The sequence below is a fragment of the Myotis myotis genome, unplaced genomic scaffold, assembly GCF_014108235.1.
Source record: "Myotis myotis isolate mMyoMyo1 unplaced genomic scaffold, mMyoMyo1.p scaffold_m19_p_1, whole genome shotgun sequence".
NCBI lineage: Eukaryota > Metazoa > Chordata > Mammalia > Chiroptera > Vespertilionidae > Myotis > Myotis myotis.
In genome coordinates this window covers 192,753,823-192,993,494 of record NW_023416313.1, presented here as the reverse complement: position 1 = coordinate 192,993,494, position 239,672 = coordinate 192,753,823, and the positions used below count along the sequence as shown (strand labels likewise).

Sequence of the window (239,672 nt, the reverse complement as noted above, 5' to 3'; positions counted from 1 at the left end):
GGTCTGTATAATAATCATAAATGGTTGAGATCCAACAAATATCCATCCTATCCACATCCAAACTCTTTAAGCAAAATCCTGGTATACTAAAATCTTTGAAGTTTCAACAGAAACTACATCAGAGTCTCATAAGGAAATTTCATTTAAAATGTATCCATTCCAGTCAGTCTCCAAAGTTTCATCATAAAATGAGTTCACTTTGGAGGTGAAAGGTGCCATTTAAGTATTAAGTTTTATTAACTTACTTCTTTGAATTTGTCATTAAAGCAGGTTAATATTCTTCTCTAGTTTATCCTAAGTATGGCTCACAGCTGGGAACTATAACACCTTGATCAAGGTTTGTCTCACTTTCCACTGCTCAAAACAGGCACTGAGTCCTTAATATTAAAACAGTGACTTTATCACAGGTCAGGTTTTACTTGCCATAACTTTCTGGTAGAAGGAAATATATCCACTTGTCTGGACTAGTATTAAGAAGACATTGGGAAAATAAGGGACATTTTATGAGAAGAAATAATAGACTTGGATATTAACACTAAATGTTGTATTCAAATGGCATTTTATAATGTGTTCAAGTAAAACACTGTAATAAGAGAAAAACCACAAAACTTAGCATAAAGTCTAGCTTTATTTTTAAAAAGATTTTACAAGTCTGTCAATTTCAAATATACATAGGTAAATTATTCATATCTTTCATCAAATGAGGCTTCAATCCCTCTCAAAAAATATAAGTAAAAAATCTTTTCCCACAAATATGTTTGCACTATATTGCTCAGCTTAGTTCTGAAATGTTCTCTTTATAAATACTTTAGCACAGCTGCTATGCTGAGACTGTTGTTGTGCAACTACGTGTGGCTACAAGTTTACAGGTCTGCTTTACTTTGGTCAGCTCCCTAGCTCTGCTCCCAGGTCCAGATCTTATAAAGGAAGAATAAAGGTTAATTGGCCTGCCAGAAAAGCCCACTGAATGCATCCTGTAGTGCTCTGTGGCAAGCAAGAGAAGAAGTATAGCCTCCAGCAAGGTCCTGTGGAGAGGCAGCTCTGACGTGGTTTAAATACCTAAAAAACAAAACAAAAATGTAGCATTGATATAAAAAGCACAAAAAACTGGTAACATTTTAAAAAGCGATGGTAAAGCTGTGGATGAAAAAGAGGCCACATACTAAACCTAACAAGTTCAGGGAGGCCTGCATGGCAGGCCTTACAAACTCAGATATCTAAAGTAACCACATAGGATTGTCTGAAATTAGAACTTCATAACTAAAAGCAAGGCATGGTGTGTAGTCCTGTCCTAGGCAGGTATCTTCCTTGACAAAGGTCAATCTTCACCTTACCTAAACCTGTCTATTGTCTTTTGCATTTATGATAACACTAGAGGCCCAATGCATGAAATTCGTGCACGGGTAGGGTCCCTAGACCTGGCCTGCGATCAGGGCCGATCATCCCCGGCTGCCAGCAGCCAGCCCTGCCCCTAGCCACTAACGCTGCCGGTCGCCCTCCATTTGTGGGGCGACCGGAGGGGAGATTGGGGCCCTGTTTGCTCGCACCTGCCTTGGCCTGGTGCCGCCCGCATCTGCCGCCACCCACCCCCAGTTCCCATTCCCTATCAGGCGATCGGAGCCTGCTGGCCAGGGTGAGGAACCAAGAGGTTGGCTGTTCCCGCCCGCTCGCTGGCCCCGCCCCCCACCGCCAGTCACCCTCTGTATGTGGGGCGACCAGTAGGGCGATTAGGGCCCCGCTCACTCGCACCCACCTTGGCCTGGCACCGCCCGTGTCCGCTGCCACCCACCCCTGGTTCCCCGTTCCCATCCGGCAATCAGGGCCTGCAGGCTGGGGGCAGCTCCTGCGTTGAGCGTCTGCCCCCTGGTGGTCAGTGCGCATCATAGCGACTGGTCGTTCCGCTGTCTGGTCGAATTGCATATTACACTTTCTATATATAGATAGGAATGTCAGGGTAATTTCCTTTTCCATACTTCCCATCAGAGCAGAGACCACAAGACCCCCTCATTGCTATTGTTATCCTGTTAATTGTCAACTGTTAACTATCCTATACCCACTAATGTAAAAGAAGTATGTGTCTATTTGAGTTATTTTTATGCAATCCGAGATATCACTGGCTTTGCTTTCCCCCACCTCCCTAATCTACCACCAATGGATTTCATGTAACTCCCCTTAGGCTTGCCTCCTCCTCTGATTGTAGTGTATAAAATAAGGTGCAAAACTGCCATCCTCTGGAGCATTTTCTCAATCCCTTGAGCTTTTTGCTTCCCAGCAACTGTCAGTTTGGCTCAAATAAACTCATAAAAATTCTTCCAGGTTTGGACATTTCCTATGTTGACAAGCAGATTCAAATTTTAAAGAGGAATTCTGATTTGAAATGTACATCTGATGAGAGAAAAGCTCTCCTTTCAGATGAAGGTCAACCCCATGGTGAGGGACCATATGGGGAATGCTCTCTGCCAAATGCTTTACAGTATTTGGAACATCAAGTGCATAAAGATCTTTTTCTAAAAGTTCAATTTAAGTCTCAGTTAATTTTTGTCTGAGGGAGGAATATTTTTTCCTTAAATCATTGAGGTTTCTTTCAGCAGTCTGAGCTGCCAATCAATTATCATGTGCTTTCTTCTCAGTGGAAATAATCTGCCCTTGATAAGAATGAATGGTTCTCGCTCTAGCCAGTTTGGCTCAGTGGATAGAGCTTCGGCCTGCAGACTGAAAGGTCCCAGGTTCGATTCTAGTCAAGGGCATGTACCTTGGTTGTAGGCACATCCCAAGTAGGGAGTGTGCAGGATGCAACTGAATCGATGTTTCTCTCTCATTGACGTTTCTAACTCTCTATCCCTCTCCCTTCCTCTCTGTAAAAAATCAAAATATATATTAAAAAAAAATAAAAAAAGAATGAATGGTTCTCTCCAATTCTTCAAGATCTTTGGCTCGCTTTCTGTAGGTCTCCAACTCTTCAGCTACATGGCTGATCTTTTCCACCTGCTTTAGAAAGTTTTTCCTTTTTCTCTCTAACAGGTAATTTTCTTCTGTTATTTTCCTAAGAAGTATGATTACATTTACTTGATACAGGTTAGCCATTACTTTAAGTTTGTGCTGAAGCTTTTGAGTCTCATTTTCAAGCTGTTCATTTTCTGACTGTAAAGATGCTTCTTCATTCTGAAGATTTTTTTTTTAAATATATTTTATTGATTTTTTACAGAGAGGAAGGGAGAGAGATAGAGAGAGTTAGAAACATCGATGAGAGAGAAACACCGATCAGCTGCCTCCTGCACATCTCCTATTGGGGATGTGCCCGCAACCCAGGTACATGCCCTTGACCGGAATCGAACCCGGGACCCTTCAGTCCGCAGGCCAACGCTCTATCCACTGAGCCAAACCGGTTTTGGCCATTCTGAAGATTTTCAGTACACTCTATAAGCTCTTCCTTTGTTTTTTCTACTTCAGTTAGTTGAGTGTATATTTGGTTTCTTTCTCCTTCAAGGGTTTTTAAAGAAGCCTTTAGCTTAGCAGGATGAATCAGCTTCTTCAAAGCTCCTTTTGGTTGATTATCTAAGAATGCACCATTTTATGAATCACTCTTCATTACCAATTCCAAGTTATCCCTTAAGTCTTCTCCTAGCACAGCAGCCCACTCTTGCTGCAAGTATTCATTTCATCAGAGACTTGATCTGATTTTCATTTCACATAGAACTTGTTTTGCATATACTTTGGAGTCTTCAATGTTATTTTCTGTTTATTTTGTTCACTCATTTTTTTCATTCTTCAGCTTCTTGTAAAAGCTGTTTCTGGCTTTCCTGAAGTTGGGAATTTTCACTCAAAGCATCTTACGGCTCTCTTAAGTCCTTCATTCGTTTGAAATATTTTGAAGGTTGCTTCGGCTTCAGCTACCTGTGATTTGAATGATTCTCATTCATCTTCCAAGGACTGGATCCTTTTTTGAAATATCCACCATCAATTCAAATTGCTCGGAATGTTTCGATTTCTCTCCCTTTAACTTTTTCTAGAAAGAGTATCTCTTCCTCAAATGCAGATTTGGAAGAGTTCAGCTTTTCACAGATTGCCTCCAAACTTTAAGCTTCTGTTGACTCCTTCTCAAAGCTGGAATCCTTTAATGACTAAGCTGCATTCTGTCCAGAACTCAAACCCGCACCGGGCAATGGCAACCAGACCACTACAGAGCTGTGTGTGCGGGGAGGGAGGAAGTGGGGGCGGGGCGGGGCGGAGGGGGGGAGGGGCGATGCTGGAGGACATGGCGCCAGCAAGCCTCAAGTGTCCAAGCTATATGCTGGGGAGCCTTGGCCCCTATGTTACGATTTGCGTCTCGAAGGTCCAAGCCAAGAGCCTGAGATTTTACATCTCGCCACACACACCTCGGTTTAGTTTCCGCCAGGCCAAGCCAGGCACCTGCCAGAAGGCAGGGCATGGTGAATTTATGCTACTACTATAGCGAGATTCACAGACGTGTCCTGGGCCTTTGCTCTTAAAGGGGCTGGCACTCTACCTGGCAAAGCTACTCCACCTTTGGAAGTCCAGAAACTCAGGGCTGAAAAAATGGGATTTGGCTCAGGCTCTGCACTGTGGTATGGGCCACTCAGCCCAGATGACAAGGACTTTGGCCCAGGACACACATACCCCACCCCCCAAACAAACACTCTATGGGGTGACCTTGAGGCTCCCCCTGGAGACTCCTCCATGCAGCCCGGTTGAGCGCTGCACACCGCACTCCTGGACCAGGGGCCAGCGCCAGCGCCAGCGCCAATCCACAGCGCTTTCTTCTTGCAGTCCTGTAAGAGCCCATGGATGCTCAGAGGAACCTGCCAGTCCGGGAAAACGGGTCGCACCATTGTGGCAGGATTTTTGGCAATATTTTATAAGCCCTTCAGACCTATACTTAATTTACAGAGGATTTATTTATAATGATGAACCCTTAAAGCACAGAGCTTGGGGCAATCGCAGCTTGTTTCTGTCTTCATTACAAAACCAAGGATTTTTGGTTTGACTGATTATGTTTATTTGGGCACAGACACATTTACTTAAGTCTTCTTTTATGAATACTCTGCTGAGCTCTGCTCGCCATACTGTTTTTTCATTCTTTCTTTCATTTGCTTTATATTAGTGTGATATTGCCTACTACCCTATGATAATTTATACTTTTTTTCTTTTTGTTTTCTTTTAAAAAGGTTACTTTTGTTCAAATTTATTTGAAAGCATTCTTAGAGGTGATTTGTGGGAACAGCTTGGATGAAGATGGACCAATTGCCTGTCACTCTTTGTAAGTCCCAATGCAACTAATCTAATCCTTTATCATTCATTACATTTTTTTAAAACCTTCAAAGTTTTGGGCTTTGATCTCTATTTTTTATCCTTCCTATAATTAAAATATAATAAAATTTTAAGTGAAGAGTACGTGTGCATACATGAATAAAAAGTTGTACTCACTGTCAAAAGGATATCAGAATAGAGAATGATCTTGGAAGATTGTTGTGTTATAGACATTTGCACACTGAACTCTATTCCTGTTATTAAGGACTTACAGATGGGGAAGGCTTATCTATTCAGCACTCACAGGGGTGGGCAAAAGTAAGTTTAATCCTAGTTATAATACAAATAAATAACACAATAGTTAATAATACAAGAATAAACTCTGTTTTGTGTACTCAACTGTAAACCTACTTTTGCCAACCCTGTATGTTCTGAAACAAACACATAAACAACTGAGAGAAGGAAGAGAACCTACTAGTAGTTTCAAAATTACAAAATATATTGTCTCCTTCTTTACAGGAAAGGAAACCTTAGAAAATTTCATGTTAAAGAAATCTCTGAGACTGAGTCTGAGTTCAAAAGGATGTCCCAATTAGTAAATACAGAAGAATCTTTTGAACTGATCTCAAAAGACAGTGTAAAGACACTATTTTTCTTCAATCACATGTAATTATTTAGCAACTCAAACTTTCTACCTTGATAAAGGTAGATAAACAGGCCTAAAAAAAATTGGAGAATCCTATCCAAAGAAGGGCAACTTGTTAGCATGACTACCAGCACTGTTGCAAAACAAATATTTCCAGATTTGCATTAATGCCTAGTTTAAGAAACCACATTGTTACTTCAGGCCTCAGGAAGTAAAGGAGCTTCACCCACCTTAGAATTACGGGTAGGGCAAATGAATAAATCAGGCACCAGAACATTTTAATAACTTGGAAACTTTTCTACTCATTCCTTCAAACTTCCTGTGTGTCAAAGTCTTGATGCATGAGCAACTTATTATTTCTAACATAATAACAAGTCTGTTTTTCATTTGTATCCATGTTTAATAAGCTTGTGTGATTAAAAAAATATATGGCGACATAAGAGGCCAAATAGAAAAAGTGGTCAAAGTAAGACGCGGTGTAAGCTCCTGGAATTGGCTGTAATTTATTCACATTGCCACAAATCAAGGTGTTAACTCAATCCTTTGCTTCTCTGCCAAGGGGAAAGAAGGAAAGTGGAAGGAAAAGAGAAATAAATATTTATTGAACAATGACCTCCAAACTTTTTTTATAATATATTTATAGCAGTAAAAAATATTTGAGCATGCATCTCCAAAATGTATATACTTATTTATAAATTATATACATTCAGTATATAATACATAATTATACACATAATATACTAACATAATAAGTATATTATAAAATATATACTAATTAAAGGATGAGATAAAGATACTTAATAAAAGTTCCAATAATTCCCCCCTATATCCTATCTTACATATCCTGGTGAAATGAATCCCACTTTGGAAACTACTATTATTAAATCGTCATTGTCAAACTCTTGATAAAACTTTAGGTCCCACAGAATTTAAATAAAAATTCACCAAGTCTACTGCATGGTCATAAAAATATCTGTTTATTACCTCCCAGAATACAATAAAATGGAAAACTGTTAAGACTCTGATGCACGAGAAATGAGGTAAGTGTTAAATCACCTTAGAAAATCTCAAAGTCAACCTGGCACAGCATAAAATCACTGGGAACTAAATAACTATCACACAAGTAATAAGTGAATAATAGTTTTTACGAGTATCTTGGAAATGCAATGTTTCATTCCTGATATAAGTTTCCACCTAATTTTTTATCATTACTCCAGATAATGTATCAGACTTTATCCTTTCCTCAGACTCTCAAAAGAAAAGCATAGTCTTGGCTCCAATGGCTGTTCACTTATGGCAAAATTCAAGTACCACAGAGGAATGCCTGTCAACTTTCACAAGCCAACTATCATAAATGAGAACTGTTTTTCATCGTGGTAATGCAAACCACTATGCAACTAGCTGTTTTGATTCATCACATTTTGGTACAACTTGCTTCTGGGAAAGTTGAGTCATACCATCTCTGGCTTGGCAATTCAAGCATAAACCTGCAGTGTACATACAGCTTTTTATATGTTATCCTGAGAAACCTGAAACAGCTGCACTGCTGGCAGGAAAACACAGGACCACCAGTAAAATATCCAAAACAGTTGCATCTTTTAATTTATGACTGTGCACTGTTTCCATAAAAGGTATATAAAACAGTTCAACTTTTTATAGGTAAAATGTAATAAACAGTCATACTCGGTGATGCCATAAATGTGTAAAAAAAGTTTATTTAAAATGATTAATTAGTGTTTGAAAATAGTGTTTCTTGAACACAGTCATAATCCAGCGCAATGAGCAAATATTTTTATATTTGAGTTATTAATGCTAAGTTGTAGATTCTCACTGCCCAAACCAAGTCAATTAAAATTTCTCTGCATAGCACTGAAGAAAATGCATTTCCCTTCTAGCAATCATTTACATGAAACATGTCTGTGAGAATGATTCTTTAAAGATCTGCCTATTTACATTGCTGTTTTTGATCTCTAGGGCTGCACAAAACCGTTACTGTTAAATATTTTAACCTATTCTCACCATGGCAACCCACATTAATTCCAATTTTTCAAAAATAAAACATACTTCATTCTGTTATTCAACTGTGGGCTTTATTTTCTAGGTACCTTAACTTAATGTTCTTAAACACTTTAATTATTGTGGTACACCAAAGTATTTTCAAGGATCTGCCACATTGAAACCACACAAAGAGAATTTTGTATTTTGCCTACTTTTTCACATTAATCCACATCTGTGTTATTTTAATTCTTTCATGACCGTTACAAGTACATCACTGAATAGGATTCCTGGGGTTTCTGGCAGAGGTCAGTATCATTTCATGTACACCTTTATACAACTGAATGAGGAAGAAGTCTTAGCCAAATTTATTTCCAAAAGTCAAGCTCAGTTGGATTTTGGAGCCCAAAGGTAATTGCTCTGACTATTTAGCCAATCCCAGGGCAGTATTTCTGTTTTTCATGGGTTTATTTTAAATACCTGTAAATCTTATAAGCAGAAACCAAGGAGGGGAAAAAAGAAGTTTGCTTATTTTGGTATCTATACCTTATTATACCTTATTTTTACTAAAAGCAGACTAAACTCAGAGATTTAAAAATCATACCTTTGATTATTTTCTTAATAAGGCTTTAAAAAAGTATGTTTTCAAAAGCATGTCTAAGATAATTCCTGTACAAAGGGCATCTTATGCCCTAACTTACACTCAGTCTAAAGTTGCCTTCCTTTGCCATTACCCATCAAAATCCCTTTCAAACAAACTTCGGAGAAGGGGGAGGAAAGGAGGCAATGGATCCTTAGAGGGGAGTAAGCTTTAGAAAACCACATTGAAGTTTGTTCCTGAACTTTGATTTCCTACACTGTCATTTTCTTCTGTTACATTTAGCAGCTTTTGCTCCCAAAGAAGGTGGTATAATTTACACTTAGCTTCAGAAAGACTTCATTTTCTCTGTTCTTTAACATAAGAGAGTTCCTCTGAGATTACTCTTTTACCATTTCCCTTCCTGTAAAAGCCCTATATTGACCATCTGGCTGAAGTCTTGGACTCAGCTCATTTTAGTGCTGTTCAACAATGCTCTGAGTTCTGTGCGAGGGCAGAGGGCAGGGTCGTCACTCCAGACCAAGAGGCAGTACTCTTCCCCTCCAGTCATAAGCTCCCCATGAAAACCCTTAACAAACTTTGGCTCCAGAGAATCAAAGAATCTTGGAATTCAAATTGAAATGAAAATGTGAAGTTCATATTAGTTCCCTCTACCTCAAATTACCAGGCCCTATGGAGAATTAAAAGAAAAAAAACAACAACATAGTTAAAAACTTGGACTGGTTTAAACTAAGAAAGGGAGTGAACTCTAGAGACTAAGATTTTATTTTTACAAGGTGGCCCATTTTTTAAAGTTTGCATTTAAAGCCATCATGCATTAAACAGACCAGTTCCAAGTAGTTCTGCCTCCTAGCCTACAAAATTTAAATATAAGTACCATTAAGAGAGATCAGCCATCTGATCTCAGCTGTCAAGATCAAGAGCTCTTGTAAGAAATTCAGCCAAAGCTATAAAAGATTTACATTAACAACCTGGAGTCTATCTCAATGAGATTTAAAAACAATCAGAGCAATAGTGTGCTCAATTACCGCTAAAGAGAAGGAATATTCTGAAAACCGAGGTTAGTGCTCAGGTATCCTAATTTAATCATGAGGTCAGAATAATGAACTATCTACAGAGGGAAACTGATCATCATATATTCTAAGACAAATGGGGAAAGCAGTACATGTCAGAAATGTCCATAATTCTGAGGGCTGTTTGGTGATAAAAACATATGGCTTCATGAATTACAAGCAAAAATAGAACAAACTTCCACAAACAGTCATAATGTTTCTCTTGGCTTTATTATCTAGTTATCAAGTGAGAACACAACTTGAATAAACTAATTATTAAAGCTGTTTCAGATTTATACTACTATACTTGGTAATCAAGTGACCAATTATTTCAGACATTCAGACCATCAGAACACCAAAGCTCAGATATGGAAATTAAAAGCCACAGGATGCTCACATAAGTCTTTATGAACTATAACTGAAGTAAATAAACTGTGAGATTTATTGCTATCAAAGAATCCACTAGGTATTTTAGGAGAGGTAGCTATTACTGAAAGTTAATGAAACTATACAGCAAAAGGAATACTTCCTTGACTTGAGTGTGAACTATCAAACACATAGAAGATAGAATTGTAATATATTCTATGAACAACTGGCAGTTGGTAGTTCTGGATATCTCAATGGACAGACCTCTAAGAACAGATTTCATCAATTTAATACAGACAAATAAAGGAATATCTCAAGAATCAGGTGTGGTGAGATATATCTGAATAGAGCCATGAAAACAAAATCAAAAGATTTTTTTAAAAATATATTTTATTGATTTTTTACAGAGAGGAAGGGAGAGGGATAGAGAGTTAGAAACATCAATGAGAGAGAAACATCGATCAGCTGCCTCCTGCACACCTCCTCCTGGGGATGTGCCCGCAACCAAGGTACATGCCCTTGACCGGAATCGAACCTGGGACCTTTCAGTCCACAGGCCGACGCTCTATCCACTGAGCCAAACAGTCAGGGCCAAAAGATTTTTTATAAATCTTAAATATACTTCTCAAAATCAGATGTTTATCTCAGCAACAATTACATTTGGCTAATTTCAGTATTGTTCTTATATACTTAGATGAGAGTAAACAGAAAAATGGTATAATGTTTTTACTTACTGATTCTTAAAACATTATGATCCTCATTCCTATGAATTTATTGAAGATAATAACGAGGGGAGAGAGAAGGCAAAGTTTCATGAAAAATCTAAAAATAAATCACATTAGAGTCATATAAAAATAACCATATGTAGATATGTAGATATTATATATCCCAGTGAGGGACAAGTGCCACTTCTGTGGTGGAAATAAAATAGATATTATAAAAATAAATATCCTAGTTTCTAAATTTTTTAAACTTCCTTTAAAAATCTAGTGTCCAATTCTGGTTTGTCTAATTTAATTTTTTACTATGAGGTAAAAGTCCATGCTAACAGATGTGTGCCAAAAATTTCATCACATCTTTATAAAGGCAGGACGAGTAATTTTTCCCTAAGGGTGGGACAGGGAAAATGCAGGAATTCATATGTATGCAGCTCATTCATTCGTCAAATAATAAAAATAAAATTACTGAGTACCTAATATGTGCCAGGTACTGAAGCAACCCTGAGAATAAAACAGAGCAAAGATTCCATGGACCTTGTTTTCCATGCTTTCATGGACCTTATAATTCAGCAAGGGAAAAAAAAGATGTTAAATAATTAATATAATGAGAAAATCAGGGCTCTATGGGTTTGGATAAAAAGGGAAGCCAACATGAGCAAGTTTAGAAAAGGTCTCCCTAAGAAAATGACAGGTATGTTTAGACCCAAAAGATGAGGAAGAGCCAGAGGAATAGAGCAGAGATCCAGCAGAAGAGCACATATGAAGCAGCAAGAAGCCATCGCACATACTGAGACATACAAAAAGGTGTCTCCAGCTAAGGATGAAGCTAGAGATGTAGGCAGATAGAATCCAAAAGAAGGCCTATACAACCAATGTCACCCCAATAAATTCAATTTTGTTTAAAGTCATTATAGGAATGTTTAAGAACTGTGAAATTTATTCACAGGGCAATGGAGAGCCATTGAAAAGTTATTGTTAGCAACCTGATCATTTAAATAAGCTAAGTATTTGGCTGCATCGTGGACTGGAAAAAAGCAGTTGATTATAGAGAGACTCCTTATGACAGCAATTTTTAACCTTTTTCATTTCATGGCACACATAAATCAATTACTAAAATTCTACAAGATAAATACCTCATGATTTCACTCATTTGTGGAATATAGAGAACAACATAGACCGATGAACAGGGACAGATCTAAAGACAGAGAAACAGCGATCAGACTATTAATCCCCAGAGGGAAAGTAGGGGAGGGAAGGGGCAAGGAGAAGAGATCAACCAAAGGACTTGTATGCATGCATATAAGCCAAACCAATGGACATGGACAACAGGGGGATGAGAGCATGAGTGTGGGGGGGTGGGGTGGGGAAGGATGGGGTTCAATGGGGGGGGGATGAGGACACATTTGTAATACCTTAACTAATGAAGAATTAAAATAAATAAATAAATTAATTAATTAAATTAAATAAAAAATAAATAAGTAAAGGGCCAAAGATTCTACAGCACAACAAAAAAATGTATTTTGCCAATCTGACCAAAAAATAGGTATAATTTGGATTCATTAACACAAACAGCTATTGTAGTAGCTGTTGTCATTTTTTTTTTAATTTGGCAATCTAAGGGAAAAGACGTCAGTTCCCCTGACTAAATAGTCAAGTAGTACACAGAGAATAGTCACAACTGCAGCTGTCATTAATCCAGTCAATATTGGCATGAAAATACTGTTTGAACCATTCTTAGCCGACCTTATTTTAGCTAATATTACTACTTATAGCTACTAAGATTCCATATGGAGAAAACAAATTCAATTTTGTTCCTTGTTCAATGGTAGTCAAGCACTCTCCAAAGTTTGCAAAAGGAAAACTCTTCTCATTGGTGTGGTTTTCTATTGATGGCAAACTCTCTAAATTAAAATAAACAACCTCAGTTTTCTGTCCCGCATCACTTCCCATCTTTCCCTGTACTACATAAATACATAAAGATATCATGGTTTAGCCCTAACTGGTTTGGCTCAGTGGATAGTGTGTCGGCCTGTGGACTGAAGGGTCCCAGGTTTGATTCCGGTCAAGGGCATGTACACCTTGGTTGAGGGCACACACCCAGTAGGGAGTGTGCAGGAGGCAGCTGATCGATGTTTCTCTCTCATTGGTGTTTCTAACTCTCTATCCTTCTCCCTCCCTCTCTGTAAAAAATCAATAAAATATATATTTTTTAAAAAGACATAGTTTAGTAGAAAAGACAAAGATTTTGGAAATGGATACATTTGACTTTGAATCCCTCCTTGAACAATTTATTAACATTATGATTTGGACAGTGCTTTTTATTTTTCAAGCCTCAGTTTCCTTATCTGTAAAAGTAAGACAACAATACCTCATAGTATTTTTTAGAAGATTAAACGAGAAAAGATATGTAAAGCATCTGGCATAGAACAGACATTCTATAGAACAGACATTTATAGAACAGACATTCTATAAAGTGTAGTGTCCCTGTCCACCTTATGTATTCTCTTTGATACTATTATACAAAATATGCTTTCATGATGAATAGGCTTTTCATAGCCCAAATTTCCAAAATATTTTACCTTCTGGTAATTAGTATGTACCTCTCCTTTCCCAACTCTGTGACTTTCCTATCTATTCTTACATCTATTCCAACAATAATAATGTTGCCCTCTCTCTTCTGCCTTTTACTGTACCCCAAATATGAAGATCTAAGTAGAGATTGTTTCTGTGTTGTTTTTTTAAATTAGACAAAATATAAGGAGTAGACCTGCTTGTTAATCTTTTACCATAGGGTAACAGAGCAACCCAAGTACACCAATACCTACTTATTAAAAAACAAAAGGGAAAAATTTTACACACTTACATATATAACACATTTATATATACACAAGCATATATGTACAGATCTATATTTCACAATCCTATGCACAGCTTAGTATATGTTTTCTTTTAAAAAAACATTTTTATTGATTTCAGAGAGGAAGGGAGAGGGAGAAAGAGATAGAAACATCAATGATGAGAGAGGATTATTGACTGGCTGTCTCCTGCATGCCCCACACTGGGGATCAAGCCCGCAACCTGGGCATATAACCTGATCGAGAATCAAACCGTGACCTCCTGGTTCATAGGTGTATGCTCAACTACTGAGCCATGCCAGCTGGGCCCATAGACTAGAATATTTTATTTCAAAAGTTAAAATGCTACATTATTTCCTCTCTCACTGACTATCCTTCCTCTTATTCTTCATAACCAGTATTTTGATTCCCATCACCATTAAATGGCCATTTTTCTGTACTCACCCTCCTCGACTTCTCTAAAAATCTGGAGACAGCCAACAGCTGTGAAATGCTCTTAGCCTCTGGCTTCTATAACAATGCCTATAATCTGGCCCACACTTCTACCCTTGACAAATGATTTTCCAAATTTCTCTTTTTCCACCTGCTTCCTAATTACTAGTTTTCCTTTTGGTTTACCTCCTCTTCTCCTACTCTTGACTCTATCTCTGAAATGTATGGCTTCATTTATCACCTCTGTTCTACTAAACCCTACAATTCTATCTTTTGTCCCTTTGCCCATCTTAGTTATAGCCCAGCATTTTTATCTGCTTGGGTGTCCCAATGGTACTGCAAAGTTATTATTTTCATAACTCAACTCATCTTCCTTTACAAACCTACCCTCTCTGTATACCTCTTAGTTTCTCTTAATAGTTTCAATGTACTCTTAGGGTCATCTTGGAATCCTCTTTCTCCTGCACACCAATGAGAAACATACATCACACTCTCTCTCTACAGATATCTAATTCACGTCATCTTCTTTGCCACTATTGTTGTCTATTTCAGCTCTTTATAACCCCTTTCTTAGATTACTGTTAACTGTCTCTTAACTGATCCCCCTATGTACAGTATATTTTTTCTATTCCAACCTATTCATAGTTACTAAATTAATCTTAGGGCAAAGCACTGCATCACTCTCACACAAATACATTGGCTCCCTGCAGTATATAGAATAAAGTCCAAATTCCTTAGCCTACCATTCAAGGCCTACTATACTTGATTCTAAACATATTTCCCATTAGTTGTTTCCATGTACACTAAACTTAAGCCAAAGTCAATCATCAGGTTTTCAGTTATTTCTTATGAAAACATTATAACTACATTCCATAACTTTGCTTATGGTGTTTCATGATCTTGGAATGCCCTCACCATTGCCTACCTTCCAAAGCCTTAGTTCAAATATCAACCCCTCAACTTTAAACAGATACATGAACCCAGCTGGTATGACTCAGTGGTTGAGCACTGACCCATAAACCAAGAGGTCCCTGTTCGATTCCCAGTCATGGCACATGCCCGGGTTGCTGGCTCAATCCCCAGTGGGGGGCATGCAGGAGGAAGCCAATCGATGATGTTTCTCTTTCATTGATGTTTCTACCTCTCTATCCCTCTCCCTTCCTCTCTCTCTAAAATCAATAAGGAAAATAAATAAATAAATAAATAAATAAATCAATAAATAAATGGAATCATGAGAAGCTTCCCTCTATGCAACACAAAATGTGCTATGTGTGTGTGTATTATGTATTATATATATTACAACAAACAAAAACAATAAAATAAACAACTAACCTTAAAAGCAAGAAAACTTTCAGGTGCCAGAAATTATATGGGAACTCAAAATCAGAGCATGAGCAGACGCTAAAGTTCAGAAAAGGTACTGGGTACCAGTGATTCAACACCCATATGAGGGACATGAGATGGGTCTCAGTCCTGTCAGAAGTAGGAACTGGGCTTGGCCCCTGCATATTAACCTAGATCTACAAAATGCTGTCCCATCTGTAAAACAACTTGTAGGAAATTTTGCTCACTTGCCTAGGGATAGTCACAAGAAAGTCTAGGAGTATGAGTAGAAAAGAAATCATAGAACTATCCCTTGGGGATACCGAAGGACTGTAGTTCAGTTTTAGGGAGTCAAAAATTATGCAGAAAGAAATAGGTGCCAAAAGGCAAGGAAAAAGACAATATAAAAAGACAATTTAAAAAATCAAACAGCAATTCTGGGAATAAAAATCTCAATGGACATGTTAAGCAGTTGAAATTAGTGAGTTGGAAGATGTGAGAAAAAACACAAAGAATTTAGCAGAACTAAAAGACAGAAAATATGAAAGAACCATTAAAGGAGGTATTCCAGCAAGAAGGAAAATTAAACCCCAATGGGAAAAACAGAACACAAGGAACAAAGATGAGCCAAAACCACCACCATCACCATACACTGGTAACAAAAACAAGAAAAATGGAAGGAGGAAATCTAAGGTTAAGCATTCTATACTTCGTTTTATTCAGAGGAAGAGAGATGTGACCTTTTGACTTTTGAAAATAATATTTGTTAATTCTGAGTGGCAGAATTATAGTTTTTATATTCTACTCTCTGTATTCCTCTGTTTGAAATATTTAACAATAATTTAGATGCCACCTCCTCTGGATTGTCCAAGCAGAATTATTTCTTTCCTCCTCTGAATTTGCACAGTACTTTACCTCTCTTGTAAGTACCATGACAAAATGTTATACATTTCCTGTTAGATAAGTTTCTTGATAGCAAGATAAATATCTATTCACTAATAGCCATCACATTAAAAAAATAATAAATCATCCTAACTTGAAGCAGGGAGTATAGAATTTTAAAAGTAAATAAAAATTCGGAATGGCCAGGATAATAGATGGCAAATAAAAACACAGAGGATATGAAGAATTACCACCACAAACTATTAAGCTTGGCAGAGGATTGAAGGGAACACAAGTTGTACATCAGTCACTGAAGAAAATGGGAAAGTTTCCTGGAAATTAGAAGATGCCTATAAAAATGACAGAGATATGGGGTGTAACTTTATTTAAATTATAAATATTAGCATTTTTAATAGATATATTTAAAATTTGCTTTGAGATTTTATCCTATCTCATAAGCTGAACTCTGTGTGTTAACCAATTTTATACTCAAAAAGACATACTAAATGGAATATAGCCGTGAATGCAAAGAAAAACAAGAAATTCAAACAGAACTGGGCACACCCAAAGCTAGATATTTTGTAAGATATTTATTTTTCCATTCAAAGCACTTTCTCAAAAGCTCTATTTCACACATTGGAATCTGAATCATGTCAATAACTTATATAAATCTCTAAAGCAAACAATAACAAGCAAAGACAAAGTCAAGTGGATAAAATAACTGATGTTTTCTCTTAATTATGGAAAATTCTATTTTCCTGCAAGTAGAAACAAGTTCATAAAATATCTACTCAGGGGACGAGTGACCATAAGCAATAAAATATGAAAAAGCTCCAAGAGTTCTGGTTTAATGCATAACAATTTCAAGTTTTTAAAAAGCATTTTTAATACTTAAGCCCACAGAAAACTTGCACTCTCTTCCAAGAGCAAACCACAGCATCACTTTGGGGGAAAGAAAATCTATGCCCATTATCATTAAGTAATGTGCTAATGCAATCAATTTTATTAAAAAAAAATGTAGCTTTTCTGGAACAGAATGCTTTAATAGATTAGTCAGTTAGTTGGTTACATACCATCTGAACCAAAAACTTCATATGTAAAGAAAATATTTTCCTCTTACTTAAAAAATTATAGCAGCATTTTCAGTATTCTCTTTGCTTCCCAACTACATTTTCTGGCAATGCATTATGACTCTGCATATGCTGGTATAATATTTTAATTAAAAACACATTCTAATCATTTACATATGACTTATTTTTGAAAGTCAAAAGTTTTAAAAGTTTAATTCAATTTTTTTAAATGTTTAATTTAAACCTATGTTTCTTATTTCATCACTTTTAAAGGACAAAGGAAAGAAAAAACCTACTATTTCCTTGAATTCCATCTTATAGTAGAAAAATTATTTCCAAAATAATTAAAATAAGCCAATAAATAAAATCGAACCGTGATTTGCTGGTTCATGGGTCAACGCTCAACCACTGGGCAATACCAGCCTGATACATAGAGTTCTTATTTATATATCATGCTTGGGGTGAATCTGCCACAGTGAGTTAACAAAATTAAAAAAAAAAAAATCCAAACTAAGATTACTTTGATATATTTTGTTCCTAATTGGCCTCCATTTGTAAAAACTAATGTTTCATAGAATAAAAATAGGATTTGTTTGAAATGATATAAAATAAATACCAAGGAGATAAATCACATCCTTAAAGATACACTTCAGATTAATCCTACAGGTGTTTACTGAAAATAAATTTTAAATGTTTTATAAAGTAAATGAGAAGAACAGTAGGTAAAGACTGTATACACAGTATAATAATGGAAGTAATTCAGAATCCTAAAACTGAGTGAGGACATTATAATGAAACTAGAGGCCGGGTGCACAAAAATTTGTGCACTCGGGGGAAGGGGGGGTCCCTCAGACCGGCCTGTGCCCTCTCGCAGTCTGGGACCCCTCGGGAGATAACGACCTGCTGGCTTAGGCCTGCTCCCGGGTGGCAGAGGGCAGGCCCAATCCCTAGGTGCAGCCCCTGGTCGGGCTCAGAGCAGGGCCGATTGGGGAGTTGGGGCGCTGCCCCATCATGCACAGAGCAGGGCAGATTGGGAGGTTGTGATGCCACCCTCAGTCACGTTCAGGATAGGGCCGATTGGGGGGTTGGGGCACCGCCCCCTGTCACACTCAAGGCAGGGTCGATGGGGAGGTTGCGGCGCCACCCTCCGTCACACACAGAGCAGGGCCCATCAGGGGGTTGGGGCGCTGCCCCCGTCACACACAGAGCAGGGCCCATCAGGGGGTTGGGGCACTGCCCTCTATCACCCACAGAGCAGGGCCGATCAGGGGGTTGGGGCGCCGCCACTCTCACACTCAGGGCAGGGCCGATGGGGAGGTTATGGCTCTACCCTGTCACACACAGAGCAGGGCCCATGGGGGTTGGGGGGGGGTTTGGGGAGCTCCCCCCTATCAGGCACAGAGCAGGGCTGCTCAGGGGGTTGGGGCCCCACCCCCTGTCACACACAGAGCTGCAGGGCGATCAGGGGGTTTGGGTGCTGCCCCCGGTGCCGGGAGGCATATTACCCTTTTACTATATAGGGTAGAGGCCTGGTGCATGGGTGGGGCCAGCTGGTTTGCCCTGAAGGGTGTCCTGGATCAGGGTGGGGGTCCCCACTGGGGTGCCTGGCCAGTCTGGGTGAGGGGCTGAGGGCTGTTTTCAGGCTGGGAGTGACTGAAGTTCCCAACCACTCCTTTTTTTCTTTTTTTTTTTATTCTGGGCCAGCTTTACCTTGAGGCTTGGCTCCAGCTCTTAGGCCTCCCGCAGGGCTGAAAGTAGGTTTCTGGCCTTTGCTTACAATGTTGCAAATCTGCTGGCTGAAGTCCGGCGGTATTTGTTACAATGTTTCTTAAACTGCCTGCTCAGAGGCCTGCAGCCACAGGCGGGGAACGTTGGTTTCCTCCAACGATCCTCCGTCACTGAGGCAAGCAAGCCTCACGTTAGTTTCAAGCTGCCTGGCTGCCGGCCGCCATCTTGGCTGACAGTTAATTTGCATATCTCGCTGATTAGCCAATGAAAAGGGTAGCGGTCGTACGCCAATTACCATGTTTCTCTTTTATTAGTGTAGATTATCTTATCCCAGGCTCACACCAAGACACATCATAATTAAAATGGCAAAGGTTAAAGACAAAAAGTGAGTCTTAAAAGCAGCAAGAGAAAGACAATTACCTACAGGGGAGCTTCCCATAAGATTGTCAGCTAATTTCTCAACAGAAACTTTTCAGGCCAGAAGGAACTGGCACGAAATATTCAAAGTGATGAAAAGCAAGGTCCTACCAAGATTACTTTAGCAAGCCTATCATTTAAAACTGAAGGAAAAACAAAGAGCTCCCCAAACAAGAAAAAGCTAACAGGGTTCATCACCACCAAACCAGTACTACAAGAAATGTTAGAGGGACTTCTTTAATAAGAAAAAAATAATCTTATCCCACCGCCTCATAAACAGATAAAGCAGCTGACATCCAGACAGGTTAAAAAATTTTATCTTCTTGGAAAGAATCCATTTATTCAATTAACACATCTGAAACACTTACTATACTAGTATACCAGTACTTTGCTAGGTGCTAAATGAGAAGACAGTCCCTGTTCCTAAGGAGCTCAAAGTCAAGTGTAAAAGAAGACATGAAAATAAACAATTTTTAAGTATAAGAAAACTGGACACTGTGAGAAGACAGGAGAGTGCTGGCAGAAAACATAGTTCATAAGTTGGTATATGAAGGGAGAACAATAATTTTCAGATACATAAAGAGCAAAGAGTATATCCAAAAAGGGGAAAAGCACAAAATGTCTGGAGGCCTGAGAGAACATGGTATATTCTGAGTGTCAAATTTGAAGGGCCCTCTGTATGCCTTGAATATTTTTTAAAATAAATAATGGGTACTCATGAAAAATGTTAATGGATGAGTAATGTAATCTGACCTGAATTTTATAAATCTTTGTATGAAAGATAGACTGGAGAAAGAGAGGGTGAAAGAGAGGCAAAGAAAATGATTATGAGTGCCTCTAGGGGTTATGACCCTAAGGATCTTAACAGTCTAATTATATGTAAGATAGAAGCAAGAAAATAAGTCGTTTAACAACTCCCAAGTCTGGGACATAGAAGACTGACTGGATTAGGAAGTTTCACCACAACAGAATATACAGTAGTTAGAAAAGTTTTCACAAAGAAGGAATAGAGGTACTTGTCTGACACACAGGTAGAAAAATAGAAATTTTCAGGATCCAGCTGGAAATATGAGTTTAAAACAAATAAATACATGCTTGGGATTTAATATAAATCACTTTACCTTTTAAATTGCCTTTCTCAGTTCTAAGTAAATGCCTTTAGGGCATTATAAGGGCAGAAAGGAAGGGGGACAACCTAGACCTATCACCCACTGTATCAGAGTAGTTATGCTTTCATCTTTTGGGGTCCTAGAAAGATATATTTTTTAAATAGTCTGTTTCTTTTATAAGTTTGAAAACTATTATAATATAGCTTTAGAATCAAACAGATATGGTGTTAAATCCTGACTACTCCCTCTTCTCTAACAGAGAAGATTTGAAAAAGAGGTGGAGACCAACTTGATGGTGTAACATCCCTGAGTTGAAGGTCAAAATAGACCACACAAGACAGATGGCAGGAGTAGCTTTAAGTAAAGCATAACCCTTCTGCGTGTAAGGATGGACAGAGGATCTAACAATGTGTACAAACAGACAAGTTTATAGTTGGGGCTGACTTGTGAGGGAATACATTCATACTTATATTTTCTTTGTACAGTGGGTTAGTAGGTTAGCTGCTGAGTCTGAAAGAGGGAATGTAGAAGATTTGAGAAACCCATTGTGGGAAAAGAGAGATAAACCAACCTTGGATTTGTGCAAAATGATTGCTGAGTGGCGCCAAATACACTCACTTGTATTATTTTCTCAGGCTGTACTCAGCAGAAACCACATAACAATTCATATAGTTACAAAATATTTCCAATTACTCTTTGTATGTAAGTGCCATATACACTGATTGGCCAGATTATTATGACCACCTGACGTTTGTAGGCAAATTAGCTATAATTTCACGCTGAAGTTGCTACAGGGCCAGACCATTATAAATAGGGAAGCAGGTTTTTTACCATGACAGTAGAAGTAATTTTTTTCTGAAGATATGGGTAAACAACGCGATTTAACAGCCTTTGAACGTGGGATATATTTGAACGTGAGTGGCCAGATTATTATGACCACCTGACGTTTGTAGGCAAATTAGCCGTACACTGCATCATATGGGATATGGAAGCTGAAGGCCTGTTCGAACACCTTTACTGTCTGCAGTTACCAAGATAAAACGTCTCCAATTCACACAGGAACACAAGGACTGGACAGTCGAGCATTGGAAAAATGTCATGTGGTCCGATGAATCACGTTTCCAGTTGCATCATGCAGATAGAGTGAGAATTTGGCGGAAACAGCATGAAAGCTTGCACACCCCCCCCCCCCCATGCATGAGTACAACCCTTCAAGCTGATGGGGGCAGTGTTATGGTTTGGGGCATGTTTTCCTGGCATGATTTGGGCCCTTTAATTCATGTGAAACGTCTGAATAGCACAACATACCTAAGTATCGCTGCTGATCAAGTTCATCCTGTCATGTTGATGGCGTATCCCAATGGAGATGGCTTCTTCCAACAAGATAATGCACCATGCTACGGTGCTCGTATTGTGCAGGAGTGGTTTCAAGAACATGAGGGAGACTTTACCTTGCTTAGATGGCCCCCACAATCACCAGATTTCAATCCAATTGAGCATTTGTGGGACAAAGTTAAAAGAGCCATCAGGCAGCTGGTTCCACAACCATCACATCTTACAGAACTGGACAGTGCTATTCATCAGGCATGGTGTCAGATTCCTCACATCACCTTTCAACATCTCGTGGAGTTAATGCCAAGAAGAATCACTGCAGTATTGAAGGCAAAAGGTGGCCCAACGAAGTACTGATGGGGTGGTCATAATAATCTGGCCACTCCGTGTATATATATATGGGTGTGTGTGTGTGTGTGTGTGTGTGTGTGTGTGTATGTATGTATATATATATATATATATATATATATATATATATCCCACGTTCAAAGGCTGTTAAATTGCATTGTTTACCCATATCTTCAGAAAAAAATCACTTCTACTGTCATAAACAACCTGCTTCCCTATTTATAATGGTCTGGCCCTCTAGCAACTTCAGCACTAAATTATAGCTAATTTGCCTACAAACGTCAGGTGGTCATAATAATCTGGCCACTCAGTGTATTAGCACAATATAATTAAAGTACTAAAATTACTCATGTGATCTTGATTCATAAAAAATAAAGTATGTGCTTATAAAGGAATTTTACGAAGTATCCCAATGGCTTATGCCCTTCTTGTCTTGTGGTTACAGAGAAGAATGACAAAAGATTTATTCAGCCTCAGGTCTGGGCACATATTATAAAGTGTTTCTTTTTTTTTTTTTTAAATATATTTTATTGATTTTTTACAGAGAGGAAGGGAGAGAGATAGAGAGTTAGAAACATCGATGAGAGAGAAACATCGATCAGCCGCCTCCTGCACATCTCCCACTGGGGATGTGCCCGCAACCCAGGTACATGCCCTTGACCAGAATCGAACCTGGGACCTTTCAGTCCGCAGGCCGACCCTCTATCCAATGAGCCAAACCGGTTTCGGCATAAAGTGTTTCTTATAAGAAATCCATTTTGTATTCAAGTTTATTCCAAATTAAAAAAAAGAATACACATAATGTTAGAATTCCTCCATATGGAGACTCCATCTTTTTCCTGGCAACGAGTTCTGGATAGAGGCCAAGGTACTGTACCTGGCTTCTCTCTTAAATAAGAAGTTTTTTCCATGACTCAGAAGATGAATTTTTTAAAAAGGAAATGCTACCTATGTCTCTAGAAAAGATTTCTGAACACAATAGGAGGCTATAATTTTGCTTACACCTAAAGAAGTTTACCTTGCACAAGAAAGCATTGCTGAGACTTGATGAGTGAAAAACACTTGGGCCCACATGATGATAGTAAGTGGTTCTTAGGAACTTTGAAATTCTGATTAATGTCTTTATATTCGCTGCTTAATTGCACTGACTGAATTTTTCATTAGGTGGTCAAACAGTTATTTTATTGGCTTTGGAAAACTGTTAAAGTCATATTTACAATAAGAATTTCCTAAACATTTATTTCCTCACAGTGAACAAAGACTTAACACTCCTTAATAGTTATGTTTGCATGAAAACTCCTTGAATTCTCATTATTTATTTTCCTATGAATAGTTAAGACAATAAAATGGTTCTCATTACTAGCAAAGAAACTAGAGATAATTTCTCATAGAAAATTATTAGTTCTAGAAACTAAAATTGAAGTGCCTGGCTTATCAGAACTTGGACAATTTGTAGTTTTATAATTCTTATGGAATTTTATAATTTTTAAGGCATTAGGAGGAAATCAGCTTTTATGCTAGTATAAATGAATATATTTGCAAACTTATTTTGGCTAATTTGGGCAAACATTTTAGATACTACATATAAACAAGAAACTAAAGATCTCATATTTAATGCTTTAAAAATAGCATAGCATAAAGAAAACGGAAGATTAAGAATGATCTCTAAAACACAGAAAACTGAGGTACAGCATTTTAATCAATTGATGCTTTAATGCTGTAGGTAATTGGCAATGTTTAAACTCAGATTTGATTACAAAAGAGTGAAAGGAATTTGACAATGTGAGTTTTCCCCTAGTGTGCTTCCTTTCTTTCTTTGCTCAAGGGCAAGCATTTTAGTCTGTAGTGATGCAAAAATATGCATGTTCTGCTGTAACCATAATTTGCTGACAAAATATGTAGAACAGAGAATAGGTTCAGAGCTTGCAGTTTAACTTACTTCTACTCCATGGTTTTGATGAGTCATATTTCAATGACAAAAGAAAATAAGCCATTGATAAGGTGCAGGTCAACAGATTATATAATCAGATCAACTGTATACAAATACTTCTCATGTTTCTATTCTTATTTGGTTCTCATAAAAACCCACTGAAGGAGGAAAGAGGGGAGGAAAGAAGATTAACCTCAATTTCTAAAGAGCAAGTCATGGCTCAGAGAAGTTAAATATGGCCAAGGTAATGTCACCTCCACTTACCAGGAGAGGGTAATAGAAACATGAGTAAGACTGGAAAGTGATTACATATGGTGGTCAAGAAGACAAAAATGAATTACAGATATGAATGAGGGACCAGAACATTAGGAAAATGGTAGAGAAGGCAGCTCCAAACTTCCATCCCTCCACAGAAACATTGGAAATAAGTAAAAACTGTCGGTCAGAAACAACTTTGTCAAACTCTGAAAAAACAGTTAAAGGTTTATAGCAACCAAGGGAAGGCTGAATAAAGAAAAAAAGCTACTTAAAAATGGTAGCATACTTTTGTGGAATTGTTACTTGCCCTTGCCCATACCCTCCCCAGCTCAGCAGCCCATCATCCCTGTGCTGGACCAGGACCCCTGGCTCCAGAGGAAACAGAGCAGATATTACAAGCAAATTATTGTGCTTCTCTGTTCTATCTTGTCTGGAGGCTACCTGAAGAAATGGCACAAGACACTCATCACTATCTGGGGAAAAAGATACGGTTGAGAGATATAATAGACAACCTAAAGCCAGGGAGGAAATGCTGGGGAGAGAATATACAGTTTTTTAAAAATGTACATGGAACACTCTCTTGGACAGAACATATGGTAGGCCACAAAACAAGTCTTAAGACTGAAATCATACAAAGCATCCTCTCTGACCACAATGAAATGAAACCTGAAATGAAAAAAAAAAAAAAAGGAAAGTTGAAAATTCATGAATATGTGGAAATTAAACAAATACAGTTAAACAAGCCATGGGTCAAAGAAGATATCAAAGAGGAAATTAGAAAATACTTAGTGATGAATGAAAATGAAAATACAACACACAAAACATGCGATACAGAGAAGGTGGAGCTAAGAGAAAAGTTTATAGCACTTAATGCTTACATTAAGAAGACCTCAAATCAATAACTTAATGTTATACATTAAGGAATTAGAAAAAGAAGAGCAAACTAAATGGAAAACTAGCAAAAAGAAGGAAATAATGATTAGAAAGAACATAAATGAAATAGAGAACAAAAAGGAATAAAAAAATCAATTAAAAAAAACTTGGTAGTTTGAAAAGATTAGCAAAATTGACAACCTTTAGCTAGATTGATGAAGAAAAAGACAAAAGATGCCGAAATCTAAAAACTATCTATAAATAATTATATGCCAACAAAGTAGATACCTAGATGATATGGACAATTCCTAGAAACACACAATTTATCTGAACTGATTCAAGTAGAAACAGAAAATCTCAACAGACCTATAAAAACTAAGATATTGTATCAGTAATCAAAAACTTTTCAGAAAATAAAAGTCCAGAACCAAGTTGCTTCATTGGTGAAGTCCACTAAACATTTAAAGAATTTGTATTAATCCTTTTCACACTCTTTGAAAAAATAAGGGGAGGGAAAATGGCGGCGGTATAAACGGACTTGTCCTGTGCCTTGTCCTGGAGCAGATAAGAGTGAGCAGCTGAAACGGGTAACATACAGCCCGAATAGGCAGAGGATTTTCAGCTGAGAGACTGTCTGCAGCTAGGAAAGACCGAGAACCCCCAGGAAAAAAAGGACGGTTGGAGACTGCGGCTGAAACCTCTCATGGTGCGCCATCTTGGGTGGTTGTTGCCGGCATCCAGAGACCAGCTACTAACCTGGAAACAAGGGATCGCAAGCAGCGTGACTGCGTGAACTCAGACGAGCACTGCTTCTTCTCACGGAAAGGTTAGACATCCCCTAAAGGTTCGGTTTGCAGTTCGGGTTGGAGGGAGGACCGAGCTCGCGCGCGCAGGGCAAAATCTGCGCCCCACAGAGTCTGCAGCCGTTGGGACCAGCGTGACCCGCGAGTGGGGAAGGGGCCCCACAGGGCTGCTGGCAGAAGGGAACGCTAAAAATAAGCCCATAGCTGGACTGGATGTAAAAAAGCAGCCTTGGACTTTGCCAATCTGCTGGCTGCTTGGTGCCAGGGGCGAGTGGGCACGCGGAGACTGCGCGCGGAGACTGTGCGCAGACCTGGAAGGTGGAGGCTTGCGAATTCGCACAACATATCAGGCTCTTGTTACAGTTCCCCTTAGATCCGTGCATTTGATTATTAAACCCAGTGCATGGGATTCCCCAGTTGGGGTCATTCGCAGAGCCTGTAGGGGAAAGTTCTTTTTGGGGAGCCTGGGAAACAGCGGGCAGTAACAAAGAACCAGCTCTGGGCAGTGGTCTTTCCCAAATCAGTTCCAAATACCATAGAGAAAAAAACAAAAAACCCTACTGATAGAGAGGACTTATAGCCTCGGAGGTCAATCCAGACACACTGCCACCCAGAGGCAGAGCCACGAACGGTCTCTTCTGTGATCACAAATAAAGGCAGTCTGGTAAACAAATACAACCTGCCTTAAAATCAAGTCTGTGGTTTACTGCACGGAGGGACAGTGTATCGCAGGGAAGTTCAACACTCCCCTGAATGCCTGGCCGGACTAAGGCGTGCCAAAAAGAAGAGTGGAAGATCTGAAGCACCTTCACTTCCGAATATTTTTATATATATATATTTTTTAATTCTTTTTTCACCATTTCATTAAGAAACTATTTTATTATTTTTTTATTTTTTATTTTTTTCATCACCTGATTTTACCTTTTTAATTACTACATTTTTTTAACCAGTATTATTGCTATCCTTTTACCATTTTTTCAAGTGTCATTTTTTTTAATTTTTTTATTTTTCTTTATTTTATTTTGGGATTAGTGTTCTACACTCTATTTTCATCGTTCCTTTAGCATCATTTCTCTCTATCTCACATTTACCCTTAAGCCAAAACTCTCTTCCTCACTTTTCCCCTTTTGTTGTCCTGTTTCTCTTACCCTATTCCTGCTTTGGATTTTACCTATTCCTTCTTTCTACCCACTGTCTAAATTTCACCCTACTTATATATCTAATTTCCAATCCCTCGCTCTAAATCCATATACACCACTCTCTTATCTTTCTTCACTATCTAATTTTTTTCTCTCTCTCTGTCGTTTTGCTAGTGTTTGCTTGATTTTGAGTATATTGGGGTTTTTTATGCTTGTGTGGGAAATTGTTTAGTTTTTCATTTTCATTGTTCTGTTTTGCTTACTTTTTCTTTATCTGGTTATTTTTGTGCTTCTGTTTTCCCTTGCCTCGCTTGATATTGGTGGTTGTTTGTAGTTTGCATTAGTCTCCAGGGATCTGCTGCTGGAGTTCATTGAGATTGGTTGCGGTTCTCTTGGAGTTTTCTCCCCATACAAATAGCCTCTTCCCCACCTCTATTTCATTCTCTTACTTTTTTTTTTTTTTTTTGTCTGTTTGTTTTTTTCTTCTCTCCCTTTTCCCAATCTCATTTCGGTACTCCTTTTTGTTTTTTATTTTTCTCTTTAATCTTTTTCTCTTTTTTCTTCTTTATCCCCTAATTCTCTTCGCTCGGGGGGGTCACCTTTATTTGGGGTTATTAATATCGTGAATGCATTTAGTTTGGTGCCTTGTACGTTGTGCCTTGTTGTGTTGTATTTTGTGCCTTTGAATCAGCGCAGCAGAGAGAGAACTACATAACCAAACACCTTGAGAAGAGAAATCATGGTGAAACAAAGAAACAACCCAAATATGAAAGAAAAACAGGCATCATCAGAAAAGGAAGTAAATGAAATGGAGGCAATGGAGGCAAGCAACCTGTCAGAGAAAGAATTCAGAGAAATGGTCATAAGATGGATGAAAAGAATGGAAGACCAATTCAACAATATGTGTAGGAACCAAGAGGAAATGAAGAAGAACCAAGAGGAAATGAAGAGAAACCAAGAAGAAATGAAAAATGAATTCACTGCCATAAAGAACTCAATAGAAAGCATCAACAGTAGACTAGAAGAAGCAGAGGACCGCATGAGCGAGCTAGACAAGGTAGAAAAAAATACCCAAACAGAACAGCTTCTAGAAAAAAAAATTAAAAAGCAGGAGGAGAGCCTAAGAGAACTATGGGACAATGCTAAACAAAACAACATCCGAATAATAGGGTGCCAGAAGGAGAGGAAACTGAGCAAGGAATAGAAAACCTGTTTGAAAAAATAGTAACAGAAAATTTCCCTGATATAGGGAGGAAAAAACTCACACAAATCCAAGAAGCTCACAGAGTCCCAAACAAAATGAACCCGAAAAGACCGACACCAAGGCACATAATAATTACATTGGCAAACACCAACGACAAAGCAAGAATCTTAAAAGCAGCCAGAGAGAGACAGAAAGTTACCTACAAAGGATCCCCCATCAGACTAGCGACCGATTTCTCAACAGAAACACATCAGGCAAGAAGGGAATGGAATGAAATATACAAAGTCATGCAAAGGAAGGGTCTGAATCCAAGAATACTGTACCCAGCAAGGCTATCAATCAAAATTAAGGGTCAAATCAGGAGCTTCACAGACAAAAACGGTCTACGGGAGTTTATTACAACCAAACCAGCAATGCAAGAAATGCTAAAGGGTCTGCTGTAAATAGAAAAAACAGGAAACAAAGAAGGAACGCAGCGGTAAAGAACAAAAATGGCGACTAACAAGTTTCTATCAATAATAACTTTAAATGTAAATGGATTAAATTCCCCAGTCAAAAGGCATAGGGTAAATGAGTGGATAAGAAAACATGACCCATATATCTGCTGTCTACAGGAAACCCACCTCAGAAAAAAAGACGCACACAGACTGATGGCGAAGGGATGGAAAAAGGTTTTTCAGGCCAATGGAAGTGAAAAAAAAGCCAGGGTAGCAATACTTATATCTGACAAATTAGATCTCAAAGTGAAGGACATAAAAAGAGATCAAGAAGGCCACTTCATAATACTAAAGGGAGCAGTCGAACAAGAAGAAATAACTCTGGTAAATATATATGCACCCAATATAGGAGCACCCAAATACATAAGAAATCTTCTGGAGGAGATCAAGGGAGAGATTGACAGCAATACAATCATAGTAGGGGACCTTAACACCCCATTATCTCCACTGGACAAATCCTCTAAACAGAAACTCAGCAAAGAAACATCAATCCTAAATGACTCACTAGATCAGATGGAATTAATTGACATCTTCAGAACATTTCACCCCAAAGCCACAGAATATACATTCTCCTCAGGTGCACATTTGTCATCTTCAAAGATAGACCATATATTGGGTCACAGACAAAGTCTCTTCAAATTCACAAAAACTGAAATTATATCAAGCATCTTCTCAGACCACAAAGGCATAAAACTGGAAATCAACTACAACAAAAACAATCCAAAAAAATCAAACACATGGAGACTAAATAGCATGCTATTAAACAATGACTGGGTTACCAGTGAGTACAAGAAGAAATAAAAAACATCATGGCAACAAATGACAATGAAAACACAACAATCCAAAACCTATGGGACACAGCAAAAGCAGTCTTGAGAGGGAAGTTCATAGCTCTACAAGCCTACTGCAAGAAACAAGAAACAATGAGAATAAATGACCTAACTCTACAACTCGAAGAGTTAGAAAGAGAGCAACAAAAAAAGCCCACTGTAAGCAGAAGGAAGGAAATAACAAAGATCAGAGCGGAGATAAACGACATAGAGACCAAAAAAACAATACAAAAGATCAACAAAACCAAGAGCTGGTTCTTTGAAAGGATAAACAAGATTGATACACCTCTAGCCAGGCTCACCAAGAAACAAAGAGAGAGGACCCAAATCAACAAAATCAGAAATGAAAGAGGAGAAATAGCAACAGACCCCATAGAAATACAAAGGATTGTTAGAAAATACTATGAACAACTCTACTCCAACACACTAGACAACCTGGAGGAAATGGACATATTCCTAGAAAAACAGAACCTTCCAAAACTTAACCAGGAAGAATCTAAAAATCTCAATAGGCCAATAACTATGGAGGAAATCGAAGCAGTAATCAAAAAGCTTCCAGCAAACAAAAGCCCGGGGCCAGATGGCTTCACAGGGGAGTTTTACCAAACCTTCAAGGAAGACCTAAAACCTATCCTCCTCAGACTATGTCAAAAGATCCAAGAGGAAGGAACACTTCCCAGCTCATTCTATGAAGCCAACATCACCCTAATCCCAAAACCAGATAAAGACAATACAATGAAAGAGAATTATAGGCCAATATCCCTCATGAACATAGATGCCAAAATCCTCAACAAAATCTTAGCAAATCGGATCCAGCAGTACATCAAAAAGATCATACTCCATGACCAAGTAGGATTTATCCCAGGGATGCAAGGATGGTACAATATCCGCAAATCAATAAATGTGATACATCACATAAACAAATTGAGAGAAAAAAACCACATAGTCATATCAATTGATGCGGAGAAAGCATTTGACAAAATCCAACACCCTTTCTTGATAAAAACTCTCAGCAAGATAGGAATTGAGGGATCATACCTCAACATAATAAAAGCCATATATGACAAACCCACAGCCAACATCATAATCAATGGGCAAAAACTAAAACCATTCCCCCTAAAAACAGGAACAAGACAGGGATGCCCCCTCTCACCACCCCTGTTCAACATAGTACTGGAAGTACTAGCCGTTGCTATCAGACACGAAGAAGAAATAAAAGGCATCCAGATTGGAAAAGAAGAAGTAAAACTGTCCTTATTTGCAGATGACATGATACTGTACATACAGAACCCTAAAGACTCCATCAAAAAATTATTAGACTTAATAAATGAATTAGGCAATGTAGCAGGATACAAAATTAATGCTAAGAAATCCATGGCATTTCTTTACACCAATAGTGAACTTACAGAAAGTGAAACTACAGAAGCAATCCCATTTACCATTGCACCAAAAAAATTAAAATACCTAGGAATAAACTTAACTAAGGAGGTAAAAGACTTATATGCTGAAAACTACAGGACACTGAAAAAAGAGATAGAGGAAGACATAAACAGATGGAAGAATATACCATGTTCATGGATTGGTAGAATCAACATCATCAAAATGTCCATACTACCCAAAGCAATTTATAGATTCAATGCAATCCCCATTAAATTACCAACGGTATATTTCACAAATCTAGAACAAACGTTCCAAAAATTCATCTGGAATAAAAAAAGACCCCGAATAGCTGCAGCAATCCTGAGAAAGAACAAAGTAGGTGGGATCTCAATACCAGATATCAAGCTGTATTACAAAGCCACTGTTCTTAAAATAGCTTGGTACTGGCACAAGAACAGACATATAGATCAATGGAATAGAATAGAGACCCCAGAAATCGACCCAAACCACTATGCCCAATTAATATTCAACAAAGGAGGCAAGAGCATACAATGGAGTCAAGACAGTCTTTTCAATAAATGGTGTTGGGAAAATTGGACAGATACATGCAAAAGGATGAAACTAGATCACCAACTCACACCATACACAAAAATAAACTCAAAATGGATAAAAGACTTAAACATAAGACGGGAAACCATAAAAACACTAGAGGAATCCACAGGCAGCGAAATCGCAAACATATGCCGAAGAAATTTCTTCTCTGATAATGCTCCTAGGGCAATGGAAACTAAAGCGAAAATAAACAAATGGGACTACATCAAAATAAAAAGCTTTTGCACAGCAAAGGAAACCATCAACAAAACAACAAGAAGACCCACTACATGGGAGAACATATTTGCCAATGATACCACCGATAAGGGTTAAATTTCCAACATTTACAGGGATCTCATGAAACTTAACAAAAGGAAGATAAACAATCCAATAAAAATATGGGCAACGGACCTAGATAGACACTTTTCGAAAGAGGACATACAGAAGGCCGAAAGACATATGAAAACCTGCTCAAAGTCACTAATTATACGAGAGATGCAAATCAAAACGACAATGCGTTATCATCTCACACCTGTCAGAATGGCTATCATCAACAAATCAACAAACAACAAGTGTTGGAGAGGATGTGGAGAAAAAGGAACCCTTCTGCACTGCTGGTGGGAATGCAGACTGGTGCAGCCACTGTGGAGAACAGTATGGAGCTACCTCAGAAGACTAAAAATGGAACTCCCATTTGACCCAGTGATCCCACTACTAGGAATATATCCCAAGAAACCAGAAACGCCAATCAGAAAGGATATATGCACCCCTATGTTCATAGCAGCACAATTCACCATAGCTAAGATTTGGAAACAGCCTAAGTGCCCATCAGCAGATGAGTGGATTAGAAAACTGTGGTACATATACACAATGGAATACTATGCTGCGGTAAAAAAAAAAGGAACTCTTGCCTTTTGCAACAGCATGGATGGAACTGGAGAGCATTATGCTAAGTGAAATAAGCCAGTCAGAGAAAGATAAATACCACATGATCTCACTCATTTGTGGATTATAGAGAACAACATAGACTGATGAAAAGAGACGGACCCAAAGACTGAGAAACAGCGATCAGGCTATCAATCCCCAGAAGGAAAGTAGGGGAGGGCGGGGGTAAGGGGAAGAGATCAACCGAAGGACCTGTATACATGTATATAAGCCAAACCAATGGACATGGACAACAGGGGGATGGGAGCATGAGTGTGTGTGTGTGGGGGGGAGGTTGGGGGTTAATGGGGGGGATGAGGACACATTTGTAATACCTTAACTAGTAATAATAAAAAAAAAAAAAGAAAGAAAGAAAAAATAAAAGGGGGGAGCAGGAAACACTTCCTAGCTTATTCTGTAAGACCAGTATTACCAATATCAAAACTAAATAAAGGTTCACAAAAAAAGAAAATTACAGACCAATATTTCTTATCATTAAAGATATAAAAGTTCTCAACAAAACACTAGCAAATCAAATTCAACAGCATATTAAAAGGATTATATACTGTTACCAAGTAGAATTTACCCTAAGAATATAAGGGTGGTTCAACATTAGAAAATTAATCAATGTAATACACCACATTAATGGAATAAAGGAAGGGGAACACATGATCAGCTCAACTGACAAAGAAAGCATTTGGCAAAATCCAACACCTTTTCATAATAAAAACCCTCGACTAGAAATAGAACGAAACTTCTTCAACATGATTAAGAGCATTTACAAAAAACCCGAGGCCGTACTCAATGGCGAAAGGTTAAAACAAGGATGCTGTTCAACACTGTACTGGAAGTTCTAATAAGAACAATCAGGTAAAAAAAAGAAAGAGAGAGAGGCAGGAACAGCCCAAACTTCCATCAATAAATGAATGTATATACAAATCGTGGTCTATCCATGTGATATAATATTATTCTCCATAGAAAGGAATGAATTACTGATATTATGTGGATGAAATCAAAAATATCAAGAAAGAAGCCAGACATAAAAGTTCACAAATTGTCTGAAAGATAACCCCATAAAGACAGAAGGTAGATTGGTGGTAATCAGGGGCTGGGGATGGAAAAATTGACAGCAACTACTTAATGGAAAGAGGTGTTTTTGTTGTTGTTACTGTTTAAAAGTTTTACTTTGGAATGACGGAAATGTGTGGAACTAGACATTTGAATGTATTAAATGCCACTGCATTGTTCACTGTAAAGTGGTTAATTTTGTTATGTGAATTTCACCTCAATAAATTATTAGAAAAAGAAAAAGTGAATGGCAGTCCATTTTCAGCTCAAATAAGGAGTTCAGTATACCTTCAACACATACCAGGACTTAAGACTGGAAATTACACATTTGTTTTTAAAAGTCATTACTATGGTCATGAAAACAAACCCTTTAAGTAAAGTTTAAGAGATTCACCATCTCAGGGCACTGAACAGCAAGAACAAAAAAAGAGAGGGGTGGAAGGTGGGGGGATGGTAGGAAAAAAACAGACCGTTATAATTAGCTAAGTCCCAGTGAAAACCATGGATGGGTTAAGAAAGCCCTACTGACCAGGCCGGAATGCTCTAACTACACTGTTGGGTTTTGGATTGAGTAACATTTAGGATTCCAACTAAAAACAGATGACACACTCTACTTAGGATAACCTGAGGAGGGTTTATTTACAAAAGGGCTATTTATAGAAGTGAAGATATAGAGAAATAAAGGGATAATTCAGTAACCCAGGTAGCAGCAGAGACACTGTCACTGTAAGCTAGAGAAACAAGTTTAGTTCTAACCCCCACCCACTCACTCACCAACCCTCCCCAACCCCAGGGCAAAAAAAAAAAAAAGGCGTTTAGAAAGGGCTGTCTTGAAAAGAGTGGTAGATACAGCCAGCATATGCCAACCTGCTATGGAAATCAATACCTTTGTCTCACTCTCCTCCCTCTCTTTGATTTCCTGCTGAGGCTGCCCATTGTCCACCCCTACTCCAACCTGAAAACCTAAAGGCACAGGAGCCACTGATATAGTCCATACAAATCAGTATCTCAGGGTATAGAGCTGGTAGAGAAGAAGAATGGATCTGAATGAGCTAACAAAAGATATGCATCACGAAAGTATTCCAAAGTCCTATGTCCCATTCCCAGATCTTTCTTTAATCAAGAATCCCAAGGTAGTAACTCAGTTCCAAAAAGACTAAGATAAATAATTCTTTTTACCTTGGATAGTGAGTGAATATTAGTCTCTGGAGAAGAAGTAAATTGAAACTACATTACATTAGTAATATTTTTGTGTAAGCTGTAATTACATGGATATATAAAGGTTTTATAATTAATGAGGTTTGTATATACTGATTTTCTTTTTAAAATGTTTGAACCACATAAGATAATTTGATTTAGTTAATTTTTAAGTCAGATTATTCTATTTACAGGAGTTTGAGTTCTTGGAAGATTTTGTTAGATTTGTAAAGCAGCTTTATTAGGAATTTGATGTTCCTTAAAAAATCAGACTTTTAAATCTGTAATTAGAGTTCAAATTAAATTTCTGAGTTAATGAACTTAAGAAAAAATGGTTCTTATTTTATATAAAAATCACTTGATTCATAAAAAAAATAAAATCTGAAAATTAAGATTAAAAGCTTAAGAACAGTTAGGTTTATATTTATAACTTTAATAAGGTATATAGTAATTTATACATCAACTAGAGGCCTGGTGCACAAAATGTGCACTGGGGCGGGGGATGGTGTCCCTCAGCCCAGCCCGCAATCCGGGACTGCTGGCTCGCAACCGCTCGCCTGCCTGCCTACCTGATCACCCCTAACCATTCTGCCTGCCAGCCTGATCACCCCCTAACCACTCCCCTGCTGGCCCGATCACCCCCAATTGCACTCCCCTGTAAGCCTGATTTTGCCCCCAACTGCCCTCCCCTGCCGGCTCGGTCGCCCCCAACGGCCCTCCCCTGCCAGCCCAGTCACCCCTAACTGCCCTCCCCTGCCGGCCTGGTCCCCCCCCAACTGCCCTCCCCTGCAGGTCTGGTCGCCCCTAACTGCCCTCCCCTGCTGGCCTGGTCACCCCCAACTGCCCTCCCCTGCTGGCCTGGTCACCCCCAACTGCCCTCCCCTGCCAGCTTGATCACCCACAACTGCCCTCCCCTGCCGGCCATCTTGTGGCAGCCACCTTGTAACCACACGGGGGTGGCCATCTTGTGCAAGGGTGTGATGGTCAATTTGCATATTACCTCTTTATTATATAGGATAATTGTGTAAATTCCTTCCAATACACAACAAAGGCAATACATATTCTATTTACAAGTGATATAAAATAAAATCACACAAAAGATGGGAAAAAAAGATTTTCAGAAAGACCACATACATGGCAAACACTAATAAGAAGGCTAGTTGAACATATTGTTATAGTTTGTTTATAAGTTTAAAATAAGCCACTATTAATAGGAATAGAGAAGAAACCTATACAATAATAAAGGAGTAATCCTCTAAAAAGATTGAATAAATTTGCATGCACCTAAAAAGTAGCCCCAAAGCATATGAAGAAAAATAACTGTAGTATCTCTCTGTATTAGTTTTTTATAGTGAGTCAGATAATTTCTTTTGGATAACCTGTCACAAAATGTGACATTTTAATGAAAATTATAAAATAGTAAGGTTTTAAATTTTTAAATTTACTTTTTAAAGTAGAAAAAAGACAATCTCTTTTTCTTATAAATCATGCTATTTCCTTCTACATATATTTGAAATTAAACTTCCCAAAAACGTTCATGATCAATAAAGCCCCTTGCCTTCAGCTTTGCTACCTATACCACCCTGATCCATGACATCGATAAAGTGCTGTACTAACTATCCTTCTACAACAGTATTTCATAAAGTCACCTCCCTACTTGACACCTTTTAATTAGTCTCCCACCATCTACACTATAATAAAATCCAAATTCTTCAGCTTGTCTATTTCTCCATTCTCATCTCTCAGTACCTCTTCTCCCTAACCCCTACCCCACTGATATTTTCTATTCTGGCATCAACAGTCTTTTGGATCAGGCTTCTGAGCCTTCTCATACACTTTTCTTTCTACTTAGAATGTTTTTCTCCTCCTAACAGTCTGGCAAATATCTAGTCATCCTTTGCACCCTACAGACACCACTTCTTGCAAAAGTTTTCTCAGATCAAATTTCCACTCTCCCTCCAAAACAAACATAATGACTGCCTCTTGTATGCTATTTCTGAATTTTATCCAACTTTTAACATAATTCTATTCCGCATTTTTCATATTTTAAAGGGTTTGTAAAATAAGCTTTGGATTGGAAAATCCTTATGTCAGTTTATAGTTTTTATTTCTATTCTAATATAAAATGTTTAAGACTTGCTATAGTTATGAAATAAATGACAAGACAAAGGAAAATAAATAAAGAGGTCACAAAAACATATAGTTTCAAAACTGGATACAATGAAAATAATACTAATGTGGAATACTTATTAAATAGTGACAACATACTTTGATAGAAATAAGAACTAGGAGAGCTTTATATACTGAGTGACCAAACAAAGTAAAACTAAATACTTCTTACATTAATGATCTGACACTTTTTTAACGAATAAATGATTTCTCATATACTAGTAGTCTACTTTTTACACTCTATCATTTTAGAAAAGAACATTTAAAATATACCCCTTCTGATAAACAGTAACCCTTTTGCTAATCAATTTCAAGTGGGGTCAAGCATAACTAGAAAATAACATAGATACTTTATTATGCAATAAGAAAATAGCTTTCAATGCTTTTTAAAAAATATCATAAGTAAAAGGGATTCTTCATAACTTATATGGCAATAGATTTCTCATACAATATAATCAGGACTGTAAAATTAATTCTTAAAATTTACAAAGTTCTTATTTCTAAGAAATCTACAACACTGTAAGTCCTTCTTTTATCTACAAATCACTTCCATACTACAGGGCTGTATAAACTGAAAGTCTTTGATGAGCAAGGGCACCTGGCTGACCATTTGTCAGTTTCTTCAGAGTAAGAGCTAGTTAACTGTCTACCTTCTCAACACTACAATACAGAAAACATTCTCCCTCCTTCAATAGTTAATACATTCTGCTTCACTCATATTTCTAGGTCCAAATCACCAGATGCGATAAATTATGAGCTAATCATAGAAATGCCAGAAACAACTGTAAGTAAGCATTTTAATAGCTGCAGGGAACGCAAGGACACTGCAGTCCTAGCTAGAGATCAATAAAAGATCATTCTATGTGCATAATCTATATGGATAATACTTTAGAATTCCATGATGCCCAAACTCCTATCCCCAACTGAAATTCCTGTAGAATTTTAAGCCTATCTGAATCTGTTCCAAAGTAGAAAGAATATACACTTTGAAGTTCTAGGTTTAAATCTTTTTTTCCAAAACTCTGTGGCTTTGGAAAATTATTTAGCCTCTTTTAAAGTCAGGTCTCCTTATCTATAAAATCATGACAATTTACCAATCAGAGGGTTGTTGTGCAATGAATTAATGTAATATAAATGCTTAATACAGTGTCTGGCAACGAGTGGGTGTGTTCAATATTCCGTGTTAGGAGCTAGGACTGCATATGCTCAAAATTAGCTCGCTTTCTTAATTCCATCCTCTGAACCCCAATAGTACTCTGTATCTATTTTCTTATGGTTCTTACTTTCTACCTTGTCTTACAGATACTCACTTATATGACTAGTCTGTAGCTCTGAGAGCAGAAACCATGTTTAATACATATTCTAATTTTTCATAATGTCAAATACATCATGTACCCAGAAGTACACTCAACAATATTTTTAAATGAATTAAAAATATTGGAGAATTAAAAATATTGGAAAATAAAAGATACTACTCCATGTTTAAAGGGAAAACAGCAAGACATCTGGAAATTAATACAAAATAGTTTTCATTTCCTTCAACTAATGAAAAATTATTATCAGTAAGAATCAGAATGCCAACTTTTCATCAATGCTACATCTTAGTATAGTCTTATACTTTACATAAAGTATTTCAATATCAATTATGTAATGTTTTCTGTGTGCTTCTTAAAGGCAATTGCCTGAAAAGTGACCACTGACTACATAACACAAATGATCCTTCCTCTTCAAATACAGTTGGTAGACATCGTCACTTTAATTGGCGAAGGAAGGAAGGAAGGAAGGAAGGAAGGAAGGAAGGAAGGAAGGAAGGGAGGGAGGGAGGGAGGGAGGGAGGGAGGGAGGGAGGGAGGGAGGGAGGGAGGGAGGGAGGGAGGGAGGGAGGAGAGAAACAACATTTACCTAGATGATTTCTGGGGTTCAATTAAAACTCAGCTAATTTTTCTGCAATAAACAAGACAAATTATTAAGATTTAATATAAACACCCAAGTTACAAACCAGAAGAACAGTTTATACAAGTTGGTTTTTCCAAATCAGTACTACACATTCTCTTTACATCATACCCTAGTATTATTTAACACATATATTTTTTGCTGGTATCAATGAGTACATAGTTAAAACATTTATCAGATGCTTTTCCTTTTAAAGATGCCTATCTAACTGCAGTGGGTGTGGAAGTAGAACTTGGTGGTGGTGGTGGTGGTGGTGGTGGTGGTGGTAGTGGTGAGGACAACAGCAAGAGCAGTTACCATTTATTAAGGGCTTACTATGTGCCCAATATTGTCCTAAGCCCCTTAACACTTTAACTCATTGTTCCACACAACAGCCCTACAAAGTAGGTATTACATTTCTCCATTTAAGATGTGAGGAAACTAAAGCTGAGAGAGGTTAAGCCATTTGTGAAATGTTACACAACTAATATGTGATGGAGTAAGGTTAACAGCAGTGGGCAAACTACGGCCCGCGGGCCGGATCCGGCCTGTTTGAAATGAATAAAACTAAAAAAAAAAAAAAGACCGTACCCTTTTATGTAATGATGTTTACTTTGAATTTATATTAGTTCACACAAACACTCTATCCATGCTTTTGTTCCGGCCCTCCGGTCCAGTTTAAGAACCCATTGTGGCCCTCGAGTCAAAAAGTTTGCCCACCCCTGGGTTAGAACCTACTAAGCATGACAACTCCATAGCTTCCCTCACATTTATGCCTCAATTTTACCATCTAAAATACAAAAAAAGAAAAAAATAACTAATCAACAAATACAGCTGTATTCAGGTGCAGAAAATTCTACTTTACCAGAATCCCTTTCACGAAAAGCACTATTTGTATTTGTACTCTTTATTTGTTTCGAAGGAAACCCTTGATAATCTGGGGAAGATGAAATACCCTGTCCCTCCTAATAACACTTAAATGTGGGAGAAATTGCCCTCCATGAGATAAAGGAAGGAATTTCTTTAAGTTACTTAAAAAGGAAAGAAAAAGGGAGAGAGATGGGAGAAAGAAGAGGTGAAATGCAAACCAAGTGACATAATACTATAGTTGCAGGTAGGTGATATGATCCTTCTTTTTGTAACACTTAAATCTTCAGGAAAATGTGAGCAGACTTCTGGGGAGTCCACAGAAAAGACAAAGTTGTATATCCAAGGGTATGACAAAACTCTATATCTACAGGGTGAGAGAGAGCCTCTTAAAGGAATACCACATCACAGAGGTAGAGCAGAAAGGTAAACAAGAGAAAGCAACAAAATTATGTGGAGGACTCCAGATGCCATTCTTTTTATTAAGTAACAAAGAAGGGCATATCTTTTCCTCCTATAACAACTAAAACTGTCATTAAATAAAAAAGTGGGGAATAGTCAATCATGGTCCTTCCCCTTTTTTCCTTACATTGTTCCTTAAACTCTTACCTATGATTTTGCATGGTTTCGTTAAGAGCCCGAATGAAATCATTGAAACAAAACTTCCTATCTGCTCCTTTGTCTACTTCAAATATTAGAACACCATAGTAGTTTTCCTCAAAGATAAACTAAATCTTTATTTAAGTAAGTAGAAGACAAATGCTTAACTAAATGCTCCCCACTAAATGCCAAAACTATAAGGAAAAATGGCAATACAACCATTTATCATTGAATTAATATACCTAGTTGATCAAACTGGGGGTGGGGGAAGAAAAGGTAAGAAAACTCAACAGACCTAAAAACAATATAATATTAATAAATTCTAAGGGAATAGACTTTCCATATAGCACTTTTATATTCTACAAGTCAGTATTCTAGGGCTTTACATATATTACCTCATTTAGTACTCAAAACAACCTTATAAGATAGGTGTTATTATGTCTATTTTATAAAGGAGAAACTGACACTGAATGATTAAGTAACTTATTTCAGATTATAACCAAGCAAGGATACAGTCAGGATTTAAACCTCAGCAATCTAACCCCAAAAACCCTCCTCACAACATCTGTACTGTACTAAAACTTATTATTTGCAAAGTAATTTACATGTCTTCAAAGATTTGTTTTTAAGATTACTGATATAGCCTGGCCGCAAGGCTCAGTGGTTGAGCATCAACCTATGAACCAGGAGGTCACAGTTCGATTTCGGTCAAGGCACTGGCTCAATCCCCAATAGGGGGCGTGCAGGAGGCAGCCAGTCAATGACTCTCTTTCATCACTGATGTCTCTCTCGCTCTCTCTCTCTCTCTCTCTCTCTCTCTCTCTCTCTCTTTCTTTCTCTTCCTCTCTGAAATCAATAAGCATATTTTTTTTAAAAATTACTTATCAAATCAAATTTTCTGGAAATAAAGTATAACATAGTGCATGAAATTATGGTGCAAAATCACTAATATTTAGCTATTTAGAAACTAGCATAACCTCTGACACATGGCTTTAAAAATGATAAATGCTAGCCCTGGCAAGGTAGCTCAGTTGGCTAGAACGTTGTCCCAATATATCAGGGTTGCATTTTTTAGCATCACAGATAAGATACAGTTAAACAATAAGTCTATGGTATGCTAAACTGTCTTTGGAATTAATGTCAATAGTGCAGACTAAGATTCTTAAGTAAGTGACATTAAATATGGGTATTACACATATAGTACTTAACTCTTTAAAAGTAATGTCCTAAAGCAGCGGTTCTCAACCTGTGGGTCACGACCCCTTTGGCGGTCAAACGACCCTTTCACAGGGGTCGCCTAAGACCATCCTGCATATCAGATATTTACATTACAATTCATAACAGTAGCAATATTACAGTTATGAAGTAGCAATGAAAATAATTTTATGGTTGGGTCACAACATGAGGAACTGTATTGAAAGGGCCAGAAGGTTGAGAACCACTGTCCTAAAGGGATAAACTAAAAGGAATCTAACACTTAAAAGAATACAAAGTAAAAAACAAATAGCTAAAATACATGAACATTCCACCTGTAGTATTTCCTTGAGCCATTTAATTATTATTCAACCATATCTCTAAGGAAAGGGGGAAAAAGCCCAAAATTTCTAAAAATTGTAACTCCTTCTTAAAAACAAAATAAAATGCTAAACTAAGTAAAATTAACAGTTCTGAAATGCAATTAAATTTATGATGAACCAACACTGGACACCCATGGCATACTTTAAGGTTGTTTTAGTTTTGCAAGAAAAAAAAACTAAATATAATTCTCTTAAAAAGTATTTTTTTAATGAAACACATTTAAAGAAATAAAAATGAATAAGAAACTAATTTATCAGTCTAATTTTGAGCTGCACTTAACATAAGAAAAAAGATAATGGAACTTAAATAAAACTTGTTTGAGAGAAATCATTTCCCAAAATTAAGTAATAATAAATTCCTGCTGTTGTTGGGTGGAAAAGTATTAGTACTAAATGAAAGTGCCTGCATGCTTTGGTAAGAAAACTTCATTTTTCCCATCTGCAATTGGAACCAATATCATGCCAATTTGAAAGTACCTGTCTTTTATAAAGCTACAAAGCAGGAAGTAGAAATGAAAAATGCAGTTGTGTCCATAAAATCAAAGGAATCCTCTGTCATTTTTTTCTGTTTGATATCCTTGGTCAAATAAGTTATAGAAAATAAAATAAAAAACAAATGGCAATTCAAAAATCTATTGATCATCATAAAAGTAAAATTAACATAATAATAACTAATACTGAGAGGTTCAACTTGTTTTGAAAAATAAAGCTATGATTTTTAAACACTAAAGCAAATGTATACAAGTAGAAATACACCAAATGATTAAAAGAGATTTGCCATAAAAAAAAATATTTTAATTGATTTTTATAAAGAGAGGAATAGAGAGGAAGAAAGAGCAACATCAATGCCAAAACGACACATGGAATGGCTGCCCGTAACATGGGCATGTGTCCTCACCAGGAATTGAACCAGCAACCCTTTGGTGCACCAGATGACCCCCAACCAAGCCATGCTGGGTAGGGCCAGATTTTGCCATTTTTAAACATGATGGAGAATGGCTCTGGTCACTCAGTGAAGATGATACTGCTCCCCACAAATTAAAAAAACAAAAACAAAAGGAAAATGAGCAGGTGTGGAATGTTAATCTGATACAATAAAATATTTTGTGTCACTGACTATATAATCTTACAAAATTTGCATGTTTATAATCTCAGATTATCAACAAGCATAACTGAGTAAAATGACAAACCCAACGATGGTCTTTGAAAGAGCTTTTGGTCTCCTCAGACAGATCACCAGCTGCCGAATGAAGAACAAGATAAAGGAAAAAAGAAAAAAACTTTGCTTTTCTAGACAGGAGAGTCCAAAATACAAAGCAAAAATAAATACCACATGCGGGTAAAAAATTGATAATCCTATATAATAAAAGGCTAATATGCAAATTGTCCCCTCAACTGGAAGTTCGACTGGGAGTTCGACCAGGGGTGGGGCCGGCCCACCAACCTCCCGCGTCCCCTCCCCGTGGCTGGCCCGGCCTGATCGCCCAGATTGGGGCAGGCTGGTTGGAACCCACCTGTGCATGATTTCGTGCACCAGGCCTCTAGTTAAATATAAAATGGGTGAAAACTAATGACCTTATAATATGTAGTTTGGACTAGTAAAAATAAGTTTGAACCTTCTAGAAATGGAAAATATTTAAATACAAGCTATCCTATGAACAAAGAGCATGCTTAATTCCTAAAATTATTGAACAAAACATTTAAAACATTTAGATAGTGCTCACTTCGGCAGCACATATACTAAAATTGGAACGATACAGAGAAGATTAGCATGGCCCCTGCACAAGGATGACATGCAAATTCGTGAAGCATTCCATATTTTAAAAAATAAATAAACAAATAAATCTATAATAATAAAAGCATAATATGCTAATTAGACCACATGTCCTTCCGGATGAAGCCAGGGCTACAAGGGAAGCCCGGATACTGGGTGCCTGCCAGCGGCTGGAGGGAAACCCGGGTGCTAGGTGCCAGCCGGAGGCCGGAGGGAAGCCCAGGTCCCAGGTGGCAGCCGGAGGCCGGAGGGAAGACCGGGTTCTGGGTGCCAGAGGGAAGCCATTGCTGGCAGCCGGGGGAAGGAAGGCCTACTCTTGCATGAATTTCATGCATCGGGCCTCTAGTAAATAAATAAAACATTTAGATACTTAGCTGTTTATCTAATAAAAATAATTAATTCACCATTATTTTTTAAACGTGATTTTTGAGTGTTTAAAAATCTTTTACCTTGAAAACTGCAATTCTTCTCAGCCACCAACAGCACAACTATCCTGAACATTAAGGGTTTCCGCACATTAAATGAACAAGTTAGGTCTAAGATATTTATCTATAGCCAGACTTCTAAAATAAAAAGACACTAAGACAAAAACTGGAGAAATATCATGAATACAAATATCATGAACAGCATTAAGTTACCCCCCAATGCGGCAATGGGCTTTATTATGACAGAAGTTTTTACTCTCTACCTACTTTGGTTCCACCCAGCAGCTGTGGCAAGTGGTGGTGGTGAATCAGAAGGAAGTGGCAGCTGCACATACTCTCTGGCAGCAGAGTAAATGTGGTCCTTGTCCCTCACTGACTTCTCTTCCTGCCCCCCACACAGTAGACAACAAGAGTGAGCAGGCAGAAAGAAAGCCTGAAGCAGCTGCCTTAATCATTCAGATGCTTGCTGCAGCTCTCACACACAGTCTTGTGTCCCACTGTCATATTCTGTAGGCCGTGCAAAACTTTGAAGAAGGCCTTCTCCCTCTGAAAGTCACCATAATTGGCCAGACATTCAAGCCAAAAACCATGGCATTTTCCTAGACAATTCTTTACTTACATGTGAAGTTAGTTGCCAAGTCCTACTAATTCTGTCCCTTAAATCTCAAATTCATTCTCTTAACTCCATCCTCACTTTTCAGACATCTCTATTTTTGGCTCTCTATATTTTTTTTCAGCCTACTCAAATACATCCTCCACACTGCTGCCTTCAGAAGTATTTTTCTAAAATGTAAATCTGTGTATGCCACTTATTAAAAGTTCTTCAACAGCTCCCTGTAACTAAAAATGCATGGTCCAGAGACCAGCTATAAGGAAAAATGGTTTTTCTATCTTGATTTAAGACACACAGAAATAAATGGGGAAAACGTGTATCATCCCCAATACTTAATATGGCAAATAAGACTTCATTATCTGGACTCCAACTAGTTTCTTGCCCCTCTGTTACAACCCCTTTGCGCTACCCAGACTGAACTACTTATATTTCCACTGTGCTCTTTCAAATCTCCTTGTCTATGTATGCACTATAGGCTCAAATTTATCCTTTACAAGGGAGATGGAATTCCACCATCTCCACAAAGCCTTCCTTGACAGTCTCCCATCTAATGGTATGCTTGCTTACATAAGAGGTTCCTTTTCCAGATATCAGCTCTTGAAGGAGGAACCATGGGTGACTGATGTTCATAACTTTAGTACCCAGCAGGATTACATTTAATACACTTCAGAAGGAAGAAGAATCTTGGCACTTGGCACTCTCATACCTCTTTCTGCTATGCCTAAGTGGTCTTCCGTTTGAAAGGTCATTTCAGAACATCTGTGCTTTCAAGATTTCAAGACACTTTGGGATAAGATGGGATGCGATGCACTGAGTGGAAAAACTTAAAATGAATAAGAGATGTTCCCAGATTTAGAAAAATTTACAGTCTACAGGGGAAAACAGACTAAAAAATATAAAGAAGGTAAGTCTTTGGTAACAAGGATTTTGAAGGAGGATGTCTTCTTAAGCAAATACTCTGGAATTAACTGATGACAGTATTTGTAACACAGCCAAAACTAAACACTGCCTCAATGACCTCTAATTTTTGACCTGGAAAAGTAATTAAGGGAGCAGTTTTGCTTCACCAAGGCATGTTATATTTTTCTGCCCTTTGAATACAAAGATTTTGGATTTGAAGACTAAAACAAAATTTAGACTTCTTGACATTAGAAATTTAGGTGTTTGCTTATTTTGAGGTTGAAAGAGGGTGGTTCCTGTCAAAATGTTTCCTTGCTAAGGATCTTGGATCTAAAACAGTAATAATAAATATATTTTAAAGATTTAATTATAAATTGACAGAAAAGATGTGATATGTTTCCTTATAGTTTTCACATTTAAAATTAAACATTCCTCAAACATAATACACACCACTGTCTAACACTCACTATTCCAGATAGGTTCAAAGCTAAAAATGTAATTCAGGAAAAGAAAAGACAACATTCCTCAGGTCAAAGAAAAATTCAGGGCTCAAAATCACATAACTTTGCTTATAGTAAGAGTTACTGGGGATAATATGTAAAACACATGGCTTTTTAAAGGGAATTCAACCAAGAAAGTGAGGAGATAGAAGAAGAGGGCAGGATAGTCAGAGGAAGGGATCGGGGGTGAGGAGGAAATAGAACTGAGGAACCTAACCAACCCGGAGGGAGTTGCTAAGGCAACCCAGATGGTGGGAAAGAAGGGTACACACAGGAGGCATGAGCTCCAAAATGTATGGATGTTGTCCAGGCAGCGTGGCTCAGGGATTGAATGTCAACCTATGAACCAGGAGGTCACAGTTTGACTTCTGGTCAGGGCACATGCCCAGGTTATGGGCTTGATCCCCAGTATGTGATGTACAGAAGGCATCCAATCAATGATCCTCTCTGATCACTGATGTTTCTATCTCTCTCTCCCTATTCCTTCCTCTCTAAAATCAATAAAAATCTATTTTAAAATAAATAAATAAATAAACAAACAAACAAATAAATAAATAAAATGTATGGATGTTGCTAAGATAGGCAGCTTGCAGATAACCAATCACAAGTCAGTGAGGCATATAATCAATCCCAAGGATGTTGCTAAGCCAGAATTCTTTTAAATAACCAATCAGGAGCTAGCAAAGCATATATCCATCCCTAGACAAAAAAGTATGCTCTCTTATTCTCTCTCTCTTCCGCACTGGGTTCCGGGCTCTCCTATGGCAGGAGATATGCTCCCCTGCGCCCACATGGCTTATGGCTATGTGGGACTCCACACATGGACTAATGGACTTTATAATTAGCTTCGATACTGAACTACACCCGGCTGCAACATGGAACCAACTCTAGACACTGGCCTGCTTTTGGAACCCCAGGTGCACCTTTTCCAGGACTGGCTTCTCTCAATAAACTTTGCTTCTGCTAACGGTTTTTGTCTGCAAATTTTTGTCTGCAAAACAACAAACTCGGACCCGACCACCACATTTTGGTTTCAAAAGGATATTATTTTCAATAAATAGTATTGGAACAGTTGGGTATCTATGTACAAAAAAGATGAACTAGGATTTATATATCATACAATACACAAAAATTAACTAGACATAGATCAGATACCTAAATGTAGGAGTTAAAACTATAAAACTTATAAAGGAAAACACAGCAGGAAATCCTCATGGTCTTCAGTTAGGCAAAGGTATGTTAGATATAACACACAATGAAAGAAAAAAATTGGTAAGGTGAACTTCATCAAAATTCAATTTATACTTAAATGGACACCATCAAAAAATGAAAAGATAACCACATTTGGGGAGAAAATACTGACAAGTTACATATCTAATAAAGAATTGGTATCTAGTACATATAAAGAACTCATAACTTAAGACAAATGACCAAATTTTAAAGCAGGTAAAAGATCTGAATAAACATTCCAACAAAGATGATGTTAAACGGTTAACAAGAATATAAAAAAGGAGAAACCAAGATGGCGGCATAGGTAAACACCGGAAATTGATGCCTCCGACAACAACTTCAAAAATATAACGAAAAGACAAAACGGACATCATCCAGAACTACAGGAAGGCTGGCTGAGTGGAAATTCTATAACTAGAAGGAAAGAGAAAAGCACACTGAGACTCAGAGGAGCTGCGGAAGTAAAGTGCAGAGGTACGGAGGCTCAAGCGCGGGCGGAAAGAGGCTGGCAACGGAGGACGCAGCTGTCTTTTTGAATCGGGAGGGAATCACAAGCTCCCGACTGCTCTGAACTCCAGTTCCGGGAAGTCTCTGGGGACCCAGGACTCATAGGGGAGAAACTGGACTGTCTGACAGCAGGCAGAACTCGGAACTTGAGGGCGGCTTTCCCTCAGCGGTGCTTGCAGCGATTACCGGGACACTGAGACGCAGGGCCCCTTAGGGCAGGGCTGAGGATCAGCCATAGCTGCTTGCTCCACCCTGTTGATTCTGAGACCCTGCCCCACCCAGGCTGCAGCAGAGGCTTTTGCACATGAATGCCCTGGCCCTTTGCAATCTGAAAATTACCTAACAAATTACAGCTGGGCCAGACAGACCCAGAACTTCCAAGAGAAAGCCCAAGGCCCCACAGCAGCTTGCACTGATTCACAGCTGGGCCTCATCTGGGCACCTCCAAACCCCCAAAAAAGGAAGGGGAATCTGAAGATCTCTTCATAGCTCCTGCTCGGTAGCCTCAGGCAGAGGCTAAATCAGCACCTCCTTAGATCCAAGAGCCAGTGTACCCAGTGGTCAGAGTGGGACCATCCAGATTACAACTCCTCAGATCCATAAGGAACACACTCAGGGGGCAGACTCAATGAGCACCAAAGCCCTACTGCAGCAAGTCTTGCCCCAGAAGGGTGTCTTCAGCACAGAAGTTCTCCCACTGCAGACACAGCTGATTCTCACAGCCAACTGGCATGGAGGTCAATTCCTCCCAGTGATACCTACAACAATCAAGGCTTAACTACAACAAGACTGTGCACAAAGCCCACAAGGGGGTGCACCAAGAGTGTCCACCTCAGGTAATTGGGGAGGCTGAGACACTAGGCCCTATAGGACACCTAGCACACAAAGCCACTCTACCAACACAGGGAAGCATAAAAAATGCGAAGACAAAAAAACAGGTCACAAATGACAGAAATGGAGGAAAGCAAATGACTGGATATAGAGTTCAAAACCAACGGTTATAAGGTTTTTCAAGAATTTTCTGGAAACAGCCAATAAATTTGGTGAGACCCTGGAGGATATGAAAAAAGACCAACTAGAAATTAAGCATACACTGACTGAAATAAAGAATAATATTCAGAGATCCAACAGCAGAAAAGAGGATCCCAAGAATCAAGCCAAAGATTTGAAATACGAAGAAACAAAAAATACCCAACCAGAAAAGCAAAAAGAAAAAAGAATCCAAAAATATGAAGATAGTGTAAGGAGCCTCTGGGACAACTTCAGGCGTACCAACATCAGAATTATAGGGGTGCCAGAAGAAGAGAGAGAGCAAGATATTGAAAACCTATTTGAAGAAATGATGACAGAAAACTTCCCCTACCTGGTGAAAGAAATAGACTTAGAAGTCCAGAAAGTGCAGAGAACGCCAAACAAAAGGAATCCAAAGAGGACTACACCAAGACGCATCATAATTAAAATGCCAAGAGTAAAAGACAAAGAGAGAATCTTAAAAGCAGCATGAGAAAAAAAGTCAGTTACCTACAAGGGAGTACCCATACGACTGTCCGCTGATTTCTCAACAGAAACTATGCAGGCCAGAAGAGAGTGGCAAGAAATATTCAAAGTGATGAATGCCAAAAACCTACCACCAAGATTACTTTATCGAGCAAAGCTATCATTCAGAATTGAAGGTCAGATAAAGAGCTTCACAGACAAGAAAAAGCTAAAGGAGTTCATCACCACCAAACCAGCATTATATGAAATGCTGAAAGGTATTCTTTAAGAAGAGGAAGAAGAAAAAGGTAAAGATAAAAATTATGAACAGCAAATACATATCTATCAACAAGTGAATCTAAAAATCAAGGAAATAAAAAATCTGATGAACAGAGTAAACTGGTGAATATAATAGAACCAGGGGCGTGGAAAGGGAGTGGACTGACAATTCTTGGGGGGAAAGGGGTGTGGGGGTGCAGGAAGAGACTGGACAAAAATCGTACATCTATGGATGAGGACAGTGGGAGGGGTAAGGGCAGAGGGTGGGGTGGGAACTGGGTGGAGGAGAGCTATGGGGGGGGGAAAAAGAGGAACACCTGTAGTAATCTGAACAATAAAGATTTAATTAAAAAAAAAGAATATAAAAAGATGCTCAACATTATTAGTCACTAGAGAAGTACAAATTAAATCTGCAATGGGATACCACTTTCACTCACTAGAAGGGTTACAATCAAAATGACAAATAATAATATAATTGGACCATGCACACACCTGGGCAAAAGGCAATAGCTTTTCAGAACTGCAGTCTATTTTTGGAATTTAAAACATTTTGCAACTTTTCAAAAGCTAAACAGAAGCTCACCCACCTCTTCCTTTACCACATTTTTTTAATGACAGGGAATAATAAAATTTCCCAAATAGGTAAAGCATGTGTCTATATTTTATGTCTAGGCTTAAGTGAGTATCCCAACTTGAGGGTCATTTCCAGAGGCAAATAAGGAAAAGGTCCCCTCAGGGAAGGAATTATATCTCTGAAAGCCACAACATTAGAAGACTTGGTTCTCCTTTTGAATGTATAAATCAACAACTCTTTATAGAAAGAACTAGAGGCATGGTGTGGGGAGGGGGGAGTGTTCCTGAGCCCAGTCTGCACCCTTTTGCAATCCGGGACCCCTTGGGGATGTCTGACTGCTGGTTTAGGCCCGATCCTGGGCCTAAACCGGCAGTCGGACATCCCTCTTGCAATCCAGGACCACTGGCTCCTAATGGCTCACCTGCCTGCCTGCCTGCCTGCCTGATCGCCCCTAACCACTTGTCTGCCTGCCTGATAGCCCCTAACCACTCGCCTGCCTGCCTGATTGCCCCAATCACTCGCCTGCCTGCCTGATCACCCCTAACTGCTCACATGCTGCCTCATCCCCCCTAACCACTCGCCTGCCTGCCTGATCGCCCCTAACTGCTCGCCTGCCTGCCTGATCGCCTCTAACCACTTTGCCTGCCTGCCTGATGGCCCCTAACTGCTCTGCCTGCCTGCCTAATCACCCCTAACTGCTCACCTGCTGCCTCATCGCCCCTAACCACTCGCCTGCCTGCCTGATTGCCCGTAACTGCTCGCCTGCCTGCCTGATTGCCCCTAACCACTCTGCATGCCTGCCTGATTGCCCCTCTGCCTCAGCCCCCCGCCGTGGCAGCTTCATCCAGAAGGACATCCGGAATGATGTCTGAAAGTCATTCAGCTGTCCAGTCTAATTAGCATATTATGCTTTTATTATTATAGATAAGGGTGATTCCTGAGATAATGAATTCATCTCATATCTGGAGAAGACTTTTTAAATGCTAAGGTTTCTAAACAGAGAGTGGGACCAAATGAACAGCATTATGATTAAAGTCCACAATCAAGACTGAAGCTGCATCAAAAGATCTCCATTGCTAAATTATTTCTGACTGAGCCTACTCTGACTCAGTGAACCAGAGGCCTTTACCTCTATGCTGGCATGTCTGTAAAAACATGATATGTGTTCTTGAAAGACCTCACATTCTGCTAAATATATACATTAAAATTATGGGTAAAACTGAATTTAGAAAGTCCACACAACACCTATGCAGACTTCATAATCAGAGCACTAACCAAAACATAAACAATCCTCCCAAAAGTATTAGCATAGTTTATGCCAGTGTGGCTCAGTTGGTTGGGCATCCTCCCACACACTGACAGGTCACCAATTCGATTCCAGGGTTGTGGGCTCAATCCCCAGTAGGGGGCATGTATAAGGCAGCCAATTGATGTTTCTCTCTCACATCGATGTTTCCTTCTCTCCCTTTCCCTTCCTCTTTCTTTAAAATCAATAAAAACATATTATTTTTTAAAGGTTGGTTAAAGTCCAAATAAATAAAGTAAATGAGAATGAATATCCTGTATAGTACTTTATTCATTTTTCTATGACTTGCTGCACTCAGCTATGTTAATGTATCTGTATTTCTGAGTTCATCTGCTATTACTCCATAGAGTAACACATTTACATGCTGGGAAAGATCATTCAATCTGTGTCCCAGTTGTCAATTCTTCCTCACCCATTCCCTGGCTTGCTTTACACAGACCTCCAATGGTGGACACCTGTCAGTGATCACATCTGTGGAGCTCTCTCAGATTATTTTTCTCTGTAGAGGTTTAGTACTTTGAGAGTCGAGGAAGGGGGTGCTGTTTGTCAGGATGGTCTTACAACACAACAGAGAGATTTAATATATTTCTATTTCTTAATTTTTGCATTTTTAATTTATTGATTTCAGAGAGAGGGAAAGGGAAGGAGGGAGGGAGAGAGGGAGGGAGGGTGGGAGGGAGGGGGAGAGGGAGAGAGAGAGATTTGTTGTTCCACCCACCCATTTATGCATTCTTTTGGTTGATTTTTGTATGTGCCCTGATTGGGGATTAAACCCACAATCTTGGCATATCGGGAAGACACTAACCAGCTGCGCTGCCAGTCCAGGGCTTTTTTTAAAAATATATTTTATTGATTTTTTACAGAGAGGAAGGGAGAGAGACAGAGAGTTGGAAACATCGGTGAGAGAGAAACATCAATCAGCTGCCTCCTGCACACTTCCTACTGGAGATGTGCGCAACCAAGATACATGCCCTTGACCGGAATCGAACCTGGGACCTTTCAGTCCGCAGGCCAACGCTCAATCCACTGAGCCAAACCGGTTATAGCAGGCTTTTTTAAAAAAGTTTTTATTGATTTCAGGGAGAGGAAGATAAAAACATCAATGATGAGAGAGCAAGTTTGATCGGCTTCCCCCTACTGGGGGTGAGCGAGCAACCTGGGCATGTGCCCTGACTGGGAATTGCACAGGGTCACCTCTTGGTGCATGGGACGATGCTGAACCAATTGAACCACACTGGTTGTGCCAGGTCTTCTCTCTTAATTTTAAAATTGGCTGAAAGAATATTTCATTTTTTTCAAATTCAAAAACAATGTCTCTTGATTTAATTTTTCTTACTGAAGCTCCAGGTAGAAAAAAAAATTCCCTACATTAATCTATATCACACTTTTGCTATTTTCAAGGCATGGAGTACAATTTTTTTTTAAACACAGGCACTGAATTTGAGTAAGTCTTTAATGTTAAAACAAATTTATTTATATAAATTTGTAAACTCCATGTCTATGTGACAAACCAACACAGTATAACAAGGCAAATATCTCATACAATTATTTTTTAAAAGCTATTATTACTCTCCAGAAATTTCATTATGGTTACAAAGATTTAAATAAATGTTTTTAACCTAGAAAAATCTACTGATCAAACAAGTTTTCATCATTAAAAAGATGAAACTGCTGAACCAAAAAACAGAATTTTTTGTTTTACTTTTTAAATTTCTTCTGTCTCTTTTAAAGTGGTGGTCATTACATTTATTACTGTTCAGGTGCTTACCAGATGGTAAAAGTCATTTACCCTCAAATGGGCCTTAAAAACATATTTATCCTTCAATCCAGGGATTTTGCTAATAAAATAATTGGAAAATTACACAAAAATTTAGCAACCATCTATTTATAAAAACCACAAACAAAAGTGATTTAAATGTCTAATATAGAACTGGTTAAATAAATTATGATATGAAATACTTTAAGTGATACTTGGATAAATATGGAAAATTACAGTAAGTTAAAAGAAGTAACAAATTAATATAAATGTTTTTGTAAAATATGCATTATATATGAAAATAGGAAAAGCTCTAGGAGGCTATTTTCTAAGGCTATACCAGTAGTTCTCAAAGTGTATTCCCCAATCAACATCAGTATCACTTAGGAACTTGTTCAAAATGAAAATTCTGGGGCCTCACTCCCATCTCACTGAATCAAAAACCCTGGAGGCAGGACCAAGCAATCTGTGTTTAAGTAAACTCCAAGTGACTCTGATATATGCCAAAGTTTAAGAACCGTTACTCTAGATCCTTTATGGGATCAAGATCCCATTGAAACTCATGGAAATTATTAATTTTCTCCCAAAAAGGAGTACATTAAGAAAAATGCTCCATTTTACATATATTTCAAAGACAAACATAAAGCAGAGGGTATCTATAGTAGTACAATACTATTCCCAAATATATCATACTAGATATATTTGGGAATTCGTGCACTGGCGGGGTGGGGTCCCCCTCAGCCAGGCCTGCACCCTCTCGCAGTCCGTGAGTCCTCAGAGGATGTCCGGCTGACACAGAGGCGGGAGAGGCTCCCACCACCACCACTGCTGCACTCATCAGCCATGAGCCCAGCTCAGGGCTTTTGTCTGAACAGCGCTCCTCCTATGGGAGCACACGGACCACCAGGGGGCAGCTCCTGCATTGAGCGTCTGCCCCCTGGTGGTTAGTGCATGTCATAGCGACTGGTTGTTTCACCATTCAGTGGATTTGCATATTAGCATTTTATTATATAGGATTCTATACTGAGCCCTAGAACTCTTTACTTAAAATAAATAATGCATAATTATTATGTATAAATTACCAAAATTAAATTGAGAAAAATGAAAGAACCAGAAAACTGTAAACTAACCCCTCAAATCTGGCACATCAATATTTCTTCTGATTTGTCTTCCAAGGCTCACACAAAATCTCCTGGGTTTAACTTTCTAAAATTCTGAACTTTATTGAATTATAAGCTGAACTAGTGGCCTTTGCAATGGAGAATTCTCACATAATCACTATTCCATTTGGCTATCAACCTGTTCTTTCTGACTTTAAGAGAAAAACTTTTTAGAGAAGTTAAAAAAAAACTTTTTAAAATTCTGAACTGTGAATGTTTTAGAAACAATGAGGCACAGAACTCACATACCCTAGGATTTAAGCAGATCCCTGATTTCCTTTCAGCTTATAGTAAGAACTAATATCAAACTAGAGACTTCAATGAGGAAAAAAGACTAAAAATTAAATAGGCATTCGGTAATTATCTCTTAATTTTATTTTTCCATATAAATTGCACATTTCTATGGTAACATATGCATCTCCTATGATAAGAAATTTTAATCATATAAAGACATTAGTTATTCTAAGAAAAATATTCAAATGCTTTTTTAAAAACACTATATGCACACCTGCTATTCTCCTATCAATCCAAGCAGGAAACCATTTCTCCTCTACTTCATGAGCAATAGAAAAGTACTTATTAAAACATTAATCACAGTCCATTATATTCTGACTCGCTGCCAAAAGTTCCCATTACATCACTGAAAATATCTATTAACCAAAACCTGCTTCTGACAAGTTACAGGAGTGTAGTGTTTAGAATTTAGTAATGTAAAAGTCAGTTTAAAAAGAACAGTTACACAATTGATTTTGCAGTGGCAGCAAAAATGATTCATTTTTTTCCGACATTTATTACCAAAAGGTTGATTTAGCTGGTGTTTCTACTGTAAAATTATTATAAAATTATTTTAAATTTCACCTAGCATTATTAAACACATTTACTATGAAAGTATTAAATACAGATGACTGGTTAAAGAATTTCAAAATGTACTGAATATACCACTGTACATAAAACTATATTGTCTTGTGTAAATATGGGCCTTGTTTAGAGCTATGTCTCACAGGAAATTGTAGCAAATGAAAACCATCCCCATTTTTCCACTCCTACTCTTTAGGATTTATGTTTTTACATTTAAAACCAGTTACACAGAGAAACAAAAAAAAACATGGTAACATTAACTTCAAATCAAAATAATGACTACTTTGGGCATTCTTATCATGTTAAAATAATTGAAAATTATTAAAAGCAAAGCTTAAATATATTTTGATTCTGTACCAGCAGAACCAACTATCTGGTTTTTCATTGCTGGATTTTTGTTTGAGGAGTAGTGACACTGGCTTCTTCCAAACCAGGAAGAAAGGGGTTGACATTTAGATAATAAAGTGCTAAGAAAAAAAAGCATAGGTAATTATTTCCTGAAAGTAGAGACCACTTATAGCTTATTATGATTTTGCATATAAAAAAAAACAATAACTTAATAGTTAAAACATGTGTAATTTTTCTTTTGTTTACTTATATTTTCAAAGTTTTTATGTAATGAACATGTATTACCTTTACAATGGGGAAAACTCAATGAACATATTTATTTAATAGAGGCCCTTTAAGAAAGTTACATACATGTGACGCCAATAATTGGGGGAAACTCTTAGAAAAAGAAAGGCTTACTTGTCTTAATACACTGTATAGAGGGTGGAGCAAAAGCAGGTTTACAGTTGTTCATATGGGAAATAATACAATAATTAATAAATAATGCAAGAATAAACTGTTTTATGTACTCACAACTCTAAACCTACTTTTGCCCCACCCTATACTATACTGTATCTTCTTTCAACTCTAAATTATTATAATCTCTATTCTTTCTGAAAACAGGAGTGAGTTACAGTTTCAAATAGCTTGTATAAAAGCTAATGTTTCTCATGCTAGATAATTTAATTGGTAAATTCATGGTAGAAGAATTAAGAGAAATTAAAAGCATGAATTGTATGTTAGTTAATAAAGATAAAAAAGAAAACAGACCTAGGTTAAAATCATAGAACATGATAACTACAAATTAGCAGGATTCTTTAACCCAAGAGCCAACATGTTTTACATTTGAAAGGTTAAGAGAGTCACCAAGCTACCCATCTATATATATAAAAGCCTAAGTGACCATTCGACTGTTTGACCGGTAGCTATGATGCGCACTGACCACCAGAGGGCAGACGCTCAACACACAGGCATGGAAACATAGAATAGACTGATGAATCTCAGAGGGAAGAGGGGAGGGGGAGGGGGGAGGGAAGAAGAAATTAACCAAAAAAGAGTACATTCTGGTATATGCATACCAGAGGCCCAGTGCACGGATTCGTGCACCAGTGGAGTCCCTCAGCCTGGCCTGCAGGGATCGGTCCAAATCCATGCACCAGGCCTCCAACATCCCCTGAGGGGTTCCGGATTGCGAGAGGATGCAGACCAGACCGAGGGACCCCACCAGGGCATGAATCTGTGCACCTGGCCTCTAATGTCTAATAATTTCCTAATAGCTCAATTTCCAGATTGTTTTTCTTTTTTAAAAAACTTCAGTCCCTTTAAATGGAAATACAATTTCTACATACCTAAGGAAAGTAAAGTTATCTCTACTTGCAAGTGGTGTTTAAGAGAACATGAATCTTTCATTGCACACTGCCAAATAGTTACCATAACCCTAGCCTGTGATTCCTGAGTTCTTGGCAAAAAATTTAAGAATTAATTAGTGATTATACACTTTACAGTACCTTCAATTGGCAGGCTAGCCAACATCTAATTAAAAGAGACTCTTCTTGCCGATGTCTTTAAAGACCCTCACTTCATGCAAGCATGAACATGTTACCCCCAATGAGAATACAAATCTTTAAGTGATTAATTTGTGTTCTACATTTTATTACTAAAATCATTATTTACAAGACTCGAAACTGCCTCTAAAACACTTAACATTTTCCATTAAGTATTCTTTACAACAATTATAAGCAAAAGATAAATGCTGAAGACCTACAAGCATACCCATCTCACTTCTTCCTTATCTGTTTAAGCATTTAACAAGCATTCCTTGATTACTACTTTATGTTATAGAACACTGACTAGGAAATAATTCTGTTAGGCATGATATGTGCAAATTATTTATGTTGATATTTGGATAGGAAACAAACTACATGGTATTATTATTCTTAATATGCTTTTTGAAAATCGTAACATTTAATGAAAATAGAGATTATAGAAATAGAAACAGTGCCTAGATTAAAAATAAAACAATTTTGAAAAAGAATCAAACTAATATAGATCACTCTAGGACAACTAAATGGCCCATAATTAGACATTGTTTTTATATTAAAGTAACTTTGGCCTGAAAATGAAACTTAATAATGAGAAATTAGGATGAGATTATGATTATGAGAAATTATGAGATTATGATGTCACAATAATAAAACAAACAAAACCAATCAACAAATTTAAGATGAAATTAGGCTTTAAAAATTCTATAAAATTCAATATTTATGGAGCTCACTACATATTAGCAGTATTTTTTTTTTTGACGTATTTTTTATTGATTTCAGAGAGGAAGGGAGAGGAATAGAGAGAGAGAAGCATCAATGATGAGAGAATCATTGATCGGCTGCCTCCTGCACACCCCCTACTGGGGATCAAGCCCACAACCCGGGCATGTGCCCTTGATAGAATCGAACCCGGGACCCTTCAGTATGCAGGCTGACGCTCTATCCACTGAGCCAAACCAGCCAGGGCCATATTTCCAGTAACAAATGTTAACTCCAATGGTAGCATTTGTCACTCAAATAGCTAACATGTATATAGTACTTACCATGTGTCAGATATTATTCTAACGGTATATTATTTATTAACTTTTTAATGCTCATAACTATGAGATAAACACTAATATTATCTACAAACTGAAAATGAGGAATCTAAGACACAGAGACAGTAGTAAACTTCCCAGAGTATTAAAACTAGTTAATGAAAAACCCAATACTTAAGCCTAAGCAGACAAGCTCCAGAGTATGTTCTCTTAGTCCCTACAGTTCAAGATTAATGTGATAACTTTTAAATAGTTTGGTATTATTACATCTTAAATTGATAAATTAACAGGAATAGATGACATTATTTCTATTGGTAATTTATCCTGGTGATATTCATTAATCACACTGATTTTTCATCAGGTACAGACAGTATATAATCCCAACTCCTATAGGGGCATGCCTTTAATCTATAGTATCTAGTTCCCATTATTGGTCAATCAAAATTAGACTCACTCAACAAATGTCCACCTGTATGAACCATTCTCTTGCCTCTAAAGCCAGATTTGACCTCTACCTCTAAAACCTTCTTTACTATTAAAATAATAACAATTAACATTTATTGAACTCTTCTGAGCATAAAAAGTACTATGCCCTAAGAAAAATAAATTAATTTATATAATCAAAATAATCCTGAGAGATACATTCTATTATTATCTCCATCTTACAAATAGAAAAGTGAGGTTCGGAGAAGATAAGTTCTCATAGCAAAGGAACATGGCTTAAATTGAAGCCAGATATGTTTAATACTAAAATCTCTGCTGTTTTACAGTATGCTTGATGCAGTGAGACTATGGGAGCTATATATCATATTGCATTATATCCTATTTATTTACACACCATCATAACCCTCGACTCTATATCAAGAATTCTTTGATGGTCAAAACCATGTGTTATAAACATTTATTTCCTAAAAATAAATTGGACTTAATAAACATCTGATAAATGGATGAATAAGCAGATTGCTACAAAAGCTGCATATCTAATGAAAAAATATAGCACATTAGCAATTCCCAAACTTTTGGGCTTTATGACCTCTTTACACTCTTAAAAATTACTGAGGACTCACAAAAAGGTTTTGTTTAGGTGTTTACCTATATTTTCCATATTAATTAAAGCTAAAAATTTGAAAAATATTTATTATAGTTGGCCCTTGAAGAACACAGGTTTGAACCACATGGATTCACTTATATGTGAATTTTTTTCAATAAATATTATAAATGTATTTTCTGTTCCTTATGATTTTTTGTTATTGTTGTTAATCCTCACCTGAGGAGGATATGTTTCCATTGATTGTTTGTTTTTTGTTTTTTGGTTTTTTGGGGGGAGATTGGAAGAGAAAGGGAAAGACAGAGAGAAACATCGATGTGAGAGTAACACGTTGGTTGGTTGCCTCCTGTAGGAGCCCCAACCAGGGCCAGGGTGGGGAAGGAGCCTACAACCAAGGTACATGCCTTTGACCAGATGTAACCTGGGACACTTTGGTCCACAGGCCAATGCTCTATCCACTGAGCCAAACTGGCTAAGGCCCTTATGATTTTCTTAATAAAATGCTTTTCTAGCTTACTTTATTGTAAGAATAGTTATGTAATACATTTAACATAAAAAATATGTGTTAATAGACTCTTCATATTATCAGTAAAGCTTCCAAGTCAATAGTAGGCTATTAATAGTTAAGTTTGGGGGGAGTCAAAAGTTATACACATACTTTCAACTGCACGGGGGAGGGGGGGTAAGTGCACCGAACTCCCACACTGTTCAAGGGTCAAGTATCATTCATTTAAAAATAACAAGTAAAGCCCATTATAACAAACTATGTTAACACTAGTCAAAAGGAAGTTGAAATAGCTATTTTAATACCAAAGTAATTGGATTTCACAGCAAAGAATATTTCCAGGAATAAAGAGGATTGTTTTAGCCTTGGTGGTGTTCTTCAGTGGTTAGAGTGTTGGCCCAAGCACTGAAGGATCAAGGGTTTAGTTCCTGGGCTGCAGGTTCCATCTCCAGCTCAGTTGGGGCAGGTGCAAGAGGCAACCAATCAATGTCAAAGTCTCTCTCTCTCTCTCTCTCTCTCTCTCTCTCTCTCTCTCTCTCTCTCTCTCTCTCCAATGGCAAACATATCCTTGGGTGAGGATTAACAAATAAAATAAATAAATAAAGAGGATCATTTCATAGTGATAAAGAGTTGAAGAAATGAAGAGGCTGTGACAAGCCTAAAGTTTATAGTATTACTAAAGGATGTCCCAAAATTCACGCAAGAAGTAATTTTGATAGAAAACACAGGTTTATAATTAAAAATTGTAAATTTTTTATTGATTCATAAAGTATATAGTATAGGGTTATGTATGGAATAACATATCGGGTAAATGGCCTCCACGGCTTTGCTGGCACATGCTCACTCTTTTGTTAAAATTTTCCATGACTGTTTTGCATAAATGTGGCAGAATTTCGATGAGGCTCATTTTCATCTTGATGGCTTGGTTAATCGACAAAATTGTTGCATTTGGGGTTCAGAAAATCCACAAGTGATTGTTGAGAAACAAATGCATCCACAATGTGTCGCTGTTTGGTGCGGATTTTGGGCTGGAGGCATCATTGGACCATTCTTCTTCGTAAATACAGCTGCTCAGGCAATAACAAAAGAGTGTGTATGTGCCAGCAAAGCCGTGGAGGCCATTTACCCGATATGCTATTCCATACATAATCCTATACTGTATACTTTATGAATCAATAAAAAATTTACAATTTTTAATTATAAACCTGTGTTTTCTATCAAAATTACTTCTTGTGTGAATTTTGGGACACCCTTTAATAAGAGAGAATTTGCAGATGACATGATTTTTTATATGAGTCTACAAAAGATTATTAGAACAAATGAATTTTGCAAGGTTGCAGGCTATAAGATCAATATACAAAATTTAACTATCTCCTCATTCCAGAAATAAGCAATCATAAATAAAAATATTTTAAAGCATTTAACAGTAACATTATATAAAATACTTAGGGATACATCTGATAAATTATATACAAAACCTGTACACTAAAACTATACATTGCTGAAAGAAATTAAAGAAGACCTAAATAAATGGGAAAATATACCTTGTTCAAGAATCAGAAGATGCTTTTTAAAACAGAACCAATTCTTTCCAAATTGATCTATTGATTCAATAATCCCACACAAAATGTTGGCAAATCTTAGGAAAGTCTGAGAGTGCCACAGCCAAGGAACCTAAAATTCTGAAAAATGGAAACTAATCTATAGTTATAGAAAGCATATGAGTAGTTTTTTGGTGGAGGTCTGAGAGGTGTGAAGGAGAAATTAACAAGTGACACTAGCAAACTTTTGGAAGTGATGATATGTTCATTACCTTGATTATGAAGATGTCATAATTGTATGTACACATACATCAAACCATGCATTTGAAATATGTGCCATTTATTGTAAAACTGTTTAAAAATAGAAATTATTCTATATTGCCACAATTAAATTACCATGTAGGTAATTTAGATTATGAGATCTTAGTGACCTTATTTTTACTATAGCTTGAAACATGATTGTTTTATCATCCTATTTCAATTATTCTCTACAATGCTTAAAAACCACTAAGAATAATAAGCAAAAGAATGATTAAATCACATGAAGAATGATATAATAGTTAAATAAATCAAAACTATGTCAATTCTGGGTGTTTTTTACTGCACTGCTCAAATTATTGCATCTTTTTTTTTTTTTTTTGCATCATCTCTTTAAGAGGCTATGACAATATCTTGGGTGAATTTTCTCAAACTCAAAAATCAGTGAGTTACCAATATATTCTATATATTCTTAAGTGTACAATGATTTTTAGTAAATTTATGGAGTTGTGCAACCAATTTTAGAACGTTTTCACCACCCCAAAACAGACCCCTGATGCCCACTGGCAATCACTCATGTGAATTTTTAAGGGCAGAAAGGAAATACTACATTCTCATCCAGTCTGTCATTAAACAGGATGGATTCCACTCCACAAAAACATGAGACAAGAACTTGGACTAATTTTGCTAAAAGAACACATCAACATTTTTTTTATTTTTTATGATGTTTTTGTACCATAATTTACTTGCTACAGTTTTTAAGTGTGTAAGTACTAAAGGCAGGTAGGTGGGCTGCTAGAGGGGTAAATGAGTGGGATTCCTCCACTGTTTGTGGAGTTCTTGGAGTGGGGCTGAAATAATTTTCAGAAGCCCTTAAGGAGTAAGAGAGGTGATAGAAGATTTTATTGGCGTACAGTTACATCCCTTGGGTTGCAATGTCCCATTTCCCCCAAATCAGTCCTGAAAAAGGGGCAGTTGGGAGTTTGGCAGAACCAGAAAGAGAGCCAGTGTCCAGAGTTTCTGTTCCATGTTGCAGCCGTTGTGGTTCAGACTAGGCCAGATTAAAGTCTATCAGTCCATGTGTGAAGCCCAACATGGCCATGCAGCATGTGGGCACGGGAGCACTGGAGCACATGTGCGCGCATGTGTGTGTGTGTGTGTCTGAGAGAGAGAGAGAGAGAGAGAGAGAGAGAGAGAGAGAGAGAGAGAGAGAGAGAGAGAGAGAGAGAGGAACAGAGACAGAGAGAGAGACAGAGAGCTTAATTTGTTGTCTAGTAATTTAAATATTTATGTTTTGAGCTTGCAATGGTCATGTCCATCTTGGCCAATTACTTGTTTCCAGGTGTGACTGGCGGGCAATCAGTCTCCCAAGTCACTTAGACCTTACTTGGCATGCGTCTAAATTGCCTTTGTCTAGTCCCTTCCCCCATATATCAGTGGGGGACAGACTTGGAGTATTACATGTAGCTTTTTGGAAAAGCTGAAAAAATGGCATGCCTATACTATTTGGTCTCCCCTTTCACTCCTTTCCTGTTAAATAATAACCAGGTTATTGCAACGGTATAAGGTGCACATACACTGATGTGAGAGAGAAACATTGATCGGTTGCCTTCCAGAGGTGCCCTGACGGGGGATTGAACCCACAACCTAGGTATGTGCCCTGACTGGGAATGGAACCAGCAACCTTTTGGTGTCCCAGACAATGCTCCAACCAAGCCTCCCAGCCAGGGCAACTAGGAAATCCTATATAGTAAAAAATAAAAGGATAATATGAAAATCAACCGAATGGCAGAACAACCGGTCACTATGACATGCACTGACCACCAGGGGCAGATGCTCAATGCAGGAGCTGCCCCCTGGTGGTCAGTGCGCTCCCACATGGGGAGCACCGCTCAGCCAGAAGCCGGGGTCATGCAGCTGCGGTGTCCTGTGGGAGCCTCTCCTGCCTCCGTGGCAGTGCTAAGGGTACCTGACTGCCGGCTTAGGCCCACTCCCTATGGGAGGCTCTCAGACTGCAAGAGGGCTCCCCTGAAGGCTCCCAGACTGCAAGAGGGCATAGGCTGGGCTGAGGGACTCCCCTGCCCCCACTGCACAAATTTCGTGCACCGGGCCTCTAGTATCTTAATAATAAGGATGAGTTTGACAGTTTCATAAACATCTATTCACAATAAATTCCAGAAATTTTAATACTGATCATGTCTTTGTTTCTTTAGGATTAATTCTAGCAGTTTTCAGATGTCCTCCAGTTGAAAGCTTGTGTTTAAACACAAGCTTTCAAGAACTTAAGTGCTCCAAGAATTTAAGTTCTATTTCTTCGCCTTTACAATCACTGGGCTATCACTGTTTACTTGAAATCTACTGCTTAGCCCTAGCTTAGTATTATAAGCCACTACCACCTTAACCAGGATTGCTGCAACTTTTCTTGCTTTCATCCCACCATCAATTCTCCTGTAACGATCTTTCTAAGTTAAATAATACACCTAAATTCAAAATTTTCCTATGACTTCCCATCAAAGTAAAAACCCAAGTCTTGACCATCATCTAAAAAACTGGACATGATTTAATTGGGCTCGGCCCGCCTCCTACATAAAAACCTGCTACCTCTCTGACCTCCTTTCCTACCATTTCCCAATTCACTCTGCTTCTAACATTGGCCTGCTTTCTCTTCCTCACACACTCCCACCTCAGGGCCTTTGCACTTAACAGTTCCTTCTGACTGTCCCGGTGATATCACATGATTAGCTTCTTTGCTTAATTAATTTCGGTTCAAATATCATCCTACAAAAGATTCCACCACTACCTTTACAAAAATAGCACTCTACTACAATCACTATATTTCCCTGTATACTGCTGTATTTGTCTTCAAAGTACTAATTACTTCAAAGTACTAGTTCATTCATGTATTTTTATTGTTGGTTTCACCCCAGAAGAATGTAAACTTAATGACAGTAGGTGTTTGTTTTCTCTGTTTTGGCTCACTGCTATTTTCTCAGCAGCTAGAAGAAAAAGAAACTGGCACAGGAAGTGCCTGATAATCATATGAATAACAAAAGTAAAGGAAGTGCTAAATACCAATTGTTTTCTCAATTAACATGAGGTAAATACTATGAGATTTCATTTTCCAATATATACTGAAATACAGAGGCTATTGAATTTTACAGTGATTTGGAAGGAATTGACCAAATTCCAATAACAAACTGAACTTGCTGTTTTAGGGTCCTAAAAAATCTGAATTAAAACTATATTTCATGATAGGAGAACCAAGATGGCGGCATAGGTTAACGCCGGAGTTTGCTGCTCTGAACAACTACTTCAAAAGTGAAACCAAAAAACGGAAGGGACATCACCCAGAACCACAGGAACGCTGGCTGAGTGGAAGTCCTACAACTAGGAGGAAAGAGAAACGCATACGGACACTCAGAGGAGGCACAGTGCTGAAGTCAAATTCTGAGGTGCGGAGTGCGCGGAGCGGGCTGGCGGCAGAGGGCGCGGTTGGCGTTTTCAATCGGGAGGGAGTCCCAGACTCTGAGCTCCAGATCCGGGCAAGTCTTTAGGGACCCAGACTCAAACGGGAGAAGCGGGACTGTCTGGCTTCGGTCAGAGTGAGTGCAACTTTCTCTCTGAGCTTTGCAGCGGGTGCTGGGACTCAGAGAGGCAGAGCCCCTGGGGACAGGACTGAGAGCCGCCATAACTGCTCTCTCCGGCCCACCCTGTTGATCCTGTGCGACCCGCCCCGCCCAAGCCCTGCACACAGGCATTTGCTGGATAGCCTCAGGCAAAGGCTAGATTAGCACCTCCCTAGAGGACAGAAGTTCTCTCACTGCTGACACAGCTGATTCTCATAGCCACTTGGCCTGGAGGTCAAACCCTCCCTGGAATTAGCTACAACAATCAAGATTTAACTATAAGACTGCGAACAAAGACCACTAGGGGGTGCACCAAGGAAGCATAACAAAATGCGGAGACAAAGAAACAGGACAAAATTGTCAATGGAAGATATAGAGTTCAGAACCACACTTTTAAGGTCTCTCAAGAACTGTTTAGAAGCCGCCGATAAACTTAATGAGATCTACAAGAAAACTAATAAGACCCTCGATCTTATATTGGGGAACCAACTAGAAATTAAGCATACACGGACTGAAATAACGAATATTATACAGACTCCCGACAGCAGACCAGAGGAGCGCAAGAATCAAGTCAATGATTTGAAATGCGAGGAAGCAAAAAACACCCAACCGGAAAAGCAAAATGAAAAAAGAATCCAAAAATGCGAGGATAGTGTAAGGAGCCTCTGGGACAGCTTCAAGCGTACCAACATCAGAATTATAGGGGTGCCAGAAGATGAGAGAGAGCAAGATATTGAAAACCTATTTGAAGAAATAATGACAGAAAACTTCCCCCACCTGGTGAAAGAAATGGACTTACAGGTCCAAGAAGCGCGGAGAACCCCAAACAAAAGGAATCCAAAGAGGACCACACCAAGACACATCATCATTAAAATGCCAAGAGCAAAAGATAAAGAGAGAATCTTAAAAACAGCAAGAGAAAGAAACTCAGTTACCTACAAGGGAATACCCATACGACTGTCAGCTGATTTCTCAACAGAAACTTTGCAGGCCAGAAGGGAGTGGCAAGAAATATTCAAAGTGATGAATACCAAGAACCTACAACCAAGATTACTTTATCCAGCAAAGCTATCATTCAGAATTGAAGGTCAGATAAAGAGCTTCACAGATAAGGAAAAGCTAAAGGAGTTCATCACCACCAAACCAGGATTATATGAAATGCTGAAAGGTATCCTTTAAGAAGAGGAAGAGGAAGAAAAAGGTAAAGATACAAATTATGAACAACAAATATGCATCTATCAACAAGTGAATCTAAGAATCAAGTGAATAAATAATCTGATGAACAGAATGAACTCTTGATTACAAATAGAATCAGGGACATAGAAAGGGAATGGACTGACTATTCCTGGGGGGGAAAGGGGTGTGGGAGATGCGGGAAGAGACTGGACAAAAATCGTGCACCTATGGATGAGGACAGTGGGTGGGGAGTGAGGGCGGAGGGTGGGGCGGGAACTGGGAGGAGGGGAGTTATGGGGGGGAAAAAAAGAGGAACAAATGTAATAATCTGAACAATAAAGATTTAATTAAAAAAATTAAAAAAAAAAAAAAAAAAAAACTATATTTCATGATAATAATTTGATTAATTTGGTGCTGCTTTTCTTTCTGAGCTTAATTTTGGAAAATATATGTATTTTTAAATTAATATTGTGATTTAATACTCTTAAAGTCCTTACTACGAAAGACTATTCTGGAATCAGCTGCATAATTACATTTCCTTAGTGACTTTGTAATCTCGTGAGCATTTACTCTAGACTAAACAGCCTCATTCAGCTGCCCTGTGTCTGACTGTCGATGAAAGAAGCTTGTTTGACAACTGCTTCAAGCAGAAACATAATTTTTCCATGATTGCATAAAAAAGATGTAAAACTTACCAGACTACAGCCAAACTGAAACTTTAAGCAAGAAGTTCATGTTAGATGTGTGAGTTGATTTCTAATTCAATGCCAAATAAAAACCCCCCCAAAAAACAGATACTAAAGACATTCTGCTGTCATGGCCAGCAAAAAAGAGTTAACTTAGTAATACCCTCATAATTAAAACAAAGTGTAATATATGTTATATATTATAAACACACACAAACTGCAATCATTTTTGTGATATTTGTATTTTTCCATGTTCTTTGATTTTTATAAAACTAAGATCTAAACTTAATTAGACAGCATCAAAACAAAACAAGCATAAAACAAAGCAAACACCTTTTCTTCATTCTTAGGCAATCCATTATAATCAGTCAACAGGTAAAGACCTTGACCACAAAAAACAGAAATGTCTTCAATATGAGTAAACAAACAAACAAACAAAAATCATCACTTAACAGTCAACATGATAATGCTGAAACACTCAAAGCATTCACACACACTCAAAATCAGAAACAAAAAAAAACAGCGATTACCAGAATTATGCAACACCAGATCAAAAAGCTCTAGCCAAATGTAATAAAATATGAAACTGAACTTAGAGATAAAGCTTTTAAAAGAAAAAATTCATTTTTTCAGATGACTGACTTTCAAATAAAACTCCAGATATTCACCTAATAGAACAATCGAAATTATTAGAGCTCAGTAAAGCAGCTTGACACAAAATAAAAGTATATTTAAGCAAGAACCAGATAGAAAACATAATGAAAATTTTGTAACGACATTACAAGCAGCAGCTGGCGTCAGCGTGCCCCAAACCTATCCCAAGACCTGGCACTAGAACCAGCCTGCCTTGCTTCATACCTGGGCTTCTCCTGGGCACTTCCTAGCCCAATACAAATAGCAGCCATCTACTGATCCTCTGTAGCTCCTTTCGGGTGGCCCCAGGCAGTGGCTGACTTTGCACTTTTGGGGAGACTCCAGAGCCAGTGCACCCAGTGGACAGCTTCAGACCATGCCAGATTACAACTCTACACATCCACAAGCGACACACTCAAGGGGCAGACTCAGTGAGCACCAAAGCCCCTCTGAAGCAAGTCCTGCTTCACAGGGGTGTTTCTTGCACAGCAGCTCTCCCACTGTAGTCACAGCTGGTCTTCACAGCCAATCGGCCTGGAGGTCAATTCCTCCCAGTGATGCCAACAGCAATCAAGGTTCAACTACAACAAGAGTGCACACAGGGGCATACCTGGAGTGCCCAGCTCAGGTGACTGGGGAGGCTGAGCCACTGGGCCTTACAAGACACCCACTACACAAGGCCACTCTACCAATTCCAGAAGACATAGCAGCTCTACTTAATACATAGAAACAAATACAGGGAAGCAGCCAAAACGAGGAGACAAAGAAAATGTCACAAGTGTAAGAAATGGAAGAAAGCAAACTACTAGATACAGAGTTCAAAACAATGATTATTAGGTTGTTCAAGGATCTTAATGAGAGCTTAAAGGGACTTTGACTTTCAAAGATCTTAGTGAGAATTTCAAAGATATGAAAAAGGACCAGCCAGAAATGAAGGATACACTAACTGAAATGAAGAATAATTTACAGGGAATCAACAGTAGAGTAGAGGATGCTGAGAATCGAATCAGCAATTTGGAATATGAGGAAGCAAAAATATACCCAATCAGAAGAGCAAAAAAAAAAAGAATCCAAAAATATGAAGATAGTATAAGGAGGCCCTGGGACAACTTCAAGTGTACCAACATTTGCATCATGGGGGTGCCAGAAGAGAGACAGCAAGATATTGAAAACCTATTTGAAGAAATAATGACAGAAAAATTCCCCTTACCTGGTGAAAGAAATAGATATACAAGCCCAGGAAACACAGAGAACCCCAAACAACAGGAACCCAAAGAAGCCCACACGAAGTCACATCATAATTAAAATGGCAAGGGTTAAAGACAAAGAGAGAATCTTAAAAACAGCAAAGCAAAGCAAAGGGGGAGGAGGAGGTTGAGGAGGAAGAGGAGGAGGAGGAGGAGGAAGAGGAGGAGGAGGAGGAAAAAGACAAAAAAATATGAACAACAAAATAGCAATAAATACATATCTATCAACAATTGAATCTAAAAATCAAAATACGTGAACAAGAAATTTAATGAACAAATAAACTCATGAATAAAATAGAATCAGAGACATGGAAACATGAAACAGACTGAGGAATCTGAGAGGGAAGGAAGGTGGGGGTGGGAAGAGATTAACCAAAGATCTTATATGCATATATGCCTTACCCATAGACACAGATAATAGGGTGGTGGAGGCCTGGGGTGGAGTGAGAACCAGGTGGAGGGGAGCAATAGGGGAAGAATGGGGGACATTTGTAATACTTTCAACAATAAAGATTTTTTTAAAAGATAACTGAAAAATATACATCCTGCTTAAAGATCATATTTTATCTCATAAAACAAGTTTTTCCTTATTTCTATAATATGCTCACAAATGAACAGCTCATGTTAAATAAAGCACATATCTATTTAAAATAATAGTGATAGCTGATTAAATAATTTTGAAATTGATGAATGAAGTTGATAAATGCTTATAACTTATATCAGTTAAGGAAATAATTCTTCTTTGGGTGGAAGGTAGTAAAATATTCACTAGAAAGCCAGTTGATGATTACAAAGACAGTCTCATGGTACCAATCAATGAGACTTTACTAACCACTAAAGTCATAGTCTGGGGAATTTCAATTAGCAGTTAAGTTTTCCCAATGCTTGTTCCCACTGGCACAGAATTAATAAAACATATTTACATATTGCCTTCAGCAAATCCAAAAAGTACTGCCAGTGCAATCTTAACTATAACTATATATTCATAATACCCTCCTGAATGAGAGATTCTCATTTAGTCTTCATCTACTGCTCAAGTTTAACTAACTTTAGGAAAGATCGCAGTAAAAACCACCTAAAACCTCATAGCAATATACTTTTGATTTCATCCTTTATCAAAGTTATACATGAGGACAAAAACATAGATTTTAGGAGGCATTCTCCCAAGACCTTATGTCACCTGCTCCCAAAATTATATAAATAAAATTATTTTGAAAGTGCTTGCATCCACGTTTTGCACCAACTAAAGTGAAAGTACAAGTGTATTATTCTTAACTTCATGCCATAAAGATTTCAGAGCAGATATAAGAAAATGGAAATAAGGTAGTTAATTTATTTTCTATTTGCCTCTAAAGAAATTAAACTTGTTCCCTCTATAGAATAACATAATATAAAATGGAATAGAAAAAGAAAGAGGATATAAGCTAGAGGGGAGAACTGGCTGTAAAGGGATAACTGGGGCTTATTAGATACAATCTTCTAGCAAAGATGTGGACTAACTCTTGGGACAGGTATGTAACAATTACACCTTTAGTCAACTGAAGTTAATATTCCTTGTACCTTAAGAGCTACACCTTTGAGGATACCAAATCATTCTCTGAAAAGTCACTTCATAGGGCAACTTCTCCAATCTCTCTCTAAATATTTCTGAAAATTATAGTAGGTAAATTATAGTATGTAAATTATAGTATGCATTCTTAGATCTAGAATAATAGGAAAAAAAGTAAGAAAGCCTATGGCTTCAAATAATATTGCTTTTTAAAATCTAATCTGGCAAATTCTGCCTATTATTTGGAGTATTTAAATCCTGTGCTATCCAATATGATAGCCACAAGCCATGTGTTTATTTAAATCATACTGAATTCTAAACCGTGTCCAGCACAGCCAGGGGTGAACTCTATCAAGCCTTGTTTTGGCAAAACTTGCTGCACCCCCAGCAGCCCACATCCCTCAGCTACCTAGGACTGCAGGGTCAGATAATTAGTATAAGGTCAAGCTTGCATACATCCATAGCCTTTGGCCATAACCATGCTGAGAGGACAGAATATTTCCATCACTTCAGAAAGTTTTATTGGATGGTGTTTGTTCAAAACATGTGCATTTACTGTGATTACTGACATAATTAATATTAAATCTACCACATTATTTGTTTCCTAACTGTCCCATTTATTTTTTGCCCCCCCTTTCCTGCCCTCCATTTCATTAATGGAATATTTCTATGACTTTATTATTTTCTCTGATACTGAATTATTGACTATCCCACTTTGTTTTACATTTTTAGTAGTTGTTCTAGGGTTTATATTAAACATCTTTAACTTATTACAGTCTATCTCCAGATACTATTACATCACTTCACACATAGTATAAGAACATTTCAATAGCAGAGTTTTTTTTACCCCTCTTCCTAACCTTTGTATGAATTGTTATCATACATTTTACTTGTGCATTGTTACTATGCAAGGCAATTTCTATTATCTTTCAAATGTAATTTTGATAAAAAAATTATTGGAAAATCAGCTTGTAACAGAGGAGTACTATTTTAAATACTTATTTTCACATGCATAAAAGTAAAGATTTTAAGAGATAAGATATCAATGTCTATTTCACTTATAACTTTTTACATCATACAACCTTATATTGTCTGTCTCCTTTAGGCCAATTTTTTGATGAATTTGTCATCTCAAACTCAAATGGCATTTTAGATTTTGTTTCACATTCCCCTGGCTTCATGCTGGGAGATCATAGGACATTAAGAGAACACAGAACTAAAGAAAACATAAGATCTACCAAGTCGCAAATAAGTAAATTAGCTATCATTTTAATAGTAATTTGACCTTGGAGCCTCCGTGTTCATATGCAAAATACCATGCATCATCTTCAAGACTTTGGTTTTGATTTTGAAGACCATATTGATTTTATCTATTTCATCTATCTTGTTTTTGCTGTTAGGATCTTTTTTTAGTTACTTGGTTTCATAGTAACATTTATTTTCTATTCACATTATAACTTTACATTACTTTATTTTGTTAGAAAACAGCTAATTCTGGATCATCTTTTCATTCAATAATCTATGTTGAAACATCACAACAAAATAGACTTGCTCCATCCAACAAAGTCTGTGCCTGTATACAAATACCTACCCGTACCCCTGAGAAAGACTGTGATCATCTCTAAACCTCACAAAAGACACAATTCCACAGTCATTTTCAAAATGGATACATATAACTTTTGAGCCACTGGCTAGCTCTACAATATATCTTTTCACAAAATATATTTTGTGGCTCATTTTTCATAATACTGTTTCATACAGCAGACAGTGAGTAAATCTACTCTTTTTCATGGTAAGGAGCTCAACTCTCTTATTTTTACTGGCTTACTACTGACTAAATTAAACCCCTCTTTCTAAAAAATATGCAGTGAGTTGAAAATGAACAGCTACTTTAGTAAGGCTGCCAAGGAAAGCCTTAAAAAGGAACTAATACAATCCAATCTCAATCTCAAAAAATAACTAACGAAATCATCAAAAAAATTTATTAACTTAGTATTAAGCACCATTCCTTTTTTTTATTGATTTCAGAGAGGAAGGGAGAAGGAGAGAGAGACAGAAACATCAATGATGAGAGAGAATCATTGATCTGCTGCCTCCTGCATGCCCCACACTGGGGATTGAGCCCACAACCTGGGCATGTGCCCTCACCAGGAATCAAACTGTGACCTCCTGGTTCATAGGTAGATGCTCAAAAATTGAGCCACACCAACCGGGCAAAGCACCATCTATAATAATAAAAGGGTAATATGCTAATTAGACCAGACATCCTCCCTGACAAAGCCGGAGCCGGAGGGAAGACAGCCCGGGTCCTGGGTGCCTGCCAGTGGCCGGAGGAGGAAAGCCCGGGTCCCAGGTGCTGGAGGGAAGCCGGTGCCGGCAGCCGGGGATGGGGGGGCGGGGGAGGGGTGAAGAAAGGCCTACTCTTGCACAAATTTTTGTGCACCAGGCCTCTAGTTCTTTTTTATAAAAGAGTATACAATTCCATAAATTCAAATTTAATAACATTAAAGTGTCAGCTCAAAATGGTAAAAACAAAGCACTAATCATCAGCTACTCAATGAGAAGTTCTTTTGGGCACTTACCCAAGTCTTCCTAGCATCTCAAACTCAGGAACTTGTGGTCCACATGTCTCTACTTGCAATGGCTGGTATTCATATAGAGCTTCTTCAAGCTTTTGAATAGGTGCTAATGAAATATGCTGACTCTGTTAGAAAAATGAAGGAAAGAATACCTCTTAATATTATTTTCATATTAATACTTAATTGAATCATTTTTAAAAATGGACTAACTTCCTTACATTAAAAATAGTACCCATTATGTCTGCTATTCCATGGGTATAATTCATTATATTACTGAAATCCACATCACATAATTAACAAATAGTCATTGCCATGTGATTTACATGAGCCAACAATTCTATTTCTACAAAAGTAATGAAAGTAGGACCTCAAACAGATATCTGTACACTCATGTTCATAGCAGCATTATTCAGAATAGCCAAAAGGTAGAAGCTACCCATGGAAGAGCAAACTTAATGGATACTATTGATAGATGAATAAACAAAATGTGGTATATATACATAATGGAATATTATTCAGCCTTAAAAATTTTTTTGAAGCATGCTAGAACATGAATGAAGCTTGAAGACATGAGGCTAAGTAAAATAAGCCAGTGACAAAAGGACAAATATTGTATAATTCCGATTCTGTGGAATTTCTAATGTAGTAAAATTCATCGAGCCAGAGAGTAGAATGATGGTTGCCAGAGGCTAGGGGGAGCCAAGAGATGGGTGTTAGTCTTTAATGGGTGTAGAGTTTTAGTTGGAAAAGATAAAAGACTCTGGAGATAAACAATGGTGATGAATGCACAACAATGTGAATGCATGTATTGCTAAGAACTATATACTTAGAAATTATTAAAATTATAAACTTTATATTATATATTTTACCACAATTTTTAAAGATGAGTTTTAAATATTCTGATTTACTCATTTATCTTACTGGAAAAATATACAGGAAACAGAAAAAAGTGAAAAATCTGGAAAACTTCATTAACATTATTTTAACAATTTACCTTCATATGTTACACAGCCTTTTTAAATAAACATGAAACTGGCAAGCTAAATCTTATACTATTTCACAGTAATCCAATTTCTAAAAAAGTGAATCTATCTATAGTGCACTACACAGGTTAAAAAGAGGGCTGCCTGCAATCAGAGTACGTGCCCTGACAGGGAATTGAACCATGACAACCTGGTTCATAGGATAACACTTAACCACTGAGCCACGCCAGCGGTTTTTAATTGGACTATTTGTTTGTTTGATGGAGCATTGCCCTGTATACCAAAAGGTTGCAGGTTCAATTCCCAGTCAGGGCATATACCTAAGTTGCAGGTTAAATCCCCAGTCTGAGCACAGACTAGAGGCAGCTGACTGATCTCTCTCTCTCTCTCTCTCTCTCTCTCTCTCTCTCTCTCTCTCCCTCCCTCCCTCCCTCCCTCTCCACCCCCCACTCCCCCGCAAAAAATCAATAAACATATCCTCAGGTGAGGATTAAAAAGTAAAGATAAAAGAATTTGTATCTAGAATATATACAAAGTAATGTTATAACTGAAGAAAAATTTTAAGTCCAAAAAAATTTATCTAGTGGGAAAAAGATTTTAATAGACATTTTACCAAAGGAAATATACAAATGGCTAATGAGAACATGGAAAGATGCTCGATTCCAAAATGGTGGTGGAAGCTACACTGACACTTTCCCAGAACCAAACTGGAAATATAACTAAAACACAGAAAAAACACCCTGAAAAATCAACTGAAGACTAGCTGGAGAGAACCCTGATAACCAGGGACATAAAATGGAGACCACATAGAGACTGGTAAGAAGTGCGGAGGTGCAAAAGGGCTGGCTGGGCTCCCACAGACAGTAGCTGAAGTTCTGGAGAGAGATCTCAGGTGTGGGGGGTTCCCACTGAGAACTAAGAGGGTGCCCGCATTTGCAGCTGTCTCTCGCTGGCAGACAGCAGCCTTGCTGCTTTTCACAGCCATATGTTATGTAGGCACCTTTCTCAGTTCTGGTGCTCTGGGCTTGGGGGCCCAGCTTGGGGTTTAGACACCAGAGTTCTCAGTGGGAACCCCTCCACAGAGATATCTCTCTGGGACTTCAGCTGCTGCCTGTGGTAGCCCAGCCAGCCCTTTCATGCCTCTGCCCTTCCTACCAGTCTCTAGAGGTCTCCACTTTCTGTCCTTGGTTATCAGTGTTCTCTCCAGGTAGTCCTCAGTTGATTTTTCAGGGTGTTTCTTCTGTATTTTTGTTGTATTTCCAGTTTGGCCCTGGGAGAGTGTCAATATTGCTTCTACTTACTCTGCCACCATTTTGGAATCCAGTATTTCTTGTCTTTTAAAATATGGTGCCCAATAGTTAGATTACCAACTTTCCCAAAAAATTTTACTTCTCAAAGAAAACAAGCTTTTCCAGAATTCAAGGTTTCATCCTAAATACACTAAAAACAGCAGTAAATTTTTCTAGCTCTTCAATAATGATCAGTTCCATTCAAATATTTAACTTATGCTTTAAAACATCAAAGAATAATTTATATAACCACTTAGTTGGGCTTAAGCTTATTGTTAAATAAATTACAAGTCAAATAGCCTAAAAGAGTTGTACTCTCACTTGCCCAAGCCAAGTCTCCAAAACTATTTCTATCAATTGTCCCTAATGTCATCAAAATCTTTTGATTGCACTGAAGTTACTTTAAAGCTTTATTAAATAAATGTATTTGCAATCCCATCTCTACAACATATACCATTTAGTCTTCAAATTATCACAGACAAAAAATAACCTCTTTAATAATACATCCACTTGCCAAGCCGATATGGCTCAGTAGTTGAGTGTCAACCCACGAACCAGGAGGTCACAGTTTCATTCCCAGTCAGGGCACATGCCAGGGTTGCAGGTTTGATCCCCAGTAGGGGGCATGCAGGAAGCAGCCGATCAATGATTCTCTCCCATCATTAATGTTTCTATCTCTCCCTCTCCCTTCCTCTCTCAGAAATCAATAAAAACATTTAAAATAATAATAGTAATAGTAATAATACATCAATTCTGTTTTTGCAATTCTTATTGTTACACCAATATAAACTATTCCTTGAGAAAAAAAACTTCAAAAATAAAATGTAAGATATTTAGAAACTTAAAATGTTATAGGAAAATGAGGAAATAATATATATTTTAAAAGATTAATATCATTAAAGCATCTCAAATATAATTACAACCTAACCCTGCATGTTTAAAAAAAGATTTCTATAAATTCCTTTGCATTGGAGTAGAACTATTATGGCTCATATGGAAACTAAATGCAACAATATCTTTGTGGACACATACAACTGACTTTCAAAAGGCCAAGTGTTTGCCTGGCTGATGTGGCTCAATAGTTGAACAATGGCCCGTGCACCAAGAGGTCACCAGTTTGATTCCCAGTTGGGGCACATGTCCGAGTTGCGGGCTCGATCCCCAATAGGGGCCATGCAAGAGGTGGCCAGTCGATAATTCTCTAATCAATGTTTCTATCTTTCTCTACCTCTCCCTTCCTCTCTCTCTAAAATCAATAAAAATATTTTAATGGAATAAGATCTGTACATTAAAAAAAAAATGCCAAGCATCTCAAACTATATAGGTGAACATGAAATAAAAAGCCATAGCATTTTCTCCTGCTTTTATGTGTTGTGACTATTACTGCATTCATACAGATTTATCTCCCCCCAAATGCAAAAATAAAGACAAAAAGGAATTAATTATCTCTGCCTCAGATAGTTCTACACCTAAAACATTCAAAAGAGATCCAAATGTTACCCAGAAAGGTCCTAAATGATGTGACTGACTCAAGTTCAACATAGCTGTAGTAGTAAAGTCACATCTTACACAAAGAGTAGGTTCTAAAGTTAGAGTAAGGCAAAAACTGCTCAAAATAACCCCTCAAAAATCCTTAACATAGTCCATGAAGTATACTTTACATTGTTCTGTGTAATATCTTTGTATAAATCCAATTCAGATAGGTTTTCCCTAGCATTGGAATAGATTACTGTTCTGTGGAAAACCAGATAAAGTAGTTGGCTTCCTTTTGGCAACCATGTTGTTTTGAAAACACTTTACTGGGGGAAGAGAAGAATTCTTTGCTATTTTTTCTCCCTAGTTTGGTGTTTTTTTCAACTTTAGTTGAATTCAAATAAGTTAAATGTACAAATGATATGAGTCTGCTAAACATGACAGGTATTTGAATGTTCATTCAATTAAATTTATAAAGAAAAAATGACATTTGAGATGGGCTATAAAGACTGAATGGGGCTGAAATGTGGGGGGAGAAGTGGGGAATAGCATTTGCAGTGAAGGGAATTTCAATACCAAGAGTAACTTTAGCATAGTAGTGAAAATAGGAGCCAGAATATCAATGATAAAAGAAATAAGAAACACTGAGTGAACTTGACTACTGTTTTCATCAAATCATAAGGCAAAATGAAAATAGGGAGATGGCAGTACCTTTAAGAAAAGGTAGAGTCCAAAGAAGAGATTGTGTTTATTTTGTTTGTTTTTGTTGTTCTAGGTTTTATTCTTCCCTGAGCACTGATAAATGAGGCAGTGTTGAAAATAAGTTATTATTTTTACATTCTTTCTCTGATGCTTGTCTTGCTACTGAACCACCATTTGTTGCCAAGAGGACAGAATGTCCAGCAAATCGTATCTGTTTCTATAAAAAGATCAGAAAAGAAAAACATCAAGGAGTCTATTTGGTGAGACAAAACCTGTCTCCTTAAAAGAGCCTACATTAATTTTAAGAAAAACAGTACTTGCCAAAATTTTAAAAACAACTTTTCAGGCATATTGCATTTTAGCTTATTTTTAGTAATTACAAAAAATAGCTTCCAAGAAATAATTCTTATCTTGGCACTTTAAGTGAACTTTTCTCTAACCAACAGCAATGACAACTTATACATAAATCTAAATTTCTAAATGTGATAAAATATGAAAATTACTTTATATAAAATTCTCTAAAAGTATTATTATTATATAAATAAAACAAAAAACAGCATATCATAAAATTAGTAATCTTCTGAAGCAAAAATATTTTTCAGTGAAAAGTTAGCAAAAAGCTTAGATCTAAACTCTGTGCCTACTACAGTGCCTATGAATGTTTGTTCCATAAATGAACAAATGTTTTGTAAGGATACAAAAGTATCCAACTCTCTCCAATCCCCTACTCCAGGCTATACCCCCAAAGAACTACATAAAAAATCTCCTGATTCTATTTGAGGTAAATTAACTACAGATTGGGTCATTATTGTGCCATTCCCATTGTAGAAAATAAGTAGACAACTAAGCCAAGCTGCAACTGACTTTATTCTTCTTCTGTCTTAAAAGGACACAGCAAATATTATAAACTAGAGGCCTGGTGCACAAAATTCGTGCACTGGGGAGGGGGGCGGGTAGTTGTCCCTCAGCCCAGCCTGTGCCCTCTCACAGTCTGGGAGCCCTCAGGGGCTGTCTGACTGGCGGGGAGCGGGCCTAAGCCGGCAGTCAGACATCCTTAGCACTGCTGTGGAGGCGGGAGAGGTTCCCACCACCGCCGCTGCGCTCACCAGCCATGACCCTGGCTTCTGCTTAAGCAGTGCTCCCTCTGTGGGAGAACACTGACCACCAGGGAGCAGTTCCTGCGTTGAGTGTTTGCCCCCTGGTGGTCAGTTTGCATCATAGCAACCAGTCATTCTGCCATTCGGTCTATTTGCATATTAGCCTTTTATTATATAGGACTAGAGGCCCGATACACAAAATTCTTGCAAGAGTAGGCCTTCACAGCCACGGCAGCTGCCTTGATCCCTTCCTCACATCTGCAGCTGCAGCCCCGGCTTCATCCCAGAAGGATGTCTGGAAGGACATCCGGTCTAATTAGCATATTACACTTTTATTATTATAGATACCCTAACCATTCTAAACTGCCTTCCACACACATCACCACCACTGCTGCCGCCGCCTTCACAAAACCACCATGCAATTAAATCTGGACTGTAAATGCAGAATAGAATAGTGAGGATTCCCTGATTCTCTTTCACTTGCAATTTCACATAAATTATCACGCACATATGGAATGTAATTATTAGCAGTGGAATTCCATGGAAAGAACACAGAAATAATTATTGAATATTTACTATATGCCATGGTAGGCACTATATATACATTACAGATAATTATTATTTTGCCTGTTTTATAGGAAAAGAAAGTGAAGTTTTTCAAGGCCAAATAATCTACCCAGGTTTTAAACCCTATACTGCTGGAATGCACCAAACACTTTTCTATAACAGGACTACAGTATGAAAAATCATTTATCTAACATTCAGCAGATACTAGGCACTGTGAAGGTATGATAGAAAGGATATGCCACCACAAGAACTGATTCTATTTTCAAGCTTTTAACAATATATATTTATATTTATTAGAAAGTGTTCATTTTAAAATATTAGCATATAAGTGCTTTTTCAATTAGTATAGAAGTACTAGTTCATTAAAACATATAACATTTTTTAGAAAATATTCACACTTAATTTTTTCATAATAGATTTAAATTGGTGCCAATTTCACCTGTACTGAGATATGTGCTTCATCTTTTTTTTTTTTAATCCTGTTTCACTGATTTTATAGAGAAGTAGGGAGAGAGAAACATCAACCAGTTGCCAACCAACTGAGCCACTCGGCCAGGGCTGTGCTTTATCATTTTTAGATGCTCTCTTAGAAGTAATAGAAATTCAGTCTTTTCATAACAAACAAAATATTATTTCCTCAAATAATATACAAATTGACAGTTTGTCTATTAATCTATATAAATTAATAAACTTTGAAATATGAGCAAGAAAGACTATTTCAACAAGAATAATTCCTAACAACGTAGAAGAAACCACTTTCCTAGAAAGTTGACTATAATGACCAATTCTTAAAATTATACATATATGTATTTATTATTATTATTATTATTGATTTCAGAGAGGAAGAGAGAGGGAGAGAAGGAGAGAAACATCAATGATGAAAAAGAATCATGGATTGTCTGTCTCCTGCACGTCCCCCACGGGGGACTAAACCCGCAACCCAGGCATGTGCCCCAACTGGGAATCAAACCCTGACCTCCTGGTTCATAGGTCGACGCTCAATCACTGAGCCATGCCGGCCGGGCTAAATTATATTTTACTATACTTTAGCAGATCATTTTTCAAAATTGACAGATGTTTTATGTTTACGATACAAATTACAAAAGCAAAATCACTTGGTAAGTGTTTTGTCTGGGAACAGTATATGTTTACTGAGCATAAATGGTGGTTCCACAAACACAAGTATACACAGTTTTAGTTAAAAAAAATTTATTTTATAACCTTCATAAGTAAAATACATAAATAAAAGTAAAGAGACACATTTAGTAAAGTAGTGCCCTAGAGAACAAAGTAAGTAATTATATGGGAGACTTTAATGAATACAGCTTTGAAGCACTTCTGGAAATTACGGGCCTAATAAAAGCACTAACATTCTACCAGTTGCTGAGACAGGTGACACTGCCAATCAGCTGCATTTGCTGAAGCATAATCTAAAGATTACTAATTAACCTCTACACTGAAAACAATGGCTGCCTACTATTTTATTACCATTTTTAAAAAGAAAAAGAAACAGTCACTCTATGACCAAATACAACTAGATAAAACACAACTCTAGGTAAGCTCTGCATCTGCTTAATTACTTAATTGTATCATTTTCTAGTGTTGTTTATACTAAACCCAAAGATACTACTGGCTGGAGTCATGAGACTTATAATCTCTCCACAGGCTATTTCTGAGTTATTTCTATTTACTACAAAAAAATTGAAAGTGTTAGTGAAGATACTTGGGGAAAAGTCATATTATATAAGATAGTATTTTATTTGTTATTGACTTTGAACATTTTGATCATAAGCTCAAGAGAAATATGATTCAGGCAGGCATTCTCCTTCAGATCACTTCTGCCTTTTCATTAGAACTTAACCCCACACAAACACACCTCTGACCTCACCCAGCACACACCACACACCACACACACACACACACATACACACACACACACAAACACACACACCTGTGTACTTTGCTCTACCACCATCATAGCCTACCTTTAATATCCGAAATCTACTCAGAGCACTGCTCAGAATTTAACATTAAAAGAGTCAATGTTTCCAAGTCTGGGCAATTATTATAAAAATGATTCTTAAGTCTTTTTAAAATATGCTGGCACAACATGCCAAAGAACTCGTTTTAAATCCATTTGAAAACATACTGGTATAAACATATATAAAGTGGAAATGTATATGAGAGTGCTGTTCAGGATTTTCCATCCTTTTATGTTTTAAATTAACATTGATTCTTGAATCTTAATACTATCCGTTCTATGTTTTTAAAGTTGCTTTCATTCAACTGTACATGCCTATGACCTCCACAACGACCTCTACAAAAAGCAGTTGTGCACTTTACTGTGGTGCAAATCCTCACAGACAAGTTGAACCTGTTCTTTTTGGCAATGAGCCCTTGTGCTGAACACATAGCTGAGATTTATTATAAAAGGAAAACTAAGGGGCATTATTCTGCAACATTTATCCTTCACATATAGCCAAGTATAATCTTCTACAACTTTTGAGAGCCCTTAAATAAACAGATCTCTTCTTAATTGCAGTTTCTTATTTGTCACCAATTGTATGGCATATTGAGATTCATTTTACATGAGTAAAAAGTTAGCAGAGAAATCATTTATACTAAGAGTTGTTAAAGTTGATCTCTTAATATTTATTCAAAAATAATACTTTTAATACGCAGACCTAAGGATAATTACCTGCCTTGTTGTCCCCTTAGCAAGGTCAATGCAATGAATTAATAAACACCTGTCTTCAAGAATCTATACTTGAAGAAAATGGGTTTAAAAAAATCTTCCTACAGCATTCTTATAGATATTTTAAAAACATTACAGAGAAAACATTAGTCTTTACTTTTACAGTTTTATGATTTCTTTTAAATTTCAAAGCTCAGTTTTAATTAGTTTTCCCACAATGTTTTAAAAACACTTCCCATTGATGCAGAGAACAGAGTTGAGGGGGAAGAGGGAGAGTAGGTGTGGGGTTGGGGTGAAAAAGGTGAAGGGGTAAGCATAAAATGGTTGTTACAAAATAGCCACAGGGATATAAAGTACAGTATAAGCCTTATACTGTAAGGAATACAGTCAATATTGTAATAACTATGTATGGTACCAGGTGGGTATTTGAAATTTTGGAGCGAATCACTTATAAAGTATATGACTGTCACACCACAAGGCTGTACACCTGAAACTAATACAAAATAATACTGAATGTAAACTGTAATTGAAAAATAAAAACATACATACAAATAAACATTTCCCATTCTAAACAATTTTGAACTGATACACAAGACTGCCGCCAGGCTACTTCCTTAATCCAACAGTAAATCTGATACTCTGAGGAAAGGAGAATTTTCTGAGTTACCACACTATTTACATTAATTCTTCAGGATTTGCTAATTGATCTATCATCAAGACTTGCCTTGTTGAAATGAAAAAAAAAGAATATAACCACAAAAGTATGCCACTCTGAAAGTCAGGTTCAAACTAGCTTATCAGCTAATTGCTCAACATAAAGGAAACTGAAATATGTTGATTTAGGTGAATATTTCATTGCTCTAAATTCTTCTAATTTTCTTCTTTACTATTAAATGTAAAAAACTGTAGACCTATGGTGGAAGCGAGTATTTTTTAATGGGTATAGAGTTTCATCTTTAAGATGAAGATTTATGGAAAATGATGGTAGAAATGGTTGCACAATGAATGTATTTAATACCACTGAACTGTAAACTTAAAAATGGTTAAGATGGTAAATTTTACATTATGTGTACTATTGAACTAATTTTTTAAATGGTGAAAAAATCTAATGATACATTATTAGGAATTAGGGGTTTAGTAGTAAGCAAAACAGACATGTTCATAGATGGCACCAAATATATTCTGTGAAGACAAAATAACTGAAGAGTTAAATAAAAATATATTTCATTAAAGTTTAACATTTTAAGCAACTTATTCATATTTTTTTCTAAGAAAAGATGTTTTAAACAATTTATATCCCTAATACTTTCTTCCTTCTGTCTAGGGAATACAAGTAGAAGTTATGAGTTATGAGTTCATCACCAAAACAAGAAACATTTTTTTTCACATATGTAGTCTTTCAGAAAAAAACTAAATATATTAAATTTTAAGTGTTTTACTGTCATTACATCTTTAAATAGATATAATTAGCATGCAAAAAATTACTAACCAGTTTTATTCATAATATTAGTTTATACAATATGAGGCAACATAAAAATTGAGAGTAACTATAAAACATGGATCAAATATGTTTAAAAAAAAAAATGCCTGAAGACCTGACCTTACACCATGTTCTATTATTATGCCAATGCTGGTGATACGTTTTAAATGACTAAGTCCTCTATACGTTTTGAAATGTATGTGCTTTAAGATTTCCATAATATCCAAAACTACTCTTGTTGAAGTCATATAATTAAAAATAACATCCAAAGAACCCATAGTTGCTATGTCAAGCAGGTTAACCCAGATTAACCTCCAAATAACTTAAAGCAGCTGCAAGAACATTCCCAGTCTCCATTTATTTTGGTTCTCTACACCACAACAGCTTTCCCATCTGTATCTCTTCCTTCCATCAAGAATGCAAGCATACACTCTATTTTTTTTAAAGTCCCTGTTATTATATAACCCCTTTGAATAATACAATGTTAAAAACATGGGCCTTGGAGTTCAAATAGTCAAATCCCAATTTTACCTTGAGTAACTTTTTTTTAACAATCCTTAGTTTCACCTGTAAAATTATTTTAAAGGATCAAATAAAATAAAAAACATAGCAGAATCAAGTGTCCACAACATGCTACCAATAATAATTATTATTTCTGTATCATCAACTTCATTAGGAGCAAGAAGAGAAGAGATATTTTGCACCATCTCCACAGTCTGTTAGTCACAACCACCAGATAAAATTACCACAGGCAATAATCACCATATGAACAGTAACCTTTCAAAAGTCTGCTTGAAAGTAAGCCTGGGCCATGTGACTCAGTTGATTAAGCATCATCCCGTGCACTAAGACAGTGGTTCTCAACCTTCCTAATGCCACGACCCTTTAATACAGTTCCTCATGTTGTGGTGACCTCCAATCATAAAATTATTTTCGTTGCTACTTCATAACTGTACTTTTGCTACTGTTATGAATCATAATGTAAATATCTGATATGCAGGATTTAATTGTTACAAATTGAACATAATTAAAGCATAGTGATTCATCACAAACACAATATGTAATTATACATTCAATATGTGTTTTCCGATGGTCTTAGGCGACCCCTGTGAAAGGGTCGTTCAACCCCCAAAGGGGCCGCGACCCACAGGTTGAGAACCGCTACAGTAAGAGGTCATCAGTTCGATTCCTGGTCATGGCACAGGTCTGGGTTGCGGGCTCGATCCCCAGTAGGGGGCATGCAGGAGGCAGCCTATCCATGTTTCTCTCTCATTAATGTTTCTCTCTCTCCCTTTCCGTTCCTCTCTCTCTAAAAATCAATAAAAACGTATTTTAAAAAGAAAGAACTCAAAACATCTTCCTGCAAAAAAAAAAAAAAAAAGTTTTGAATGATGATATAGTCCTCTAAGCTAACAATATACAAAACACATTATTTTAAATTTAGTCTAGAGCAGCCGTGGGCAAACTACGGCCCGCAGGCCGGATCCGGCCCGTTTGAAATGAATAAAACTAAAAAAAAAAAAAAGACCGTACCCTTTTATGTAATGATGTTTACTTTGAATTTATATTAGTTCACACAAACACTCCATCCATGCTTTTGTTCCGGCCCTCGAATCAAAAAGTTTGCCCACCCCTGGTCTAGAGCCCTGAAGCAATACAGGAGGAAAAACAAAAAAGTTTACTTTTTCTTTCCTAGATGCAACCCTGACCATAGGCAAAATTTTCAAATTTCTAAAATTTTAGTGTCTCCCATTTTACCTTTTGCATTCCTATCCAGCACCTAGTGCCTTTCCCAGGCATTATATGCCCCACAGCACTTTAACACTAAGTTCTTAATTGCAAACACTCCATTCAAACCTACTGACTTCTAAAATGCTCCTTGATCTTAAGTCACCAACATGCATCTCACAATTAAAACTTCCTGATATCACTAAGGTGTTAGGAGGAAAGATATTGCATTGCATGATTTTGCTTAGTGGACATCTGGTTTTTATTAGAATACTAGAGGCCCGGTGCATGAAATTCATGCACTGGGGGGGGGGGGCGCGGCGCAGGGGGGGCGGGCGGAGGAGTGTCCCCTCAGCCTGGCCTGCACCACCTCGCAGTCCAGGACCCCTCATGGGATATCCACCTGCCAGCTTAGGCCCAGGAGGATCAGGCCTAAGCCGGCAGTCAGACATCCCTCTCACAGTCCAGGGCTGAGTCCAGGACCCCTTGCTCCCTACCGCCTGCCTGCAGCACCAGCCACTGCACTCGCCAGCCATGAGCCAGCTTCTGGCTAAGCGGTGCTCCCCTGGTGGGAGCACACTTACCACCAGGGGGCAGCTCCTGCATTGAGCGTCTGGCCCCTGGTGGTCAGTGCATGTCATAGCAACCAGTCGTTCCACTGGCTATTCTGCTGGCCGGTTGATTTGCATATTGGGGTTTTATTATATAGGACTAGAGGCCGGGTGCACAAAAATTTGTGCACTTGGGGGGCATCCCTCAGCCCAGCCTGCCCCCTCTAACAGTCTGGGAGCCCTCACAGGATGTCCTACTGATGTCCCTGGGGGAGCGGGCCTAAGCCACAGTCTGGCCTCCCTCTGTGGAAGGCAACTAGCCGATCAGGTATATAGGTACTTTCTGAAGGCAGCACAGACTCCTTCCTTATTTCTTTCCTCTGTGGTTGGAGAATAGGGGACTAAAAGGTGGAGAGTGAACTGTGGCCGGGCCTGGGGCTCTTCTAGGCAGCAGAAAGAAAGAAGGAGAGGGCTGGGGAAAGTCTAGACACGGTTTTCTTCAATTGTCCTCCCTTCCTCCGGGCCCCTCACTGTTCTTTCCTTGTCGTGGTGGATGCTTGGGCCTCGGACTGACAGGAGCCCAGTGATGGTGGAGTTCAGCCCCCTCACTTCTCAGCTGAACATACAACCGCCTCACATTCCAAGTGGAGCTGTTTTCAAGTGGCTAAAGTGCTGGCAATTCATGCCTCCCGGCCTTTCCCCTCTCAGGTTTCCTCCTTGGGTCAGTTGCAAACTTCACTGAAACACTAAAGCAACTCTGCCCTGGTAGTTCTGCACCAGCCCCTACCCAGGCCCGGCCGGGCACTCTTCCTTGAGGTCTCTGGGTCCATAGTCTGAGCTCAGGGAGGTCACCCAGAGCCCATTCCCCTGGACAGGTGGGGCAGGGGGGCTAGCTTGAAGAGCTGGAGGAAGATGGCAGAGTAAGAGTTGGTATGAACCAGCGTCTGCTTAGCCAGACTTCCTAAGCTTCCCACTGGGCCCAGGCTGGGCCCCTTCCCCACACCAGGAGGATCCCAGCTGAGGTCCCCTCCCTGCACCCAGCACTCTCCTCCCTGTTCTACCACTGGGGGAAGGGAGCAGCTCACCTGCTCTGGACTCTGCCAACCTGGCAGGCTGAGGCACAGGCGATGCATCCTAGGGTGCTGGTGGCTGCGAGCCTTCTCCCCCTCCCTGAAGCATAGGGCAGGGTTGCAGCAGCTCACAGCCGCCCCTGGGCACCATGCATGGAGACACCACTCTCCACTGAGCCACCGTCCGCCAGGGCCTGTGGGGGTTGGGGTGGCCTCAGTCTCCCACTGGCCCCACTGAAGCCAGACTTGGCTTGGCCGGCCACCCCTGCCACCCAAGGGCTGCACATGCCCCACAGGGCCTCATTGCCCTCATGAATCGCTGTGGTCCGGCCGTCCCATCCCAGGAAGTGGCTACCCCGATCGCCAAGGCTCACTGCCCAGTGCAGCTGGGCCTGCCCAGCAAGCATGTAGGCAGGAGCTGGGCCTCTGAGGGGAAGGAGGAGGGATGTGCGGGTCAGGGCAGAAGTGGGGAACTTGGTGGTGTAAACACAGCCCCCCCCGCCACGTCGTGCCGGCCCCTCGCACTGCATTCCCAAACCCCTGGGTGCCTCTGCCCAGCACTGTGCTCTCGGGCCTTGGGTGGGGGTGAAGGACCTGGAGCTGCGGCCTGAAAGCAGTCCTCGCTGTCTTGGAATCGCAGTGGTCAATCAGGGAGGGATGCGGGGTGCCAAATTCTCTCTCTCTCTCTCTCTCTCTCTCTCTCTCTCTCTCTCTCTCTCTCTCAGAAAGGGCCCTGTGTCCCCAGCGGGCGGGCAGGGGCTCAGGCGAAGGCAAGCGATGCCAATCGCCTCACCTGAGCCCTGCCCGCCCCCAGGTCGCACACAGGCCGCCCAGGAGGGCCGGCCGATCACTGCTGCCCCACCTGCCCCCGGGCCGCACACGGGATACCCAGGCCAGCCAGCGGATTGCTGCTGCCCCGCCCAGCTGCCCTGGGTCGGGTTGCATATGGGACACCCACGGCCCGGGGTTGCAGATAGCAGGCCCGGATGGCGGCAGGGCAGGCAGGATGGCGCTGCCAGCCCTGGGTGCAGTATGCAAATTAGCCGCCATCTTTGTTGGCAGTTAATTTGCATATCATGCTGATTAGCCAATGGGAGCGTAGCAAAGGTGGGTCAATTACCATGTTTGTCTAATTATTAGATAGGATTATTGCTTTAAAAAAGAACATTTGACCCTGACTGGTTTGGCTCAGTGGATAGAGCATCGGCCTGCGGACTTAATGGTCCCAGGTTCAATTCCAGTCAAGAGCATGTACCTCAGTTGTGGGAACATCCCCAGTAGGGGATGTGCAGGAGGCAGCTGATTGATGTTTCTCTCTCATCAATGTTTCTGGCTCTCTGTCCTTCTCCCTTCCTCTCTGTAATAAATCAATAAAATATATTTTTAAAAAATAAAATAAAAAATAAATAAAAAAGAACATTTGTAAAACATTATTGGGAACAAAATACAAAGCTATAGCTGCCTTTTAAAGACATGAGCTAAGAAATATTCACTGATCACTTTATATATTGCTTAATGTTTTTGTATGTTTAAGAACTGTCAACAAATTATGTAGGCTTTTTTTTTTCCTTTATATCTCCCTACATAAAAAATAGATTCTCTTGCCCAGCTGGTGTGGCTCAGTGGTTGAGCACTGATCCAGGAACCAAGAGGTCACCAGTTCAATTCTTGGTCTGGATACATGCCCAGGTTGCAGCCCAATTCCCAGGGGGTATGTGAAGGAGGCAGCCAATTGATGGTGTTTCTCTTCCATCGATGTTTCTATCTTTCTATTCTTCTCCCTTCCTCTCTCTCTAAAAATCAATGAAAAAAAAACAGATTCTCAAAAAACATTAGTATTTTTTACAATGAATCAAATAGAGTAATATCTGGAATTCCATAATGAGGAATGGGAAGGGTATAAATACCCTGGGTAAAATTTGAATGTCTAATAAATAATGAAATTCAGAGAATCTCAGAAGTAGACAGGACATTAAAGATCATCTCCAGTCTTACTAGCCACTGAATTTTTCAATACTTTCCTCAATATCCCTGTCTATGGCTAACCCCCTCACAACTTATCAAGATAGGCCAAAGCACAAGAATAGTCTATAAAGATATACCTTGGTACCAAACAGATGCATAAAAGTGTACCTCTAACTAAACGAGGGAGTGATGAAATCTATATGACATAGTCAAAATTACACATATCTACATCTACTAATGCACACAAACCACAGTATTTGTCTTCCAAAAGTTGAATCAGAACTTCTCTTCAGTCTGTCTCATAAGACTTTCAAGATACATGATTCTTACTGAAGAGAGATATATTTTTGCTGAGGAAAATGCATTGACATGATTCTCCATGGTAATACAAAATAACATTTATAAATATGTAAGGAAACTTCTTTTTTTTAAATTTTTAAAATTTTATTGACTTTTTACAAAGAGGAAGGGAGAGGGATACAGAGTTAGAAGCATCAATGAGAAAGAAACATCGATCAGCTGCCTCCTGCACACCCCCTACTGGGGATGTGCCCACAACCAAGATACATGCCCTTGATCGGAATTGAACTTGGGACCATTCGGTCCGCAGTCCGACGCTCTATCCACTGAGCCAAACCCGTTAGGGCAGGAAACTTCTTTAACTACAGTATTTTAATCAAAAAAGCACCAGATTGTTTTTTAATTATTATTTCTTTCAAGGCTTTGTCTCATCTGCATTCTTGATTTGTGCTTCCAATAATTCCAATTGATGATCAGATCAATGTTTGTTTTTTTTCACTTATTCACCAGACAATATATACTCAACAGAAATTCAAATGTAAAACCCAATAAAAAACAGAGTTACTTTTAGAGTTCCTATTATCTGCAAAATGATATTATCCTCTAAATCAGTGGTTCTCAACCTTCTGGCCCTTTATTATTATTTTTTAAAAATATATTTTATTGATTTTTACAGAGAGGAAGAGAGAGGGATAGAGAGTTAGAAACATCAATGAGAGAGAAACATCGATCAGCTGCCTCCTGCACACCTCCTACCAGGGATATGCCCACAACTAAGGTACATGCCCTTGATCAGAATCAAACCTGGGACCTTTCAGTCCGCAGGCTGATGCTCTATCCACTGAGCCAAACCAGTCAGGGCTCTTCTGGCCCTTTAAATACAGTTCCTCATGTTGTGACCCCAACCATAAAATTATTTTCGTTGCTACTTCATAACTGTAATGTTCCTACTGTTATGAATCGTAATGTAAATACCTGATATGCAGGATGGTCTTAGGCGACCCCTGTGAAAGGATCGTTCAACCGCCCAAGGGGTCGTGACCTACAGGTTGAGAACCGCTGCTCTAAGTCATCCTTTAATGACTTAAAAGATCACTAATACGTTTTAATGGACTGTATCATTATTTTCTATTTTCCTATTTTTTTTTAAGGAACAGTTTGTTGATTTTTAGAGAGAGAGGAAGGGAGAGGGAAAGAGAGAGAAACATGGATGTGAGAGCTCAGTACTGATCCCCTGCCTCCTGCATGCCCCCCACAGGGGATCAAGCCCGAAACCTAGGCACGGGCACTTGACCAGGAATTGAAATAGGCAACCTCCTGGTGCACAGAACAATACACAACCAACTGAGACACACTAGCCAGGGTTCCTATTATCCTATTTATAAGTTATAACAAATCATTCTTCCTTTCTCTGTAGACTGCTTAAAATTTTGAGAAAGTCTACATCCAGTTCTAAGATTTACCTTGTTTGGAGTTGGTCACTCAATCACTCTTTACTTTGTTGTTATGTTTATGTTTTTAGGTGTGTGTTTTTATCATCTACTATATTATCTATAAGAGAATAGGTTAAATCGGGAAAACAGTTTATTTTGTAGCTAAGAAAATCATTCAAAGAATCTTCTTTGAGTTTATTTTCATTTCATTTTATTCTCACAAATACTACATTGTGAGGTATATTCCAATGAATAAAGTTTATACTACTTCAAATGAATATCCCATAGGGATTAACTCACAGAGCCAGAATTTGAACCCACCTGGTCAGATATTAAAGTTCTCATCTATTAACATTTCTAATCTGCCTATCATCCGTAAAAAGACAAGTAAAAAGTCTCTTGATTGTGCCATTAAACAGAATGACAGGAGACTACAAGTACTCCCCATTACTTCTCATTTTCAACTCAAATGATCCTCTTACCTTTGATAAAACATAATGGAATTTTGCTAGAACTGGTGACAGTAATGAAAAAGTATGCAACATTATTTACCATTTCAAAGATAAGAGGCCTTGCACCAGAAATAGGTAATTACATTATGGATCTAATTTCTAAAACCAAAATCAATGCTACAGAAATAAAAAGACCTTATAGACCTTTTATAGAACCTTATCATTATCAATAATCCTCATTCAAGAAATGAGGGCAATGTAAGAGCTCCTCCCACTGATGATACGGTTGGTTCAACGTGTAACATTACTTCCTATATTAAATTATTTTTTCTCCTTTCATCTCTTGTCTTTATCTCTTTATTTAAGCTACTTTTCATGTTTAACTCAAGAAACACTGTGGTACAATGAAAAAAAAAACTGAACTAAGAATGTAAAGGCTTATACTCTCCCTCTGACTTCCATTTTCCTGCGGGGGTTTAGGGAAATATCCGTAAAAAAGAAGGGGGCCTTAGCTGGCTTGGCTCAGTGGCTAGAGCATCAGCCTGCGGACTGAAGGGTCCTGGGTTCGATTCCAGTTAAGGGCACAAGCCTGGGTTGCGGACTCGATCACAAGTGGGGGGCATGCAGGAGGCAGCCGATCAATGATTCTCTCTCATCACTGATGTTTCTCTCTCTCTCTCCCTCTCCCATCCTCTCTGAAATCAACAAAAACACATTTTTTAAAAAAGGGGGGATATGATTAATAATATCCTTGCTGCATACATACATGCAAGTTCATTCAATGTCATAAAATTCTCTTCAATCACATTATTTTATACTAGAGGCCCGGTGCACAAAATTCGTGCACTGAGGGGTGGGGTTCCCTCAGCCCAGCCTGCCCCTCAGTCCAGAAGCCCTCAGTGGATGTCCTACTAATGGCCACAGTCTGGCAGCAGAGGTTCGGAGCAGGCATCCTGAGTGTGTGAGAGTGTGTGTGTGTGTGTGTGTGTATGTGTGTATGTCCCCGCTGGGGGTCTGCCCCCAGCCACATTGGAGGCTCAGAAGGAGGCGCTGTGTGTATGTGTGTGTGTGTGTGTGTGTGTGTCTGCTGGGGGTCTGTCCCCAGCCACACCGTGGAGGCTTGGAGCAGGCGCCCCTCTCTGTTGCTCTCTCAGGCTCCTGGCCTCCACTTTGTGTTGTACTCTCCCTTGAGCTGTAGCCAGGGTGAGGTGCTGCCAGCAGGCCGCGCTTTCCTGATCGCTGAGGTGACCCAGGAGCAGGCGCACATGGGGGCTGCCTATAGGCGGCGCTCTCCTGCTCTGGGATCGCCAAAGCGACCCAGCACAGGTGCACATGGGGGCTGCCTGCAGGCCGCCCTTTCCTGCTCACTAATCGCTATGGGGTCCTGGCTGGGGGCAGGGCTTAGGCGGCACACGGGGGTCCCAGATGGGGGCAGGGCTTAGGTGGCACACGGGGATCCCGGATGGGGGCAGGGCTTAGGCGGCACACGGGGGTCCCAGATGGGGACAGGGCTGCACACAGGGCCCGGATGGCGGCTTGAGCTGTCACGCCCTGCCTGCAGTATGCAAATTAGCTGCCATCTTTGTTGGCAGCTAATTTGCATATCTCGCTGATTAACAAATAGGAGGTGTAGCAAAGGTACGGTCAATTACCATCTTTGTCTATTATTAGATAGGATATATGATTACAGACACAGAAATCTAACTTCACAGACATTTCCAAACAACTCACTATATTGACTTTAGGTGCATTCTGAAAACTCCAATCCCAATGATAACATTATTTTTAAAGCAAACTATAGCTCAACAAGACTATAAAAATACTTGAAAAGTTTTAAATTAATGTTTGTCATTTATTTGCATTAGCACCACTCAATTTAAATTTATGTTTATGATCTCCTAAAATATAGTCAGAATATGATTTGAAAGAAGGCACTGATATTTATCAAAAGTAAGACCCAGAAATGAAAAGTTCCAGTAAAATAATCTATAATTATATTTATATTATATGAATGATTTGCTGTTTCTCAAAAATAGCATGTAGCAAGTCAGTAATTCTCAAATGTGCAAAGTATTTCCATGTGCTGAGTAAGAAAACTACCCTAAACAAATAATGCTTAACAAAATTTTTTTTATTTCCCTACCATCTGTTTTAGTCTTTTTTCCCCCTTGGTTCCAATAACCTTCTTTCTTTATGTTGCCTGCCTACTGCTCATAGTAACACTTGCAAAAGAATAAACAGCAAAGTTAGATACCCAGGTGGGAATTTAGTCCCAGATGTTACTTGACAATGACACAGTACAGAGCTAAATATTTATGGACATAAACTCCTAAAAAAACTTATAAATGCCTCAATGCAAACACTTAATATACTACAGTATGTTTTACTTAGTCCTAAATATTATCATTCAATATTCATCAAAAAATATATTAAGATCATATTTTCTTTAAGAAAAAAATTAATATTTTTATTTCCATAAGCCTTATTTTCATCCAGTTGTTTTTATCTGACAAATATATAGAAAAAGGTATATATGTACATGTATAAGATCTCATGAGGCAGAAAAAAAATCTGAAAGCAATGGTACATAATGCCACACATGAAATAAAACATACAACTAAAACACTATTAACATTTCTCACTAGCAAAGATGCTTAAGTAGTTCTTCCTCAAACAGGTATTATTGAATTAAAGGGCTACTAAAACAAAACAAAAAAAGGCAAACATATAAAAAATACATTTACTCTATAAGTATTCTAAAATACAATTAAATATCTATGAAATTTTCCTTTGAAATTTATCTCTTTATAATAAAGAAATAAATGGTGATAAAATAGAGAAATTAAAGCCCTAATTGGCCCTAAAAGTACAAAAAGAGAAAGAAAAAAAATTTTTTTTAAACAGAGAGGAAGGGAGAAAGGGAGAGAGATAGAAACATCAATGTTGAGAGAGAATCACTGATTGATCGCCTCCTGAATGCCCCACACCAGGAATCAAGCCCACAACCCAGGCATATGCCCTCACCAAGAATCGAACTGTAATCTCCTGGTTCAAGGGTTGACACTCAACCACTGAGCCATGCCGGCCAGGGCAAAGAGAAAATCTTGAAAGTAACAAAAAGAAATGGCTCCGATACATAAGGAAACTCCAATAAGATTAATAACTGAAATCTCATCAGAAACCATAGAAGTCAGAACATAGTGGGAAGATATATTCAATGTGCTAAAAGGAAAATACTGTCAACCAAGAATTGTTTATCCAATTATACTATCCAACAGAGGCAGAATGAAGACATTCTCAGATAAACAAAGACTAAGTAATTTGTTGCTAGCAGATAAGCATTACAAAAGAAAAAAATGCTAAAGAAGTCCTTCAAGATAAAAGGAAGTGACAGTAGGCATTTCTCACAAAGGCATAAAGAACACTACAAAGGTAACTCCAAAGGCTTGATGGAAACATTTCTTTCTCTTTTCTTCTCTTAAATAGTTTTTATAATAACTGCAAGAAAATACTAAAACTGTATGGCTGGGGACAACCAAGATGGTGGCATAAGGTATATACCTGTACATGCCGCCCCCCCACAACCACATTAAAACTACAACTAAAAGACAAAATGGCGATCATCCAGAACCACGGGAAAGCTGGCTGAGTGGAAGTTCTACAACTACAAGGAAAGAAAAAAGCACACTGAGGCTGGGTAGGAGGTGCGGAGGCGCCAAGAGCAGAGGTACGGAGGCGCGCAAATCGGGCTGCACCTGGGTGCCTGGTTTTTTTGAATTGGGAGATACAAGCTCCCGACTTCACTGAACTTGTTTCTGGTGAGACTCTCCTACGGGGCGAAACTGGACTATTTGGCATCGAGTCGGAAAGCGAGGGTGGCTTTATTGCAGAACTGCTCGCAGGAATCATTGTTACTGTGGGGGTGCAGGACTCAGGGACTCGGGGAAGCGGAGACACTGAGACTCGAGAGACAGAGAGACGCGCGGAGAGGTGCAGAATCACAGAGATGGCTGACAACAGCCATCGCTGTCTGCTCCGCCCCAGTGATTCTCTGAGACCCCGCCCCACTCAATTTACAACCCCACCCAACTGTGCTCAGCTGCACAAATGAATCACCTGCCCCTTTTCAGCCTAACCTCACAAACTGCAGCTGGGTCAGAGAGCTCCAAAATCTCCAAAACCCAAAGAGAAGAAATCGGCAGGTCTCGCAGTAGAGCCTGCTGGGCAGACTCACACAGTGGTTAAATTTGCACCTCCTTGGAGATCCAGGAGCCAGTGTACCCAGTGGTCAGATACCAGATTTCAACTCCTCACATCCACAAGTGACACACTCAAGAGTCAGACTCAGTGAGCACCAAAGCCCCATTGAAGCAAGTCCTGCCCCATAAGGGTGTCTCCAGCACAGCAGTTCTTCCACTATAGACACAGCGGGTCCTTGCAGTCAATTGGCCTGGAGGTCATATCCTCTCAGGGATACCAACAGCAATCAAGGCTTAACTACAACAAGACTGTACACCCAGCCCACAAAGGGGTGCACCAAGAGTGTCTACCTCAGGTGATTGGGGAGGCTGAGCCACTGGGCCCAATAGGACACCTACCACACAAAGCCACTCTACCAACACAGGGAAGCAGCCAAAATGTGGAGACAAAGAAACATGTCACAAATTAAAGAAATGGAGGAAAGCAAATTACTGGATTTAGAGTTTAAAACCACAGTTATAAAGTTACTCAAGAATCTTCTACAAACCTCCAAGGAACTTAGTGAGACCTTCAAGGATCTTAATGAGAATGCCAAAAAAAAAATGGAAAAGGACCAGTCAGAAATTAAGCATACACTGACTGAAATAAAGAATAATATACAGAGATCCAACAGAAGACTAGAGGATCCCAAGAATCAAGTAAAAGACTTGAAATACAAAGAAGCAAAAAACACCCAACCGGAAAAGCAAAAAAGAAAAAAGAATCCAAAAATATCAAGATACTGTAAGGAGCCTCTGGGACAACTTCAATGTGCCAACATCCGAATTATGGGGGTGCCAGAAGAAGAGAGAGGGCAAGATATTGAAAACCTATTTGAAGAAATAATGACAGAAAACTTCCCGTACCTGATGAAAAAAATAAACTTACAAGTCCAGGAAGCAAAGAGAACCCCAATAAGAGGAATCCAAAGAGGACCACACCAAGACACATCATAATTAAAATGCCAAAGGCAAAAGACAAAGAGAGAATCTTAAGAGCAGCAAGAGAAAAAAAGTCAGTTACCTACAAGGGAGTACCCATACGACTGTCAGCTGATTTCTCAACAGAAACCATGCAGGCCAGAAGAGAGTGGCAAGAAATATTCAAAGTGATGAATAGCAAGAACCTACAACCAAGATTACTCTACCCAGCAAAGCTATCATTCAGAATTGAAGGTCAGATAAAGAGCTTTTACAGACAAGATAAAGCTAAAGGAGTTCATCACCACCAAACCAGGATTATATGAAATGCTGAAGGGTATTCTTTAAGAAGAGGAAGAAGAAAGAGGTAAAAATAAAAATTATAAACAACAAAGGGACAACAAATACATATCTATCAACAAGTGAATCTAAAACTTAAGTCAATAAAAAAAATCTGATGAACAGAATATACTGGTGAATATAATAGAAGCAGGGCAATAGAAAGGGAGTGGACTGACAATTCTCAGGGGGAAGGGGGTATAAAGGGTGCGGGAAGAGTTTGGACAAAAATCTTACACCTATGGATGAGGACAGTGGTGGGGGGTAAGGGCACGGGGTGGGGTGGGAACCAGGTGAAGGGGAGCTATGCGGGGGGGGGGGGGGGGGGAGGGGGGCGGAAAGGAACATCTGTAATAATATGAACAATGAAGATTTATTTTAAAAAACTGTATGGCTGGGCTTATAACATACAAAATATAATATATATCTATAATAATAAAAGCATAATATGCTAATTAGACCGGACAGCTAAACGTCCTTCCAGATGAAGCCGCGGCGGCGGGGGCAGAGGCAGAGGCAGTTAGGGCTATCAGGCAGGCGAGCAGTTAGGGGCGATCAGGCAGGCAGGCAGAGTGGTTAGGGGCGATCAGGCAGGCAGACAAGCAGTTAGGGGCAATCAGGCAGGCAGGCAAAGTGGGTCTCCCCGCTCCCATGCACAAATTTCATGCACTGGGCCTCTAATATGACAATAATAGCATACAAGAGGAAAAAGAAATGGAGCTATTCTAGATCAAAGTCTGTATTACTACTGAATTACTATTAATATGAAGTTGTTTGTTTAATAAATTAAGATACATATTTTAACCACTCAAAATTATTCATAGGATCAGATGGCTTCACCAGTGAATTCTACCAAATATTCAAAGAAGATTTAAAACTTATCTTTCTCAAACTCTTCCAAAAAATTGAAGAAGAAGCAACACCTCCTAACATGGTTTATGAGCCCAACATGACCCAGAAAGCAAACCTGGTAGACAGAAAATCAACAGGGAAACAGCAGCCTTAAAAGACACACCAGATTAGAAGGATTTAATCAATACCTTCAAAGTATTTTAACCCAAAGCAGCAGAATATATATTTTAAGTGCACATGGAACATTTTCAGGATAGGCATATGTTAGAACACAAAACAAATCTCATTAATCAACCTAGAGGATATTATGCTAAGTGAAATAAGTCAGTCAGAGAAAGACAAATACCATATGATTTCACTTATATGTGAAATCTAAAAACCATTATAAACAAACAAAGAAACAAAAAACAGAAAGAGACTCATAGATACAGAGAACAGACAGATAGTTGCCAGAGGGAAAAGGGTTTGGGGGACTGGGTGAAAAAGGTGAAGGAATTGAGAAGTACAGAATGGAATTTACTAAATAATCATGGGGATATAAAATACAGCATAGAAAATACAATCAATGATATTGTAATAACTGTGTATGGTGCCAGTTGGGTACTGGAAATATCAGGGAGAACACTTTGAAAGTATATGATTTTCTAATCACTACGCTATGTACCTGAAACTAATACAAAATATTAATTGTAAACTGTAATTGAAAAAAATATTAAAAATAAAAAAATGTAGTATGAAAAAATAGTCGTCTTCCAGACCAGTGTGGAAGCACACTGACTACCAGGGGGCAGCTTCTACATTGAGCATCTGCCCCCTGGTGGTCAGTATGCATCATAGCAACTGGTCATTCAGCCATTGGGTTGATTTGCATATTAGGGTTTTGTTATATAGGATATTACATTAGCTATAGGTGTTGGTATATTTCCATTATCAAGTTTAGGAAGTGTTACTGTTTTTAATTTGCTAAAATATTCTGTTCTGAATAAATGTTGAATTATATTAAATGTTTTCTTCTCAAAGAAGAAAAGAGAAATAGATAAACCAATCTCCACATTAAGTATCTAGAAAACTGAAAAAAATATAAGAACCAATGGTTTTCAGAAACTGAGTATCAGTCAATTCAGGCCTGAGATCTCTAAGTGAAGGGAAGCAAATAAGGTTAGCCCTATATCATCCTGGCTTAATCCATGGAGGCTATTTCCAGGCCATGATACATGGAAGGGGAACCCAAAATAAGCCTGGGCCGTCAGGATGTCCATAATTTGCAGGGCAGATTACCAGAAAAGAAAATGCTACACAGGGAGAGGAAACCAAGATGGCGGCATAGGTAAACACCGGAGTTAGCTGCCTCGAACAACCACTTCAAAAATACAACTAAAAGACGGAACGGACATCGCTCAGAACCACAGGAAGACTGGCTGAGGGGAAATTCTTCAACTAGAAGGAAAGAGAACAACATACGAGACTCAGAGGAGGCGCAGTGCGGAAAATACAAAGATGTGGAGGTGCGCGCGGAGCAGGCTGGTAGCTGAGGGCGTGGTTGTCGTTTTCAATAGGGAGGGAGTCTCAGATTCTGAGCTCCAGTTCTGGGCGAGTCTCTAGGGACCCAGACTCAGACGGGAGAAGTGGGACTGTCTGGCATCGGTCGGAACGCGAGGGCAGCTTTCTCTCCGAGGTTTGCAGCGGTTGCTGGGACTCTGAGAGGCAGAGCCTCTGGGGACGGGACTGAGAGCAGCCATAACTGCTCCCTCCGCCCGCTCTGTTGATCCCGTGGGACCCGCCCCACCCAAGCCCTTTGCAGAGCCATTTGCCGGATAGCCTCAGGCAAAGGCTAGATTAGCACCTCCCTAGAGGACAGAAGTTTTCCCACTGCAGACAGAGCTGATTCTCACAGCCAGTTGGCCTGGAGGTCAAATCCCCCTAGTATTAACTACAACAATCAAGGCTTAACTACAACAAGACTGCACACAAAGACCACTAGGGGGTGCACCAAGAAAGCATAAAAAATGCGGAGACAAAGAAACAGGACAAAACTGTCAATGGAGGATATTGAGTTCAGAACCACACTTTTAAGGTCTCTCAAGAACTGTCTAGAAGCCACCAATAAAGTTATTGAGATCTACAAGAAATCTAATGAGACCCTCGATGTTTATGATAAAGAACCAACTAGAAATTAAGCATACACAGACTGAAATAACGAATATTATACAGACTCCCAACAGCAGACCAGAGGAGCGCAAGAATCAAGGCAAAGATTTGAAATGCGAAGAAGCAAAAAACACCCAACCGGAAAAGCAAAATGAAAAAAGAATCCAAAAATACGAAGATAGTGTAAGGAGCCTCTGGGACAGCTTCAAGCGTACAAACATCAGAATTATAGGGGTGCCAGAAGATGAGAGAGAGCAAGATATTGAAAACCTATTTGAAGAAATAATGACAGAAAACTCCCCCTACCTGGTGAAAGAAATACACTTACAAGTCCAGGAAGCGCAGAGAACCCCAAACAAAAGGAATCCAAAGAGGACCACACCAAGACACATCATCATTAAAATGCCAAGAGCAAAAGACAAAGAGAGAATCTTAAAAGCAGCAAGAGAAAGAAACTCAGTTACCTACAAGGGAATACCCATACGACTGTCAGCTGATTTCTCAACAGAAACTTTGCAGGCCAGAGGGAGTGACAAGAAATATTCAAAGTGATGAATGCCAAGAACCTACAACCAAGATTACTTTATCCAGCAAAGCTATCATTCAGAATTGAAGGTCAGATAAAGAGCTTCACAGATAAGGAAAAGCTAAAGGAGTTCATCACCACCAAACCAGTATTATATGAAATGCTGAAAGGTATCCTTTAAGAAGAGGAAGAAGAAGAAAAAGGTAAAGATACTAATTATGAACAACAAATATGCATCTATCAACAAGTGAATCTAAGAATCAAGTGAATAAATAATCTGATGAACAGAATGAACTCGTGATTATAATAGAATCAGGGACATAGAAAGTGAATGGACTCACTATTCTTGGGGGGGAAAGGGGTGTGGGAGATGCGGGAAGAGACTGGACAAAAATTGTGCACTTATGGATGAGGACAGTGGGGGGGTAAGGGCAGAGGGTGAGGTGGGAACTGGGTGGAGGGGAGCTATGGGGGGGGAAGAGGAACAAATGTAATAATCTGAACAATAAAGATTTAATAAAATACACAAAAAAAAGAAAATGCTACACAGAGAAAACTATAAAGCAAGGGTCAGCAAACATTTTCTGTAAAGGACAGATAAATATTTTAGGCTTTGCTGGCTATATGCTATCTGTCATAAATACTCAACTCTGCGATTAAAACACAAAAGCTTACAAAGACAATACATAAATGAATGAGTATGGCTATGTTCCAATAAAACTTTAGTTACAATAACAGGTGGTGAGTGGGACTTGGCTTTCGAGCTGTAATTTGCTTACCTCTGCTATTCTAGAGATGCTGGAGTAATGTCCTTAACTTTTGCCTGCGTAATGATCTTCACATGAAGGAATATAAACTACTCAAGGCCAAGTAAATAACCTGGGAACCAATAGATCAAGCAATTCCTACGCAGGACCAGAATAGTTCATGTTCTCAATAAACAAGGTAAAAAGGTCTCTCAATTCATTTGGTATCAAGTATAGTTCTCAAAAACATATCACCTTGAAAGTTGAGCTAAATTATAGCCTAACATAAAAGTCTTCTCTTGTATGCTCTAACAATGCCTAAAAGCAATCCTTGTGCCCTAACCAGGTTGGCCTAGTGGATAGAGCATTGGCCTGCGGACTGAAAGGTCCTAGGTTCGATTCTGGTCAACGGCATGTACCTTGGTTGTGGGCACATCCCCAGTAGGAAGTGTGAAAGAGGCAGATGATCGATATTTCTCTCTCATTAATGTTTTTAACTCTCTATCCCTCTCCCTTCCTCTCTGTAAAAAATTAATAAAGTATATATATTTTTTAAGAAGCAATCCTTGCAATGATCTAACAGATGATAGGTGACTTAACTGCTCCCAAACAAAGTGTGAAAATATTTAATGGCATACCATAAGATATTCAAAAACAAGGCAGAAATATATGACCTACACCAGAAAAAAACAAATCAGTCAATAGAAGCAGACAGAGAAACGGCAAAGATGATGAAAATATCACCTCTTAATTCAAAAGCATTGGTAATTCCTTAATTAGTAGTGTTTTTCTTTATATTTGAAGATGTATTAATACTTCCTACATTTGTAAGTTTAAAAATGATCTTGAATATTTTATATTATTCAGGTACCCACATATCCATAATCAAATAATTCTGATTGCTTCCTCCAGTCTCTTGTATTATCAGTCATTCATTTCACTTATAAGCATGTATGTGCGTATACAAGCAGATACACACACACACAATCAAATACAGCGTTATTTTAAACAAACTGTTATCTGTTAGATCAATTAAGAACAAAAAATATGTTTTTATTTTACCTTACCTTATTTCTTCTTTGATGCTTTCTTTATGTAAATCTGTTTCTGACCTGTATCACTTTCCTTGCAACAAGTGTTAAGACCTTCTTTTAACACTTCTTGCAAGAAAGGCCTGCTGGCAAAAAAATTCCCTCAATTTTGTTTGTCTGATAATCTTTACTTCCCTTTCACTTTTAAAGGATCATTTTGCAGGGTACATTATTCTAGGTTGGTAGCTTTATTTTCTCAATACCTTAAATATTTCACTCCACTCTCCTTTTGCTTGTGTTGTTTCTGAGGAGAAGCCAGATACAATTTTTACATTTGCTCCTATACAGGTAAGTTGTTTCTTTTCTCCCCAACCTCCAGTTCTTTCGCACCATGGCTTCTTTAGGACTTTTTCTCTACCTTCAATTTTCTCTAACTTAAAAGTGATGTGCATAGGTGTGAGGTTTGGAGGCATTTATCCTACTTCATGTTCTCTGAGCTTCCTGGGTCTTTGGTTTGGTGTCTGATGTTAATTTGGAGAAGTTCTCAGTCATTATTTCAAATATTTCTTCTGTTCCTTTCTCCTTTCTTTTTTTACTGGTATTCCCATTACACACGTTATACCTTTTGTAGTTGTCCCAAAGTCCTTGAATATCCTGCTCTCTCTTTTTTTTTTTCCCAGTCTTTTTTTCTTTGGTTTTCAGTTTTCAAGGTATCTATTGCGCCCATCTGGAGTGGTTCAATTGATTGAGCATTGCCCCATGCACCAAAGGGTTACATGTTGGATTCTCGGTCAGGGCGCATGACTGGGTTTCATGCGGGTTTGATCTCCAGTAGGAAACATACAGAAGGCAACCAATCGATGTTTCTCTCCCACATCAATATCGCCCTCCCCCTCCCTTCCCCCCCCCCCCCAGCTCTGTATGTAAAATAAAAAGGATTGTATTGGCATATTCTCTTGCTCAAGGATTTTTTCTTCAGATGTGTCCATTCTAGTAATAAGCCCATCAAAGACATTCTTGATTTTTGTTAGTGTATTCTTTTTGTTAGCACTTCTTTTATTTATTAGAATTTCCATCTCTCTGCATGCATTGCCCATCTGCTCCTGTATGTTGTCTACTTTATCCTCTAGTAGTATCCTTAGCATATTGATCATAGTTGTTTTAAATTCCCAGTCTGATAATTCCAAATTCCCTGCCATATCTGAGCCTGGTTCAGATGTTTGCTCTATCTCCTCCAACTGTGTTTTCTGTCTTTTAGTATGTCTCATAATTATTTCTTTTTTTTTCTTAATATATTTTTATTGATTTCAGAGAGGAAGGGATAAGGAGAGACAGATAGAAACATCAATGATGAGACAGAATTATTGATTGGCTGCCTCCTGCATGTCCCCCACGGGATCGAGCTCACAACCCGGGCTTGTGCCCTAGACTGGAATCGAATTGAACTCAGGATCCTTCATTCCACAGGCCAACGCTCTATCCACTGAGCCAAACAAGTTAGGGCTCATAATTTTTTCTTGATACCCAGGCATCAAGATGTGGGGAAGGGCAGAGCATTTTAGTCATACTAGAGGCATGGTCCACGAAATTTGTGCACGGGAGGGGGGGTCCCCCTCAGCCCAGCCTGCACCCTCTCCAATCTGGGACCCCTCCGGGGTTATCCGACGGCAGTCAGTCATCCCTCTCACAATCCAGGACTGCTGGCTCCTAACCACTTGCCTGTCTGCCTGCCTGCCTGATTGCCCCTATCCACTCTGCCTGTCAGCCTGATAGCCCCCTAACCGCTCCCCTGCTGGCCTGATTGATGCCTAACTGCTCCCCTGCCAGCATGATCATTTCCAACTGCCCTCCCCTGCGGCCCGATCGCCCCCAACTGCCTTCCCCTGCAGGGCTGAGGGGACTGGGGGACTGAGGCTGGATGAGGCGGGGCTGCGGGGACTGGGGGACTCCGGCTGGATGAGACGGGGCTGAGGGGACTGGGGGACTCCAGCTGGATGAGGCGGGGCTGAGGGGACTGGGGGACTCCAGCTGGATGAGGCGGGGCTGAGGGGACTGGGGGACTCCGGCTGGATGAGGCGGGGCTGAGGGGGTTGGGTGCCACCTTCTTGTGGCTGTGGGTGCTGCCATCTTTGTGAGGGCATGGCAGTTAATTAGCATGCTCCCTCTTTATTAGATAGAATGATTAGATCCTAGTCTTTTAGAGGGCCTGTGCTTCTGGACTGTGAACTTCACACATACTTCTCAATCCATCTTCCTCCCCTTATGTGGGTCAGAATGGCAAGAGTGGTTGGAAGCTGTCTATTTTCCCTTTCCCACATGGAAGGCTGGAGTTGGGTTATTTCCCTACCCCTGCATCAGTTAGGCTCTGATAAAACTCCAGCAGGTTAAGCTCTGGTGCAAGTTTCTCATGAGGGCAGGCCTTGTTAAGAACAGAATACTCTGGCATACTGCAAAATGGTTCCTTTTCCACTTCATCTGCCAGAAGGACGAGGGGATTTTTCTCAATATTCACTGAAAGAACCTGGTAGAGATGCCAGAGGCCCTCCAATGTCTGGTGCCCCCTGGAGTTTTTAACTGTCAGAGTTGTCCACAATTTGTCAATTACAATTCAGGTTTCATTACACCAACACTGGTTCCCTGTAAGGCTGCTCTAGTCAGTTGTGATTCTCTGTATTCTCAGCCAGTCTCTCCAATTTTAAGGTCAGTAATTAGCCTTGTTACCTCTCTTCACTTATGGCTCTAAGAAAAGTTGTTGTTTTTCAGTCTGAGGACGCAGTGGCAATTTCCAAGCTTTATTTGTGAGCAGGTAGTGACAACTTCCAAGCTTCTTACATATGCCATACCAGAAACCAGAAGTCTGCATTTTCTTTTAAGAATGTTTTCCTACACTATAAGCTTAAAATTTTATGTAGGATAAGAAAACACATACAAACCATTATTATGTATGACAAAACACTTTTCTCTTTCCTCATACACTGATCATATTCATATTTTCAGAAAACTAGCCAAGATCATACACTGTTCTTAAACATATATACCTTTCCATTTACCTGTGGAAGTCAATATAAAATTATAAAGTGTAATCCTTGAAATATATCTTTCCAACAAGCAATTAAAATATGGCTTACCATTTTGATGCCTGTAGAAAATGTCACTGGTTTTATAGGTTTGGGTTTCTCAAGCTGCATTTCCAATTGAGTAGATCTATCTTTATGCTGAGCCAAAAGTAGAGCAACAGGGAGATCAGAACTTTCCTGTAAGAAAAGTTAATGTGCAATATAATAGTTAAAAAGAAAAACTTAAGAGCAATAGGTCTATTATTTTAAATTATGCCTTTTCATAAGTATTTGATGTCAACCTAAATATTCACTTTATGGAGAACACTTTACAAAAAAAATTTAACATTCCATAATAAGAAAAGGCTGTTTTATACTCATAAATCTAAACCTGCAAAAAATTATTTTTATAAAATCCACATTAAAGAAAATATAACAGGGTCTTATTTCATCTAGCAATGCCAACCATATTTATTAAAATAAAAAAAATTAGAAACTAATCACAAAAAGAGTAGTACAAAGTACTATAACTTGGATCAGATGTTTACCTAAGACACATTCTTTTTGCCAGTGAATTCAGACTAGTTTGAAATTGTTTCCCATTAGATTTCACCTGAGGCCGTTTGGAAATGATCCTTGTTCTGTTTTGCACAATGGAACGATTGTTAAGTACAACCAAAAGTACATTTATTTTCTCTTTTACTGACTTATTTTTAGAAAAGAAGTCTAAATTTTAATGGACAAAATAATAGTAAACATTTTTAATATCTATGTTGATACTAAATCAGGATCACTATTTACACAAATCTATAAACACACATAATAATAACAAGCAAATTACTAATTCTTATATGTAGCTGCTATTTATCCTGTTTAACATGAAGTCCTCTTACATGTTTAAAGTGCTATGGAGCTAAAGTCTAAACTAAATGATATCCAGACTTCTCCTTCCTGAGTTATCAATTAAATAAGAACACAGAAACATGCAGAGGAAAGCCAGGAGGGAAGATCACACACACATACACACAAACACACATGCACACACAGAGTACTTCCTATAACTGTGAACAAAAATAAAGGACAACAATGCATTTCTATTTCCTATATCTAGGTTATTTACAAAAATAAACATATTCTTCAATTGGCCTGTAAATTTTTAAAATAGTAACTACCCATAATTTAATATTGAAAAAAACTATATCGTGTTAACATTTCATAGTACAAAGTAAACATATAGCAGAATCTAATTTTCTTCCCAAGTCTAACAACTTAATATTTTAGGCACAAATGTGGCTAATTAATATAATTAAAGGACTTAAAGTTCTAGTACAAAACTAATTTTTTAAAAAGCCAATTTACTTCAACAGAATTGTCCTAGAATAAATCTGTACCTCAAGAATTTGTAATAGAAGTTCTCTGCAAGAGCAACATTACAAAGATTAAATCTTTTAAAAGTAAGCAGAAGAACACATTTTATTTATAAAATAGAACCATAGTAAGGAGCAAACTCCTTACTATCCTAGCTTTATCAATAATGGAGAATGAATGAAATATACTATGAGAATATACTTGAATACCTTTCATATTCTACTACAACACATCAGTAATGCATTAGTAACAGCACTGCCATGAATTCCTGCAGCTATTCTAGATTTCCACTAAGAATATTATAATAAAATTATAGGACATTTTAAATAGGCTGTGGCCCAAAATATCTCTTAAAAGCTATTACTATCTTTTCATATGCAAAAACACTAACACAAGAAAAATTAATTTTCTTGACTAAAAAGTTAAAACATTGCATCCCAATTTATACTCTAAGTGAACTCAAATGCTCTTGCATTCCTGGTACTTACTCTTAAAAACTAAAAGTTCTTGTGTAAATTCAAGACAATGTATTCACTTCAAAAACCTGCTAATCAATACTTTGGCCTGGATTCAATATCACATAAAGGGACCTAACTATTAAAATACATTAGTAAAACAGCTGAAATTTAATAAAAATAAACATTCTAGGAATCTAAAACTAATTTTGCTACTCTGGCATACAATTTACCTCAAATCTTCCTTATTCCACTTTAGCACTGAAAACTTTAGAGGTTGAAAATCTTTATGAATGTTAAACTAGAATTAAGCAGGAGCTCTAAAAACAACAAAATCTATATAGTAAAATAAACTATGAGGAATTCACATCCTCTTGGGAATACATAAAATGCAGATTCAGCCTTTCAAATTATTTCATTCTTCTTAGCTTTCCATTTTACCTTGAAAGGTTCCCTAACCTACATTAATTGCCTGAAGGTACCTTGTTTAATACTTAAAGAAATTTTAATAAGACTGCCTGTAATACTCATTAAAAGCTTTATAATGACCATTTTTAAAAGATTATTTTAACTGACTTTAAGCAAGCCATCTGGCAAACAATATTTCTAATAAAAATCAGCTACTGCATTTGACAGCAATATTAGCCCATACAAAATTGCAGACATAAAGTGAAGAGAATATAAAAACAGGAATATAAAAAGATTAACTAAATCAGGAGCTGTTTTAAAATCTTTTTCCAAAGTGTTAAAAACACACACACACACACACACACACACACACACCTGAATTTACAGTTAGGATTAAATAAATGGACTTTTTAGGCAACATTATGGTAAATATTAAGCCATAAACATTAATACCATAACATTAAAATCCTGTCATCTACAGTATAATATAATGCCAATGCTTTACAAAAGGTTAAAAAGTAACTTTCAGCACAAGGACCAAACCCAAAAAAAGGAGGAGAAATTCTTATAAATAGTACTTACTGTCTAGTAGAGCCAGAGAATAACCCTAAAATTTAAGCCTCTAGACATAGAGGCAATACAAGTGCCAATGCTATCTTGTTTTATAAAATGTAATTCATTAACATACATAGAAAAAGAATTATAATGTAATGTTTTACTTAATAAGGATTTAGGAGGATAAAAAGAAATTTAATGAATTCTTTAGTCAATAAGGACTAAATATATGTCAACTTACTTTAACCAAAAAAATTAATATTCAAAACTTAAAGTAACAACGAATTTTTTAAAATAAATTTTAAAATGGAACCCAGAAATTCAAACTTCATTGGTATTCTAAACCAATGTAATGTAATTAATTGTTCTAATGAATATAGTAAATTGCTAAGGATTATTTAACCACCATGTTATATGATCTAAACAGTGAAGAAAGTATGTGCAGTAATGACTTGCAGGTGAAGAAAACAGGAAGTGGGGGGGGGGGGCCTCACAAAAACCAATATTAACTCCAGATTATACACAATGTACAACACTTGCAGTTTCACATCTTGCTTCCTGCTCCAGTGAATTAAAAGGAAGCTTCATGCCAATAGCAGCTCAATGAGGAAGGCAAACTTAGTACTTTGAGACTAAAAGAATTATTTAAGTTATAATTACTATGCACAGTTAGATAACCTCAAAATAAAATCTAAAAACTCTTTATATTACATGCAAGAAAAGTGAAACTTGACCACCAACTTACACCACACACAAAAATAAACTAAAAATGGATAAAGGTCTTAAACATAAGACGGGAAACCATAAAAATCCTAGAAGAAGCCATAAGCAGCAAAATAGCAGACATATGTCACAGCAGTATCTTTACTGATACAGCTCCTACAGCAATGGACTCTGAGGAGAAAATAAACAAATGGGACTACATCAAAATAAAAAGCTTCTTTCTGCACAGCAAAACTATCAATAAAACAACAAGAGCCAAAACCGGTTTGGCTCAGTGGATAGAGCGTTGGCCTGCGGACTGAGGAGTCCCAGGTTCGATTCCGGTCAAGGGCATGTACCTGGGTTGCGGGCACATCCCCAGTGGGAGATGTGCAGGAGGCAGCTGATTGATGTTTCTCTCTCATCGATGTTTCTAACTCTCTATCTCTGTCCCTTCCTCTCTGTAAAAAATCAATAAAAAATATATTTAAAAATAAATAAATAAATAAAAAATAAACAAAACAACAAGAAAGCCCACTGCATGGCAGGACATATTTGCCAATGTTATCTCCGATAAGGGTTTAATCTCCAAAATTTACAGGGAACTCATACAACTTAACAGAAAGAAGATAAACAATCCAATCAAAGAATGGGCAAAGGATCTAAATAGACACTTTTCAAAAGAGGACATACAGAAAGCCAAGAGACATATGAAAACATCCTCAAAGTCACTAATCATCTGAGAGATGCAAATCAAAACAACAATGAGGTACCATCTCACACCTGTCAGAATGGCTATCATTAAAAAATCAACAAACGACAAGTGCTGGAGAGGATGCAGAGCAAAAGGAACCCTCTTGCACAGCTGGTGGGAATGCAGACTGGTGCAGCCACTATGGAAGACAGTATGGCCTTTCCTCAAAAAATTAAAAATGGAACTCCCATTTGACCCAGTAATTCCACTTCTAGGGCTACATCCCAAGGAAACAGAAACACCAATCAGAGAGGATATGTGTATCCCTACATTCATAGCAGCACAATTCACCATAGCTAAGATTTGGACACAGCCTAAGTGCCCATCAGCAAATGAGTGGATTAGAAAACTGTGGTCCATCTACACAATGGAATACTATGTTGCTGTAAAAGAGAAGGAATTCTTACCATTTGCAACAGCATGGATGAACCTGGAGAGCATTATGCTAAGTGAAATAAGCCAGTCAGAGAAAGATAAATATCACATGATCTCACTCATTTGTGGAATATAATGAACAACATAAATTGATGAACAAAAATAGAATCAGAATCATAGAAGCATCAAACAGACTGTCCAACCTATGAGGGAAGGTGGGGGGTGAAGGGGTAAGAGATCAACCAAAGGACTTGTATGCATGCATATGAGCATGACCAATGGACACAGACAGTAGGGGGTGAGAGCATGTGCTGGGGGCTAGGGAGAGGTCAATGGGGGAAAAGGAGACTTATGTAATACTTTAAACAATAAAGAATTTAAATTATAAAAAAAAAGTTAAAGTGTATTTTCATCCTAGGTTTAAGTTCTGCATTTATTAATTCAATTGACTATATAGGGGAGCAGCATTACCAAAGACAAGTATGTTCCTCTTTGTATAAAATGATGAAGGAAAGAAACTTTCAATAAATAATTACAACATCAACATTTACTAACTGATTTATTAAAGGTTTTAATTTCTCACAAAATATATGGCCCCAAAAATGATAAAACACAACACATGTCATTTCACATGATAAAGCCTCATCTGCCACATGATAGTTTCAAGAAAAATTAATGGAAGATGCTATGGAAAACACCGTATTTTACATATATATATATATATTTTTTTTTTAAATTGATTTCAGAGAGGAAGGGAGAGGGAGAGAGAGATAGAAACATCAATGATGAGAGAGAATCATTGATCAGCTGCCTCCTGCATGCTCCCTACCAGGGATCGAGCCCAAAACCCGGGCATGTGCCCTTGACCGGAATCAAACCCGGGACCCTTCAGTCCATAGGCTGGTACCCTATCCACTGGGCCAAACCGGCTAGGGCACATATTCTATTAATATGCCGCTGTCCTTACTTTTAGACCCAATTTACACTGCACTGAGACAAAATACAGAGGGTTTATGATAAGCATTTTCTGTCTAAACCTCATTAATGTCCTTATCCTTACTTTTCCTTTACTTTCTCATCTATCTCTAATTTAAATAATCTTGCTTTTTCTTTTTATTCCTGGTTAGCTGGCTTAAGTGCTTTAAGGCAAAAAAGCACAGGAGAAAATATACACATACACATTTACCCAATCATAGAATAATAAGCAGTATATCAGCTATAGTGAGGACCTCATGAAAATTACGTGGACAAAAAGAGAAAGGGAAGAATACAAAAGACATCCCTGGAGAGGACGACTTTCTAGTTGTGAGTTTACCAATATTACTGGGTTAAAAGCATCAAATAATATATGAAATCTATGAAACAGTTCATAAAATTTAGTTATAATTCTGGCTGTTATCTAACAACTAGAGACCCGATGCACAAAATTCGTGCCAGGGGCTCGGCCCTCGCAGCCCCGGCTTTGTCCAGAAGGTCTAAATAGCATATTAGGCTTTTATTATTATAGATGTCAACAACTAGAGGGGCTAATTGCAGGAAAATGCCAATAACTTGCAAAACATCACCATTTCTTCTCATTCTTTTCCACACAAAAATATGAAATACAGTTCTCACAGAGTAACCAGAATCACTGCAAACTTCAGCCCAGAGCCAAAACAATTTAAAATGAACCAGTTATTAGAAAACCAGTATTAATCAGGAAAAAAAAATGCTCGGAAAACAATGTGTTTTAAGACAGTAAGCTTAGAAACATGTAAACAATCTATTAACCGAACATTGGATTTTGTCATTTATATTACTCTCGCTTCTGAAATAAAATGGGTATTGTAAAAAAAAATTTTTTAATAAAGGAATCAAAGTTTAATACACCAGCACAAACTGCAGAAATGCCATTAAAATGTCATTATCCAGCATAATAAATAAGAAACACAAACCCCGAAGACTGATTTTTTATTGTAATTAGCATTAATACATACCAGTTCATCTAAAAGAGCCTGCTTATTCTTCCTTTTTAGAATTTGCTGTAGTTGTTCTTCTTTTTGTATAAACAGTCTTTTTTGTTCATTTTCCTGTCGTTCTACCTCTAAAGCTTCTTCCAATTCCTCCTGTTCCCGTGTCTAAAACAGAAACATTTATATGGTATAGAATAAACTTAGTAACCAACATTGATCCTATACCACATTCTGATTTTTTCCTTTTTTGGAAGCATAAAACAAAGTAGCCACTTATTGTTTAATAGTGCAGCAATTACACTTTGAAGGAACTAAAATTCATTTTATTTCATATGGATGTATTACTATTAAAGAGAATGACATATAGCACTAAACAAACACCTAAACAAAGTACATCGAAGCAAGTTGCAGAATTGCAGGAACTGTGCTTAATAATGGGTTAATCCTATCTAATAAAAGAGAAACATGGTAATTGGAGTACGACCGCTACCCTTCCCATTGGCTAATCAGGGCAATATGCAAATTAACTGCGGGCCAAGATGGCGGCCGGCAGCCAGGCAGCTTGAAACTAACATGAGGCTTGCTTGCTTCAGTGATGGAGCAACGTTCCCTGCCTGCCGCTGCAGGCCTCTGAGCTGCAACTCTAAGCAACTATGTAACAAATATAGAAGCTAAACAAAACCGCAGAAACCTGCTTTAGTCCGCAGGGCTTCAGCCAGCAGGATCGCAACATTGTAAGCAAAGGCCAGAAACCTACTTTCAGCAGCGGAGGCCTAAGAGCTTGAGCCAAGCCTCAAAGCTAAAGCTGGCCCAGAATTTTAAAAAAAAGAAAGAAAAAAAGGAGCGGTTGGGAGCTTCAGTCACCCCCAGCCTGAAAACAGCCCTCAGCCCCTCACCCAGACTGGCCAGGCACCCCAGTGGGGACCCCCACCCTGAAGGGTGTGTGACCAGCTGCAAACAGCCATCATCCCCTGACCCAGGCTGGCCAGGCACCCCAGTGGGGACCCCCACCCTGATCCAGGACACCCTTCAGGGCAAACCAGCTGGCACCCACCCGTGCACCAGGCCTCTACCCTATATAGTAAAAGGGTAATATGCCTCCCAGCACCGGGATCAGCAGAGCTGAGAGGCCTCCCGGCACCGGGATCAGTGTAACAGGGGGCAGCGCCCAAACCCCGATTGCCCTGCGGCTCTGTGTGTGACAGGGGGCGGGGCCACAACCTCCCTATCCACCCTGCTCTGTTCGTGACAGGGGAAGGCGCCCCAACCCCCTGATCAGCCCTGCTCTGTGCCTGATAGGGGGGAGCTCCCCAACCCCCTGATCGCCCTGCGGCTCTGTGTGTGACAGGGCGCGGCGCCCCAACCCCCTGATCGGCCCTGCTGTGTGTGTGACAGGGTGTGGCGCCCCAACCCCCCTGATGGGCCCTGCTCTGTGCGTGACAGGGGGTGGCGCCGCAACCTCCCCATCGACCCTGCCTTGAGTGTGACAGAGGGCGATGCCCCAACCCCCCAAATGGCCCTGCTCTGAGCCTGACCAGGGGCTGCACCTAGGGATTGGGCTTGCCCTCTGCCACCCGGGAGCAGGCCTAAGCCAGCAGGTCGTTATCTCCTGAGGGGTCCCAGACTGCGAGAGGGCACAGGCCGGGCTGAGGGACTCCCCTCCCCCACAAGTGCACAAATTTTTGTGCACCAGGCCTCTAGTCTTATATAATAAAAGGCTAATATGCCAATAGACCAAATGGTTGAACAACCGAACAACCGGTCGCTATGACGTGCGCTGACCACCAGGGGGCGTGCACAAAACATGATGGACGTCGGCAACAGGCGACAGAGCACCGAAGATGGCGGGTGTCGGCCACAGCAGGATGGTGGAGCAGCTGAGCGGGGAGCCAGACCAAGTCGGGGCACCAGTCAGTGTCTTCAAGGCAAGCCTCTGGTGGTTACTAAAAATTCTTTGCTCCTGCACACTGTGGTCCCGCCCAGTGCTTGCACCTGCTGCTGGCACCGGCCCCGCTCACACCTGCAGCTGGCGCTGAAGCCACAGCTTACACCCGCTGCCGGCACCCAGCACCAGTCCTGATCGCTTGGCGCCATCAGTGGGTGTGAGCAGCGGCTGCCGCCCCGATCACCCCTGAGGGCATCTCCACCTCCCCCTGCTCCTGAGGGGCAATCGGGGCAGCAGCTGCTGCTCACACCCATTGACAGCACCGGCCCTGCTCCCACCTGCTGCTGGCGCTGGCCCCAATTGCTCCACGCCGTCAGCGGGTGCGATTAGGGCCGGTGGCGTCAGCACATGGGAGTGGCAATGGTGGGAACAGGGCTGCTGGCAGACAGGGAACCAGGGGCCACGGCAGAAGGGACTGGGCGGGGGCACGGAGGATGGGCAGAGACCCGCCCCTGTGCCCACTGCAGCCTCACAGCCCACACAGTTCCTTTGAAGGTGCATGAATTCATGCACTGGGCCCCTAGTTTATTTATAATGATTAAAGACAGTTTCAAGCATTCATTTTACGGGCTTTAACAAGGAAAACAAAACAAAATAAGAAATACAACAACAAACAGACACTCTCTATACAGAACTATTGACTGATACACTCTAAAAGATTAGCTTATTTAATAGCAATAATTTCAATGTTCTTCAGAAATATTAATTACTTGCAGGCTCTGAAATCTATTCCAACCCTAACTCATACTTAAATGCAGTACTACATCAAGTCTTTGCTCTTTAAGTCTTATGAATAAAAAATACAGTACAAATCTGAATGGCTTTATTTTAAAAACTTGACTCTTGCTCTTTAAAACGTTGTAGTGTTTTTTATTTTGTTTTGTTGTGTGTGTTTTTTAAATATATTTTTATTGATTTCAGAGAGGAAGGGAGAGGGAGAAATAGAAACATCAATCTTGAGAGAGAATCATTGATCACTGCCTCCTGAAAGCCCCCCATTGGAGATTGAGCCCACAACCCAGGCATGTGCCCTAACTGGGAATCAAACTTTCACCTCCTGGTTCATAGGCTGATGCTCAACCATTGAGCCACACTATATAGAATGTGGGGGAGAGAGCATAATAGGTTTGGGGACCACCAACATAATATTGAAATTAACAGAGACTTCAGATAAAAGTATACTTTTATGTAAAACTAGAGGCCCGGTGCATGCCCGTTGGCCTGGCCTGTGGGGATCGGGCTGAAACCGGCTCTCCAACATCCCCTGAGGGGTCCCAGATTGCAAGAGGGTGGTTCTTGGGTGACGCACCCTGGAATCGGGCTCCCTCCTCTCTGGTTCCGAGTGCGTTATCTAAGAACCGCAGCTGGCAAGTTACTGCAGCTCGGCAGCTCCTTCATTGAGGTCTGTCCACTGGTAGTCATTGCGCATCATGCTACCAGTCGGATGGTTAGACGGTTGCTTAGGCTTTTTAATATATTGATAATATTTAAAACACTATTAGATGTTTTTATTTCATACATTAGATAAACTTCCCCCCAAAAAACCCACAAAATTTTCACGCAAAAAGATTCAAACTCAGTACATCTAAAATTAAGTTTAGCATCTGGTTTCTCAAAGCTGATCATCCCCCTATATTCCTTATCTATATATATAAAAGGCTAATATGCAAAGTGTCCCCTCGGGAGTTCTTTGACTAACCGGGAATTTGATCACTCACTATGATGTGCACTGACCACCTGGGGGCGACACGGAACGAAGGAAGGCCCTGGAGGGCAGCAGGCAGCTGGGGAAGGAAGGGCGTGGCAGGCAGCCAGAAAGCCCCGATTGGCCCTGATCGCCAGCCAGGCCTAGGGACCCTACCCGTGCACCAATTTTGTGCACCAGGCCTCTAGTTTCTAATAAATGTATACCTATATTTCAGTCAACTCAAGCTGAAATCTCAAAGTTATCTTTATTTAATCTCTCTCCCCATCCCACCATGCCCCTTACATTAAATTGATCACTATTAGCACCTCTCCCTATAATTTTTCAAAGGTTCCCTCCTTTAGTACTGAGGTTGCTACTCTAACTCAGACCCCCAGTGGAGAAGAGAACTCAAACTTGATCTAGGGGACTAATATGAATAAATATAAAAAGTTAGGGTTAGGGACTGAGGTATAAGGGCTGGAAAAGTGAACTACTTGATTTGGAGGCCCATAAGCAGAAAAAGATGAGCTTCATAATAAAGCAGTGACATATAAGTAATTAAGTATGACAACTGTTAGAGAAATATACCCAGGCTACAGAGGGAACAGAATTGATAGAGTGGTAAATTCTCTTTGGAGGACAAGTAGAGTTAGAAAAGATTTCATAGAACGTTGTGGGTTTAATGTGTCCCAGGTTTAATGTGTCCCAACAAAAATACACATTGAAGTCTCCCCCCCACCCCAATTTTAAATAACTTTTTTTTTTTTTCATAGTGTCTCACAGTGGAAATCAAGCCATCTTCTTCAAATACCTCACTCTAGTCACCGGGTCCTGCCAGGACAAGCATTTCAAAAGACTAGCTGAAATTTTATACTTCTGGGACTTCTGAAAGGCATGTGGCCTCTCTCCTGAGCCATTTGTGTATCTTCCTCCCTTGCTTTTTAAATGGCCTTTTAGAGTGCTGCAGGCTTTGGGCAGATCAAAAATGTCACAGAAATATACTGTGTGAAAGCACCTCAGGAGTAGATTAGAAATGGTGCGGAGAGTAATTACAACAAGAATGAGTCCAGTGGTTCAATGGGAATTCCAAAAAAGCATCCCAGCTCACCCCACTATATAAATCAGAGAGTTTAGAGAGGCCTAGGAAAATTAAGAAGAGAAGCATCGATATTTAAGGGCTCCCCTGCACCAAATTTCAATCACTTTGAGGTTCAACATCGTAATTTTTTCCCAGGAAAAAAAGCTGAAAACTCCCTCTGACAATTCCTACTACTGAAATCATGATTTCTTGTTTGTTTATTTTGTTCTTTAGATTTCACATAAAGGTGAAACCATATGGTATTTGTCTTTCTCTGACTCATTTCACTGAGTATAACACCCTCTAGGTCCATCTATGCTGTCGCAAAAAAAGTTTTCATTCCTTTTTATGGCAAAATAGTATTCCATTGTGTATATGTACACAGTTCTTTTATTCACTCATCTACTGCTGGGCAATTGGGTTGCTTCCATATCTTGGCTATTGTAATTAATGATATAATGAACACAGGGGTGCATATATTCTTTCAAATTAGTGTTTCAGGTTTCTTCAAATATATTCCCAGAAGTGGAATTGCTGGATCATAAGGTAGTTCCATTTTTAGCTTTTTGAGGAAACGTCTCACTATTTTCCATAGTGGTTGCACCAATGTGCATTCTCACCAACAGTGCACAAGGGTTCCCTTACATTGAAGCCTTACCCCTGGTACCTGCAAATGTGATCTTATATCAACACAGGGTCACTGCAGATGTAAACAAGTTAAGGTCAACTGGAAATCTGGACACACACATGCAGGAGAGAAGGTCATGGGAAGAGATCAGAGTGGTGCCAAAGGTTGCTGGCAACCACCAGGAGCTAGAAGAGGCAAAGAAGGATACTTCCCTAAGGTTTCAGAGATAACATGGCCCTGATGACACCTTCATTCCAGACTTTTAGCCGCCTAAATTGTGAGGGAATAAATTCCTGTTGCTATAAGCCACCCAGTTTGTGGTAATTTGTTACAGCAGTCCTAAAAAACTATTATATGTAAGATAAGACTTCAAACAGTAGGTATTTACCCCCATTAGAGAGTGGAATGGCCATTTAGACAGAAAAACAAAGCTGCAAAGACATGAATAAAGATGAAATGTTTGCCTGTTATGAATTGTGGGGATGGGGAAAAGTTCTAAATAAAGCTAGACAGCCAAGCAGAACATGAAAGGTCTATCATACCATACTAAGGGAATTTGTGCCACACTAAGGCAAGTGGCAAGAATTAAGGAAATTTGAACGAATTTAGAAAGATGACTGGAAGTAGATACCGATCAATGGGGTTCAAAACTAAAGACAGGAAGACTGATTAGAAAAACATTTCAATAACCCAGATAAGAAATTATGAGGGCCCTAAATAATAATAGAATCAGAAGGGGAACCAGGTTTGAAAAATGATAAGGAGAGCCTGGCCGGTGTGGCTCAGTAGTTGAGCACTGAACTATGAACCAAGAGGTCCCAGCTTCAGTTCCCGGTCAGGGCATATGCCTGGGTTGCAGGCTCCATCCACAGTGTGGGGTGTATAGGAGGCAGTCGATCAGTGATTCTCTCTCCTCATTAATGTTTCTCTCTCTTTCTCCCTTTTCCTTCCTCTTTGAACTCAATAAAAAGATATTTTTTTAAAAAAAAGAAAAATGATAAGGAGAGACCAACAGTACATGAAGTCTGAGCAGATATGCCTTGAACAACTGGATAAAGGACATAATAGGAGAAATAAGTGACTGTGAAGATTAAAATGTTCAGTTCTGGAATGCTGAATTACAACTGCCCAGATTACATCCAAAAAGAAATGTCTATTAACCATTTATAGATATATGAGCATATTACATAATATAATCCTAGGAGCTCAGGAGAAAACTAATGAACTGCAGAAACATATCAGAGTAATCAATGTAAAAAGTAAGCATAAAGAGAAGCGCTAAGAGGAACCTGTGTTTAAGAGACAGGAAGAAAAGAGAAGTCTATGAAGAGGATGAAAGAGAAAGGTGAGAACAGTAGGATAAGGAGGAGAGTTTAGAAAGAAGACTAGAAGCCCCAGAAAAATTGAGGAAAAGTTTCAACACCAAGGAAGAAGTTTGCAACAAACACTGACTAGAGGCCAAATGATATTCAGACCAATAACGAGTTTATCTGCTTTGGTAATGAGGAACTGGTGGACTCTATTTTCTCACTGCAATAGAATATATGAGTTATTTAGTGCACAGTAGGCCTCAATAAATATTGGTTGGCTAGCTAGCTGATTGAATAACTGGGAAAATAACCATCAGTAAAAATCAAACATGGGGGCAGAGGAGGCAGACAATGAAGAAGGTATTAGACTAAGAGAAGGGAAGCAAGTTAAAAGACTAAAAGTCTCTATGTTCCTCCTATTAGTGCTGCCTTACCCAATCAATTTTCCTTGCATTCACCGCCCACTTCAATCCATCAGTAGAATTTGCTATTTTAAACTCAAAACATTTCTTTAATTCATCCTCACTTCACAATTGCTGTTTAAGTGACCTCTGAACTCACCTAATGACTTCAATAACTTCCTGAACTCCAGGCTTAATTCTCTCAAATTCAACCTCCACAAAACTACTAAACCGATTCTAACAAGGACAATACCTTATTATCACCTTGCTAAAAACCCTTCAATGACAATCATCAATAGGTTCTTATAATAGTAATCTAAGGAATCCTGGGAATTCCCTAATAAAATGCCATAAGATAGACTACAGCAGAGACCCAGCAGATGAGAATCCAGCCTATCCCTCCTGCATTATCATTTCAACCACAGTATGCTGAGCAAGCTTTCATTTGAAAAATAGGTTCACCTCCAACTTCATTTCCTTCTCTCTCTCTCTCTCTCTCTCTCTCTCTCTCTCTCTCTCTCTCTCTCTCTCTCTCTCTCTCAGCAATACAGAACTATGGACAACTCCTAGAACTCTTCGTGATTATCCATGCTTTCTTTGCCTTTGCTCATGATTTCCTTCTGCCTGGAACTTTCTTGTGGCAGCCTCCCTACCCTCACCCTTGTCCCATTTTCTTCATCTTGCTAAATTCTACTTGTCCTTCAGGTCTTCACAAACATGACCGTGCCTGGAATACCTTTCCCAATTTTCCCAGAATGGGTAAGGTATCCATGTGCTTATGACATTATATTGAAATTACCTGATCCCTAGAAAACAGGGTTCTTATTCATCTTTGTACAATATATCCTTAGGAGATATTGAACAAATGTTTATTGAACTAAATACTCTTGTACTAAATTGATAGACATTCTGCAATCTCTCCTGCTCATGAGAATCCAGAAAAGTGAAAGTAAAAATTAAGTTAATCTTCACTAAGACTCTATTTCAAGATTAAAACACCTTTATTCAGTTTCTCATGCTCACATTGATTGATGTTAGGTAACAGCTCCATGAAACAAATAAGATCTCCTTAGCAGACAACTCAGTAATAGTTTCTCTATGACAGAAATGGGTCCTTTTATGAGCCTAATCATGCAAGAGATTGCTTTTTTTCTTTTCTTCTTTGATACAACTCTGTTGCTTCTGGAACAGTGAGACTTCAGCATTCACAGAAACATGAAATGCAAGTTGCTACCTCGGTTTAGTAAAAAGACATTAACCGTGTAAGTTAGTCCATGCCCCAGGGACTACTTGAGGGTTCTAGCCAATGATATCATAATTACTTATATATGTTAACTAGCACCATCTTTAAAAGCATGGTCCTATGTATGTTTATCCCAATACCAAATACCCAGGTAAGTATCAGAATTAATAAATTATAATTATCAATTAATAAATTATAATGAATTACTGACCAGTTATAACATATCCAGATGTTAAAAATTAATATCAAGAACAGAAGCAGTCCAAATAATCTCACTGTAACATGAAGGACATAAAGCATTTGTTTTATTCAATAACTTATCATTATAAAGTTTCCAGATATTAGAAATTCCTACTTTAAAATAATATAACCAGCCAAAAATTAGATTATTCTTTCATTGCAACTCTCAGTATTATTTCCTAGTTTAAAACTATGAATAAAAAATGCACTCACTTGAAAGAACAGCCTTCCACTATTGAGTTAAATAGGGCTAATACAACAAGTTACCTAGGCATACATATTTTGTATGTATCTTCTGATGCACCTAGAAGAGACTACTGGGCAAAGACAGTGAGTGAACTTTATGGCACAATGATACTCTCACCTTTTTAAAGAGGCCAAGCTGGCTATGAATGGAATGAGAATGTAGGGTGAATTCCTTGAGAGCTTCACTGCAGGAAAAGAAGTGCCTAAATGAAACACTCTTAGACTATACGGAGGAAGTCCTCTAAACTCAAGATAAAAATACAAACTATGTGATCTGAATATACTTGTACCAGTTTTACCGATGATTACAAATTCCTACTTAAGTACCTCAAAAATAATTAACTCTACTTTCCACCAAAACTAGAAAGCCAAGTTGTACTAAACTGTATATGCTAGACAATTAAATCTATGCATGCATGCAATTCTTTTAACGTTAAAGAATATATTTTAATAATCCCACCAAAACTGTTTTTGCTACAGTAATGTGTGTCTCCTACTTACTGGTATATGCTTACTAGAGGCCCAATGCATAAAATTCATACAAGGGGCTCAGCCCTTGCAGCCACCACAGCTTGCCTCAGCCTTCACAGCCCTGGCTTCCTCCAGAAGGTAGTCTGGAAGGAGGTCCAGAAGAACGTCTGGTCTAATTAGCATATTACACTTTTATTATTATAGATATAGATATACATTTATTAGTACTTCAGGTCTAAATTTCAGCTAAATTCTTTGCAAATATTACTTTTAGAGAATGATAGCTTTTTTAAAGATCATGTAGAAGCATTCATTTCTAAAATAAAAGAACAAGAAAATACTTAGCAACTAACCAGCTTTAATTTATTTTTCTGAATGACATCTTTGTTTTCCTTTTGGTATATCTCCATTTTCTTTTTGGTGTTGTCCAAATCCACATTGTTGGTTAAGTTGAAAACTACAACAGAAAGGAAACAACATGAAATATAGTTTTAGTATAAATCTTGCATATGTAAAAACAAAATTTTCATCACAGTAACTTAATTCAATCAGGTTATCATTCCTTATAGCTCTATTTATATCCTTTTACCTACTACCTATTTTAGAGACTAGCTCTAGTTCAGCAATTATGTTTTCTGAGCCAAATATAAGGGAAGTGTCAGACTATCACAAAATACGTATGTGCCATAATCATATTAAATTTGATTTTTATAGTCTCCACTCTAACTTTAAAAGCATATAAAAGAATGCTTAAAATTTTTAAATAAAAAAACTAATTCTGGAATCTACTATACTGGTCAGAGTCAATAGTCAAAAGAAGCTGTGCTCTGGAAACAAAACAAAAAAAATTATCCAAAAGGATTTTAAAAGTTATATACTTATATATAATTTATATTTTTTAAAAACAGGTTTTATTGACATTCTAGTGGTCTCCAACATGGCAAGTCACAAGCTTGAATTATTTTCCATCTAGTCTCGATCTGGAAAAACATGAAATAAACAGGAGTTGAAACTTAATGGAAAAGGTAAAGGATAAACTGGCACCAAAACTTAAGACTGAAATAATTTGGTAAGAGAAGCTGTTGAGACATGTTACCATAGTTGATAAATTTTCTGTGAATTAGACCTGCCTGTTTAAAATTCCAACTCAAAATAATTTGAATTATAAATGCCTTTACTCCCTTCTAAGTTTACATATATAAATCAAAAGGTTTCTATAATACTCTGAACAAGAAAAACACCTCTTTGGCATATATAAATTCACATTATAAATAAAGTACCACCCAATATTCACCACTTAGTGTTTTTGCACCAGCCTGTCAAGAAGGATCCAAATCATTAAGACTCTCCTGTTCCATAATTCAATTCAGATCTCCCTTGGCTTCCTCTGTAATCTTTTTCCATCCATTATTAGTCCTTCTACACCTTCTCTAATTACTTACCACTGCTTCCTGCTGTTTATCCTATAAAAAGGTTTGATCTGTCCTAAGTATATTTTGTGTTCCTATAAATTCCTTCCCCATCTCACTCCTTCTTTTAACTAACAATCATCTCATATAGTTTCTAGATTTTTGGATTATAGAGTCCTATCAGATTTAAAAAGTAATATTGGAGGCCCAACACAAGGCTACCAATTTTATTAAGACCATCAAATATACTCAAAAGACCAATCTCATCCATTTTTTTATTTCCTCAAAGGCCAACTTATTCAGAACATCAATTTATCATAATCAATATTGAAAATTCAGGCTCATTTAGGTATGTAGAAAAATAAAAGCAATTCCCAATTCTATTATATACAACTAGAGGCCCAGTGCACGAAATTCGTGCATGGGGGGCGGGGGTCCCCTCAGCCTATCCTGCAATGACGCAAGCATTCTGCGCCCGGCCTGGCCAAAGGCATTCCGTGGCTGGGCGCAGAACACAAGTGTTTCCCCCCGCCCCCCCGCCGGCTGCTCCGTGCCTGCTGCCCAGAGGCCCTCCGCGGTTGCAGCAACAAAGCAAGCATTCCGCCAAGCCACTCATGGTGCCCGCTCTCAGCAGCCGGCCCCGCCCCGCCCCGGGACTGGGGGACTTCGGCAGGGCTGAGAGGACTGGGCACCACCATCTTGTGGCTATGGGAGCCACCATTTTTGTGACGGAATGATGGTTAATTTGCATATTACCCTTTTATTACATAGGATTTAATAACTCTGGGAGAAATGAGAGAAAATGAGAAACAATAGCCCTCTGGCTACCTTTCCACCTTTTTTACCACAAAGTAGAAAAGTAATAATTATGGTAAACCAGGGAATCTAGCTAGGATGCAATGTAGGGCATTCTCCATAAATCATATTTTGACCCCAACACAAAACAGAAAAGGTGGCTCCAAACTAGCATTGGCCTTCACAAAAGCAACTGTGATCCGTTGACCTTTCCCAACCACTCACAACATACTCCCTGTACTTAACAGGCCATCCGCTAACCCATCAAATCACAACCTCCACCATCCTCAACATCTATGCCTACTTAATAATTTGATCACTTTTTTTCCCTCAGGCACTTCATTCTCTTGTTTAAGTTGCTAATATATTCTTCTAATCTTCCTACTACTACTCAAAGTACTCATTTATGTTTTCATCTCTGGCTCCTCTTGGTCTCTAATCTGTATGATTCTGGTTTTTGCACTCTTTCCTCCCTCTATGTTCCCTGGGCAATATCATCACTTCCCAGTTTCAAACAAATAAATGCCAGGAACTGTTGACACTAACTCAAAGTACATTTGAGAAAATCAAACACATAATTACCTCCAAATTTGTTCCTTCTTATAAATTCTTTATCTGTTAATGATGGGGCTATCAAGCTAAAATGCCAAAACTTAACACTTCATTAAACTAATCCATTCTCCTTTGCATTCTACAAGCAACAGCTGCCAAATCATACAGATTCTACCATCAAAGTCTCTTTAAAATTGCCCTATTCTCAAGGTACTCTGACAAATGACCAAACCAGGATCTAATTTCTCCTTGAATAATCCTATCTAATAAAAGAGAAACATGGTAATTGGAGTACGACCACTACCCTTCCCATTGGCTAATCAGGGTGATATGCAAATTAACTGCCAGCCAAGATGGCGGCCGGCAGCCAGGCAGCTTAAACTGAATATGAGGCTTGCTTGCTTCAGTGACGGAGGACTGCAACGTTCCCTGCATGCCTTGCCGGCCTCTGAGCTTGCAGTTTAAGAAACATTGTAACATATAGAAGCTAAACAAAACCCCAGAAACCAGCTTTCAGCGGGCTGGGCTCTCAGAGCTGGAGTTGATACAGAGTTTCGATTATAGAACCGAAACAAACCAGATACCTGCTTTCAGGAGCGGGGGGCCTAAGAGCTGGAGCCTCAGAGCTAAAGGTGGCCCAGAATAAAAAAAAAAAAAAAAAGAAAAAGAAAAAAAGGAGCAGTTGGGAGCTTCAGTCCCAGCCTGAAAACAGCCCTCAGCCCCTCACCCAGACTGGCCAGGCACCCCAGTGGGGACCCCCACCCTGAAGGGTGTGTGACCAGCTGCAAACAGCCATCATCCCTTCATCCAGGCTGGTCAGGCACCCCAGTGGGGACCCCCACCCTGTTCCAGGACACCCTTCAGGGCAAACCAGCCAACCCCCACCCATGCACCAGGCCTCTATTCTATATAGTAAAAGGGTAATATGCCTCCCAGCACCGGGATCAGCGGAGCTGAGAGGCCTCCCAGCACCAGGATCAGCAGAGCTGAGAGGCCTCCCGGCACCGGGATCAGCATGACAGGGGGCAGTGCCCAAAGCCCCTGATCACCCTGTGGCTGTGTGTGTGACAGGGGGCAGGGCCACAACCTCCCTATCTGCCCTGCTCTGTTCCTGACAGGGGAAGGCGCCCCAACCCCCTGATCGCTCTGCGGCTCTGTGTGTGACAGGGTGCGGCGCCCCAACCCCCCAACCCCACAGGCCCTGCTCTGTGTGTGACAGGGTAGAGCCATAACCTCCCCATTGGCCCTGCCCTGAGTGTGACAGTGGCGGCGCCCCAACCCCCTGATCGGCCCTGCTCTGTGGGTGATAGAGGGCGGCGCCCCAACCCCCTGATCTGCCCTGCTCTGTGTGTGACAGGGGGCGGTGCACCAACTCCCCCTATCCGCCCTGCTCTGTGCGTGACAGGGGGGAGGCTCCCCAACCCCCTGATGGGCCCTGCTCTGTGTGTGACAAGGGGGGGCTCCCCAACCCCCTGATCGGCCCTGCTCTGTGCGTGACAGGGGGGAGCTCCCCAACCCCGATTGACCGTGCTCTGTGCGTGACGGGGGGAGCTCCCCAACCCCCTGATGGGCCGTGCTCTGTGTGTGACAGGGGGCAGCGCCCCAACCCCGATTGGCCCTGCTCTGTGCGTGACAGGGGGTGGCGCTGCAACCTCCCCATCGACCCTGCCTTGAGTGTGACAGGGGGCGGTGCCCCAACCCCCCAATTGGCCCTACCCTGAGCGTGACTGAGGGTGGCATCGCAACCTCCCAATCCACCCTGCTCTGTGCATGACAGGGGGCGGCGCCCCAACTCCCCAATCAGCCCTGCTCTGAGCCCGACCCGGGGCTGCACCTAGGGATTGGGCCTGCCCTCTGCCACCCAGGAGCAGGCCTAAGCCAGCAGGTCGTTATCTCCCGAGGGGTCCCAGACTGTGAGAGGGCACAGGGTGGGCTGAGGGACCCCCGTTTCCCCCCCGAGTGCACAAATTTTTGTGCACTGGCCTCTAGTTTATAATAATCTCTAACTTCCTTTCTCCAGGATCTTTGCACCTTACCCTATATCCTAATCCCATCCATAATATACAATTCTGCCACACTAATATTTCTGAGACATACTCATATCACCTCCCACCTCTACCATCCTCTGCCATCCCTTCTTTTACTAGGGGAAAAAAAATTTAGAATTCAGAACACTTCTGGCTACAACTACTGGCTATAACCTAAACTAACAATCTGGCTATAACTACTCTTTTATCTCCCCTTCATAAAGACCTCTCTTGAAACTAGAAAGCTCTGCATTTCCCAAATGTCCCAACACTTCCTACTCCAATTCCTTTGATCACACCATTCTGCCTAGAATACCTGATCACCCTTCCTTACAAACTGAAAATATACTCAATATTTAAAGGTCTACCCAAATACTTTTCCATGAAGTTCTCCCTGATCCCCCTAATGAGAAACAACGTCCTTGTCTCATAAATGTTGAAAACATTATTTACAGCTCATATAAAAACTTTCTACTATACATGATTACACACACATACATAGCATTCATTACTTTTTACTTCATCTTGCAGTCAATGATCATATTTAATACAATCTCTGTATCATCCAGATATAAGAGAAAGAAGGAAAGGAGAAAATAATTTAATTATTATCTATTAGATTCCAAACATTGTGAGCATACTTCCTGTTTTCAAAGACAAACACTTTTAATAAGGAAGTCACTTATACACAAATGAAATCAGAGTACTAATATAAGGCACTATATAATCTATAATGATAAAAGTGTAATATGCAAATCGACTGAACAACTGAATAGCAGAACAACTGTCCGGATGACCTTCTGGACGACCATGCTATGACACACACTGGCACCAGGCCAGTCAAGGCAGGTGCAATACGATTGGTCAGGGGGCCCTGCCATCACCCCACGATTGCCCCGCAGAGGTAGACCCAGGCCACCCTCTGCAGGGCAATCGATGGGGGCACTCTGTGACCAATCACCCCAAAGAGGGAGGCCCAGACCACTGGCCGTGGGGTGATCGATGAGGGGAGGGGGGGCACTCCACAATCACCCCAAGAGTGAGGCTCAGACCACCGGCCAGCAATGCTGTGGTGGGTGTGTGGGGTCGGCCAGCAATCACCCCGCTGAGGGAGGCCAAGGCCAACCAAGTGATTGCACCCCACGTCTGTTGCCCGCAGAGGGAGGCAACCAGTGGCAGGGGAGAAGGGGGCAGCACCGCACAGATGGAGAGCAGTGGCAGCGGCAGGGACAGGCAAGGTCATTTTAATTAATGACCTTAAGCTGCTGGCAGCCAGGGGAAGGAAAGCCCCAAGAGGCCCTGATCACTGGCCAGGCCTAGGAACCCTACCCAAGGGGTCCCGAATTGTGAGAGGGCGCAGGCTGGTATGAGGGACCACGTCCCCACATGCACAAATTTCGTGCACTGGGCCTCTAGTCAAGTGATAATAGCAAATCAAAAAGTATCTTGTGTCATTCATTAAATAATATTTAGCACTGTGCTAGTTATTTAAAAAAATGTTTATTAAAGAAACTGTCCTTCCTTTTAATGGAATCAGCTACCAATTAACCCTTCTAAAATAAAGTTCTGATTATGTTATTCAGTCATGAGTCACTAAGTTCACTCACTGCTTCTGAATCCATACTGCCTTGAAAAAATCTAATCTTAATCTCTCAAATTCCTTTTCCCTCTGTGCTTTGTGAGTTCTACAGATTCCTCGGAGCCTCTTCAAGAAGCAAAGGGGGGGTGGGGGGAGAGAAGAGAAGCAAAGAAAGAGAGACCCAGGAATTCCAACCAGTGTGGCTTTCCTTCATTTGTACACTTAAGTGACTTCCTTCTCAAAATTTTGCTTGAGGAATACACTCTATAGTATACGTGTATGTGTTTTTTGTGTATCAATCAAACATATATGAAATACATGTGACTGGCACTATATCCAGCATTTGACCTAATTACATCACGTTAATCCTCCTAATAACCTTATAAGATAGGTACACTTTACAAATAAGCTATAAAGGTATTAACTACGATCAAGATATACAGCTAATAAATGTTGGAACCAGGATTTTAACGTATGCTGATTCCAAAGCCGGAACCTTATCTACAATACTAGTTGTATTGCTCCTCTCAATGCCTAAAAACCACTTCCAGTCTACTTCAACTATTCCTCTGCCCAACACTTTCCTACATCCATACCCATGATCAAAGGGCCCTTCTTAGTACCAATCAAACCCAGAACAATTGTGGATATATCTGACCCATTTTTCTATACCCAATATAATCCCCAGGTCTTCCTTATAATTCACTTTGCAGGTACAATCTCTCCATCCCCAAATTCCCAAAATACATTATCTAAAATCATTCTGATTGCACTTATAATTACTTTCAATGTACACATCTATTTGATCTACAGTGTTACTTGTGGGCAGATTCTAGGTCTGATATATCTTTAATACTCCCAGTACTTAAATTAAAAACTTCCAATACACACCCATTAGGATGGCCAAAATCCAAAATACTGATAACAATAACTGCTGGCAAGGATGCTAAGCAACAAGAATCCTGATTCATTGCAGTGAGAATATAAAATAGCACAGCCACTTTGCAAAGACAGTACAATCCTGCAATTGTACGCTTTGGTATTTATCCAATGGTATTAAAAACTATGTTTACACAAAAACCTGCACACAAATATTCACAGCATCTTTAATTACCAAAACATGGAAGCAACCAAGACGTCCTTCAGTAGGCGAATGAATAAATGTTGTAGTACATACAGAAAAGGGGATATTATTCAAGCACGAAAAAAAAAAAATGAATATCAAACCATGAAAAGACATGGGGAAACCTTAAATATATATTACTAAGCAAAAGACGCTAACTTAAGAGAGCTACATACTGTATGATTCCAACTATATGACACTCTGAAGAAAACAAAACTATGGACACAAAAGACCAGTTTTTGCCAGGCATTGGGTGGAAGGTGGAAAGGAGGGACAAAAGGCAGAAAACACAGAGAATTTTTAAGGCAGTGAAACTATTAGTGTATGATACTATACTGGTGAATATAAATTATCTTATACATAAAATATCATACATTTGCCCAACCCTTAAAATGTACACCAAGAGTAAACCCTAATGTGAACTATGGACTTTGGACGATAATTATATATCATTGTAGGTTCATCAATTATAATAAATTTACCACTCTGGTGCAAGATGTTTACAGCGAAAGAGTATCTGCATATGTAGAGCAGGGGGTATTTTCTGCTTAATTTTGCTGTGAATCTAAAACTGCTCTAAAAAATAAAGTCTATTAAAAATGGGGGTGGGGAAAACTTTCGCATCTGTTAAGAGTTCAAGAAATATTTGTTGAATTATCACAAAAGAAAAAAAATAAATAAACCAATACTAACATATATAATTATCTTTATAATTATAGATTTAATTAAAATGACCTTCATATTTACAGAATTGAATGACACAGTTGGCATAATAAGCAGATGTAAAATTACAAAAATAATTTTGGTTTCTTATGGTATGAATCTACTGAGAAGTAAAGGTAATCAAATCGACATCCTATGTTGAACTCTACTTCAATGTTTAGAGCAATCTATCCCATATATGCTAAGTGTCTGGTCGTCGGGTCATCTGTTCAACCAATCAAAGCATAATATGCTAATGATATGCTAAGGCTGCTCAACCACTCATATGACGTGCACTGACCACCATTGGGCAGACGCTCCGACCAGTAGGTTAGCTTGCTGCTGGGGTCCAGCCAATCAGGACTGAGCAAGATGGGCCGGACACGCCCAGGAGCCCTCCCATTGTCCCTCCCTGGCTTGCCAACCTCCTGCATCCCTCCCCAGCCCCAATCATGCACCGTGGGGTCCCTTGGCCTGGCCTGCACCCTCTCGCAATCCAGGAACCCATAGGGAATGTCGGAGAGCCAGTTTAGGCCCAATCCCAGAGGCCAGGCCGAGGGACCCCACTGGTGCACAAATTCGTGCACTGGGCCTCTAGTATATATAAAAGCCTAGGCAACCAAATGACCGCTCAACTGGTTGTTATGATGTGCACTGGCCACCAAGGGGCAGACGTAGGAGCTGCCCCCTCGTGGTCAGTGTGCTCCCACAGCCAACCTCCCACAGCTGGCCGGCCCTCCTCCCATGATCCTTCCCTCCGGACAGCCAACCTCCCATGGTCCCTCCCCGTGGCGGGCCAGCCAACCTCCTGAGGTTTCCCTCCCCTCTGGCCAGCCAACCTCCCTCGGTCCCTCCCCCGGGCCAGCCGTGCCCCCCTCAACTGGCCCTGATCGCCGGCCAGGCTGAGAGACCCCACGAAGGACCCCACCCGTGCACGAATTCATGCACCAGGCCTCTAGAAAAAGATAAAAAATCAGTTTATATATCATTTCTTTCATTTATGCTTATTAAAAACTTTGATGAATTCTAATAAAACTAAAATAACCAATTTGTTTATTTCATTTTTTAATTTAGAAAGCAAAGTTAATAGTAATATAACATATGAATCATAAATAATACAAATCTCTTTCTTTAAAAACAAGAACAAAAATCTCACAAAAGTGGATTTTAAAAACTTTTCAAATGCCAAACCGGTTTGGCTCAGTGGATAGAGCGTCAGCCTGCGGACTGAAAGGTCCCAGGTTCGATTCCGGTCAAGGGCATGTACCTTGGTTATGGGCACATCCCCAGTGGGAGGTGTGCAGGAGGCAGCTGGTCGATGTTTCTCTCTCATCGATGTTTCTGACTCTCTGTCCCTCTCCCTTCCTCCCTGTAAAAAATCAATAAAATATATTTAAAAAAAAGAAAAAAAAACTTTTCAAATGAAGCAAGTCTCATTCATGCCACAATGAATCAGGTTGGTATAATAGCCTTAAAGAAAAAGAAACAGAAGATAAATTTCTATACAATCATTTGGCCCTTTATCTGGATACTGGTGTAGCTCAGATGTTGACCTGCTTTTAGTCAAGTATTAAAAGCCAACAAAAAACCTATTGTATTTTCTGAAAGATTTAAAGTTATTTAGGTACAATTTTCAAGTCTTTTTGACATCCAAAATTTATAATTAAAGCCCTTAGGACTTTCTCGCCCTTTCAAAATAAGCAATACCCTGAACCAAAAGAATAATCTGTTTATTATGAAACTAAGAACAAACCTTTGAGATAATCCCTGGGGCCAAAAAGAACAAGAATTTTTATGCTTAGATTGTCATAATCACAGAAAAGAGCCTATTGTTAATGCTATAAGAAAGTTCATCTTCATGTGTGCCCTTACATTGTAATTTTACACAATTATTCAAAATCTAATATTTAACATTTTTTCTTCACAATGAAATTTACATAACAAAATGACCAATCCCTCATTTATAAATCCTCAAACACTGATTCCTTAGCCACACTAACAACTCTATTCGTCACTCTAGGCCTAAGTATCTTCAAGGAAACCCTTCTACTTATAAGATCAAGTTCAAACACAAGAGCCTTCAAAATATGGCCACAACCTATACTTTTTTTTCTCTTATTTCCCACTATTCTACCAATCAGCAACCAATGTTTTAGACTCAAACTATTAACTACTCTCAAACATTACCAAGCACTTTCATGGTCTCTGAGAGTCAGAAAAACTTATGTTTAAAATTTGATACTATTATTTACTACCAATGTGACCTTGGGCACAATACTTAAGCTCTCTCTACCTTGTCTCCATATATAAAATAGGGATAAAAAGTCTATCTCTCATTGAGTTATAAAAATTATTATATGAGTAATATAAACACAGCTCAATCTGGCACTTAGAAGTTCCTATAAACATTTTAAATATGGTGATTACCAGAAGGAAAGGGAGGTAGAAAAGGGTAAAGGAGGGATAAATGGTGACGAAAGGAGACTTGACTTTGGGTGGTGAACAAACAATACAATATACAGATGATGTATTATAGAATGGTACACTTGAAACCTATATAATTTTATTAATCAATGTCACCCCAATAAATTCAATTAAAAATTAACATTTTATACTTTTGATTAACAGAGATAGCCAATACAGATATACCAAACATCTAACTAATCATCTTTTTCTAAATATGTTTTTAGTGATTTTTAGAGAGAGGAAGGGAAAGGGATAAAGAGATAGAAACATGGATGAGAGAGAAACATTATCGATCGGCTGCCTCCTGCATACCCCCTAATGAGGATCAAGCCTGTAGACCAGCAAGTGCCCTGGGGAGGAATCAAACCATGTGACCTTTTAGTTGGGGATGGAAGGTGGAGGGAGGGGGTCCATGCTCTACCACAGAGCCACACCAGCCGGCCTAACTAATCATCTTTGAAAGCAAAATAAAACACAATGTAAACAGCTATTGAAACAAGATATTTAAAGGAAGTTTATGTATACTATAATCAGAACAACACACAACTAATGGTGGAGCCACACCCAAAAAGGCTAAACTAGTCTTTCCTTCATTTCTATACTTTCCACCCAACAAAATAAAACAAAAAGAAATACTGCCTGTTCTCCAGCTTTTATTTTCCTGATGAATACCATACAACTGCTCAAGGTCAGATTATTCTAATTCACCCTTCCTGCTCATTCTTATGTCAAATTAGTCAGTTGGATATTCTATCTCTAAAACACCCACTTTATCTATCATCCCTGCTGTCAACTCCAAGTTCTGATGATTTCTCATCCAAATTATTGGAATGATCTTTTAAAAATGGTTACCAAGCCTGAGTAGCACCTGTCATTATTCCACACCACTACAACACTGTCCCATTGGCTCACTATTAGTCATAGAATAAATTCTTACCCTGACAGCTTAGCTGACAGCCTAGTCTGTTTTTCAAGCCTTGTTTCTAGTCATTCACCAACCAGCTCTAGCTACCCACAGCAGATTACATGCTTATTCTCCAATATGCTCAACACCCTATATCTCCGTGACTTTGTTTTTTGCTATAAAGGTTCTTCCATCCCTTTCTACCTGGTAAATTCCTATTCATCTTTTAAGATCAAACTATAGCTGTATTTCCTAAATGCTGAATTGTTTTGTTATCTGTATTCCATAACACTTTATAAATTCTTACGCTACTTTCACATTAAATTATAGTCATTAGTTTACATAATTATCTCCCCCTTTAGAGTCTAAATTTACTGAAGGCAAAAAATCATATGACCCCAGCAAGTGAAGCAATTCACATAGAACAGTTAATATTTGCAAAATTGAACTGAAGTTCAGAAAATAAACTATAAGTCTATGAGACTAGGTTCCAAACTTCATCAATATTTTCAAGTACAATAGAACTGCTTTTTACCCAACATATTCATGATTAATAGTTGATTATTTTTAAAGACCTGTTAAAGGAAGGAAACATACATACTCCTAAACACAAACTTACAACATATATAGTAAGTGTATAGTGGTTTTCTAACTTAATTACATAAGCCAAGATGTAGTCTTTAATTGAAGTATCTTGTACAAACCATACCTGTCATCTATATTGTTCAGTTTCTGTTTTCTAAAAGTGGACCAAGAACTTGAGAAGCAGAATCCTTATGGAGTTTTGCAATTTTTTCCCAACCTTATATAAACTACTTAATTAAATTACCATAACAAGTACCACTGGCATAAGGTTTGAATGCCAATGCATCCAGCTCTAAATGTATAACTGAACTGGTGAGAGAAGTACAGAGGTGTATTTGAGGACATCTTCAGAATTCAGCCTTTATTCATTATGCTTTGGGCATCAGTCAGTACATTTTATGGAAGAACTGGGAAATGTCAGTTACTCCAATGAGTCAATTGCATGAAGGCTGCTGAATAAGAGAACTTCAACATACTACAAATGAAGGTAGTCCTTAATAAAGATACACATAATAAAATCATTTTCAAATTAAATGCTCTGAGCCAGTTTCCTTCTCTGGTAAAGAAAGGATTGCGTATTATGTAGTCCTAATATCCAGATTTGCTCTTGCCTGCCAATCCTCACTCCCACTTGTGGACATGAACCTCATTTTACCTATGAGCCCCAGGTTGTTCATATTTTCACACTAATTCATCTCATAGCAAAATATATATATATTTTTTTTTTAAACTATGACTCAACCAGAATCTTGTTCCAGAATCAAGATCAAGATCTCTTCTTCCCCACCTTATTTATTTATCCATCAGTTTCTTTTAGTTATCCTGCCTGCCTGGTTGGAATTGTAACCATATATTCAACTTGCTCTGTGACATCTATGGTATCCTTTCTCTTTATTACGTGACCAGTCTTTTTGTCCTAGACTTAATATTTTTGTGTATAGCCAGATTTCTACATATCTGTATACTTGCCCAGTTCTTAAAGATTTCTCTTTGGTTTATCATCTAAGTCTTATCTTAACTTTTCTACTTTGCCTTGGCTTTCCAAATTCCATCATCTTTTCAGCTAAAATCCATAGATATTCATAGTTGCTAAGATAACATTCAAAGCACGGTGAACAATTACAATGAAAAAGCAATGGTTCCAAAGCACTAAGATAGCCCAGAAAAAGCCTAAATTATGTTCTGTACATACTATTTGCTAAGACTAACAAATGAACTTAGATATTTCAGAAAAGTTTCAGAAACAGTGGAAATAAAAATATTTTCTGGGTTTTTCTGTTATTAAAAGAAATTAAAGGAATTAGAATACTCCATCCATCAGGAATTTAAATTTTCTAAAAATTGACCATATATAAGCCTTAAGAATAATTAATTTTATTATCATCATATTTTAAATAAGAAATGAAGTTGCCCTAACTGGTTTGGCTCAGTGGATAGAGCGTTGGCCTGCGGACTGAAAGGTCCCAGGTTCGATTATGGTCAAGGGCATGTACCTTGGTTGCGGGCACATCCCCAGTAGGAGGTGTGCAGGAGGCAGCCGGTTGCTGTTTCTCTCTTATCGATGTTTCTAACTCTCTATCCCTCTCCCTCCCTCTCTGTAAAAAATATTAAAAAAATATATTTTTTAAAAAAAAGAAAGAAAAAGAAATGAAGTGAGTATATCTTGGCTATTAGTTTTGAGAGAAAAATTTAAAAGATGATTGTTTAATTCTCTTAGTCTCATTTTACAGTCCATGATTTTTTATATCATTTCTAAGCCTGTAATGAATAATGATAATTATTGCAACTTTAAAAACATTCATTTTTTTTAATCTTTATTGTTGAGATTATTACAGATGTCCCTCTTTTTTTACCCCATAGCTGCTCACCACCTGGTTCCCACCCCATCCCAGGCCCTTGCCACCCTATTGTCTGTGTCCATAGGTACTGCATACATGAATGTAAGACAGCGGTTCTCAACCTGTGGGTCCCGACCCCTTTGGGGGTCGAATGACCCTTTCACAGGGATCGTCTAAGACCATCCTGCATATCAGATATTTACATTATGATTCATAACAGTAGCAAAATTACAGTTATAAAGTAGAAACGAAAATAATTTTATGGTTGGGGGTCACAATATGAGGAACTGTATTTAAAGGGCCAGAAGGTTGAGAACCACTGAAAGATCTTTGTCTAATCTCTTCCAGCACACCCCCATACCACCTTCCCTCTGAGAATCGGTCTGTTCCATTTCCATGCCCCTGATTCAATTACATTCATCAGTTTATTCTGTTCATCAGATTTTTTATTCATTTTTTTTAGATTCACTTGTTGATAGATATGTATTTATTGTCACTTTGTTGTTCATCATTTTTTATCTTTACCTTTTTCTTCTTCTTCCTCTTCTTAAAGAATACCCTTCAGCATTTCATATAACACTGGTGGTGATGAACTCCTTTAGCTTTTTCTTGTCTGTGAAGCTCTTTATCTGACCTTCAATTCTAAATGACAGCTTTGCTGGGTAGAGTAATCTTGGTTGTAGGTTCTTGCTATTCATCATTATGAATATTTCTTGCCACTTCCTTCTGGCCTGCATAGTTTCCATTGAGAAATCAGCTGAGAGGTCATATGAGTACTCCCTTATAGGTAACTAACCTTTTTTTTCTTGCTGCTTTTAAGATTCTCTCTTTGTCTTTTGCCCTTGGCATTTTAATTATGATGTGTCTTGGTGTGGTCCTCTTTGGATTCCTCTTGTTTGGGGTTCTCTGCGCTTCCTGGACTTGTAAGTCTATTTCTTTCACCAGGTAGGGAAAATTTTCTGTCATTATTTCTGCAAATAGGTTTTTAATATCTTGCTCTCTCTCTTCCTCTGGCACCCCCATAATTCGAATGTTGGTATGTTTGAAGTTATCCCAGAGGCTCCTTACACTATCTTGATATTTTTGGATTCTTTTTTCTTTTTGCTCTGCTGGTTGGGTGTTTTTTGCTTCCTTGTATTTCAAATCATTGACTTGATTCTTGGGATCCTCTAGTCCACTGTTGAATCCCTATATATTATTCTTTATTTCAGTCAGTATATGTTTAATTTCTGACTGGTCCTTTTCCATTTTTTTGTCAGTCTCACTAAGATCCTTAAAGGTCTCACTAAGTTCCTCAGAGGTTTCTAGAAGATTCTTGAGTAACCTTATAAGTGTGGTTTGGAACTCTCTATTTAGTAGTTTGCTTTTTCCATTTCTTTCATTTGTGACCTGTTTCTTTGTCTCCACATTTTGGCTGCTTCCCTGTGTTTGTTTCTATGTATTGGGTAGCTGCTAAGTCTCTATGAGTTGACAGAGTGGCCTTATGTAGTAGTTGTCCTATAGGGCCCAGTAGCTCTGCCTCCCCAATCACCTGAGGTGGACACTCTAGGTGCACCCGTTTGTGGGCTGTGTGCACAGTCTTGTAGTTGAGCCTTGATTTCTGTTGGTACCAATGGGAGAAACTGACCTCCAGGCCAACTGCCTGTGGGGACCAGCTGCGAATACAGAGGGAGAGCTGCTGTGTAGGAGACACCCTTATGGGGCAGGACTTGCTTCAGTGGGGCTTTGGTGCTCACTGAGTCTGCCCCTTGAGTGTGTCACTTATGGATGTAAAGAGTTGTAATCTTGTATGGTCTCACACTGACCACTGGGTACACTGGCTCTTGGATCTCCAAGGAGATGCAAGGTCAGCCACTGCCTGGGGCCACCCAGCAGGGGCTACAGAGAGATCTGCAGATTCCTCCTCTTTGTATCGAGTTTGGAAGTGCCCAGACGAGGCCCAGCTATGAAGCAAGGCAGGCTGGTGCTGGTGCCAGCCTTGGGCCTTTTATTGATAGCTTTGGGGCTCCCTGACTCAGCTGCAGCTTGTTTGACAGATTTTTAGCATGAGAAAGGACAGGCCATTCATATGCAAAAGCCACTGCAGACAGCTTTTGGGGGGGCAGAAGGGGGTGTTCTAGATTGGGTGGGGCGGGGTCTCAGGGAATCTCCAGGGCACAGCGAACAGAAATGTCTGCCAGTCAGCCCTGCACTGGAGAGGTCTCAGCACGGGGACAATGACTGCTGTAAGCACCTCCATCTGGAAGAAAGCTGCCCCCACATTCCTGCCGCGATGCTAGACAGTCCAGTTTCTCCCCGTATCTGTCTGGGTCACCCAGAGCCTCACCTGGCACTAGAGCTCAGAGCAAGCAGGAGCTTGTAAATTCAGTTTGCGGTGCTGGCCTTTTAAGAGGAGCAGCTAGTTCTCTAGCAGCCTGTCATTCAGCCCCAATCCACACTGGTTTTCACAGTCAGTAGTTCTTACTGCAGACTTCTTTCCCCAGTTCTGGAACCCTGGGCTGGGGGTCTGGTGTGGGGCTGGGGCTCCTTGCTCCTCCAGGTGGCCTCCAAAGAGGCAATCTCCCTCCCAATTAAAAAAGCAGCACATCCAGGTGCCAGACCAGCCTCTTCCACACGTCCACACCTCCTACCAGTTCAGTGTGCTTTCTTTACCTCTCTAGTTGCAGTACTTCCACCCAGCCAGCTTTCCCACAGTTCTGGATGATAGTTGTTCTGTATTTTAGTTATAATTTTGATGTGGTTCTGGGAGGCGTTTACCTATGCTACCATTTGGTTCCTCCACATTAATTTTTACCTGATATACAACTATGTACAGACTTTTTAACATCTCTGAAATCTTATTTAAGAAAACAGAAACAATACTTTCTTTTAATGAAAACATCCTTTTAACGAATCACAATGGAAATAAAAGGCGCTAAGATTACCTTAACCTCTGATTCTAGAAGAGCACTAAATGAAAGAATTCCACTTCAATAGTCAACTACTTCAAAGTGTTTTGAAACTACTGTATCACAGAAGCATAAATGATAAACAACATATGGCTTTAGTCACCATGGACATTGTTATTAGAAATCCTATTCTTTTTCATCTGAATATTCTTTCCTTTTGTTTACTCTAATACATCACCAACATATAGATGATATGTACAGATACAGCCTTCTTTCCCAGGTAAAAAGTGGTATTCATCATATTTTTCCTAAGACAAAATATTTATTACTTAAGTATACCCTTTACTTAAGTATGCCTTCACATAACAAACATGATTAAGTGCAACAGGGAATAATTAGGTAAACATCAGGTATCACAATAAAACTTGTTAGAGTTTTGAAATGTTCTCCCTGGCACCCAAAAGATAATTGCACACATTAGAACACAAAAAGTATAAGCATTAAAAACTAACCAATTTCTTCTACTTCTTCCAAGAAATCATTATATTCTCTTAGACTAGGAAAGTCTTCTTCTCTTTTATTGTATCTATAAGAGAAAAAAAATTAACATATCACTTGTGTTCACTATTATCTAACTAGTTTGTTTATTCTTACTTAATTCATACATGATACACAAAAAAAGATTGTTTACTATATAAAACACTGTTTTCTTATAACCAGGTTTGTGACTAGGCCAAGAATGTTGTTCTTACTAGTATGACTACAGAGAAGTAGAATCAGGAGAGAGTGGTATAACACAAAATCCTTCTTACGCAAGAAAGAAAAAGAAACTTGAACCCTGAAAGAATGGAAAATGAGCTTAAAACAAGTCTATCTTTGGAAATCATGATACTGCTTACTTCTTACAGATTTGTTAATTTCCAGAAAGCTAAAAATTAATTCAAAAAATACAGTCCAATTGTTCATGACAGTTATAGTCTGAGTAATTTTGTAAATATACCTCTGAAGAATTGGAAAACCATAGGCATTAATGATAAGAAGAAGAAAAAACAAGAATCTAAGAGACTATTTCCTAGAAGTAATTCAAATAATAAAAGAGCAGCTTGGGGCATTAAGAAAAACTGGTTAAGTGCCTAGAAAGATGCTGCTAAAACACTGGTGACCAAGGTTGAAGTATATAAATATTTCAACCAAAATAAATAAAATAAAACAATAATAGATTAAATGTATATTAACTCTTTAAACTTCCAAAACAATAAGGTAGCTTGTAACAAGACAGATAAAATGAAACCAAAGCTATTAAGTAAAAAATAAATTATAAATGAAAAAGAATATATAGGTGTACACACACATACAGAAATATACAGGGTGTCCCAAAAACATATACACACTTTAACAGCTGATAGCTCAATTGATGTTTCTTTCTTTTCAGCCAAAGCTTTGAACAAAGAAAATTCATCCTAAAATGCTACTGGAAATTTGAAAACACAGTTTAAGTACAAACCCTGCCTTTATAATTAGTCAGTGTGTATATATTTTGGGGGGACAGCCTGTGTCCCCCCAAAAAATGTATACAAATTTTAATAGTGGATAACTCATTTAATTTTCACTCCTTTTTCGATTTAACTGATTTGAAATAATGGGTGAAGCTAGACTAAGCTTTGAACAAAGAAAATTTATCCATTAGACTTTTTCATAGGGATACATAAAAGATAATGTTTACAATACAAAACTGGCAAAAGTTGATGAATTGAGAGCACACTAATACCAAACAAAATGATTCTTTATGTTTGTGATTTCATTGCTTCATATTATCAGCTGTGCCTGAACCAGAACGGTCATCAGTTTGAAAACAGGCATTGACAAAAAAAATTACTCATTTATGTAGATTCTTTTAAATTTTGAAAATGAACTGTATGTTAATAAACACTGACTTTATAATCATTCAAAGTGTGTATATATTTTTTGGGACATTCTATATATCAAAATAAATTATAGGTAACATATGATTTTTTCTAATGGCCTTCAGATCTCAACTTAAATGTTACCCCCTCAGGCCTTATATGACATCACTGACCCACATCAACACTCAGTCATTAACTTCACAGCATTTATCTCAATTTATAATCCCATTTTTTGTTTACCTATTTTAAATTGTCTACCTCTATGCTACCCTATGCTACCATGCTTTTGAGAGTACCTGTCTTATTCATTCCATACCTAGAGCCTAATATGTATAGTGCAGTGTTTGCACATAGTAGGTACTCAATATATGTATTTGTTAACTAAGTTAATGTAAAAATAGCAAATAATGGATTGTGAAGCCATCAATCAAGAGGATCTACTCTTCTCTAATAAAGGCTAGATAATTAATATTTCTGAGTTCTCTAAAAACGTAATGTTTGTTGAACAAATACATCAATGAATTTATACTTGTCAAACTGTCCACATTTCTATCTGGAAATAATGATATCAATTACTGAAATAATTATTTTTAAAATCCTCTTTGTGGAATGAATCATTCAAGCAATAATACTTACATTTTCAGCACTTTTTTCCGAATCTCAACCTCCTTGTCAACAGTAGGATCTTCAAAGAGTTGTACCCTAAAATTGCTCTTTCTAAGAGGAATGCCACACTCAGGACAGTTTCCAGCTCCTCTCACAAATAGTAAATCCACACAACTTTCACACCTGTTCAGAGAAATATATAACTTTTAAGCTAGTATTCAAATGTACAAGATTGCAGATAGTTTTCCTTTTTATGTTCTGGTGTGGGGGGGAGTTGTTTATTTGGGTGGGCTTTTTTAGGGTTGGAAAATTAGTCATTGCTACTTAAAATTTTACAAAAAGTCTTTGGAAAATGTTCATTTTCATTTGGAAGTTACTTTTCAGATGTAGGTACTCCAAGAAATACCAATTTGGTTTACCAAATTAAACAAATTTACAAATTAAAACAAATAGAGTTGGGGACTAGGAGGATTCAGAGGTAGCAGGATAGGGAGAGTCAAAGAGGCATGTAAAAGAGTAGTCTATGGTCACCTTCATTCTCAGTCCAGTATCACCCTTAAACCTGGGCAAGAAAAGCCTCTGCCACAATCACAAAGACTAAGGCTTTTTTTCCCCCTTTCAACCTTGTAAGAAAGTTTGAAAGTTCAGTAAGCAATTACACAAATGGGAATTATAAGAGAGAAGTGCTAGCTGAAGGAGGCCCCCAAGCCAAAGGTTGAAGAACTGAGAGTGCCCCCATATGAATATGCAGAGAAAGGAGAAAACTATCACAACTTACGCCCAAGAAGTCCTAGAAAGAGTGACTACTTATAAAAACTTTAACCAGTTAAAGTTGGCTGCCCCAAATCCACCAAAGTGATTGCCTACACTGGTTTCCCAGATACCTGCATCCCCTCTCTCCTCTCTCTTGGGTAGTGCAATATGGGGAAGATCTTAGGAGTCTTGAGTTAGAAGAGCAAGGACCTGAAGAGGTTAACCTCTCCGTACCAGATTCCTGGGGTCTTGACAGGATTGCCCCTAATGTTTGTAGTTAAAGGAAATTAAATCCAACTACAGAAAATGAAAATGGATCTAGATACCACCCAATCATTCCTGCCCTGCCCCAACAAATCCATGCTACTAATCAGACTAGAAAGTGGAAAGGCTGGCCAGAGAAGAGAGCAGCTCTTTTAGCCTCTGGGTCTTGAGAATGCAGGCTTCAGGGAACTCAAGATGAAGAGTGGAAACTAAGATTACACCAAGGATTTTCCTTGATTCATAACTTTTAAATATTTACACCTTTTAGAATGTAATCATCAAGTTGTAATCGTGCCCAAGTAGATATATGTTAGGGCCACACATTACTCCTTTCTTAGCATTATCTGAAATTCATTCTTTCTTTATGTGTTCATTTTCTGTAACCACCACTAGGATGTAAACTGCATTGGGGCAGGAATTTGGCCTAACTTGTTCTCTATCCCTAGTGCCTGACAGTTAATAAATACGCAATAAACTATACATAACAAAAAATATATATGACAAAGAGAAAAAGAAAAATTCTATTGGTAAGGGAAAAGTTGATTTTCCCCCAAAATTTAGTTGACTTATGGAATAAGCTAACTGAGAAAAATGAAACAGGAGAATAAGAATTTTTAATCCTTATTAATAAAATTAATAAGTTACCAATTATATTATTAATTAGTTGGTTATTAATAAAATACTAACATTTCACCTTTGTATCATTCTATCTTAATAGTGCCATCAAAATAGAGAAAAAAATCCCTAAGAGGGAGAACAGAGACCACTTTGGGATTGGGATAATTGAGAGGGGTTCATTTCCCCTAATCTTTGTGGTTAAAGGAAATTAAATACAACTACAGAAGATGAAAATGAGCATACTTTATAACTACACTGACTAAAGATACTTATATGCAAGGAGCATTCTGAAATACTCAAAACTATTGAGCCATAAATAATATTCTGTATTACAAGGACTTTAAAGAGTAGTTTCCATCGATAATTCAGTCAACGGGTAATATAAAACACTTCAATATTTCTAAAGATCATACTGTATATTAAAACATAATACAATCTTTGTTTCCACCATTAGTTCTACATCTCCGCTTTTTTTAAATCTGCCATAAAACGTAAGGATTTCAACAGTATTAAATAATTTTTAAAATAATTTATTCTCCACCCTGGCTGGTGTGGCTCAGTTAGTTGGAGCATCGACCGGTGCACCAAAGGGTTGCAGGTTCGATTTCCAGTCAGGGCACAGACCCAGGCTGCAAGTTCGATCCTTGATCCGGGCGCGTATAGGAGGCACCCGATCAATGTTTCTTTCTCTCTCTCTCCCTCTCCCTTCCTCTTTCTCTAGAATCAATAAAAACATATCTTCAGGTGAGGATTAAAAATAATAATAATTTATTTTCCTATACCACTTTTTCCCTTTCCAATTTTAATTGCTGAAAAGAACAAACAATTCCTTTTTTTTTAAACTCAAGTACAGAAGTACACAGAGAAAAAACTGAAAGTTCTACCCCTCACCTTCCACAGGTAGCATACTACTGTTAAATGTAATGTTTATGTGGCCAGATCTTTTTCTACATATTTACAATATATATTTACAAATTACAGATACAAAAACTAATCATATAAAAAAAGAAAAGCAGGAGAAAAGTTGGTAATTGCTAGTTCACTTCATCTGGCAACAGAGCAACCAAAACAGCAGTATGTGGGCAATCTTTTGCCTCAAAGAGTGCCATGAATTTTTTTCAAACAAAATCTTATATTCTGCAAACAAAAAAATTTGCTGAAAAAGCCAAAATTCTCAGTCATTACCCATTCCCATAGATATTTTTATGGTTTTCTTTTGTTTTTAAAAACCAGAATGGGGCCTACTCTTTTCTCTTTGAACAACTTATTTTTAGACTATAATTTCTTATATAAAGAATAGTTAGCTACTTATATTCCTTTTTTCGAGATTATTAACCATCCTGTTTGCTTTTGCTTCTTCAAGAATGATGATATTCCATGGAGAATTTCAATAATTATTAAAATAGATAGACTTGGGAAAACATAATCATAAATTCTGAATGTCATACTTTCTTTGAAGTAACCTGGTTTTAACAGCACTTTCCATTCTTCTTTAGCCCCTTGGCTTCTAGAAACAACTCAAAACAGAAGCCTATTGTCTTGAAAGATAAAAACTAACTGATAACTTCTGTTAAAAATTTATTCCCACAAGAAAATGTATTTCTTAAATCCATAGTTACTGAACTCTCTAGAATAGGAGCTGGATATTACTAAGGAAATTTTTTCTCACAAAATAAGCTGCCTAACTTTTCTGTGCCAGTGAGTACTGATTGTAAAGCCGTATCTTTGAACATTTTAGGAATCTTAACTAAATAGACCATTTGAAAAAAATCTTTGCCCTAAATGAATGAGGAAAATTTTGAAGTAGATGATTTAAATGATCACTAGTTAATTACATTAATAAAATCTTACAGGCATGCACTAATGAAATGTGTTTAAGAATTCATTGCCGAAACTGGTTTGGCTCAGTGGATAGAGCGTCGGCCTGCGGACTGAAAGGTCCCAGGTTCGATTCTGGTCAAGGGCATGTACCTGGGTTGCGGGCATATCCCCAGTAGGAGATGTGCAGGAAGCAGCTGATCGATGTTTCTCTCTCATCGATGTTTCTAACTCTCTATCTCTCTCCCTTCCTCTCTGTAAAAAAATCAATAATATATATATATATATATATATATATATATATATATATATAAAAGAATTCATGGAAAACCCACCAAAAATAATATCTGCTGCATTTTGAAAAAAAATATTCAATTTACAAGACTTTGTTCCAATAGTTTGCTTACAAATTAGCTACTTGGAACTCAGAATACATTTTCCTGAAGAAACTGTTAAATATGATAGGTTTTCAACTAGATTATACTGGCCCACATAAGATGAACACTGTATTAGGCAATTCTTTTTCTTATTTTTCTCTCCGCTCCTCTCACCATAAAACAGTAATACCAGCTTTCAAATGGGAGTTTAAATGGAGCAAGAGAAGAATATTTTAGCAATTTAGGTCCCAATTTGAATCTTCATCTTAAACAAAATTTTGATGATTTCCATACTCTAAATTTAATAACTTTTATAAGTATATAATCCTTATAAAAAGTAAGGGTTTATCTATGTACACATAATATGAATCTAAAAACAATTAATCATAGAATCCAGATAGCCTTAATTATTATAATAATCATTTATCAGCAACTATTATAGGAACACATTATAGTATAGAGGAGGACAATGAACATGGGCGAGTTCAATAACTGGCATAAAGTTACCTATATATATAAAAAGGCAGTGACCATGACAACCGAAACAACCAGTCGACCAAACAGCAGGCTGCGTAGGGCGACCAGGCCAGTGTGTGTGTGTGTGTGGGGGGGGGGGGGGGGGGGAGGCAGTTAGGAGCGACCAGGCCAGCAGGGGAGGCACTTAGGGGTGACCAGTACAGCAGGGGGAGGCAGGGGCAATCAGGCTGGCAGGCAGAGGCCATTAGGGGTGATCAGGCCAGCAGGGGGGACAGTTAGGGGCAAACAGGCTGGGGGCGGGGGGGGTGCAGTTAGGGGCGATCAGGCCAGCAGGCAGAGGCAGTTAGGGGTGATCAGGCTGGCAGGAGGAACAGTTAGGGGTGATCAGGCAGGCAAGCGGTTAGGAGCCAGCAGTCCAGGATTGTGAGAGGAATGTCCAACTGCCGGTTTAGGCCCGATCCCCAGCATAGGGCCTAAACCAGCAGTCGGACAACAGTTGGATATCCCCCAAGGGGTCCCGGATTGGAGAGGGTGCAGACTGGGCTGAGGGGACCCCCCTGCCCCCATGCACAAATTTCGTGCACTGGGCCTCTAGTCCTATATAATAAAAGGCTAATATGCAAATCAACCAAACAGCAGAATGACCAATCACTATGATGCACACTGACCACCAGGGGGCTGACAGACACTCAATGCAGGAACTGGTGGTCAGTGCACTCCCACAGGGGGAGCGCCACTCAGCCAGAATCTGGGCTCTCAGCTGGCGAGTGCAGCGGCGGTGGCAGGAGCCTCTCCCACCTCCACAGCAGTGCCAAGGATGCCTGACTGCCAGCTTAGGCCTAAGCCGTCAGTCGGACATTCCCCAAGGGCTCCCAGTCTGCGAGAGGGCACAGGCCAGGCTGAGGGACCACCCCCCTAACCCGCCCCGAATGCACAAATTTCATGCACCGGGCCTCTAGTATACCTGTAAGAACTGACCATGGTCCTCTTTACATTCCACATGTTCTCCTTCAATCTTAATCTTACTCATAACTTATACAATGACCTATAATGATAATCTGTGATGTCTATTGCTAGCCCAAATATCTCTCCTGAGTTCCTGTTAGGCACTGCCTATTGCATAATTCTTTAATATTCAACAGACATGTGTTTTTTTTGTTTTGAAAAATAAAGTTGCCTGAAACTTAATACATCTCAAACCAATATCCTTCACTCCAGGAGGGATATAAAAAGAGAATAACACCACTTTGTGCATAATGGCTTATAATATAGTGGTGGATATAGAAAAAAAAATGAAACTCTTTAATAATATATACTCTGAATATTATTGTAAGTTCTTAGCCAATGAGCAATAGCTCCAACAAATTATACTGCACACTCTTGATCACTGAGTGTTAACATATCATATTCCAAGTGCTCTAAGCCAAGGACAGTTCTTACTTCACTGTTCTGAATGAAGTATGTTCTAAATACTATGGACTCTACTCTTCTGCACCCATTCTCTCTGCCACTGATGAATAGTTTTGACCAAGAAAAGCCAAAAGGTGTGTGCAGGTGATAGTGTTGGATGTTAAGATACATGTTTGATAGAGGCTGGATTCTCCTTCAAGGATATCATTGAGGAAACAGGGTGAAGCTCATTTAGAAAATGGGAGAAAAGTCCCTTTAGACAGGTTTATGAAGAGCTTCAAAAATAACACTACAGACAGGGACTAGTGACAAACAATATATGAATGGTAAAGAACACACACTACAGCCACCAACACAGTCAGGGCTTTGGATAATTTAAAGAGAATAAACTACCAGTATACTGGCCAAGAATGTATCATATAGGGACCATAACTATTAACTCTAGCTTGAGGGAGTTCAATTAACACTACAATTTCCAGAAATGCAGGTCCTGCACTAAACAAGACATCTTCTTTACTTTCACAATGATTCAAAGGAACAAAACATACATTTACCTAAGTAGGCCAACAAATATCTACAATTATCTGAAAAGGCTATCGACTGGTTTCTCCCTTTCCTAACCACAGATAATCTTCACATATTTCAACCAAAACATATAACAACATGTTCACCAGAGAAGCAGATATCACAATACAACTGTCTTCTCTGAAGCTAAACACTAAAGAGGTTTGCAAAAATGTATAAAAATGCTACTCACACAATTATTTGTTTTGGAAGAATATAGTTATATTTCATAAAAGTGTATTGTTTATATTAATATGTAATAGGTACCTAATAAATATTTTCAAATTTACTCAATTGTAATTTCCAATATGTAAATATTAATAGATATTATCTTCTTAAAGTTCTTAGAGAGACCTCAATAATTTTTATTATAAAAGTTACCAAGCCCAAAATGACTGAGAACCATGTTATATATGACCAATAAAGGTTTAATTGTAAAGAGCATATGAACATAAACACAATCATAATCCTATCTAATAAAAGAGAAACATGGTAATTGGAGTACGACCGCTACCCTTCCCATTGGCTAATCAGCGAGATATGCAAATTAACTGCCAGCCAAGATGGCGGCCGGCAGCCAGGCACCTTGAAACTAATATGAGGCTTCCTTGCTTCAGTGACAGAGGACTCCAACGTTCCCCGCCTGCCTTGCCGGCCTCTGAGCCTGCAATTTAAGAAACATTGTAAGAAATATAGAAGCTAAACAAAACCCCAGAAACCTGCTTTCAGCGAGCCGGGATCTCAGAGCTGGAGTTGATACAGAGTTTCGATTATAGAACCGAAACAAACCAAATACCTGCTTTCAGCAACGGAGGCCTAAGAGCTGGAGCCTCAGAGCTAAAGCTGGCCCAGAATTAAAAAAAGAAAAAAGAAAAAAAGGAGCGGTTGGGAGCTTCCGTCACCCGCCAGCCTGAAAACAGTCCTCAGCCCCTCACCCAGACTGGCCAGGCACCCCAGTGGGGACCCCCACCCTGAAGGGTGTGTGACCAGCTGCAAACAGCCATCATCCCCTCATCCAGGCTGGCCAGGCACCCCAGTGGGGACCCCCACCCTGAAGGGTGTGTGACCAGCTGCAAACAGCCATCATCCCCTCACCAAGGCTGGCCAAGCACCCCAGTGGGGACCCCCACCCGAAGGGTGTATGACCAGCTGCAAACAGCCCTCAGCCCCTCACCCAGGCTGGCCAGGCATCCCAGTGGGGACCCCCACCCTGATCCAGGACACCCTTCAGGGCAAACCAGCCGGCCCCCACACGTACACCAGTCCTCTATCCTATATAGTAAAAGGGTAATAAGCCTCCCAGCACCGGGATCAGCGGAGCTGCGAGGCCTCCCGGCACCGGGATCAGCGTGACAGGGGGCAGCGCCCAAACCCCCTGATCGCCCTGCGGCTCTGTGTGTGACAGGGGGTGGGGCCACAACCTCCCTATCTGCCCTGCTCTGTTCGTGACAGGGGAAGGCGCCCCAATCTCCTGATCAGCCCTGCTCTGTGCCTGATACGGGGGAGCTCCCCAACCCCCTGATCGCCCTGCGGCTCTGTTGTGACAGGGTGCGGCGCCCTAACACCCGCCCCGCTCCACAGGCCCTGCTCTGTGTGTGACGGGGTAGAGCCATAACCTCCCCATCGGCCCTGCCTTGAGTGTGACAGTGGCGGCGCCCCAACCCCCTGATCGGCCCTGCTCTGTGGGTGATAGAGGGTGGCGCCCCAACCCCTCCCCCACGGGCCCTACTCTGTGTGTGATGGGGTAGAGCCATAACCTCCCCATCGGCCCTGCCCTGAGTGTGACAGTGGCAGCGCCCCAACCCCCTGATCGGCCCTGCTCTGTGTGTGACAGGGGGCGGTGCCCCAACTCCCCTATCGCCCCTACTCTGTGAGTGACAGGGGGGAGCTCCTCAACCTCCTGATGGGCCCTGCTCTGTGCTTGACAGGGGGGAGCTCCCCAACCCTCCTGATGGGCCCTGCTCTGTGCTTGACAGAGGGAGCTCCCCAACCCCCTGATGACCCTGCTCTGTGCGTGACTGGGGGGAGCTCCCCAACCCCCTGATGGGCTCTGCTCTGTGCGTGATAGGGGGGAGATCCCCAACCCCCTGATCGACCCTGCTCTGTGCGTGACAGGGTACGGAGCCCCAACCCCCCTGATGGGCCGTGCTCTGTGTGTGACAGGTGGCAGCGCCCCAATCCCCTGATTGGCCCTGCTCTGTGCGTGACAGGGGGTGGCGCCGCAACCTCCCCATCGACCCTGCCTTGAGTGTGACAGGGGACGGTACCCCAACCCCCCAATCGGCCCTACCCTGAGCGTGACTGAGGGTGGCATCGCAACCTCCCAATCCGCCCTGCTCTGTGCATGACACGGGGTGGCACCCCAACTCCCCAATCGGCCCTGCTCTGAGCCCGACCACGGGCTGCACCTAGGGATTGGGGTTGCCCTCTGACACCCGGGAGCAGGCCTAAGCCAGCAGGTCGTTATCTCCTGAGGGGTCCCAGACTGCGAGAGGGCACAGGCCGGGCTGAGGGACCCCCTCTCCCCTCCCCGAGTGCACAAATTTTTGTGCACCGGGCCTCTAGTATGTATATAAAGGGGGGAAAGTGCAGAAAGAAACCATTTAGAAATACACCAGTGCACTCTATTCTTCTCAACAAACCTGCCCTCAGGGAAACTAATTAACCAGAGCCTAACCTGGTGGATTATTATCAGAGCCTAACTCCCCTGAGAGAAGAGAAATATTCAATTCAAACCATTCTAACCATCCTGCCCCATCTAAAAGGGGAGAAAAAACTGAGAAGCATATGTGAAGTTCACAGTCCAGAGGCATTGGCTCACTAAAAGACTGAGACCTAGTTATAGCAATATAAAACACTTCCCATCCCCCAACACTCCACCACAATATTACTAAACACCTACTTACAGCAATTTCTTTCACATGGTACACCATGTCTGGCTATAAAGAAAAAATCAGAAGCCATACCAAAAAGCAAAAAACAACTCGAAGAAACAGAAAAGCATCAAAACCAGAGAGGGCAGAGATGTAAGAATTATCAGACTGGAAATGTAAAACAACTATAATATAAGGGCTGTAACAAAGTAGACAACATGAAAAAACAGATGGACAATGTAAACAGAAAGATGTAAATTCTAAGAAAGAACCAAAAAGAAATATTAGATATAAAAAAGAAACAGAAATGAAAAATGCCTTTCATAAGCTTATTAGTATACTGGATACAGCTAAGGAAAGAATCTTTGAATAAGAGGATATATCAATAGAATTCTTGCAAACTAAAAACCAAAGAGAAAAAGACTGAAAACAACAGAACAGAATATCCAAGGACTCTGAGACAAGTACAAAAGGGATAACATACGTGTAATGGAAATACCAGAAAAAGAAGAAAGGAACAGAATAAATATTAGAAACAATAATAACTGATTATTTCCCCCAAATAAACATCTGACACAAAACCAAATATCTAGGAAGCTCAGAGAACACCAAGTAGGATAAATGTCAAAAAAAAAAAAACAAAAAACCTACGTATATGCATATCATTTTCAAATTAGAGAAAAGCAAATGTAAAGTCATGAAAAAAGGCGGGGGGGGGGGGGGGGATACCTTAAGCATAGAAGAACAAAATAAGAATTAAATTCAACTTCTCCCCAGAAGTGCACAAGAAGAGAATAGAGTGAGATATTTAAACTGTTTAGAGAAAAATAACTCCAACATAAAATGCAGTACCCTGAGAAATTATCCTTCAAAAGTGAAGGAGAAATAAACACTATCAGACACATTTTGAAGGAATTTGTTGCCAAAGATCTGTCTTGCAGGAAATGTTAAAATTCTTTAGAGAGAAGGAAAGTAATAGGTTAGAAACTCAGATCCACAATAAGAAAGGAAGAGAATCATAGAAGGAATAAGTGAAGGTAAAATAAAAACATCTTCTTCTTATTCTTATTTAATTCTAGCAAATAACATTTTGTTCAAAATAATAATTGCAACAATACATTTGATTATGTATGCTTATGTATATACATTATATAAGCATAAAGGGTGTCCCCAAAAAAATGTAAACACACAATGTCTGCAGATTCTATTACATTTTGAAAATGTATTTTAATAAACGCTGCCTTTATAATTATTCAAACTGTGTATACATTTTTGGGACACCCTATTATATGCTTACGAATAATTATACAAAAGTGAAATCAATCACAGCAATGATGGAAGGGATAGAAGGAAGGAATTAGAATTACTTTGTTACAAAATATTCACACTACCTATGAAATGGCATTGTGTTATTTGAAAGTGGATTTAGATTAGTTCTAAATATATATTGCAAACTCTAGGGCAGCCACTACAAAAACTTTAACATAAGAAAAAAGAGAAAATGGAATCACATAAAATAATTAAAACACAAAAGACAGAAAAGGAGAAAACAAAAATAAGAACAAGAACAAATAGAAAATCATAACGAATGTTAGATATTAATCCAACTGTATCTGTCATCAATTTTAATGTCAACAATCTGCACCAATTAAAAGACAGATTTTCAGAGTGGATCAAAAACAAGTCCCAAGTATATGTTGTCTACAAGAAATCCACTTGAAATATAAAGACACATACAGAGTAAATGTATATGGATGAAGAAAAATATACTGTGCTAACACTAATCAAAAGAAACAGGTTATCAATATTAATTTCAGACAGAACAAACTTAAAAACAAGAAAAGTTATCAGAAATAAAGAAGGGCATTACATAATAATAAAGGGGTCATTACCCAAGAAGACACAAAATCCTTAATGTGCGTGTACCTAATAACAGAGCATTGAAATACGTGAGGCCAAAACTGACAGAAGTGCAAGGAAAAATAGATTAATTGACTATTATATTGGAGACTTTAACACTTCTCTATCAGATATGAACAGATCCAGATTCCAAGATGGTGGCAGATTAGGTAGAAGCTAAATGGACCTTCTCCCAGGACCAAACTGGATTTACAACTAAAATACAGAAAAATCATCCTGAATAACCAACTGAAAACTAGCTGGAGAGAAGCCTTATAAATGGAAGTCACAGCCCAGCCAGCATGGCTGCAGTTGAGCGTTGACCTATGAACACTAGAATAAATGCAAGAGGTCAGGGTTCAATTCCCAATTGGGGCATAAGGTTGTGGGCTCAATCCCTAGTGTGGGGCATTCAGGAGGTAGCCTATCAATGGTTCTCTCTCATTCTCTCTCTCTCATTCTCTCTCTCCCCCTTCCTCTCTGAAATCAATAAAAAAATATTTTTTAAAAAAGAAAAGAAGAGGATGCCACATAAAGACGGGAAGGAAGCACAGAAGCACAAGAGGGCTGGCCAGTGGTTCAAGGCAACAGCTGAAGTTCTGGAGGGATAGCTCATCTGTTGGGGGGTTTGCCCAAACTAGGCAATCTGGGAAATGTGCCCACATAACATCTGGCTGTGAAAAGCAGCTGGGTTTCAGTCTGCCAGGGAGAGAGATAGCTGGAAATGCAGGCACCCTCTTAAAGGTCTACTGCTCAAAATTTCATTTGCAGCCACTCACATGGGGCTCCAGTAGAAGGAGGGCAGACTGGACTAGAGCTGTGTGAGGAGAGTCTGGGTTTGGTGGCACTCGGGAGAGAGCTGAGGGGACAGCCACAAAGATCCCTGTGCTGAGTCACTGCCTCATACTGCAGAAGCCATCTTTTCAGGCCTTTCCCATCCATGCATTAGCCTGGGGAGAAGCAATTGCCCCACCTACTGGAATTCCTCTTGCCCCACCCTGTGGAGCTTACTCCCTACTGAAGACTACAGCTGAAGGCTCCTTAAGTGACTGAGACTAAAAGACAGCCTGAAGGCAGAGGCAGATCCCTCAGTGCTTTGAGTCTTTGCCTGACCTGCTCCTGGGCCCAGGGCTAGTAAACGCACACCTTGGTACACAGCTTGGTCCTTTCCACATGCACCCAGGCCCAGCAGAGAAAGCCACAAGCTGTGGATAGCTCCAAACAGGTTGTTCAGGGCCAATCACAGAGAGTTTCTGACACTGTCCTGGAATAGCGTCCCTATGAAGAGGCCCAGAACCAATACACCCAGCGGCCAGCTTCAGACATAGACAGAGCAGGATCAAATAAGCTTCACAAGCAGAATATCCACAGGGAGATATTGGCAGGCACCAAAACCTGCTGAGGCAAATTCCATTTCGTGTGATCAGCACCTGCACAGCAGCCTACACACTGTGTTGGGGGTTGAGCTTCACTGTCAGCCAGCCTAAGGGTTGAGCCCATGCATGAATAGGCCAATAGCAATCAAGACTCAATTACAACAGGAGGGCCCAGATAATGCACAAAAGGGGCACTCTTAGAGTACCAAGGCCTGATGTTCAGGGCGACTGCACCACTGGGTCCCACAGATCACCTACTACATAAGGCCACCCTACCAAGACTGGGAGGTGTAGCAGATCTACCTAACACATATAAACAAATGCAAACAGGCAGACAAAACGGGGAGACAAAAGAACAGGCCGCAAATGAAGGAATAAGAGAATTCTCCAAAGAAGAGCTAAATAAAGTAGAGGTAAGCAATTTATCAGATATAGACTTCAGAGTAATGATTATAAGGATGCTCAACAGCATGTAAAAGGATATAGAAACCATAAAAAAGTCCAGTCAGAAATAATGAATGTCCCCAGCCAGTGTACTCAGTGGCTGAGAGTCAACCCATGAACCAAGAGGTCACCAGTTAGATTCCTGAGTAGGGCAAATGCCTGGGTTATGGGCTCAATCCCCAGTAAGGGGTGTGCAGGAGGCAACCAATCAATGATTCTCTCTCAACATTGATGTTTCTATCTCTCTATCCTCCATTCCTCTCTACATATTAAAAAGAAATTAATAAATGCCATATCTGAAATAAAGAATACACTGGAAGAAATAAAGCAGAGGATGATGAAGCAGAGGGTTGAATCAGTAATTTGGAAGACAAAGTAGGAAAAAAACACCCAATCAGAACAGTACAAAGAAAAAAGACTTCTAAAAAATGAGGACAGTTTAAGGTACCTTTGGGACAATATGAAGGGGTATCCATGTAAAAGAGTAACAGAAGAAGAAGAGAGAGAGCAAGGGATCAAGAATCTATTTGAAGAAATAATGTCTAACCTGGTGAAAGAAAAAGACATACAAACCTAGGAAGCACAGAGAGTCCCAAACAAGATGGACCCAAAGAGGCCCACACCAAGACACACCATAATTAAAATGCCAAAAGTTAAACACAAAAAGTGAATCTCTAAAGCTACAAGAGAAAAGGCAGTCAGTGACCTACAAGGGAGCTCCCATATCATAAGATTGTAAGCTGATTTCTTAACAGGAACATTTCAGGACAGAAGAGATGGGCACAAAATATTCAAAGTGATGAAAAACAAGGACCTACAACCAAGGCTACTTTACCCAGTAAGGCTAGCATTTAAAATTAAAGGAGAAATAAACAGTTTTGCAGACAAGGAAAAGCTAAAGGAGTTTATTACCACCAAACCAGTATTATAAGAAATGTTAAAGGGATTCCTTTAAGAAGCTGAAGAAGAAAGAGAAAAAGAAAAGAAACACCAGAGGAACATAGATTAAAAAAATAAAATGGCAATGAATATAAACCTATCAATAATCACTTAAAATGTAAATGGCTTAAGTGCTCCAATAAAAATCATAAGGTAGCTGAATGGATAAGAAAACAGGACCCATGTATATGCTGTCTTTAAGAGACTCACCACAAAATGAAAGATACACTCAGACTGAAAGTAAAGGGATAGAAAATGATATTCCAAGCAACTGGAAAGGGAAGAGAAGATGGGGTGGCAATACTTATATCTCACAAAATAGTCTTTAAAATCAAAACTAAGGTTGATTTTACTCAGAAATCAATCTTAGATATACTAAGAAAAAAGAAGAGTACTACATAATGATAAAGGAAGCAATCCAAAAAAAAAGGATATAACCCTTGTAAACATTTATGCACCCAACATAGGAGCACCTAAATATGTAAAGTATAGGTAAAGTAAATATTGATGGATATAAGGGGGAGATTGACAGAAATACAGTAATAGTAGGGGACTTAAAATACCCCATTGACACCAATGGGTAGATTTTCCAGACAGATAATCAATAAGGGGATGGCAGCCTTAAATGACACAGTAGATCAAATGGGTTTAATTGGTATCTTCAGAGCATTCCCCCCACAGCAGCAGAATATACATCCTTTTCAAGTGCACATGGAACATTTTCTAGGATAGAACACATGTTAGTGCACAAAACAACACTCACTAAATTTAAGAAGATTGAAATCATATCAAGCATCTTCTCTGAACATAATGCTATGAAACTTGAAATCAATCCCAAGAAGAAAACTGAAAAGTAAACAAACACATGGCTGCTAAATAACATGTTATTGAACAATGAATGGGTTAACAATGAGATCAAGGAAGAAATCAAAAGATACCTGAAAAAATGAAAATGAGAACACAACAACCCCAAATCAGTAGGACACAGGGAAAGCAGGCATAAGAGGGAAATTCACAGCATTGCAGGCCTACCTCAAGAAACAAGAAAAAATGCAGTCTAACTTGACACATAAAGGAACTTGAAAAAAAAAGCCCAAAGTGAGCAGAAAACAGGAAATAACAAAGATCAGAGCAGAAATAAATGAGTCTACAAAAATAATACAAAAGATCAATGAAACCAAGATAAAAAAGATTGACAACCCTTTAACCAGACTCGTTAAGAAAAAAGAAGTACCCAAGTAAATAAAATCAGAAATGAAAGAGGAAAAGTAACAACTGACAGCAAAGAAATACAAAGGATTCCAAACCAGATAGACATAGCAAAGAATGAAAATTATAGGCCAATATCCCTAATTAACATAGATGCTAAAATCCTCAACAAAATATTAGCAAACTGAATCCAACGATACAAAAAGATCATACACCATGATCACATGGGATATATTTTGGTGATGCAAGACTGATACAATATCCACCACATAATAAACATGATACACCACATAAATAAATCCTATATAATAAAAGCCTAATATGCAAATCGACCAGATGGCAGAACAACCGGTGGAACAACCAGTAGCTATGAGGTGCACTGACCATTAGGGGGCAGATGCTCAACACAGGAGCTTGCCCCCCACCTTCAGGTATTAGGCCAGCCAAGGCGGGAGCCAGCGGGGGCCCCCCGATTGCCCCACCAGTTGCCCCGCAGAGGGAGATGACCAGCAGCGGCGGGGGGGGGCGGAGCCAGCTGGCAAGCAGGCAGCACTACCCTCCTTCGTCCTGCCGGTTGGACGATGGCAGTGGCAGGGGGCGGGGCCAGCGAGCGGGCAGTGCCAGGCCAGCCAAGGCAGGTGCCAGCAGGGGCCCCCCCAATCGCCTTGCTGGTCGCCCCACAGATTGGCCCTGATCTCCGGCCAGGCCTAGGGACCCTACCTATGCATGAATTTCATGCACCAGGCCTCTAGTTGAAGGATAAAAATCACGTGATCATATCAACAGATGCAGAAAAAGCATCTGATAAAATCCAACACCCATTTATGATAAAAACTCTCAGCATAGTGGGAATAGGGGGAACATACCTCAATGTAATAAAGGCCATATACAACAAACCCATAGCCAACATCATATTCAATGGGCAAAAACTACAAGTGTTCCCCTTAAGATCAGGAACAAGACAGGGATGTCCACTTTTCACCACTCTTATTCTAGTAGTGGAAGTTCTAGCCATAAAAATCAGACAAGAAGGAAAAAAAGGGCATCCAAATAGAAAAAAAAAGTAAAACTGTCATTATTGGCAGATGACATGATATTGTCCTATATAATAAAGATATATGCAAACTGACCATCACAGCCTCACACAAGATGGCCGCCCCCAAGTGGTCAAAGATGGCTGCCCCCATGTGGTCACAAGATGGCTGGCAGGGGAGGGCAGTTGGGGGGGACCAGGCCGGCAAGGGAGGGCAGTTGGGGGCAACCAGGCTTGCAAAAGAAAAAAGAACCAAATGCGACTACATCAAACTAAAGAGTTTTTGCACAGCAAAGAAAACGATCAACAAAATAAAAAGACAACCCACTGAATGGGAGAACATATTTACCAATGATACATCTGATAAGGGGTTAAAATCCAAAATTTATAAAGAACTTATAAAAATACCAAGAAAACAAACAATCCAATTAAAAAATGGGCAAAGGACCTGAATAGACACTTCTCCAAAGAAGACATACAGATGGCCAAGAGATCTGAAAAGATGCTCAATGTCACTAATCACTAGAGAAATGCAAATTAAAACACAATGAGATGTTAACATCAATAACTCAACGAACAACAGGTGTTGGCAAGGATGCGGAGAAAAGGGAACCCTGGTGCACTTTAGTTGGAAATGCAGATTGGTGCAGCCACTGTAGAAAGCACTATGGAGTTACCTCAAAAAACTAAAAATGGAACTGCCTTATGACCCAGTGATTCCACTTCTGGGAATTTATCTTGAGAAACTTGAAACACTAATTCAAAAGAATGTATGTACCCCTATGTTCATTGCAGTGTTATTTACAATAGCCAAGATTTGGAGGCAGCCTAAGTGTCCATCAGTAGATAGGTGGATAAAAAAAACCGTGATACATTTACACAATAGAATACTACTCTGCCTTAAAAAGGAAGAAAATTTTACCTTTGCAACAGCATGGTTGGACCCAGAAAACATTATACTGAATGAAACAAGCCAGTCAGAGAAAGAGGAGTACCATATGATTTCACTCATATGTGGAATTTAATGAACAAACTAAACTACCAAGCAAAATAGAGACAGGCTCATAGATAGAGAGCAGGCAGATAGCTCTGGGCGGAGAGAGACATGATGGAGCAAAAAAGAAAAAAATGAGAGAGAACTCATGGACATGAACATGGATAACAGTAGGGGTGAGGGCATAAGTGGAAGTGGAAGAGGGCATGAGAGAATAAATGGTGATGGGAAAAGATTTAAAAAAATAAATAATAAATCTGAAAATAAATAATATTTTAAAAAATTAACAGATCCAGCCTGGCCTGTGTGGCTCAGTGGTTGAGCAATGACTTATGAACCAGGAGGTCATGGTTTGATTTCCAGTCAGGGCACATACCCAGGTTGCAGGCTTGATCGTCAGTAGGGGTGTGCAGGAGGAAGCTGATAAATGATTCTCTCTCATCATTCATGTTTCTCTCTCCCTCTCCCTCTCCCTCTCCCTTCCTCTCTGAAATCAATAAAAATATTTTAGAAAAACAAAATGAACAGATCCAACAGGAAGAATATCAATATAGTTGAACTTAACAACACTAGCAATTCACTGGATAACTGACATCTGTAAACAGACATCTATAAGCCACAGCAGGCACAGTTTTGCTTACACAGGACATCCAGGTCAGAAGGGCCACATAGAGAAATGGAAGCAGGCAGCCAGCAGGTTCACTTAGGGATTATAGTGCTCCAGCTTAAAAACCAAAGCTATATCCACATGAAGTTGAATCCTTACCTCATACCATATATGAAAATTAACTCAAAATTATTAAATGACCTAAATATAAGTTAAACCTGTAAAATTATTATAAAACAAATGAGGGGTAAATCTCCATGACTTTGGATTTGGCAATGGATCCTTAGATGTGACATGAATAGCATGAGCAATAAGAGAAAACAAAAAGAGCCCTGGCCAATGTTGGTGGGAGCATCGACCAGTACACCAAAAGGTGGCGGGTTTAACTCCTGGTCAGGGTATGTATGGGAGGCAACCAATTGATGTTTCTCACTAACATCAATGTTTCTCTTTCTCAATAAAAAAAAATAGACATATTGTCCTTCATTAAAATTATAAAAATTTAGTGCATCAAAAGATATTATCAAAAAAGTTAAAAGATACTCTACAGAATGGGGAAAATACTTACAAATCAAATGCTGATAAATGTGTCTAGTACCCAGAATATATAAGGAACTCTTGCAACTCAACAACAAAAAGACAAACAACTGAATTTTTTAAATGGGCAAAAGCCATGAATCGAATTTCTCCAAAAAATATGTACAAATGGCCAACAAGTACATGACAAGATGTTCATCATCATTAGTAATTAAGGAAATGTAAATTAAAATGACAATGCAGTGTCACTTTATACTCACTAGAATGGATCTGTTTTACAAATGGACAATAACAAGTATTAGCAAGGATGTGAAAAATTAAACCTTCACACACTGCTGGTGGTAATGAAAAATGTTCCCACCAGCAAGGTTATCACCAACTGCTGTGGAAAATAGTTTGATGGTTCCTCAAAAAGTTAAACATAGAATTATCATATGACCCAGTAATTCCACTCCTAGTTATATACTCAAAAGATCTGAAAACAGGTACTCAAACAAATACAAGTAAAAACATGTTAATAGCAGCACTATCCACAATAATCAAAAGGAGGAAAGAACCCAGATGTCCACCAATATATGAATGGAAGAACAAACTGTGCTATATACATACAACAGAAGTATTCAACCATAAAAAAGAATGAAGTATTGATACATGCTACAATGCAGATAAACCTTTAAAAATTATGCTAAGTGAAAGGAGCCAGACACAAAAGGTCATGTATTTTATAAACCACACAGGCAATAAAAAATTACTTCATAAAAGATAAAAAATAACAGTCATAAAAATCAAGTCTTAAAATACATGAAATTAAAACAAATACTTTTATTTGGACTTGTAGTCCATCAAAATAAAAAACAGACAAAAATTATCTCCAAGCAATTGGTATATATCCCCCTAAAACCATAATCTTATATGTAATAAAGTGTCAAAGTGGGGTTATATAAAGAGAGAAAGAACACATACCTTACAAAGACAGCTAATGCCCTAAAGCTATATAAGCACATTCTACTTCCTCAACTACTCAAATTAATTTCTTAAAACACTATACAACTCCTAAACTATCTCAAATATACTACACCTTTTTTCCCCCTCATTCTATTCTTGTGTCCTCCACATTATCCTCTATACCCACTAATAGTAAATACGTTCCACAGTATTACCAATATATATTCATATTGTCCAAACATTTCAACTAATGCCATACTAGCTGTGAATCCCATCATCTTTACCCTCCATTATGTACTTCCCTAACAGTATACACTTCTCTCTCCCTAATACAGTTTTCTGTATTTGGCTCATGGTCTTCCTGTTCAGCACTATACCTATCATCATTTCTGGCAACTTGAACATCCTCATAAGTCCTAGGCACTTACTTCCTGGCTTCCTTAACCTCCAAAATCTCTTGCCCCATCTCACTTTAAACACCCACTCTCATATCTTCAACCCTCAACCTTGTCATTATCAGTAGATAGATCTCTGGATTCTTTATTTCTAGCACCCTAATCTCTAAAATCCTCTTCGTCTCCCTTCAGATGACTTGCACTGAGTACCATCACTCTATCCTCTGACCCCACAAGGACATCCCACCCACTGACCCTATTACTTTTCCCCATTGATAACTCCCTCAAAGTTCTAACTTAAATAAGCTTACATTTCAGCATCTAGTATTATAACCAATCCTTTGCAAATACACTTAACTCGCTTGCAGTCTTCTCCATGATTATACTTCATGATCATCTGTGATTGAATCCATCTATCCACCAGTCCATGCCTGTATGTGAGCTGTTCATTCTTGCTAGAGAAAGCATCTCACAACCTTATGAACTGAATTTACTTTAAAATCACCACCAGAAATCTCAAATGTCAACACGGTCAAGCATTCCTTCTACACTTCCTAAGCAAATTCATTTTCCTAATCCTTGAGAGAACTATCTCATACTTTCTCTTCCCTCCTCAGACTTCCAACAGTTCCTATTCTCACCTCAATCATAGCTGGTAATCTAGCCTCATACTAAATTAATAAAGGATGTGGTCAGACAAAAATAATCACATTTCTGAACACCAATGCCATCAATCTAATTGCTTCCATGACCATATTAATCTGCATTCCCTTAGGTTAAAATGAAATATCCCTGCTCTTACCTAGGGCCAACCTCGTCCCACCACTTGTGCTCTGCATTCCATTCCCTAATCTCTACTCAAGTACTTTAGTTCATCAATTTTCCCTTCTTTCTCCTGCTTTATCAATTTCTTCCTCTCCTGAGTCTTTTCTACAGAATATGGACAAGCCTTAGTAACAACCACCATCTTAAAACACACACACACGTGCTCACGCAAGTTTGACTCTACATTCCTTTCCAGCTACCACCCAATTTCTCTGCTCCCATTCACAACATAATTCCTGAAGCAAGAATTGTCTTTAATTCTATCTTTACTGTCTCACCTTCCATTCTCTCTTTAACTCATTTCAACCCATCTTTTATTCCTGACTTTCCATTGAAACAATTCTTGAGAATTTCACTGATGTCCTCAATCTTGCCAAAGCCAGTAGTTATCAGAGAATTCTCTGTCCTCATTTTATACCACTTTTAGCAGCATTAATACAATTGACCACTTCCTCCATCTGAGAATACTATATTCCCTAGACTTTTGTGACCTCACAGTTATCTGGTTTTCCTATTATCTGCCTGCTTTTACTATTTCTTTTGCCGACTCCTTCTCCTCTGTAAGACATCTAAAAGTTGAAGAGCCTACAGTTATGTCCTGGGCATTCTTCTTCCTCAATAATTAATCACATCTAGTATAAATGACTTTAACTAGACTACAGACCTGATCTCATTCCTGAGCTCCAGATTCCAGCTTAACTGCCTAATCAAGAATTCCACTCAGATGTCTAGGGTTATCTCAAACATAACAAGTTCAAACAGAATTCTTAATTCTTTCATCCTGCTCTACCTGCTCCTCACCCAAGTATTCCTATTTCAGTAAATGTCACCACCATCCACCCAGTTGCTCAATCCAAAAAATCTATAAGCTCCTTGATTTCTCTCTTCCTGATTCCTCATATCTAACTTACAGCAAGACCAATTGACATAACATCTAAAATACTTGCTAAAATGCATCCATTTTTGGCCATATCTACTGTTATAAGTCACTGTCACTTATTATCTGACGTACTAAAGCCTCTCAACTGTTCTCCTTGCGTCCACGATTGCCCCCAACTCTCTCACCTCCTTCCCCCAAATTTATTCTTTATAGAACAGCCAGAATAATCTCTTTCAACTGGAAATCAGCTCATTTTACTTCCTTGTTCATGATCCAATGGGATCTCATGCTAAATTGTATACAATCCAAATGTGTTATCAGATTTTTGAAGATACTACGTGATCTGACCTCTACCTAACTCTCCATCTACATATCCTATTAATCAATGCACTCCTGTCTGCTTTCTGTCCTTCTAACATGCCAAAGTCATTCAAGTTTCATGGCAATTGTACCTATCTTTTTTGACAGAAACTCCCTTCTCTCCAATCTTCCTACAGCTGTCTCCTAAATCAAGTCTCAAAACAAATGTCATCTGTTCAGAAAAGACTGTTACTGAAAAATTGTCTATTTACTATCTAAGATTGCCCTCCACTTGTGCCATAAAATAGCCAAAATTCCTATTAGAAACTGACCTTTCCACTTTTTAAAAGATCTTATCCATCAGAAGTCTTCTCTTTAGAGATGCCTTCTTTACCATCCAATCTAAAGTTGATAACCCTGTTATCTTCTCTCATAGTGAACCATGGTAATTGTTTTCCCAGGGCCTCTGGGAAATCTGGGAACTACATTTTCCAAAATCTCTAGCACCAAGGCTCCAGTTTTGCTTCTACCTCTTGATAAACATCTGCAAAAGATTTGGAAGACTAAAAGACAGTAGAAACATTATTGCCCCTTCAGCAGCAATGGACAGGCATGTGGGCATAAGCATATGCCATATGAGGTTTCATCAACAGCTTTTAGGTGTTCTCCTATGACTGCAGTGATCAAAAATGAGTATAGAGTTTCAGTTTTGCAAGATAAAAAGTTCTACAGATCTCTTGCACAACAACGTGAATATACTTAATGCTACTGAATTGTACACTTAAAAAGAACTCATATATAATGCATACACTTACATAAAATTCAAAACTAAATAATATACTGCTTAAATAACCAGCAACATGTGGCAAATCTATAAAGAAAAAAAGAATGATTAACACAAAATTCAGGGTAGTAGTCATCTCTATGGGAGGAGGAAATACAATAAAGGATAGAGGCTTCGCCGGGGCCGGTTTGGCTCAGTGGATAGAGCGTCAGCCTGCGGACTGAGAGGTCCCAGGTTCGATTCCGGTCAAGGGCATGTACCTGGGTTGCGGGCACATCCCCAGTGGGGGGTGTGCAGGAGGCAGCTGATCGATGTTTCTCTCTCATCGATGTTTCTAACTCTCTATCTCTCTCCTTTCCTCTCTGTGGAAAATCAATAAAATATATATTTAAAAAAAAAAAAAAAAAAGGATAGAGGCTTCAAAGTTATTGGTAATATTCTATTTCTTAATCTAGGTGTTTAAGTATACAGGTGTTTGATTTATTATTATTTATTAAGCTACATGTTACATATATATATATATATATATATATATATATGCAAAAATAATTTAAAAATGTAAACTCAACATTATAACCTTGGAGACTAGGGTAACTTTTGAAAATGTACATGGCCTTGACATCACACCCATTCTGATATACAGGAGAAAGACAAAAAAGATTTGTGGAAAGTGAATTTTAGCATGGTAATTTAGAAGCAGAGATTTGTCATCAATTAGACCTAGGTGAATCCAGGCTGAGCCATTTACTAGTTTTGTTACCTTAGGCAAGTTACTTAAAGTCTCTCAGCCTCAATTCCCACATCCATAAAAAGAGGATATTAACAGTACCTAACAATTAGAGGTACTATAAAGATTAAATGATATAATGAATAAAGAACATTCAATATTATGACTAAGACACAGTAAGCATTTCTATAAGAGTAGTAGTACTTTTTTATATAATCCTCAAAGGATATTTTTTCTATTGATTGCTAGAGAGAGTGGAAGAGAGGGAGGACGGGGGGGGGGGGGGGGGGGGGGGGGCGGACATCCTGAAAGAAACACATTGATTGGTTGCCCCCTACATGCGCCACTACCCCACTGCCAAGGCTGGGTAACCTGTAACAGAGGTACATGCCCTTGACCAGGAATTGAACCCACCACCCTTTGGTCCATAGGCCAACACTCTAATCACTGAGCCAAACCAGCCAGGGCTAGTAGTACTTTTTAAAAACATTCCTAGCTCGTTCTAACTCTCCTCTTGTCCTACCTTCATTTGAAGTATTTTGTTATCCTAAAAGGTTAGAAAATTCCTGTTCAGCGAAATGACTCTAAAATCCATTAGAATTTTTCCTTGTGTTTCTGTGGGCCATATCATTTACACAGACCAAAGAGAAAAAAAAAATCTTTAAGGTCGACTGAGACTTACATGCAACTCTTCAAAATTACAAATAACATCAAGAACAACCAGTCTATTTTTAAATTGATATATTCTGGAATTCTTAATAAGTCAGTAATATAATAATACTACATATTCAACCTCAAGCAGGAATAAAATTAGCCGTAATTAAAAACTGAATGATTCTTGCCCTGGCTGTGCTCAGGGCTTAGAGCATGGCCTGGGAACCAAAGGTCCTCAGGTTTCAATTCCTAGTCAAGGGCACCATACCTGGATTGCAGGTTGGCGGCCCTGGTAAGGGTATGTGTGGGAGGCAACCAATTGAGATATCTCTCTCTCTCTCTCTCTCTCTCTCTCTCTCTCTCTCTCTCTCTCTCTCTCTCTCTCTCTTCTTCCTCTCTAAAAAATCAATGAAAAAAATACCCTCGGGTGAGGATTAACAAAGAAAAACAAACAAACTGAATCATTCTTACCTCCAAGATCATTAGAAAACCCAGAAAGGTCTGACAGACATAACTACCAACCATTTGGATTACTATTTTTTCTTCCCCCAGCCATCCTCTTTGTTTTATGTATCTTAAGTCCCTTAGACTAGGCCCCCAAATTGGCCTCAATTCTCCCAATAGTAAATAGTAAGGGTATCCAAGAAAGATCCCAGAGGGATGAACTGTAGTAAAAAGAAATATTGGGCAGACCAAGGCTGTAAGCTGGCCAGACAGAACAAGGTGTGTTAGACTCCAAGTTTGTGAGGGAGTAATTTGCATGTACCAGAAACTCACATAACCATAAGTCACAAATCCACAAGCATAAGGGTTTCTTGTACATATTACACTGAAATACTCCTCCACTCACCTTTCAGAATGTAGTTCAGGTTTATATTGCATTCCCAATCCAAAAGTGCATTGTTAACACCTCAAGAAGCATATGGAAACCATTTCCCTGATCTGTTCCTATATTAAAAATGTTTACTATAAGAGAAACAGATCTCTGAACCCAAACCTTAACTACTTATTAAAACAGAAACTCTCAAATTTGATTTAGGAACAAACAGTTTTATTATTAAACTGTAATTCCCAATACTTTCTCCATGTTATCTGAAAACATTTCCTATTTCTAACTTTTTTAACATTTCCTATTTCTTAAAGAATGTTTATTCTCTCATATTTTTATTGTTTCAAATTCAACTGTAATATATATAAGGTTCTAATAAGTACCAACTAATACATTTGGTTTTTAAAAAGTAAATTATCAAGCTATGTTAATAAACCTCCCAAAAATGAAATCTAAGCAGTCATATAATGAATGGTATTAACTATTCATTAATTTATTATTTGTCCTATATCTGAAAGTTTCTCAAAAAAATTTTGAAAATCAAAATTGGTACCCAAAAACAGGAGGAGGGAATAGTTTGTATTTAACAAATGCAATCCTTTTACATTAACTGAATCATCATCTTAAGACATGAGCAAAAGCAAATATTGCAAAGTTAAGAGATTAATTTTAAAATAATCATTTCCAAGTTATATTTATACCTTTGTATGTCAAGATTTAACATTTAAAAATATGTACAGTATTAGCCGGTTTGGCTCAGTGGATAGAGTGTTGGTCTGCGGACTGAAGGGTCCCTGGTTCGATTCCGGTCAAGGGCATGTACCTTGGTTGTGGGCACATGGGGGTGTGCAGGAGGCAGCTGATCGATGTTTCTCTTTCATCGATGTTTCTAACTCTCTATCCCTCTCCCTTCCTCTCTGTAAAATATAAAATATATTAAAACAAGCTGGCATTAGGCACTGAAAATGAAAGAAATACATAAAAAAATATGTACACATATAGATATATATATACACACACACATATATATATATAAATATATCCTAAGATTGTGGGTTTTAAATTGTATGGAGGCAGAAAAGGCTTCTACACTTGAATGCTCTATTTTTTAAATCTTTTAAACATTTTTTGTCTGTTGTTTAGATTTCTTGCCACTAGCATCTCCAGCACTGGACAGGGCATCAGCCTGTTTAGTTATATTCCAAACTCTGGCCACAACCTTCTGAAATACTAGCTCTCAATTCTTCATTACCTCCTTGATCTCATCCAGACCTCCAAGATATCTGATATTTCCTTTTTCTCATAAATACAGCTTACTTCTAATTTCACTACCTTTCATAATCAACTGAGACTCCAGGACCCTTGATTTCAGCTATTATCACTTGCTAATTTATTTACCTGTTTGTTTACTGATACATTTCCTGTCTTACTTCAGAAATAATTTCACTGAAACTTTAAAATTCCATTCAAATTCCCTAGCTGGTTTGGCTCAGTGGATAGACCATCAGCCTGTGGACTGAAGGGTCCTGGATTGGATTCTGGTCAAGAGCATACGGCCGGGTTGCGGGCTCAATCCCCAGTAGGGAGCATACAGGAAACCGCTGATCAATGATTCTCTCTCATCATTGATGTTTCTATCTCTCTCTCCCTCTCCCTCCCTCTCTGAAATAAATAAAAATATATTTACTAAGTAAGTAAATTAATCAATCAATAAAATCCCATTCAGCTAATCATCAAAATCTCAAATACAAGAATTATTTTAGACTATTCCTACTTACCTTCATAGCCAACAGAATTACCAAATCTTTTCAATTTACTGCCTAATTCTGTTTCAAATCTTTCCTACTTTCTTCAATGCCTTAGTGAATGTCCTTTTCACACATTAATTCAACATAAAAGAGGCTAAAAGTACGGTTTCTAAAACCAAATAACCCATTAACTTGTAACCATTTGTGATAAGCTTTATCTGCTTATTAGACTATTTGACAGCTAGTAAGCAATACAAAAATCAAAAGACAATTAAATTAGTTTTACTATCTGATAAACATACAAGAAAGGCTTCCTTAGCAATCTGTCACTGTTATTGCAGAAATAAATCTAAAGTCATAAATAAGGAAAAAGGAAAAATGTACTGAGCACAAACAGCTTCTCCAGAAAAAATAGGGCTATGAAAATATTGTACAAGTTAAATGTATAAATGTATAAACCTAGTATGTTTATTTTCTATTTTTGAACCTTACATTACTGCAGTAAGTGCCATGCACACATAAATTTTTCATTTTATATATATTCAGTTTACATATACACACTAGTCCAACAGATATATCATACCCCTAACAATTCTTTCAAAAACACTATAAGACAGAATAATTAAGTCAGATTTAACTGCATTAAAAAGTGAACCTTAAAAGACAGTACTGTGTATAGCTAGCGAAACCAATCATTTTCCATGCTGGGCAATAAGTCAAGAATCTCAATCACCAGCACCTGCATTAAACATAAACCCAGACAGTAAACAATTGTCACTGAAAGATAAATCTATGTGAGTATATCTCTGGGGCTTAGGCAAAACTAGTTTACATGAAGCAAAATAGCTTATTAAATGACCATATTTAAAGTAGTTCTTTGTTTTGACAATAAGTAATTTAATCATTTCTCCATCACTGTGGATCTAAAAGGTATGTTAAAATGTTATATTCTGCCAAGTAGATTAATATGGATGTATTGAACTATGTTTATACTAACACTGCTTCCTGGTCATTGTAATTCTAAATTACAGATAATGATAGGTTTAGAGAAATGATTGTGCTCAATTACCATTCGCATAAATTCTGAATTTTCATTGCTTGATAACTTACACTAAGTAGGAAAGCAGATAATACAACACATTCATAAACGGGAATTTAACCAAGTGAAAGTTGAAGTCAGACAGCATTAAGGGCTCTAACCTTACTAAATCACAATGGAAGCTTGCATACAAAATGCTTTATAGTCATGGGAGATTAGTAGACAAACCACTCAACCACTTTGTACCCTAGTTTATTCATTTAAAAAATAAGAATATGAAATAGATGCTCTGAGATCTCTTCCAACATAAAAAGTCTATGATTCGAAGAAATTAACATACTATATATATATGTGTGTGTGTTGGAAAAATAATAAGCCATTCCTCTTTATTCATTAAAAATTATACATGCTATAGCCATTGATATAAAGTTGCAAAAAAATAAAGTATTAATAAGCAATGCAGCAAAGGTTATTTCACCTATAATTAACAATTAAAGATGAATGATAAACAAAGATAACTGTACTCATTTGACCCTCAGTAAGAAATTTCCATTAGTACCAATGGGAATTGGGGTGTTTGTGGGGTTTTTTTAACTTCATTCATTTACTTTAACTGAGGAAGGGGCCAAACTGAACTTTCAAAGTTTCAATGCCAGAACAGCTTTTTTAAAAAAAAATCTATCATCCACTAAAATCCAGAAATTGTACGAGTTGATTCTTTGCTCTAAAAGGTTCTTTTTGGCGTTAAAAAGTCTAAACATGAGAATAAGCTGTCTCTATACAGCAACTAACAATCTGAACTATAAATTAGGCTAGAAGAAACATGTTTAGTTTTCTTTATGTATTTTGCTTATATACAATAACACAGCTCAGAAAAAGTTTCTAGCCAAGTGGTAGTCACAAATTATTTTTTGATGAAGCATACATAAAACTCACTTAAAGAATTCCATAATGTAGAATTATTTTACTACAGAAAATCTTAAAATACTTTCCAACATTCACTCCCTTAAAAATCCATTTGAAATCAATTACAGTGCATTATAAGGTACTGAAGTAAAGAACTAAAAACTTTCTCATGAAGATGAGACTTGCCCAGAAAGTACAATATTTATATCCAAGCGTTCTATAGGGTTTTCCTTCTGAGAATTACACATGAGATTTCTAGCAAAGAGATAAAATTATGATCTCCCAATTGATTGCTATAAACTTCAAGATACTGACTCAAATTGAAGCAGCAATTTTCCATGAGATAAGAGAGCAGATGATTTGTATAATAGAAAATGGAGGGAAAATAAAATATGGGGAAAAATAAAATATATGATTTGAAAAAGAACACACTACCAAATGCTGAAACACATAAAGTACAAGGATTACACAGATCTAGATAGTTTGACTCCATGATTAGCCAGGACATTAATTTATATATGCTAAAAATTATCAACCCACACAAAAAATGCTTAAATATCACATCTAAGCTAGACTATTATTTAAAAAGCAGGATTTAAGACAGGAAAAGCAACGCATAAAACCTTTAATTAGCATTACTATATTTGATAACCAAAAACACCTAATAACCAGGGAAAAAGCTAATGTCATTCTATAAACTATGACTATGCTTGGCACATAGTAGTACTCAATATTTTTGAAGAAGCGATGAAAACTTTAAAAGGAAAATATAACCCTAAAAATATCAAAAAAAGGAAATATAAGCTAAATAAACAAAGTTTCACTACAACTGTTTGAAATACTAAATGTCGACAATAAAATAAACTTGCAGTGCTAGGACAGTTTAAACTACTACCTCAGAGTTAACAATTTTTAAAAACCTGAAAAAAGATAATCTCTAACTTTAAAATAGTAGGTACTTTCTTTTCCCCAATTACTAAGAGCTCTCACATAGATTATAGTTTTCACTCATAAATCTGTTCAAAGGTTTCTTACATTAAGATTACTCTGAAATGCTTGCCTTAATTAAAACCCAATATGTATTTTATTTTAGTAATGGGATTTAAGAGTCAAGTGAATATCAAATGATTGGTAATCCTAGATGAGTATCAGAACTTGACTGTTCCTAGACTCTTGAGACATGGATAACCTTCTGTAACAGAGAATCCTTCCCACCCTAACTGAACCTAGTTTATGTGCAGGAAAAAGAACTATAAATCAATATACTTTGCTTCACATTCCAAATTAGATAAATAGATCATGACACATAGTCCATGCTAAAAAAAAAAAAAAAAAAAAAAAAAAAAAAGAAGCTACATACATTACATACAATTTTCAAAGGAGTCACAGTTCATAAGCATCTAGCAAGAAAAAGTACAATGGCCAAAATGTTGAGGAAATTCATTTTCTTGCACTCAAAATGCAAAAATCTCGTTATTTCTTTTGTGCTCTTTAAAGAATTTGCTAAAACTACTGTTAAATGATAGCACCTAGACTGCCATCATGAAAATCAATAATGCACCTGGAAAGAACACAAAAGACTGACTCACTTGTGTAGAATCCTTTATCCTTTGAAAAAAGCCGAAGTCTGGTACTAGAAGCACTATGTACTTTTTACTGGACAAGAGGAGAATTATTTTTCCTTGTCCTGCTTTCCAGCTGCCCAAAGAATAGATCTCATACTAATTGTAATACGACTCTTTTACAGAAATAAAAGGTGGATAAAGTGCTTACAAACAATAGTTATTTCATACAATTGTATTTCTAAATGTTTTTTCAGATTTTAATTACTCAGAAAGTTAAGTGATTTTAAACTGAAACTTCAACCTGTGTTTTGCTTAAAACACAAATATCAAGGGAAAAAATGCCTTATGTCTGTATTCTTACAATCATATTGGAGACTTGCTGTTAAATACAAATATGAAACACAATAGGTATAACTGGTCACAATGGATTAAAACCAACATAGCCTTTAATGAAATCCTCAGTGCTGCAAAAGTGTGTGAGGAAACAGGCACTTCTACACACTGTTGCAGGTAATTAACTGTTACACTTTAATAAACAATAATTTTAAAAACTCAACATTTCATATTTTTTAATTTTCATCAAAAGGAGAAACATCTGGAGAAACTAAGATGGCGGCATAGATAAACACCGGGAAATTGCTGCTTCCCACAACAATAGATAAATGCATCAAAAACACAAGGTGGACATCATCCAGAACTACAGGAGGGCTGGCTGAGTGTAAATTCTACAACTAGAAGGAAAGAAAAGCACACTGAGAGCCAGAGGAGCTGCGGAGGTGGAGCGCAGAGGTACGGGGGCTCGTGCGCGCAGAAAGGGTCTGGCACCTGAGGACGCGGCTGTCTTTTTGAATTTGGAGGGAGACACAAGCTCCCGAGGGCTCTGAAATCCGGTTCCGGGAAGTCTCTGGGGACCCAGGACTCATACGGGGAGAAACTGGACTGTCTGGCAGCGGGCGAGCTTGAGAGCGGCTTTCCCTCAGAGGTGCTTGCAGCCATTGCCGGGACACTGGGACTCGCGACTCCTTAGGGCGGGGCTGAGGATCCGCCACAGCTGCTTGCTCCGCCCTTTGATTCCTTGAGACCCCGCCCCGCCCAGGCTGCGGCAGAGGCTTTTGCATATGAATGCCCCGGCCCTTTGCAACCTGATAATTACCTAACTGCAGCCAGGCCAGATAGACCCAGAACTTCCAAGAGAAGGCCCAAGGCCCCACAGCAGCTTGCATTGCTACACAGCTGAGCATCATCAGGGCACTTCCAAACTCCAAAAAAAGGAAGGGGAATCTGCAGTTCTCTTCATAGTTCCTGCTGTGTAACCTCAGGCAGAGGCTAAATTAGCACCTCCTTAGATCCAAGAGCCACTGTACCCAGTGGTCAGAGGGGGACCATCCAGATCACAACTCCTCAGATCCATAAGGGACACACTCAGGGCGCAGTCTCAGTGAGCACCAAAGCCCCACTGAAGCAAGTCTTGCCCCAGAAGGGTGTCTCCAGCACAGAAGTTCTCCCACTGCAGACACAGCTGATTCTCACTGCCAATTGGCCTGGAGGTCAATTCCTCCCAGTGATCCTACAACAACCAAGGCATAGCTACAACAAGACTGTGCACAAAGCCCACAAGGGGGGGCACCAAGAGTGTCCACCTCAGGTAACTGGGGAGGCTGAGCCACTGGGCCCTACAGGACACCTAGCACACAAAGCCACTCTATCAACACAGGGAAGCTGCCAAAATGCGGAGACAAAGAAACAGGTCACAAATGACAGAAATGGAGAAAAGCAAACGACTGGATAGAGTTCAAGGCCACGTTTATAAGGTTTTTCAAGAATTTTATGGAAACCGCTGATAAATTTAATGAATCCCTCAATAAGTATAGTGAGACTATGGAGGACATGAAAAAGGACCAACTAGAAATTAAGGATACACTGACTGAAATAAAGAATAATCTACAGAGATCCAACAGCAGACAAGAGGATCCCAAGAATCAAGTCAAAGATTTGAAATACAAAGAAACAAAAAATACCCAACTGAAAAAGAAAAGAGATTCCAAAAATATGAAGATAGTGTAAGGAGCCTCTGGGACAACTTCAAGCGTACCAACATCAGAATTATAGGGGTACCAGAAGAGAGAGGGCAAGATATTGAAAACCTATTTGAAGAATAATGACAGAAAACTTCCCCTACCTGGTGAAAGAAATAGACTTACAAGTCCAGGAAGCGCAGAGAACCCCAAACAAAAGGAATCCAAAGAGGACCACACCAAGACACATCATCATTAAAATGCCAAGAGCAAAAGACAAAGAGAGAATCTTAAAAGCAGCAAGAGAAAGACAGTCAGTTACCTACAAGGGAGTACCCATACGACTGTCAGCTGATTTCTCAACAGAAACCATGCAGGCCAGAAGAGAGTGGCAAGAAATATTCAAAGTGATGAATAGCAAGAACCTGCAACCAAGATTACTTTATCCAGCAAAGCTATCATTCAGAATAGAAGGTAGATAAAGAGCTTCACGGATAAGAAAAAGCTAAAGGAGTTCATCACCACCAAACCAGCATTATATGAAATGCTGAAAGGTATTCTTTAAGAAGAGGAAGAAGAAAAAGGAACTCTTACCCATTTGCCACAGCATGGATGGAACTGGAGAGCGGATAAATACCACATGATCTCACTCATTTGTGGAATATAATGAACAACATAAACTGATGAACAAGGACTGATCCAGAGACGGAGAGGTATTGATTGGACTGTCGGGCTTTGAAGGGAGGGTAGGGGAGGGTGGGGGTAAGGGGGAAAGATCAACCAAAGAACTTACATGCAGGCATATTAGCCTAACCAATGGACACGGACAACGGGGGGGTGGTGAGGGCATGAGCGGGGGGGGGGGGGGGGTGGGTAGAGGGTAACGTGGGGACAAGGACACATATGTAATATCTTAATCAATAAAAATATATTAAAAAAAAAAAGGAGAAACATCCATACAAAGAAATATTAAGTGCTACAAAGGAGGTAAAGTGGTATTAATACTCAAGATCTCCCAGTAACTGAAAAAGCAAGGTAATAGTGTACTATGATTCGACTCAGGGGTCCTCAAACTACGGCCCGCAGGCCACATGTGGCCGTCTGAAAACATTTATCCGGCCCACCGGGTGTTTTTGCCGCCGCTGTGTGCATAGGAATTTGTTCATAGTTGTTTTTTTTAAACTATAGTCCAGCCCTCCAACGGTCTGAGGGACAGTGAACTGGCCCCCTGTTTAAAAAGTTTGAGGACTCCTGTATGATTCAACTTATGCAAATTTCAAATTAATATGACCATACCATTTCATTAAGGTATAAGTGAATAATATATTATATACTTGGAATATATTATATTATTTAATTGCACAAAAATTGTATGTAACTTTAGTCTTTCACATTCAGTTTCTGTGTGTGTGTGTGTGTGTGTGTGTGTATGTGTATGTGTGTGTGTGTTTAATCCTCACCTGAGGATACTTTTCTATTGATTTTTTAAAGAGAGTGGAAGAGAGAGGGAAAGACAGAGAGAAACATCAACATTGAGAGAAACACATCAATTGGTTGCCTCCTGCACGAGCCCTGACCAAGCCCTGGGCCAAGGAGGAGCCTGCAACCAAGATACATGCCCTTGACCGGAATCAAAAGGACCCTTTGGCCCGCAGTTGATGCTCTATCCACTGAGTCAAACCAGCTAGGGCTAGTTTCTCTTATATTTATCAGAGGCCTGGTGCATGAAAATTCATGCACTGGAGGGGGGGGCGGGGCCTCAGCCCAGCCTGCCCCTCTCACAGTCCAGGAGCCCTCAGAGGCGGGAGGTGACCCAGCAATCAGGGGAAGGCGATTCCCCATCACACCTCTGCTGCTGCCACTGCCGGCAGCGCAAGCCTCGGCCAGCCTGGTTACCTGAGCCTCGGGCAGCCCTGGGCAGCTGGGCAGCCACCATCCGAGCCTTGCCTATGCCTCAGGCCAGCACTGGGTAGGTGGGCAGCCGCTATCCGAGGCTTGCCTGCGCCTTGGGCGGCTGGAGGGCTGGAGGGCTGAGGGGAATGGGGGACTCCGGAGGCAGGTGCACAGAGCAGCCAAGCCTGCCTGGGATCGGGTCCGGCCTTGCCGCGTGCCTGCCACCCAGGCAGGGCTGAGGGGACTGGGCACCACCATCTTGTGGCTATGGCCGCCACCATCTTTGAGGGCAGGGCAGTCAATTAGCATATTCCCTCTTTATTGGCTGTGGGCACCGCCATCTTTGAGGGTGGGGAAGTCAATTAGCATATTCCCTCCTTATTGGCCATGGGTGCTGCCATATTTGTGATGGTGTGGTGGTCAATTTGCATATTCCCGCTTTATTAGATAGGACTAGAGGCCTGGTGCATGACATTCGTGCACAGGGGGGTGAGGGGGTTCAGCCCAGCCTGCACCCTTTCGCAGTCCAGGAGCCCTCGGGGGATGTCCTGCTGGGAGCTGGCCTAAGCCGGCAGTTGGAAATCCTTAGTGCTGCCATGGAGGCAGGAGAGGTTCCAGCCACCGCCGCTATACTTGCCCGCCATCAGCCTGGCTTCTGGCTGAGCAGCACTCCCCCTGTGGGAGCGTACTGACCACCAGGGGGCAGCTCCTGCGTTGAGCATCTGCCACCTGGTGGTCAGTGCATGTCATAGCAACCGGTCATTCCACCATTTGGTCTACTTGCATATTACCCTTTTATTATATAGGATCTTTTCCCTATTCAAACTAGCTTCAATTTTCTGCTATTATTTAAATAAAATCTAATTAAAAGGCTTCCACTGAACAAAAAATCTAAATAAGAAGAAATTGCTCTTCTAAGTTTAAAAAATCATTTTTAAGTCACAGAATGATTATAAACTCTGAGATTTTGGAGTTATTTAGGAGACAGTATGTGCAGGATTAGATGATGCTTGGATATAAGCCAAGAATATATAAACAAAGAATGACTCCCACAATTCTGACTTTGATCTTCTAGTATATTTGTTGGTGCCACTAGCCTCCACCATCTGAATTATGTTCCTCAGATGGCTCCAACAACATTTATCATAACAGTTATTGTTCTGTGTTAAGACCTCAGGGCAAAGATTACCTTTCATTCAACTTTGCATCATCAACTCCATACTGACAACTGCTAATCTTATCAAGGGTAATTCATTCACTATGTATGATTTCTACTTTACACAACTTCACAATATAAATTCCAAATAAAATTCAATATTATTGTACTTATAACTTATATAAACAATAAGCTAATGTGTTTTTATTAAGAATCAACTCCTCAAATTGCTAGTTAGTGCATTATCATAAGTTAATCAAGACCTTATCAATAATAGAAAAGTTACAAGGTTCTCACTATAAAACAACAAATTATTATCAAAGCTTACAGGATATAAGATTTACCTTTGCAATTTACAGTTATAGCAAAACAACATTACTGGATTCCTCTAGATTACTTTACTTCTTAAAGTAGTTTATACATCCCTGGACAAAAACCACTTCTCTACATAATTACAATGGCTTATTTGACATAGGCCCCTGGAAATCTCTCTCAATTATCATCCTATCTAATAATAGACAAACATGGTAATTAACCATACCTCCAACACAATTCCCATTGGCTAATCAGGGTGATATGCAAATTAACTGCCAACCAAGATGGCGGCCAGCAGCCAGGCAGCTGAAGCGAACAGGAGGCTTGCTTGCTCCAGTGATGGAGGAAGCCAAGATTCCCCGCCTGCCGCTGCCAGGCTCTGAGTTGCACTCTAAGAAACAATGCTGCAATTATAGAAGTTAAAAAAAACCCAGATACCTGCTTTCAGCAGTGGAGGCCTCATAGCTGGAGCTGCAACAGTGTTTCAATTATAGAAGCCAAACAAACCCAGATACCTGCTTTCAGCAGCCGAGGCCTCAAGCTAGAGCCGGCCTCAGAGCTAAAGCTGGCTCTCAGCTCCAGTGACAGCCATAGAAGGTAAATAAGTCCCAGAATTAAAAAAAGAAAAAAAGAAAAAAAGGAGAGGTTGGGAGCTTCAGTCACCCGCCAGCCTGAAAACAGCCATCATCCCCTCATCCAGGCTGGCCAGGCACCCAAGTGGGACCCCCACCCTGATCCGGGACACCCTTCAGGGCAAACCAGCCAGCCCCCACCCGTGCACCAGGCCTCTATCCTATATAGTGAAACGGTAATATGAAAACTGACCCTAACAGCAGAAAGACTGGGAATGACTGGTCACTATGACACACACTGACCACCAGGGGGCAGACGCTCAATGCAGAAGCTGCCCTCTGGTGGTCAGGGCGCTCTCACATGGGAGGAGCTCTGCTCAGCCACAAGCCAGGCTGATGGCTGCCAGTACAGCAGTGGTGGTGGGAGCCTCTCCTGCCTCCTCAGCAGCGCTAAGGATGTCCGACTGCAGTTTAGGCCTGCTCCCCGCTGGCGAGTGGACATCCCCCGAGGGCTGCCGGGCTGCCAGAGGGATGTCTGATTGCCATCTTAGGCCCAATCCCCCGGGGAGCAGGCCTCAGCCAGCAAGTGGTCATCCCCTGAGGGGTCCCAGACTGCGAGAGGGCACAGGCCAGGCTGAGGGACCCCCTCCTCCCCCCCCCCCACCCAAGTGCACAAATTTTTGTGCACTGGGCCTCTAGTAAAAATATAATCCCTGATAATATACGTTGTTTTGGTAATGTGTGTTTTGTTGTTGTTGTTTATCCTCACTTGAGGATATTTTTCCATTGATTTTTAGAGAGTGGAAGGGAGGGGGAGAGACAGAGAGAGAGAAACATCTATCTAAGAGAGACACATGGATTGGTTGCCTCCCGCACCCACCCTTACCAGGGCAGGTATTGAGCCTGCAACTGAGGTCCATGCCCTTGATTGGAATCAAACCTAGGACCCTTCAGTTAGTGGGCCAACACTCTGTCCACTGAGCCAAACCACTAGGGCTCTTTTTTTGTTTAAATAAAGATGAAGTGATCATACTAATTATCTATTATTGCATAACAAAGTACCCCCAAATCTAGCAGCTTAAAACAATAAATATTTATTATCTCGTACAGTTTCCGAGTATCAGGAATCCAGTAGCAGTTTATTTGTCAAGATGTCAGCCAGGACTGTCATCTAAGACATGACTAGGGCTGGAGAACCTAAGATGGCTTACTTACATGGCAGCTGTGGGAAGGCCTCAGAGCTCCTCACCACAGGCGCCTTTCCATATACATGGCTGCTTACAACACAAAAACTATCCTTCCTGACAGCAAGTGGTGGATGAGAAAGTTGCAGTCTTTTTATGACCTAGTCTTGGAAGTGACAAACCATCACTACTGCCATATTCTATTAATCACACACGCAACTCTGATACAATTTGGGAAGAAATTACACCAAGGGCATGAAAACCAGGAAGCAAGTATCACTGGGAGCCTTCTTGGTTCTAGGCTGTAACAGTGATGAGATGACAGATATTATGGTTGATGTACTTTTACACATGCCCACAAATTCTTTGATACTTCTCTCATCAAAAGGTAAAGCCTACTTCGCATTCCTTCCCCTCTTGCATGTGGGCTATACTTACAACTCTAACAAATAGGATGTGGCAGAAATGAAGTATCAGACTTCCAGAGTACTTCATAAGACATTATAACTTCTACCTTTCTCTCTCTTGAATCAATCACTCTAGGAACAACATGGAAGAAACTCTGAGAGGCACATACAGCAAAAAATTTGAGGGCTCTAACCAACAACAGTAAAGAATTCCTCACAAAAGCCACATGAGCCAGCTTAGCAGTGTATCCTCCAGTCCCAGTTGAGCCTTCAGATGAATAAAGCTCATGCAAGTAAGTTTGGAAGCTGATCTTTCCCCAGAAGAGTCTGGAGATGACTGCAGCACCAGTCCATACCTTACATGCCGCGTTGTGAGAGACCTTGAGCCAGAGCCTCCTAGCAAAGACACTACTGAATTCCTAACTCACAGAAACTGTGAGATAATGTTTTTGCTCTTTAAATTTTTAAATAATTTGTTATAAAGAAATACATATGTAATACACAGCACAACTGGTTTTATGAGGCCAGAGTCATTCTAATACTAAAACTGAACAAAGTCATTACCAAAAATAATTATAGAATATCCAAGTAAACATCCTTAACAAAACATTAGTAAACCAAATTTAACAGTATCCTATATAATAAAAGGTCAGCAACCATAACAGCATAATGACCAGAATGACCAATCGAGCAGTGGGTATGAGGTAGGTGCATTGACCACCTCTCGGTCCCTCACCCCAGCCCACAGGCTCCAATCGCTGGATGGCCAACAGGGAACTGGGGTGGGTGGCAGCAGGGTAGGACTGAGGACTGATGACTGGGCAGAAAGCAGACCTCTTGGTCCCTTCCCCAGTCCGCAGGCTCTGATCACCATATGGCGAACAGAGAATCATGGAGAACTGGGCTGGATGTCGGTGGCAGGGCGGGACTGGGGACTGGCGAGAGGGTGGAAGGTGGCCCTGTTGCAGGCTAGGCCTAGGGACCCTACCCACGCACGATTTCATGCACTGGGCCTCTAGTCTATATATATAAAGGCTAAGAGACCGGCCAGTAGGTATGATGCCAGAGAGAAAACGCTCAATGCAGGAGCTGCCGAGCTGCAGTGACTTGGCAGAGGTGGTTCTTGGGTGACGCACCCCAGAACCAGAGAGGAGGAAGCCCAATTCCTCCCACTCTGGGACCCCTCGGGGGATGTCAGAGAGCTGGTTTCAGCCGGATCCCTGCAGGCCAGGTTGAGGAACCCCACCTGCGGGAGGGATCCTGCTCACTCCACAAACGCCCTTCAAGCCGCAGCACTGCCTCAGGTGCAGCCAGCTGGGGAGGGACGACAGGAGGTTGGCTCCAGGGCATGTCTGGCCGGTCTCACCCAGTCCCGCCCCGCCAGCTACCTTCTAATTAATTTCCTTTCAATGTGCACAAATCTGTGCACTGGGTCACTAATATTAAAATAATGATACATCATGATATGTTAGGATTATGATGGAACACAATATTTTAACATTCAAAGATCAACCAATCAAGATACAGGAGAAAAAATATATAATCATTTCAATAGAGTCAGAAAAGGCGTTGACAGAATTCAAAACCAATTTGTGATTTTAAAAGAAAAAAAAAACTCAACAAACTAGTAATATTAAGGAGCTTCCTCAAGTTGATAAAGGGCATCTTTGTAAATAACCTATAATCACTATCATATCTAATGGTGAAAGACTAAATTTCATAAGACTAAATTTCATCTCCCCAAAGAAAAGGCAAAAACACCCATTTCACCACCTCTATTCAACATTACCATAAAGGGTCCAGCATTGTATTAAGGCTAAATAAATAAAGACTGGAATGAAAGAAATAAAACAGCCCTATTTACAGATAATATGATTATCATATATAATAAAACCGTAATATGCAAATCAACCAAATGGCAGAACGTCCGGTCACTACGACTTGCACTGACCACCAGGAGGCAGACGCCCCCCAAGAGGGAGGTGACTGGTGCAGCGATCAGGGAGCGGGGCTGGGCAGCAGGTGGCGCCAGGCCACCAGCCAAGGCAGGTGCCAGCAGGGGCCCACCAATCGCCCAGCCTACCAGTCACCCCACAGATGGCCCTGATCACCGGCCAGGCCTAGGGACCCTACCCTATATACTGGGGACAGTCTCTTAGATTTAAAAATTAAAACCTGACAAGGCTACACTAACACTGAAAAAACTGGATGATGCAGCAATGACATGCATGGACTCTGGCTTGCACATTTTGTGGTCAGCCCTGATTCTGACACTTATAACTGTGTGACAAAGCCAATTACTTAACTTCTCTCTGCTTCAGTTTTTCCACCCATAAGATAAGAAAAATGGTACTACTGCCTCAGAAGGATCATGTTATGTACTACTTTTTATAATCAGGGCAAAAAAATGTAGCTGCCGGTACAACAGTAAGATGCCTTTCACCTGTATGAAAAGTATGGTCACCGCTGCATGCAGCGTCCCGGATTGCAAGAGGGATGTCTGACTGCCGGTTTAGGCCCGCCATCCCCCGAGGGGTCCCGGATTGTGAGAGGATGAGGGACCTTCCCTCCGCCTTCCATGCATGAATTTCGTGCACTGGGCCTCTAGTTTTCATAGAAAATCCCATGGAATCTACAAACCAACTATAAGAATAAATTAATTTAACAAAATTGCAGGATAGTAAGTTCATACACAAAAATCAGTTGTATTCTTCTATACTACTAGCAACAACTGGAAAGTGAAATTTTAAGACCATATATAGAACCAAAAAATACAAATTACCTAAAAATAAATAGAATAAAAGTTGACCAAGACCTCTATATTGAAAACTACAAAACCTGTCTGAGTGATATTAAAGACTTAAAGAAATCAAAAGATATATCAACTTCATTGATTGGAATGCTCAATATTGTCAAGATAGCAATTCTCCCCAAATTTAAAGTAATCCCAATCAATATTCTAGCAGGCATTTTTACAAAAGTTGACAAACTCATTCTAAAATTGATATAGATACATAAAAGAATCTAGAATAACCAAAGCAATTTTTAAAATGTAAAACAAGGTTAAAGAACTTGCACTACCTAATTTCAAGACTTACCATAGAGCTGCAAAACTAAAACAGTTCAGTTGTGTGGGCAAAGATACATATAAATCAATAGAAGAGAACAGAGAGTTCAGAAACAGACTCAAACCTTTTTAGTCAATTGATTTTTTAAAATATTTTTTTAAAGTGATTCTAGAGAGAGGAAGGGAGAGGGAGAGAAAGATAGAAACGTCAATGATGAGAACAAATCATTGATCAGCTGCCTCCTGCTCGCCCCACACTGGGGACGAAGCCCCCAACCCGGGAATGTGCCCTGACCAGGATCGAACTGTGACCTCCTGGTTCATAGGTCGACACTTAACCACTGAACCACACCAGCTGGGCTAGTCAATTGATTTTTAACAAAAACACTTAAGGCAACCCAAGGGGAATAAAAGAAAGACAATTCAAAAAATGGTGCTGATCAACTAGATATCCTTGTAGAGGGAAAACAAAAAATCACACCACACATGAAAATTAACTCAAAATGAATCACAGATCTAAATGTAAAATCTAAAACTGTGAAGCTTAAAGCATTAAACATGCAGTCCAACCAAGACACTCCTATTGATCCAAGAGAAACAAAAACTTAGGTTTATACAAAGTCTTTTACCTGAATGTTTATAGCAGCTCTTTTATAATACTAACAACTGGAAACAAGTCAACTGCTCACCAATTGGTAAATGGATAAATAAACTATTATATGTCTATACAATGAAATACTACTTGGCAATAAAGAATGAACCACTGCACTTTGCCACATCTACTGCAAGGATGAAGACAATTCTCAGCCATCGGAATGACATCCCAGAAAATGTGGACATCACTCTGAAGGGACACACAGTTATGTATTAAGAAGGGCCCCAGAGGCACCTGTAGAGGCTCTTCAATCACATCAATGTGGAACTTAGTCTCCTTGGAAAGAAAAAGAGGAGGCTCCAGGTTGACAAATGGTGGGAAAGTAGAAAGGAACTAGCCATGGTTAGCACTAACTGCAGATTGTATCTATGTTTCTGAACAGGGAATAATTCAGCAGGCTGATGAATAAGTTCTAAATTGTTCAGCTATAGAAACAGCAAAATGTCAAATGATTCCTCAGACTTGTTTTCAATATTTTAAAGATGCAATAAAAGCCACACTTTGAAAAGGATGAACCACTGATACACACAAAAACATGTATGGGAAATTCCTCAGCTGGCGAGACGGTTTACAGCCAGGAAGAGCAGAACTCCCCTGGAAAGGTAAAAAAACCAGGGATTTGGGCAGGAAAGTTTGCCAGACCTCTGAGCCCAGAGAGTCGGAGGGAGACCGCATGGCAGACAGCCGCGTCCCTTGGGACAGGCACAGCCCCTGAGGGGGGAAAGGAGAACCGCGGGATTCCTGGCGCTGCCGGGGGAATTGAGAGCTCGGTCTGTGATCACAGAGGACTGAGCCTAAAGGGGCAGCCTGAAGAGCTGATCAGACCATGCAGTCCCGGTAAGAGAAGAAGCTTACAGAAACCAAGCCTTCCCCGTTTCCGCGGCCGGCGTTTGTTTGTTTGTTTTCACTGAACCCTGTTCATGGGACATTTCGGATACAGACACTCACCTGTGCTGAAGAGAGGGAGAGTGTGCGGAGGAGTGGAATCTGGGGAGAGACTGAGGAGAGAAGGGGGGCCGGGAGAGGTGGCAGCGAATTGAGTGCTGAGACACCCCTGAGCCCACGTCTGAGGCAGCCATTCTCTCCGGAGAGTGAGACTCCTCCCCCCAGCCCCCAGGCAAGGAGCACAGCCACACCCAGATTCCACCCTGTAGAAGATCAAGGATTAAAATAACTTGATCAGTCCCTGGGAGTTAACAGGGTCTGGCCTATAGAGGGATTTTCAATCCCAGCAACAACACAGCACTGGTAACTCTTACGCAGCCAGCTCTGGGCAGTGAACTTCCACTGGACAGAGAGGCCCTGTAGCCTCAGAGGCCAACCCCAGAACACTGCCACCCAGAGGCTGACCCACAAACTGACTCTTTGCTAAACACAAAATAAGGCAGTCTGGGAAACAAATGCTGCTTGCTTTAAAATAAGGACTGTGGTTTACAACACAGAGGAACAGTGTATCGCAGGGAAACTCAACACCCTCCTGAATACCTGGCAGGTCTAAGGCGAGCCATACTGAAGAATAGAAGAACCGAAGGACCTTCACTACTGCAATATTTTTTTTTCTTTTTTCACCTTTTAACTAAGAAACCAATTTTTTTTTTTTTTTTTTTTTTTTTTTTTTTTTTTTTTCTTTTTTTTTTTTCTTCTTTTTTCCATCACCTGATTTTACCCTTTTAATTACTACCTTCTTATTTTTAACCAGTATTATTACTGCTACCATTTTACCATTTTTTTTAAAGTGCCATTTTATTTTCTCTTTATTTTATTTTGGGATTAGTGTTCTCCATTCTATTTTCATCGTTATATTATTGGTTGTTTCTAGTTTGCATTTATCTCCAGGGAGCTGTTGCTGGAATTTGTTGGGATTAATGGCTGTTCTATAGGAGTATTCTCCTCATATAAAAAGTCTCTTCCCCTCTTCCACTTCATTCTCTCTATTCGCTCTTTTTTTTTCTTTTCCTTTCTTTTCGCGCTTTTACTTTCCCCCCTCCTTTTTCCCACTTTCATTTTTGCACTCCTTTTTTTGGTCCCTAATTTTCTTTTCTTTTTTCTCTTTTCTCTTTTTCTCTTCCTTCTTCCTTATCCCCTAATTCTCTTAATTCAGGTGGTCACCTTTATTTGGGGTTATTAATATCGTGAATATATTTGTGTATAGTGCCTGGTACGTGGTGCCTTGTTGTGTTGTATTTTGTGCCTTTAAATCAACACAGCAGATCCAAGCAACAGCAACCTCCTGAGCACCACACCCTCTGCTGAGGAACAGCAGCTGTACGTGAAACCTCGCCCCACCAGCCAGAAGAGCCACCACAGCTGTGAACAGCACCCACCAGAGGAGTTGCTGCCAACTGAAGAGCAGCTGCTACCGCAACCGCCCGAAGAGGAACCGCAGACCAAGGAGTCACTGCCACCAAGGGAGCAGCCACTGAACGACTCAACGTCTAGATATGTCAGTGAGATCAAACATGGGTAGACAAAGAAACCCCCAAAGGAAAGAGAAGGAGGACTCTCCAGAAAAGCAGCTAAGTAATACAGAGGCATGCAACATGACAGAAAAAGAATTCAGAATAAGGGTCCTAGAGTGCATAAACCGGATGGAGGAAAAAATCGACAACCTCAGCAAGAAGCAAGAAGAAACAGATGAAAAAATCGATAACATATGGAAGAAGCTAGAAGAAACAGATGAAAAAATCGATAACATATGGAAGAAGCTAGAAGAAACAGATGAAAAAATCAACAACTTAAGTAAGACCCAAGAAGATATGAAGAGTGATATAGCTGCAATGAAAAACTCCATTGAAAGTATCAACAGTAGACTAGGAGAAGCGGAGGACCGAAGTAGTGATTTAGAAGACAAGGAAGCAAATTACACCCAAAATGTACTGCAATTGGAGAAAAAAATGAAAAGACAGGAGGAGAGCCTAAGGGAGCTTTGGGACAACATGAAACGAAACAACATACGAATAATAGGGGTACCAGAACAACAGAATTATGAACAAGGATTAGAAAACCTATTAGAAGAAATAATATCAGAAAACTTCCCTGAGGTGGGGAAGAAAAAAGTCACACAAGCCCAGAGAGTCCCAAACAAGGTGAACCCAAAAAGACCCACACCAAGACACATCATAATTACCATGGCAAATGTTCATGACAAAGAGAGAATCTTACAGGCTGCAAGAGAGAGACGGAAAGTTACATACAAGGGATCTCCCATTAGATTGTCAAATGATTTATCAACAGAAACACATCAGGCCAGAAAAGAATGGACGGAAATTTACAAAGTGATGCAAAGCAAAGGACTGAATCCAAGAATACTCTATCCAGCAAGGCTATCATTCAAACTTGAAGGGGAAATAAGAAGCTTCACAGACAAAAAAAGGCTAAGGGAGTTTATCACCACCAAGCCAGCAATGCAAGGAATGCTAAAGGGACTGGTATAAAAATAAGAAATAAAAAGCTCAGAAAGAAAACAGCCACACAAAAACAGAAATGCCTACAAACAAGTACCTTTCAATAATAACTTTAAACGTAAACGGACTAAATGCTCCAAACAAAAGACATCGAGTGGCTGAATGGATAAAAAAACATGACCCATACATCTGCTGTCTACAAGAAACCCACCTCATTAGAAGGGACTCACACAGACTGAAAGTGAAAGGATGGAAAAATATCTTTCAGGCAAATGGAAAGGAAAAGAAAGCTGGGGTAGCAATACTTATATCGGACAAAATAGACCTCAAAGTGAAGGCCATAACAAGAGATAAGGAAGGCCACTTCATAATACTAAAGGGATCAATACAACAAGAAGATATAATCCTGGTAAACATATATGCACCCAATGCAGGAGCACCCAAATACATAAAAAAACTCCTGGAAGATATCAAAGGAGACATCGACAACAATACAATCATAGTAGGGGACTTTAATACACCACTGACAGCACTGGATAAGTCCTCTAGACAAATAATCAGCAAAGATATAGCAATCCTAAATGACTCACTAGATCAGATGGACTTAATAGACATCTTCAGAACACTTCACCCGAAAGCCAGGGAATATACATTCTACTCAAATGCTCATAGGACATATTCAAAAATAGACCATATATTGGGTCACAAGCAAAGTATCCCCAAATTCAAGAAAATTGAAATCATAAAAAGCGTCTTCGCAGACCACGATGGCATAATATTAGAAATAAACTACAATAAAAACAACCCAAAATACTCAAACACCTGGAAGCTGAATAGCATGCTATTAAATATTGATTGGGTTACCAATGAAATCAAAGAAGAAATTCGAAACATCCTGGAAACTAATGACAATGAAAACACAACAATCCAAAACCTATGGGACACAATGAAAGCAGTCCTGAGAGGGAAGTTTATAGCTCTACAGGCCTATCTCAACAAACAAGAAAAAATGGTAGTAAATCATCTAACTCTACAACTCAAAGAATTAGAAAGAGAGCAACAAGAAAACCCCAGAGTGAGCAGAAGGAAGGAGATAATAAAGATTAGAGCAGAAATAAATGACATAGAGACCAAAAAAACAGTACAGAAAATCAATGAAACCAAGAGCTGGTTCTTTGAAAGGATAAACAAGATTGACAAACCTCTAGCCAGACTCACCAAGAAGCAAAGAGAGAGGACCCAAATAAACAAAATCAGAAACGATAGAGGCGAAATAACAACAGACCCCACAGAAATACAAATGATTGTTAAAAAATACTATGGACAGCTCTACTCCAACAAACTAGACAACCTGGAGGAAATGGACAAATTCCTAGAAAAATACAACATTCCAAAACTCAATCAGGAAGAATCTAAAAATCTCAACAGGCCAATAACTATAGAAGAAATTGAAGCAGTCATCAAAAAGCTTCCAGCAAACAAAAGCCCAGGACCAGACGGCTTCACAGGGGAGTTTTACCAAACATTCAAGGAAGAACTAAAACCTATTCTCCTCAGACTACTACAAAAAATTCAAGAGGAAGGAACACTTCCAAGCTCATTCTATGAAGCCAGCATCACCCTAATACCAAAACCCGGTAAAGACAACACAATGAAAGAGAATTACAGGCCAATATCCCTCATGAACATAGATGCCAAAATCCTCAACAAAATCTTAGCAAATCGGATCCAGCAGTACATCAGAAAGATCATACACCATGACCAAGTAGGATTTATCCCAGGGATGCAAGGATGGTACAATATCCGCAAATCAATAAACGTGATACATCACATAAACAAATTGAAAGAAAAAAACCACATGGTCATATCAATTGATGCAGAAAAAGCATTTGACAAAATTCAACACCCATTTTTGATAAAAGCTCTCAGCAAGGTGGGAGTAGAAGGATCATACCTCAACATAATAAAAGCCATATATGACAGGCCCACAGCCAACATCATACTCAATGGACAAAAACTAACACCATTTCCCCTAAGAACAGGAACAAGACAGGGATGCCCCCTCTCACCACTCCTGTTCAACATAGTACTGGAAGTGTTAGCCATTGCAATTCGGCAAGAAGAAGAAATAAAAGGCATCCAAATTGGAAAAGAGGAAGTAAAACTGTCCTTATTTGCAGATGACATGATATTATACATACAAAACCCTAGAGACTCCATCAAAAAGCTACTGGACTTAATACATGAATTTGGCAATGTAGCAGGATACAAAATTAACCCCAAGAAATCCGAGGCATTTCTATACACCAATAGTGAACTTTCAGAAAGAGAGATTATAAAAACAATCCCGTTTACCATCGCACCAAAAAAATTAAGCTACCTAGGAATAAACTTAACTAAAGAGGTAAAAGACCTCTACTCAGAAAACTACAGGACGTTGAAAAAAGATATAGAGGAAGACATAAACAGATGGAAGAACATACCGTGTTCATGGATTGGTAGAATCAACATCATTAAAATGTCCATACTACCCAAAGCAATCTATAAATTCAACGCACTTCCCATTAAAATACCAACGGCATACTTCAGAGATCTAGAACGAACTCTCCAAAAATTCATCTGGAATAAAAAAAAGACCTCGAATAGCTGCAGCAATCCTGAAAAAGACCAAAGTAGGTGGGATCTCAATACCAGATATCAAGATGTATTACAAAGCCACTGTTCTCAAAACTGCCTGGTACTGGCACAAGAATAGGCATATAGATCAATGGAATAGAATAGAGAGCCCAGAAATCGGCCCGAACCAATATGCTCAATTAATATTTGACAAAGGAGGCAAGAACATACAATGGAGCCAAGATAGTCTCTTCAATAAATGGTGCTGGGAAAATTGGACAGATATATGCAAGAAAATGAAACTAGACCACCAACTTACACCATACACAAAAATAAACTCAAAATGGATAAAGGACTTAAATGTACGACAGGAAACCATAAAAATTCTAGAAGAATCCAAAGGCAACAAAATCTCAGACATATGCCGAAGCAATTTCTTCACTGATACAGCTCCTAGGGCACTTGAAACTAAAGAGAAAATGAACAAATGGGACTACATCAAAATAAAAAGCTTCTGCACAGCAAAAGAAACCAACAACAAAACAACGAGAAAACCCACTGTGTGGGAAAACATATTTGCCAATGTCATATCCGATAAGGGCCTAATCTCCAAAATTTATAGGGAACTCATACAACTTAACAAAAGGAAGATAAACAATCCAATCAAAAAATGGGCAAAGGACCTAAATAGACACCTTTCAAAAGAGGACATTCAGAAAGCCAAGAGACATATGAAAACATGCTCAAAGTCACTAATCATCCGAGAGATGCAAATCAAAACAACAATGAGGTACCATCTCACACCTGTCAGACTGGCTATCATCAACAAATCAACAAACGACAAGTGCTGGAGAGGATGTGGAGAAAAAGGAACACTTGTGCACTGCTGGTGGGAATGCAGACTGGTGCAGCCACTATGGAAGACAGTATGGAGTTTCCTTAAAAAACTGAAAATGGAACTCCCATTTCACCCTGTGATCCCACTTCTAGGAATATATCCCAAGAAACCAGAAACACCAATCAGAAAGGATATATGCACCCCTATGTTCATAGCAGCACAATTCACCATAGCTAAGATCTGGAAACAGCCTAAGTGCCCATCAGTAGATGAATGGATTAGAAAACTGTGGTACATCTACACGATGGAATACTATGCTGCTCTAAAAAGGAAGGAACTCTTACCATTTGCAACGTCATGGATGGAACTGGAGAGCATTATGCTAAGTGAAATAAGCCAGTCAATGAAGGAAAAATACCACATGATCTCACTCATTCATGGATAATAGAGACCATTATAAACTTTTGAACAATAATAGATACAGAGGCAGAGCTGCCTCAAACAGATTGTCAAACTGCAGCAGGAAGGCCGGGGAGGGTTGCGGGGCAGGAGGTAGGGGGGTAAGAGATCAACTAAAGGACTTGTATGCATGCATAGAAGCATAACCAGTGGACATAAGACATTGGGGGATAGGGGAGGCTAGGGGACTGTCTAGGGCGGGGGGATAAAATGGACACATATGTAATACCCTTTGTAATGCTTTAAGCAATAATAATAAAAAAAAAACAAAAAAAAAAACATGTATGATTCTCAAAATAAGAAAGCTGAGTGAAAAAAGACAGGTAAAAAAGAATATAGACTATATAATTCTATGTAAAATTATAGCAAAAGCAAACTACACTATGATAAGATAAAGCAAATTAGTTATGGCCTAGAGATGAAAGTAGAGGGAAAATGGATTACAAAAGGGCATTAGAAACTTTGGGAAGGGGGTGATAAAATATGTATTACTTAATTGTGGTCATAGTTTCACAAGTGAATAAATATGTCAAAACTTATTAAATTATATTGCTTTAAATATGTACACTTTAGTGAATGTTAATTCTACTTCAATTAAGGTGAAAAAGCAAAATAAGTAAAAAAGATTGGTAGTACCTACCAAAATTTTTAATACTCTGCTGTTAGAAATTTCTCCTATATACTCACATATACACACAGATAAGAATATGCACTAAAAACTTGTGATATTAAACATCTGGAAACAACCAAAACTTCCATTAATATATGACAGGTTACATAAATTACACTTGACCCTTGAACAACTCAGGTTTGAATTGTGTGGGTCCATTTATACACAGATATTTTTTTTCAATAAACACTGTAAATGTATTTTTCTCTTATAATTTTCTTAACATTTTTTTCTTTAACTTGCTTTATTGTAAGAATACAGTATAATAGAATATACAAAATATGAATTAATCAACTATTTTATGTTATCAGTAAGGTTTCTGATCAACAGCGGGCTATTAGCAGTTACGTTTGGTGACAGTCAAAGTTATTTGAGAATTTTTAACTGTTTGGGGGTCAGCACCCCTCACCCCCCACATTGTTCAAGGGTCAACAATAACACATATTCAAAAGCTAGAATGCTCTGCAAGTACAGTATAGGAATATAGTCAATAATATTGCGATAACTATGTATGGTGTCAGTTGGGTACTGGAAATATCTGGAGTGGGAGGCTACTATGTAAAGTATATGATTATCTAACCACTATACTATACACCCAAAACCAATACAAAATAATATTGAAAGTAAACTGTAATTGAAAAATTAAAAAAACTTAAGAACAAAAAAAAAGAGAGAATGACATACATCTGTATGCTCAGACATGAGAAGTTATCCACAATCCTATATAATAAAACCCTAATATGCAAACTGACCAGATAGTGGAACGACCAGCGGAATGACCGGTCACTATGACACGCACTGACCACCAGGGGGAAGATGCTCATTGCAGGAGCTGCTCCCTGGTGGTCAGTGCACTCCCACAGGGGGAGTGCCACTCAGCCAGAAGCCGGGTTCACAGCTGGCGAGCACAGCAGCGGTGGCGGGAGCCTCTCCCGCCTCTGTGGCAGGCGGGCAGTAAGGAGCGAGGGGTCCTGAACTGCGAGAGCCCCAGACTGCGAAAGGGATGTCTGACTGCTGGTTTAGGCCCGATCCGCAGGGCAGCCGGTGGACATACCCCGAGGGGTCCTGGACTGCGAGAGGGCACAGGCTGGGCTGGGGGACACCCCCCGCCCGCAGTGCACGAATTTAGTGCATCGGGCCTCTAGTACATTGATAAATGAATGAACTAAATTGCAAAGAAAGTCATATGGCACAATCCTCATTGTGTTTAATTTTTACAAAAAAGAAATGCATAGTAATTGCTAGCTGTGGTTACATATGGTTGAACAGCACCCTGAGCATACTTAAAAGATTCTATTAGTGCAAATATTTTATAATTTTTCACAAAGAAACACTACATAATAGGTGAGATTGACACCACCACTCTTAATAATAATTAAGAGCCCAAAAAATATTAGCTGCTACATGCCAGGCATAACATCATCCCAAGCACTTTGTACAACTTGCCACTTATTTAATCTTCACAACAAACCTGTAAAGTAATATCCTTTTTTTAAATATATTTTTATTGATTTCAGAGAGGAAGGAAGAGGAAGAGAGAGATAGAAACATCATTGATGAGAGAGAATCATTGATCAGCTACCTCCCGCACGCCCTCCCCCACCCACTGGGGATCGAGCCTGCAACCCAGGCATGTGCCCTTGACCGGAATCGAACCTGGGACCCTTCAGTCCGCAGGCCAATCAATACTCTGTGCACTGAGCCAAACCAGGCAGGGCAGTAATATTCTTTTTATCACCATTTTAGAGATTTAGGAATCTGGGAGTGGGGGGGCGGGGGGGTGTCAAAAACTCTTCTAAAGATCACACAACTAGTAAGTGGTAGCACAAGAACTTAAGTTTCTTTTATTCCAAAGCTGATGCTTTTAACCACTGCACCAAAATGTCTCTCTATAAGCATAATCTAGAAACTAAGATCCCATAAATGAGTACAGCAATTGGGAACACAGTATTAGTAAAAATAATATAATCAAAAACACAGTTTTAATTTCTGTTTCTGTATTTTAGTAGGAAAAAACCCTGGTATTTACATATGTATATAATTGTCCTCTGTTAGGTATTTTATTAATCAATCTACTTTGGCCATATGTTTTCAATAATTTCTTAATTTGTTACATTCTAACTTCTACATATAATATATAAATGTTAGTTTCTATTCTAATTCCAAATTATATAAACTCAAAATACATAAAGCCAACAGGAGACACAAATAATATATTTCCCAAGGGGGAATTACAAGCACTAAACTTACACTAGCTGTGGCAATTTATTATTATTGACACCATTCCTACTATAAATTGTATGTTTTTGCATTTAGTTGCAGCACATTGCATAGACTGCTTTTTGCAATTAACCTCCACAAGAAATTAAATATTAATAAATGTGCCAGTTACAATTAAAGGAAATAAGTCATAATCTGAATAATGCAGAAACATCCATGGTAACATATTGCACTTTAGATCTTAAAAAATGTATTTAAACTACCTTAAGGGTAAGTTTTTGTCTAAATTTTTGCTTATAAACCTCAACTTTCTAAAGAAACTCACTCCCTGTGCTATTAATTGATTGGGATTAGAGCAAATATGGATAAGGAATTTTTATCTACTAACAACATATTTTATTAAATTTTAAGATATCAATTATGTATTCATTTGACTGGCAACATTAGCATTTTTAGAAAATAAAGTAATATGTAGCTCAGCAAATTCCTGTTCCATAAAAACTGCACATTATATAATATTGATTTCTACCTAATTCTTCATTTGCATGTATGGGCAACACAAGAATCAGAAGGCAAAAATTAAAATAAATGTTCAATAAAAATATTATGCATAATCTTTTGTTGTCAAAAATATTTTAATATATTTTCAATAAAGCAAAATATATACCTTAAAGTATTTTAAAAACTAAAAATAAAGCAAATATTAAAATTACATTTTTAATGCCAAAGAATATAGAAATACATCCTCAAATGGTTCTCATATATGCTCCAATAGATGTCAAAAATATAACATCACACTTCACAATCTCATTACTTTTTTAGTTATTTTCCCTCATATTTTCCACTCTAACACCACAGATTAGTACCAAAAAATAAGATCAAATAAAACAACTTGTTTTGGGAACATTATCTGAAACAGAACTGATGCTCTGTTTATTGACAAGTTAGTTATAGGTAGAAAGTAAACATTATAAAAATATTTACGAAGAAATCATACTAACATTGGTTAATTTCAAGACATTTATATTTTAATAAAATGAACTGTTTCAAAGTAAATCAGAGTTAATGGGAGATGCAGTTTGCTTCAGTCACCTGAAATTAAAATAGCAGGCTCATTAAATATATATAAATCAGTGATGCAGAGGCACTGCGCCATATTGATGGAGCCCTCATTAATTTTCAATGATATAGCCACTATCATATTTGTGTTCTAAAAAAATTGAGTGAGGTATACAACCATTTCTCTTCACTTCAAAACTGTTTCTTACATATTTTAACTTAGTAAATGAAAGGAAACCTAATAATCCAAACCATTTCTAAATAAGTTCATTAAATTTTATAGTCTTTTTTAGAGACGCTATATATATGTTTATCTGTAAATGTATGTAGTATATATTTCTTGATATACAATATGAAAAACTGAAATATGCAAAATAAAAATACTATAAAATAACTAACTTATCCTTATGAGGTACTTGATATCATCTTTCTAGACATTTGAATATAACACAAAGTAAAGTCTAAATTATAGATTTTTCAGAGATATTGTGAGATCTTTTACTTTCCAGAAAAACTAACAAAAAAACGGGAAATAAACTTTGCTTCTAATTTAACTAAAAAGAAAAAGTTATCCTCCAAATCATTTTATTACATAACAAATACTTCATAGTTAGGCTTCCTACTTTGTATATGACTATACCTCAAAATTAAATACCATGACATTGTTTATATATTATCAAATAAAAAGATATAATTATTATCAAATAAAAAGAGGCAAAATACAGAATTGATGGGAAAATCATTATAATGTTTAAAGATTTTTTTATTTTAAGTTAGTATCTTGGAAACTAAAATATAAAAAGAAAATAGTTCTAAGCATATTAAATTGATTTTGATAATATTCTAGTATTTTTTCATTTTTTACTTAAAATGGGCTTGAGTTGCAATCTCATTGCATTACATTGACAAGAATTTTATTTAGCAAATGTGATCAAATTTTAATTGCATAATTCCTATCTGCGATTTACAGAGAAAGAAAAAAATGGAAATGGTAGGTGGGCAATACAATCAGACAACCTACTTAGGCTTCAGTTGCCCCATTATTAAGAAAGGAGGGACAGATATAGAATAGAACTAAAAAGATAATTGCTAAACTCCTTCCTATTTTAAATTAACTGAGTCTGCCAGCTTCCTATCAATCCTTTTGACAAAACAAACAGTTCTGTAGCATGTACTTTTGCAGACTTCCATCCTCAGCCTGACAGCCAAATCAGACATCATATTCCACTTTCCTAAAGGTTCTAATCCTATATAATAAAACCCTAATATGCAAATAGACCGAACATGGAATGACCAGTCACTATGACATGCACTGACACGCTCGACGCAGGAGCTGCCCACTGGTGGTCAGTGCACTCCCACAGGGTGAGCGCCGCTCAGCCAGAAGCCGGGCTCACAGCTAGCGAGCACAGAGGCGGTGGCGGGAGCCTCTCCTGCCTCTGTGGCAGCACTAAGGGCCCCTCAGGGGATGTCTGACTGCCAGCTTAGGCCCACTTCCTGGCAGGTGGACATCCCCCAAGGAGTCCCAGACTGAGAGGATGCAGGCCGGGCTGAGGGACACCCCCCCAGTCGACGAATGTCGTGCACCAGGACTCTAGTATTTAGATCAGGGGTCCTCAAACATTTTAAACAGAGGGCCAGTTCACTGTCCCTCAGACCCGTTGGAGGGCCGGACTATAGTTTAAAAAAAAACTATGAACAAATTCCTATGCACACTGCACATATCTTATTTTGAAGTAAAAAAACAAAATGGGAACAAATACAATATTTGTATTTGCAGGTGGCCCGTGGGCCATAGTTTGAGGACCCCTGATTTAGATATTCCTCTTCGGTGACTGATCCACAAAAACATTTATGCATTTGGAGCCACCTAAACATTTTTGTTCCCTTGATGCTTATTCTGAAGTTTAGAGTATACCCACCAAAATTATTTGCTTCCCCAAAGGCCCTGTTTCCCAAATCAGGAGAATGGTTACAATTAGGTTTCAGAATTTCAGGTTTCTGTTTCTTTTTGTTGTTGTTGTTTCTTTTTGGCCGGGCATCAGTAAGTTTTAATTTAGCTTACAGAACTCTGCCTTATTAACATGAAGAGCACACTATAATTTAATGTTTAAGCATTACCTTTTAGGAAGTAATGTGACACAGAGTTCAATGCAAAATCTAAAAGGTTACAATCTAAGTCTAATATTAATTTTAAAAATCTCAGCAACTTCTATGTTGAAAAAGACCGAACCAACCCCTTACACTTTCTCCTATTATCATTATTCTATTTTCACGGTCCTTCTATGAAAGAAACACAGCTTAAAATAAAACTTGGTCAAATTTTACCAAGAGCAAGAGTAAAACTACGAAGAATGTAAAAAAAAAAAAAAAAAAAAGAATGTGTATCTTCATTATCAAATTCTTATCTAGCAGGGGCAAGGTTTTAATTTGTTCTCTCAAAACCAAAGGTATTTTTCCCAAATGAAAAAAAATCTTTGTTCCTACTATAAAACTATTCTTTCCACCCATGGCATTTTACATAAAAGCACCAAAGAAATTTCTGTAAACAAACTTTTAACCAGTAAACTAAGGGCAAATATCCATTTGCCTTTATTACAATATTTAAAAGGTCATAATACGAGTCTCTACTTCCTACAATGACATTTTTATAATAAAAATTCAGGCATACTTATACGAACAAGAAATGGAATTACTGTACATTTTGGGGGAACAAAAGGCAGATTAACAGACTACAAGTTTTTTGTTAACAAAGTGAGCACAAGAAACCTACAAAATATATGCAATTTATAAAAATTCAGTAACTTTTAAAGTTTCATTGAAGGGATTAATAATTATATAGAATAAAAGATGGTAGATCCACTGGCTTATCATTATCCTGTAAACAGTAAGAAAGTAATAATCATGAATTAGAAATGTCTTAGCTCCCAGTACTTCCCTTCTCTCACACAGGAACCACTTTTACAGCTGTTTAAATTGGCTTTCTTAAGTATTAGGATAATTCTAGCAGGAAATAAATTCCATTAGGATTAAGTTAACAGTCTCAATAGATTTCTGGCAAATATATTTTTTAAAAAGTACTGTGGTCACACAAGGATTGATCTACATGTTGTATGACAGAGTGACTCAAAACTTGCAAATTTCTCCTCTTTTATTAGACTTATTTTGTTGCTCTCATATTGCTTTATAAATTGTTCGGTAGAAAGGAACTAGAAAAATAAAAAAGTGAAAAGAACACAATTGTTTAATGTCTGTAGTTTTATGGAGAAAAAGCCTTCAAAATCCTTTTTCCTATTTCTGTTACACAGAAAAAAGTTTCATTTGGCACACAATTTGTAAAAAGAAAAGGAAAAAAAAAAAGACATCAGAAGACAACCAATGGCTGTTGTGTCTTTCACCCTTTACTGTCTCTGAATACTTTCACCTGAAACACATATATAAATTATTACTTACATTCTGATTAAATTGGTAAAGAAGGCCAGAACCAGTGTTTATTGTGCTCTAACTTACCCTGCCCATCGGGATAGCCATTACTATCAAGGCAAGAAGGCCTTAAACAAAATATTCCATTTGCATTGTATATTTTATTTAAATTTGTTTTATGGTTTATCTTCTGGGATGCATAAATAATTATAAGACTCTAAAAAGTCCTGTAAACTTAGGCTGAGTTTCTGTAGCTGATAACTATTCACTGAAGATGGTGTTTCTCTCTTGATAAGAAAATGCTCTGTAGGTTTACAAAGGTATTTTCTTAAACAGTGGTATCTCCAAAGTCCTTGTTCCAACGTATGTATGCTTCTAAGGTTTGAGGGCCCACACTGCGTTTTATCTTTTTCAAGGATTCAGTGAAGTCAGATAATCGAATATTTCTCATATCATTGGCAGACATACTCTTCACTTGTTCTGTTTTCAGTTCTCGGATAGGACCCAGAGCTGCATCTTTTGCCAAAGCTGTTAGATCACTTCCTGAGTATCCATCAGTCATTCTAGCAAGTTGTGCTAGTTCTTTTTGGGTCAATGGGCTTCCCTGTTTACATAATAGATTTTTTAGTAAAAGTAGTCGTGTCTCCTCATTTGGCAAAGACACATGGTGAAACGCCTGAGAACAGCCTCATCAAGCTCTTGTGGTCTATTAGTTGCACCCATTACAAGTACTCTGTCATCTCCAGCAGACAGTACACCATCAAATTCTATTAGAAATTCAGTTTTTAGGCGTCTACTAGCATCATGTTCTCCTTCTCTTCTTTCACACAAAAGGCTATCAACTTCATCTATAAAAATTATTGAAGGTTGAAGTTCTCAAGCCATAGCAAAAAGAGCTCTCACCAACTTCTCTCCTTCTCCCACATATTTTGAAGTTAAGCTTGCAGCACTTATATTAAAGAAGATTGCATTAGATTCTGCAGCTACTGCTTTAGCCAGGATTGTTTTCTCATTTCCAGGTGGACCAAAGAGTAACAATCCTCTGGCAGGAGCTCTAAGCCCTGTAAACAACTCAGGCCTCAGAGAAGGAAGAATGACAATTTCTTGTAATGCCTGTTTTGCTAATTCTTGACCAGCTATATCATCAAATTTAACAGCCGTTCCACTGTCTACAATTTCATTCATTATAAGGTTAGCAAGGTTACTGTCCACGTTCCTAAAATTCTTCAAGTCTTTCTTTTTACGAGCAGCAGTTGTAGGGGTTGAAGGTTTATTTGTTCGATTTGTTTTTGGTGTACTCTTATGAGTGGCAGTTGCAGGACCAGGGCCCTATCTCACTCCAGAAACCATGGATAAGGCACTGCAACTGGGTGCTCTGTGGTGGCCTGAAAGACCTGTGGATCCAGCTTTCATAACTGTCTTTGAACGAGACAGCAAATAACTAGGGTGTGTTAAGGGATCTTTTCTTTTTGGAACTGCTCCACTTTCTGACTGGAGCTGTCCATTGCGGCATGTCAAGTTAGTACTGTCATTATAGACGTCTGTTTGTGATTTGGAAAATTGCAAAACTGGTTGCAGCTTCTCTAGAAGTTGTAAACGGTCCTTGGCCATAACCAAATTAGTCATCATTTTAGCTTGAAGGCGTCTAGCTCTTTCACATTGTTCACCTTGTCCTGTAACTATGACAGCTACTCCTTTTTCTAGTTCTTCAATACCTTTCTTATACCATTCCACAGCTTGCTCCTTTTGTCCTGCTTTCTCGTCCTCGTCGATGTGCAGAGCAACGGAGATGTACTCGAAGGCCTGTTTGTGGAAGGCTCGGATGAGCTCAGTCTCCGCGCCCGGCACCGGCAGCGGAGGCGAGGCCGAGGCCGGCGCGGTCGGGGAACTCCTCTTGGCGGCCATCTCTGTTTCTTTAGTAATACTTTTTTTTTAACATTTTCTTCTTTTTTTTTTTTAATCCTCACTGGAGAATATGTTTCTATTTATCTGAGAGAGAGAGAGAAAGGAAGAGGGAGGGAGGAAGGGAGCATATCAATGTAGAAGAGAAACATCAACAAGTTACATCCCTGACTGGGAATAGAACCTGGGACCTTTCAGTGTAGGTTTGATGCTCCAACCAACTGAGCCACACTGGCCAGGGCTAATAGTACTTTTTTATTTATTTATCTAATCTAATAAAAGAGAAACATGCAAATTGACCGCACCTCCACTATGCCCCAAGCCACACCCACCAGCCAATCAGAGCAACTATATGCAAATTAACCCAACCAAGCTGGAGCAAGCAGGAGGCTTGGTTACCCCGGCAATGGAGGAAGCTAAGCTTCCCGCCTACCCTGGCCAGCTGTGGCCTCCGCTCAAGACAACAGTTTCAATTATAGAACATAAATAAACCCCAGATACCTGCTTCCAGCCAGCCTCCACTGGGAGTTTGGGTGGCTGGGGGCAGTGGCCAGCCTGCAAACAGCCATCAGCCCCTAACCCAGGATGGCCACACCCTCATGGGGTGAGGGTCCCCGCTGGGGGGCTTGGCCAGCCTGCAAAGAGCCATCAGCCCCTCACCCAGAATGGCCAGGCACCTCAGCAGGACCCCCCACCCTGAAGGGGGTGTGGCCAGCCTGAAAACGGCCCTCAGCCCCTCACCCAAGCTGGCTAGGCACCCCAGTAGGGACCCCCACCCTGAAGGGGCTGTGGCCAGCCTGCAAACAGCCATCAACCCCTCACCCAGGATGGCCAGGCACCCCAGGGGGGACCCCCACCCTGAAGGGGCTGTGGCCAACTTGCAACCTGCCATCAGCCCCTCACCCAGGCTGGCCAGGCACCCCAGCGGGGATCCCCACCCTGAAGGGGCTGTGGCCAGTCTGAAAATGGCCCTCAGCCCCTCACCCAGGCTGGCCAGGCACCCCAGCGGGACCCCCACCCTGATCCGGGACACCCTTCAGGGCAAACCATGCACCAGGCCTCTATCCTATATAATAAAAGGGTAATATGCATATTGACCCTAACAGCAGAACAACTGGGAATGACTGGTCACTCTGACACACACCAGGGGGAGCTCTGCTCAGTCACAAGCTAGGCTGATGGCTGCCAGTATAACGGTGGTGGTGGGAGCCTCTCCCGCCTCCTCAGCAGCTCTAAGGATGTCCGACTGCAGCTTAGGCCTGCTCCCTGCTGGCAGGTGAACATCCCCTGAGGGCTCCTGGGCTGCCAGAGGGATGTCTGACTGCCAGCTTAGGCCCAATCCCCTGGGGAGCGGGCCTAAGCCAGCAGGTGGTCATCCCCCTGAGGGTTCCCAGACTGTGAGAGGGCACAAATTTTTGTGCACTGGGCCTCTATATACATATATATATATGTGTGTGTGTGTGTGTGTATGTATATATATATATAGAGAGAGAGAGAGAGAGAAGAGAGAGAGAGAGAGGTGCGGTGGGGGGCCCGGTGCAGGTCCCTCTGCCTGGCCTGCAGGGATCCGGCCAAAACCAGCTCTCCAGCATCCCCCAAGGGGTCCCAGATTGCGAGAGGGTGGTTCTCAGGTGACGCACCCCAGAATTGACCTCTTCTCTGTTTCCCGGTGCATCACCCGAGAACCGCAGCTGCCAAGTCACAACAGCTCGGCAGTTCCTGCATTCAGTGTCCGCCCCCTGGTGGTCAATGTGCTCCATAGCTACCAGTCAGACAGTCAAATGGTTGGATGGTCGCTTAGGCTTTTATGTATACAGACATACATATATTTTTAAAATTGATTTCAGAGAGGAAAGGAGAGGGAGAAATAGAAACATCAATGATGAGAATCATGGATCAGCTGCCTCCCGCACGCCCCAACTGGGGATCAAGCCCGCATCCTGGGCATGTGCCCTGGACCGGAATCGAACCCGGGACCCTTCAGTCCGAAGGCTGATGCTCTATCTACTGAGCCAATCCAGATAGGGCTAACAAATAGTTTGTTTCACACATTGCATAGAGCCCACTTTCAAACATTAATTACAAAATATATATATATAACTCTAAACTTCCTTTTTCTTCTTTATAAAGAAGAAAAACTAATTTCCTTTCAATGACTCAAAAGAACTAATACACTATAAAACTAAGGGGGGCAGTAACCAAGTGTGCCACATTCACTACTGTATATCCAGCACAGTGTTTTCCAAAAGTGCTTGAGCACAAGGCTCTCTTAGTATAAAAGGCAAGGTCCCTCCTCCAAAGATCTATGGTAGAGTGCAGAAATTTGTACTCTAAATAGGAACCCAAGATGATTCTTAGGATAAGACAAGACTGGGAATCAGTGGCAGGGAAAATTTATTGAGTGTATGAGAAAAACTGCAATCTTATATTTATTAGTAAACACCAGCAACTAATGAATTACTTGAGTCTCATTCCACTTCTTTGAAAATAGACTTAACACATTTAATGTTTTTACTAATTTTAGAGTGAGAGTGAAAGGGAGGGAGGGAGAGAGAGAGAGAGAGAAACACTGATGAGAGAGATAAACATAGGTCAGCTGACTCCTATACCTGCCCTGACTGGAAATTGAACTGGTGACCTCTCTGTGCATGGGACCAGAGGCTCAACCAACTGAGCCACACCTGCCAGGGCTAGACTTAACACATTTTAACTTAAAGAAAACCATTAAAATCACTAGGTTAACTTTACATTCAATTATTCTCTATTTACTATCTCAGGCACTACTTGCTAAGTAAGCAGGAAGTAAATTGCCAAAAAGACTCCTGAAACTTAAGATAAAAACTGCGTGTTTTTGGCATTTAGAATACTGAAAATAACACTATATAGTTGATTATCTATATTAAACTAAATATAACTTTACTCTCCTATTTACCTGATTCCTTAAACTTACTTGAACTATGCCTCATCTAATCCTCACAGTAACCCTGAGAGGTATATACTACTGGTAAACCCCTCATAGAGATAAACAAAACAAAACAAAAGCTTAAAAAATTTATTAATTTTCCCTAAATCACAGCTAAAAGTAAGTAGCAAACCTAGGGTTCAAACTCAGGCAAACTATCATTACATGTTTGTTACACATAACATTTTAATCCCACAGCAGAAAAAAGGCAATGAGAAAATAAATTAATTCTGTCTCTATTTATACTGAGGCCCGATGTACAAATTCGTGCAAGGGGCTCAGCCCTTGCAGCTGCAGTGGTTTGTCTCGGCCCTCGCAGCCCCGGCTTCATCCGGAAGGTCGTTTGGTAGGACATCTGGAAGGTCTAATTAACATATTATGCTTTTTTAATTATAGATCCTAAAGGAAAGTGCTATTGTTTCAGGTTCTTGCAGAATAAATTAATTTGCATTTTAACAAATAAATTTGAACATCTACTAGACAGCTTCATATTACCTGTTTGAAACATAGAATACAAATTTGATAATATAACTTCCAGGGAAAGAGATCCTAAAGGGTGCCCATCCATGAAGCCAGAATTCCTATGAAACTTTCTAATACCTGCAAAGGCAGAACCTGACAAAAGGTTTCCTCTAAGACAGAAAAATACATACATACATACATACATACATATATTTTTTCCTCTAAGACAGAAAAATATGTAAATGTAAATATATAAATACATATGGAGAGAAAGAGAGAGAGAAGTAGTCAGCAGATAAAATTAATCTTAAAAAAGAATTCCCAGTATAGAAAAAAATTAGAGAAGAGCCACATGGGGATAGGGCTCCATATACACATACAAAAAGAAACATTATGAATAACGTAAGTACTAAATAATTAGTAATCAGTTTTCTTTTAATATATTTTCATTGATTTCAGAGAGGAAGGGACAGGGAGAGATAGAAACATCAATGATGAGAGAAAATCATTGATCAGCTGCCTCCTGCATGCCCCCCTTTGGGGATCGAGCCTGCAACCTGGGCATGTGCCCTGACCTGGAATTGAACCATGATCTCCTAATTCATAGGTCGACGCTCAACCACTAAACCATGCCAGCTGAGCAATAATCACAGTTTAAGAACTATAACACTAACTTACATTCTATAAGAGAATAAACAGAAAGTCATTATATTAGCACACATTAGATCTTAAAGACTAAAGTGCACAAAGAGTCATTTTTGGTCAAACCAAAAAATATATATTGCAGCCATAAATAACCAATTCATAGTGAAGTGCTCAAATTCTGTAAATAGGGTGATCAGCACTCTTCACTATATTGGAAAAGAAAATTACAGCTAACAAAAATAACTAAAATTTTAATGTTATGAGTTTTATTAATGATGTAAGAACAAAGAAAAGACTAAAACTTATTGACTATAATGATTTTCTCAATAACCATTAACTAAATTACCCAAATTTTAAGAAGGGGGCTAAAAATTATCTATTCTAACAAATGAACAGATCAAAGTTAAGTGGCTGGCCAGAACTGGCCAGACTATTGCAAAACTGGAACCTAGATTTTCTAATTCATGTTCTTTCTACTATTCTATGAAATTGAATTATTAAGACACATGGGACACCAATTCATATATGCAGTGAAAGCAAAAACCACTTCCTTCAAAGAGAATGATCTTGAGATCTTCAGTGTAATTAACATTCCAAAGATATGAGATATTAATTTTCTAGCACTATTCTGCAACATTTTATTTTAATCAACATCAAAACACTCCATTTAAAAAAGAGTACTTAGGGCCCAGCCGGTGTGGCTCAGTGGTTGAGCATCAACCTATGAACCAGGAGGTCACGGTTCGATTCCTGGTCAGGGCACATGCCCGGGGTTGCGGGCTCCATCCCCAGTGTGGGGAGTGCAGGCATCAGCCAATCAATGATTATTTCTCATCATCAATGTTTCTATCTCTCTCTCCCTCTCCCTTCCTTTTTGAAATCAATAAAAATATTTTTTAAAAATAAAAAAGAATACTTGGAAAAGTACTAGGGAAGAAGCTGAGTTAGTAAAAATAAATTCAGAAACTACAAAATGAAGAAATGCTAAACAAACACAAGGTAAAGAAAATAAACATGTATGTACACATAAAACTGAAACTAAAGGAAGTGAATGCCTCAACAACAGTAAGGCCAGCTTTTCCTAACAAAAATCATGCAGTAAATGATGCCAAACTAGCATTCCCACCATCAGCAAGCATAAAACAAACTGTATGAGACAACTGTTTACAGGATTTAAACAATAGGAAGCACAAAAACTATAATCTTTCAGAGATGAGAAACTCACAAAGTAAGCCCTACAATCACCTCTGTTTTTACCTGGAGAAAATTTCCATGACCATGGCCCAGCAAGCAAGAGTTTAAGAGCACAGTGGTTGTGCTAAGCTGAACTGGCATAATTCAGAGCATTGGATAAGGATGAAATCTGCAAGGCAGAAAGTCCAGAAGTCTGTATAGGGAACCCCCGTAAGTCCTTGGCCAAGGAAGGGGCTGGATATGTGCAGGACAAACCCAACCAAGGCTTAAAAGAGAGTGACTGAGAAAGGAATAAAGGGTAGTTAAGAAGTGCTAGGTCTGGGTACAACTTGGATTTCCCACCAAGCCATAGTAGAGAAACCACATGAACACCTTATTAACTAACACCTCAGACATCCAGTGGAGATACCAAAATGGCCTCAACTGAGAGTAAGAACTGCATCCTAGATTAAAAGATTTATTCTAGACTCACCCGAACAAGCCTAAGATCAAACCCCAAAGAGTTTTAAAAGTTTTAAAAGTTTGGAGGTTGAATTGCACTAAAGTAAGGAAACACATTGAGCTCTGAACAAATCCATGATAGCCAAAATTAAAACCAAGCCTACAAAGTTCAAGGTGATCAGTCAATTTTACCTACACGAATTTAAAAAACAAACAAACACCTCATAGCCTGGCCAGTGGTTGAACGTCGACCTATGAACCAGGAGGTCACGGTTCGGTTTCTGGTCAGGGCACATGCCCAGGTTACAGGCTAGATCCCCGATGGGGTCTTGCAGGAGGCAGCCGAGCAATGATTCTTTCTCATCATTGATGTTTCTGTCTCTCTTGCCCTCTCCCTTCCTCTCTGAAATCAATAAAAAAAATTTAAAAAATAATAAATTAAAAAAACAAACAATGCTTCATGGAGAGATACCACATTCAGAACCCCTAAATTGTACCATCTCCACAATCCAGTATACAACTGAAAAAAGTACTAAACTTGAAAAAAGAAAAGTGTGACCTATGGTCAAAAAGAGGGCATAGCCCTGGTTGATGTTGCACACTCATTAGTGCGCCAGCCTGCACAGCAAAGGGTTACAGGTTCAACTCCCCATCAAGGGCACATACCAAGGTTGCAGTTTCAATACCTGGCACTGGTCAGGGCATATGTGGGAAGCAATCAATCAATGAAAGAGTTCACATTAATATGTCTATGTCTCTCTCTCTCTCTCCCTCTCTCTCCCATCCTCCCTCCCTCTCTCTCTCTCTCCCTTCCTTCCTCTCTCCCTTTCACTCTCTCTAAAAAATCAATAGAGAAAATATCATCAGGTAAGGATTAACAAACAAACAAACAAAAAAGAGAGTATAGTAAAAAATAGTCTAACATATTTGTAACTGGAGCTCCAAAATGAGAAGAGAGTGAAAATAATGCAGAAAGAATCACTGAAATTTTCCAGATAGGATGAAAAAACATTGATTTACAAATCTTAGCTCAGGAAACCTCAACTAGATGAATACAAAGAAAACCACATCTTGCCTTATCATACTCAAATTGCTAGAAACCAAAGATAAAATCTTGAAAGCAGTCCCACAAGATTTTTACATAAAGGGTACCAAAGATATGAGTAACAGCTAACAAACAATGAAGATCATAAAACAATGAAATGCTATCTTTCAAGTGGTGAAATGCCAACCCAAAATATCATATTCAGCAAAAATATCCTTCAAACAGTAGGATGAAATAAAAACACTTTCAGATAAACAGAATCTGGGAGACTTCTTCAACAATAGTCCTGGACTATAAGAAATGCTAAAGAATATTCTTCAGGCAGAAGAAAATCAATACAAATATAAAATCATATCAAAGAAAGAAAGAAAGGACACCAAAGATGGTAAATAAGTAGAGGAACATAAAAGACTACATTTCACCACTGCACTAACTAGGATGGCTATAATAAAAAAAGACAAATAAGTGTTAGCAAAAAATGTACAGAAACTGGAACTCTCATATACTGGTGATGGGAATGTAAAATGGTGCAGCCACTTTGGAAAACAGTCTTACAGTTCCTCAAATGATTAAACATAGAGTTATCATATGATCCAACAATTATAATCCTAAGTACATACACAAGGGGAGAAAATCATTTATCCTCACAAAAACTTTTGCATGAATGTTCATAGCAGCATTATTCATAATAGCCAAAAAGTGTGTGGGGGGGGGATGTCCATTAATTAATGAATGGATAAATAAAATGTAATAGATATGCTACATGGATAAACCTTGAAAAAAATTATACCAAGTAAAAACCAATCACAGAGGATCATATATTATAAGGTTCCATTTATATGACATGTCCAGAATAAGCAATCTGCAGAGACAGAAAGTAGATTAAGGGCTGCCTAGGGCTAGGAAGCAAAAGGGGAAGGGAGAAGGTTGGGGGGAGAATTGGAGGGTGATGGTTAAAATTTCTAAAATTGACTATGGTAATGGATGCACATCTCTGAGAATATAGCAAAAGCCACTAAACTCTACGTTTTAAATTAATTAAGTTTATGGTATGTTAATTATCTCTCAATAAATGTGTGGGGTTTTTTAAGACTTTTTTTATTTTCTACATTTCCTTAAAGACATCTGTTTACAACAAAATTAGGCCCTAGCCAGTTTGGCTCATGTGGATAGTGTCCACCCAAGGAATGAAGGGTACCAGGTTCAATTCCGGTCAAGGACACATATCTTGGTTATAGGCTCGATCCTGGCCCTGGTCAGGGCACGTGCAGAAGGCAACCAATCAATGTGTCTTTCACATCTGTGCCACGCCAGCACAGCCAAGGGTTCAGTGAGCCTGAGGGGGGGCGGTGAAGGATGTAGAAAAGACGAAGAGAATAAGCTGAGTCTAGGTCAGTGATGGCGAGCCTTTTGAGCTCGGTGTGTCAGCATTTTGAAAAACCCTAACTTAACTCTGGTGCCGTGTCACATATAGAAATTTTTTTATATTTGCAACCATAGTAAAACAAAGACTTATATTTTTGATATTTATTTTTTTAAAATATACTTTATTGATTTTTTACAGAGAGGAAGGGAGAGAGATAGAGAGTTAGAAACATCGATGAGAGAGAAACATCGATCAGCTGCCTCCTGCACATCTCCTACTGGGGATATGCCCGCAACCGGAATCGAACCTGGGACCTTTCAGTCCGCAGGCTAACGCTCTATCCACTGAGCCAAACCGGTTTTGGCTTGATATTTATTTTATATATTTAAATGCCATTTAACAAAGAAAAATCAACCAAAAAAATGAGTTCGCATGTCACCTCTGACACGCGTGTCATAGGTTCGCCATCACTGGTCTAGGTGGATCCTCCTGTGCCTGGCTGAGGCCACAGAGAGAGATCCAGACGCAAGCTGAGCCTTTATTTTATAGCCAGAGGTAAACAAGGTAGTGGTCACCATAGTTACAATGTTCTTGTGAGTTTCATTTGTCTTGGCAGCACTAGCTGCACCTCCCACAGCCCATTAGCTACCCAGGTAAGATCTAGGGAGCTGATAAGGTCAAGCATAATTACGCTAAGAGGGCTGTGCCCTCTAAGCTAGGACTTGTTTGTGGCTTTGACAACAGGTCAGTCCGAGGCTTAAACCTATAGCCCAGTGGTTCTCAACTTTCCTAATACCACGACCCTTTAATACAGTTCCTCATGTTGTGGTGACCCCCAACTATAAAATTATTTTCATTGCTACTTCATAACTGCAATTTTGCTACTGCTATGAATCATAATGTAAGTATCTGATATGCAGGATGTATTTAGGCGACCCCTGTGAAAGGGTTGTTCGACCTCCAAAAGGGTCGCGACCCACAGGTTGAGAACCGCTGCTATAGCCGCTCCCTACATAGATCAATGTTTATCTCTATTTCTGGGGTGGGCAACCTTTTTGTGAGTGCGTGACAAAACCAGCAAAATCTCTGACTCAAAATTCTTCTGCGTGCCAACCCTAATTTTTTGAGAACATGTTACGCCTACTTGATATCTCTTAAGGTGTACGTATGTGAAGAACCTTGAAGAAACAATAAAATTCATTCAAGCGACAAACACACAGTATATGATGATGAAAAATACATTTATTTTTTAATGTATACATGTACACTGATAGTCCGACAGAAAACTTTATAACTCCATTTGATACTATCAGGGGAACTTTTGCTGCTGCATCACTGATGACAGATTTTACATCAGGTTTATATTTCATGACCTTCAGAGATATGCACGAGCTACTACTTTCATCCATCAGGCTACTCCTATTACGAGACTTAACAAAATTCATCATTGAGAACAAAGATTCACAAGCGTATGTGGATGAAACCAAAACACTGGTCGGATCTAGGAAGGCAAGAGAGTTAAGGCAGAGGCATAGAAATTGTTCTTCCCCTCTCTCGTCAATCCATGTCTATGGTCTTTAAGATAACTTGTTATGTAAAATTATTTATTTATCTAAGGTGCACCTACACTGAATTTATCTGAAAAATAAAAAAGTCGGTATTAAGAAAAAAATTGTAAATGGAAGATTATAAGAGAGGGTTTCGCGTGCCAGCAAAAGTTACTGGCGTGCCATGTTTGGCACGCATGCCAGGGGTTGCCCACCCCTGCTCTATTTCTACCCCTCCTTCCACTCTCTCTAAAAAATCAATGGAAAAATATCCTCAAGTGAGGATTATAAAAAAAATAAAATAACAATACTGAATCATATATAGAAGTAAAGGATAGGACATCATCAGCATAAAGGACAAGAGTTAAGTAGAATTATTTTGTCCATATTTGCAGGGTATTGAAGTGGGAAGTGAAAAATAGGTTGTGTCAGATGTTGACTCTAAATAGACTTTGAAAATAATACTGTTATACCTAGGGAAAACTCTAAAAAATAATAAAAATAACAAAATAACAATAAGGACCTATTGCAATAGGCCAATTATTTAAAATATCAAATTAATCCAAAATAAGGCAGGAAAGGAACAAGAAGGAAAAAACAAGAGACAAATGGAAAGCAAATAGATTTAAACCCAATGACATCAATAATCACATTAAATATAGAGGGGCTAACACAACAATTAAAGAGCAGAGGTTGTTGGACCAATCTCTGGGGTTGGGGGGACAAGAAGAGATAAACCAAAAAACTTATATACTTATATGAATAGCCCAGGGACATAGGCAATAGGGTAGTAAATAGGGGGTTGGGAAGAAGAGGGTAAAAGGGAGGGGTGGGGGATGAGAGATACCTGTGATACTATCAACAATTAAAAAAAATATTTTAAAAAAAGTAGAGCATGGCCAGCAGAGTCAAATAGGGAGAGGAGGTCAACCAAAATAGAGAGATGAAGGTCCTTGGGCTTTAACCACAGGAAGGTCCTGGGGGATCTTGGTAAGGGAAGTTTTGATTGAGTAGGGTTGTGGGGAGCTGATACCAGAACACAGATGTTTTGTTGAGTTGTACACTTGAAATCTACATGATTTTGTGAACCAATGTCATCCCAAAAGTAAATAAATAAAAAGAAAAAAATGACATTTAATAATGACAAAAGGAAAAATTCATCATGAAGGCATAGCAATTCTAAGTATCTATGTATCAAATAGTTTCAAAATACATGAAGCATAACTGAACTAAAAGGAGAAATTCACAAATCCATAATCTAGTTGGAGTAATTGATAAATGAGAAGATAAATTAGTAAGTATATAGAAGATATGAGTAAGACCATCAACCAAATTGCCCTAATTTACATCTATAATACATCTGTACCAAACAGCCACAGAATACACATTCTTTTCAAATATACATTGATTGCTCACCAAAACAGACCATATGCTAGACCTTAAACAAATTTTCAGAAAATGTCAAAAGACTGAAACTTAATAGAGTATGTTCTCTTAACACAACAGAATAAAATTAGAAATTAACATTTCTCAAAAGTCCTCTTTTCTAATTCTTCAACCCAGAATGAGTGTTTTTTCCTAATTATTCTGCCCAAAAGAGGTGCTGTCTCCTTATTTGTCCAGCATATCAGTCAAAATAAATAAATATCACTTATGAATTATTCTTTCCAACAATAAATAAAATATAACCTTAATCTAATAAAGCTTCTAAATATAACTAACAATTTAGAGAAAATACCAGTACAAAAGAACAGCCCTAGCTGGTTTGGTTCAGTAGATAGAGCATTGTACTGCAGACTGAAGGGTCCCAGGTTTGACTCTGGTCAAGGGCACAAGCCCAGGGTTTCAGGCCCGATCCCCAGTTGGGAGCATCCAGGAGGCAGCCGGTCAATGATTCTCTCTCATCACTGATTCTTTCCATCTCTCTCTCTCTCCCTCTCCCTTCCTCTCTGAAATCAATAAAAATATATTTTAAAAAAAGAAAGAACATATTACACAATACCACAGAGATGCCATCAGCAAAATTGAAACAGGTAACTCTTGCAAACTACCAAGTAACAACAATGAGTAAGAGAGAGAGAAAGAGGAACAGAGGGAAAAAGGAAGGAAGATCTTAACTAAATATGGCAAAATATTGACTTTTATATATCAGGGCATGTTTTGTTTATTCAACTAGCTTGTCTTATACATGTTTAAAATGAAAAAGGCAGATTTAGTAAAATTAAACAGTTTCAGAGACAAGTTTTGCCAAAAATGGTTGGGATAGAAATTAAATTTTTCAAGACTGTAGCTGAATGAGAATTAGATATAACTAACTTCACCTAACGCAATATGCCTTCAGAATTCTATGAAAAAACTCTGTGAAAGTCCCATTTCTTAAAATAGGTGGTCCTGATAAACAAAGAAAAAAATTACCTTTTTCTGTAATTAAGATAAAGTTCATGCTTGAATTGAAAAAACAAACAAAAATAGAATCCAATCTTCTCTGATGTGCATGCAATCAGGTCATTTAGGTGTTTGCTGGATTGAATTGATACATAAGGGAATATGCTTCCTCAGTTGTTAGCAGTAAAGGGAGAAAAGTATTTTCATGTTTTACCTTTTTTCTCATTTCTATTCCTGTATTTTCTCCCATAAGTAATACTCCTAATTCATCTTACCATAATCCAATATGCCCTACATTTGGGAAACACTACTACTCACTCCATCACTTGCCTCCTAAAATGGCTTTGCTACTTGCCCAAATGTCTTTGCTACTTGAGGACAAAAACAAAAATCAGAGTGAGTACAATCATGTGATTGCCAGCAACAAGATGGCCCAGTGATCCCTGCCTTATGGTATTCACACTCTGGTGCGTAAATACCCGCCCACGTTGCAACAGCACTGTTCAGTGTTAACAAAATATAGCAGAAGCGATGGTGATGTCACTTCTGTGATTAGATTATAAAGGCTCTGCAGCTTCTGGTTCTCTCTCATCATTAATTCTGAGAAAAGCCATGTCATGAGTAGCCCTATGGAAGGTCCACAGGAGGAACTGAAGCCTCCTGCCAAGAACCACAGAGTGACCTTGGAAACAAATCCTCTAGTCCAGCGGTTCTCAACTTGGGGGTCAAACGACCCTTTCACAGGGGTCGCCTAAGACCATCCTGCATATCAGATATTTACATTACAATTCATAACAGTAGCAAAATTACAGTTATGAAGTAGCAACGAAAATAATTTTATGGTTGGGGGTCACAACATGAGGAACTGTTTTAAAGAGCCAGAAAGTTGAGAACCACTGCTCTAGTCTCAGACAACAGCTTGAGAGAACCTCATGAGACCCTGAGCCAGAATCACTCAGCTAAGCCACTCTCAGCTTCCTGACCTTCGGAAACTGTGTAAGATAAATGTTTGTCGTTCTAAGCTAAGTTTTGGAGTAATTCATTAGACAGCAACTGGTAACTAATACAAATAGTAATGCTAAATAATAACACGTTCCTGCTCCTGTCAGACTAACATGTGTATTATAAAAATGCCCAAGTTCAATCCTGTGAAATACATGCTGTACAAACTCAACATACTATCAAATCAAAAGTATTTCACATCAAATCTATAATGTTTTATTACCTACCAGAATAGTGAGATTAAAAAAATAATAATGCCCAGTATCTGCAAAGATGAGTGGCAATAGAAATGTCCACACATAGTTGCTTGTGGCATAATCAATACAGTCTTTTTTTAGAACAATGGAGCAATACCTATCAAAATTTAAAAGTCACATACAATTTCACTAGTTAGGCATTTACCCTATGGTTTACCCTGTTATATCTCATGATATACTTGCCTAAATGCTCAAAGATAAAGATAGGAAGATATAAATAATTAACTCCAGTGAAAAACTGGAAATCTAAATATTCATTTAAAAAACCTGTTAAATCAATTATAGTACACATGTACAAATGAACAGTGGACTATGATCAACTGTTAATAATAAAGAAAACATATACATACTGCTTTAGAAAAGATATCTAAGATATACATAAAGAAAAAATTAAGAAGTTATGTATAATCCCATTTCCATAAGAGAACATGATGAGCTCATTTTAAGAAAATTAAATTAGGATCATCATAATTAAAGCTACATTTTCACATTTTATAGTCTCATTCATTTAAAGGTAATCATTTTTGTGCAAATTTTCCATAGCAAGCTAAATAAACACTATTTTAATTTCATTTTTGCTTAGCACTTATACCATCCACAAATAATAATGACGATAGTCAATATATATTGAACAAATACTATGCGACCGAAACTATTAAACACCTCCAAATAGTTTACACATATCATGTAATCCTCAAATAGTGTAATATAAGTAGCACTATTATCTTTACTGTACAGATATTTTAAAAATAAAACACAAGAAATTAGTAAAGCCACAGAGTCTACAAGAGTAAAGAATTCAAAATCAGAAGTTTGTTCTCTTAGCCAATACCCTCTAGTCTTTTACTCATTTGTTCATAGTTCAAGTGGAAAAAAAAGACTAATGTGTTCTATATCTAACAGGTTAGCAAATAAACCAAAACAAATGCAACACTGGAATGACTGGGACAATTCTTAACTCTTACGAGAAGGCGAAAGAGACTAAGGAGAGAACAAAAGTAATTTCTAATTAAAAATAGGTATTTTATAAATGTCTAAAAAATGCCACTTATTTTACTGAAATCACATAATCTTCCCTGATTGGTTAATTTCTACTAGGCAGAAATTCCTTCCAGTCAATTACATTTAGTATTCTTCCAAAAAAGCAAATTCCCTTTCTTTGAGCATCACTGTAATAAATGTGTTACTGGAAAATGAAGAGAAACTGAACAAAATCTCTCTAAAAACCTAAGAGGCTGCCCAAGCCAGGTAGCTCAGTTGGTTAGAGCGTGCTCCCGTAGGCCAAGGTTTCGGGTTTGGTCCCCAGTCAGGGCACATACAAGAAGCAACTAATGAATACATACATAAGTGCAACAACAAATTGATGTTTCTCTTTTTCTTCCTCTCTCTCCCTCCCTCCCTCCCTCCTTCCTTTCCTCTCTCTCTAAAAAGCAATCAATAAGTAATTATCTTAAAAAGGAAAACTACTTTTGTATAAATAGTCTATATATAGGGTTTGCCTCTAGTCCCTTTTCTATGCATTCTCCTTAATTACTTTGACCTTATTTTCAATCTTAACCCATTCAAGCATGGATAAAGAATAAAAATTAAGATTAGATTAAAATATGTAAAAAGACCAAGTTAATAAAGCCCGTTAAATTCTAACTACAACTAATCGTGCAATGTATGCTTTACCCAAAGACTTTGTCTACCACACTGTAGTTATCCATCCAGCATTCGTTATCTCCAAGAACCCTCAAAGGAACTACAGGAACACAATGTATGCTCACCCGCAAAGGGTGCCGTACGTCACACGCTTTAGAGAACCCCCTCTAGTGAACCACCTCTAACCATAAAACATGCCTTAACCAGTCCCCGTATTCACTCTTCAAACACTAGTACACAAACCCAACCTCCCTCCTTCCCCCAGCCAGCCCCTTCGGAAAGATGGGCCGTCTAGGGTCAGACACCTTGTGCTTCCCTTCCGGCAGGACCCGCTGGACAAAGGGCCCCCGCAGCCTCGGCTTCCCTCCCTGTGAAATGGGCACATCAGTACCTACTTCACGAAGCTGTGGTGGGAAAGAAGTGAGAGAATTCACCACACAGCGCTTAGCACGGCGCCTGGTACATAATGCGCACCCTGTCAATGCCAGCCATTATTATGTCTCCACAAGTAACCGCCTAGAGCAGCGGTTCTCAACCTGTGGGTCGTGACCCCTTTGGGGGTCCAACGACCCTTTCACAGGGGTCGCCTAAGACCATCGGAAAACACATATAATTACATGTTGTTTTTGTGATGAATCACTATGCTTTAATTATGTTCAGCTTGTAACCATGAAAATACATTCTGCATATCAGATATTTACATTACGATTCATAACAGTAGCAACATGACAGTGATGAAGTAGCAACGAAAATAATTTTATGGTTGGGGGTCACCACAACATGAGGAACTGTATTGAAGGGTCGCGGCATTAGGAAGGTTGAGAACCACTGGCCTAGAGTCTGGATTTTTCTCCCTTTTCGTGATGAGAACCTAACCGAACTCCATCAGGACAACTGGGCATATGGGGGGGGGGGGTCAAATTAACCCACAGAAGCAGCAGTATATGCTCATAGTAATTGTTTTCACAGCACTTTCGCTCATTTCAATAGTTATTTTTCGTGAAATTAAACACTCCGACCCCCCACGTATTTAACCGGCGACATGTGTGGACCCCAGAAGACAACACAGCCTGGAAATAGAGTCACGAGGCTTCGGCTCGGAAAGGGGCACCTGACAAGCGGCGACCACCCCTGGGAGCCGGCGGTGCAGAGCAGGCCCGCGCGGCTCGGGCGGGCGGCTGCAGCCGGCGGACAGCAACAACGCCCCCTTTTCCCATCTTCCTCCCCGCGTGTCAAAACGAAGGACGCCTTTTCTCCCCGAAACCAAGGCAAAGCGCCTTTCGGCTCTCTCCTCCAGCCTGGCGCGTCCCCCCCACCCCCACCCCCAACCCCCCCACGACACCCACTGTCTTCCGACTCACAGAGTGTGTCCGCACACGTTCACCATCAGCTTTAAGGAAGGGTTCCGGTACTTGGTGGTCTTACACCGTGGGCAACCCTGGTCGTCCATAGTGCCTCCTTTCGTATGGAGTCCCCGACGCCTGCTTCTCCACCGCCACCTCCAAGGCCCCAAAGAACCGACACCAAACAGGTTCCTACCCACAGGCGCTTGGCTGAGACGGTCCCTTTGTGAATGAGCGCCGGCCGGGAAGAGACACTGCAGCACAAGCGTTCCGGCCGCGAGTTTCCCGGTCCTGCCGAGGAGCCCGGGTCTTAGCTTCCGTGAGCCTGCGCAATACCTTGGATTTCAGGGGAGGGCTCTTAACAAGGTAAGCGGTACACAAAGCCTCATCTCTGTGCACCTAACTGAATTTTTTCAAGAAACAGTTTCACTATTAGAAACTTATATTCCATCTTGTTCTGTCTGAAAATATTCTCATGTTTTGAAGGATCTTTGGCTGGTGTACATAACATATTCAGAGTAGTATTTTCTTTTGAACGATTTGATGGGCTGTGCTTTATACTTCTTTATGTCTGCACATTCATGCAAGCACAGAAATACTGTGCATTCGCAGACAGAAAAGTTTGGAAAAGTTATCTAGGATGAAAGTCTCTGCACCGACCCTAAACATTACAGATTCTCACTAAATGACAGAATACTATTATAAATAATAGCTAGCATCTGCTCTACGGTGATTAACGGTGTCACTGGCTTAACGGTGTCACCTGGCTCTCATATCTCTTACCCTTTCTGAATAAAAAAACGATATTTATTTCCCCAAATATTGAATGGGGGGGTCACAAAAGAATATACACTTGATATCAGCAATTCTAAGATTTGAGATCCTAAATCTCTAGAAATTGTAAGCCGTGTTCACTGCATTTATCAACGCTGCAAAGTGAAGTCTGTAAACAGCACTATTAGAAAATAAACTCCTCCCACTGTAAGGGACACATCTAATTTATCTCCGTAACAAGGATTTGTTGATACTTTCTGAATATGTAGAGTACGTGAAAAACGAGGGAATGACTATCAGTAGTGTAATGTGGAAAAAAAATGTTATGACAAGCATTGTCTTGTAATCGGACCCAAATTCCATCAGGAGAAATGGACAAGAATGCAAACTTTTCATAACCCATACAATGAATACCAGCTGTATACCCTCAAAGTAATTTAAACTTTTTCCCCTGGCCAGGTAGCTCAGCTGGTTAGAACATCATCTGCAATACACCAAGACTGTGGGTTCAATTCCTGGTCAGGGCACATACAAGAATCTATCAATGAATAAGTGGAACAACAAGTCTCTCTCTCTCTCTCTCCTCCTTTCCACTTTCTCTAAAGAAAAATCAGTAAATAAAGTTTTCATAGCAGTTTTGCCCTTTTCAATAAAAACATTAAAAGGGACATTCCAACTCCCACTTTTTTAAATAGTGAACCCAGTAGGCAACCCATAGTGTGAAAATACAGTTTGGATTACCATAGGATATGAAGAGGAAACCTAACAAACAACTGAATACCACATCTGGGAAACAGCAGATCAAAGCAGACCATGGCAGCACAGGGCTTTATATTAGTACTAGAGGCCTGGTGCATGAAATTCATGCACGGGGGTGGGAGCGGGGGGAAGTCCTTCAGCCCTGCTTGCACCCTCTCAAAATCCGGGACCGCTGGCTCCTAACCACTTGCTTGCCGGCCGGCCTGCCTGACTGCCCCTAACCACTCTGCTTGCCTGCCTCATCGCCCCTAACCACCTCTGCCTGCCTTCCTGATCACCCCAAACCACCTGCTTGCCCCTAACCACTCTGCCTGCCTGCCTGATTGCCCCTAACTGCTCTCCTGCCTCATCGCCCCTAACCACTCGCCTGCTTGCCTCATCGCCCTTAACCCCTCTGCCTTGCCCCGCCACCACAGCTTCATCTGAAAGGACATCTGGAAGGTCACTTGGCTATCCGATCTAATTAGCATATTACACTTTTATTATTATAGATATAGACATAAAAAAAGTCATGTCATCTGCTTGATCATAATATTGTTTATTAACAAAATCAAACCAAGTGTAAGTTCACTAAAATAGACAATACCAAATGCTGTGCCAACCTGGAGGCTTATTATGCTGCTATTGTCTTACTGAAGAGAACACATCCAAACCAGTTACCTGACTCAGAGTGAAGCTCTCTAAGAATAAAGGCAACTTTTAGGGTCTTTATATTTTAACAGAGCAGGAAACTTCTGGTGCAAGGGTGAATATGACCAGTGAGCAAATGCAATTTTTAGCTATCACAACAATAATCATAGAGCTAGAGACAGTAGAAATAGTGCTTATAGATTTGGCTGAATTCAAGTGTGGGCTTTATCACTTAGTAGCTATATGACCTCAGTCTCAGCTTTCCCAACTATAAGTTGAGGATAACACTTGTAAAGATTAAATGAGATATTTCCTTTTAAGTGCTTAACACATTACTTAGCACAGAGTAAGAGTTCAATAACTGTTAGCCCTTATTAATAGTAGTATAAATATTATTAGCAATAATATCTAAAAGAGGCAATGTAATGTAATGAGAAGAGCCTATACCTTGAAATCAGACATACCTCTTTTGTCTAAATCTCTATTGTTGAAAGTAATACATATGTCCCCTTTTTATCCCCATTGACCCCTTCTAGCCTGCCCCTGCCCTCTGCCCCAGGCCTTCACCACACCAGACAGGCCTGTTTTTGAACCAAATTTCTTATTCTCCTTTACCTGTTTCCTTATATGCTGCACAGGAGTACTATAATGGTTAAATTTCATGACATGTACATATACAAAGGCCCTACTACAATGCCTCATACATAATAGAAACTCTGAAATGTACACCATTATTACTGGTAGGGGTCACTAACATAGAATGCTCAAAAACCTTTGAGAAGGAAAGCACTAATGGCAACAGATTTCTGAATCAAACAGAACCTCAGCCTATGTTAAAACCACCAAATTATCAAATTTACTACATTTCTGAAGACAGATGCACCTGGACCACTCTTCCCAAATCTGCTCATCCGCTAGCATTCCTATCTCAGTTAAGAGTAGATTCTACCTGTCTGGGGCAGTGTTTTTCTCAAATGCACACCCTCCTTTTCAGCCCCAAGGCTATGGATCCAGGCTGGGTTTTCCTCATCTGAAGAGCATATTTAGATATCATCCCTCCTCCTCCCCCAACCAACAACTTAGGAAAAGCAGATCCTCTCCCACAGGCCTCTGGAGTTCCAATGGGCCTGTTAACGCAATGCTGGTCCTCTGGCCTACGGGTCGACATAAAACCCTGAGTGAACCAATAAAAAGCTTCCCTAGAATTTTTCAAATTGGCAGTAAGGGAAAAGCAGCACCGCCTCTTTAATGACGTCAGAGAATGTAAGCTGGGAACAACTCCTGAGAGCCCTGGTTCTAAACCTTCTGGGGAATGCTCTTTGAAAGATTAAAACTAATTTGAGAAAGGCAGAGACAAGTGAAATGACACCATGGGTCTTCATTTCACTGACCTGCTCTTCACATTGTTTGGTATCATGATCCAATAAATTCATATTTTGTCGGAGGCCAGTTCAAGTGGGGTTTCCAGCCCCTGGGGAAATTCATATCCCCACAAAAAGGCAAGAATGCTGCTATCCCTAAGAGACCACTAGAACCTGACACTCATTCCATCTCTGCCAGGATCTTCTCCCTCCATTATTATTACCCATGAAACTCACTAAGTCATCCTCCTGTTACCCGCTAGTCATCAGTATTCCCACAGGCAGGTAGCTTGGTCACTGAGAACTCCCAGGCATTACATCCAAGGCTCCCTCTACCAGCCTTAACTATTCTCCTCATGTACGTTTTTAAAACCCCAGGAAAGTATTCTGACCTAGTTTGGGGCAAGTGGCCATCCCTGCACCTATCAACTATGGCCATGATATTATGTAGATATAACCATTGTAGAAGGACTACTCTGTCCACTACACCACAGCAAACTGAGCGTTTCAATCAAAGCCCTTCATAGTTTTTCCCCAACATGCCTTTTAAGCTAATCTCCCACCACACACTTAGATAAGACATATTTCAGACACACTGAATTACTCAGTATTTTTACATAACTTCATGGATCCATGCTTTTACTCATTTTGTTCCCTCTGCCTCTAATGAGCTCTCTCCTTTTTCTCTCAAAATTCTTGTCCTTAAAGGCCCAGCTAAAAAGCCACTCCTCGTTGCCCTTTCTCCTTTCAAAATTAGCCTCTTTACCCTGACCATTCCCACACTCTGTATTTACTTATGAATGTTTTGTCTCTCCCACTGGCTTTTATACTCAGGATCAGAGACCCCAATCTATTCATCTTTCTATCTTTCATTACCTGATGCAATACTTTGTACTTAATGAGAACTCAATAAATGTTTGGCAAATAAATGATCCTTTAGAAATGGTGACTACATATCATCAACCATTGGTCACTAAATAACAATGGAACACCTCCTCTACCTGGAAGATAGCTTTAGAACCTAGTTTTCTTAATGGTACCAGTACATAAGCTTTCTGAAATAGAAAGAATGTACCAAGATATGTCCCTCTGTCTTTCAGGCCAGCAAAGTCAGCCTTGAGAAAGAAATCTCCACTCTTGGTGGCAAAACCATTAAATATGTTCAAGCAAAGTGTAACATTCTGTGCTGGACCAAATTTCCTTCAGTACGCTAAAATGGCAAAACATTTCCAGATACTCTCATCACTATCTTCAGGCAGGAAGGAAAAGATACAGAAACAAGAAGCTTGATTTTCACTCTCACACAATCCCAGCCTCAACTCTGTTTTCCCAAATTACAACACAGCTTTAGACTCTATAGCAGCACAGCAGACTCAATGTTCACAGCATGGCAGGCATAAAAAGCGAGGCAAAAGTATTCATCAATTTTACAAATCATTTGGCCAAACTAGTGCTCTAAGGTGCACCCTACACACCCTCAAGTCTGGTGTTCCATTGTAGCTGACCATGTTGGAGTCGAGGACTTCCAGTCCACTTTGAATTGCTGCCAGAATGAGCCTGCTAAAAGAATCCAGAGGCTGGTGTTGGATTTCATTCTGGTCCTATAGGAATCTTCTCCTGGAGCTATAGAATACCAATGTAGCTCAGGCTACTGATATCAACAAAAGGTCACTGTTGCTTCTATAGAATGTTGAACTTGGTGCTCTGGAGGCACTATACAGAAGACATGCAGAGAAACCCAATACATGGTTTTCCAAGTCATTGAATTATATTTGATAGATAATGCACCTGAAGACTTCTATAACCTAAACTTGAATAGCCCTGTAATATAAACAAATTAATTTTTCTTAGGCACATACAACTGAAAAGTTTCCTACTTTGTACTATCAGTAGGAAGGTAACAAACATTTAACAAAGATCAATTATGTGCCAGGTGCTTTTTGGCACATCTTATCTCATTTAATCCTCACAACAATGCTGTCCACTTTTTATAGTTAAATAGCTAATAAATGGCAGAGCTAGGATAAACCTATGTCTAGCTAGCTGATCCCCAAATCCACATCCTTTCCACTAAACCACATTATCTCCTGTCTACTTTGCTTTGATAAGTAGGCTTTTAAAATTCAAGGAACTAAATGCAATGTGGTATCCTGGATTGGATCATGGAACAGGAGACAGACATCAGTGGAAAAACTGGTGAATCTAAATAAAGTCTAGAGTTTAATTAATAGTATTGCACCAATGTTAATTTGTTTGGATAAATGTATTATTACAATGTAAGGTGTTAACATTACAAAGAAAGTATATGGGAACTCTGTACTCTTTTCTTTTTTTGAGAGAGAGAGAGAAAGAGAGAAAGAGAGACGTAGATTTGTTGTTCCACTTATTTATGCTTTCATTGGTTACTTCTTGTATGTCCCCTGACCAGAGATGGACATCAAACCTGCAATGTTGGCGTATTGGGACGACTCTCTAACCAACTGAGCTACCTGGCCAGGTCCTCTGTACTCTTTTTGTAACTTTTCTATAAGTCGTAATTACAGAGGCAGGCATAAAAGGTGAGGCAAAAGTATTCATAAAATATAAATGAAATAAAAAATATATTCTTTAAAAAATCAAGGAAGATATTGATTACAGAGACTGTCCTGAAGCTCAATATATAATTGGGCATTTTCAATGGGGGTAGAAACACATGGTCTTTTCCATGACTATGAATTTTAAATCTGGAGAGGTCAGTGCTAGCTTCATTAGGGTTGTACAAAAGTACATTAAGTACAAAATCAAATGACATCTTGGTTAACCATCAATAAAGTGCAGCCTGTCCAATGAAAAAGAAAACTTCACCAAGTTCATCATGACAGCAGGTGACCTAAACAGCTGCTCTATAATATGCTGAAGTAGGCAGTTATGGGTAATTGGGAAGCAGAAACAACATAAGGCCACCCTGAAATAAAGGTTAAGATGATGTAATTAAAATGTTGGATTTTCAGAAAAAGCATTAGCAAATGGACCCGACTGACTCACAGTAATCAGAGAAACAGAGATGGGGATCATCCTTTTTTGACTTAAGACCTTACACAAAACCATGAAGGAAAGACACATAACTGCAAAGAGCAGCAGACTACCCCCAGGCACTTCACCTCAAACCAGAGGGCAGGCTTCCATCTGTCTATGTTGTGGAAAGAGCTGCTGATCCTGCATTGATCTCCCCAAGACACCTGCACATAGAGATGATGTTTCTACCAGGAATGTCATCTTTAAAGAATTATTCATACACTTACATTTTTTTTTAAATGTTCATACAGAAGACTTAATTCGCATACTGTTATGTAAATCTAAAGCTTGGATCTCTTCCACCCTACTCACCCTGAATAAACATGGTTAAATATTCTATATGCTTATGTTAAACTTAGTCGGACTGCCAGCCCTTCAGGTGATTTAAGATTAAACACATTTTTTAAGGCTTTTTGTTTTTGTCTTCTCAGTGGGCTTTTTATACCCCTTATTTTAGGGTTCCAAGCATTTTTCTCTTTGGAATTTTAACTTACCTTAAATGCTTCCCCTTTAGAACATTCCCTAGTGCCATCCTATTATTGACCCTTTTGAATACCCTTAATAAAGAGGTCAGAAAGAGGGGTAAAAGAGAGCAAAAGATAGGGAAGTTTCTGAGTTGTCCTCTTTGAAATTCTGTCATCTGAATATGCTGGGGGGGGGGGGGGCGGGGGTCTCTTTGTTAAGAATTTCTCCTCCGGACCTTTAGGCCACACAATTGTTATCCCCTCTGGAATCGTCGGGGACTGTCTTTGAAAGGGTCTGTTGTCCAGTTTTCAGGCCAAGTTAGGTAATTTCCCACCCGGGAACATGGCCTGAAAAGAATGTCGGTGTTTTCCTTCAGGTATAGGTGCCTGGGGGTCAGGGGGAGAGGGAAAGGCAAGGGGTGGAGTGGGAGGCGGGTGATCGACAAGGATAGAAACGGTGTCTCCTCCTCCCTCTGAATGCGAAATAGCCAATGAGGTGGCGCCGCCCGGCCGGCCGGGCCGCCAGTGCCATATAGTATGCAGCAACCCGAGGAGTCACGTTGGGGGAACGGCAGAAAGCAGCTATCCTTTTACACTACTTTGCTCTAGCAGCTATCTTAATGGTGACTGCGTGGTCGGGGGGAAACCTGATCGGCCAGATCCAGCCGAAACCGGGAGGGAGGGAGTGGGCTTTCCGGAGGGGGGGAGGGGGGAGGGAGACGAAGAAGGAGGAGTAAGAGAGGGGGAAAGAAAGAGGAAAAGAGTGCGAGGGAGTGAGGGAGGGAGGAAAATAAACAACAAAAAATGTCCTCTTCCTCCCCCACCGGGCAGATTGCAAGTGCGGCGGACATCAAGCAGGAGAATGGGATGGAAAGCGCCTCGGAAGGGCAGGAGGCGCCTCGAGAAGTGGCGGGGGGCGCGGCGGCGGGGCTGAGCCCCCCGGCTCCAGCCCCTTTTCCCCTGGAGCCGGGGGACGCCGCCGCCAGGGTGAGCGGAGAGGAAGGGGCAGTGGCGGCGGCGGCGGCCGGAGCCGCGGCGGATCAGGTACAACTCCACTCGGAACTTCTGGGCAGGCACCACCACGCCGCCGCCGCCGCCGCCGCGCAGACCACACTGGCCTTCTCGCCCGACCATGTCGCCTGCGTGTGCGAGGCGCTGCAGCAGGGGGGCAACCTGGACCGCCTGGCCCGGTTCCTGTGGTCCCTGCCCCAGAGCGACCTGCTACGTGGCAACGAGAGCTTGCTGAAGGCGCGGGCGCTGGTGGCCTTCCACCAGGGCATCTACCCCGAGCTCTACAGCATCCTCGAGAGCCACAGCTTCGAGTCGGCCAACCACCCGCTGCTGCAGCAGCTCTGGTACAAAGCGCGCTACACCGAGGCCGAGCGAGCCCGCGGCCGGCCGCTGGGCGCCGTGGACAAGTACCGGCTGCGCAGGAAATTCCCCCTGCCCCGCACCATCTGGGACGGCGAGGAGACGGTGTATTGTTTCAAGGAGAAGTCGCGCAACGCGCTCAAGGAGCTCTACAAGCAGAATCGCTACCCTTCGCCGGCCGAGAAGCGGCACCTGGCCAAGATCACCGGCCTCTCCCTCACCCAGGTCAGCAACTGGTTCAAGAACCGCCGGCAGCGCGATCGGAACCCCTCGGAGACCCAGTCCAAAAGGTGAGCGCCAACTTTCCTCCTCCTCCTCCTCCCCCTTCCTCTCCCCCACCCCCTTCCCAGCTTTCTTTTCCTCCTGGCGCTCGCAAACATGGCGCTTACCTTCCCCACCAGCCTGGTCCGGCTGCCCACCTCTCCCCGCCCCCCACCTCTCTCTCCCGGACCGAGAAAGGGGGGCGGCGGTGGCTAGGGGCGGGAGAACCTCTCCCCTTCCCCCCCCCCCCCCAGAAGTTTCTCGTCGCCCGCCTAGGTCTCAGTCCCCGCCCCCACCTCGGCTGGTCACTGCTGCCCGATTTCCCACCCCCTTCCCTCTGGCTTTGAAGTTGCCACTCTCTCCCCGCTTCTGGCGGGGCCCAGGAGCGTGTGTAGGCGCCGGAAGGGCCACTCCGGCTGCCCGAGGCCGGCGGAGGTTGCCAGCGCTGGCGGGGTCCGCACCTCCGCGGGGTCGCACCGACCGGCGCGCGCCCGCCGGGCTCCCCGACCCCCAGGGCGCCCCTGCCCACTGCGCGCAACCCACCCCCGCCTCCCCCTGCGCCTGGGCGCTGGGGGTCGCTTTGGCGGCGCTGGAGGGAGGAGAGAGCTGGTGAGGGCCGGCTGCGCAGAAGGGGGTCTGGGACCGTCGAGGTTTTCCATGACAGAGTTAATCATTCACTCCGCCTGCCTTGGTTCCCTTCGCGGCCGCGGCAACGTGGGGTGTCGGTGCGCCTCGGCTCTGCGGTGTTTTGAAACCTGATTCTGAACTCCTTCGGATCGGATTTCAGCGCCGCTGGGGTAGTGGGGCTGCGGGCTGCTTCCTGGGCCCCAGAACACAGCCTGGCTCCCGCCTGGCACCGTGGTTGGGGGCCATGGCTGGCAGAAGGAGGAAGGAGAGCAGGGAGGAGTGGGGGTGCTATCAACTCCGCACCTCCCAAGAGCCCACCCTGGCGGGTTTGAACTTTTTGACTAGCGGGGGGTTTTTCCCCTCAGCTGGTAGGATATAATCGGGTTTCCTCCTCTTTTGAGCGTCCTCCCGAGTCAGACACCTGGTGTGTGTGTCTGTGTTTTGAGTGAAGTAAGAAGGTGGCCTAAAGAGATGGTGTCTCTAGCCCCAAGGCTCTGCTCCGGGAAGGAATCTGGGGGCCCCGGAGCCTGCCCAGCCAGGCCAAGGTGACCACCCGGCGCATTCCGGAACCCGCAGCGGCCCTCCCTACCCCTGCGCTCCTGCAAGGCCCGACGACCCTGACGTTCCCATCTCCAGGCAGGGAGAGGGGTGCTGGCCCGAGTCCGGCCTCGCGGTAACCAAAACAAAACGCTCACTGAGACCTGCGTGCACCCTCCCGCAGGCCTGCCGGAGACCCAGAGGAGGCGCGTTGGTAACGCCACGCCACCTGCCCCCACACCCGTTTGAGGCCACGGGGCTCGAGCCCCGACAGAATCCCGGGAGCTGGAGGCAGAGGGTGGAGAGCGGGTGCCAGGCGCAGGCCAGCTGCCCTGCAGCCTCCGCTCCCGGGCGGGGCGCGTTCTCCGGGCTCCTCCACCACATTCTACCTGCTTCTCTCCCCCCTCCAACCCTACACCGCCCACCCCCCCACTCCCCGCCCCGGGCCCAGTTGCCAGTTGCCTCGTTTAGGCCCCTCTCCGGATCTACCTCCCACCCGCACCCCCGGTGAGTCACCCTCGCAGACGGCGACGGCGGCTCAGCCTCAGCTCGTAAATCAAAGCGCTTTCTGCGCTCCTGGCCCCGCAGCCCAAAGCCACAGTAATCCCCTCCCCTCGGCATGAAAGCGAACCGACCGCTGGGCACCGCAGGGATGTCGGATCTTCTTATGGGCCAAGTCCCACCGAGCAATGTCCTACTCACCATTTCTCCCCCATCTGCCTACCCTCAGACCAAATGGGAAACCTCCACCATTACCCTGCCCTGGATTTCTTATTCCCCCCAAATTGGGGAGCTGAGAAACACAGTCCTGTGTGGAACAGAAGGACCAAGGGTGCTGGCTGGGGAGGGGTCTGGTAGTTACTAGGCAGCTGAGCGACCCACCCTTTCCCTCCCACCTCACCAGGGCACAGGATGGTGTGTGTTAACTAGGCCCCTATGGCTTCCTTTGGATTCAAGGGCGACTGCACATTACAGTTCTTGGGTTGAAAGTGCCCTTCCTACAAGGCCAGCCACTTTGTTGAATGAAAGAGTTGTCAGTCTGGTGGAGTAGAAGTTTGGGAGCAGGTGAGAAAATGATATCTTGTTAACTACCTGACAAACAAAACAGAACACTTTCCACCTCCTGCTCCTTTTGCACTTTCATTTACTTTCAAAATCACACTAATCTGAATTGGTGTGAAGGCAGGGGAAGGAGTTCCCAAACAGGAAAGACTGACCAAATTATTTAGTGAGTTTTTTTTCTATGGTATACTGGTAGGTAGTGGCATATTTAACAGTAAGGAAAAACTTCAATGCTCTAAAAATAATTCTCCTGTAAATTCTGTTGAATTTACACCTTCCCAGATTTTCTGTCTGGTCAGAATCTGCTGAAAGGCCTCATAGTTTAAACAGGACTAAACGATTTCTTGCTGTGCTTTCCTTGAATGCTACCTTTAATGGGGTTGGAAGCTGGTTTTCCACACAAATGGCGCTAGGTAGAATGTCAGCCCTCTGACCTTCTTCATGCCTTGGTTTCCCTCTCAATACAGCGAGTCAGATGGCAATCCCAGCACTGAAGATGAATCCAGCAAGGGTCATGAGGATTTGTCTCCTCATCCACTCTCCGGTTCATCTGATGGTGTCACCAACCTCAGCCTTTCCAGTCACATGGAGCCAGTATACATGCAACAAATTGGAAATGCTAAGATATTAAGCTCCTCTGGAGTTTTGTTGAATGGAAGCTTGGTACCTGCAAGTACTTCACCTGTCTTCCTTAATGGTAATTCTTTCATTCAGGGACCCAACGGAGTTATCCTAAATGGATTAAATGTGGGAAATGCACAGACAGTGTCATTGAACCCACCCAAAATGGCATCAAGCATTGTGAGCAATGGTATGTCCATGACTGACATGCTGGGCTCTACCTCCCAGGATGTGAAGGAATTCAAAGTCCTCCAGAGTTCTTCAGCTGACTCAGCAGCCACCAGCTCCTACAGCCCCAGTGCCCCGGTGTCCTTCCCGGGGCTGATCCCCAGCACTGAGGTGAAAAGAGAAGGCATTCAAACAGTGGCTTCCCAGGACGGAGGCTCTGTCGTGACTTTTACTACACCAGTGCAAATTAATCAGTATGGCATTGTCCAGATCCCCAACTCCGGAGCCAACAGCCAGTTTCTTAATGGAAGCATTGGATTCTCTCCACTGCAGCTGCCTCCTGTTTCAGGGGCAGCTTCACAAGGTAACATTCTCATTTGGTACTATAATGCGCCAGTCCTGTTTAGCCAGCTGCTGTAAGTGACACATTTGGTGAGAGCTATGGATTGATGTGACTGTTCAGGTACCCTATTGGCAGCCCCAGCTGCAGAATAGCCCTGATTTGTTTCTCCTTCTTCACAATACCCGTGTCATATGCAGCTTGCCTGCTGCCCTGGCATCATGGAGATGGGCTTTTATTTTCCTAACAACTGAATGGAAAAATACAGTTCATAGCAAGTCTTGTCAGGTCTACGATGATAGAAATACGATAAGTCAATCAGTGCTTACAAAATAATCCATTGTTTGACATTTTAAGATTAAAAATTAATATTGCTAAGAACACATGGTTAGTGAAGCAGTTGATAAGAATGTGTACACTTTACCTAAGCATTATTTATTTGACTATAAAGTGTTTTAGAAGAGCAAGATTGGATCAGTTGTGTTTGATTCCTGTTCCTCCTTTAAATAAGACTAACAGATCTAAAGGAAAACCGGAAGAGCATGTGATTGGCTGTCTATTGCTTTGCATGTGTACTCACCTCCTAAGTGCAGTTTATTAGTGAGAGCAACTGTAAGCCTTATTTTATATGCTTGTGGCTTTACTAACAATCTGCTAAAGAAAGCACTGATCTAAAATTGGGGAAACCAGAAGCTGATATGCCAATTCTTCACTGACTTTAACCAAGTCTGGATGGCTCTATGTCATTTTTTTTTTTAATATAGAAACAGGAATGGTCAGAATGGCAGTGAAGGTTGCATATCCCATTGCATTCAAGGGAGCGCGATATTAATGCATGGTTGCCTTCCTACAAGCAAGTCTGAAAGTCCAGATTGTTTTATCAACACAAAATAAGTAATTGTTTGCCTTAAAGGTCAGCTTCCTATAAAATGGCTTTATCAAAAAAAAAAATCTATAACAACTGTGATCTACTTCAGCTTATTTGAGGCGTTAATGGAAAAATTGTAATGGAGTGAATTCCTTTCGGTACATTTGTTTCTCTTTAGGTAAAATGGTAGTAAAACACAACAGTCCTGCAGCATACTATTTATTTTTTCATTGTTCCAGGTTATGGAAAGGATTAAGCTAAGTCACTATCCAACAGAGGGCAAAAATATGAAAACCACAGGGAAAGCCAAAGTGCTTAGTTTTATAATATTTTAATGTGGATCTAATCCCTTGTGTTGCGTTAGGAAATTTCCAAACAGTATGTAACATTTTAGAGAACATATTTGCCAAAAAGCTTGGTATATAGATTGGGCGAGGAGAAAAGCAGAAATACTTTTCACATGTAATCTAGAAAAGTGCTACCATAGAAAAGTATTGCAAACTAATGACTAATTCTTTAATGGGGTCTTTAATATGAATAAAAATAGCATTTTCAGTTTATAAAGTTAAACTCAAATGACAGAGCTGTCAATCCTTAGACTGTCTGAGTGACTGGAAGGCTTAAGTTTAACCAGATGGGTCCTGGAAGCAATGTTTCTTCATTGTAGTTATGTATTGCAGTTCTTAATAAAGCATTTGGGGATTCAGCCTTTCTCAAAAATACCTAGACAAGATAGATAATCTTTCTATAGTTGGCATTTATATGGGAAAGCAGAATATCTACATTTTTTCTTACTTTATAATATGAGAAAATAAGGGTTTTTCTTATTTCCATCATTGCAGTTATACTTTGTACCTGTATCATTTTTCAATTGGATTTTTTTAGCTGATTTTTAAATTATTGTTCAATTTATAATTTAATTGCAGTTATATTTAAATGTCAAGTTTTAGATTACATCTGTTTTCCCCCTTCATTGATCTGTTATCATTTCTATGCATTCGTAAACATTGCTTTATTTATATTTAATAGCAGTTGGGAAAATGTCACATTTATTATATTATTTATGGCACTACCAAAAAATAACTGATTATTTTGTTCACATATGCACTGGCAATCAATTTCACAACCACATAACACAAGAAAGTAAACATCTATTTCAGATAGTTTTTGCTACAGTTTAGCAGCCAACAGGAATTTTAAGGCATACTTCAGTTGAAGTTAAACTTTTTCAAATAAAAACCTTTTTCATTCATTCGGCCTAGAACAAACATTAACATTAGGAAAGAGCCCAAACATACATAGAAATGTTTTTCTTAACACAAGTATTTCCATGATGAATATTTTCAAGTGGTTAATTTTTTAAGTTCAAATATAGTGTGTTTGTTTTCTTTTTCTTTTCTTTTTTCATTTTAAAGGCATTCCTTTGCATTTAGGATATTTTAAAATGTTTGGAAGACATAAATAGCTCTGTGGCATTGATTTATCAATGTAAATGGTAATATAATCACAAAATGATTGTAGTAATTCAAGAAGACAGATGTTTTACTTGAATTACCTTTACTATTAGGCTGTTTTCTCAAAATGATAAAGAGAGTTTACTGAACATCTAATTCAAGATCAGGGTAAATAGCTCTTCTGAAACTATTCTGTCACAAAACTCCCCCATGTCTACCTTTCCTTCGGTGGCAAGATAATTGCCATCATTTCACTATGCCTATGTAAAGAATCAGAAATAAAAGTTTTATTTGATGGTGGGAGCTGGGGCAAGAATCTGATTCACCTACATTATCTGAGTTACCTGATTTGCACACCTTCTCAGCTTTCTACTTGCATTTCTTTTTCTACTTCTGGTCTCTGCAGACTATAATAACAAGAGCCTCAAAAGATTCAAACTTTTTAGAGAAGCATTAGCTCTAGTTCTTTATATTAATCTATGTATTTTAAAGCCCATTTCATTATTATCATTAATTTTTCCTATCACTACAACACCAAAAATTCAGAACTGGCACAAGAAAAGAAAAACATCCTACTGAATGTTTTGTTGACTTGACATTATTTTATGGCTAGTTTGGTGAAAGTTTGCAACTTGTCTGTACAGGTTTATATGGTTAACATTAAGCCCCAGGGTAACTCATTTTATGTGGCATTTTCTACATTTCCATTTACTGGTATATGCTATGTGAGTTACTGAGCTTGTCCTGAACAAAGGCATTTTATTTTGCATTTGTGTTTTCTAATTCTAACTGATACAGTTAGTAATAACTATCAACTAAGTGAAAGATAACAAGTTGGGATCTATATGGAAAATAATGAATATTTTTTTATGAACCAGAAACTTGACTAAAATTAGAACTTGGAAAAGATTGTTTTTCACATTTGGTTTCTAAACCAGTAGTTCTCACTCCCACTTGGTCATCAGAATTCCTCGGGGAGTTAAAAATACACCTGTTCTAGAACTTACTGAGCCAGATTTTTAGAAGTGGAGCCTGGGACTCAATAGTTTTAAGTGCTCTTGGTGATTCTACTGAACTTGAGGAAAGTCATGTGTGTAAAAAAAGCAACTTTTTTCTTTCCTTATCAGTTTAATCAATGATCATCTGTACTTTTTTTTTAGGTAATGTTTCAGTAAATTCAAGCACTTCAGATGGGAGCACATTTACAAGTGAGTCTACCACAGTCCAGCAAGGAAAGGTTTTCTTGAGCTCTCTTGCTCCCAGTGCAGTGGTGTACACTGTTCCTAATTCAGGCCAGACTATAGGGTCTGTTAAACAAGAGGGCTTGGAGAGGAGCCTGGTCTTTTCTCAGTTGATGCCTGTCAATCAGAATGCACAAGTAAATGCAAATATATCTTCTGAAAATATCTCGGGGAGTGGCCTCCATCCACTGGCCTCCTCATTAGTTAATGTAGCCCCAACTCACAGTTTTTCCCTGACTCCCCCTACCCTACTAAATCCCACTGAACTAAACCCTGACATTGCTGATAGCCAGCCAATGTCTGCACCTGTGGCAAGCAAATCTACTGTGACATCTGGCAGCAGCACTAACTATGCAACTCTTCAGAACTGCTCCCTTATTACTGGTCAAGATCTATTGTCCGTCCCCATGACCCAGGCTGCCCTTGGGGAAATAGTTCCTACCGCTGAAGATCAGGTGGGTCACCCATCCCCAGCAGTACACCAGGATTTTGTCAGAGAACATCGGTTGGTTCTGCAATCAGTAGCTAACATAAAAGAGAATTTCTTAACAAATTCAGAGAGCAAAGCCACAAGCAGCTTAATGATGCTGGACTCCAAATCCAAGTATGTCCTGGAGGGCATGGTTGAGACTGTCTGTGAAGACCTGGAAACAGACAAAAAAGAGCTTGCCAAGCTCCAAACCGTCCAATTGGATGAAGATATGCAAGACTTATAAACTTTATCTCCCTCCCCCCCCCCTTTTTTTTCTGGCATCAGACAGCAAATCTTTTCACAAAGCCCTGAGGACATAAAGCATTTTCCCATTTAAAGGGAAACACTAGTTTTGCAAGTAAATGCATTCAAGAGACTTTGGATTGATCTGCATGAAGATCACAGTTAAACATACAGAAGGAGGACTGCATTTCTGCAGTCTTTTTCTTCACATATGTTCTCTCTTAAATAGATGGAGACAAAGGAATGAGATGGAATATATCAAGTCAAAGTGTATCATTTGGTTGACTTAATATAATTCTGAGGTCAAATGGAACTTGATAGTTTTTTAAATTAAAAATGTATGCACCTAACAAAATTAAATATCCCTACAGAGCATTAGAAACAATACAATTCTTTTTGTTTACTTTTACTCCATGGGCATTGATATGGTTAAGTAGCATAAATGGTACTCCACTATTCTAAGGGTATATTTTTGAATATGTGCATTTCTGTTTTTCAACATTTTTGTGAAAGTCTTGGTTTGTCTCTACATGTTTCCAAATGTGATTGCTAATAGTTCTGTGTGGCTGAGAAAGTTTGCAACTCCACTAAAAACTCTGAAACAAATTTCAGTATGAGTGTAAATATATTAGTCCTATAAGCAAGGATTTGAGTAAGTACAGTGAATTTTATTTATGCTGTATATGTTTCTCTGATAACTTCAGACACTATGAACTAAAAAGAAAAATGTTTTCTTACTGTTTAATTTATTTTTATTGTTTGAACAGGAAGTGAACATAGTTATTTCCAACAAAGTTTTACTTTTTGTAGAATTCTAAAAGTAATTATTTTTATCAGGAGTCTATTGAGGTCAATATTAATAACACTGAAACAGGAAATCCAACTCCCAATTTTGGAATTTTGGTACTTTTTTTCACATCCTTGTTCTTTATTTAGCAGCTCTCTGATTCATTTAAATATGTTTTATATAGAATTCTATGTGCCTTTTTAACCTTGTGGCCTTTTTATTATTCTTACTAAGGTACAGAAGTGTCAACAGAAGCACTGATGGCTCTTTTCTACTATTCTAACAGGGTTAATTTCACCACAGAATTGCTTTAAGTTGAAGAACTTAAGTTTTGCTTTTATTATTATGTATAATGTTTATGATGCAAATGGGTGAACAATCAATTACTGTTAATGCTTTTCATTACAATGAAAATAACAATTTAGACTATCACGTAGAATCAATTCTGTAGGCTATGAAAACAACCATTTTAAAGTAAAGAGAGAATATGTAGATTCTATTGAGCAAAATTCTATCCTGTTGAAACTTAGTTCTAAATGTTTTGAATCAGATCTTACATTATGACATATGACTGTTGTTTGCACTATATTATCATGTCTTCTTCAAAAGTAAATCCTTTGGAGTTTCTGTCAGAAGCTTGTTTGATAATGTTGTGAGCTGTGGGTACAATTTTTATCAGGACTCTGAACACAAGTTGTAATAATGCAAATATCTTTCTGTAGTGAGTAAAGTCTCTGATCTATGAAAAGCAAGAAAAGTGGGAAAATGATCTCTTCCGAGATGACTTAAAGTTGTTGAACATAAACAGGTCACTACAACTTGCTTTCTTTAATAACAGAACAAAGGGTTTACTCTAGATCACTACACGCCGAGCATGGTGAATAAGGGCCATAGAAGATTTAACTTCTGTCAAATGGAAGTTACTGCAAGTGGAGCTTGGCAGGCATAGATGAAGAGCCCAATGAAGAATTCCTCCTCCATCATTTTGATAAAGAACTTAGATCCCGTTTTTTTATAGAATTGATTAATGTTTCTAAACTGTTGAAACTTACATGTTTTTCATTTTGTTTTTTTACAAAGTCAGGTGTTTTAGAATTCTCTTCCACTCCACCACTACTTATACAGCTTGTTTCTTCTTTGGGTGTGTGCTGATCATGTTACTGAGATTAATTACATGGTGTAGTTTACATGAAAATGATGTTTTCCACTTGATTGCTGCAGATATCAAGAGTTTATTAATTATTTAAAAATAACCATCCAGTAAGGGAGGTGGGAAGGTTTTAAAAGTTGTATATGTTATATATATATAACTGGCAAGGTTTTCTGTCTTCCAAAAATACAATAAGCATCTTTTATTCATAGTTCTTCCTCTTTTTTCCCATAAGAAAAAGAAGATAGCACAAAACTTAAGACTTACCTAGAAATCCATTCATACTCCCAACATGATGTAATTATAACCCTACAATTACTCCAGGTAGCTACACAATATACCAGGTAAGAATCAATGCACATTATAAAGAACTTACTGTTCTTTTCTAATCTTTCAGTAAATTACGGGCCGGTTGATATGTAGCCCATGTATATGTGAATGAAATAAGATAAATCCCATGATCTCCATGCACAGAATTGCAAATGTCTTTTGCAATACCAAGGGCCAGACCTCAGAACCCTTGGAGTTCATGTGGCAGAATTTCTCTCCTACATAAACCAATGCTTGAAGATGCTGCAAATGACCCCCTACTGATCCCCACAGAGGAATCAGAATAGGGGTAAATAACTCTCCCTGCAAACCCCAACCCCTGCGTCTGGCTGTGGGATTTTTGATGTGAGCCTAACTATGCACTCTATCAACCAGAATTTGGCATTATAGCTCTTAGTTATATCTAGTAAAGGACAGTCTGTTGTTTAAAGAGAAGGTGCATTTGTTCCTCAATCAAGCAAAAGCACCTGTGTTGTACTGCTTTATAGCTCATGTATATTTATAGCAATGAAAAGACTGAATTGTGTACGTTTCAGTGCCTTTCTTGTGCTACGAAAGGCAGGTAGACGTCATAGCCATAGATAAATATCCGTAGTTAAATTGCACACTGACCTTAAATCACCTTGTATACGCCCTTACATCTTGCATGGTAAAAGTTGGATTATTGGGCATGTGTTGCAGCCTGCCCTGCTACATCTTAGACAAGTGTGCATTAGTACATAGCCAGAAGTTCATTCTTTAAAATGTTTTTGACAGATCATCTCATACAAATATAAATAATTCAGGAAAACTGAGGGAAAGACTTAACATTTTACAGAAGATGTTTCAAAGCCTTCCTAGAACTTAGATGATTAGAGCCTAACATTTATTTTGTATCTAATTGATACATCATGTTGATTTAATATTACAACCATACATTTTATTAATCAAAATTATATAGCATGTGACTCTTGGCTTTCAGGGTTATCAAAAAAAAATTTTATTCTTTAGTTGCATGTACTGTATGTTTAGAGGCAACCAGTTATATACTCAATATGGTTTTACTGTGCCTTACACAAAGAGGAAATCTATACAGAATGTATATCATGGGATGGAGTAACAGAGTCTTTACTGCACTGTTAGGTGATGGCACACAGAGCATGTCCCAGAACATTTCTGTGCTTAATTACCCAACCAAAGAGATCTAAAGTATGTATGTTGTACTGTAATAGGGGTTTATGCCTGGACAATTAAGTGTTTTATTTGTTTTCTGAAATGATGTGAACTTATTTTTCTAAACACTATGCTAAATAAACTTTATATTTATACATACCATATGTTGAAAGTTGTTTTTTCCTGAAAAAGCAAAGGAAAAAGAAAATAAAAAACCCACATAAACATTTCGTATAGGCTGCCAAATAGAAGAACAAAAGAAGTCATTTTGGAAAAATAGTATTTATTGATCTCTGTACAAAATTATGCAATTCATTTAACTGTACTGCATACTCAGAATTTAATGGTTACATTTCTTCTTTCCTTTAAGGAAAGAAATGCTTCTTATTCATTTGGGTGTCCCAAAATCTGAATCTGGTACTCTAGAAGATTTAATGAAATTAAGTTGAAAGGTCCAAAGATTTTTCCATTCCCCATCTTAATGAAAGAGCTCAGTATAACCACCTTTAATAGATAGATAGATTGATAGATAGATTGATAGATGATAGATAGATAGATAGATAGATAGATAGATAGATAGATAGATAGATAATGATTTCAGAGAGAAAGGGAGAGGGGGAGAGAGTTAGAAACAACAATGATGGAACCATTGATCGGCTGCCTCCTGCATACCCCCTTCTGGGGATTGAGCCCACAATCCAAGCATGTGCCCTTGAACGGATTTGAACCCTGACCTCCTGGTTCATAGGTCGATGCTCAACCACTGAGCCACACCAGCCAGGCTATAGCCCACCTTTTAAAGCACTCGCATTAGCCAAAGTCTGGTTACACCACAGTTGGGTCCACCACTAGTTTGACATACAGTTATGGACAGAACTGCATTACTGAGTGTATAGAAGCCCTAGCCGTGGTACAGTTTGGTCCTAATTTTAAAATTACATGGTATCTGATTGTGTGTGCCTCCCACACTGAAATGAAGAGGAGACTACTAATTAAATAGAACTGTACAATTCTATTACAAAACTAGTTAAAGCCATCAAGTTAATTTCAGATATGCCTAGATTTTTTATATTCTTGTCATTCAGTTCATTTATTTAGTTTAGCAATTTTCTATGTAGTTAATCCAGTTAAAGAGAATAGTGTCTCAGTAAGGGAGTACAGGGTCAGAGTATTGTGAAGTGATTACATTTTATAACATCTTAACCAAACAAGCATTTCAAAACATTTGACAAGGTCACTGACCTTCAAACATATTTTGGCTCCTGGAAAACTAGCAAGTCAAATAAAATCCCTCAATGGGAATTCAAGACCTTCAGCTATATGAGTGTATCTAACTTTTCCAGTTTCTCTTAAGAAATAATAAATGTGGAAATTTACCTTTGCACATCACCATTGCCAATACAAGAAGAGCTAGTAAAGTAAATAAGATGCATTCAGATAATGGTCAGTGCTACAAAGTCAACAACAGGGTAATGGGGTTAAGAATGGAAAATGGTAGAGGTGGACTATACATTAGATTGGTCAAGGAAGGTCACTAAGGAAGTAACATTTCAGCAGAGAAGCTTGAATGATGAAAGGGAGCCAGTGAGCCAGACCTAGAAAATAGCATTCCAGACGGAACAGCAGGGCCCGAGGGGGGCGCAGAGCGGCTAGCTCACAGTGTTAACGCTAGGAGTCATGTGATGGGAGATCCAGTCAGAGAGGCCAGTCTCATCACAGGTAGAGCTTTATTATTCTGTGCCAAATACTTTGGATTTGAGTCTGAGAAGCAAGGAATGATGTAACATGATTTACACTAAAATATCACCAGGCTTATTCCTTGGAGAATGGAATTGTAGGAGGCAAGAGTGAAGGCAGGAATTTCTAAACTATGTCAGGTTGTCCTAAACTGTTAGACAGGAAATACTTGAAGCATGTATAGCAGTTTGTCCCCAAGTGTCTCCAGAATTTCGAGCTCTCCGAGCTTACTGTCTACTCTGCCTCCTGCTGTTAACCAAAGCTGCCAGCTTCCTGCTGGGATTGTCCCAGCCTGAACCTGTTCCCTGAACTCCAGGCTGGTAGATCCAGTTCCCTAGTGGATATTTTCAGAATCTCCCAGTCAACTATGATTCCATATATGAATTTTTAAACTATTGTCTTTGCTCTAAGTCTATTCCCCACCCTCTGTTCCTCATTTTCTTAGCAATCATTAACCGATTGGCCAAGTAAAAAATCCGGGATTCATAGCCAGCCAGCGTGGCTCAGTGGTTGAGTGTCAACCTATGAACCAGGAGGTCACGGATCGATGCCCAGGTTGCAGGCTCGATCCCCAGTGTGGGGCATGCGGCAGGCAGCTGATCAATGATTCTCTCTCATCATTGATCTTCTAGCTCTCTCTTCCTCTTCCTTCTTCTCTGAAATCAATAAAAATACATATATTTTTTAAATCTGGGATTCACTCTGGAGTCTTTTCCCTTTCTTCTCACCTCCACCAGATCACTACGTGTATCCATGTCTTCTCTTTCATTGTCTCTTGAATCAGTTCCTTCCCCTCTATTTCTAAGGTTACTAGGCACTTATCCTTTCTCAACTATATGATCACAACTACCTCCTACCTGGTATTTCAATGTCTGCTCCTCATTCCCGGCTACATTACAACTATATTCAGATGGAACTTTCAGAATTCAAGACTTATTATCTGAGCCTTGCTTTCCAATTTAGAACTTCAATGGGGGCTCCATTGCCTATGAAATACCATTTAAACTCCCTAACATACAAAGCCCCCAAGACCCAGGCCCTACCTCTGTCTAGTCACATCTGTAGCCATATGAAACTATTTCCCAAAAAGACCAGGTCTTTTCTTACCACCCAATCTTCAAGACTCACTACATGTCATACTCCAGGAAGCTCACCCTCATAGTCATGGCCCAGTCTGTGAATAGCTGGGGATTAATATCCTCCTTTAGTGTGGCACTTATCATATCACTGTAATTATATGTCTGCCTTGCTACACTTTCATCTTTGTTTCTCTGACATTTAGTATAGTAGAGCATAGTAGGGTCTTAAAAATTATTTGTTAAATGAATAGTAACTTTAACAGTCATTTATCCCTTTAAATCACTTCACTTGCTATGGATTAGGGATCTGTGTGGCTAAACTGGTTAAAGTATTATCCCTATTTAAAAGACAAAAGTAAATACTTTTTGGGGTAGGGCCAGAAAGTGGTTATGTGAATCTTCTAGCATTAGTGGATGGTCTTTATAGAAATTCTTTTCCTTACTGCTCCAAGGTTTTCTTCCACTTACTTCCAAATGGTTCCAGTTGATAGAGGTTGGCTTAAGTTTGACAGACAATTGGGCCATTAGCAAAAATGTACTCATTAAGCTTTTTTAGATCAATGTTTCAAAATAGCGGTGGTGTACAGAAAAGTTATTTATAATTATGTATAGATATACTTTCTAAAAATATTCTCTCTGTGGATATATTATTTGAACTGAGCAGATGTCTAAAGAGTCTATGAGGAATTGAAAATGGGACGTAGAGTTTAGGCATCAGGAAATCTGGATTTTAATTGGTCTTTAGATAAGGGAAATATCAATTTACCTCTTTGGGCTTAATTTTTTCCCATTGAAATAGGTATGTTAGATATTATTATACTTGAGATCCATGCAGTTATAAAAAAAAATAATAAAGAAAATAAAAGAAAAAGAATTAATAAAATGCATTCCCTCTCTCTACCCACAGGTTAAGAAGATCAGATCAATTACAGAGTGAAAGTATACTGTGACCTGCCAAGGGCTACAAATATAAAAGATAAAATAATTGATATTGAGTTAACAACCTGTGCGCCCCCCCCCAGATATAGAGCTAGGTGAGGCAGGTCTAGGTTTGTACTCTTGCACCTTCTTACATGTATCTACTCTGCTCCCTCATGGGTCTGCCTTTCTCTCAGGTATTGCCCTACTTCCCTAAGAGCCTTAACTGATAATCATGATGTTGGTGGTTAAGAGCTTAAGGTATAATAAGCCCAGCCCCTTATCCTGGGGAACTGGCATTTCAGGGAAAATTCAAAAGTACTAAGCTGTAATCATGGATGATAAGTTACAGATTAATAAAACTAAGCAATGTGTTCCCTATTTCTAAGTGCAGCAAGTGTGGTGTGAGTGTGAGTGTGTGTGTGTGTGTGTGTGTGTGTGTATATTTGGATGAGTGGAGGAAAAGAGAGAATGTCCCCATTTCCCCTTCTTTGTGTGCTCCCCTTTCCTGCTGGATATCAAGGATCAGCCAATGGAATCTGAGCTGTTGTATCCTCTGAAAACAATTAACAGTGTAGCTTCCCCCACACCCATTTTATCCGGAGCCTGCAAATTTTCCTTCAAGAGGATTCCTGTGTTGAAAAATCATTAGCTATAATAAAACCATAAACATTAGCTATAGAAAAACAAAGGTTGTTCTGGGATTTTTTTGTTTTGTTTTGCTTTTTAAGATGTGCATTACATAGGAGATGTGCCAAAGAGAAACCCAAAGTATACATTTGATTGAAAATTAGGAAATATAATACAAGTTTGTATTTATTTTTATATATTTAATAAGTACCTTTTACTGTGTGCTTTAATAGATGGATGGCCTTGTATTGGCTTTAAGAGAACTATAGTCTCTATCTGAGTGGCCATATGCCCTGCTATAAGGCAAAATAATTCTATTCCTAAAAGGAAGAAGGGGACAATAGACACTGGGGGTCAATTAGTGGTATCTGCCTACTTTCTTTTATTTATTTATTTATTTTTAATTGATTTCAGAGAGGAAGGGAGAGGGAGAGAGAGATAGAAACATCAATGATGAGAGAGAATCATTGATCGGCTGCCTCCTGCACATCCCCCACTGGGGATTGAGCCCGCAACCTGGGCATGTGACCCTGACCAGAATTGAAACTGGGACTCTTCAGTCCTCAGGCTGACGCTCTATCCACTGAGCCAAACCAGGGAGGGCTCTGCCTACTTTCTTGAAGCCTATGGACTATCCCTTCTAGATAACAGAATGAAAGTTGTCATATAAAGGAGTCAGGAAATGCCATTTTTCCACTACAGATCTAAAGATTCAAATTCTCATTAGAATGATAAATGTCATCTTTAAATTACTGTCATCTCCTATCTCCTTAAAAAGTTTGAGGCAATGGCCCTGGCCAGGTGGCTCAGTTGGTTGGAGTGTCGTCCCCTATACCAAAAGATTGCAGGTTCAGTTTCTAGTCAAGGCACATAACTAGGTTGAAGATTTGAGTCCTGGTCAGGGTGCATATGGGAGGCAATTGATCAATGTTTATCTCTCATATCAATGTTTCTCTCTCTCTCTCTCTCTCTCTCTCTCTCTCTCTCCCACCTCCCTTCCTCTCTTTCTAAGATCAATGAAAAGATATTCTTAGGTGAGGATTAAAAAGAAAACTTTGAGGCAATGCATAATTCCTAGTTTAAAATACAACTTGAAACTGCTCATATTTTTATTTATTTCTTTAAATCGTTGACAGCATTACAGATATCCCCTATTCCCCTTCCCCTTCACCCAGCCCTTGCCCCACCCCAGGCCTTCACCACATTATTGTCTGTGTCCATGGGCTATGTTCTTTGGTTAATCTCTTCCCATCCCCCCACACCCCTCCCCTCTGCGGTCTGCCCATCTCTTCCATGAATCCATGCCTCTGGACTTATTTTGCTTGTCAATTTATTTTGTTCATTAGGTTCTACATGTAAGTGAGATCATGTGATATTTGTCTTTCTCTAGCTGGCCTATTTTGCTTAGCAAAATAATCTCCAGGTCCATCCATGCTGTAGAAAGGGCTGGGAATGCAGACTGGTACAATCACTGTGGAAACCAGTATGGAGTTTCCTCAAAAATTTAATAATGGAACTGCCATTTGATCCAGCCATCTCACTTCTGGGAATCTATATATATAAAAGCCTAAGCGACCTTTATGACCGAATGACCAGAATGACCAGAACGACCAGTTGACCAATTGCTATAATGCGCACTAACCACCAGGGGGCAGACGTTCAATGCAGGAGCTGCCCCTGGTGGTCAGTGCGCTCCCACAGCCAACCTCCCACA

The 239,672-nt window shown here is 39.4% G+C and overlaps 3 protein-coding genes and 1 non-coding gene across 8 annotated transcripts; 2 read left to right on the top strand and 2 right to left on the bottom strand.

Moving 5' to 3' along the window:
- Positions 1 to 609: 609 nt before the first annotated feature.
- On the bottom strand, positions 610 to 214,076 carry MNAT1 (MNAT1 component of CDK activating kinase). 5 transcript variants are annotated; one of them, XM_036309137.1, is made up of 8 exons: positions 213,887 to 214,076; positions 139,962 to 140,114; positions 137,934 to 138,007; positions 120,907 to 121,010; positions 111,329 to 111,469; positions 104,808 to 104,933; positions 73,097 to 73,218; positions 610 to 1,059 (listed from the first exon to the last, which is right to left on the bottom strand). In XM_036309137.1, exons 1-8 carry the CDS (start codon positions 213,973 to 213,975, stop codon positions 939 to 941), a joined length of 930 nt encoding a protein of 309 aa, XP_036165030.1. In that variant the 5' UTR covers positions 213,976 to 214,076; the 3' UTR covers positions 610 to 938. The 5 variants fall into 5 exon arrangements, with proteins under 5 accessions (XP_036165030.1, XP_036165039.1, XP_036165060.1 ...); XM_036309146.1 differs by lacking the exon at positions 610 to 1,059 and adding an exon at positions 10,660 to 10,747; XM_036309167.1 differs by lacking the exon at positions 610 to 1,059 and adding an exon at positions 38,903 to 38,947 and having other exon boundaries at positions 213,887 to 214,075.
- Positions 43,696 to 43,802, top strand: LOC118661119. The gene has a single exon (XR_004969149.1). It is a non-coding gene; the product is annotated as a U6 spliceosomal RNA (small nuclear RNA).
- LOC118656190 (spastin-like) lies at positions 195,815 to 197,633 on the bottom strand. Its single transcript, XM_036309123.1, is given in 2 exon segments — positions 195,815 to 196,342; positions 196,345 to 197,633. Coding segments are annotated over 2 exon segments (1,575 nt in total). The 5' UTR covers positions 197,579 to 197,633; the 3' UTR covers positions 195,815 to 196,001.
- A 7,575-nt stretch (positions 214,077 to 221,651) lies between the features above and the next one.
- On the top strand, positions 221,652 to 233,749 carry SIX4 (SIX homeobox 4). The gene is made up of 3 exons (XM_036309111.1): positions 221,652 to 222,571; positions 225,236 to 225,921; positions 229,380 to 233,749. The coding sequence occupies exons 1-3, from the start codon at positions 221,715 to 221,717 to the stop codon at positions 230,174 to 230,176; spliced, it is 2,340 nt and encodes a 779-aa protein (XP_036165004.1). The 5' UTR covers positions 221,652 to 221,714; the 3' UTR covers positions 230,177 to 233,749.
- Positions 233,750 to 239,672: the final 5,923 nt, after the last annotated feature.

What these genes read in the sequence shown, in the direction of transcription:
- MNAT1 (XM_036309137.1), bottom strand. Translation starts at nt 213,975, where the DNA reads ATGGACGACCAGGGTTGCCCACGGTGTAAGACCACCAAGTACCGGAAC. An exon ending in AACGTGTGCGGACACACTCT is followed by an intron (nt 140,115 to 213,886) that starts GTGAGTCGGAAG and finishes TTCTCTGAACAG; the next exon opens with GTGTGAAAGTTGTGTGGATT. An exon ending in AGGCTCTTTTAGATGAACTG is followed by an intron (nt 104,934 to 111,328) that starts GTATGTATTAAT and finishes CTTTTCTTACAG; the next exon opens with GAAAGTTCTGATCTCCCTGT.
- SIX4 (XM_036309111.1), top strand. Translation starts at nt 221,715, where the DNA reads ATGTCCTCTTCCTCCCCCACCGGGCAGATTGCAAGTGCGGCGGACATC. An exon ending in TCGGAGACCCAGTCCAAAAG is followed by an intron (nt 222,572 to 225,235) that starts GTGAGCGCCAAC and finishes CTCTCAATACAG; the next exon opens with CGAGTCAGATGGCAATCCCA. An exon ending in TTCAGGGGCAGCTTCACAAG is followed by an intron (nt 225,922 to 229,379) that starts GTAACATTCTCA and finishes CTTTTTTTTTAG; the next exon opens with GTAATGTTTCAGTAAATTCA.